General features: G+C 33.6%; 39 protein-coding genes, 3 long non-coding RNA genes, 1 other non-coding gene and 5 pseudogenes across 64 annotated transcripts; 18 read left to right on the top strand and 30 right to left on the bottom strand.

The window, feature by feature from the left end:
• Window positions 1–17,280: 17,280 nt before the first annotated feature.
• On the top strand, window positions 17,281–21,266 carry LOC106404673 (transcription factor BIM1). 2 transcript variants are annotated; one of them, XM_013845374.3, is made up of 10 exons: window positions 17,281–17,522; window positions 17,771–17,889; window positions 18,061–18,144; window positions 18,947–19,462; window positions 19,749–19,863; window positions 19,946–20,015; window positions 20,089–20,136; window positions 20,213–20,481; window positions 20,560–20,659; window positions 20,987–21,266. In XM_013845374.3, exons 2-10 carry the CDS (start codon window positions 17,853–17,855, stop codon window positions 21,122–21,124), a joined length of 1,377 nt encoding a protein of 458 aa, XP_013700828.1. In that variant the 5' UTR covers window positions 17,281–17,522; window positions 17,771–17,852; the 3' UTR covers window positions 21,125–21,266. The 2 variants fall into 2 exon arrangements, with proteins under 2 accessions (XP_013700828.1, XP_022561920.1); XM_022706199.2 differs by having other exon boundaries at window positions 17,389–17,522; window positions 18,991–19,462.
• Window positions 21,267–26,287: 5,021 nt separating this feature from the next.
• LOC106382716 (methylthioalkylmalate synthase 1, chloroplastic-like) lies at window positions 26,288–30,798 on the top strand. Its single transcript, XM_013822765.3, has 10 exons — window positions 26,288–26,848; window positions 28,197–28,456; window positions 28,994–29,207; window positions 29,307–29,387; window positions 29,554–29,646; window positions 29,730–29,816; window positions 29,911–30,011; window positions 30,133–30,166; window positions 30,284–30,358; window positions 30,532–30,798. Exons 1-10 carry the CDS (start codon window positions 26,303–26,305, stop codon window positions 30,670–30,672), a joined length of 1,632 nt encoding a protein of 543 aa, XP_013678219.2. The 5' UTR covers window positions 26,288–26,302; the 3' UTR covers window positions 30,673–30,798.
• A 2,967-nt stretch (window positions 30,799–33,765) lies between these two features.
• Window positions 33,766–34,448, top strand: LOC125581380 (annotated as a pseudogene).
• Window positions 34,449–39,740: 5,292 nt separating this feature from the next.
• Window positions 39,741–42,941, top strand: LOC106415312 (methylthioalkylmalate synthase 1, chloroplastic-like). The gene is made up of 10 exons (XM_048753678.1): window positions 39,741–39,794; window positions 40,299–40,558; window positions 41,032–41,245; window positions 41,623–41,703; window positions 41,888–41,980; window positions 42,081–42,167; window positions 42,272–42,372; window positions 42,444–42,477; window positions 42,605–42,679; window positions 42,807–42,941. Exons 1-10 carry the CDS (start codon window positions 39,741–39,743, stop codon window positions 42,939–42,941), a joined length of 1,134 nt encoding a protein of 377 aa, XP_048609635.1.
• An 846-nt stretch (window positions 42,942–43,787) lies between these two features.
• LOC106425740 (tetraspanin-12-like) lies at window positions 43,788–45,189 on the top strand. Its single transcript, XM_013866455.3, has 2 exons — window positions 43,788–44,465; window positions 44,723–45,189. Exons 1-2 carry the CDS (start codon window positions 43,977–43,979, stop codon window positions 45,023–45,025), a joined length of 792 nt encoding a protein of 263 aa, XP_013721909.1. The 5' UTR covers window positions 43,788–43,976; the 3' UTR covers window positions 45,026–45,189.
• A 475-nt stretch (window positions 45,190–45,664) lies between these two features.
• LOC106415302 lies at window positions 45,665–46,905 on the bottom strand (annotated as a pseudogene).
• A 3,441-nt stretch (window positions 46,906–50,346) lies between these two features.
• Window positions 50,347–51,032, bottom strand: LOC125581378. Its single transcript, XR_007319023.1, has 2 exons — window positions 50,669–51,032; window positions 50,347–50,568 (listed from the first exon to the last, which is right to left on the bottom strand). It is a non-coding gene; the product is annotated as an uncharacterized LOC125581378 (long non-coding RNA).
• A 13,139-nt stretch (window positions 51,033–64,171) lies between these two features.
• Window positions 64,172–70,457, top strand: LOC125581375 (ENHANCER OF AG-4 protein 2-like). Of its 4 annotated transcripts, XM_048746705.1 has the most exons (12): window positions 64,194–64,549; window positions 64,811–64,887; window positions 65,086–65,849; window positions 65,925–66,789; window positions 66,864–67,377; window positions 67,554–67,662; window positions 67,831–67,943; window positions 68,025–68,212; window positions 68,367–69,081; window positions 69,181–69,646; window positions 69,814–69,894; window positions 70,011–70,457. In XM_048746705.1, the coding sequence occupies exons 1-12, from the start codon at window positions 64,439–64,441 to the stop codon at window positions 70,079–70,081; spliced, it is 4,074 nt and encodes a 1,357-aa protein (XP_048602662.1). In that variant the 5' UTR covers window positions 64,194–64,438; the 3' UTR covers window positions 70,082–70,457. The 4 variants fall into 4 exon arrangements, with proteins under 4 accessions (XP_048602658.1, XP_048602664.1, XP_048602662.1 ...); XM_048746701.1 differs by having other exon boundaries at window positions 64,172–64,549; window positions 65,086–66,789; XM_048746707.1 differs by having other exon boundaries at window positions 64,193–64,549; window positions 65,086–66,789; window positions 69,181–69,650.
• Window positions 70,458–74,137: 3,680 nt separating this feature from the next.
• Window positions 74,138–75,761, bottom strand: LOC106425733 (uncharacterized protein At5g23160-like). The gene is made up of 2 exons (XM_013866443.3): window positions 74,892–75,761; window positions 74,138–74,701 (listed from the first exon to the last, which is right to left on the bottom strand). The coding sequence occupies exons 1-2, from the start codon at window positions 75,228–75,230 to the stop codon at window positions 74,288–74,290; spliced, it is 753 nt and encodes a 250-aa protein (XP_013721897.1). The 5' UTR covers window positions 75,231–75,761; the 3' UTR covers window positions 74,138–74,287.
• Window positions 75,762–76,245: 484 nt separating this feature from the next.
• Window positions 76,246–83,813, bottom strand: LOC106404620 (cytochrome P450 86B1-like). The gene is made up of 2 exons (XM_013845332.3): window positions 82,311–83,813; window positions 76,246–76,898 (listed from the first exon to the last, which is right to left on the bottom strand). Exons 1-2 carry the CDS (start codon window positions 83,553–83,555, stop codon window positions 76,476–76,478), a joined length of 1,668 nt encoding a protein of 555 aa, XP_013700786.2. The 5' UTR covers window positions 83,556–83,813; the 3' UTR covers window positions 76,246–76,475.
• A 405-nt stretch (window positions 83,814–84,218) lies between these two features.
• LOC111203257 lies at window positions 84,219–86,148 on the top strand (annotated as a pseudogene).
• A 1,051-nt stretch (window positions 86,149–87,199) lies between these two features.
• On the top strand, window positions 87,200–91,490 carry LOC106404631 (serine carboxypeptidase-like 34). Its single transcript, XM_048746690.1, has 9 exons — window positions 87,200–87,873; window positions 89,406–89,516; window positions 89,606–89,701; window positions 89,790–89,882; window positions 89,970–90,058; window positions 90,151–90,468; window positions 90,659–90,795; window positions 90,954–91,046; window positions 91,140–91,490. Exons 1-9 carry the CDS (start codon window positions 87,558–87,560, stop codon window positions 91,396–91,398), a joined length of 1,512 nt encoding a protein of 503 aa, XP_048602647.1. The 5' UTR covers window positions 87,200–87,557; the 3' UTR covers window positions 91,399–91,490.
• Window positions 91,491–91,844: 354 nt separating this feature from the next.
• Window positions 91,845–92,743, bottom strand: LOC106425720 (nicotinamidase 2-like). The gene has a single exon (XM_013866433.3). The coding sequence runs from the start codon at window positions 92,633–92,635 to the stop codon at window positions 92,039–92,041; it is 597 nt and encodes a 198-aa protein (XP_013721887.2). The 5' UTR covers window positions 92,636–92,743; the 3' UTR covers window positions 91,845–92,038.
• Window positions 92,744–95,583: 2,840 nt separating this feature from the next.
• On the top strand, window positions 95,584–98,343 carry LOC106425709 (protein TRANSPARENT TESTA 16-like). Of its 5 annotated transcripts, none has more exons than XM_048743752.1 (7): window positions 95,584–95,689; window positions 96,144–96,370; window positions 97,224–97,293; window positions 97,405–97,569; window positions 97,672–97,713; window positions 97,797–97,838; window positions 97,939–98,343. In XM_048743752.1, exons 1-7 carry the CDS (start codon window positions 95,687–95,689, stop codon window positions 98,158–98,160), a joined length of 771 nt encoding a protein of 256 aa, XP_048599709.1. In that variant the 5' UTR covers window positions 95,584–95,686; the 3' UTR covers window positions 98,161–98,343.
• Window positions 98,344–99,514: 1,171 nt separating this feature from the next.
• On the top strand, window positions 99,515–100,674 carry LOC106380102 (transcription factor TCP7). Its single transcript, XM_013819918.3, is given in 2 exon segments — window positions 99,515–99,766; window positions 99,768–100,674. Coding segments are annotated over 2 exon segments (699 nt in total). The 5' UTR covers window positions 99,515–99,628; the 3' UTR covers window positions 100,329–100,674.
• A 2,404-nt stretch (window positions 100,675–103,078) lies between these two features.
• Window positions 103,079–105,247, top strand: LOC106382708 (F-box/LRR-repeat protein 4). The gene is made up of 2 exons (XM_048746679.1): window positions 103,079–103,501; window positions 104,203–105,247. Exons 1-2 carry the CDS (start codon window positions 103,174–103,176, stop codon window positions 105,108–105,110), a joined length of 1,236 nt encoding a protein of 411 aa, XP_048602636.1. The 5' UTR covers window positions 103,079–103,173; the 3' UTR covers window positions 105,111–105,247.
• A 324-nt stretch (window positions 105,248–105,571) lies between these two features.
• LOC125581365 (putative GEM-like protein 8) lies at window positions 105,572–106,506 on the bottom strand. Its single transcript, XM_048746681.1, has one exon. The coding sequence runs from the start codon at window positions 106,385–106,387 to the stop codon at window positions 105,731–105,733; it is 657 nt and encodes a 218-aa protein (XP_048602638.1). The 5' UTR covers window positions 106,388–106,506; the 3' UTR covers window positions 105,572–105,730.
• Window positions 106,507–109,172: 2,666 nt separating this feature from the next.
• LOC106404601 (putative GEM-like protein 8) lies at window positions 109,173–110,407 on the bottom strand. The gene has a single exon (XM_013845311.3). It carries the CDS (start codon window positions 109,932–109,934, stop codon window positions 109,287–109,289), a length of 648 nt encoding a protein of 215 aa, XP_013700765.2. The 5' UTR covers window positions 109,935–110,407; the 3' UTR covers window positions 109,173–109,286.
• Window positions 110,408–112,601: 2,194 nt separating this feature from the next.
• LOC106404592 lies at window positions 112,602–113,655 on the bottom strand (annotated as a pseudogene).
• Window positions 113,656–114,791: 1,136 nt separating this feature from the next.
• Window positions 114,792–116,796, bottom strand: LOC106382705 (high mobility group B protein 7-like). The gene is made up of 8 exons (XM_048746671.1): window positions 116,544–116,796; window positions 116,341–116,423; window positions 115,847–115,898; window positions 115,642–115,767; window positions 115,501–115,555; window positions 115,362–115,406; window positions 115,201–115,287; window positions 114,792–115,122 (listed from the first exon to the last, which is right to left on the bottom strand). The coding sequence occupies exons 1-8, from the start codon at window positions 116,684–116,686 to the stop codon at window positions 114,982–114,984; spliced, it is 732 nt and encodes a 243-aa protein (XP_048602628.1). The 5' UTR covers window positions 116,687–116,796; the 3' UTR covers window positions 114,792–114,981.
• Window positions 116,797–120,924: 4,128 nt separating this feature from the next.
• LOC106404560 (ferredoxin-thioredoxin reductase, variable chain-like) lies at window positions 120,925–121,700 on the bottom strand. Its single transcript, XM_013845276.3, has one exon. The coding sequence runs from the start codon at window positions 121,537–121,539 to the stop codon at window positions 121,072–121,074; it is 468 nt and encodes a 155-aa protein (XP_013700730.1). The 5' UTR covers window positions 121,540–121,700; the 3' UTR covers window positions 120,925–121,071.
• Window positions 121,701–121,912: 212 nt separating this feature from the next.
• On the bottom strand, window positions 121,913–126,615 carry LOC106382725 (sphingoid long-chain bases kinase 1). Its single transcript, XM_013822774.3, has 9 exons — window positions 126,368–126,615; window positions 125,614–126,217; window positions 125,162–125,521; window positions 124,940–125,033; window positions 124,788–124,825; window positions 124,164–124,310; window positions 123,972–124,071; window positions 122,470–123,407; window positions 121,913–122,389 (listed from the first exon to the last, which is right to left on the bottom strand). The coding sequence occupies exons 2-9, from the start codon at window positions 126,046–126,048 to the stop codon at window positions 122,243–122,245; spliced, it is 2,259 nt and encodes a 752-aa protein (XP_013678228.2). The 5' UTR covers window positions 126,049–126,217; window positions 126,368–126,615; the 3' UTR covers window positions 121,913–122,242.
• A 1,863-nt stretch (window positions 126,616–128,478) lies between these two features.
• Window positions 128,479–131,313, top strand: LOC106404537 (uncharacterized protein At5g08430). Its single transcript, XM_013845258.3, has 8 exons — window positions 128,479–128,635; window positions 128,722–129,330; window positions 129,404–129,513; window positions 129,741–129,800; window positions 129,908–129,958; window positions 130,051–130,121; window positions 130,212–130,534; window positions 130,792–131,313. Exons 2-8 carry the CDS (start codon window positions 128,736–128,738, stop codon window positions 131,145–131,147), a joined length of 1,566 nt encoding a protein of 521 aa, XP_013700712.1. The 5' UTR covers window positions 128,479–128,635; window positions 128,722–128,735; the 3' UTR covers window positions 131,148–131,313.
• A 466-nt stretch (window positions 131,314–131,779) lies between these two features.
• On the top strand, window positions 131,780–134,324 carry LOC125581349 (26S proteasome non-ATPase regulatory subunit 14 homolog). The gene is made up of 6 exons (XM_048746643.1): window positions 131,780–132,036; window positions 132,526–132,703; window positions 132,809–132,890; window positions 133,481–133,657; window positions 133,746–133,913; window positions 133,995–134,324. Exons 1-6 carry the CDS (start codon window positions 131,907–131,909, stop codon window positions 134,184–134,186), a joined length of 927 nt encoding a protein of 308 aa, XP_048602600.1. The 5' UTR covers window positions 131,780–131,906; the 3' UTR covers window positions 134,187–134,324.
• Window positions 134,325–134,389: 65 nt separating this feature from the next.
• LOC106382721 (calcium-dependent protein kinase 12-like) lies at window positions 134,390–136,721 on the bottom strand. Its single transcript, XM_048746632.1, has 6 exons — window positions 136,081–136,721; window positions 135,638–135,781; window positions 135,370–135,522; window positions 134,998–135,281; window positions 134,699–134,923; window positions 134,390–134,615 (listed from the first exon to the last, which is right to left on the bottom strand). Exons 1-6 carry the CDS (start codon window positions 136,607–136,609, stop codon window positions 134,484–134,486), a joined length of 1,467 nt encoding a protein of 488 aa, XP_048602589.1. The 5' UTR covers window positions 136,610–136,721; the 3' UTR covers window positions 134,390–134,483.
• Window positions 136,722–138,679: 1,958 nt separating this feature from the next.
• On the bottom strand, window positions 138,680–140,139 carry LOC125581354. Its single transcript, XR_007319016.1, has 4 exons — window positions 139,961–140,139; window positions 139,369–139,884; window positions 139,072–139,279; window positions 138,680–139,001 (listed from the first exon to the last, which is right to left on the bottom strand). It is a non-coding gene; the product is annotated as an uncharacterized LOC125581354 (long non-coding RNA).
• A 674-nt stretch (window positions 140,140–140,813) lies between these two features.
• LOC106404515 lies at window positions 140,814–141,314 on the top strand. The gene is made up of 2 exons (XM_013845244.2): window positions 140,814–140,963; window positions 141,039–141,314. The coding sequence occupies exons 1-2, from the start codon at window positions 140,814–140,816 to the stop codon at window positions 141,312–141,314; spliced, it is 426 nt and encodes a 141-aa protein (XP_013700698.1).
• A 308-nt stretch (window positions 141,315–141,622) lies between these two features.
• LOC125581344 lies at window positions 141,623–145,011 on the bottom strand. Its single transcript, XM_048746610.1, has 3 exons — window positions 144,575–145,011; window positions 142,044–144,486; window positions 141,623–141,966 (listed from the first exon to the last, which is right to left on the bottom strand). The coding sequence occupies exons 1-3, from the start codon at window positions 144,577–144,579 to the stop codon at window positions 141,691–141,693; spliced, it is 2,724 nt and encodes a 907-aa protein (XP_048602567.1). The 5' UTR covers window positions 144,580–145,011; the 3' UTR covers window positions 141,623–141,690.
• Window positions 145,012–145,114: 103 nt separating this feature from the next.
• On the bottom strand, window positions 145,115–145,920 carry LOC125581350 (calcium-dependent protein kinase 12-like). Its single transcript, XM_048746649.1, has one exon. It carries the CDS (start codon window positions 145,689–145,691, stop codon window positions 145,230–145,232), a length of 462 nt encoding a protein of 153 aa, XP_048602606.1. The 5' UTR covers window positions 145,692–145,920; the 3' UTR covers window positions 145,115–145,229.
• Window positions 145,921–147,334: 1,414 nt separating this feature from the next.
• LOC106382700 (calcium-dependent protein kinase 12-like) lies at window positions 147,335–150,149 on the bottom strand. The gene is made up of 8 exons (XM_048746624.1): window positions 149,976–150,149; window positions 149,768–149,865; window positions 148,853–149,402; window positions 148,572–148,715; window positions 148,335–148,487; window positions 147,972–148,255; window positions 147,664–147,888; window positions 147,335–147,590 (listed from the first exon to the last, which is right to left on the bottom strand). Exons 3-8 carry the CDS (start codon window positions 149,397–149,399, stop codon window positions 147,474–147,476), a joined length of 1,470 nt encoding a protein of 489 aa, XP_048602581.1. The 5' UTR covers window positions 149,400–149,402; window positions 149,768–149,865; window positions 149,976–150,149; the 3' UTR covers window positions 147,335–147,473.
• LOC106404506 lies at window positions 149,842–150,881 on the bottom strand (annotated as a pseudogene).
• Window positions 150,882–151,830: 949 nt separating this feature from the next.
• Window positions 151,831–154,684, bottom strand: LOC106382719 (protein DYAD-like). Of its 2 annotated transcripts, XM_048746613.1 has the most exons (9): window positions 154,469–154,684; window positions 154,024–154,372; window positions 153,572–153,955; window positions 153,317–153,493; window positions 153,180–153,237; window positions 153,005–153,088; window positions 152,615–152,907; window positions 152,419–152,524; window positions 151,831–152,216 (listed from the first exon to the last, which is right to left on the bottom strand). In XM_048746613.1, exons 2-9 carry the CDS (start codon window positions 154,338–154,340, stop codon window positions 152,127–152,129), a joined length of 1,509 nt encoding a protein of 502 aa, XP_048602570.1. In that variant the 5' UTR covers window positions 154,341–154,372; window positions 154,469–154,684; the 3' UTR covers window positions 151,831–152,126. The 2 variants fall into 2 exon arrangements, with proteins under 2 accessions (XP_048602570.1, XP_048602576.1); XM_048746619.1 differs by lacking the exon at window positions 153,317–153,493.
• A 305-nt stretch (window positions 154,685–154,989) lies between these two features.
• Window positions 154,990–162,707, bottom strand: LOC106404468 (probable manganese-transporting ATPase PDR2). Its single transcript, XM_013845191.3, has 22 exons — window positions 162,513–162,707; window positions 162,054–162,344; window positions 161,868–161,960; window positions 161,403–161,605; window positions 161,091–161,163; window positions 160,823–160,995; window positions 160,569–160,743; window positions 160,169–160,273; window positions 159,972–160,082; window positions 159,796–159,882; window positions 159,536–159,718; window positions 159,369–159,419; window positions 159,164–159,289; window positions 158,740–158,819; window positions 158,187–158,295; window positions 157,980–158,108; window positions 157,583–157,648; window positions 157,396–157,467; window positions 157,021–157,172; window positions 156,736–156,847; window positions 156,534–156,650; window positions 154,990–156,411 (listed from the first exon to the last, which is right to left on the bottom strand). Exons 2-22 carry the CDS (start codon window positions 162,300–162,302, stop codon window positions 155,344–155,346), a joined length of 3,534 nt encoding a protein of 1,177 aa, XP_013700645.2. The 5' UTR covers window positions 162,303–162,344; window positions 162,513–162,707; the 3' UTR covers window positions 154,990–155,343.
• A 1,917-nt stretch (window positions 162,708–164,624) lies between these two features.
• Window positions 164,625–165,539, bottom strand: LOC125581341 (transcription factor SRM1-like). Its single transcript, XM_048746603.1, has one exon. It carries the CDS (start codon window positions 165,109–165,111, stop codon window positions 164,653–164,655), a length of 459 nt encoding a protein of 152 aa, XP_048602560.1. The 5' UTR covers window positions 165,112–165,539; the 3' UTR covers window positions 164,625–164,652.
• A 10,624-nt stretch (window positions 165,540–176,163) lies between these two features.
• TRNAQ-UUG lies at window positions 176,164–176,235 on the top strand. Its single transcript has one exon. It is a non-coding gene; the product is annotated as a tRNA-Gln (tRNA).
• A 2,254-nt stretch (window positions 176,236–178,489) lies between these two features.
• Window positions 178,490–179,533, bottom strand: LOC106404452 (40S ribosomal protein S11-3). Its single transcript, XM_013845176.3, has 5 exons — window positions 179,406–179,533; window positions 179,302–179,342; window positions 179,120–179,220; window positions 178,896–179,040; window positions 178,490–178,832 (listed from the first exon to the last, which is right to left on the bottom strand). Exons 1-5 carry the CDS (start codon window positions 179,415–179,417, stop codon window positions 178,652–178,654), a joined length of 480 nt encoding a protein of 159 aa, XP_013700630.1. The 5' UTR covers window positions 179,418–179,533; the 3' UTR covers window positions 178,490–178,651.
• A 2,474-nt stretch (window positions 179,534–182,007) lies between these two features.
• On the bottom strand, window positions 182,008–185,982 carry LOC106425690 (pectin acetylesterase 9-like). Its single transcript, XM_013866406.3, has 12 exons — window positions 185,586–185,982; window positions 185,194–185,276; window positions 184,395–184,524; window positions 183,933–184,012; window positions 183,702–183,788; window positions 183,388–183,512; window positions 183,232–183,292; window positions 183,078–183,137; window positions 182,919–182,996; window positions 182,693–182,798; window positions 182,462–182,610; window positions 182,008–182,377 (listed from the first exon to the last, which is right to left on the bottom strand). The coding sequence occupies exons 1-12, from the start codon at window positions 185,728–185,730 to the stop codon at window positions 182,231–182,233; spliced, it is 1,251 nt and encodes a 416-aa protein (XP_013721860.2). The 5' UTR covers window positions 185,731–185,982; the 3' UTR covers window positions 182,008–182,230.
• Window positions 185,983–188,913: 2,931 nt separating this feature from the next.
• Window positions 188,914–193,090, top strand: LOC106415262 (G-rich sequence factor 1). Its single transcript, XM_022696796.2, has 20 exons — window positions 188,914–189,102; window positions 189,407–189,622; window positions 189,712–189,800; window positions 189,891–190,008; window positions 190,089–190,186; window positions 190,287–190,310; window positions 190,385–190,565; window positions 190,651–190,709; window positions 190,788–190,899; window positions 190,990–191,079; window positions 191,208–191,278; window positions 191,376–191,493; window positions 191,639–191,718; window positions 191,808–191,831; window positions 191,918–192,005; window positions 192,113–192,189; window positions 192,270–192,387; window positions 192,490–192,566; window positions 192,662–192,694; window positions 192,784–193,090. Exons 2-20 carry the CDS (start codon window positions 189,458–189,460, stop codon window positions 192,908–192,910), a joined length of 1,749 nt encoding a protein of 582 aa, XP_022552517.2. The 5' UTR covers window positions 188,914–189,102; window positions 189,407–189,457; the 3' UTR covers window positions 192,911–193,090.
• A 206-nt stretch (window positions 193,091–193,296) lies between these two features.
• On the bottom strand, window positions 193,297–196,387 carry LOC106404431 (BAHD acyltransferase DCR). The gene is made up of 2 exons (XM_013845154.3): window positions 195,820–196,387; window positions 193,297–194,468 (listed from the first exon to the last, which is right to left on the bottom strand). Exons 1-2 carry the CDS (start codon window positions 196,273–196,275, stop codon window positions 193,488–193,490), a joined length of 1,437 nt encoding a protein of 478 aa, XP_013700608.2. The 5' UTR covers window positions 196,276–196,387; the 3' UTR covers window positions 193,297–193,487.
• A 2,484-nt stretch (window positions 196,388–198,871) lies between these two features.
• Window positions 198,872–202,813, bottom strand: LOC125581332 (ferric reduction oxidase 4-like). Of its 2 annotated transcripts, none has more exons than XM_048746580.1 (8): window positions 202,524–202,813; window positions 202,298–202,394; window positions 202,123–202,215; window positions 201,619–201,846; window positions 200,804–201,131; window positions 200,124–200,358; window positions 199,317–200,041; window positions 198,872–199,208 (listed from the first exon to the last, which is right to left on the bottom strand). In XM_048746580.1, exons 1-8 carry the CDS (start codon window positions 202,643–202,645, stop codon window positions 199,066–199,068), a joined length of 1,971 nt encoding a protein of 656 aa, XP_048602537.1. In that variant the 5' UTR covers window positions 202,646–202,813; the 3' UTR covers window positions 198,872–199,065. The 2 variants fall into 2 exon arrangements, with proteins under 2 accessions (XP_048602537.1, XP_048602535.1); XM_048746578.1 differs by having other exon boundaries at window positions 198,875–199,208; window positions 201,619–201,853; window positions 202,036–202,215; window positions 202,492–202,812.
• Window positions 202,814–203,200: 387 nt separating this feature from the next.
• On the bottom strand, window positions 203,201–210,326 carry LOC106415253 (S-type anion channel SLAH3-like). The gene is made up of 5 exons (XM_048746571.1): window positions 209,017–210,326; window positions 208,348–208,911; window positions 207,225–207,995; window positions 206,882–206,913; window positions 203,201–206,810 (listed from the first exon to the last, which is right to left on the bottom strand). The coding sequence occupies exons 1-5, from the start codon at window positions 209,188–209,190 to the stop codon at window positions 206,429–206,431; spliced, it is 1,923 nt and encodes a 640-aa protein (XP_048602528.1). The 5' UTR covers window positions 209,191–210,326; the 3' UTR covers window positions 203,201–206,428.
• Window positions 210,327–211,118: 792 nt separating this feature from the next.
• LOC106404424 (squalene epoxidase 4-like) lies at window positions 211,119–214,531 on the bottom strand. The gene is made up of 8 exons (XM_013845146.3): window positions 214,260–214,531; window positions 213,386–213,497; window positions 213,104–213,281; window positions 212,783–212,951; window positions 212,470–212,688; window positions 212,083–212,370; window positions 211,529–211,807; window positions 211,119–211,418 (listed from the first exon to the last, which is right to left on the bottom strand). The coding sequence occupies exons 1-8, from the start codon at window positions 214,455–214,457 to the stop codon at window positions 211,305–211,307; spliced, it is 1,557 nt and encodes a 518-aa protein (XP_013700600.1). The 5' UTR covers window positions 214,458–214,531; the 3' UTR covers window positions 211,119–211,304.
• Window positions 214,532–220,677: 6,146 nt separating this feature from the next.
• Window positions 220,678–228,197, bottom strand: LOC106404411 (squalene epoxidase 5). 3 transcript variants are annotated; one of them, XM_013845139.3, is made up of 8 exons: window positions 227,917–228,197; window positions 225,920–226,031; window positions 225,612–225,792; window positions 222,285–222,453; window positions 221,957–222,175; window positions 221,514–221,792; window positions 221,107–221,413; window positions 220,678–220,962 (listed from the first exon to the last, which is right to left on the bottom strand). In XM_013845139.3, the coding sequence occupies exons 1-7, from the start codon at window positions 228,118–228,120 to the stop codon at window positions 221,111–221,113; spliced, it is 1,467 nt and encodes a 488-aa protein (XP_013700593.1). In that variant the 5' UTR covers window positions 228,121–228,197; the 3' UTR covers window positions 220,678–220,962; window positions 221,107–221,110. The 3 variants fall into 3 exon arrangements, with proteins under 3 accessions (XP_013700593.1, XP_013700590.1, XP_013700587.1); XM_013845136.3 differs by having other exon boundaries at window positions 221,135–221,410; XM_013845133.3 differs by having other exon boundaries at window positions 221,135–221,413; window positions 227,917–228,196.
• A 7,440-nt stretch (window positions 228,198–235,637) lies between these two features.
• Window positions 235,638–239,494, bottom strand: LOC125581325 (squalene epoxidase 5-like). Its single transcript, XM_048746555.1, has 8 exons — window positions 239,232–239,494; window positions 238,953–239,064; window positions 238,680–238,860; window positions 237,771–237,939; window positions 237,414–237,632; window positions 236,970–237,248; window positions 236,586–236,864; window positions 235,638–235,954 (listed from the first exon to the last, which is right to left on the bottom strand). The coding sequence occupies exons 1-8, from the start codon at window positions 239,436–239,438 to the stop codon at window positions 235,841–235,843; spliced, it is 1,560 nt and encodes a 519-aa protein (XP_048602512.1). The 5' UTR covers window positions 239,439–239,494; the 3' UTR covers window positions 235,638–235,840.
• Window positions 239,495–245,735: 6,241 nt separating this feature from the next.
• On the bottom strand, window positions 245,736–247,839 carry LOC125581321. 2 transcript variants are annotated; one of them, XR_007318987.1, is made up of 5 exons: window positions 247,477–247,839; window positions 246,926–247,311; window positions 246,454–246,831; window positions 246,248–246,385; window positions 245,736–246,131 (listed from the first exon to the last, which is right to left on the bottom strand). It is a non-coding gene; the product is annotated as an uncharacterized LOC125581321 (long non-coding RNA). The 2 variants fall into 2 exon arrangements; XR_007318983.1 differs by lacking the exon at window positions 247,477–247,839 and having other exon boundaries at window positions 246,454–246,597; window positions 246,695–246,831; window positions 246,926–247,434.
• Window positions 247,840–253,538: 5,699 nt separating this feature from the next.
• Window positions 253,539–254,369, top strand: LOC106425664. The gene is made up of 3 exons (XM_013866379.3): window positions 253,539–253,760; window positions 253,888–254,045; window positions 254,171–254,369. The coding sequence occupies exons 1-3, from the start codon at window positions 253,691–253,693 to the stop codon at window positions 254,186–254,188; spliced, it is 246 nt and encodes an 81-aa protein (XP_013721833.1). The 5' UTR covers window positions 253,539–253,690; the 3' UTR covers window positions 254,189–254,369.
• Window positions 254,370–260,156: 5,787 nt separating this feature from the next.
• Window positions 260,157–262,638, top strand: LOC106404349 (GDSL esterase/lipase At4g10955-like). 2 transcript variants are annotated; one of them, XM_013845076.3, is made up of 4 exons: window positions 260,157–260,298; window positions 260,449–260,558; window positions 260,782–261,424; window positions 262,139–262,638. In XM_013845076.3, exons 2-4 carry the CDS (start codon window positions 260,461–260,463, stop codon window positions 262,502–262,504), a joined length of 1,107 nt encoding a protein of 368 aa, XP_013700530.1. In that variant the 5' UTR covers window positions 260,157–260,298; window positions 260,449–260,460; the 3' UTR covers window positions 262,505–262,638. The 2 variants fall into 2 exon arrangements, with proteins under 2 accessions (XP_013700530.1, XP_022561828.1); XM_022706107.2 differs by lacking the exon at window positions 260,157–260,298 and having other exon boundaries at window positions 260,437–260,558.
• Window positions 262,623–266,517, bottom strand: LOC125574917 (calcineurin B-like protein 4). 8 transcript variants are annotated; one of them, XM_013845079.3, is made up of 11 exons: window positions 266,353–266,514; window positions 266,186–266,261; window positions 265,932–265,974; window positions 264,925–265,030; window positions 264,732–264,814; window positions 264,573–264,632; window positions 264,375–264,483; window positions 264,212–264,264; window positions 263,373–263,453; window positions 263,157–263,269; window positions 262,623–262,919 (listed from the first exon to the last, which is right to left on the bottom strand). In XM_013845079.3, exons 2-11 carry the CDS (start codon window positions 266,224–266,226, stop codon window positions 262,841–262,843), a joined length of 768 nt encoding a protein of 255 aa, XP_013700533.1. In that variant the 5' UTR covers window positions 266,227–266,261; window positions 266,353–266,514; the 3' UTR covers window positions 262,623–262,840. The 8 variants fall into 8 exon arrangements, with proteins under 8 accessions (XP_013700533.1, XP_048602492.1, XP_048602491.1 ...); XM_048746535.1 differs by having other exon boundaries at window positions 264,925–265,033; window positions 266,353–266,508; XM_048746534.1 differs by having other exon boundaries at window positions 264,925–265,062; window positions 266,353–266,507.
• Window positions 266,518–269,500: the final 2,983 nt, after the last annotated feature.

Raw genomic sequence — 269,500 nt, 5'->3', positions numbered from 1 at the left:
AACCCGAAAGAAACTGATGACTTTACTAAAAACCTGGTTAGCCTAACCTTGTCTCATGTTAAAGTGGAGGTCGATCTCACACAGCCGCTTCCCTCAGTGGTGGAGTTTGAACGACAAAGCGGTGAAGTGGTGGAAGTTTCGGTTCATTACCCATGGGTTCCCCCTACCTGTTCTCATTGTCACGAACTTGGACATGTTATCCGTAACTGCCTTCTTTACTCGCCCCCTGATCAAACAAAGAAAACTGCTCAAAAGTCAGCAAAAGAATCATCACAAAATCAGAAAAAATACCAGCCTGTTGATAAATCTAAGCAGCCTCCTGCTTTGCAGAAAACTCCTCCCTCAGCTTCTGTTCCAGTGCCCTCTGCTGCTCCTTTTGATCCTGTAACCATCATCACCCCTTCAGCCACTGGCCCTTTAACTCGGAACTATCCCAAGGACTTCCCAATCGCCCCCCTAACCTCTTCCTCTAACCCTTTTGTTACCCCAAAATCTACCCGTAGACCGCCCCTAAAACGTTCCCGATCATCTCCTACCCTTTCCCCCCCTGACACTTCAAACCAAAACCCTGATTCTTCTAACCCAAACCCTTTTTCCATGTCTACTTTGCCTCTCTCAAACTCATTCATGCTCCTGGATCCTATTTTACCTTCCTTATCTTCTTCTTCTTTTGTTGCTCGAGACCCCTCCATTCTACCGGAGGACTCACACCTTACTTTTCAATGAGTGTTAAGCTCTTTTTTTGGAATGTCCGTGGTCTAAATGACCCGGATAAGCATAGAACCTTTACTACTTGGCTTCATCAAAATAAGCATCTTTTTGGTGCTATTCTTGAATCACATATTAAAGAACCTTTTTTAAGCCCTATCCTAGCTAACCTATGCCCAGGCTGGTGTTTCTCATCTAATCATCTCTCTGACCATGATGGCCGCATAATCCTCATTTGGCGTGACACTATCAAAGTCCAAGTGCTTCAGCAATCTAGCCAATGCATCACTTGCAAGCTACAGTTCCCCAACAAACCCCCTATCTTCTACACCACTATCTATGCATCTAATCTTAGTGATGATCGTGTGGACCTTTGGGCTGAATTAATCCAAATGCAAACTGACCTTGATCTGGATAGTCACTCTTGGATACTTGGTGGAGATCTAAATCAGATTGCTCATCCTTCTGAACACTCTAGCCCTCATGTTATTGTTCCTGATGGCCTCATGTACCAGCTTCAAGATTGTCTGATGCACTTAGGTGTGTTCGATCTCCGATATATTGGGCCCTGTCATACATGGACAAATAGTCAGCCTGAGACCCCGATAGCTAAAAAACTCGACAGACTGCTAGTAAACTCAAAAACCATCTTATCCTTTCCCAACGCCTTAGCCACTTTCCTACCACCTAGCTTCTCAGACCATGCCCCCTGCATCATTGACCTAGCTTTCAACCTCCCTCAAGCTGGTACCAAACCCTTCAAGTTCCAAAACTACCTAACCAAACACCCTATGTTCGCCCAGCTAATACAAGATGCGTGGACTCAAGCCGGAAATACGTGCCAAACTCTTGCTCAGTTGTGTTGGAAACTAAAGTCAATTAAGAGAGATCTAAAGACACTAAACAGAGAGAATTTCACACAAATACAAGAGAGAGTTAGTGAGGCTTACCGTTTGTTACAATCTGCGCAGGTACATGCCCTTCAAGACCCCAACCCTTCAACGTTTCAAATGGAAAAAGACCTGCACCAGAAATGGAGTTTCTTAAGGGAGATAGAAGAGTTGTTTTTTCGTCAGAAGTCCAGAATCACGTGGCTCAGAGAAGGGGACCTGAACACTGCTTACTTTCTTCGTATCTGCAAAACTAGAGTTAGCTATAATGCTATCAGAGCTTTCCTATCTGACTGCGGTACATGGATTACGGACCCCTTGCTGATGAGTTCTCATGCTATCAATCACTTCTAGTCTGTCCTTGCCCCTGTCGCCTACCAACCACCCGCTATTTTCACTCCGCCGGTATGGTTTGCTGAGTTAACTGGCTACTCCTTTCCAATGGAGTCCCTGCAACAGATGGTGTCAATCCCCACTTCAGAGGAAATAAAAATGTGTTTACTCAAGCTTAATCCAAGCAAGGCACCGGGCTCTGATGGACTTACCTCTGCATTCTTTAAAGCTTCATGGGACTTTGTAGGCGCTGAAGTGATATCCTCAGTAAAGAATTTCTTTGCATCTCATTTCCTTCCAGTTTCAGCCAACTCTACAATCTTGACCCTTGTTCCGAAGTTCCCTGGTGCAAGTAGAATAACAGAGTTCAGGCCGATCTCGTGTCTTAACACAATATATAAAGTGATTTCTAGGCTAATGGTCAAACTCCTGAAGCCTATTCTGCCTGCTCTAATCCTACCGTCCCAGACGGCTTTCATAAAAGGGCGCTTATTGGTCGAAAACACTACTCTGGCGGGAGAACTAATCAATGGATATCACAAGAAGAAAGGAGCTAGGAGAATTACCATCAAAGTCGACATTGCTAAAGCGTTTGACACACTCTCGTGGGAGTTTCTCTTCTCCTGTCTACATGGACTTCAACTCCCTCACCAGTTCCTCAGCCGTTTAAAAGCGTGTATCTGCACAACGAGTTTCATGGTGGGATATAATGGATCAGTCAACGGTTTTTTCAAAGGGAAGAGGGGCCTAAGACAGGGAGATCCACTCTCCCCTTATCTATTTGTGATGGCTATGAATGTGTTATCACACATGTTGAACAAAGCAGCTAGGCAAAATGGATTCAAATTTCATTCTCAATGCAAATCAACAAAACTGACTCACCTTTCATTTGCAGATGACTTGTTGATATTCATAGATGGATCTATTAGCTCTGTTCAACACGTTCTGCAGGTGCTTAAGGAGTTTGAACAAAGCTCGGGTCTTGCTATCAGTATGCAAAAGACCAGCTTCTTTGCTTCCGGTATGACTGAACCTGAGCTAGCTTCAATTCAGGCCTCCACGGGCATGACTCTTGGATCGCTACCGTTTCGATACCTGGGGGTTCCTCTCAATTCCAGAAAGCTAACTCTATCCAACTGTGAGCCGCTGTTTCAACAAGTGAAATCACGTTTCTCTTCATGGTCTGTCAAAACACTTTCCTTCTCAGGCAGACTACTTCTCATCAAAACTGTAATTGCGGGAATCACTACCTTCTGGTGCTCTGCATTTATTCTACCAAAGGCTTGCATCAACCGTATTAACTCTCTCTGCAGCATGTTCCTTTGGAAAGGTCACCTGGATGGGCATAATACAGCAAGAGTGTCATGGGAGAAGGTGGTACTAACAAAGCGTCAAGGAGGATTAGGAGTAAAAGACTTACTCAATTGGAACAAGTCCTGTTCTCTTCGCTTGATCTGGATGCTCTTCTTCAGGCCTGACTCTGTATGGGTGCAATGGTTCAAGGAGGTTATCCTCAAAGGATCCGTTCACAACTTCTGGACCACCAAACCGAAGCAATCATTCTCTTGGTTTGTCAACAAGCTCCTAAATCTTAAAGACACGATCTTCCCGCTGGTCAAGCTAAGAATACAGAATGGGGAATCGACATTGTTCTGGTTTGACAATTGGACGCCATTTGGTAGCCTATCTGATCATCTCTCCAACTCGCCTTCACGCCTTGGAATACTGCCTCATGCCACTGTCTCCTCATTGTTCAGGAATGGATCTTGGCACCTTCCACCTGCAAGGACAGAGACACAAGTTCAACTTCAAGCTTATCTTACGACAATCACACTTACTGAAAACCAAGACTACTACGAGTGGGAGATCAATGGTCAGGTCTCAGAGCGATTCAAAACGGGTGAATTATATGCATACCTCTGTGCGGAAAGAGCAGATGTCCTATGGTCCAAGGCGGTCTGGTTCTCAGGAGGAATCCCACGACACAACTTCCACACTTGGTTATTAGTCCTGGATAGAATCCCAACTCGAGATAGGTTGATAAGTTGGGGCATCAACGTCGACGCAAACTGCCTCCTCTGCAACTCAATGCCAGAATCTAGGAATCATATGTTCTTCTCTTGTTCCTTTAGTTTTCAGCTATGGAGCAAGGTCGCCTCAAGGCTAGAGATTCAACCTCAGAGAGGCTGGGAGGACACTCTCAACCAAATGACTGCGCTTCACCTACAGAAATCGCATCGTCTCCTGGTACTAACGGCTTGGCAAGCAACGGCTTATTGGCTCTGGAATGAGAGGAATGCTAGACTGCACTCTAACACTTTCCGATCTGTCGATAGTATCTTCAAACTCCTTGATCGCCAACTGATCAACAAGGTTCAGAGCTTCAGAGAATTGAACCCTAGGAGATCCTCGCAGATGATGCAAAGGTGGATTCACTTTGCATGATTCGTCACTCTCGTTGTCTTCACCTTAGCTACTTCCCCAAATATCACTTCGCAACACATCATCCCTATGATCTCGTCGCTCCCTCTCGCTATTGCAGGTCCTCGCTCTCATCGCTTCATCTCATGACTCCCCGACTCCCATACTACTTCTTTTGGGCTATTTCAAACTGGCCAAGGAAACTATTTGGGTTATAAAACTACTGGGCTTTATCAACTAGGTTCTTTATGTGATTCACTGGGCTATGCTCTGTAAAACATTTTCGGTCTTTTGCTTTAATATTAAGAATGCTTTTTTACAAAAAAAAAAAGTTATTTTAACAAAAAAAAAAGTTATTGTAACTTTGTGTGCAAACACTTTATTTAAATATTTACTATAAGTGCATATTTGGTGGTTGGGTTGAACAAAAGAATGGAATAAATTTTATTGTGGACATTGAATATTATTTCTATAATCATAGATAAAAGATTCATGAAAAAGAAACTAAAGGAGGATAGACGAGACTTGAGAGAAGCGTCTCACATGTATAAAAATGAAGCAGGAAAACTCAAGTCATGGCAGAACCAAAATAAATAAAGAGTTGAACGAATCAAAGATGAGTCTTCCTCTAACACCAACTAGAGAAGCAGAGGTGCAGTGGTTTTTACCAAACAGTCAAGTCGTCTCGGGGGACTAATAAGAGTGGGTGGACCATTATAAATCATAGTTTAGGTTTTAATTTTGGTTTCCACCTTTTTTTGCTAAACTGTAAATATCATATTAATGATTTAAGATCCTACAAGATAGTAATCTAATAATCTGATCCAACCCGGCAAAAAGAATAAAAACAAGTTGGAACAAGGAGCAAAGAAACAGAGTAACAAAGTCATCTTAACCACATGGGCATTAGGGACCTGAATCCCTTACGAGTTCTCCTCGCCGAAATAATGTTCCGCATCTCTCTGTCAATTGCTTGAAATACTCGAGGAGCAGGAAGCCACATTCTGTTATGCACGACATTGTTCCTCTGTTTCCATAAATGGAACACCACCGTTTGAGAAGCTAATTTGCGTAGTAACGTGACCTTTTTCGATGGAGATGAGCGGATCCAAGACAGCAACTCTGACCAACTTATGAATAACATAGCAGTAGAGCGACATCGCAGGACCACTTCTTTCCATATACGCAGGCTGTAATCACACGAAATAAAAAGGTGGTCTCTCGTTTCTATGCTAGAGACACAGAGAACACAGTTGGTAGAAACCGGAATATTCCACTCAGCAAGCCTTGCCATGGTTGGCAATCTATCACCATTTGCAACCCACATAGTGAAAGCGTGCTTAGGAACAGAACCTTTAAACCAGACTGCATCTACCCAATCTTTAGCTTCTTCCCTAGGCCTTATCACATCCCAAGTTCTAGAAGAGTTAAACTCACATGAAGGATAATCACCCGCCACCCATTGCAGGGTATCTTGGACCTCGTTCTGAAGAGGAAGAGAAATCGTGGTAAGGAATGTGTGGAGTTCTACCTGTTCCTGCGATCTCGGGTGGGGAAGGGACCATACCGAACTTGAAATAGCATCAGCGACCACTGCCGTTCTTCGAATCCTTAGCGCTCTAGGTCCACTTGGACCAATATGATTGATCATTTGTCCTAAGGGTGTCCAGACGTCAAACCAGAAGCTCGTGGAACGGCCGTCTCCTAGTACTGATCTGCAGAATTGGAGAGCTAGAGGACGTAAGTTGAGCAGTCTCTTCCACATCCAAGAATGACTTTGCAAAGGCTCCAGCGTCCAGAAACATTTATCTCTCAGGTTAGTGTCCCAATGCCAGTCTACCCAAAGAGATCGTGTTTTAGAGAGCAAGCGCCATATGAACCTGAGACACAATACTTGGTTCGAGACTAGAAGGCTTCGCAGGCCAAGACCACCTTCTTCCTTAGGTAAGCAAACCGTTGTCCAGGACATTTTCGCTATGCCTTTCTTGTCCAGGCTACCAGACCATAAGAAGCGAGAGCACATCGCCTCAATATTTTTTATACACCCTTTCGGCAGAATAAATGCAGAGATCCAGAAGTTTACCGTGCCAAATATAACTGTCTTCAGGAGCTGCAGCCTACCGGCAAACGAAAGATATTTTGCAGACCATGATTGAAACCTCAAAGTTAACTTAGCTATGAGCGGGCTATACTCCGAAATCTTTAGTTTCCGGCTCATAAGAGGAAGGCCAAGATATCTTATCGGAAATTGCCCAGCCGGGAACTCATAAGCAGCAATAGCGGTAGACTCCGTGTGATCTAAACCTGAAGTGAATAGCTCCGTTTTAGAGGTGTTCATGCATAAGCCGGACCAGGAAGCGAAGTCATCAAGACACTCAGATATTCCATGTAAGCTGTTGGCATTTCCATCGAAGAAGATCATGACATCATCAGCGAACATGAGATGAGAAATCTTGAGGCTGGCAGTGTTCGGGTGGAATCCAATGGAACCTGATTCATATCTAGATAAAAGTAACCTAGAGAGACATTCCATAGCTAGCACAAAGAGGTATGGCGATAGCGGGTCGCCTTGTCGAATACCTTTTGTGCTTTTAAAAAAACCACCAGAGATTCCATTTACATATATAGTGAAAGACGCCGTTGATAAACATTCTGAGATCAGCCTGATATAAGAATCCGAAATAGCTATAGCACGAAGCGCGGCCAGAATGAAATCCCAACGGACAGAGTCAAATGCTTTCCTTAAGTCCACTTTTAGCATACCTCTCGGGGATGAAGCCTGAGTGTTATAACCATTGACAAGATCTGTAGCGAGCAGGACATTTTCCGCTAACAGCCGACCCGGTAGAAAAGCTGATTGCGAATTAGATACCATGAGCGGTAAAATCTCTTGTAGTCTAGTAGCCAGCAACTTTGAGATAACTTTATAGACCGTGTTGAGACAGGATATGGGTCTGAAATCCGTGGTCAGCGTAGCATTTTGCTTTTTCGGTATTAGAACAAGAGTAGCCGAGTTCCACTGCTTTAAGAGCTTTCCCGATTTAAAAAATTCCAAGACCGCTTCTGATACCTCCGGCCCAATGACAGACCATGAAGCTTTGAAGAACTCAGCAGAATATCCATCTGGACCGCAGGTTTTGTTAGTGGGAAGCGTAAAGAAAGCTTTCCTAACATCCTCTGTTGTGACCTCTTTTTCAAACCCAGCCACTTGCTCAGCGGAGCATCTGAAGCCAAACAGCAGGTCTAAATCGCTTTGGATAAACATCGGAGGAGAGATGGGACTGCCCAGGAGGTCAGAAAAGTAGCTAACACAAAGCTCCTGAATTCCTGTCTGAGACTCCACTCTCTGTCCAGTTTCTGAGATGAGAAAATGAATGTGATTTTTAGCCTGAACAGACGCCGCGTACCTGTGAAAGAGCCTAGAGTTCCCGTCCCCAAAAGAAAGCCATTGTATACGCGATCTCTGAAAGAAGAAACCTGCCTCTGCAGTGGATAGCTCCTCCCATCTTTTTGTGGCCGATAGCTCCCTGTCAGCATTATTGGGCGATGGAGAGGTAAGCATAGAGGATTGCGCGGAAAGCAAGGCTTCCTGGGCTTCCGCTGTTTTCTTCTCTATATCCGAGTAGTTATGCCTACTGAAGTCCTTTATAATGATTTTAAGCAGCTTTAGCTTCCTGGAGACTCTATACATCGCTGAACCAGTTACATTGAAGGAGAACCAATTGTAGCAAATCATACTGAGAAAGTCTGGGTTCTTTATGAGGAAATTGTAGAATCTGAAGGGTTTTTTAGCTTTAACCCTCGCCGGATCCAACGAGACTGATAACACAGCATGATCAGAGAAGTGAGTGCTACCAAAGAGAGCTACTGATGACGGGAAGAGATAGTACCATTCATCGTTAACTAAACCTCTGTCAAGCTTTTTAGCAACTGGAGAACTTTTCTGCTTGTTCCACCAAGTAAAGGTAGGGCCTCTGAAATTCAAATCCTCCAGGTGGGCATCGCTAAGGCACTGGTTAAAGTCCCTAGACCTCTTGTCGAGGTTAAGGCTGAGCGGTATAGAGTGTTCCAAAGGGTCTCTTATCTGATTAAAATCGCCAAGGGGCAGCCAAGGTTTCGTGTCAAGTGAGTGAGCAGAAGCTAGATTATTGATTTCAGACCACAACTCTTCTCTCTCAGCCACATCATTCGAGGCATAGATGACCGAGATAACAAACTTGGAGCTACAGTTGGGCCAAGTTACCTCCGCCGTGATCATCTGTAGCGATTTCGAGATGATCTTTACAAGGACCGAGGGGTGCCAGACCATCCAGATCTTACCAAGCGTGGAGAAAGCGTAATTTTCCTCCGAAAACCAGCCCGGAAAGAGCTCAGAAACAAATTTATTCATCTTGGTTTCCACCTTATTCGGGTTGTGATACCAAACTGAATTTACAGTAGAATTAGAGAGCGACCATTCACCATATGTCACATTGTCACTCTAAACCGCAAACTCGGCTTTGGCAATAAACGGCGACTGGAAAAGAAAGAGCCAATGAGCCAGTGCACGGGGCCCAGCGCATGCTAGACGACAGTCATTGTGGCACATTAGTTAACGGCAAGGAATGGGCACACATGAGCGGCGCTTCTCTCCTCACGTGCCCTGACTTTTGTGTTTACCGGTTTCTATGTCCCCTAAGTTAAGTTTATAGACGTATGCAAGTCAATAATTTAGGTAATATATTAGAGATAAACTATTCCACCCGGGAAAATTCAAGGAATTAACCTAAGTATAAAAGGTTAAGATCAATTGATTAATTACCAATTAATTTTAAGTTCCGAATTTAATATAGTATTAGAGTTTAGATTCTAAATACCATACATCCTTAATTAATATAACTCTCGAGAGATTTACGAGGAAAAAACTATTTCACTAAAAAGTTATGTTCAAGGTTGGTCTTAAGCACAACCAGTGTTGTTAATTGGCATTCCAAATTCCAAAAGTATTAGTATCCGTCTATACATTATAAATTTTGCTTGTAACCCTAATATTTTATAGAAAATATATAAATAATAAAAATTTGTTGCGTAGAATTTTATAACTAACCCATGTGTTTTAATTCGTAGGTTATGTGGCTTAGAGCATCTCCAAAGGCACTCTATTTTTTCCTCTATAATTTACACTAAAATAGAGTAACTCTATTATAGAGTTAAATTTGCTCCAATGGTTCACTCTATAATAGAGTTACTCTATAATAGAGTGAAATATAGAGTAATCCTATTTTTTTACTCCAAATATAGAGTGAAAAAACAAGAATACTCTATATTTCACTCTATTATAGAGTAACTCTATTATAGAGTGAACCATTGGAGCAAATTCAACTCTATAATAGAGTTACTCTATTTTAGAGTGAAATATAGAGGAAATTATAGAGTGTGATTGGAGATGGTCTTACCATGTGGATCAGACCTAGATATTATACATACATTGTATGGCCTATAATTATCAAAAATATTTAAACAATTTAAAAATGTTATTGATCTCTTAAATCTTCTGTCTGGTAATTATTCATAGTAGATTTTCAAGTAAATTTGAAATAATATACGCTCATTAAAGAGACTATTATGATTTTTTGTCTTTTTTTTTTTTGAAACACTTTGATTTTTTATGTCTATAGTTTTTAGTTAATACATAAAACTGAAAAAAAAAACTGAAACGGGATATTGTAAAACATTAGGTGGGACCCGCAATAATAGAGCTGGTTGAGTTGGCCACGTGATAGAGCGAAGTGAGGTAGGCAAGTAAAACTTTTCGTATCACGTGATACGGTGCGACCTACGTCAATAAACTGCCACGTCTCATATACTTTAATCTCAGTTTAATTACGTAGTTATTAATTGGAGACGTATTATTCAATAATTATTTAATCTAGTTTCATTTCATCACAAGACACGCAAGAAAATATATTAGAAAATAGAGGATATATTTGTTAACTGATCCCTAAGATGATTCGTGAGGAAAGGAATATCCATGTTGTAAGGAAATTTGTTTACACCATGTCAGACCATTAGACTTAAACTACTTAAATTGTACGAGTAAGGAAGAAGATAAAACAGATAATGATTAGGACAACTAATTGCCTTCATAAAAAAAGTGAAAAAAAGAAAAGAGAAAGAAGACAGATAACACATATGCGATGCTCCCAGCTCAGTCCCATACACTATTTTGTATATAAATAACTTTTTTACAATAACCAGTTTATTTAATTAAACAATGGATGTAAAAAAAAATATAATCTGGAAAAGCATTATACTTTAAATAATTAGGTTTATGCTTATATTTAAAAAAATTAAAAACACCGAATGGACTTTTAAAAATGATAGACCTTATGTGAAATTGACTTTGGTTCTTGAAAATATAATCGACTTTCTCGCATCTCTAATTATTTTCAGTGTTAATCTTTTTTTATTATAGACCAAAATTGGAGGGGAAGAATTTTCTAAAGATCCTAGTAATATTTTCCCTTGTTTTAAATATATAAATATTCTGATAATTTATATCAAGTGTTTGTGTGTACAAGAACCTGCTGGATGTGATGGAATCTTCAATTAGTTTATCTAGAACTAAAATATAATAAAAAGTAAGCTAAGTACGTAGAATAATACAATTTAGGATTTTATAGGGTAGCGACTACGTTAAGGAAACTTAAAAAAGGGAAACTAACTCTGTTAATTGTGATAATAATTTACAAAGACCAATATTTATAAATAGATGGATTAAGATGAATCGCCGTCTTGTACCAATTCATATCAACATTATTGGTTAAGTAATTGGTATTAAAATAGTATTTGGGTCTAACTTTTTGTTTGCGATTGGTCAAACTAAAAGCTTGAATCTTATGTTCATGGCTCTTACAGAACCTAGAAGATTTTCGTCGCCTGTACATTCATAGTTTCTAACTCGAATTTGGGCAATATGATGTCTAGCTTTGTGTAATGAAAAGAGACTTCGTGTATCAGACGGATTGTGACCAAAGACATCCACGATTATTGGCCATTACTTTGGAACTAATATCCTTTCTCCTTTGATGAGATCTCGAGCTATTATTATGTTGCCTAACCTCTACCGTCACGGATTAGCTGCCTCAAGGGGGCAACAGTGAGTGATAAAAAAGGCTGCATTGGCCGTTAATTTTGACACTAATACACCCTCACAAAAGATAACTTGGAACTATTAGTTTGGGTCTTATCTTGAAATGGACCTACGAATGATGCATATATCCAAAGTGCCCCTGCGATTGTCCTCACTCCCGCCGACTCTTGATGTTGTAATAGTTTTTGGCACGTGAGTAGACCCACCGGCTCACGTGGCCCCATCTCTACCACGAAACCGACGTCGCACGTGTTTTGATGCGGTCATCTTTTTATTCTTGTTATGTGCCATGAAAGTGTGGTCTGCATAACTCTATTAATCATTCTTAGCCTAAAAACACAATGGACATAAAATTTTTCTCATTTACAATGGACATCAATTGATCTCCTGACACTAACCGTACGCAGGAAACAACAGCCATAGCCATTATAAACATGGTAAACGATATTCATAAACTTTGTGTTAATTAAGTCCATTCTAGAGAATCTGCACATTTTAGCTAGTGATGATTCAATACATTTTAGTCAGTATTATTTAATAAATTCATGGGCCTAATATAGGTTAGGGATGGAGAAAGCGTGTTTAGAGAGATAACCTAACAACTCACGAGACAAAGTAGTGGAGAGAGCATGTGAGAGTGTTCTTTTCCTATTTCCCTATTCTATATACTACTCTTCTTCTTGTGACCCAACACTAATTATTTATTGTATTATCTTGTATAGCCATACGCTTTCTTTAATTTATTAAGTCTATTTAGTTATGCATAAATATTCTTATAAATACAACTGTATAGGACATTAATTAGGTATATAACAACACATTTTCAAAAGAAAAAGAAAGAACCACATACATATATTGTTACATCTCACATATATGAGAGCTTATAATTGTCATGTGTTTTCACATTGTATACATATAGATTGCCCCATATAATATACTTTAAATTGATCAACTCGTGATTCATCTAGACTTCTAACAAAAAAAATATTTTCAATAGCTCTAATAAGTTCTCCCTTTTCAGTTTATTCAGTTTATTTTAGTAGTCTATTAACACTCCATCTGTTTCAGAAAGATGTATGTTTTAAGATTTTCATATTTATTACGAAACATATAAATTTTTAATCACCAATCTATTATTTTTCATTATCAACTATTTCTCACAATTTTTAACGAATAAAATATTTATAAACACTATTATGTTTTTTGAAGTTTACAATTTGCAATTAATTAATTTATTGAAAAAATAAAACATATATCTTTTTGAAACATTTTTTTTTATAAAATATGATTTTATTTTTGAAACGGAGGAAATATATTATTATGTGAAACATCATAAATATATTTAAACGTATAAAAAGAAGATATATATATATATATATATATATATATATATATGCCACTGCCGAGCCGTGTTTATTTCCATTTAAAAACTATAGGTAACCAGTTACAAAAAAAAAAAAAAAAAACTATAGTTAACGTAAGATCGTATGGCTATCTCGTTACGATCATTATTGTGGCAACCTTTGCCACCACGCGTATAAACAATAATATATAAAAGATGTGCATACGCATGACTATACAAAGTTATACGAATATTTTGCTTTTTTGGTCAAACGAATATATTGCTATATTTTTTAAATTATTGAAAATAAGTATTTGCATCATCTCGCTAACTAAACTCGTCACCAGTTTAAAACTAACTAGATTAGATTAAGATCTACGTCTTGTCTTATGCAGGATGAACGTTATATAGAAATTATTTTTACGTATTCTATATTTTTTACATATTATAAAATAATAAATATATTAAAAGTTAAAAATTCAGTAACTTTTATCAAAAAAAATTGTTCAAATAAAATTTCAAAATTAAAATATTTATGTGTTTTATATGGTATATTGTTGATTTAAATGATATTAATATATATATATATATATTTAATCTTAATATTTAATAAATGATTTTTTATACTTATATGATTTTGTAATCATTTGTATCTTGTCATAAAATAAATTTAAACTATGGTTCACAAAAATTTTAATGTGAGACTTTTAACAATTTTAATAATTTATAGTCATTTTTAAAAATTTAAAATATAACATATACGGAAAAATCTAAATTTTATTATATGGTTAGTGTGGTTTTTTAATTTATTTTAATAAGTTAAAATTAAAAAAAAAATGATAGAGAATACACTATTTTATCAAATCTTTATTATTAAACATCATTAATTGTCATATATATTTTAGCTACATTAGACAATTCCTTAATTTTTATTTATAGAAAGAATAAAGAAAATTAATAATTAATTTATAGTTAGTTTAATAAAAAGCTTGTTATATTTTTTTTTATTTAACCACAGTGTCCGGCGACCAAGATCAACCGACTGTTCTGTGGGCCCCAGAAGTGCAATGTTAAATTCTGGTGGCCAACGGGGATCGAACTGCGGGTTAAAAGCTTGTTATATGTTTAGATGGACCAACCTATTTCTCTAGAAATTCTAAAAATTATTGTGGTAATGATACACAAATACCTCAAATGTTGTAATGTTTCACTTTTAATATATACGTGATTGATTTCTTTTCTACACTAGTTAAATTCGTCACTAACTTAAAACTAAAAAGGTATTTACTGTTTCATTGGTCACGCGAGTAGTTAATAAAATAGCTTGATTTCTTTTCTTTTCTTTTCTTTTTTGCTTGTTTTGAGAATACCCAATTATTCTTTTGGAGAAACTTAATTGTATACCAATCCATTTATCTAGGGGAAAGTATCATATTATTACCTATCAATTAACCCATTCAAGTATATATGTGACCTCCTAATTATTATCAGAATAGTACTTTAGATTTTATCCACAATTCAAAAGAGTCTGAGGGTGCAGAGAGTACAGACTAAAAGATAATGTGAGCATGTACTTTTGCAGGCTTGGAAGGACACGGAGGTCATCCACTGGCCACTGTTGCCAATGAATCAAATACAGTATTTATCTTTTACTTGCGGAGCAATAAATATTAAAGGATCTAAATCGGGATCACCAAAAATAAATATAAATAATAAACATGTGAAATAAAATAATGCATGTGAGTTAAGAGGGTGGTAGTATATTAGGAATCTATCTTATTAAAACTCAAGTACAAAATTGGAGTGTTTGGAGACTTGAATAGGACTTTTAAAAATTTAGAGTGTTTGGAAACATGGATTGCAGTCTTTTAAAAAAAAATATTTTTGTTTGAAAACAAGAATAGTAGTATTAAGAAAAAAAGTAATGGGCTTATGTTTTTTTTTTTAAATTGAAAGTTATCTAGGCCACTTTTAAAATATACCAAAATGGGTCAATCTAATTCCCTAAATTTTTTTTTTTCTAAACTAACCATAAAACAAAATTTAAACTTTATATACATATTTCAAATCAAAATAATAATTCAAATTTGATTTATATCAAAAATTGATTCAAAAATATACATATATTCAAAAATGGATTTTTACTAAACTATTTTTCAATAACCATTATAAAAAAATATTGTCAATATATATAAGAAAAATATAATACAAAGCCCAATTTGAAATACCAACTCAAATTATGGTTTTCATATTAAGTTTTAAAAATATAATATATGTAATTATTTATATGATGGTATGTATAAAATACTATTAATTATATGATTACTTATATGATGGTACATATAAAATACGATTAATTATATGATGATAAAATACGATATATAATAATGACTAGGGATGGGCTTTTGGATACCCATACGGGTTTAGTTCTGATCGGTTTGTATTTTGGGTTTTCGGGGTCAAAGATTTCAGCCTTATTAGAATGTTTCTAAATTTTGGTTTGAGTTCGATTTGGATCTTTGCGGGTTTGGTTTGGGTTTGGATAACTAATTTAAATTATTTTTAAAGTCTTAAATCATTATATATTTTAAATTTCTCAAAATGTATAAACAAAATAATATATTACGTATAAATTTGAATAACATATGTCATAATACTTAAGCTTAACATATCAATTGGCTTGATTTAAAATTTTGGATACGAAATCAATAATTATTTTAAGTATTTTTGGTGATTTGAGTATACTTTAACTATTTCAGATATTTACTTTTGACTATCTATATATATTTTCAAGTATTTAAACCAATTTAAAAGTATCATTTTTGATGTTTTATATACGTTAAATCTAAAAATAATTAATATATATAAGTATATAAATCTATTTTTAGATAAATTCGGATACCCAAATACTTCGGTTCGGATCAGATTCGGTTCTCTAAATAACAAAATTTTGAATAATTAGAATATTTAATCAATTTATGTTTGGGTTTGGTACTATATCTTTGGATCGGTATCGGTTATGTTCCTCGGATTCATTTTTCCAAATCCTAATAATTACATGAAAAACAAATATCAACATATTTTTCAAAATATACACCCGCGCGCCTGCGCGGATCAAAATCTAGTATATATTAAAACACGAGTCACAACCTTGATTCATATGTGTTTTTTTGAAAAATGGATTTAATGTACCTATTTCTAGAAAATCATGTTATATTTAATCTCTAATCTTATCATTTAAATTTTGAGTCTACCAGAAATTTTTATTGGGCTATCAATAATTAGATTTAAATAATAGATGATCCATTAGATTTATAGATAGTATAAATTAAATAGATGTAATTTAATGTTGTAATATTATACATCCATATCTTATATATTAAAACACAAGTCACAACCTTGATTCATGTGTGTTTTTTTTTTAAAATGGACATAATGTACATATTTCTAAAAAATCATGTTATATTTAATCTCTAATCTTATCATTTAAATTGTGGGTCTACCAGAAATTTTTATTGGGCTATCAATAATTAGATTTAAACAATAAATGATCCATTAGATTTATAGATAGTATAAATTAAATAGATATAATTTAATGTTGTAATATTATATCTCCATATGTTAATTATTTAAATATTTATCGATGTTAACTTTTAAAATTATAAATATTTTTTTTTAAATAAAAAAATCATATTATCTAACAATGGTTAATCTTTACTACCTTAAACCAATGAAAACAAATATTAAACTATATAGTTTATTTTAAAAATTAAACAAAACTAAATGTTTAATTATTTACTCGATAATATAAATCTATGAAGCAGAACGTTTAATTTTTTAAAAACTTTCTAAATTTGAGAAATGTTACAATATCTTTGAATATAACAATAAAAAAATATTTTACTAATCTTTATATATATAGTTATGATTTTAATAATGAAAAAATAATCCGAAAATATATATATATAGAAGAAGATACAAATATATGTGAAAGTTTGAAACAATCTATTCAATGAAAAAAATATACCGTAAACTTATTATGTTTTAAAAATTGATAGACACATATATATTATAATATATACCAATTTAGAAATGAAAACAAAATATTTATATAAAAATAAATGAAAACAAAAACCTTAGTTTGTATATTTGTATTAGATTCAACAACTAGTGAATATTTTTTGACAAGTCTAAACTAGACTTTTTTTTTTATTCTTTCTTCTGAGTCTAAACTATATATCAAGTCTTTTTCATCTATACATTTCTAAATTTTTTAGAAAAATCACTGTAGAAACACCAAAAAAAACAGAAATCTTGGGTTTCTAATAAATCAAGACATTAAATTAAACTTCGTCTTAAAGTAAATAAAAATAGTGTGCGAGTATTTTTGCGTTACTTTTTTTTTTCTTTTAGCGCCGCTAAATGGATAAACCCCTATTATCTTTCGACGACGCAAGTAGACAAAACACTCCCATGACGCCGTTAAATTACGTAACATAACACCGTTAACTTAACGTCGTTTAGATGAACTGAGTTACTACTTAAACTGTAATAACGATTGTATAAAAAGAACTCCAGTTCCTCATCTCCTAAACAAAGAGACAGACAGAGAGAATCGGCCAAGAAAGTGAGAAAGCTCTCTCCCTCATCTGCGAGGTGACAATTGTGCATGGTAGATTCATCTATCATCTACAAGGTACTAACATTCTTACGTCTCTATTGAATCTCTTAATTACTTCATGGTTTCACTTAGATTTTTACTAACATTCTCTTGGTTTGAAATTCGATTATTATTATTTTTTGCTGAATTATGGTTTAATTATGATTGTTTTGTAATTTAGAGTCAGATCGATCGTTAGAATCTGAGAGTTCGATAGATTTTCTCTCATAATTCAGATAGTTTCAAGCTCCAATTCTCAACAAAGTCTTATCTTAAATCTGCAGCTATAAGTCGCAGATCTAAGGGAGTATCTCTCGAATTTCAACCACCACATAATCTAACGTTATAAGTTAAAAGCTGTGGTTGATGGAGTTTCCACATTCTCGTGTCTTTGAAGCACAAGGTAATAATTACAGAGCGCGACATGTTTCAGATTCTTCTTCTTCTTTTCTTTTAGGTTCTGGATTCTCGTCTTTCTTTCACAAGTTACTAAAGAAAAATATCGTAATAATAATAAAAGATAATTGTCTTTTTCATTTTAATTTTTGATTATTAAGAAGCCTTTTCTCTACAGGGAGAAAAAAACCAACGCATGATTTTTTATCAGCCTGCAGTAATTCCAACGTCCATCCTGCAGATCCAATGCCTTCATCTCAAGGTATATATATTATTACTAATTTTGTATTTCTTCGTAGAGGGAAATAAGAGAGATGTAATGAAAATACTACTAATTATCGAACATATTAAATTAAAACAAAAAGAAGAGTCCATTTTTATATAAGTCGTCATAAATATCTCTATGTTAATGATGACGATGACCCGTCAGATCTAATTTTGTTACATGAGATCTGAAAACCACTTTTGTTTGTTTTTTATTTATTTTTTGTTTAGTGTCAGAAGATCTGGTCTGAAAACACACATTATGTTCTGTTAAAAAGTACATATAACTACATAAGTACCATTTTCATGTAAAAGTCTAGCTCTGAAACAAACATCTAGATAATGCTGTGTCACGTGATATATAAATTAGAGGCCAGATCTGGAGTGCTTGTGTGTGATATGTTAGTTATAGAAGGTGGGGTATATGCCATGTGATTAGTTGGACCTGTTTACTAATTACGGATCCAATTTTAATCTTATTGATTAAAACTATTAACGAACTTTGTCAGCGTATGTTCTTAATAAGACTAATGTACGGACATGCAAGTACAATACGACATGAGCTTTGTATATGTAGATAAATCTCAGGCAGTACATGTATGTACAATTAGATTGTTTATGTCTTCATTTACTGTGTTGTCATAACTCGTATGTGTGTAAGAGCTTCCGTATGCATTTAGCGTTTACGTATATATTTTCATTTTTTATATGAAAAACTAATCATGTTTTCTGTTTTATGTAAAAGATACTTTTGAGAAAACGTTGGTCCTAACCTTCGATGATGTATATATAATAAACAGGTGGGTATCCGAAAACTCATGATTTTCTACAACCGTTCGAACATGTTGGAACAAGAGCTAGTGCCAAGGAGGAAGGGACCAGAGGTAGTGATGACACAACGGTGGCATCGTCGGAGCTGAAGTCACCGTACGTTCATAACCAGCACGTGCTTCCCGGTGGTATAGGGACTTACACGATCAGTCAAATGCCTTACTTGAATCATAACCATCTTCAGCGAGTTCCTAAACCAAAGGTCTCTCCGATGTTTACGGTGTCCCAAGCTAGCTGTAACGAGAGGAACGCAGTCGAGGATAATTCGGTTTCTAATTGCAGCTCTTACGCTGCAAAGAATGGGTTCACTCTGTGGAATGAATCTATAGAGAAGAAAGGGCATACAAGAAAGAGGCAGAGCCAGAGTTTCATAGACATGATAAAGTCTGCCAAAGGAAGTTCTCAGGAGGATGATATGGACGATGATGATGAAGAGTTTGTTACGAATAAAGGGAGCAACACATCCACTAGTCAGTCCCAGAGAGGTTTGTCATTCACTAGAAGGCTTAATTAGATCCAATGTTCTAAAATCGGTCTAGGCGATGCTTAGGTGTGTCCACTTACAGGGTAAATCGGTATAAACTAAATGATTTATTTTAAAGGGTTTTAAATAAATCTGTTGAAACGGCGCCTAGAAGTCCAATTAAACACTAATTCTTTTTAAAACGCCTAATTACCATACGTCTAACCATTTCTTGAACACTCATTAGATTACATTTCTTAAACGATATAATTGACAAAATGTTGTCACTTGTGATCTTTTCTTTACAGTGGATTTGAGAGTCAAAGTAGATAAGAAAGGTCATGGTAACGAACAAAAGCCGAACACTCCTAGGTCAAAACATTCTGCAACAGAGCAACGGAGGAGGAGCAAGATCAATGATAGGTGAGTTTACAAATAAGATATGGAATTTAGTTTGGTAGATTACAAAGAGAGTGAGAGTTGATCCAAGCTATATATGAAACAGATTTCAAACGTTGAGACAATTGATCCCTAACAGCGACCAAAAGCGGGACAAGGCGTCATTCTTACTAGAGGTATGAGTAATAGAAGTTTCTGTGAATCTGTTCTTTTCACACAAACTTACTTTAAACATATATAATGATACAGGTTATTCAATACATTCACTTCTTACAAGAGAAAGTAGACAAACACGAGGTAACTCTTAGCTTGAACCTTCTTCTAATTTGTCTATTATTTTGTTTAAACTAATCTAAAACAAAAACATCAACAGCCACCTGAAGGAACTGTTCCAGTCCTCGCAGAGGCTCAAGCCGTCGACATGGAGCATCAACAGTGTCTGAAAAGGGCAATGGATACGACTTCGTTTCCTGTGTTGGGTCAAAGGAACAGTTTCTTCTCTCCAGAATTGTCACAGCTTTGTCCAGTTTCATCATCAGATGTTGCTGCAATGGAATGTGAAAATCTGAGAGAAGAGGAGGAGGTAGAGGAGCTTTCTATTCATAAGGGCACGATCAATATATCAAGTGTTTACTCCCAAGGGTGAGTTTAATTTCAACCCTAGTCAAAGTTATAAGACTAAAGAGAAATTTTAATTAAAAAAAATTACTTGGAATATAGGTTATTGAAAACATTGTCAGAAACACTTCAAACATCAGGAGTGGACTTGTCCAGGTCAAGGATCTCTGTACAAATCAAGCTCTCTAAACAGCCTCAAGAGGTACGCTTCCATTGTTTCTAATTTTAATTTCTATATCTGTTTAGAAAAAAGTTTAAATATATAAAATCTAAGAAATATCAGAAGAAGAACAAAATAAATAGTATTTTTGGGTTAGTAACATTAATAGATTATTTAAAATTTGAAATATATTATATTATTGTTTATCAATTATTTATGGCCCCATTATTTATTTTATTACTATTTTACTTTTCTTATTTAAAATAAATGTTTTTGGAGAGAATTAAGATAAATGTTTTGAAAAGGAAAACCAAAAATATGATGATATAGATGAATTTTGATCTCTTATAACTTTTCTTTTAATCTCAGGAAGAAGAAGTTCATCGGAAGGTTCGACCTCATCTCCAAAGTGGAGATGAAAACCACAACGATGACGAAAACAATAACATCAAGCAGTCGCGTGCACAAAAGAAATTGAAAAAACACCACAGCATCAGAAACATATAATAGAGAAACAGAGTAACACTAAGGCCAATTCTTATTTTTATCCATTTGTAGCATCGGCTTGAAGATGGATCACACAAAAGGGTTATATTTGATTCTTATATATATAATTTTTTGACATCAAAATGCTATTCTATAATTCGTATTTGAGATGGTATAAAATTAAAAACGGAATAGAATGACCAACAAAAACTAAATATCTATAAAATGCTCGAGCAGTTTTGGCCAAAAAAATCCACTGCCAGTTCTCTATCTTTGGAAGGTGTGTGATTTTCTGAAACCTTATTTGATTTGTATGTTGCATATCTTCTTTTGTACATTTTGATTATACTATATCGTCTATCTCTGTTCGTAAACAAATATTTTATCAAATTATAATACATAACCGATAAACACTATGTTTGAATAACATAAGGTTTTGGTAGAGAATAGTATTTTATTTTATTAAAATAGAAATCATGATTTATTTTATGTGTGATATTTCATGTTGTACCATTCTTTAATTTTTTATTAAATGTATATTACTAAAACTAATAACACATAGAATTTTTGGACTACTTTAATCATAATATATTGTACTAAATAGAAGTCATGATTTTTTTCATGTGTAATATTTAATTTTGGATCATCCTTTAGAAATTTTATTAAATATATTTTATTAAAACTAATAAAACATAGAATCTTTGGACTACTTTAATCATAATATATTCTATTAAAATTGAAGTCATGATTTATTTCATGTGTAATATTTCATTTTGGATCATTCTTTATAAATTTTATTAAATAATTTTATTAAAACTAATAACACATAGAATCTTTAGACTACTTTAATCATAATATTTTTTGATATATTTTTAATTTAAATATATTTAAAAAAATCTAACAAATTTGTTTGAAAATATTTTAACAAGATATTAATTTTTTAAAATTATATGTAAATAATTTTACTAATTTTGTAATTAGTTTTGAAATATTATTATACATTAATACATTCACTTATCGTTTACAAGATGAAAAAATAAAAATTCTATCATATTATTTTATCTATTAAAAGAAAATTATTATATTAATAAATTTCTATATAATTTATTTTCATAATGATAAATATTTATGTTCAAAACTATAATACATTGATAAGACCAGTCAACATTAGCAAACTATAAATACATGTATAAAAATTAACATGTATTTTATTAAAGCTAATAATATAAAATGTTTGTAACTACTTTAATCATGATATATAAAGAATTCTAACATATATGTGATAAATATTTTAACAATATTTCAAATTTCAAAAAATATATGTAAATATTTTCACTTCACTAATTTTGTAATCAATGAACTACTATTATGCATTAATATATATATTCAACTATCGTTTATAGAATGAAAACAACTCTATCCTATTTTTATCTATTTATTTTTATAATCAATCATGTTAAAATAAAATTATTAAATTGAAGTAAAATGATAAAACTATATTAAATTGATAAATTTATAAATTGTATTTATATATATTAAAATAATGCTAACAAATATGTGATAAATATTTTAACAATATTTTAATTCAAAAAAAATATATGTAAATATTTTCACTAATTTTGTAATCAATGATATGAACTACTATTATGCATTAATATATATTCAATTATCGTTTATAAAATGAAAAAAATTCTATCCTATTTTTTCTATTTTTTGTCATAATAAATCATTTTAAAATAAAATTATTAGATTGAAGTAAAACGATGAAATTATATCAAAATTGATAAATCTATAAATTTTACTTTCCTAACTATAAAATATTTATGTTGAAAATATAATACGATGACAAAACGACTTAACTTTAGGAAACAATGTAAAATATGTATAAAATTAAGATTTTTTACATACAATAATATATCATCTGAAATGAATAAAAATAAAAAACATTTTGATAAAAGGAAATCCAGCTATGAAAGACTGGTCAGAATTTAGCATAAAAGAAAATATGAAATAATTTTCAAATATGTTGTTTCATGCATATATTAATTTGTTTAATAACTAAATGCAAATACAATAAGATAAACATATAATAAGAAGAAAAAAATACATATGACAATTTTAAACAATTAATTAACTACAACATATAAACTATTAAATTATTTTATTTGAAAGTTATATAAACATTTAAACATATGGTTAACTTTTAAAAGATATATACTACTGATGACCTAAAATAAATATCTAAGTATATAAAACTAAAAGCAAACATCTGCGCTGTTGCGCGGATCAAGATCTAGTACTCTCATAAAATTGATCAAACTTTAAAACTGAAATAAGTAATAAACCAAAATTATTAATATTTTAATAACATAAAATTATCTAATTAAAATATATTAAGCAGAACAATTACACATTAGCACATGTAAAGATAGTTTCTAAAGTGTCAATCAAAATATGCCTGCACATATACGTTTAACTTTCTCTTTCCTATTTTCTTCTTTTTTCTAAATTGTTGAGATACTCTTAAAATTCTACTAATGGAGCTGCTCTTATACTGATTTCCTTGTTAACAATTTTAACTTTTCTAATTAACTTTGTTGCCACATATATTTCCAATTATAAATTATCAATCGATTCATTCTTCTTATTTTGGGCCACGTTCTTATTTCTTTTCTGTTTTGGTAGTCCTATATTACCAAGTTCTATTTTTTTGTTCAAGGCGATATTTAATTATTTATTCAACAAAAATATTATGTGCAAGTTAATATTGTTTTCTTTTTGAGAAATGTAAGTTCATAGTGTTTCATTTTAACTATAACAACATTATAGAAGACAATGGATATGAAAAGAGAACAGAATTATGCACAAGTAAATATTAAGCACAACAAGTCACCTACCTGGAGGTGCAAAGATGTCAACTTTCACCTACCTGCCCAACTGGAGTTCCAAATTTCCACGTGCTCTTTTTTTTTCCCCTTTAATTTCTATTTCTTTTGTGTGTTTTTGTAGAAAGAATTTTAACATGAACAGTGGTAGTGAATCTACAGAAAGTGGCTTGTGGATATATCTTATTGACAATCTTATTAATCTTATTTCTTTTGTTCTTTGCTCTTAATGTCTTTGCATTTAGGTTTTTCAGGAGTTTTACGTATATTTTAGTCTTTTTGAGTCATTTTCAAGAATGCCTTCTGAAAGGCGAAATCTAGATGGCTTTTGTGCAACAAATAAATGAAATTGAGCTTCTAAACACTCACATTGGGTGTTTGGACTATAATTTAGACCTGACGAAAAGCTCCATACAATCACATTGGCCATGCACGTACGACGTTCATGAAAAACCAATGTAAACTCATTGGCATTCGTCCAAATCGAGGACCATGTCAACATTTATATTGGCCATGAAGCCAACTTGACAGATCTTCCCATACGACTACAGTATCGGTTATAGTGGTTCCGACTTCTCGTAGTATTTGAACCTTCTATTGTTGTAGAAACATGTTTTGTTTTCCTTTTTCTTTTCTTAAAACTTCTATTAGAACCAAAACCTTGTTTATGTCTACGATCACGGATATTTCAACGCAGTGTGTATATCTAATCTATCTATTTTATTTCTTTCAGTGAAAGCTTCTTTAGTATTTTGCTTTTATTTGTTCTTTAAGTATGAGCGAATTGTCGTCTATTGGATCATTTCAAGATTGAACTCGATTCACATCACATATTACTACTTCACGATCCACCCAAAGTATTCAAGCCAAAATATAAGTGTCTTGTATATTGGCAATGAAACGAGTAAACCATTATTATATATGTCACATTATTAAGTTACTAGCTTCGCTTCATATTTAATTTAACTATCAACATACCAAGACATGGAATGGATGACATTTAGAGAGAGAAAAGCGTAGTTGTGTCAAGACCGTGGTTCTTATAACTAGATATTGTAATTCATTGTATCGTTGTTATCTCGTTTCTTTCTTTGTTGTTTCATAGGTTGGGATTAAATCTTTCATGTTAATTTGATCCAACTATAAGACCTATCATTTTATCATGTAATAGTTAGTTTATGTTTAATTTGAAAGTCATTAGTGAAAGAAACATACTATTAAATTTAACCTTCTGGTAGTCTCCTAGTATGATTGTATTCTGTTCAAATATGCAAAAACAACAAAAAAATAATTTATTGGTGAAATAGTTCTGAAAGGATCTATAAATCTCCTTTAATTTCAAATGATGACTATATTAATATATATTGATAAAATATTAAAGATACGATAAAGATAAGGCACTGCACCTTTTTGTTCTACATATACTGACGTAAAACACATCAGCTACATGTCAACATATATTTGCGTTATTTCGGAAGAAATACTTGCTAGTTACTAGAAAACTTCTCTACCAGTCTAATGACAAAAATATCCCAAAGTCTGGTTTACTCTTCAAAAGCTTTTTCACAGAAATTAGCATATGTGGCTACCTACCTGGGAATGCATACCACGTGATCGTTACTAATAATTTAGATATAGCGTTATTTAACTCGCCCACCTTTTAAGCAGTATTATCTTTTAACTCCCACTTAAAAAATATTATGATTACATTGTTGTTCTTGTATTTACATATGAAATCATTAAACTTACGTCTTTTTTAGAATTTTTTTTTGATAAAAAAAAAAAAAAAAAAAAAAAAAAAAAAAAAAAAAAAAAAAATCAGTTCTTCGTCGGATATTATTAATATAATATGTATACAGCGGTATATGTATATGTATGTAAATATATGAAATAATATAAAGTAAAGATTAATTATTTGTGTATGATGTTAAACACAAAAGAGCTTCCATTTACGTTCATCGTTTTAAATTACTACAAAATGATGTAATTTTTAATTTTCAAACGCAGAAAATATATTTAAGCCCCACTATCATAATAATTAGTATTTTAATATAAAAACTTTGAATAGAAAATAAAAACAAACAATAAAAATAATTTATTTTAATATGAAAAATTAAGCCATCACTCCATTAAATTAAATGGGGCTTATTGAATTTAAGTATCTGGTTTTTTTAACCAAAATCTTCCCTTATTGGATCAGGTATTTATAAAAATTATTATAAATCAAGATTGTTGGACTTATCATCTGTATAAATCCCACTAACCATTTTTAGAAATCCATTAAAAAGGAATTTCTACCCATCTATAAATATCGATGAATTTTATTGTGCATGTTCTCCATCTCATTGCAAAACAATTTGCTCACTATCTTTTATCCTCCAAACCAATCAAAATATTTATTTCTCTCCTACGTACGTACTTCATAGTTATGGCATCGTCACTTCTGACATCTTCCGGAATTATCCCTACCACCGGTTCGAACATGGTTGTCCGGTCATTCTTACCCTTTGGATCTGTCCGCCTGACCCGTCCGTACAACAACTCGTCCTTGCTCATCTCATGTTGTTCCTCTGTGTCCAAAAACGCCGAGACTAGTGGTACTGACCTCAAAACTATCGTGGAACGGTGGCCGGAGTACATTCCGAACAAGCTCCCAGACAAGAACTATGTGCGTGTATTCGACACGACGCTCCGTGACGGCGAACAATCTCCCGGTGCAGCCCTTACTCCACCGCAGAAGATAGAGATTGCCCGGCAGCTCGCTAAACTCAGAGTAGACATCATGGAAGTTGGTTTTCCCGTGTCATCAGAGGAAGAGTTCGAAACCATCCAAACCATCGCCAAAACCGTGGGAAACGAGGTTGTTTCTTTATGTCCTTCTTCAAACTATATCGATTTTTTTCATAAAAAAACTGTATCAAGTTTATTTGATAAAGAGGGTTTATAATGAAATTCAAATTAAGGATAATTATTACGTTGAAAGCTAAGGGGGTGGTAGTGGGAATTAAATTTATAATGAATCTTAGAATTTTCAAGTCTAGTGTTATTGGTTTATAGATTTTCACATTCTCATTAAAATCTAGTGTTATTGGTTTGATGATTTTATAATTATATACAAAATCATTTATTATTATTAAAAAAAATTAGACTTTAAAGATTCTACAAATTTATTAAAGTATAAGTGTTATTCGGAGTTGAATTCTTAACATTTTAACTCACAAAACAAGATTTTGAGAATACTACATGCTTCCCTTGAATTCTTAAAATCATTATATTATTTTTTTCATAGATTTTCACAATATACAAAATTCTCTACAACCCATTCCAAATTTAACAAATCTCCTAACTTTTAAAATCAACAAACTCTATAGAATTCTAAAGTGTTGTTGGTTTATATATTTTGATTGATTTAGAAATTCATATAGTATTTATAAATCCAACTAAAATATACAGATTTTCAAATTTTCTCGGATTAGTATTTACAAATCTGGAGGTTTTCCCTCGGATTTGAGTCTTTGTATTTTTAACAAAAAAAATCTATACAAATCCATTATAAAATCAAATCTATTAATAAATTCATATGATTGAATAACACTTGATTTGAATTAGAGTTTGTAGATCATAAAATCAATAACACTTGATTTCAATATAGATTTTAAAATCATAGAACCAATAACACTAGATTTAGTTTAAATTTTCAAATCCATTAAAATACACCGATTAATAACTCCCACTAAGTCTCACTAACGCCCCCTAAGTCAATAAGTTATTTCAACCTCACACAATAGTTGTTTTGGTGCCAAACTTTCCCGTATAGCTGTGGTCAAGTGGTATGCAAGACCGAGAATGTGTTAAAATACTCTACTCTTTCGGTAATCTCGACCTCACTTGAAACAAATTCACAGCTATGTGAAAAGTATGGGGTTGGGCTTTAATACAATTAGTTTACATGGTACTCTGGTAAAAGGCGATTCAGCTTTTTAACATTAGTTTATAAATTCGGATCAGGCAGTGTCGTGACCATTCAGAAAAAAATTACTCATGAAAATTAAGTGTGTGTTTATCAGAGTTGACTGGATTAGTTGATAAGACATATAAAGTAAATAGACCGCATGTTAATTGGCATGGGATTCAAGAAAAGCATGCATGCGCAAATGAAGAAATGGTCAAAGAATTAGCACTAAAAGACTATCTTGTGTGATTGCTAGGTTGATGAGGAAACAGGTTATATCCCAGTGATATGCGTCATCGCACGAAGCAAAGAAAGAGATATAAAGGCGGCTTGGGAGTCAGTGAAGTACGCAAAGAGGCCGAGGATAGTCATATTCACTTCTACTAGTGACATTCACTTGAAATATAAGTTGAAAATGACTAGAGAAGAAGTCGTCGACATGGTCGCGAGTAGCATTAGGTTTGCTAAAAGTTTAGGCTTCGAAGACATCGAGTTTGGTTGCGAAGATGGCGGCAGGTTCACATCTTAAAACCTATACATTTCCATTATTATTATTTTTCACAGGTTCAAAAGAACATAAAATTGTGGTACTATGTTTCTATAAAGAAAATATTTGTTGCGGTATAATAAAATATTAGATCCTAATCAACCAATGGTAGCCTAGTGGTGAGAAAAAAAATTAAGTTGTCAGTTCTGTGTACAAGTCCTGTCAGAAATTATGTTGCTATTTGCTTGGTCATGCGAAATGAAATCATTTCTTAGTTCTCATTTAAAAAATCTATGATTCAGCTACTCGTCAGTTTCATTTTTTAGATGATTAATTGGACTGCGGTTCAGACAATCAAAGTTGCAAACAAAAACAATATCGGATCGGCCAATGTAATACATGAATATTTCAAATAATGATGGCATAATTACTTTAAAATGTTATAAACTGTTGCTAGATAACGTTATAGATTTTGCTGACTTGGTAAGGAACTTTATATATAAAATTTTCTTTTTACCATGTCATACATAATTATAAAATACTAATTTGTGATTAAAATTAAGCAGGTCTGACAAGGATTATATATGCACGGTTTTTGAAGAAGCGATCAAAGCGGGTGCAACCACCCTGGCCTGCCCGGACACGGTGGGGATCAACATGCCGCACGAATACGGGAAACTTGTGAGATACATCAAAGCAAACACTCCTGGAATTGATGATGTTATCTTCAGCGCTCATTGTCACAATGACCTTGGTGTTGCTACCGCCAACACAATCGCCGTACCTTTTCTAATCCTGAAATTTTGTTCATTTATGTACAAATATCAATTCAAAATACATAAATAACAATGAGTTTACACATTATGTATAAATAAACAGGGTATATGTGCGGGAGCACGACAAGTCGAAGTAACAATCAATGGAATAGGTGAAAGAAGTGGGAATGCACCGCTTGAAGAGGTAATAACTGCTAGAAATCCACATCCAAAGTGAGATAGAACATAAGATGGTACAACTGATATGAATCAATCTATTACTCATTTTGTTGCGAGTTGGTTTTGAAAACAGTCCAAGAAACTCAACAAGCTCGTAAATGAATATGAATATTTATTTGGTATATATATAGGTCGTGATGGCTTTGAAATGTCGAGGAGCATTTGTGATGGGTGGTGTTTACACAAGAATAGACACACGCCAAATTATGGCTACCAGCAAGATGGTAACTTTGACATATCGAGGAGCTAGTGTGTTCTATCCTTTGCGTTTATAATAATTGACTAATAGTTGCTAATTCTTGAGCAGGTTCAAGAATATACTGGCTTGTATGTTCAGCCACATAAACCTATAGTTGGAGCCAACTGTTTTGTTCATGAGAGCGGCATTCACCAGGTTCGGTGCATATATATACATACATAACTACTTATATTATACAGAAAGTCAGTTATGAGATTGATTTGGTTATCATTCTTTACACATTTTGAAGGATGGGATATTGAAAAATCGGAGTACATATGAGATCATATCACCAGAAGATGTTGGAGTTGTAAAATCTCAAAATTCAGGCATTGTTCTTGGAAAGCTTAGGTAATTATTCAATTTTAAGTTATATCATTCAATTTTGAAGTAAGATTTTCTTGGTTTTACTTACTGAAACTACGCGACATACCATTGTTTAACTCATTTGTATAACTATGGAACTATGTAGTGGACGTCATGCAGTTAAAGGTCGTCTGAAAGAGGTACATACCTTGTAATTTTGTCATTTCTTTACTCATTGGTTACAAAATGATCATATATAAATAAGAGATCTATATAATTATTAATTAATATAGTTGAATGTTTACTTCTGCTCTCAGTTGGGATATGAAATCAGTGATGAGAAATTGAACGAGGTTTTCTCACGGTTCAGAGATTTAACCAAGCAGAAAAAGGTGTTTTTTTTTTAATTTTTCTATGTTATATATATATATATATATATATATATATCTTCCTGTGCACATATGCTTATGATATAAATTAAATATACTTAAAAGTATATTATTTTAAATACGAATTGCTAATGAAATCTCACACTTTATTATTGGTTTCAATTTGTTGATTTCAGAGAGTCACAGATGATGATCTGAAGGCATTAGTAACGTGTGGTGATGAAATCTTCTCCTCAGATAAATTAAACGGCACTGACGACAACGAAATCAACAGTAACGGCTATGTACCGGCTCCTCAGATTTCGTCTGTGGTATGAATATGTGAACACGTTTTTTACGTTAGTGTACCACTGTAATATCAAGTTTCTTTTGATATACATGTATTGTTGAAACTTGTAATGAATAAAACAATATAAAATGAAGATGAAAAGCTTAAGCATTAATACTTGCCTAGGAGGTGCAAAAGGTTTCAATTGTCACCAGTGCCGGTCCGGAGTTTTCCGGCGTCTAAAGCGGTTTAAAAAAATATTGCCCCTCTTTCTCAAAAAAAAAATTCTCTTCAATTATAATTAAATTATATATATTTTAACTACATAATCAAAATAAAACCAAATATTATTAAAAGTTAAGTTGCTTCTAAAAAAAAAAGATACAAAAAATCAAAACATTATTTGCAGTTCATCTTGTCATTTTTTTCATTTTATTTGCAGTTCTACTAGGCCGATTTTTAATTTATTTTTAAAGCATTTTTACAAATTCAAAGAAACGCATGAACAAAATATATAATTTATAGCTAGATAGAGCACAACATATAATAAAATCACGCTAACATCAAATTCACCAATTTTACTGTGTTCATAGAGTTTTTTAAAAAATATTAGAACCCTATTATAGTTTAATTCTTTGGAATTTCAAAAGTTTCTAACAAATTTACAAAAAGTTACAAAAAAGCTATTCCAAAAAGATCAATCACAATAAAACAGTGGATAATGAGCAATTGATCATTCAAAATAAAAAGGATCCTTGAAAGAAATAAAAAGGAAGAAACTGAGGAGAAACAATTAGGAGTATCATTTAATATAATATGTTTATTAAAGAAACTAAAGAGTGATGAAAAAGAAAGAAAAGAAATTAAAGGATTGCTAGAAAAGATAACGAAATCCTCTATATATTATTTGAGAAGCATTACAACTTCTTTTTGTAGCCACATGTCATCACTAGGATGATTCTTAGAATCATTAGAGAAATATGTTGGTCCATCTAATTATACAATAAGTTTTTTATTAAACTAACAATAAATTCATTATTAATGTATTTCATTATTTCCTTAAATAAAATTACGGAATTGCCTAATGTGGTTAAAGTATATATATGACAATTAATGATTTTGAATAATAAAGATTTGATAAAAATTAGTGTATATTCTATCATATTTGTTTAATTTTAAACTATTAAATAAATTAAACAACCACTATAACCATATAATAAAAAATTTAGATTTTTCTACATATGTTATATTTTGAATTTTGAAAAACGATTATAAATTACTAAAACTGTTAAAAGTTTCACTTTGAAATGATTACAAAATTATATAAGTAAAAAGTATAATTTAATTAATTTTTAATATTGATATATATATATATATATATATATATATATATATATATATATATTGTTTTAAATTAAACTATAAACCATATAAAATACATAAATCTTTTAGTTTTAAAATTTACTTTGAACAATTTTTTGGTAAAAGTTTTGAACGAACATTGACAACTTATTTTTTTAAAATTATAAATTATTAAAACTATTAATCTCACAATGAAAATTTTGTTGTTAGTAATTTAAATCTTTTGCTATAAAAGATACAAATGATCAAAAACACTATATGAGTAGAAATCATCATTTAATAGACATTAATATTAAAAATATACTAAAATATACTATGTATGTTAGTATCATTTAAATTTAATTACATATCCTATCAAATATTAAAAAAAAATTGGATTAATAAAATTGATTTATATGTTCACACCAATTTAATTATATATTTAATAGTTACTGACTTTTAATTATTCAAAATATATTTATTATTTCAAAATATGTAAAAATATTTAATACATAAAATAATTTTTATATATAATGTTCATCCCGCGTAAGGCGCGGGTCTTAACCTAGTCTTATGTATATTTGAATGAGTAACTCTTTTGTTATTATTCTCAGAAAAGGGAAAAAAAGTTATATTAATGTCACAAACAAAAGCGAAAGTAAGCTCGAACCTAATACCTCTAGAATCAAAGGAACGGAATACAACCACTGGACTACAATGGACTTTGTCAACTCTGGCGCCCCTAAAATATTTATTCCTTTGGCGCCTAAAGCCCTGGCTTTATGGGCTTTAGCCCACGACCAGCCCTGATTGTCACCCATCTACCGAACAAGGAGATGACAACAGCAAATCAAATATGAGAATCTGGTTTTTATTTGAGACGCGTTACAATTTGTATGAATATATAAACACATATAATAAATACATAAAAAGTTTAATAAAACATAAAATAAGATCATCGAGTTTCAACATAATAGCGTAGTTAAGGACATGAAGTAATGGAGGCATAATCAAAGAACTTCATATGTTTAGTAAACGGAAAGTGGAAACCACGTCCCGACGTAGTACCGATCGTTTTATTAGTAACCAACCATTCACATGTTACAATTAACCGTTTTATCTCCATGTGTATATCAGGGCCGAAAATGAGCAAAACGCGGGCTTTATGAATATAAGTGAAGCTTCTCTATGGGTCTTTCATTAGCCACATCTACCTTTCGTCATATCTTAGTTTTTTTTTGTTTATCAGTTTATGTCGAAGATCTCTCGGTTGTAACTGGCTTAGCCTATTAAGTTTTTAGTTTTAATATAAGCATTGTGTGTTCAAAAAAAAAAATATTCATCTTCATTTTTAATATGTAGAAATATTTTTTTTAAGATTCATCTTAAAATGTTTATTACGTCAAATCTCAAGACCGGCTTTGAATATATCACAAGAGTTTCTTATTTTTTTTGTCAAAATGTTAATTGAGTCTCTGTTCAAGGGCCTCCCTAAATTATAATCACATCTTTAATCTATGGATACTTTTGAAATTTGAATCTTTACCCATCTTCATACCTATATAGTAAATTAACAATAACTAAATGATCATAAGTTGAAATATAATAAGTCGATAACCAAGAGAACTATGACAAGTTTAATGTTCACATTTCTAAAAAAATTGGTAAGCAAGTTCAATATTTCTCGTATACATATACGACACATGACATGTATTTTAGTATATAACACTTTGAGTTTGAGACATTTGTTTTCTCCACTAACCAACTTTTCTCTCGGCCAAAAACAACCGGCGTTTAAACAATGCCACCGCTAAGCAACGCCGCCGTGATAACAACGAACGCAATCCTCGCATTGATCGGCCTCGCAACCTTATGCCATCAGTATCGCAGTGTCAACGCTTCATCCAAACTCTCTTATCGTGATAGCGACTCTTCTTCATCTCTTCCTTAGGCCTCATCGCCGCTCTCTACGAAAACTACATCATCATAACTCTCTACCTCTTCTTCCTCTTCCTCTCCATTATTTTCACCCTAATCTTCTGCTTCTCCATCTTCATCTTCCTTGTAACTAATTCTTCCGCCGGCAAAGCGTTTTCAGACAAGGATATAGGGAGTGTCAAGACCGGTGATCTTCAAAACTGGATCGGAGACCATTTCCTTCGAAGTAATTAAGAACTGGGAAGGGATTAAAAGACGCATGGCTGATTTTACCATTTGTAAGTTTCTTCCACGTGACGTTGACTTTGACGCCAAACATCTCTCGCACGTAAAGGTATGTGATGATACATCACCATTCTTGCGTTTTAACCCAATACTGCATACGCATACATAATGAAAAATAGATCGGGAGGACTATTTAATACAAAAATGATTTTTAACTGTTAAAACCCCTTTGTTTTGGGTAAACCTCCAAACTAAGTATTTAGTAAAATAACTCTCAAACTAACTTTATTTAATGAATTAAACATTTTGTTTACAGTGCCGATCATAATTATCAATACTACCAATAAATCTTTAGTTTAAGAGTTTTTACACGAAATAAACATAGTTGAGAGATTTTACCATTAAGATCTAAAAAGTGCAAAAATATAAAAATATAATAACATTAACTAAAAATTAGTAACTTAAAAAAAAATTATAATTAGCATTTTTAAATAATTAATAAAAATACATGAGTTTGATTTGATTTAAAATCAACATTATCAATGTATAAATTGAAAATATAAAAGACAAGGAAATATAATAATAATGATCTAAAGATTTACCGGTAATAGTAGCTCTTTTGACCGGCACTAGAGATAAACTAATTATCTAAAAAATTAGTAACTAACATTTTCAAAACTAGCACTTTAAGTAAATTATGTGAATCTATGAAATATATTTATTTTAAAATCCATATTATATGTGTGAGCTAAAACTCGCAATTATAATTTTAGTATGAATAGAGTAAGGTTTAGTCAGACTAGGCTATATTCACATTAAAATTTTAGTTGTGGATTTTAGCTCCCACATATAATATGAATCTGAAAATAAATATATCTCATCGATGCAACACAAGTTATTTGAAGTGATAATTTTGAAAAATTGTGTTACAAATTTTTAAATAATTAGTTTATCTCTAGTGTCGGTAAGAAAAGAAAAAACTATCACCGGCAAATCTTTAGATTATTTTTATTATATTTTCTGTTTTTTTTTTAAATTTAAATTTATACATAAATGTTGATTTCAAAATAAATCAAACTCATCTATATGCATAAGCTTTCAAAATGCTAATTTTGAAAATTTAAATTACTAGTTGTTAGATAATGTTTTCATATTTTACATATTTTTGAATTTTTTAGATCTTTAATGGAAAAACTCATCAACTATGTTTATTTAATGTAAAAACACCTAAACTAAAGATTTACTGGTATAGTGGTAATTATGACCGCCACAATAGACAGATGGTTTAATTCATTAAATAAAAGACTTATTCTTGGGTTCACTCCCTAGGTGAACCTGTAGGTTCACCAACCAATAAGATTGTGTCATTTTAGATTCAATATCTTTTTAAAAAGGAAACAAAATATTATCGAATTATATTATATTCTTAAAATAAAAAATTGTATTAATCACAAAAAGAAGATTTTTTAATCGCAAAAAAAAAGAATTTTTTTTTAAAGTATTTTTAACGCTGCCAACAAATATTAAACCCTAAACCCTAAACCTTTAGGTAAACCCTAAACTCTTGAATAAATCATAAATCTTAAAGTTTAAGATTTGATCTAAGAGTTTTGGATTTATCCAAGGGTTTAGAGTTTACCCAAGGGTTTAGGGTTTACCCAAGGGTTTAGGGTTTACCCAAGGGTTTCGGGTTTAGGATTAGGTTTTAGGGTTTAGTGTTTTGTTAATTGTATTAAAAATATTTTTTTTTTAAATTCAAGAATTTAAAATTTATCAAAGGGTTTAGGGTTTACCAAAGGGTTTAGGGTTTAGATTTAGAGTTTAGTGTTTTGTTTATGGTATTAATTTTTTTTTTGAAAACTTTTTTTTGCAGCTACTATTATTTTTATTCATTTATACTTTTTTTTAATTTTTTTTTTAACGCTGATTTATTACGATCTTACAATTATGATATAGGAAAGATTACATAGACGATTCGACAACCGACAATACTACCTGCCTTATGAAGACCTACGCCTAACTGCATCACCTGAGCCGTGCTATGAAGATCCACGCCTGGCCAGATTTACTTGCACCATGTTGAAGATCCCTTATAAGTCTTTCCTCTGTAGTCTGCATAATTGTTTAATAAACCGCTCTCTCCGGGACTTGAAACCTGGATTTCCTGTAATCTGCAATAAATTGCATAGTCTGGGATTCGAACCCCAGACCTGGGTGTAGAAGCCTTTAAACCTTAACCAATAGGCAATAACAGATATAATTTTTTTAATTTTAAAAACGTAATATAATTTGACAATATTTTGTTTCCTTTTTTAAAAGATATCAGATTTAAAATAACTAAATTTTATTGGTTGGTGAACCTATAGGTTCACCCTAGGGAGTGAACCCAAGAATAACTCTAAATAAAATTAGTTTGGGGTTATTTCACTAAACACTTAGTTTGTAGATTTTACCCAAGACAAACTTAGTTTACAGGTTTTAAAGTTAAAAATCCATATAAAAATATTCCAAGAAGTCTGTGTTTAACTCTTAAGACTTAACAATGGAAATTAGCATAGGTGACAAATGTACCTGGGAATGCATACCACATGATTATTAAAAAAACAATTAGATAGCAATCTTTATAATATTACTAGATATGAATCCGTGCTTTTTGCACGGGTTTTATTTGATGTTTTAACTTTATGAAAAACCATAAAAAGAATGAAAATATTTTTCACATTAGTTCTTGATTTTTTCAGTATATATTGGTGTAGGACTTATTTTAAAATAATAATCAATTTTCCTACATAAAGTTTAATTAGTATTTCTACTTCAATAATGGTGTTTTAAAATAGTCTATTATTTTTTTTAGTTTTCTATAAATAGTTCACTTTAAATTATTTTTAATATTGTAGTTAATTGAAACATATGTAATTGGTGTGTGAAATATATATATTATTTATATTATGTAAGAAAATGCAAAAGGAAAATTCAAAATTAATATTAGACGACACCAATCAATATGTATTATTAATATTCAACTAAATATCAAATATATTGCTTGATGAACATCAAATTTGTTTCCAGATACCCTACCTTAGCATCAATTGTGTGACTATAACCTCTTTCTATATATCATATATTATTCAAAAAAATTTGATATACAACATTTTGTAGAACACTATTGTCAATATGTTTTGTGTCTACTTTAAGAATTTTGAAGTCATGCAGTTGTAGTGACTCTTTGATAGTGAAGCATACAAATCTTTCATCTGTTGGTGTGAGACTTATTTTAGGAATAAAAATCTATTGATTATTGATCTCGGTTAGGATTTATGTTTCAGTAATCATAAAAATACTGAAATAATTATTTTACAATTTTTTTTGTTAGGATTTAAAGAAAGGAAAATTAATATTAAACACTCTTTTACAATTTTCCTATGTTTTCAATTTTAGAAAATGACAATTACTATCAATTATTTTTTATAGTTATCATTTCTTTAGGATTTTAGATAAGGAAAATTAGTATTAAATAAATTATTTTACAAATACATTTTTGTTTAGAATTTTTAAAAAGAAACAAATTTAGTAAAAAATATTATCAAGTAATTTTAAACTTACTTTAAAAATAATCATTTTATTATCTTATCTTTTATATTTATTAACCATGATATTTTAATATACGTCACAATTTTAAAAGGAAAATTACTATCATATTTTACAATGCTGACAAAAAAATAATATTTTACAATTATCTTTTCTTTAGGATTCTAGAAAATTATTTAATAGTAAATAGTAATTTCAAAACTTATTTAATAGTAGCTGTTTCTAAGATCTAGAAACAAACATCACAAAAACTCTCAATCGATCAAAAATATAATACAAAAGGCTTATATATAATCTTTTTTTTTTCAAAACCCTGATTCATATTGAAACCGTATGGAATATTCCGAGCCAGTGTTGAGTTCGGTATGAGATCATCATTTGTGTCATTTAGATTTAAAAGGTATAATTGCATACAATACATAGTAAAGATCACATATTGTCAAACTAAAAATTTAATAACTTTGATTTCTTAATTAATTTTTCATTGACACCTCTTACTGTTTTCACTGGATATGTAATATAATTTTTGTATGGAGATACTGAATGAATTACTAGATGTAATGAGCCAAAGATGCATAAATAATAAATTGCAGGTTAAGAATTATGACAAGACATAAAAAAAACAATCTGTAAAGCTTCAAATATCTATATTCAACAACTAATTAAGATCAAGGCAAGTTTCTCAAACAATCTAATTTAACTTTATTGTGTATGGTTTGATATTTTTATGTATATCTCTTGATAAATCAAAGTTAAATTATTGATGTCATTTTTAGTTATATATAACTGAAATTTGGTTTTATGTAACCAAATATATTCCCATGCGTAGCACAAAGTCAATAATAGTATATTTAACAAAACACCATGTTCTAACTCTCACTTTTTTTAAAGAAGGGTTTCGTAACTCCCATTTTAAAGCAATATATTGTATTTTAACTCCCACTTTTTAAAAGTATTAAGATTATTGTGCATATTATTACCACGTGATCATTACAATCAAACAAGATAGCAACAATGTATTTGAATAAAAATACAATGTTCTAACTCCTACTCTTTTTTTAAAGAAGGGTTTGCTAACTACAACTTTTAAAGCATTATTATATCTTAACTCCAACTTTTAGAAAATAATAAAATTATTTTGGATACCACGTGTTCATTACACACGAATTAGATGGCGATAATTTATTTGAAACAAATACCATGTTTAAAAGAAATATTATGTTTTAACTCCCCACTCTTAAATGCGATATTATATTTTAATTCCCACTTAAAAAAAATATTAAGATTAGTAAAAATAAACATTTAAAATCCATAAACAAGATTTTCAGCCTATTTATAAATTATAAATTTAGATGAATTTCATTGTACATGTTCTCCATCTCATTGCAAAAAAAAAATCCTCAGTATCTAAACTCCAAATAAATCAAAATATTTATGTCTTTCTCTCCTCTACGTACGTCATCGTTATGTAATATACGAAATAAAATAAAATAAAGATTATTTATTTGTATGTGTTGTTAAACACAAAGAACTTCCATTTACGATAATCATTTTAAATTACTACAAATGATGTACTTTTTAATTATCAAACGCAGAAAGTATATTTAAGTCCAACTATCATAATAATTAGCCTTTTAATAAAAGAATTTGGTAAACCACAAAAATATAAATAAACGATAATAATAATGCCATGAAAACTTAAGTCATCACCCCCATTAAATTTAAATAAGGCTTTCTGAATTAGGTATTCGAAATTTCTTTAGATTTTTACCAGATCTTCCCGTATTGGATTAAGTGTTTATAAAAGATGTTATAAATCCAAGGTTGTTAGACTTATCATTTGTATAAATCTCACTAACTCCACTAACCAGTTATTTAGAAATCCATTACAAAAAATTATATCCATCTATAAATATATGAATTTTATTGTACATGTTCTCCATCTCACTGCAAAACAATTTCCTCACTATCTATCCTCCAAATAAATCAAAATATTTAGTTCTCTCCTCTACGTACTTCATAGTTATGGCTTCGTCACTTCTGACATCTTCCGGAATGATCCCTACCACCGGTTGTCCGGTCATTCTTCAAACTATTTAGTTTTACCAAAGTATTGGTGGCTTAGTTCTAGTGCAAAGGATTAGTTCCCCTATTCCCCGGATTCAAACCACCTTTAATATGAATGGTTATTTTTAAGATTGAAAATTTTAGAGGCTGACTTCGGACCTACGAAAAATTATATATATGATCTACTGTTCAGAACTTCTATTAAAAAAATCTATTTCGTTTTTTATATTACAAAATAATTTTTAATCTAATAAATGGGTTTTTGTTATATGACCTGCAAAACTAAAGAGAACTATTAATTAGTCTGGAAGTCAAAGTAAATAAGCAAATTTGAACCTCGCACAATAGCTTTATTGGTGCCAAACCATAGAGTTAACCTTGTTGTTCCAGAGAAATTTGATATTATTAGAAAGTCACAGTTTAATTAATTAGCATGGTTTTCATGAAAAGTATGCATGCACAAATGAAGAAATTGTCAAAAAAAATTAGCACTAAAAAGATTATATATCTTGCTAGGTGGATGAGGAAACAGGTTATATCCCAGTGATATGCGTCATCGCACGAAGCAAAGAAAGAGATATTAAGGCGGCTTGGGAATCAGTGAAGTACGCAAAGAGGCCGAGGATACTCGTATTCACTTCTACTAGTGACATTCACATGAAATATAAGCTGAAAATGACTAGAGAAGAAGTTGTCGAGATAACAAAAAGTAGCATTAGGTTTGCTAAAAGTTTAGGCTTCAAAGACATCGAATTTGGTTGTGAAGATAGTGGCAGGTTCATATCTTAAAACCTATACATCTCCATTATTTTTTTCACAGGTTCGAAAGAACATAAAATCTTATTACATTGTTTCTTCTATAAAGAGAAGACTGTTTGCGGTTAAATAAAATATTTGATTTGCCACTATAATATTAAATGATTTTTTTTGTAGTAAAACCTCTTTAACTATTTTTGAATCGAAATAAAATCTCTTAGTTAAATTTTCAATGTTTTAAATCCTCAACTTAAAACTCTTAATGTATAATGTATGTTCATTCCGTTCACAATGCTCTGTCTATTTTAAATACAAAACTTTAAAAATGAAACACATTGTTTTAGTTTTGTCAAAAAAAAAAAACACATTGTTTTAGTTGAACGGTTTATAATTAACTTAAAGCGTTAAAAACTTTATATATAAGATTTTTTTTTACTAATGTCATATATAAATTATAATTATAAAATATTAATTTGTGACTAAAATTAAGCAGGTCCGATAAGGATTATATATGCAAGGTTTTTGAAGAAGCGATCAAAGCGTGTGCAACCACGGTGGCCTTCGCGGACACGGTGGGGATCAACATGCCGCAAGAATACGGAGAACTTGTGAGATATGTCAAAGCAAACACTCCTGGAATTAATGATGCTATCTTCAGCGTTCATTGTCACAATGACCTTGGTGTTGCTACCGCCAACACAATAGCCGTACTTTTTTCTAATTCTCCCTTTGCTCATTTATTTACAAAATATCAATTCCAAATGCATATATAACAACGATTTTACATAGGGTGTGGAGAGATTTAAAACTAAATAGATTGATGCTCAAATGAGCTTATTAAACTAGAAATGAAATAGCTCAGTGAGCTTTATTTAACAAGACAAAGAGAGAGAGGATGAAGATAAAGTTGTCACCAAGATAAAAGAGTTTTCGATTGATTCATACAATGAGAAAGGATGCTGCTCAAACTGCAGCCAAAGTGCCCACTTCAGAACTGTTAACAACATATATATATGAGTCTATAACCCTAGTCTAAAAGCTTCTAATGGATCATAAGGTTGGGCTTTTTTTTGGGCTTCAATAGGGTGTATGTGCTGGAGCACGTCAAGTCGAAGTAACAATCAATGGAATAGGTGAAAGAAGTGGAAATGCATCACTTGAAGAGGTAAGAAATCACACATCCAAAGTAAGGTAGAGCATACAAAAATATAACCGAGAAGAATCAATCTCTTAATCTATTTATTGTCTATTGATTTTAAAAACAGTCAAGTCCAGGAAACTCAACACGATCGTAATTTTCTATCATCATCAATTCATCAACAACATAAATATTTATTTGGTATGTATAGGTCGTGATGGCTTTGAAATGTCGAGGAGCATACCTGATGGGTGGTGTTTATACAAGAATAGACAGACGCCAAATTATGGCTACTAGCAAGATGGTAAGGCGGTAAATTTGACTGTTTGACATGTCGAGGAGCTAGTGTTTTCATTCCTTAGCGTTTATAATAATTAACTAATAGGTTGTTAATTCTTGAGAAGGTTCAAGAATACACTGGCTTGTATGTTCAACCCCACAAGCCTATAGTTGGAGCCAACTGTTTTCTTCATGAGAGCGGCATTCACCAGGTTCGGTGCATATATATATACATGCATACATACTAATATATATATATATACAGAAAATCAATTATGAGATAGAATTGGTTATCATTCTTTACACATTATGAAAGGATGGGATATTGAAAAATCGGAGTACATATGAGATCTTATCACCAGAAGACGTAGGAGTTGTAAAATCTCAAAATTCAGGCATTGTTCTTGGAAAGCTTAGGTAATTATTCAATTTTAAGTAATATTTTTTTACTTATTTAACTTATTTGAAAAACCTATGGAAATACGTAGTGGACGTCATGCGGTGAAAGGTTGTCTGAAAGAGGTAAATACATTGTGATTAGATCATTTTTACTCGTTGGTTACACAATGATCATATACAAATACTTAAATAGGAGATCTATATATTTATTAATTAATTAATATACTTGGGTGTTTGTTTCTGCTCTCAGTTGGGATATGAAATCAATGATGAGAAATTGAACGAGGTATTCTCACGGTTCAGAGATTTAACCAAGCAGAAAAAGGTTTTTTTTTTTTTGTATTTTATATCTTCTTGTGCACATATACTTAAAACTAAATTTGATATTATAATTTCAAATACGAATTGATTATAGAATGTCTTACTTAATTATTGTTTGATAATAATCTCAGAGAATCACGGATGATGATCTCAAGGCATTAGTAACGCTGTGTGGTGATGAAATCTTCTCCTCAGAGAAGTTAAACGGCAATGAAATCAACAGTAAAGGCTATGCACCAGACCCTCAGATTTCCTCAGTGGTATAAATATGTGAACACGTTTTATATTTCTGTATCAATGTAAGACAAGTCTCATTTGATATGCATATGTTGTTGTAATGAATAAAACAATACTGAGATGAAAAACTTAAGCATTAATCACTTACCTGGGGGTGTAAAGGTTTCAATTGTCACCCACCTACCGAACTGGAGTTGACATAAGCAAATCAAATATGAGACTGATTTGGTTTTTATTTGATACGCGTAACAACAGTTGTATGAATATATAAACACATAATACATGCATACAAGGTTAATAAATATAAACTAAGATCATCCAGTTTTGACAAAAGCGCGTAGTTATGGACATGAAGTAATGGAGGCAAAGTCAAAGAGCTTAATTCTACACCGTCCAAAGCTTCAGATGTTTAGTTAGTGGACACCACGTCCCAACGTAGTGCCGATGTGGTAAGGGTTGAAACATTTGCCACGTATCCCGTTTTATTATAAACTAACCACTCGTACCACAATAACTGTTTACTAAAATCACAGGAGTTTCTTACATCTTCTTTTGGTCAAAATGTAAATAATTATAAGTGACTTAAAGAGTTTCTATTGGCCTATATTTATATAATATCACATCTTTGATCTATGGATAGTTTTTTTTTCTTACTGAAAACGATCTATGGATAGTTTTGATATATACATACTCATCTCATATAATATACTAATAATAGCTATATGTATGTGTGTTTATTTGTAATATTGAATATCAGATACAATGTTATCAAGTTGATAAAATTCTAAACATATGACGAAAAAATAATAATAACAACTAAATAGTCATAAGTTGAAAATTATATATATAAATAGTTAAGCCGTCAACCAAATCAACCTAACTATGACAAATTTAATATTCACATTTGTTTTAACTTTTTGGTAAACAAGCTCAATATTCCTAGTATACACATATATACCATAGCACACGGAGCCATGTATTTAATAAATAACACTTGACATTTGTTTTCTCAACAAACCGACTTGTCTCTTCTCTCCGCCCAAAAAATAACCGGCGTTTAAACAATGCCACGGCTAAGCAACGCCGCCGTGATAACAACGAACGCAATCCTCGCATTGATCGGCCTCGCCACCTTATGTTTCTCTGTCTATCTCTTCATTGAAGGCCCATCACAATGTCAACGCTTCATTCAAAACCCTCTCATCGTAACAGCGACTCTCCTCTTCTTCATATCTTCCTTAGGCCTCATCGCGGCTCTCTACGACAACTACATCATCATTACTGTCTACCTATTCTTTCTCTTCCTCTCCATTCTTCTCACCCTAATCTTCTCCATCTTCATCTTCCTTGTAACTAATTCTTCCGCCGGCAAAGCGTTTTCAGACAAAGGAATAGGGAATGTGAAGACCGGTGATCTTCAAAACTGGATAGGAGACCATTTCCTTCAAGGTAAGAACTGGGAAGGGATTAAACGATGCATGGCTGATTCTTCCATTTGTAGGTTTCGTCCACGTGACGTTGACTTTGACGCCAAACACCTCTCACACGTAAAGGTATGTGTTCATACATTTCAGTAGGCATTGGCATTTATCCGAACCAAATCCAAATCGTTTTTTTTTAAATACTCGAATGGCTGGATATATAAATTATAATCCAAACCAAAGCAAAATCAAATCTAGTATTCGAAAATATCTGAAAACTTAAATTATTAGTTTTTTTTTTTTTTGGTAAAAAATTTAAATTATTAGTTATTCGAAAGTGTTAATACTTTGTATATATTAGTATGTAAAATGTGTTTTTTTGTATTCAGTTCGGATGTTGTCGACCTCCAGTAGAATGTGGCTTCGAGGCAAAGAATGCTACATGGTGGACAGTTCCAGCAACGTCGACGGCAGAGATCAAAGGGGACTGCAAAACATGGAGTAACACGCAGAGCGAGTTGTGTTATGCATGCGAGTCCTGCAAGGTTGGAGTTTACAAAGGGATTAGAAAAAGATGGAGGATTCTTCTCGTCTTTAATCTTCTTCTTATCCTTCTCGTCGTTTTGCTTTACTCGTGTGGCTGCTGTGTGAAGAAAAACAATCGTGTTCCATGGAAGCGCCGGTTCCTCTGAAAACTCATACTTCATTTTGTTTTTGTTTCTCAAATTAATTAATATATCCTTTATTTTTTCTTGAAATTATTACTTGGTTTGGTTTTACTTCTTGGTGTTTGATACTTCTTGAACATGAATACTGGCTTGGTGTGAATGCATTGATGGAACTATGAGGGCATCCTATCTCAAACAGAAAATAATATTAATTTTTTAAATAACTTTGTTAAATATTTAAATTTACTTTTTGAGAAATAAACCACTGAACAAAAAACAAGTAGTTTTCATGAATCTCCAGAATATCTTTATTTGAAATTCCCTTCTCACTTTCTTTCGAATAATTTTATTATGAAGACCTCTTTTAGATACTTCCAATGGCATGTTCTATGCTCTTGGAAAGCATGTTCTATGCTCTTGGAAAGCATGTTCTATGCTCTGATGATCTAAAACTATGAACTTTTGTAAATAGACAAACTATGTGAAAATTTCCAAGAAATAAATGTTTATTGTTACTAATTTGATCCCATTTCTTAACGAAAGATTATATTTTACAAAAAAAATGTAACTGTAGAACTAATCGAACACTTAAATAAATTTCACTATTATTGCTGAAACTGGAATGTTCTATTGGGAAAATAACATGTCAGGATCAAAAGAAGCTTAGTTGAGGAAAGTACAAGAAACAAACAAAAATGCATAAGCAACTAGTGATGTTAGGAGCTCCAGTGTCCAGGTAGGGTTAATGAAAATCGTCCGGATCATGGGAATGATCAGCGAACCACAGAACTACCCAGCCGTTAGTGCACCAATACTGCAACCATAACAACCAAAACACAATCATGAGAAGAAGAACAATTAGTCTTTTTAAGTTTCAGCAGCACCAGGAACTTACCCTATTAAGCAAGCTCTCCCCAAGCTCTTCTTCGTCTTCTCATACAAGAAATATATACAAGCAGCCAACGATACCCCGCCACCTACAAACAGAACAAGAAGCTTGACTCGTTTCGATTGTCTTTATAAGATTATAAGGGGCCATTGTAGAAGCAAGCAAACCTGAAACGCAGGACCACCTTCTGCTGAGTTAATAATACTCTAACCACCCATAAACGCAAACAAGAAGAGTCTTCTCAACACAGAATCCATCTGAGGCATTTCGACGAAATCAAGAAGAGCTTTGAGCCACAAAGGAGACTCCTCAACTTTCTTCTTCAACCTTGTGTTGAGATTGATCTTACTCTTCTTCCTCAATATAAAACTAGACGTTAAAAAAAAAAGACGTTAGAAGCTTCTCAAAGGCTCCTTCTACAGACTCTCGGCTTCTCTCATGCTCAGCGTACTGCTCTAATAGAAAGTTACGTGAGGCCCATATCTCTTCCTCTGAAGCGCAAGGGGGCTAAGGCCATCTTTAACCCTAGCACCTCTAATGGGTTGCTTAATCAATTTTTTACTAATAAGCACTCTTCGACCACCACTTCTTCAACAGTATAATTAAGTACTCCTTAAATAGCACTTCTTATTTTATTAGGATATTTTCTTTTTTTTTTGTTAAATCCAAAAATTATTAAACACTCCACTTAAACACCTTGGTTAATGGTGCTCTAAGGCCTAAACGCTTGTACGGGTCCCACACTCTAGTCTTGGGGAACGTTGGAACGTTGGAACATTGCCTACACAAAGTCATCACTTCCCATTCAGATAAGAGCCAACAACGGAAAAAGATTGACCCTTTGGACCTTATCTTAATCGAAACTAACTACACAAAAGACATTAGATTCAGTTCAGTTAGTTTGATGAAGCGATGAACGAGTGTAGAGCCGGATAGAGGAAGGGACGACGAGGACATAGCTAATCCGACGCCGTTTTGGTTCAGTTTAGCTTTTAGTCTCCGATCAAGAATGAACTATATCGCTACGTTTCCGAAACTTAAAAGAAAAAAACGTAAATTTTTGAATGACCTCTCATCTTTTTGTATTTTAAATGAGTGTCCACGTATTTAGTAATTTCTTCGATATAACACCCCTGCTTTCTAATAAGGTGATAAAGACACCCCGAAGTTGTGTCAGCAACTATCTATGTTCCATTTGATTACACTCACGGAAGGTTATACTTTTCAGGCTAGACAACTTTTTATCATTTAGAAAATTATTTACTTGATACATTACATGTATGTGGATTATACAACAGAAGTCCAGAATTTGTGTGTGAATGGCAAAACAACAGTTGGTGTTGGAGAGTATTTGTCTCATTCTCATAGCTTCTGAGTTTAGAGTAAGTTAGTTGCGTAACAACTCTTTTCAAAACCCTATTTGTTGGTCGGCCAAGCAATAACATCGCCTCGATGACCATCCAAGTGACACCAAGCATCAGCAGCGCAGCAAATTTCGGAGGAGAAATGTTCGTCCATTGGAATAGCCTTTTGGCTCACCTACACAAGAAATGCAAAACATGGAATTTCAACACCCACTTACATGCCATGATGCAGCTACTTATCATTGCTCTCATCCTGGATACAAAAAGAACAAAATGAAATGAAACATCTTTTTTTTTTGTTATAATCTTTAACTAGATCCTGGCTCGGGCGGGGTTTATTCATTTTTATACTAAAATATTCTAATTTATACAACATTAGTATGTGACAATACTATTTTACATAATTTTTTGTATTTTGTAAAAAAATATTATTTTGTAAACATTATTATGTAACAATTTTATGTTTCATTTCTAAAATTTGGAATTTATATGAAAATTAAATTAAACCGAATTTATATAATAGAGATGAATTTTTTTTGGGATACTATTAAAAATAACAAAACTTATTTTTTGAAAAAAAACTATAATATTTTTTACTTGCAATTTTTTTTGTAGTAAACATCCTATTTGAGAAATTTCTTGAAATACACCCACTTTGATAGCATTTAAGAAAAACTCAATTAAAGATATCCTAACATTTGAGTTTAGGGTTTAACGATTATTGTTTAGGATTTATAATTTACGTGGTGAAGTTGAGTTTATAAACTTGTGCAAATAATTCTTATATATTTATAAAAGTTTTGGTAGGGTTAATTTTTGTGTTTTAATAATAAATTTAAGATATTTATGAAAATGATAATAATTTAAAGGAAAATTTGAAAAAAAAGTATCAAATATGAAATAAAATTTAAATTTGTTGGAATTATGTTATATACTGTAATATTAAACTAGTTTGATAAATGTATGTTCTCTTTATATAGAATAGTGTTGGAATATTAATTTGTTTTGACCTATATAGCTCATTCATGCTCTGATATTAGTATGCATATAAATAATAAATGTGTGTTCATGTTTAATGTATTTGTTCACGTATATATTCATTTCGTGTATATATATTTTCGTCGATTTATGGTTGGAGTAGGAGATGTACAACGTTATATATAGTGACTAATAAACAAATTTGGTATAGTTTTTAAATATTAGAATGAAATGGTTTTTAACTTAATGGAATATATAAACGCTAATAATAGCTGACTAAAACTTTATATATACAATATGTAAATTAAGAGATTAAATGTTTTATCTACGAAGAGGTGTAAATTAAAATTTAACCATTAATAATAATATTAGATTTGTGTTAAGAATTATTAACATAAATTTTAATATTACATGATAGAAGCATTTAGAATTGTGACCTATAAGAGATAGTATAAACTAAAAAACCACACATGTAATAACTCATGATTTATGTGTTTAATAAATAAGATATTTTAATTTTAAATTTTAAATAGAAATGCATTTTTCTTTCCAACAAAACATTTAAAAATATTTGAAAAATATGCACTATTATTATTATGGTAATACAGTTAATGATGTTATGTATTGTTAAGGTAATATAATTAATAAAAAATTTAAAATGAGTGAAATATGGAAAGAAAATTAATGTAATTAGTTTAATGAAATTACCAAAAAAACATTATATTTTTTTACACTGCTATCTATGTTTTCAAGCAATTCTCATTTATATTGCTATCAATGTTTTCAAACAAAACCAAAAGGTACTTTATTTTTAATAATATAGATACTAGTATTTATTTATTTAATATATAATTATTTAAATAAATAATTATTTAAATAAACATTTTTTCGTTAGTTAAAAGAATAAGAAAGATATTAAGTATAAAAAATTGTATTTGGAAATGTAAATGACATTTCTTTAAAACAAGAAAATATGATAGAGTGTCACTTTTAAAAAAGAGATGGAGTATGTTTTTTTTTTCATTATAGCCACTAAATTTGTTTCTACGTACTCTCTCTTTATAATAGAAACTATAATCACGAATGACTGAGAACAGTATTATTTATTATTTTCAAAATATAGTGTAGTATATTTACTGTCATATCTACTAGACTTTGATCCGAACATCCGTGCAGGTAACTTTTCATTTTATAAATATATAACTTTAAAATAATCTTAATTATAATTATAAATTTTATAAAACAATATTTAAAATTTTATTTAACACTAAATTATTAATTATAAAAGTTTATTTAACACTAAATTATTAATTACGAAATAATCATGCATTAATTTAAAAAAAATATTTAAAATTTCTAGTAAAATTTTGTTAGATTTTTTCTCAACAGATTTTGGTATAACTAAAAGTAAAATTGAATTTTACAGTTAAAATTGATTTATTATTAATATCTTTATAACTATTATGTTTTTTAAGAAGTGTTATATATTTATAATCTATGTAAATAATCGAATAGATATAATTGATGAAATTGAACTAATATGACTTTTAATAGAGAAGACTAGACTTTGATCTGCACATCCATGTGGGTAGCCTTTTATTTTATAATATATACTTTCATATTATATTTTGTCTATAATCATTTTTATATAATTTATTGTTGTGGTTTTCAAAATAAATAAATAGAAAATATAGTTCAAGATATAAATTTAACATATGTTACCAATTTTATTTTTTGTATAAAAATATTACATAATTTACAAATTTAATCCTTTTAAACGATGAATGTTATTTTGATTTTTTAGACAATGAATGATATTTATTTATTTATTTATTTAAATAAAGTAATTTCTTAAAATACGTTAATTTACCAATTTAATTAAATTTTCATTTTAATTCATTTATTACTTTTATTTTAATACAATATTGACTATAGTTATAATTTATAAAAATAGTTTATATTTTTTAATAAATATTTTAACTAAAATTAATTTTACTATTCTTATATTACTAATTACGAAATTAATCAATGCAATAACTAAAAAAATATTTAAATTTTTTTTGTAAGATTTTGTTAGATTTTTTTTCAATAGATTTCATAACTAAAAAAAAAAATTACAGTTAAAATTGATTTATTATTAATATCTTTCTAATTATTTTGATACTTTAGGAATGTTATATATTTAATAAATTAATATAAATAATCAAATAGATGTAATTGATTATATGAATCTAGTATGACTATTTTAGAGTAGATAAAACTGATACTTCTTTTTTAATAGAGAAGATTACTATTTTTTTCCCGTTGCATCTTCTTCTTCGGTTCAAAATGTAATTCTGAAAAACAAATTTATATTAAAAATTAGAAAAGTTAAATAATAAATAAAAAAATAAATGAAAAACAGGACTATGAAATATAGGTTGAAATTGTACATACCCTTGACAATTTATCGATGGTGTAAAAGGAATAGCTAGAGGAACATCACAAAGTGCAGGAAAATCGATAATTTTTATATATGGATATGACTTTATAGCATCTTTAAAACACTGGCAGAGATATCTTCGAGCTTGTGTTGTTGTTGCTTTGAGGTTTAGACTATATATAGCATTACAACAAAATTCTGTTGGCTTCTCCCCTGGTTGCCTGACACCTTGTAAACAAGGTTTCACTTTGTGTTTCATCATTGCACAAGTGATGCTACACACTGTTTTAGCATGAAAAGTTGGAGAAACAATGATCATTAAAACGATAGAAACTATGAAAGCAGAATTACACATATTTTTAATTGGCTTTATGTAGTATGGTTTTTGGTTGTGATTTTTTAGTTAGATGTGATAGGTGTATTTATACAATTTTGTGAAAATCTTGACCACCTAAAATTAGAAAAAATATCTCCTTATTATTATTTGAGAAGCACTTTTATTTATTAACCTTACCAAATGTGTGATTAACAAAATTGTCATTACTTAGGTGTCATCATGAGAGTCCTCGTCATACCATTTTTTAAAAAGACCTTCATTTGCTAGATAAATTACATATAATGTCATTGCACATTAAAACTAGATAGTGATTATACTATTTATTTTTCACATCATACATTTAATATCTAGGAATTTTTACTTTTTGTATATACACGTTTACAGTTTTTTCCTTTGTATGCATATTCATATAGGAAGAACATTATAACAATTTTAATATCCTAGACGTAACTACATTTCTCGGATATGCATGAAGATAATGTTACCAAAGCCTCTATTTATTCTCATCTTCTCATTTATTTATCTGGAAACATAAAATTAATCAAACATCTTTGTATTAATCTTTGTAGAAAGACATATTGTTTTTTTGTTAGTTGGGTTTTAGTTCAGGACAATATTGTATAAACATATATCATTTGTTTAAACATTTATCATTTGTCTAACATATATATATATATATACATACATAATAAACATATATAATCTTATTATATATGACAAAACTTATATGATTCAAGTAAATAAATGGGGAATCAATCCTAGAATTTAAATAAATGGGGGATTTGATTGAGTCTTTTAATATCAAATCCAATAATATTAGTTTCCTATATTTACTTGATTCTTTTTGCTAATTTTACGTTTGACCATAATTTATAGACAAAATATAGGAAACTGATATACACAATCAACATAACACAATCTGGTTTGGTTAATATGAGAGAATTACTACAAATTTACACAACTTTCATGACCAATTAAAAATTATACACGAAATTGTAGGAATTTTTTTGCCATTAATCTCACGATGGAATATATTTGATTGACTTAATTCTTATCGCCTATAATTTGTTTCTTTATAATTTGTTCCTTTCATATCATATTATTCTATAGTTTATGTTCTGTTTTATCCTATATTCATAATTTATATCATAAAAGCAATAATTTTATTGTCTATGTTTCGTTTTATCTTAAATTCATAACTAATGTTATCTTACACAAACTATATTTCAATTACACATAACCAATAACACAAGTTTTTTAAAAAAATCTAAGCTTACCTTATATAAACATGCACACTTTTATTTAATCTTTCATTATATAACATGTAAAATTTGTGACTATAACTTTAATTTTTTAATATCTATAAATTAGAAGTGATAATCTCTTTTAGTCCACTCACCACGCACATGACACGTATAACCACTTAATATATTAAATGTTACCGTTGAATAATATGTTGCCAAAACAATAAAATTTGTATTAAAAGAATAAATTATTAATTTACCACTGCGATTATTACTGAGATGTGAGCATCTTGGGTGGCATCTTTAATTACGGTAACAAATATTTCCGTAACAAAATGAAAATACATTATGAAATATCTTTTTTTTGTTATAAAGAAAAGAATATGTTAGTTTAAAAAAAAGAACATGTTCCCTAAATCTAGGTCAATCAATTGAAATATACATCATAAATATAGTGTCATTTTTATATTTTTCTGAGATCATTTCATTTGTTATCTTGTAATTTGTATTATTAATAGACTTTACCTTTTTAACTTAGGTATATTTTATATTATTTGTTTTTATTTATGTCAAAATCTAATCGATTAACCCAACTCATGCTCATATTAAGAGATGACTGGTAAGTGCTACGAATGTTTTACACAACTACAATTTTCTCACAACCAATTTAATTATTATAAATGTTTTAGTAAAATGTAAATTCATAGTTCAAAGTTAAAAAAAATATATAATATTGTTCTGGAAATTATTTTTCTACCGATTATATGTAGTATTCTAAAATCTTTGAAATGATTCTAAAGCAAGAAAATTCACAGCTACGAGCACAAAATATTCGGCTTAAATTTAAATTAAGAACTCAATTTTGATCAACGCAGTGCACAAGTTTTTATTTGATCTATAATTAATTTTAAAATTAAACTAGTGACGATAAAAACATTATATTTTTATTATTTTGTTCATTTGTTGAAATTTTAAGTCAATATTTTTTTCTAACATAAGATTATAAAATATTAAATCGTATTAGTCATTACTATAAATATTGTTAACTAATACTATTTTGTGTTTTTGTTTATTAGTAAATATGACAATAAATACAAGGCATTTTAAAATAAAAACATTATTTTTAAAAAAATATTTAAATCATTTTGTGTAATATTTGTATTTACGTAATGTATATGTGATTCAAAAACTGATTAATTACTTTTTTTTTAGAGCAAGCATTTACAGATTCATTTTGACTCTGTAAACCAAATTGGCAACTCCGCATCCATGTGAACGATGAAGGACGTTTGTTTCCTAGCACTGCGTGCTAAACTGATTAATTACTATAAACATTTAATATTTCAATTATATGATCTATAATCTATTAGATATGTTGTATAAGGTATTCACCCAAAAAAATTTGTCATAGTCAAATAAAAATTAGTTAATGTACATTGTTTGAAATTATTAGTATGTAATATTTGTTTTTTATTTCAGTAATTTATTAATATTATTAACAAACAGTTTTGTTTATAATTTTTATTGGCACTTTATTATTTAAAAACAATTTATATATGATGAAATTGATAATGCAATACACTGCACTTATTTTTTTCTGCCACATATATTCTATATCTAATTTTAAAATTAAAGTTTATAATATACCACATAACTAGTTCTTTTTGATGTTGTACACAGAATAATCTATGCTGATAATAGGTCAGCTTTTAAAATAATAGAATTTCTAAAATAGATAATAACATCCAAATATATAATATATATCATAAAGCCTTTTGTTATAATTTGTTAATATATAACTATAATTGTATATAATTTAATTCAATATCCAAAACCAAATAAATATATGTCACACAAATTTTCTAAAACATAAACAAATATTTAACAGTCAAAAATTAATATATTATATTAAATTAATTGATTAAAGGACGCTATTATCTAAGATAAGAAATATCTTGATAAGATTAATTTGCTACTTTTTAAATACATTATATATTAATGAATTAGTCTAATTATGATTCTTGTACAATAGAATTTTCAATGACTAGCACCCAGCCTGTAGAATCATAATGATTAAACTCTCCATTTGTTTCATTAGTGTTTCGGTCACTATAAGAAATGCGCTTTACGCAGGGTGAATTTTTTTATATTGTTTTTATATATTTGATCATTTTATTTATACATATACAATGCTTTTGTTGTTATTATATAATTTATTTTCGATGGACCAGATCAATTTTTATTAAAAATTATGGAACTAAGCTATAATTAATATATCATGGATTGATCGGATTGGACATTAAACAAATTATGACACAAGAACCTTATTTTTCCCACCGAACACATTATTGAAAAAAATGATCAGTATTGTTTCCACAGTTGAATTATTTTGATATTTATCTTCATATGGTTTTGAAAGGTTTCAAATCAACCATCGAATTGATAAATGTCATTTTAATACTTTCAGTCATATGCTTAAGGAAAACTTAAATTTTTGTAATTTAAAATCGTTCTAAAAAATTCAAAATAAAGAAAGAATCTAACATATAAGAAAAATATAACATATAAGGTTTACTCATTTTTGCAATTTAAAATCATTTTAAAAATTTAAAATATAATATATAAGATTTCCTCATTTTTTTGTAATTCAAAGTCATTTTAAAAAATTCAAAATATAACATATAAGAAAAAAAATCTAATTTTTTATTATTATATGATTAATGTGATTTTTTAATATTTTTTAATAATATAAAATTAAACAAAGATGAAGAATGATGCAAAAATTGTTATCAAATCTTTATTATTCATCGTCATTAATTGTCATATATATGCTAATCATATTAAATAATTTTGTAACTTTTATTTAAGGAAAGAATACATGATTCTTATATTTTGGGTTAATATAATGTTTCTACTAATTGGATTTGGACCAATATTTTTTCAATTGATTCTTAAGCTGCCATGTAAGCTAAATTGTCATCCTAATTAAGTGACACCTAAATATAGTCTCTTTTTAATCAGTACAAACTTAAGATTACAACTTTTTAAATGATCATCAATTGATATATAGGAGATTATGATTTAATGGATTCTTAATTGTATGGACCGTAATTAGCCGGCCTGTTCACAAGCCGCGGTCTCATCTCTTATAAATCCATTTGGTTTTGGTTGATTTATAATAATCTTCATACTTCATTTTTAAATCTATCTGAATTCTTATGAAATCTGTTTATTTGATTTTAAAAATCAGTGGATTTATCAAAAATTTCTAAATCTATTAGAATTTCCAAATCCATTATAATACTAGAACCAATAACCCCCACTAAGAGTGACGCATTATGGGTCCAAATCCAAGTGGCCATTTACATGCTTAGAAGAACAAAAAAATGATTATTATATTTTAAGGTAAAAGATTAGTGGAATTGCAATTTTTTAAAAAAAAAGATTACTGGAATTAAGCTTTATCTTCAATTTTTCAGTTTTCACCATAAAATGAAAAAAAAAATTACAGTTAAAAACTACAACTATAAAGAATTTTTTCTGCCATTCTGCAGATGAATTAGATAAATTTGTTTTCATGTTCCATTTTATTCAATTTATATTACACTAATCACAATCATGTTGACCATATTTATTTTTATGTTCCACTATTTCATCTAATCTACTAAAATCTCCAAATTAAACCTAATGAGCCGTTATATCCAATCAAATTTTTAATTTTGAGCATTATCATCAATTCACTTACTGCTTTTATTAGTGCCATATGTATTTTCTCTAGTTTTAAGGCTTTATTTTGTTTTTTGGCGATCATATACCAAACTCTGTCTTTTCCCTAGTTTTAAAAAAACATCTAATTATTTCAATATTTTTGCATAAGCAAAATATGACCAAATTTTGTGAAAAATATGAAAATAATATATCTAATGTTTTTTTTTAAATAATGGTTAGTTAAATGATATGTTAGTAGGAATTAAGATTTTAGCTAATATGTTTTACATATGTTAGTATTAGCTGGAACTAGCCACTCTCATTGGTTTCAGATGAGTGAAAAAAGTTGCAGCTTTTCTATTGACGAGCTAGATTTTGTTGTGATGGTCTGATTTGAAGCAACATGTACGGATTTTTTATGTGGCACATGTTTACATAAAGATTGATAATAGTGTGGGGGTATAATGGGGACGCTCTTATACAACAAGCCGAAGACGCACTTACCAGAGGTGTTGGCAAGGTGATTGTCGGAGATATAGTAGGCCTACACAATAAATACATGGACTATATCGGGGACTGTTTTCAGAACCACTCTCACTTCCACAATGTGTTAAAAAAAAGCTTTTGTAATCTTCTGTGACAAGACAGTGGGTGGAAGATCAATTGCAGAACTACTTGGAATGTTTTGTGACTATCTTCTCAAGAAGGCAGGAGATAACAAGATGAATGATCTCTCAAACCTATATAAGTTTTATCATACAGCTTCCCTACCGTTGGAACCTGTTGCAAAAGTCTTCAGCTCTTATGTATTACAAAAGTGAAGACAGGGACACACTTAATGGTGGTGGTCGCGTGAAGGGCAAGGTGCTTGTCAGAGAGATAGCTGGCTTACACGATAAATACATGGACTATGTCGGGACTGTTTTCAGAACCGCTCTGTCTTCCACAAGGTGTTCAAAGAAGCTTTTGTATTTTTCTGTAACAAGACAATGAGTAGAAGCTCAATTGTAGAATGACTTGCAACCTTTTGCGACAATCTTCTCAAGAAGGCAAGAGATAACAAGATGAATGTGTTGGAGAGAAGATCTCACATTGGAAATATGAATGAGACTTGAGTAATATATAAGGGGCTTGAGTAATATATAAGGGATTTGGGCAAATCCACTTACTGCCAATTGGTTTATAGTTGGAAACCAATGAAACTTGACATTGTATCAGAGCGGGCCAACACCCTGACCCATTAATCCAACCCGGAAAGTGGTCCGATCAACACATTAGCTGATGGCCCATAGAAGGCTCAATTCTTCCAATATTGCTAGGAAAAAATAAAGCATTGTTTCGGAGGGGGTATGATGGATTCTGCGAGATTAATGGTTATACGCACTGTTATCTCGAGGGAGGGTGTTGGAAAGAAGATATCACATCAGAAATATGAATGGGACTTGAGTAATATATAAGGGACTTGGGCCAATCCATTTACCGCCAATTGATTTTAAGTTGGAAGCCCAGGAAACTTGACAAAATGATCTCTCAAACGTGTACAAGATTTATCATACAGCTTCCCTATCGTTGGAACCTGTTTCAAAAGCCTTCACCTCTTATGATATTACAAAAGTGAATGCCTCTATACAAAAAGCTGAAGACGCAGCGGCTACTGGTAGCTTGGACGGACATGTGCTTGTCACAAATATAATTGACCTACACGATAAACACATGGACTATTTTCGGGGACTTTTTCCAGAAACACTCTCTCTTCCACAATGCGAAGAAAGACGCTTTCAAAATCTTCTGTAACGAAGAAGTTGCTGGAAGTCCAAGTGCAGTACTACTTGCAACCTATTGCAAAAAACTTCTCAAGAAGGCAGAAGGAGATGACACGAAGGATGATATCTCAACGATGTTCAGGTTTTATCATGCAATCTCCAAAGGGTTGGAACCTGTTGCAGAAGCCTTCAGGATTCAAGTTACCACAAAAGGGAACGGTCTTATCGAACAAGCCGAATATGCACTTACTAGTGGTGGTAGCGTGGAGGAGTAGATGGTCGTCAGGGACTGGTTTCATAAACTCTCCCTCTTCAACAAGTCATTCAAAGAATTTTGTAATCTTCTGTAACAAGACATTGGGTGGAAGCTCAATTGCAGAACTACTTGCAACCTTTTGCGACAATCTTCTCAAGAACGCATGGAATGAAAAATCGAATGATGACTCTACTATTAAATCTACCATTGACACTGTAGGCTTCCTTTTTTCATATGTTCACTGTCATTGACCCCTGCTTTGATGCTAAAACATTTTCTTAAATGAATACATGTTGTTAAGTTGCTTGACTAATTTATAAGTGACATAGATCTTTTCGCCGAGTTTTATAGGTACACTCATCTCTGCCTCCAATATCTTATTGCTTAAGTTAGTGGATTATTGAAGATAGTATTTAGAAGCTTGTTTTATTGCAGGAGGAAGCTAGACAACAGGCTCTTACTTCATCACAGTGTTTGTGATGAGCATGAAAGAAGTATACTTACAAAGCTCAGAGGACAATTCGGTGCGGGGTTTTACTTATCAGATGGATGGCATGGTTAATTAAATGATATGTTAAGTTAGAAATATAAGGTTAACTATGCTTGATCTTTTGTACAGTTAGCTAATATGTTTTATTACAGGTGACGGATATGTCATTGTCAAAAGAACTAAATAACGGCTTCAAGGAATATATTCGCAATGCTGGGATTGTGTTGTAAAATGCAGAAAATTTCAGATTTTCTTCATGTTCCTTTTTGTTTTGCTTTTGTTCTTGTTCAAAAGGAACACATTTTTGGACTTTTGAAAGCTTAGAGTGAAGTGGTGGAGAAACTGATTTTTCACTTGCTTACATTACACAACTTTGGCCACTACATATTTAGAGAAAATAGAACACACTTGATCTTCTCTATATTGCCTTATTTCTTACTTAGACTTAGGAATACTTTCCATATAGCCCATACTTTTTGACTTATACTACTGCAACAAGTAAAAGATTTTTACAAAGACTTTTACATACCTAAACAACAGCTTGACTTGTTACTCTTCTTTTCCCACGTTTTTTGTTTTGTGGTTTGAGAACAAATAGGCATCATTCAACACTCCCTCTTGCCTTTTGTTTCTCAAACCAGGTTAATCCCAAAACCTATGGACCAATCCCTTTGACAACATCAACATAACGCATTTCAACGTTTGGTTTTTCAGTCTCTGATAAGAATCGACCAAACCAACAAACAATTAATAACATATAAAGTTCTATTGGTCCCCTCCACTTGCAAGTTAGCTTTTGAGTGGGTTCTACCATTGGACTTTAGATGGGCTTGATTGTGAGGTAATTGTGCCAAATGATACACTTAAGTGTATCAAATGGTATCAGAGCAATTCGTTCCTTAGACCCAGCGATTACCTCTCACCAGTGTCGGGGACGTTGCTGTTTAAAAGGAGCGGTATTGATAAGAGTCTTACATCGACCAAACCAACAAACAATTAATAACATATAAAGTCCCATTGGTCCCATCACTTGCAAGCCAATTGTGCTAAATGATACACTAAAGTGTATCAAGTCTCCACTTTGTTCTGATTGTGCAATCCTGGAACGTTCACTTTCTTGTTTCCTTCCTTGATTTCATTCTGATCTTGTTTGATTTTAACTGAGCTTTGAATCTATTCTCCATGTACTGTCTTATTTGGTGAGTTTCCTTGAAACTGAAATCATGAAACTCCCTCTTGCTTTATTCTCATAAACATTTTTGTTCACTGATTTTTCTTGGGATTAATGTTTCAAATGATGTATATATTGTGATTGAAGAAATCACTGTTTTTCTTTTATTACAAAAATAGTAGCACAAGGATGCCAGCTGCAGAGATCTCTTAATACAATTGTAACGCAGGCCATGAACCATGAGTTCATTTAGTTTGGCTGGTTGTTTAATACTATCTAGCTCTTGTGGCTCTTGTTACAAACACGATAAGCAGAACAACAATGGTGAGAAGAACCGTCATTTGAAGTTTCTCCATCGCTGGTGCAGCACCTGTGGCTAACACAACCGTCTCATCTCCACTGAAGAGGTCAGTGACTTACTTAGTGACTCCTTCCATTACGTCCATGATTCTGATGGCACTTCTCTGAAGCAATCTCCTTATGGAGTTCACGGATAAACCAGAGTCTTCTTCTGACCTCTCAGCTGCGTTAATAAATCAATGAAAACTCCTTCACATAAAATCATATCATCGTTTAGAACCAGCACAGTCCACTTTTATATTTTTCTTACCATTGGTAATGACTAATGAGCTCCCGGAAAACCTCATTGTTTTATACTATAATATCAGTGAACTAAGTAGAGGTTTAGACTAGTCAGATTGTTGTTTAGTGTGAGGAGTCACAGCCTTTGAAGGTTTGCTTATTTGAAAAGTTTAATGATGTCGCCTGCTATTCCTTAAAGCCGTGATCTGTATTCTTGGCTTTTTCATTAACTTATGGTAGTTTGTGTTAGAACATCATTCAGATTCTTATGGTAGCCTCTGAGATAGTATGGCGAGATTCTTTAAGATCTCTGTGACAAGCCTCATACTGTCTTGTTGATTGATAGTTGTTTCTATCGTTATCTCATTTGTCTTCATAAAAAGCTGTTAAGAAATTCGAATATTTACTTTTATATATGGATTTGGTTCTCCTATAGAGAATAACAAAGAATGTGATTTCAACATTTTCACACAAATTAGAAAAATAATAAAATGTGTTGAATTTTTGATAATTACAATTATTTAACTAATAATAATTGAAATAAATAAAAAAATTCTAAATTTAATATATTTAACCACTAATATTAAATTTAATTATGTATAAATTGCATTAAAATTTTAAATAACATTTTTATATAATACGAAGAAATGTTAAAATGATAAATATTATGGAACAGTAGGTATACTAAAAATTTTAACAATTTTTAAAAGTACATATATGACCAATGGTTTGACTCTTGAGATACTAGAGTATTCAAAGCCAGCTTGTCCGCGGGCAACAGTCTGGCCTTCTTCTTTGCTCTTCAATCGATGCTTAACTCAAGCTTGTCCATAGAACTTGCTCCGCTAAGCGACTAGCTGCCTTTCTCTCCTAAGTCTGTAGCTCAAGTTTACTTTAGCTAGCGCTACCTTTAGCAAGCAAGTGAGTTACAAACTCTTTATCCTGATATTCCCTTCGGTCCGAAAAGTCTTTGTTTTCGTTTCTTATTATCTGACTCCCGTTTGTTTGTTTAACTCAACACCAGCACCTGGAGGAACCCCTTACTTGTCTGATATATTTGGTTTTTAGGGATATATTAATTAAACATTAAATTAAACAAAAAAGGAAATATAAGAGAGAATTATGTTGAATTGGATCTCTACTTACATGTAAAAGAAAATAAGGAAGGAAAATAAAAAGCTGACAAAGAGTTTTTCATTTGTATTCTCTCTCTCTCTCTCTCTCTCTCTCTCTCTCTCTCTCTCTCTCTCTCTCTCTCTCTCTCTCTCTCTCTCTCTCTCTCTCTCTCTCTCTCTGTACGTGAGCCGTATCTGTATCCGTTTGACGGCACAACCAGCGAAGCTCCGGTGGAAATAGTTTCCGGATTGGAATCGAGATTGAATTGCACAATTCCGTTGAAAATTAGGGTTTATAGAATCATAATGATTAAAGTTTCCATTTGTTTCATTAGTGTTCTAGTCACTAAATTATGATTTAAAGTGTAAAATCATCAATGATTTTCTCTGGTCCAAGAATAATAACAATCGACTTAATTGTAAAGAGTAAGAGTGTCCACTATTAACGACGTATTATGGGTCCAAATGGCCATTTACATGCTTAGAGCATGTTTATTGCATGCCTCTTATGTTGGGGTTATTATCGTAATATAAGATACGATCTCTTAGCTTTTAACTAAAAACACTAAGAAACGTCTCTTAAATAAGAGATATAAGAGATGTCTCTTAGCTTTTTTAGTTAAAAGCTAAGAACCGTATTTTATATTACGCTAAAAACCCTAACCTAAGAGACATGCAATAAACATGCTCTTAGAAAGTTAGAAGAACAAGAAAGTGATTATTTTGTTTTATTTTAAGATAAAGATTAGTGGAATTACACTTTACAAAAAGATATATTAGTGGAATTAAGCATTATCTTCAATTTTCAGTTTTCACCTTAAAATGAAAATAAAATTACAGTAAAAAACTGCAACTATAAATACTTTTTCCGCTATTCTGCAGATGAATCAGATAAAATTTGTTTTCATGTTCCATTTAATTCAATTTTACACTAATCACAATCATGTAGACCATATTTATTTTTATATTCCACTATTTCGGCTAATCTACTAAAATCTCCAAATTAAACCTAATGATCTGTCTTATTATGCATTTAGACTTTAGTACATCTAATCAATTTTTATTTATTTTGGGAGCATTATCATCAATTCACTTACTGCTTTTACTAGTGTCATATGTATTTTCCCTAGTTTTAAGGTTTTACTTTTTTTTTTTTTGGCGATCACATACCAAACTCTGTTTTTTCCCTAGTTTTAAAAGAACATCTAATTATTTCAATACTTTTGCATAAGAAAAATATGATCAAAATAATATATCTAATGTTTTTTATAAAAAATAATGGTTAGTTAAATGATATGTTAGTAGGAATTAAGATTTTAGCTAATATGTTTTACATAAGTGACGTGTATGACAAAGGGCTCCAGGAATATATAGAAAATGGTAATACTAAAATACCAAAAAGAGTTGATTTGACGGTCACTGTCCTGAGCACATGTTATTGGCCTAGTTATAGAATACCAAAAGGGGTTGAATTAGAATGTAAGCTTGAAAAGCCAAGCATTGCAATTAGTTTCTTTGGTCATTGATCAGCTGAAGAAGGAGCTTCCAAATGAAAAGACAAGACTAGTTCTGGAGAAGATTCTGGAAAGCATTTCAGCTGGGTTTGAAAACAAATCCTCTTGTGACCAAAAAGTTCTGTTTGACTTGAGATATTTCCTTCTTCGTGATGAAGACATTGGAAACGAGAGCATGGCAGCTGAGTTTGCTCTGGATCTGTTGCTTAAAAGGCTGAAAAGTAAATGGGAAGAGCTTAACCAAGAGGAGTGGCTAGCCCCATTTATATGACTGATTATTGGTTGCTCGAGAAACCAACGGCTTGTATATTCAGCTTAGTGTTTTGCTTTTGTTGATCATCTTCCATTGCATTCCCTCACCCCTGAAGGAAATAAATACGAATGAGATACATTGCTAACATAAATGTTAAGCATTGCAAAATCTAGAAGCAATATCCCCCTTGCTGTTTCGTTGTCATTCTTTCAATTTTATCAGAAGTAATAAGATGAAGATAGAGCACAGCTAACAGAAGTGATGAAGTTGCCTGAATTTGAGAATATAAAGAGCAACCAACACCGTAGAGCTCTTTTGCTCTTCAAAGCGATGGTAGAGGGGAGGTCTATGGATATCGAGATTCATGAAATTGCATCCAAGTTTCATCCTTGTTACTGTCGAAGACGTAACACTCATTTTTTCTTTCGACTGAAATTTCAGCATAAGTCATCTTTGTGTAAAAACTGTTCAAACAACACATTAGTAAAAAAATCATCGTCGTAAACAAAAATCAGATCTTTTACTTAACCATTCCCCTTAGAAACAAAGTGACAAACATTTGATTCATCAATCAATAAATTACATATCATATGAAACCATTATATATATATATTTCCTAGAAATTACTTCAGAAGTAATTTGACACATATACTTTTTACAATCAATTTTATAAGAAAATGTGACATGACTACTAAAATTAATGACATAACTTATACTAAATATGACATAACCAAATTATATTTAATATTAATTTATATTTTTGATAAATTTTTAAAAATATGATAATAACTCATCCATTACATAAAAAGTTGATCTATATTTTTGGTAAACTTTTTATAATATCGTAATAACTCATAAATTATCATTAAAATAAATATATGCAAATATGACATTACAAATTCAAAATGTTATTTAATTCTGTTTTTATAATTATACAACTTCTATGACTAGTGGCTTATTATTATTATTTTGAAACACGTAGAATTAATATATTTTGTTTTTAGGGAGTATATTAATTAACCATTAAATTAAACAAAAAAAGGAAAATAAGAGAGAATTATGTTGAATTGGATCTCTACTTATATGCAAAAACAAAAAGGAAGGAAAATAAAAAGAGCTGACAAAGAAGAGTAAACCAACATCATCGTGTAGAAGAAATTCAATTCAATTCAATTCACCTCTCAACCCTAAAGCCTCATCGTCTCTCTCTCTCTCTCTCTCTCTCTCCGTCGCTCCGTCGCTGTACTTGATCCGTATCTGCATCCGTCAACGCGTCAACCAGCGACGCTCCGGATTGAATTGCGCAATTCCGTTAAAAAAATTAGGGTTTAATAGAGGAACCAAATCGCCTATGGCTCCGGGGCGTAAAAGAGGAGCGAGCAAGGCCAAGGCCAACGGGAAGTTGATTCTCGGTGATCTCGTCCTCGCCAAAGTCAAAGGCTTCCCCGCTTGGCCTGCTAAGGTTCGGTTTATCTTTTAATTCGTTCCGGTTTAGTTCCGGTTTAATTTGATTCTTGGTTTGGATTAGCTCTAGTGTTGTTCTCTTTCTTTTATTTTAGTTTCAGTTAGTTACAGTCATAGACTCATATGTTACATTGTTGATAAATATTCTACAGTTGCATTTATGATGAACATGTGTTGATAAAGGTTTCGTCTTTGATGAATAGTGAGCGTGAAAGTCATTTTGAATTCGTTTAGTCTCTCTTTGTTTTTTGAGTTTCAGGTTAGCAGGCCTGAAGAGTGGGATCGTGCTCCAGATCCTAAGAAGTACTTTGTTCAGTTCTTTGGTACGCAGGAGATGTAAGCAACTCTCTTATTATACCTTCTCATCTAGATAGTTATATTAACTGTAGGTCTCGGTTATATCAGGTGTTCTATTGCCGTAACTAAAGTTTTCACCTTTACTCACCATGTTACTTGATGTTTAGGTTACTATGTGTTTGGAGTTGATTTTGTTATTTGCATTGTTTTTGACGAAGTTATGTTACTTTACTGCAGAGCTTTTGTTGCACCGCCTGATATTCAAGCCTTCACTAGTGAGTCAAAGAGCAAACTGTTGGCAAGATGTCAAGGTAAAACGGTCAAGTACTTTGCACAGGCTGTGACGGAGATATGCACAGAATTTGAAGAGTTGCGAAATCACAAGTCGAGTGTTTTGGGTAATGAGGATCCGATGGATGCTGCGGATCCTGGTTTGGTAAAGGATGAGACAGTTGATGGAACAGATCACACCGTCACTGATTCTGATGGAACTGATAACTTAGATTCTGAGGTGGGACCTTACTTCCCCAAAGTAGAAAAGAAAAGAGTTGAAACAGAGATCACAGCCACATCCTCGGGTAGCGAGTCACTAGAGCAGGTGGACCCTAAAATAAAGGAAGGAGATTTTGATAAAGGAACTGACGGTGATGGTTGCACTAAGGAATTTGGTAATGGTGAAAAGGGTCTGCCCAACGGTAAGAGAATAAAGAAGGAAGCAGGTGGCTCGGTCAGAGAAGGGAAAGATACAGTTCATAGAGACAAAAGCGATATCTCCCATGTCCCTGATGGTCGAGATACTAGTGGTAAACCCGATCCCAAAAAGTCAAAAGGTCTGTTGACAGAGAAATCTAGCTCCAAAGTGTCTGGTGTTAAGCAAGAAAAATCAATTGGCGTTAAGGATGGGGTTTCCGGCAAGAAAAGGAGGCTTGAAAGTGAATCAGGGAAGCCTGCATCAAGAGTAGATGAAAGCTCACGTGCGGCAAAAAAGCCGCGATGTGAAGGTAAAAATGACAAGGAAAAATGTGTAACTGATTCTACTGGTACTGTATCACATATTAAGCGTGAACTTGTTGTAGGACTAAGTGCTCGTGGAGGTGATTTACAATATGATAAAATAGTTGTAACTAAGCGCCGGAGACAAACAGTGGAGCATGATAACTCGCCTCCTCTTTCTGGGTCCCGTGTTAAATCCGGGAAAGGTCAGCTGGAACAGAGAGACCGTTCGTCTGTGACTGATAAATCCGGGAAAGGTCAGCTGGAACAGAAGGACCGTTCCTCTTCTGTTAGTAATGCCAAGGTTCCAGCTTCACAGTCGCTGAAAAAAAGGAGGGCTGTTTGTGTATATGACGAAGATGATGATGAAGATCCAAAAACCCCATCACATGGAAGTCAATCCGTTGTTCCCAAAGCAACGCCAGTATTGGCTGATGGTCCTAAAAATGCTAACGTATGTCGTGGTACTTCTACCAAAGCCAGAATATCTGCTGGATCTACAGAGAGTACGGGACTAAGGAAAGTACCCCTGCGTAAACATTGCGAGGATACTTCACGTGTATTATCAGATAATGTGGAGAATTCTACAAACAGTTTACCCGTGGTTAAAGTCATCAGTGAGTTACCGGCAAAGGATGTCAAGCAAATCTTGCGATCTCCTATGAAGTCTCCTCAGCTGGTGTCACCTAACAAGCAGGTTGCAGGACAGCATAAAACTGCCAAACCACCTGTAAAAGTTTCGGATGCAAAGAAGCCTCATAGTGAGTCTGGTAAGGAATCAGTTGTGGGATCTGATAAAGTAAGCCCTTCCCAATCTCAGCCAGCAAATCAGAGACAAAGACCAGCTTCAGTTGGAGATAAGCCAACGGTGGTTTCAAATGCTGCGTTACGTCTGAGTGATACTGTTGTTGTTTCAAAAGACACTTCTGGGGACTTGTCTGCTGTTATGTATGTCACGTTCTATCCGTTATCTTTTTGTGGTTTTGTTGTTCTGTCGCTTATAGTTATTTCTTATAATGCAGGCTTGATTACAATCGAGAAAATGGGAGTGCTCCATTCACCAGAGCGAGGACCCCAGATTCGGCTGCATCTATGAAGGATCTAATTGCAGCTGCACAGGCCAAAAGAAAACTAGCACATTCACAAAATTCAGTTTCTGGGAATTTGAATTCTAGTTTATTAAACATCAGTGAAACACAGATGAGGAGTCATAGCCCAGTTATGGTTCAGAATGCTTCAGCTTCTGCGGCCATCGTAATGCCTGTCGCTGTTCAAGGACATCAACAAGACTCTTTTCCGTCAAATCATGAGCATCAGTCCTCATCAAGAAATCAAAATGAGACTGATGATCATGAAGAGAGAAAACTTAGTTCAGGGCATGAGTCAGTTGGAGGTTCACTTAGTGGTGGCACTGAGGCTGCTGTTTCTCGGGATGCTTTTGAGGGTATGATAGAGACCTTATCAAGAACTAAAGAAAGTATCGGACGTGCAACGCGCCTAGCAATTGATTGTGCCAAGTATGGGATTGCTAGCGAGGTAAGATGGTCGGTTGGTTTTTATTTTTGTTCCGTCTTAAGGCTGTCAACAAAATTAGTGTTAGGCTGCGCAGTGAAAGTCACTTTTAAGTTGCGTTTTTTAAGCTTAACTTATTGGATGTTTAGCTTGCTACGTAAACTGCTTTAGCTGAGAAATTTGTTTGTGTTTATACCTAGGTGGTGGAACTTCTCATACGAAAGTTGGAAAATGAGCCTCACTTACATCGTAAAGTGGATCTGTTCTTTCTTGTTGACTCTATCACCCAGTGTTCGCACAACCAAAAAGGTATTGACTACCTGTTCTCAATTTTTCATTTCCCTGAATTGCTAATAGTATTTGGATTTTGTTGTTTATTGTTTTTGACTGCATTTCAAGGAGTACACTAGTATAGTTTGCTATCAGAATATATTTGTTCCTATAGATAATTAATGATGCTTGCGAATTCTTTTGTAGGTATTGCTGGTGCTTCATACGTTCCTACAGTGCAAGCTGCTTTGCCACGTCTTTTAGGTGCTGCCGCCCCTCCAGGGACCGATGCTCGTGATAACCGTCGTAAATGTCTCAAGGTACTTTTACTATTTGCTCGTTTTGAGGTTATCTTTGCATTTTCGTTGGCTGGAGTCATTGACGTCCTCGCCTTTTTGTAGGTTTTGAGGTTGTGGCTTGATAGGAAAATTTTCCCTGAATCTGTTCTGCGTCGCTATATTGATGATATTGGAAATTCTAGTGATGATGCAACTGGTGGGTTGTCCATGCGGCGTCCTTCCAGATCTGAGCGTGCTGTAAATGATCCTATAAGAGAAATGGAAGGGATGCTTGTTGATGAGTATGGCAGGTATGCTAAACGCTTGTCTTGCTTAGTAGTTTACTGTATGGGCTTTATATATGGTGATTACAAAAGAAAAGGCAAAGTCAATTTATTTATTTAATGAGTTTAGTATCAGTCTTTCGAGTGTTAATAAACTTATATGCCAATTTTTTGTCTGCAGCAATGCAACTATTCAGCTACCAGGGTTTTTCTCTTCTCGTACCTTTGAAGATGATGAAGAAGATGACGACGATCTTCCAAATCTTCCAATACCACAAGATGCGAAAAACACATCATCTGGTGAACCTTTCAATGCTTTAGAAGACTTGGAAGCACGTGATACTTTGAGTGATAGACCTCATCGATTTTTGGAGGATGTAGATCGTGAACTTAAAATGGAAGATGTATCTGGTCAGCCGAAAGATGTAGCACCTTCCGCTTCCTGTAAGAATGAGACAAAGGAGCAGTCACTGGATGCTAGGGAACCAGTTGCAGAAAAGTCAACTTGGGCGCCTCCTCTTCCAGAGGATTCTCCTCCCCTGCCTCAAGAATCACCTCCATCTCCCCCTCCTCTACCTCCTTCTCCACCACCTCCATCCCCACCTCCTCCCCCATTGCTGCCACCACCACCTCCTACAACACAATTCCCACCTCCTCCTCCATCTCCATCTCAGTCTCCACCACCACCGCCCCTTTCACCTCCACCTTCACCGCCACCTCCACCTCCACCTCCACTGCCTGCACAATCTATAGCTTTACCACCATCGTTAACAATTCAACAGTCCATTGCTAGCCATCAACAGTTACCACTTCAACTAGGCTTTCCTCCAGCATATCCATTATCGCATCAAACATACCTAGGATCTATGCAGCAAGACCAATGTACCATTTTCACTGTAAGTTCGTTGATTTATTCTGTTTGATGCTTCACAAATTCATAATGTACATTTTCCTCTTTTATCATTTATGTTAAAACTCCTGGGCACCATATGCAGGGTGATCAAATTGTCCAAGGGCCTGGAAGTTCTTTACGTGGAAGTCATGTTGAGGGGCCTGGAAAAACTGAATTTTTCGTGCAGCAGTCATCTAATTTTTCTCCAGCAGGAGTCTACAGCTCCAGAGAGCCTTCAGCATTTACTTCCTCCAGACAACTAGAATTTGGGAACAGCGATGCACAGAACCAACGGTTTCAACCGAACACTCTTCTGTCCCAAAGACCTATGCTTAGGCACCTGCCTTCAGCACCGTCCAGTCATTTTCCCTATCCAAGCCATGTTCAGTCACAATCCCAGCGTTCCTACACTCATCCTTATTCTTTCCCACCTCAACGCGATGATGGACGGCGTTTTAGAAATGAGGAGCCATGGCGGATGTCTTCAAATGGGCGTAGTGCAGAAAACCAGAGTGGTGCCTGGATACCTGGAAGAAATTCACATCCAGGCCTTCCTAGAGCCACAGACAGTATGTAGATACTTGATACCTTATATACTCTCTTTAATGTTGAATCCTATTAATTTGCATGATTGCTTGTGAGCATTGGGATACATCTGTTAATCATGATTTTTCAGCTTGTATGTTTGTGTCATGGCTATCCTTGTGATTGATCGTCTTATTTGCAATTTCACCAGATTTTTTTCGGCCACCTTCAGTGCCAATGAGCTATCAGCCTTCTTCTGCCAGTAACTTACAAGCCGTCCCTACAATTCAAGGTGAGACTATCTCAGCCCATTTAAGGTCATGCAAACGTTAGCATCTGATTGCAGATTCTCAAAGACACTGTCAAGAAATTTATGCTTACCTTATTATTTTACATTACCCATTTAAGGTCATGCTGCTTCCCAGATGCTACCATCTCGGCCAGACATGCCTACGGCGAATTGCTGGAGGCCAGCTTGAGGTTAGAGGTAGAATTTCGTTGGTCTGCTCCTGTCAATATCAATGGAAAAAGGAGCTTCTAGTGCCTCATTAACAAGATTAATCCTCTAGGTTTGAGTTTCTAAATTCTAAAATTAAGTTAGTGCTGTCATCAAACAGTTAACAGTTATACAACTTTCTCTTCTATGAAGGACTTTTTCACTTCTAAAGGCATCAAAACAACTTTTGTCAGGATTCTGTAAATTATAATTTTTCCTGACAATTGTATCGGGGGGATCAATTTTCTCACAGATTAGGTTTTTTTTTACAATTGGTTAGGACTTCTGTTTCTCAGTCCTGTAATTATGCCAGTCACAATGTGCACAAAGCTTTTAATGGTTAAATGAATTTAACTTCATAGTCAAATTATATTTATGATTCATTTTCTAATCTATGTAATGGGTCTTTCATGATTAATCTTTGCTGACTATTGAGTGTATTTGCAAGAATTTCCCTGAGTTTGCTTCTTTGTTAGTTCCCAGACTTGAGACCTATTGCTTAATCTGTATATTGTTGTTTGGATAAGTACAGTCCCTTTAGGTCCATGCATGTGGCAGCTTCAAAATTTTCTTCTTTCTAGTAATTTTTTGTTCTCATGTCTTTCTCTTCTGGGGCTAAGCTTGAGACATCCAGCTAATCTTATGTCAGTGTGTTCGAAATAACAGCCATCTTAACTTGTTTTCCTAAGCATGTTCTTGCAGCTACCTGACGACGGTGTCGTGTTTAAGAGTCGTTTACATAATTGCCTCTTTATGTGGTCGTGGTCATGGCCATGTGGGTACGACATGTGAATACGTGTGCTATTTTCTTAGGCTTTGCTCAAGATATAATCTTTGGTTTTGAGAAAAGATTTTCTCTTGCATATATATATATATCTTCAAAGTGGTGTAGCGTTTTTCAACTATGTGTTATTTGACAAATATGTCTCTTGGTTTGTGGCGTTTGATTATTCCAGAGATTTATAATTGGCGCATTGGCCTAATCACTAATTCTGGTCTAAGATAACCATTTTGCCACTTTTCCAGTAATCCAATGCTAATTCCCCTATAAAATCCTGTTTCCTTTAAAAAAAGTAGTCTTTTGCACGCCTTATATGTTTTGTGGCGGCACCCCCTTTGCATCTATGTGTATTGCTTTGATCCAAAAAGTGGGAACACTTATGTTTCTCCAGTGACGGTCTAATTTTTTGTGATTCAGTGCTATTTTGTTGCGGTCTCTCTCTGCCCTCCGTAGATTAATTTGTCAAACTACTTCTTGCTTGTTCTGTTAAGTACATTCTTGTTGGGAAACATACTTTAGTCGGCTATTTTGAGGGGTATTCAGTAGTAGCAAGTATATGGGAATTTTCTTTTCTAAGAGTATTATTCATCGGAGAGAATTACATATTTGGCATCAGCAGTTGGTCGAGTTTACTTAATCTTGTGTCTGGCCATGTGGATTTTGTCAGATCAAGCTGCCATGTACAGTTAGCTTTTTTTATTTTTGTGTATGATTGTGTTTGTGCTGACTTCAGTTGCGAGAACATCTCTTGAAGGTGTTGAGTGAATTTTGTCTTATAATTCACCTGTAGGCAATGGTGGTCTTGATCGGATAATACAAAAGTTTGATGTAAGAAACTTCTCTTGTTCTTGTACTCTTTGTTTTCTTCCTAGTGTACAGTGAAACTACAAAGAACATATAGGGACACGGATTAGAAAACGCTTGTTTATTGTGGTGGTGTTTTTTTCAGGTGTTGAGATTCTGAGATTGGTTCGGGAGCTGAGAGTTGCAGGTCTCCTCTTATCAATCGAGTTTCTCAGGCTGTGAGGTTAATTCTTTCGTCACTGATAGATCGATCATTACCTCAGAACGGCCTTCATTGTTTAGATTCTTGGACAGAAAGTAAATTAAAGCCAGATCACTGAAGTCTGAAACTAAACGTTGGTATATTATCCTAGAAAATGTTGTTTTACCAGACTAATCAATAGCTTTGTAATTAATAGTTATAATTCATCAACTGATCTTGTAACCAAAAGATCAGTCCTTTTGATCTACATAGGATGTTTGCACCGTTAGTAAAGTTAATTCAAAGGTTTAACTTCAAAAGGTGTTAACAAGACTCACTATGTTTCATGATATAAATAGTTTTAGTTAAAAGCACGACAATTGAGAAAATTGTCACTATTGGAAAAGTATCATTAAATATATAAATTAGATATAACTGAATCAATATTAAATAAAATTGATTGGTCACATTATACCTAATATACGAAAGTCGCATAAAATGTGGAAATAGTTTATATTTTGAAATCAACAAAACATTTTAAAACTATCTATATTATTAAAACTGAAGTACACTTTAGTAATGTTTGGAAACATGAATAGTACTATAACTGAAAATTGTTTGGAAACGAAGATAGCAGTACTACATTAATTGTATTTCCATATTTCACTCATATTAATTATATTGTCTTAACAATATTTCACATCATTAATTATATTACCATAATAATAATAGTGTAGATTTTATTTAGTAGTTAATCAATATTAGTTTTGTGTCAATTATAAAATCAAAAAAGTAAAATAACTGAGTTTTGCATAAGGTTAAATGTTTGTTTTAATTTGTTTTACTATAACATTTTTTTTTAATCAGTGGAAAATTACGTAGCCAAAAACATAATTCAAAAATATGTTTAGTGAATAAAATCATAACTTAAATCAAAATAATAAAAATGAATTACATTCATTGTCACTTAATTTTTCACTCAATATAATTGCTTACTAAATAAAAAAAAAAACTCTTTCAGTTTCACTTAATTTAGCAAAACACATAAAAAATACATTTATATTAGTTTATAAAATCAGTTAGGCATGAACACTAAATATCCACTTAGGTACGAGTCGTTCCTTTCGGGTATCGTTTTATTTTGTTTTAAAATTACTCACTCCTTGAATATTATAAATTTATGTGTAGGTTTTGAGTTGAATCCTTTTGAGTCTGGATGAGTTTGGTTCTGATGTATATGACCCTAAAATATCTAAATAACCAATGTATTTGAAACGGGTTTGGATATTTGTACCAAAAATAACCATATTATCTGATTCGATCCGGATCTTTTGAATACAATTAGTTATATTACGACATATCTAAAATATAAAACACTAATTATGAAAAACAAATATTAATGTATAAAAATATAAGTATAGTTTTATTTTAGTAATTTCATTAATTATTTTACTTTAACAATATATCACATCATTAATTATATTTACCGTAAAAGTAATAATGTAGATTTTTATTTATTAGTTAATCAATATTAACTTTGTGCAATTATAAAAAAATATAAATGTAAGATAACCGAGTTTTGCATATGGTTAATAGTTTGGTTTAATATGTTTTACTAAAACTTTCTTTTGTCTTAGTTCCAATTGGTGAAAAATTACATAGCAAAACACATAATTCAAAGGCATAGTTTATATGAACAAGATAATAATTTAAATCAAAATAATTAAAAAGTATTACATTTATTGTCACTTAATGTTTCACTTCATATAACTATTTTATTAAATAAAAAATTCTTTCTATTTTTCTTATTTTTGCCAAATATATAGAAAGAGTTTCCTTTTTAATCTATTTGCAAAATCAGTTAAGTATGGACATTCGGATACTCATTGAGGTACAAGTTGTTTCTTTCGGGATTAATTTTTTTGGATTTTTAAATTAGGCGCCACTTGGATATTATAAATTTATGTATGATGCTTGAGTTGGATCCTCTCGGGTCTGAATGATTTTGATTTTGATGTGTAGAAATATAAAAATATTTAATTAACCAATGTATCTGAAAAGAGTGTATATTTGTACCAAAAATAATCTTATTACCCGATTCAATCCAAATATTTTGAATACAATTAGTTATACGACGACACATCTTAAATATATAACACTAATGATAAAATAACGAATAATTTATAAAACCGTAAAAATTAACACCCGCACGGGCGTGCGGGTCAATCTCTAGTTTATAGTTATACTATGAAACAGAAAGAGAACAATATATAGACAAATGTATATATAAATGTGCGTGCATGCATGATGAATGAGTAATAACAGTGGTTATGGCATGTACAAAACAATGAATAAACGGAAATTACAACTAAGGGAAAGCAATTAATAAATAAACCAAAATTAGAAAAGATATCAAAACGTGGTCACATCAAAACGCGACGTTGCTGCCGTACCAAAAATCCGTCCAAAACGATTTTTTTCTTATAAGCCGCAGAGTTCAAATCCAAAACATCTTTGCCTTCAGCTTTACCGCCACCAACGCGTTTGCGTTTGAGACGAGGGAGAAAGTAACACCAAGTACATGTACAAAGAACCGCACACAAACGTCCCCACATCAACATGATCATTAGCGTTAGCATTATGATTGATATCCCAATCACCGGGTCAACCCACGATGCTTTTCTGACCCGAGAATTCTTCTCCCGCTTTGGCCCGGACCTGACAGGTTTAGTCGGTTCGAGTTTCCCGACACGAACTGATGCCTGTTCGCAACACATGTCGTATCCTGATAAAGTCAACGGTTCCGGGTTTATGTCTCTTTGCTGACTCGTGTTTTTCTGTGAAATGTGAAAAAAACTTGTCAACTTCTTTGGGACACAACATAATAACAATGTTTTTTAAAAAAGTGACAAAATGTTTTTAAAAAAATTGTGGTTTATTTTTTTTAAATCAGGAATATAATAATAAGAAAAAAAAATTATTTTGTTTTGGGAAAGAAAATAAAAAAGAAAGTAATGAATAAATTACCTCTTTCGTTTCATGTTGTCCAACGGCAGTTATGTTCTTCGGATCAGTAACTTGACGTATCACCCGAAACAGGTTTTGCTTATCATCTTCAATAGTCAAGTTATGTTTCTTCGTCTCACAAATCGTCGTCGTTGTGATCTCGCAGTTTTTCACACGGAATGCTGTCGCTCGAGAAAACCAACGACTCCTTGTTTTCTTCTTCTTCTCTTGACCGCCGGCGCCGTCGTCTAGCATTTGTTTGTGAGAGTGTATTTTCCGGGAAATACCGAAGCAGCGAAGAAGATAAGACGACGAAGAAGAGCATGTCTTCTCTCTGGCTTTCCTCTCCGGTTTGCCCATTGAAGTTGAGTCGAAGGATTGAGAAATGAAATATTTGTAATGTAAGGGTTGGTGATGATTCTGAACAGTTGGAATTATCTGATTTGTTTTATTATTTATTAGAACAGATTGTGTTTGTGTTCGCACGCTTTCGATAATGCGATGAATGTATATTCATTTAACATGCTTCCAAGTATTAAGATCGTGCAGCCTTAGGAGTTGAATAGACTATGTGTATCTTCTTATGACCATCGTGTTTTGTAGGCAGTAGTGTAACTTATTTTGTTTCACAAAAACATAGAAGTTTTATAATTGGAATGTAACGTTAATATTTTGTTACTAGTCTACCAATTTATGAATGATTGTTGTACTACTGATGTCCAATCATTTTTAATAATTAGAACTTATATATCCTGGTAAATTTCAGATGATATATTCCATAATTAAACTAATGACAACTGAAATTAAGAAATTGAAAATAAATCCTAAAGTTTGACGACGTTTTAGATTACGTTCGATCTGATAGCTTTACAGATTAGTTATGGTCGTGTCCACGCTTCTACATCGCCAGAGTTTCGCATGCTGTCTTCTTTTTTTTTTGCCTAATTTTTTTTAAATTCATTAATTCAAATGCTGTCTTCTTTTCTCTCTTTTATTATTACTCCATGTTTCATATTGACTTTTCTTTGATAAATTTCTAGACAGCTTAGTATTGATTCAACCAAATTTACAGTTTTCTATATTAAATGCTAAATTTATGTAAAACCTTTTATAAATAAATAAATAAAGTTTATGTAAACATATCTAAAAGCTATATCGATCAATATGTTAAAGCTATACTCATCCATCACTTTATTTTTCAGAATAAAGTTAGGATAGTTTTCACCAAAAACCGTTTAGTTTCTTAACGATTTTGTTTGCCGAAGAAGAACAGTTTGTTAATAAAAATATTGATTATAATATGTTAGTATACCTAATAAAATTTTCTTGTACTCATAAAAATAGATTAAAATTCTAAGTAATAAATTTATTACTATGATATTACAAGCCCTACCAACTGTTTTTCCTAGCAATAAAATGGTTACCAACCATAACAACCTCTTTCCTCATTTCCAAACGCTAAAACCCAAATAGACTATACACATCATCGAATTACCAAATTGAAAACAAAGAAAAATAGCTTAAAATTCAAATGATCCAAAAATAAGTAAACAATCTTCTTATGGTCACCATCTTAACTAATTAACAAATCTCAAACATTAAACACTAAATAATATTACCATCATCAATAGTCTTGGCATAGTATTGATCAATCTCGGAGACACTCCTGTTGATCAAATTCACCATCAAGCCATGTTTCATGTACATTGTAAGAGCTAACTTCGGTTCCACTTTATGACCCTCCACCACCTTCACCTTGTACCGGTAAACTATTGCAGCTGCAGTAGATTTCATCTGATAATAAGCAAAATCTTTGCCTAGACAAAGGCGTGGACCGCCATTAAAGGCCGTGAACTTATATGCCGACTCACTCATAAACCGCCCATCTCTTAGCCACCTCTCTGGCCTAAACTCACGACAATCTTTTCCCCAAATAGCTTCCATACGACCCATAGCGTAAATTGCGTATATAACTTTTTCTCCTTTCTTTAAAATTGTTCCATCAGGAAATACATCATCTTCTTGGACCTGAATAATAATAGTAACAAATAAATTAATTTCAGCTACTCTATAGTAACCTCGCGCACGGGTGATAGGTACTTTAGCATCATGTACATTTAATATGAACGAGTTGGTAGTTAGGTTTCATGGGGAAACAGCAAAACATAACATTCTTGTGTGTGACCAAGAAGTCAAACATGTAGTTTTTCATTTCTTCTATGAATAAATGATTTAAAGATACCTGCATATTTAATTAGTTGTCTTCCCAATAATTTCATAATAACTATAGGTTACTGATTAGGTAACCATAAGTAACCAAACATGATAGCATATTAAAGTTTTTGGGTCATCCAATGTGTTATTTGATAAAGCTCCGTGATCGGAGATGATTCATTAGATGAATATTTATAGGATACAATGAGTAGGGTTTCCTATGAGTTATGGTATTTACCATATATAGACATATACAATATTCTACCGAATATCTATTCTAACACCCCCCCTCAGTCCGAGCTGGAGACTTGCGGATGCTCAGACTGGATCGGAACTCTTCAAATAAAGAGGTTGGGAGACCTTTGGTGAAGATGTCTGCATACTGCCGAGAGGAGGGGACGTGAATGACTTTAACATGACCCATTGCCACCTTTTCTCTAACGAAATGAATATCTATCTCAACGTGTTTAGTGCGTTGGTGCTGGACGGGGTTTGTGGACAGGTAGACTGCACTTACATTGTCGCAGAAAACGATAGAGGCTTTGGTGAATGGCAAGCGCATTTCAAGGAACAGGTTGCGGAGCCAAGTGAGCTCGGCGACTGCATTTGCAACGCCTCTGTATTCGGCCTCAGCGCTTGATCTTGAGACGGTGGGTTGTCTTTTGGAAGACCAGGAGACGAGGTTGTTGCCAAGGAAGACGCAGAAGCCTGAAGTTGAGCGACGTGTTGTAGGGCATCCTGCCCAGTCAGCATCAGAGTATGCTATGAGGTCCAGCGGTGAATTCTTGTAGAGTTGGAGGCCGTGGCTTATTGATCCTTTCATGTAGCGCAAGATGCGCTTGATGGCTTGGAGATGAGGCTCGCGTGGATCATGCATAAAGAGACAGACCTGTTGCACCGCATAAGAGATGTCGGGGCGAGTAAAAGTCAGGTACTGAAGCGCGCCTGCGAGTGATCTGTAGAGAGTCGGGTCAGCAACAGGGGGACCATCATCCTCAGCTAATTTAGACTTGGTATCAACGGGCGTTAGACAAGGATTGCAGTTTGTCATGTTGGCTCGTTGTAAGATATCAGCTGCATAGTTTTGTTGGTGGAGAAACAAGCCTTGCGTGTTTCGTGTAACAGAGACTCCAAGGAAATGATGAAGAGGACCTAAGTCTGTCATCTCAAATTCTTTGTGCAGGGCCGTGATGATAGATGATAGAAGAGACTGCGTAGAGGCTGTGAGGGCAATGTCATCGACGTAGAGAAGCAAGTAGGCGATTGCTGGTCCTCGAGAGAATATGAAGAGTGATGAATCAGATGAGCTTTGAATGAAACCTATCCGTTTCGCAAACGTTGCAAACCGATTGTACCATGCCCGTGGAGACTGTTTGAGTCCATAGAGAGATCGGTGGAGAAGACAGACATGATCAGGTTTTGTTTTATCTTGAAATCCGGGTGGTTGATGCATGTAGACTGTTTCCTTGAGATCACCATGAAGGAATGCATTTTTGACATCAAGTTGGTGTAGTGGCCAATTCTTTGTTGTTGCGACTCCAAGTACGGCACGGATTGTTGCAGGCTTGACGACTGGGCTGAAAGTTTCGTCGCAGTCCACCCCTTGCTTTTGCGATTTTCCATTTGCCACCAATCGAGCTTTGTGCCTCACCCTCGTACCTGTTGCATTGAACTTGTGCCTGTACAACCACATACAACGAATCACATTAGCAGACTTAGGCCGTGGTACAAGAGACCACGTTCTAGTTTTAATAAGAGCTCCATGTTCATCTCCCATGGCCGGATTCCAATTTGGATCCTTTGCCGCTTGTATATGGGAAATGGGTAAGGGAGATACAGAGGTAGTGTGAAGGCATAGGCGGGTTTTTGGTTTGACTACACCTAGCCGACTCCGGGTTGTCATGCTATGGGTTCGTTGAGGTTGGGGAGGTACTGAAGGTTGTGTGGGATTTGGCTCAGGTTGTGATTCGGTTGGTGGTTCTGGTGGGGGTTGTGGTTCGGTTGGTGGTGCTGGTGGAGGGTTGGGGTTCGTAGTTGGTTTGATCAAAGGAGGAGGTAACAGAGGCAGAAGAGGTGAGTGGGTTTCAGGTTGCTGCTTCACTTTCTGCTGAGAGAACGGAAAGATATTCTCGTCAAAGATGACATGCCTTGATAGAATGATCTTCTTTGTGTGCATGTCAAGGCAACGGTAGCCTCGATGATCAGTAGGGTAGCCCAGAAACACACACTTTGTTGATCTTGGTGCAAGCTTGTGTGGTGATGTAGGTAGGAGATTTGGGTAGCAAAGTGATCCAAAAACGCGGAGGTGAGTGTACTGAGGCGGATGCTTGAACAGTCTTGTGTATGGAATCTCACCGTTGATCGCCGCAGATGGTAAGATGTTGAGAAGATAGGCTGCAGTGTGTAAAGCTTCGACCCAGTACGTCAGCGGCATGTGTGATTGTATCAGGAGTGTGCGCACAAAGTTGTTGAGAGTTCGCAGCATTCTTTCAGCTTTGCCATTTTGCTGTGAAGTGTATGGACATGAGAATCGAAAACGTGTTCCGGTGGTTGCGAAATGGTCCCGGAAGTGTCTGTTATCATATTCTCGTCCATTGTCACACTGCAGTGATCCAATAACACGATGAAACTGAGTGTGGATGTATGCAGAGAAGTGTAAATATCGGCTGAATACTTCACTCTTTTTCTTGAGCGGATACACCCAAACATAGTGACTGTAATCATCAAGAAAAATTAGATAATATGCAGCACCACCAATGCTTGAAACTGGACTTGTCCATAAATCAGAATGCACTAACTCAAAAGGGTTTGTAACAGAAGTTTTAGAGTTGAAAAATGGCATTCGAACATGTTTGCCTAATTGACACGCATGACACAGATTTGTCATGTCGGTCTTATTGAGAGAGATAAAGCCAGAAGATGCAAGAGATGTAAGAGTAGATATGCCCGGGTGACCTAGACGACGGTGCCATAGATTTCCGGGTGATGCAGAGATAGTGAGAGCTTGTGGAGAAGATGCGGGAGCTGTGATGGAATAGAGGGGTCCGGAGCTATCACATCGGAGCAGTCTGGTCTTGGTTTGAAGATCCTTAACACAGAAACCAAACGGGTCAAACTCAATAGAACATAAGTTATCAGTTACAAATCGTCGAACCGAAATTAGGTTCTTGATTATATCAGGACAGACAAGGACGTCATGAAGGTGGAGGGGTCGGGTTGGAGAGGGTATGGTTTTATGGCCGGTGTGGGTAACAAGGGCAGAGGATCCATTACCAACCTTGACAGATGAAAAAGAATTCTTATTAAAAAGAGAACGTAGCATACCTGGCTGAGCCGCAATGTGATTAGTCGCACCGGAGTCCATGTACCAATTGTTATCCATCGGGTCTTGGAGGCTCATTGTGCTGAACGCGTGAGGAAGTGTAGAAGGAACAAAGGAAGAGCTCCCGACCGATGGTGATGGTGACGATTGGTGAATGAAGTGTGCTTCGCTCTGTGGACGTTGAGGAAACGGTCCTAGGACTCCAGTAGATGATGCTGACCCCATGGAGAACTGATTTGGTGATTGTTGGTACGACAGAGGCGCCATGTTGTATTGTGGGTGCTGATACATCTGTGGAGGCCCGTAGCTTGATGGATACATCCACGGTTGTGGAGTATAGTTCCATGGTGGGTATGATGCTTGCTGGTTCATCCACTGGATGTTGTTGCGTCCTCTGCCACGGTTGTGACGGCCACCTCGTCCACGGTTTTTGTTGCCGTAGTTACGACCAGAGTTTTGGTTGTTGTTGTATTGTCCGGGTCGTTCTTGCTGTTGAGTTGAATTGGCGTAGAGAATGTTTGGAGAGGAGGAGTTGGTGCCTTCTTGAGGAGCCGGCTTGACGTGTTTGCTAAGGCGTTTCTCCTCCATTAACAGCATAGATCTGGCTTTGTTGAATGTGGGGAATGGCTGCTGATGTTGAATGACGTTTGTTATGTTGTCAAACTTTTCTGATAAGCCATTCAACATGTGCATCACTAACGCACGATCTGTGACGGGTGAGTCAACATTAGCTAGCAGATCAGACAGCATCTTGAGTTTGTGAGTGTAGGCGGTGACGTCCATATCGCCAATGGTGAGAGTGCGAAGCTCGTTGTCATATTGAATGGATTGAGCTTCTTTGTTATCACGGAACAGGTTCTCTAGTGTGAGCCAGAGGTCACGAGCAGTTACTTTCGCCTTGAGGATGGTGTCAAGGATCTGCTCAGAAACGGTGCCGTAGATCCACATCTTCACGAGACCGTTACGTTCTTTCCACTGTGTGTCTTCTTCCGAAGTGGGGACAGAGGATCCATCCAGGTGTCCAAGGACACCGAAGCTAGTGCAGTGAGTTTCGAATAACTCACGCCATACATTATAGTTCAGCTTCTTCATGTCAAGCTGAATCGGTATGTAAGCCCGGATCTGAGAGATTCCATAAGGCTTGTCTATGGTGGGAGCTACGGCGTTGAGAGACATCTTGCCGTGAGAGAGAAGGTAAAAGAAGATGAAGAGGAAGAGGAGAGAAGAACGTGAGAAAGAAGAAAATGCGGAGAGGATCGAGCGTTGTTTTGCTTAGGGTTTCAGCAGAAAAATTTTAGCTCTGATACCATGTTATTTGATAAAGCTCCGTGATCGGAGATGATTCATTAGATGAATATTTATAGGATACAATGAGTAGGGTTTCCTATGAGTTATGGTATTTACCATATATAGACATATACAATATTCTACCGAATATCTATTCTAACACAATGGCTTTATATACGACCTAATATCAGGAAGTACTAAAAAGAAACAGTAATTAATCAAGCAATTAGTTTTTTTCTTAATTCCGTACTCCCTCCGTATTTAAATATGATATTTTAAATTTTATTTTTGTATTTGAGAGTTGATATTTCAAAATTTTAATTAGTTCTTTTGCTTCTTTTTTTGTCACAAAAAAAGCAAATAAATATAAATGAAAGTCTAAAAACATGAATGATAAGCTTTATTTGAAACCAAATAAAACTTAAAATTTAAAACTACTCCTCATAGATAAAAATATGTATTTAATTTTTGTTAATATGTGTGAAAATCTTAAAATATTATTCTTTCAAATGCAGCGAAAGTATATGTTTCCAATTTTAAACAAAATGGCTTTCTGATAAGCAATCAAATAGTAATTAGGAAGTAAAAACATAGCAGATTTAGGTAAAAGTTAGTACCTCTTTGTGATCAACAGGAACTGAAGGGTATAACCTAAGAGCTTCAGACAAAGCAGCTTGTAGATAATCCATCTTCTTGATCTCTTCTGGTCTGAAAACAGGCTCATAATCTATCTTCCCTCCATTTCCACTATCATCTCTCTGCCTCAAAATCTTACACACCTCCACCATAATCTTCTCTTCCACCTCTGGATTCTTCTCTAGCAACCAGAAGAACCAGCTCAAAGCAACAGAAGAAGTATCTCTCCCAGCAAGTATGAAGTTCACACATATATCACGAAGAAACTTGTCTGAAAAGCTACCTCCCTTCTCATCTCTAAGACCCATAAACACCGTCAAGAGATCAGATCTCTTTGTGGATTCACCTTCAAGAGACAGTTCTTTCTTCCTCGTCCTGATAACTTCCTCAGCAAAATCATCCACACCTTTTATTGACTCCTTTAGCATCTTCTCAGTTCCTAAGTTAAGACACTTCATCAACTTCCACACGCAAGTAGGCATGACGAATCTACAAACCGCAGCTTCTGTCGCGTCCTCAAAGGCTTTAGCAAAGGGTATTACAGGTTTGTCTGGACCAAGACATCCTGGATCGACTCCAAAAGCAATCATGCACACGTTATCAAACGTTAGCCTCAACAACACGTCTTGTAGATCAATAGGAGAAGAGGTTTTGACCGAAGCTTCAAGAACTGGTAAGAGCCTCTTGTGAACAAGCTCATACAAGGAGTGAGTTGTTAGCTGTCTGAACTTAGCTGAATGAAACTCGATGCTTGCGGTTTTCCTCTGCCTCTGCCAAGTCTCGTCATCCGCGTTGAAGATACCGTCTCCTAGAAGGTCTCTAAGGTTGTCTCGGAAGTAAGAGCCTTTAGGGTAGGCAGAGAAACGGTTCTTGAGGAGATGCTCAACGTTTCTTGGGTCGCAAGTAATGGTGCTGTTGAGGCTGCTGAACCAAGGGCCTCTGAAATGGAAAGTTCCGTGTTGACGACGGAGAACATCGGTTAGCCACTCGTAGATGTTTCCTCTGAGGCCAAAAGCTAGAGAAGGAAGCATGCCTAGAAACGGCCACACGGGAAGACCGTAGTGTTTCTTCTGACGCAAGGAATGTATGGCGATAAAGGCGAATAGGGCAAGAAGAAGCTCAAGAACTTGGACGTTTCTGAGGAGAAATAGCTTACGTGAAACAAGAGGCTCGTGGGAGGAGAAAGGGTCACTGAAGGTGAGATAGTAAGAAGAATTGGTACTCATTTTGTGAGAAAGTGATGAAGAGTGGAGAGAGAGGGATGAAGAGAGATTAATAATAACAATGGAGGTGGTGAGTTTAGCTAGTGGGGTGAAGAATATTGCATGAGTTTCTTGTGGCTCTCTCAGGAGAAAATAGGGTTTGATTTGGTGAGCAGAAAGATGTTGTGTCTTTATATTCTTGCGGCTTCTTGATTCTCGTGTGTGTATTACTATTCTTACACTTTAAGAGGGTCTTTTGAGGTCATTGGCTATGTTCTTGGGAATTACAATAGGTCGGATCTTTTTGGGAGGTTTAAATAGAGGAATAAGGTTTTTTTTATGACTCTAAAAATTTTTTTTTTAACGCTGATTTATTGTGATCTTACAATTATGATATAGGAAAGATTACATAGACGATTGTGTTTTAGATTGTGTTTTTTGATTCTTTTGCCAAAAAAAAATAAAAATTGTGTGTTTTGACCAAAACTGTGAACTGGTTTTTGGAAATGATTCTGATGAGAAGTGGTTGATAACGGGTAACCTAAGTTAATCCTCTTATCATATTTAGATCATTGCTTCGTCCACGTTTGTTTCTTTTTGTATTATTTTTTCACGTCAAGTTACCACTTTTTATATTATTATTACGAGAAAGTTGATTAATTTTCTTTTTCAAATATGCCAAATAAAATGAGGGTATCGTCTATAGAAAATAACAATTCTTCATTTTCATTGGGCATTCTTATAGCGTCATTAGTTATGGTTTTCCTGTTCTCGCCATTGGGCTTAATATTTGTTCGATCTTATGAAGTTTCTCTTTTGGTCAGTTGCTGAGAGGCTTCATGGGATCATTGTTAGATCTTAGGGGGATTTGCAGGGTTTTGGTAAAGAGTTCAGACATTGCTGACTGAGATTTTTGGACTTTAGGCTGTTGGAGTTCTTGCCAAGAGTATTTACATTTGCCAAGAACCCAAGGCAGCTCCAATTTGAAGCAGACATTAACAAGCTGTTTATGTATACAAGGTTGGCTCTTTTGTCTCAATAGTTCTTGATTTTGTTTTATTTAACTCTAGCTTATGAAAAAAAATTGTGCGTTAGCTTTAATCGGTTGGGACGAGAAGCTATGGAGACAGATGCAGAGGAGATCATTGAGATGGCTGGTTAAAACCTCCTAGTCTCAGCAGCAGAGACAAATTCAAGAGAACATTCACCACCTAGTTGAAAACTTCTGCTCTTTGATGGGCGGGATCCTTCATCCAGAATTTAGCAAGAACGAGTAAGGACCACAAAACAGCAAGCCCTCTTCCTCCTCGTCAGAGCGGTCTTACTTTCGCCATTGGTGGGGGTAATACTTTTCCAGCTGAAGATAAGCTCCCTAAGTGTTTCAGTTTGTGAGCTTTATAATCTTAACCCATGTAGTCAGTGTCTAGACAACTCAAATAGGTTTATACCGTTTTAAATCGGTTAAAATCAGTTGAAATCGGTCTAACTTAGTTTAAATCAGTCTTAATATGTTGAATCAACCAATAATGTTAGTGCAAATCCATAAATTTATTCAGTTTTTTTTTTGTCGTATATAATTCATCAAAATAAATTTATAACTAAACCCAAAAACTAAAATATCTAATATAAATAAAAATATATAAAATAAATCAAATAATTCCTTAATGTTTAAGCTTCATATACTGCCCTCTAATCGCTAGTCTTCTATAAAATGCTTAGTTACTGTCTAGTGATTTTTTGAACATTGATCTTCACTACTTTCTTCCATATTATTCACACTGATTCTTCTTCTTCTTCTTCAGCACAGTTGTTCCTGAGACAAAGCCTTTGAAACTAGCTGAGGTCTTATAGACATTTACTTGATCAAATGGGCTACACCTCACAAAGACGCTGGTCAAGGCTGTTTCATCAAAAGCCAAGCAGATGCTGGAACGGTCTTAGCCTTTTACCCTGGAGTTATCTACTCTCCTGCCTTCTACAGGTACATTCCAGGGTACCCTAAGGTTGACTCACACAACTCTTATCTCATCACAAGGTACGATGGGACTGTGATAAACGCTCAGCCTTGGGTCTCGGTGGAGAATGTTGAGAACTATGGACTGGTACTTCCTACGCACCCGTGGTTAAAACACACACCAAAATAATAGAAAATGGTTCAGACAGGTTATGGAAAGCGTTGAGCAAGCCACTCCAAGGCTTTTGTAAGGCCAAAGATGTTCTTGAAGAGATTTGGAAGCTTTTGGTTTAAGACAGCAGGTAGCAATGGTTTGGATGCTTCGGTTCTTAAGACATTGGTTTTGGTGGCAACAAGGGAGTTATGTGATGAGGAGCTTCTGCTGAATTACAGGCTGACTAACTCTAAGAGACGACCGGATTAGTGCCGTTAACGAAGAGGAGGATAGGAGAAGATGGAGCTAAACTTCTCCGGTTCTGTTTCTGAGCTTCATCCTCTGTTTCGTACTAATACGACATCGTAGTGTTTGTGTGTTATTGTTCTTTTTAATATGTTTTTGTTGTTAATAATAAAAAGATTATGTCTGAAAACTAACAATATTGTAAGCAAAATTATCTTATCAAAATATTATTCGTCATCAGTAAGTTAAACTTTTTAATTAAATCTTACAAAAAAATTTTTTTTTATAAAAGCATTGTATTATACATAGTAAATTATAACATCCAAATGTCTCTTCACTTCTAAGAGCATCAGTATTGGCTTACATATCCTAAAGAAGTCTATTTATTAGTAGTTTGATTTTTCTTTATTATCATCTTTCACATATTTTTATATTTATTTAAATAATAAAGAAAAATCAAACTACTAATAAATAGACATCTTTCTCTTTTTTACCCTTTTCTATTTTTAATGTGTAGAGACTGGTTGATAAACTGCCACTAATCATGCTCTGATTGTTTAGACAAATATGATATTATGGGTACATACAAGTAGATGCACCTTTTCTTGTAACCACATGTGGATACACCTATATGACGTATATATCACAGAAACTGAATCTTCACCACGCAATCAATGCCGTAACATTCTGTTTTGTAGTATGACAGATATTTTACTTGCACATACATCACAATTCCACAGATTGTAATATAAATATTATGTAGATAGCTTGCTTGTTGCTAGTTTTAAGGGGGAAGAACATGAGAGAAGTAAATATAAGAGTGTTTGGTCAAATCTGTTAATAAGATAATCTTATGAACCGTCACTTTCTTCGCTCTCCTCTGCTTTTTGTTTGGATCCTTCTATTCCAATTCATTGACCAATCACTTCACTATCTCTAGTTTTCTCACATTTTTCTATATTATCTTTTTAGTTTATATCATTCTTAAATTTCCTTACATAAATTGCAGACATATTGCACAAGTTGCATCTGAATGTATAGTATAAACAAAAATATATTAATTGCCCATAAAGGGAAAAACGACTTATAACAAACTTCTATTTATACGATATAATTGCTACTGTCGTATCTTCCTTATTGCCCATTTGGTTCTTTTGTTTGGTAACATGTCTTTATCTTATAATAATGGTGTTAATACGCATGAATAATTATAAAATTTCAAGTGAAAACGGTTATAAAATAGAAGGCGCAAGTTGCATGTGCAGATATTTTACCTCTAGCTAGTGTAAACAAAAAGAGAAACGCCTATAAAAAAGGAAACTTAATTTGTAACAAACCTATTATCAAAAACAAATTGTAACAAACCTTTCTATTTATATATAAGAAGTGCTAATATTATTATTATTTATAGTATTATTATAAACTGGAAAGATAAAATTTCATTTTCCTTACTTTTTGAGATTTTGATTTTTCTTTTCGTATGTCTTATCTTATGGAAATGGTTACCATCCAGTGAGTCTACAGAGTGTTCTTATCTGTCTTTGAAATCATTCTCTTTCTCTCTCACTCTCACCACATTATATAAGCTTGCGCAGTCACTTCACAATTCACAGGAAACATTATATTCGACTTTATATGATTTGAGCACAAACATTAATAAAGTAAAAAAAAAATGAGAATTTCTCATCATGTTGTGCATTCTGTTCTTGTCCTATTTCTTGTGTCCTGTCTTCTTGGCTCGTCATTAGCAGCAAAGCTCTGTAGCGACGATGACAAGGACGGCGACAATGGTTGTTTCCGGTCTAGGGTTTTGGCAGCGCAACGAGCTGATCTAGTGAAGGAGCTTCCGGGACAGCCTCCGGTGAAATTTCGGCAATACGCCGGTTATGTAACGGTGAATGAGACACATGGACGAGCATTATTCTATTGGTTCTTTGAAGCCACTCATAATCCAAACAAAAAACCTCTTCTTCTTTGGCTCAATGGAGGTAAGACTAATTCACATCCACTCGTTTTTTTGGATTCTTTCTGTAGGAGTCTCGGTCTCACGGCTGTATTAGTAAATTGTCGGCGTAAAAAACTTGTGATGAAAGGATAGTTTTATTATTAAAACCCCAAAAAGGTAAAAAAAAAAATTCACTATATGTGTATCATGCTTCTTGTGCATTTCATCTACTTGCACCCTTTCGAGTTGAATTATGATTTTGAATTTAGAAACTTTCAGACCTTTTTCACGGTAATGAGTTTCCTGGACCAGACTAAAACCCCACCCACAAAAGTAAACACGCTGGGGCATCTAAACATCACTACATTGTGATTTCATTAATTGAAAGTTAATCTATGCATGATAGTGATCATCATATTTTGAAATTGAAAGGAAACTATATATTGGATTATTAGCTTGATCACATTGTTTTGTTTGAAGGGAGCACATATACATGTGTATCGTATTATTTGTATGTAGAATAATATGGCTTAGGTAAACTGAATGTGGACTAAAACATGATGGTAATTAATTAAATAAGATTTGTATGTACTGTCACTGTGGTCCTTTAAATTTGTATGCATGGAGACAAAAGGTAACTGAGAGGGAATATTAGGTGAAGCTTCTTAACAGTAATATTATTCACGATATCAAAATCAATGAAACATATGTGGTTAATTATTATCATGACGATCATGATGAGTATTGGTTGTGTTGGTTCAACTTTAATTTGGAAGCTTGCAATGATTCCACATGCTTGTTAGTTGTTACAAGATCCAATATGATATTCTCTTTATACACTTTTAGTCTCATTTGTATATCTTACTATTAATTAAAAACTGGTTGAAAATATATAGGTATTAATTTATAGATGGAATAAGAAAGCGTTTAATGCATTATAAAATAAGTGTTTTGTGTACCATAACATGTTTTATGGTGAAAGAACGTTAGATAATTAGCATTGATCTTTTGGATTTTGTTTTGGCTTCGAACTCTTATATATAGATATTGGATTCATATGCATGTGATGGATGTAATATTTATGTCGATCGACGTCATATATACAACTCCATATATTTTGGCTTTTGTAGGCTCCCGTGGGCTCATGCGCCCTTTACTTTAATATTAAGACACAGTAGTTTTTGACACAAAAAGTTATGTATCTACTATAAGATTACTACTACCTATAAAAAGTCAATTACATGAAACTTATACTGTTCATTTCGTTATGATTCGAAACATTACACATGGTCCATGCACGTATGCACGCCCTAAAAGTTCCTCAATATTTTTGTATTTGTGTGTTTATTATTACAAGAAACAAACCCCTTAAACTAGATGGACCCGACGCGATAATACTGAACAGAAAGTAATAAAGTGAAAGAGTAGGCCAAGATATATAGCTTAAGTTTTGAAAGTTCAAAACATCCAAAATAGTACATAGTAATCAAATAGTTAATAGTATATATATTTTTTTGTAACTGGCTTTCAGTTAATATTATATTGAGATGGATTCAATGGTAAAAATTTAAATAGGACCGGGATGTTCATCGGTCGGATTTGGAGCATCAGAAGAACTCGGACCATTCTTCCCTCAAAACTCAACTCAACCTAATCTCAGGCTAAACCCATATAGCTGGAACAAAGGTATAGATGTCTACAACTTTTTCAATATATATTCAACTCTATATTTCATCATTGCAATTAAAATAATACTTTTGAAATATAATATGTAGCGGCAAATTTATTGTTCTTGGAATCGCCGGTAGGAGTTGGATTCTCCTACTCTAACACAAGCCGTGATATAAGTCAACTCGGCGACACCGTCACAGGTTCTATTATACTTATATAACATGACTCTACTAATGAAAATTGTAAAAAAAATTGTAAGTACATTAAAATTATGTATAATTTAACCAGCTAGCGACTCGTACAACTTCCTCGTCAATTGGTTCAAGAGATTCCCTCAGTACAAGTCTCGCGACTTTTACATCGCCGGAGAAAGCTATGCCGGTAAATATTAATTAAAGTGATTAAAACAAATATAAATAAGTTCATATAATTTTTGTTTGTAACGTATATTTGCATGAAATTAATTAGGCCATTACGTTCCTCAACTTTCGGAGCTCATCTACAATCAAAACAAGATTGCACCAAAGAAAGATTTCATTAACCTCAAGGGTCTAATGGTCAGATATTTTCTTTAATCAATCATTAATCACTAGCTACAGTTTACTATTTGACTAAGGTCATGATAACATTGACTTTTATATATGTGCAGATAGGAAATGCATTGTTGGACGATGAAACTGATCAAAAAGGGATGATAGATTATGCCTACGATCACGCAGTGATATCAGATGGATTGTACCAGAGAGTGAATGAACACTGCGACTTCAGACTAGCGCATATGTCCAAGGAATGTGATGGAGCTTTAGATGAGTATTTTGATGTATACAAGATTCTTGACATGTACAGTCTCTATTCTCCGAGGTGTGTTCCTACCACCGAGAACTCCTCCATTTCACATTCTGTCGCCGGAAGCCGCCACCTTCCTGCTGCTCGAGGCATCTTTCGGCCCCGTCTCGTCTCCAACAATGTAAGTATATATTTTATTTTCACTCATAATTTGTAGCGGATTGCATGTTAAGTTAGATGAATTTCTAACCTAAAACTGTTATAAGTTGATTTACTGATCTTGTTTATATATTAGTTAATATCATTTCCAGTTTCCCATGTGGGATCTTTGTCCCTAACTTGAGTGGTACATACAATTGAATGATATACAGGAGGGATGGCGGAAGATGGCGGCCGGGTACGATCCATGTGCATCAGACTATACAGAAAAGTATATGAACAGGAGAGATGTTCAAGAGGCACTTCATGCTAATGTCACCAACCTCTCTTACCCTTGGACTCATTGCAGGTATTATCATGATGTTCAAACATGTTTCCGGTTAAGTTCCATATGTTTCATATTTTAATTATAATGAAAATAGAAATCTACCGTATATGGTTCTAGTTATATGATACTTATTGTTCGATCTTATAAACCAATATGCATGGTTATAACTATATGTGCAGCGATCATATCTCGTTTTGGGCTGACGCTCCCGCTTCCATGCTTCCTACCTTGAGAACACTTGTTTCAGCCGGATTACGAGTATGGGTTTTCAGGTACATAACACTTGCTCCTTGATAGTGGTCTTTTTATGTATGAATATTTACGGAAAATTGGCGATAACTAGTTTTAAATATTTGGTGAAAAAGTGGGGATACAGATGGAAGAATCCCAGTGACCGCAACCAGATACTCATTAAAGAAGCTTGGTCTTAAGACCGTCCAAGACTGGACACCTTGGTACACCAATAAACAACAGGTTGGCGGGTGGACGGTGGAGTACGATGGGCTAATGTTTGTGACTGTGAGAGGAGCGGGACACCAAGTTCCGACTTTCAAACCTAGAGAGGCTCTTCAGCTTGTTCACCATTTTCTTGCTAACAAGAAACTTCCTACGTTTCCCTTTTGATTATTTCTCTACTACTCCAGATTATTTTATAATTGTTCAGAAAATTAATAAACCGATTTAAGCAAATACAAATGCCATTAATTAGACTTGTATATAAGGCTTATCTCGCTTTACTTCTTTGTTACAATAACCGCAGGAACTCTTAAATGATTCTTTCACAAAAACCAAGAACTATTTCACAACTAGCTAGTTTATATACAAAATGCAAGAACATATCAAATCTATTTAAAGGATGGAGAACAAAACATATGCTATAAAATTAGTAATTAGTAAGAATTATGGCTACATATCGTGTTCGCATTCATGATTCATGCACATCTGGGAATGTTATACATCAAATTCAATAAAGTGTAACGCCTGATACTCTCCTCTGTTTCGAATTCCTCCATATATATATATATATATATATATATATATATATCAATTTTCTTTATGTGAGTGAAGTGTTGTTCAAAAAAAAACATTTATGTGATTGAAGAGTACTTTTGCTTTCACAAAAAAAACATAAGAGTACTTTGATACAAGTACAACATATCAAGAGGACAATAACTAACAAAGTAACTTTGATACAAGTACAACATATCTAGAAGACAATATATAAGAAAGTAACAAGAAAGAGTATAAAGTGTACTATTGTTGTTTAATTACGTAAAAGCCCACGCCGGAGCCTATCACAGTCGACGAGATAAGCGAAGCCATAAGTTAGATTCATGAGAGTTGCATCGTGAAGCTCCTCATTAACCGTAGCAGTCGCGTCCGTCGAGAAGAAAACCCTATAACCCCTGACAAAGGCCTCACGAGCCGTCGTCTCACAGCACAGATTCGTCATCACTCCGATCACGATCACCTCCTCCACACCAATCTCCACCAGCTTCTCCTGAAGACACGTGTTGTGAAACGCGCTGTACGTGTTCTTCTCCACGACCTCGTCTGGTCCGTTAACCTGACGTTTGATCTCCGGGATGAGTTCGGAGTCGGGGGTCCCGTCGATGATCAGGTCGCCGTTCCACCACTCGCCGAGCATGGTGGTGTCAGTAGCAAGGGATTTGTGGACGTGGCGCGTGAAGAATATGGGGATGGAGGCGCGTCGGCAGAGGTCGATGGTGGTGAGAGCGTTGTGGAGGATAGGCTTGGCCATGGAGGAGAAGTGGTTTTGTAAATCGATGACGAGAAGAGCGACGTTTTGAGGGTTTGGGTCTCGCTTTCGGGTCTCGTACTTTCTCCACGAGGAAGCCATAATTGGCGATAGAGAGGAAAGGAAACTCTTGATCGGTGGAGAGAGTTTGGAACCTAGAAACAGGAGTTGAACTAGTTACACTAGAAGACAAGAACTGGAAGTCTGGAAGTGTCTAGTTTCAACTATTATTTGGTCAATTTATATTGGGCCGTAACAAATATGAAATGGGCCTAGCCCACATATGACGTTCTGGACCTGTGGCAATTAACAGTTAGGTTGTTGACAACAAATACAGTTTTGTTTTCTGGTTTTCTAATGTGTATTTGTTAATGCTTCTCCAAGCATAATTCAATAAGCATTTGTTTGCGGTATACCAACGATAATTAAAATATGATAAAAATATACTAATAGTAAAGCTGTCTAATTGAGTAGTTGTGTTTCATATCATCTATTTGATACTTTTATACTATCCCAAAGGTTTGATATGTTATCACATTTATTCGACAATGTTTTGATTCCAAGGTAGAAAACTTGAGTTAATTAAATGATATGCTATGTCTTGTAAGTGTTACAAATTTAAGAATGTTGACAAAAGGAAAAAATACAAAACCTAATCATATGAATACAAATCAGTAGGACTAAATAATGAACGGATGACATATCAAGTTCACAAAACTATCCTGTTCTCTTTAATAAACAAACGAACAAAATATCCGCGTAGTGATTTATTCCAACAAAAAAAAACAATTATACTGTTATAAATGACACTTCAGACAAACATAAATTGTAATATGTGAATGATTAATGTACAAAAAATGACTCATATAGGAAGCTAACTGAAATATGAGTTGACTTTAAAGATGACAAACAAAAGATAAAACATATTGGGTCCTAGTTAATCAATGGTAATCCACGAGGTTCTCTTTAATATGGTAATCACTGAATGATCACATAATAAAGACGCTGATGTCAGATGAACCATCCCATTGTAACATGCAATTGTATGCCATACGTTTTAGTCTCTCTGTTTAGAGTTGACGTAAGCGGAAAGCCTCAAAAAGAATAATCAAAACATTTATCAATTAGTTAAGCTTAGGCATGTTACTAAGAGCACTTTCTATGTTACTTCTTATTTAAGAACTATAGAACTGAATTTCTAAAAATTTGAGATATCCAATAATATTTTATTAGTATTTTATATTTTATTACTCTTTGAGAAAGTTAATAAGAACTCCTGAATTGAAGTGCTCTATATAAAGAATAGTTTTTTCGCTAAATAACCAAAAAAAAAATTAGATTTGGGAGAGAGAGATAGGAAGAGAAAGCAGGAGAGAGAGAGAGGAGGATTTTGGTTAGATTTTTGAGGAGGATTTTGGTTAGATTTTTAATTTTTTTTTTCTTAGCTACTTGGCATAATTTCCCTATAAAGAACATACTCGATAATTATATCTATGTTTTTTTTTTTTTTTGAACACATTTTACATCTATGTTATATGTACGTATGTGTATATAAATAACGTAGACAAGCCATACAGTATAGGAATGGGATGCACAGGGATTGGATAGTTGGAATGACGAAAATAGCTTTGGGCTCAACTCTTCCTCTATAATCATTAGTTTCCTAATTTAGAAACCAGAACATGTTTACTGTGACTCGCTGGCAGAACAGAAGAGCTCTCTCTCTCTCTCTCTCTCTCTCTCTCTCTCTCTCTCTCTCTCTCTCTCTCTCTCTCTCTCTCTCTCTCTCTCTCTCTCTCTCTCTCTCTCTCTCTCTCTCTCTCTCTCTCTCTGCTTTCTTAAAAATCCTATTGACACAAAATTCAAAGGAAAAGACTTTAGAATTCAAACGGATTAATATTTTTTTATTTATTCAGAAAGGGCTGTCGAATTGATGTTATTGCATAGACGACAGCTACCAAGCCAATTTCCATTGCCAAGGATCTAACAATTGATATGTAAATAATGTACGAGTCTCGAGGATATAGATGCAAATATCTGAATGTACAGCTCAGACTAAATCTTGATTTCAGTATAAAAGCTATAGTTAATCATCCAAGAAACCCAAAAAAAAACTCATTCTAGAAAATGTACTCTTATTTTAAAATGTAAGATGCTTAAGAAAGTTTTTGATGTTTCTTTCAACTTTCTAGATAACCTTTAACTTACTAAAAATTGTATAAAAGTTATATTATAGTGTATTTTATAATTAGTTGAATCATTCTAAATTTAATTTTAATGGTATTTTTTAGATAAAGGTAATTTTTTAATATTTGTGTTTGAACTTTTAGAACACATGTTCGTCTCTTGTTTTGCTATATATCATTTTGTAACCAGTTTATTATAAAATTCAAATCATTTTGCCATCTCTGATTTGAATTCAACTTTCGTTAATGAATTGACTCAGGTTGACAGAAATATAAACTTCACAAATAATCTAGCTAAGTTGCACATAAACTGACTTAATTATCGAGATAAAAATCAAAGGGCGCTTAGGAGGTGGGTAAGAAGAAAACTAAGAAGTCACTTTCAAGTATTGTTACACTTTGTCCTCTCCCATTTGTCTACTCACTCTCTTTTGCCTTTTGCCCATTGTGGTAACTTTGTTTTCCTTATAACAATTTCATGAAGTTTCCATTTTGGGATCATTTACAAATTGCGCCATGCATTGCAGATCCAAAAATTAGTGGTTGAAGATTTGACTAAAAAGGGACTTCTCTGCTAAGGAAACTACCATTACATGTCTAATTAATTACAAATTAACAATTTAACATTAAACTGCTTATTTTTATTTCTGTTAGCTTAACTTCTTCTTCTTTTTCTTAATTAGTTAATTAACTGTACAGATAAAAATAAAAGGAATACATATTACGTTTATTTTTACAATATTAGCACACCCACATATGGGTTAAATGTACAAATTAAGGCATAGCACGACACTAGTTGTATAATGCTCACCATGATACGTTTATCGCATAACTCAGTAACCATTGTCGATGTTAAAATAGCTAATAAGCCTTATATATACATTAATTGCACTCTCCAATTTACAAAAGCAACTTATAGATGTGTATATGTAAGGAAGGAGAATAACAAGAGAGGTGAGATTAGAAAATGGTGAGCTGAAACCACACGCTACATACGTAATATAGAGAAAAGAGAAAGTTGATTAAGCATATTCTTCACCATTAATCTCAATCCTCTTTGTGACAAAAAAAAAAAATCTCTATCCTCTTTGTGTCATCCAACCTCATATACTAGTGTTTACTGATCTCAATTTCCAGATCCCCAAGAACACAACTCAACAAAAAGGCTCTCTCTTCTCTTTTCTTTTGTTAGTTCTCTCTCTATATATGTATATATATATTCACTAACTCACCCACACACATTCTCTCGCCTCTCTCTAAATTCACACATCAAGAATCAAGAATAATTGACTTTAGGGTTTCAGATTCTCTCTGAAATGAATCCTGTAATTGACTTTAATTAGGGTTTCAGATTCTTTTTTTTTGTAGTTAAATTAGAGATTTTTCAAGTTGGCCTAATTTTTAATGTGATACAAATGAATCAGGAGGAAGAGAAAAGGGAAAATAAGAAAAAGAGGAGAGAGATGGGAAGAGGGAAGATAGAGATAAAGAAGATAGAGAATCGGACAGCGAGGCAAGTGACCTTTTCCAAGAGAAGAAGTGGTGTTATCAAGAAAGCTCATGAGCTCTCTGTTCTCTGCGATGCTCACATCGGTCTCATCGTCTTCTCCGCCACTGGAAAGCTCTACCAGCACTGCACCGAACCCCTCACGTTAGCTTCTTCCAGTTCTCTATCTCTCTTTCTCTAAAATTAGGGTTTCATAGATCTGTACACACATGTCTACATGTATGTATTGATCTTTTCTTACTTTGTTTGGTCAACCATATTGGTCTAATTTAAATGAGGGTATGAGAGAGGTATACTCCTCGTGCTTGTGAACAGATAGTTTTCATCATTAGCTTCTGAAGTAGCAGGTATTAATGAATACTAGTATGTTCTAAGATTTAAATTTGGCCCAGAAGTTAAGATCCCTGATGCTATCAATTTATTCTAGCAGTTTTTATTTTTGTATTATGAGTACATGCATATATATATATATATATATATATATATATATATATATATGATCATTATTGGTATATTTGGGTCAAATTCTATATATTCTACATCTGCGGAACAAACAGATCTGCAGAGATTTTGACATTTCTTGTTCAACCTTTTTCATAAAGGATCTCAGTTTCTGTTGTAGTGTATTGTGTATTTACAAGAAATTATAAAGCTGTGCTAATTATAAGTTTCATATATAAGTCATAACCAGAAGACTGATTTATTCACATATAGCCCTAGTCAAAAAATGAGAAGAAAGGTATGCTATTATATTGATGTCTTATTTTACTAAATAAAGAGGTGATAACACCTTTTAATTTTGTTTTCTTGTAACCAATTTTTATGGCCAGAATACCGATCCTCTTGTTTTTGTTTGTCAAAGTATATCTATAGATCCTAATCTTGAGGACTAGGCTAGCTATGATACTTGTGTTCCTCCAGTGATTATTGGAATCTTGACGTTGTGAGGTTAAAGATACTAATTTGATCACATTTCATAATTACCAATGTTAAATAGGATGCCTCAGCTCATTGACCGATACTTGCAGACCAACGGATTGCGACTCCCTGATCCTAATGACAACCGGGTATATACAACATACATATTCATTTGGTTTTACCAATTCACAAAAACATAAATAGCATTTTCACAAAAATCAATTAATCATTTAATTTGGAGTTTTCGTGTGTATATATAGGAGGAATTCTGTCATGAGATAGAAGTACTAAGAAGAGAGACATGTAAGCTTGAGCTCCGTCAGCGTCTATACCGTGGACATGGCCTAGCCTCCATTCCTCCACACGAGCTCGATGGACTAGAGCAACAGCTCGAACATTCTGTGCTTAAAATTCGTCAGCGTAAGGTAACGTAATATATGCGATCATAGCAATATATTCTCTTAAACTATATTTGATTACAGCTTTGGTTTAATCTCTTTTCTATCTCTAATGTTAATATATTGAAGAATGAGTTGATGCAACAACAGTTGGAGAATCTAAGCAGAAAGGTCGCTCTCTAATCACTCATTTAATAAAAAAATTCTTAATGATCTTTTTAATGATCAATACCATGGTTTACGCATATAATCAGAGGCGGATGCTAGAAGATGATAACAACAATATGTACCGTTGGGTAAGTTTGGTTAATCACTAGCTAAAAATGCCCATTTGTTTGCAGCTTTTCGATTGAATGACATTTTCTTCTATCTATACCGTTGTTAACTATATTGCAGCTTCATGGGCATCGTGCCACGACTGAGTTTCAGCAAGGTGGGATAGAGACCAAACCAGGGGAATATCAACAGTTTCTAGAGCAAGTTCAGTTCTATAATGATCAGCAACAACAACCAAACAGTTTTCTTCAGCTTGCTACTCATCCGTCCGAGATTGATCTCAATTACCATCTCCACCTTGCTCAGCCTAATCTTCAAAACGATCCAATGGCCAATATCTGATAAGTCCTCGACCAGATTTACTCTTTCTTTATGGAGACAAATAAATGAACAATGAAGTATCGTTTTCTGTCTTTTATTACCTATTTTAATTAGCCAGTGCCTTTCTTCTTTGTGTATGTTTGTGTTGACATGGAACGTTTGTTTGAATTGAGAAGAATAATATGGTCTTGATTATATGATTAACTAGCCATCATAAGTATTACAAGATTGCCAAATAGAGATCAACGGTTTACGTAAACATAGATGAGTTCCATTCATTACATACCATGCATATGATGAAAATAATGAATGTTTACTAACATCAGAAATAGTCAACAGGGCAAAGAGATTTTTGTTTGGAAACTTAACAATAGAAGGATTTTTTTTGTGGAAAGAGCATAGATTCTGGGGCAAGTATACTCGTGATTTTGACGGTGATGATGATTATATTTTTAGTTTAAAAGCTTGTTTGAGAAAATTAAAGATTAATGGTGGTTTGTTAGGATGTAATTACTGTTTGAAATACGACAATAATTGAAGAAATATATTAGCAAAATGCTCTGGGTGTAGGTCATTAATAAAATTATTGTCATAAAGAAAAGAAAATCTCGATGATGAGACAATCAACATAACAAGATCTTGCGAATCTGCCATGTCTACTTACCAATCAATGACCTCACTGATGGTTTCCTTTGCAATCTCTTCAATAGTTACATGTAAACAACTTTAATCCAAAAGATTATCTTGATCCACAGAATTTGTGGTCACATTAGCTAAAAATCACTACCCGGATTAATCGTCCTAAAATCAAAAGTTTTTTTTGGCTTTGGTAAGAGTTGTAATAGATCAAGAATACCTCTTATCCAGAATCAACCATTGCTTATAAATGCACATAACATCCTGCACCAACCGCAAAAGGGCCGGGTTGACCCACCTAGCTTAAATTCTCCTGCCGGTGCCTGGCCCACCGCAAGATATCCACCGGCGTGAAGTCCACCGCGTTATGACAAATAAGAAGCAAAAAAAAAAAAAATTCTCCATAATAATATTTTCTTAAGTTTATCAAAAAATAGTATAAAAATTCTAAAATGTCACTCATTTAGCAAAAAAAAAACTAAAATATTATAATTCCTAAATCTTAATCACTCATATTCCCTAAATAATAAATTTTCAATCCTAATCACTACACTCAAACCTAAATATAAAATTTAAATTATTTTAAAATTTTAAGTTAATGATATTTTAGAATTTTTTCTTATGTGCTATTTTATAATAAAAAATGTTTTAGTAATATTTTTCAAGAAAAAAACAAAAACAAAAGGAGATGAGCTGTTAGAAGGACCCACACCACACATGTGCTCTCCTTCCAGTCTCCACCAGCTCCTGCCTCTCAATCATTAGCTTCCCTTCCTCTTCCTCCTCTTAATGTGTTTCAGTGAGTCATAGACTGCTTAGCTACCATTCCCTTTTCCTTCTTCTTCTAAGAACCATGTCTAATACCACCAACGGAGTTATGATCTCAAACGGAGACATACTCGAACGCCAGAGACAAAAACAACAACAGCAACCATCAGAGAGAGCTCCCGTTGTGAAGAAACCTCCAGCGAAAGATCGACATTCGACACACCAAAGTAGACGGAAGAGGGAGGAGGATACGTATGCCAATCATATGCGCAGCACGTGTGTTCCAGCTAACAAGGGAGCTCGGCCACAAGTCCGACGGTCAAACTATCGAATGGCTCCTCCGTCAAGCTGAGCCTTCCATCATAGCCGCAACGGGAACCGGCACGACCCCGGCGAGCTTCTCCACCACCTCAACATGCACTATCTCCTCGTCGTCTCTAGATCATAAACCTTTACTAGGTTCCTCACCGTTTATACTTGGAAAACGCGTGAGAGAGGGTTTCGGAGGTGCTATACCAGCTGGGTTTTGGTCTGTTCCGGCGAGGCCAGAGTTCGGACAAGTTTTGAGCTTTGCCGCCGGAGCTCCACATGAGATGTTCTTGCAACAACATCAACAACAAGAAGCAGCTGCCCTTTTTGTTCACCAGCAGCGACAGCAACAAGGTGCAATAGGTGAAGCTTCGGCAGCTAGAGTCGGTAATAATCTTCCGGGTCATCTTAGCTTGCTTGCTTCTTTATCTGGTGGAGTTCCCGCGTCGGGTCGGAGAGAGGATGACACACGTTGATGATGAAGTTGAGCTCCTTTTTACTTTGGTATATGTATATTAATTTCTTTTTCTCTATGTTTGTGTTTTAGTTTTTAGAGATTGATTGATTCCAAGTGTGATGTGAGACAGTGAGAGTATCGTTAGTGTTTAAGCTAAAACTAGCTAGGGTTATATAGGTTAAATAATCTTGTCTTAAAAGTTTTGTTTCATGAAGTTTTTGTTTTTGTGGGAGATCAAGATTTACTTAGTACGTCAATTAGGGCAATTAAGAAACCGTGGAGGTTTTGCCCTTGTGTCTGTTTTTTTTTCGGCGAAGCAGAGCCGTTGTCAAAGTAATATTATTATAAATATATGTATATTGTTTCTTGTTGTTGTTGCTGATAGTGTAATGTGTTACAACAATTGTGGTGCGTAAGCTGATCGATTACCACGTTTGTTTTTTAATAAAATGTTACAGGCTTCTACGTATATGTTTGGTTTATATAATAATGATGGACAACAGCTTTGTAATTGTACGTGAGTGTGATTGTTTTGCTGAACTTGAACTGGAGAACGCATTGTGTAATTCGAGTCTGGATTTGAATGAGAGGAGAGATGATTAAGAGGTACATGACGACAAACCAGCTGTGTCCTCTGTCTGAACTCTTCAACTTGTATATTGCCTTCTTGTTTCATAAGAATTTATTTCATGTGTTTTGACGTTAGGTTTGTCACGTTAGTCAGGTACAAGTTTAGTTTTACCGTTGAAGTTGAAACTATAAGGCGACATGAGATGATAGTTTTATAGATAATCTATTAAGGGAAAAAAACTTAATCAAAAAGTAAAAGAAGCTTATAAGTTCTTTACAAAAATTAGAGAAAAAGAGCTTAATAGCTTTTCAAATTGTAAGAGATGGATCCATAATTCATGTTTCTAATTGTAACGTTGTACAAGAGTTGTAAGCTAACCACGCTTGATAATGATCAATTGTTTCTACATTAAAATTTTGATTATTTTATGCTAGCTTGTTTTGATTTTGGCAACAAATTCAGTATTATAATATAATTCTTGGTGAACAGATACAAAAATCATAACTCTATCTGATGAAGATGTATACAAATTATCCCATTTTGTCACAAATCTTTTTGGCGAATACTAACAAAGTGATTAGATGGGTTTCTGTTGACAAAATTCACGAATTAGATAGGTTTTTACTTTTTAGACTAGTTAGGTCGCACTTTCTAATCACTGAATGAAACAGATTTTGCCATAAAATAAGAATTCATTAATGAAAAGATCTTAACTAAAAGTTGGTGTTTCTGTTTCTTAATCAAGTAGTAGAGTAATTAACACGCAGCTATATGATAGAATTCAAAAATAATTATAGGTGGGGGATCTTTAGTAATCACCTCGTATCAAATACATCCCGTACCTTTTATTGTCGAATCATTTAAATGATCCCAACCTCAATTACTGATACAGTCCCATTCGTTTCCACCAAAAAACAATTTCTATAGGTTGGCACATAATAATACATAATACTATCATTAATTTGTATATATATTGCATTCTGGACCGACACACATGTAAGTAAATAGCCTCCCATTCACCTCCATCTACTATGCCCGTATTAAATGTTACCAAAGATCAGACAGAATTAATTACTAAAAAAGTTATAGAAATATTCAGACTATGAAGACATTAATGCAAGCTAACACATTAAAAAGATGAACTTAGAGCTTCTTCATCATCAGTCAGTTAGTTAAGAACCGTTTCTCATGGTAAATAATTTGATATTTGTAATTAATTTTTTTAAACACAAAAAAAAAACTAGATTAATGATAGTGTGACAAGTAAGCAAACCAGTTAATCCTTTGAGGAGGAAAAAAGAGAGGATGAATGTTTTTGGTCGAATTATGTTTTTTACTTAAGTTCTCTACCAGTTCACCTCGCGGTTTAAACGGAAACTGTAACGAATTATTGCGCGCCAACAAAACTAACTTAAATGGGCCTTACTACGGAATCATTGGGCCAGGCTTCGTCTCTGACGCTGACTCCACCTAATGGGCCAGACTTCATCTCCGATTGCTTTCGGCGCAGAACTCGGAGAGAGTTAGACAGCTACAAGCTGCAACCACGTCGTGAGGATTCTTCTTCCTTCTCTAGTGGCTTTTAGTATTGACACTCATGTTGAGATTGCTCATTCTTTTAAGTCTTAGCGGGCTGTCTACTTTCAAGAAAACAAATGATAATGAGAGAAGCAAATGTCTGTGTGAAGAGAGGCAAAAAGGCATGATGCGAGAAAGAAGAATCAATGAAAATTTAAATACAACTTTTCCGTTTTTGTTGTTAGAAAAAAAGAGTCTATCTCCTCTCCCTAGTGTGTTCTTGGTTGAATCGACTTGCAGCCATCCCTTTATAAGCAATTCACCAGTTCTTCTTAGTGCACCAAAATGACATGAAGTATTAGTATCAATGAAGATGGTGTCCAAAGTCAACATGCAGAGAAAGTATTATATGTTTTGATGATGGTGGAATATCTTGTTTCTCTTGTAGTTAGTGACGAAGCATCCAGTTTCGTGTAAGGTTGTTGTGGAGACATGGAATCTCCATATAGAAACAGAGTTGACTTTGGTTGGTGGAGTGTCTCTTACTGACCAAACAAAACTAACCGCCATTGAAAGTGGTGAATGATAAAGACACATTATCCTTCCTTGTACCAAATGTTTAAAATTCCTGAATTGCCCATCCACCGAACATGGATAGATGAGCATCTTTGCGTCATCCTCACAAAACCTTTGTTGCTTTCCTGCTACCACACGATTCCTAACTCTCATCTAACAATGCCCTTTTAAGAAGAAGAAGAAGAAGAAGAAGCTGATCATGGCTTCGGTTTGCGTTAATGATGCTTTAACCGACGACGAGCTGAGATGTGTATTGTCCAAGCTAGACAGAGACAAGGACAAGGAAGTGTTTAGTCTTGTCTGCAAGAGGTGGCTACACCTGCAGAGCACAGACCGGAAGAAGCTGGCGGCGCGTGCTGGTCCACACTTGCTTGGCCGTCTCGCCTTCAGGTTCACTCAAATCGTCGAGTTGGACTTCTCTCAGTCAGTCTCCAGGTCGTTTTATCCAGGTGTCACTGATTCTGACCTCACTGTCATAGCTGAGGGGTTCAGGTGCCTCAGAGTACTCAATCTGCACAACTGTAAAGGTTCTCTTCTTTCTTGAATTGAATGGACTAAAAGTACATGCGTTTGATTTGGTAATGTTTAGATTTTTGGTTACTTCAGTATTGTTATGGATGTTACTTTACTACAAGATGTTCTGTCTGAATATCCTAGGATCTGTAATAGCCTATCTGTTTTGACAACTAAACCTTTCTATTAAGAAATTAGATAAACTTAAGTATGTAGTCATGATGGTGGAATACTAGGCATGCGGGTTCGGATTTTTGGGTTGGTTAGTTCGGAATTCCGTTAGTTCGGTTCAGTCTAAATCTCACCAAATTGAGCCGACTTTTTTTTGTTCGGTTCGGTTTTTGGTTAGTACGGTTTTAAAAATTTCTACCTAAGTATTTGTATTCATTCGGTTAAATTTTGGTTTAAATTGGTTAAAATTATTAAAAGTCGGTTAAGTTTGATTATTTCAGTTCGAATTTTGGTTAGTTCAGTATGGAATTTTGGTTAAGATTAGTATAGTTTATACAAAAAAATTATAAAATCAAACGAACTGAACGAAAACCGAATTTATTTAAATTCCGAATTGAACCGAACCTCTTAACCGAATTGAACCGAAAACCAAAGTTTTCTGTTTGGTTCGGTTAATAACAGCAGGCCTAGGTGAAACAATATTAAGCACATAGTTTCTTACCTTTGTATCTTTCTGTGTAATGATTTTGACTTCTGGGAACAGGTATTACCGATACTGGGCTAGCCTCAACTGGAAGGTGTCTTTCTTTACTGCAGTTTCTGGATGTATCATACTGCCGAAAGCTCTCAGACAAAGGACTATCAGCTGTTGCACAAGGCTGCCATGACCTAAGGACATTGCATCTAGCTGGTTGTCGTCTCATCACAAATGAGTCTCTAAAACAACTCTCTAAGTGCTGCCGCGGCTTGGAAGCTCTTGGCCTTCAAGGCTGCACCAACATCACTGATTCAGGCCTTGCTGATCTTGTGAAGGGATGCAGAAAGATAAAAACCTTGGATATCAATAAATGCAGCAATGTAGGAGATGCTGGAGTTTCCAGTGTAGCCAAAGCTTGTGCATATTCACTCAAGACGCTCAAGTTGCTTGACTGTTACAAAGTTGGGAACGAATCTATATCGTCTCTTGCTCAGTTTTGCAAGAATCTGGAGACTCTGATCATCGGTGGATGCAGAGACATCTCTGATGAATCTATCATGATACTTGCACATTCTTGTAGAGACAGCCTCAAGAACCTGAGGATGGATTGGTGCTTGAACATATCTGACTCTTCCCTTACTTGTATTCTGAAGCAGTGCAAGAACTTGGAGGCTCTTGATATTGGTTGCTGTGAAGAGGTTACAGACAATGCTTTTCTGGATTTGGGGAGGGGTGATGTTTTGGGATTGAAGGTTTTGAAGGTGAGTAACTGTCCCAGGATCACAGTGAAAGGGATAGGCAAGGTTTTGGAGAAATGTAAGTCCCTGGAGTACATAGATGTAAGGTCTCTTCCTCATGTGACAGAGGTAAGATGTACTGAGGCTGGCCTAGAGTTCCCTAAATGTTGTAAAGTTAACTTCTCTGGAAGTTTAACTGAACCAGATGTTCTGTTGGGATACTCTGGTCTGCCCTAAACCCTTTGTAATCTCTCTTTATATATCTCTCTGTGTATGAATGTGATCATGGCTTATGGTCCATCAATGAGTACATTTTTGTGCATTGTATATTTGGTTGTGTTGGCTTCTTTATTATTCTTCAGTTGCTTTGTAAAGTGTGTGTAGTTTTTCACTAGATCTGCTTCTCCACAAGAGTAAAAAGAGATTCAGAACTAGATATTTGAAGAATCTGACTCTCTATGTAATTACAGTGGAGCAAAATGTGTTTGTCCTAAAGCGTTTGTTGTGATCAATGAAGGCTTTATTTATTAGTCTTAAGGGGGAAGATTGATCCAGTGGATCTCAAAAGTTTCTAAAATGTATCTGAGATCAAGATTGTGTAATGGTCTTATATACTCATTTCATTATATTTGAAGCATCTCATTTCATTTCTTTGGTCATGTACTGGTGCAAAAGAGAACTATGAATCAAGGAAAACATATGGGATCAAGCTAAATATATTCAATATCTTGCTCTTGTAAACAATGGATAACAAAAGGGTTAAAGCTAAACAAAAAAAGAGTTTTACAATATTTTCTGACTTTTCTAAGCTCTCTCCTAATTAGAAATTAAATATTTCCTCTTCAGCCTTGGGCTTGTTATTGCTCCATGCTCAGACAAAGCGCTTGCTCGAGACAGTTGTAAGCTTTCTTGTTGCTCAAGAAACCCATAAACCAGAACTCAAAGCCATCCGCAGTGACTACTTCTAGGTATTTCTGAGAGGGCTTCTTCGTGTTCACACTCTGGTTCAATCCATTGATCTTGCACAGTGGTATTGACACTTTGTAGTGAACCCTGACGTTATCTCCCTGAGGAGAAGCCACTTTGATAGATCTCTCGCTGCAGAAAGCAATCTTCTTTGATGAGATGAAGAGTAAGCCTGCTATGGGACCTGCGGTTGTGGATAGGTAACACTGGTAAGCCTTGAAGAGTTTCTCTTCATCGTGGACTCTAAAGAGCCGTTTATAAATCTTCTCTAAGCTTCCCATTTGAATGATCTTAGCTCCCAATGATAGCTTTCTCTTGACTGTTTCTGTCAGATTGGGCCCTAACTTGTTTTGATCTCTATTATCGTTTGTGAAGCTCTCGGTTTTCTTCTTTCTCAGAATAGTTTTTTTCTTGATTTGTTCAGAGTTCTTGGAAGATGTTGGGATTTGGAGGTTGTTGATGGAAGCTAGGTCAGAAAAGTAACCTGATGGAGCAGTCTTGGCTTCTGGAAGTGCGAGAACTTGTTGGTTGAGTGTGCTCATTGTCATCTGGAGGATTGAGTGGTGATCTTGATCTTGATCTTGATCTTGATCTTGAGAGAGAGAGAGAGAGATTATGAGTGATAGGTGATGATGAAACTGTGTGGTGGGAAGGTTATTTAAAAGGAAAGACAAAGAGACAAGAGGCAGTTGAGACTTGAGGATCTTTGTGGTAATGGATGAGTCATGGATGGGTCATCAAGACACACATAAAGCCACTTTCTTGGGGGTAAAGGCAATGAGAAGATCATGCATATCCTCTATTTTTTCTTTAATTTTTCGAGAAAAAAAAATATAGTGAAAGGAGAAACAAAAAAATAAAGGTTTTTGCAGCTACTCAATCCATGCAAGGACACAATTGGTAAAAAAAATCTCAAGAACTGATGAAATGTTTTAAGTTTTCGTTTTTGTTTTTCCAAATAACAGAACAATTTAGAAATGCAATTTCAAGGATCCTCTTCAAATATCACGCAACCTTTGATTTCTAGTTAGTAGTATATTGAAACTTAGAAGATGCCATGCAAATTGATGATCCATGTATATTAATGTCGAAAAGGTGAAAAAGAAAAACATGTCAAAGAAGGAAAGATGATCCATGCAATGACGTTAATTATCCGATAAGCTTTTTTAACTACAAGTTGGCAAAATAGCAAACTTTTTTACTTTTCTTTTCTTATTTTTCTAGATTGATTTTATTTTCGCATATATATATGAGTGTTACGTAATATTTGGTTTTTAATGTTCCAATTACTTTTCTTTTCTCATTTTCTAGCATGATTTTATTTTTCGCATATATATATATATGTACAGAGGATATAAGATATGTATCCTAATTAATTGGAACAGTAAAATCAAATATTAAGTAACACTTTCTGAATATGTGAGTGAAAATTGAGCCATGCAGAAGAGGACGTTGTGGCTTTGGAGCTTTCTGCGCTGGCATCGCGACTTTCTGATGTCATTGTCTCTACGATAAGAAATATCGGTTATAATTCATTTATTTAATATTTTTTTTTATCAAAACATTTATTTAATATATAAAGAGCAAGAAATTAGTTATATAAACACACACACAAAGGAGATCCATTTGAATTGGATCCCGCCAATGCCAAATAGTATACATGTTATTCATCAATTCGTCAGCCATGTGATATTCACATGGTTGTGTATACACATATAAGCTAATGAATATATATATTTGATTTATTATGCATGATAAAATATAGTGGACATTGTATTAAGCTATTTTTGATCATATCGGTACATGTATATCGAAAAGAATCAAACGTGGATGATTCGTTAGTGACATGAATGATTTAGTAGCTGTTATTACGACTAAATTCAAAGAAAGGATATATGTCACAACGACATACTTGAAGTAGGTAGTTTCTACCAATTTAAAATGTTGTATATGTAAGTATGGTTATTTGGGTAAAGGATATGAAATGTAGTTATGATTGGTTACAATAATAATACTTATGGTAACATCCCACTCCAATGGTCTAACAAATAGTTGAAAACTACGCATTTTGTATAATTTATCAGTCGGAAATTTTCTGCATCATAGAGATCATAGAATTTTTTTACTATATATATATATATATAATCATATTATTTGTACCGTCACAAGTCACAACCCATTCAATTTGAAGCTTTATCTTCGGGGTCCATGTCCTTAGTCGGATAAGATATTTTGACTTGTGTATGATCGAATTGTAGCCCAAACTACCGTATACCATATATGGCGGCAACGAAATGATACGCTCCACAACCAGTTTTTCAACCCTGCAAGTGTTGTTTTCAGAATGATAGACCGTGAAATAAAACTCATAATTTTGGGAAGAAGGGGCAATAGGAACTTCAAATTCCTTCTGTCCAAATGGTTGAGCTGAGTATCATTTGTTTACCTTGATCGGTTGGTAGTAATGTTTCCATGTTTTATTTTTTTGCCTAGGAAACATTTCCCTTAGAACTTTCATTTTGTAAGCTTCTTTTTTCATTTTAATGATATTAACAGTTTAGCAAAAAAAAAAAAGAAGATATTTTGACTTATAATATACGAGCAATTCAATATGTATGTCGACGCGTACTTATGAGTAAAAAATATACTTCGGTGGGGATTAGGGAAATGGTCGATTGGTCAAAGAAAAGTTACAAATAAATAAAGGGGAGCGCAAAAAAAAAAGACGGGTCACATTCAAATATGTAATTAAATAGTTTATCCTGTAATCGTTGCTATTTTCTGACGTGTGTATGATCGAATTTAACATTAACAAAATGTATAAAAAGTTTTTAAAAGGTAAATGTGAGTGACGATTTGCCTTAACCTAAAAGAAATATTTGGTCATCGGAGGGTTCCCTGCTTTTCTTTGCATGTAGATTGGGTGGCTTTGCTATGCTGATGCACTCTCTCCTGTGCGTTGTCATTTCCACATATATTAATTTTGTTCAGGCACTAGGTACTTGAAGACTCTGATTCTCCATGTAATACAATGGAGCAAAGTGTGTGTTATCCTAAAGCTTTTGTTATGATTGATTTGATTTTTGTTAAAATGGAAGAATCCTCCTGGTTTCTTAAGCCTCGATCATTGTTGGCTTTATTTGTCTTAGGAGGAAGATTGATGATCCTGTAAATCTCAAAAGTTTCTAAATGCTTGGAGGTCAAGATTATGATATGGTCATACTCATGTCATTATATTTTCTTTGGTCACGTTATGGTGCAAAAGAAAACTATGACATAAGGAAAATATATGAGAGAAGCTAAATATATTCAGTCTCTTGATCTTGTCAACAATGGATAACCAAAGGGTTAAAGCTATAAAAAAATTTAGTTTGTACAATATTGTCTAACTTTTCTAGGCTATCTCCTCATTAAAAATGAAATGTTTCCTCTTCAGCCATAGCCTTGTTATAGCTCCATGCTCAGAGAAAGCGCTTGCTCGAGACAGATGAAAGCTTTCTTGTAGCTCAAGAAACCCATGAACCAGAACTCAAAGCCATCCGCAGTGACTACTTCTAGGTACTTCTGAGATGGCTTCTTCGTGTCCACACTCTGGTTCACTCCATTGATCTTGCACAATGGTATTGACACTTTGTAGTGAACCCTGGTTAGATCTCCCTGAGGAGAAGCCACTTTGATAGATCTCTCGCTGCAGAAAGCAATCTTCTTTGATGAGATGAAGAGTAAGCCTGCTATGGGACCTGCGGTTGTGGATAGGTAACATTGGTACGCCTTCAAGAGTTTCTCTTCTTCGTGGACTCTGAAGAGACGTTTATAAATCTTCTCTAAGCCTCCCATTTGAATGATCTTAGCTCCCAAGGATAGTTTTCTCTTGACTGTTTCAGTCAGCTTGGGACCTAACTTGCTCTGGTCTCTATTTCCATTTGTGAAGCTCTCGGTTTTCTTCTTTCTCAGAACAGATTTTCCCTTGATTTGTTTGGAAGATGTTGGGATATGGAGCTTGTTGATGGAAGCTAGGTCAGACAAGTAGCCTGATGGAGCAGTCTTGGCTGCTGGAAGTGCAAGAACTTGTTGGTGGACTGTGCTCATTGTCATCTTGGAGGATTGAGTGGTGATCTTGATCTTGAATCTTGAATCTTGATCTTGAGAAAGAGAGGGATTATGAGTGATGGTGATGATGAAACCGTGTAATGGGAAGGTTATTTAAAGGGAAAGACAAAGAGAGAAGAGACGGTTAAAACATAGCTCTGAATCGTTGAGACTTGACCTTTGTAGTAATGGATGAGTCATGGATGGGTCATCAAGACACACATAAAGCCACTTTCTTGGGGGTAAAGGCAATGAAAAGATCAAGCATATCCTCTATTTTTTCTTTATTGTTTTCTGAAATAAATTAATTATATAGTTAAAGGAGACATAGGTTTTGCAGCTTCTAAATCTATCTAAGGCCTACAAGTGGTAAAGTAATCTCAAGAACTTATGAAATGTTTTAGGTTTTTGTTTTTTTTTATTTTCCAAATAACAGAACTTAATTATAAATGCAATTTCATGGATTATCTTCAAATGTCTCGAGACATTTATAAGTTTTTTTTTTTTGAACATTGCATTCATAAATCAGGTATATGTTTCTAGTTAACATATTGAAACTTGCCATGTAAATTGATTATCCATATGATATTAGAATGTCGAAAAGGTGAAAAAAGAAAAAAAAAGTTAAAGAAGGAAAGATGATCCATGCAATGACGTTAGTCTCCGATAAGCTTTTTTACCACAAGTTGGCAAAATAGCAAACTTTTTTTACTTTTCTTTTCTCCTTTTTTCAGCCTGATTTTATTTTTTCCACATATATCTACATATGTAGAGGAGATAAAATATGTTTCCTAATTAACTGGAACATTAAAAATCAAATATTACGTAACACTTTTTGAATAGGTGAGAGCAAATTGAGCCATGCAGAAGCGGCCGTCGTGGCTTTGGACCTTTCTGCGTTGGCATTGCGACTTTCTGTTCTGATGCCTTTATATCTTTATTGTCATGCTACGATAAGAAAGATCGGTTTAGATAGATCTGTGAATAGAGAAGCAAAAGAATACTTAAATAAACACACAAAAAGAAGATCCATTTGAATTGGATACCACCATATAGTATACATGCTACTTCATCAATTCGTCACCCGCGTGATATTCACATGGTTGTGTATATACATATATAGTTAATGAATATAAATTTATTGTAATGACATAAAATTTAGTGTATTAAGCTAGTTGATCATAAATAGGTACATACGTATTTCGAAAAGCGTCAAAAATGAATGATTAGTTAGTTGTTAAGACATGAATGATTCGGCAGTTGTTATTAAGACTAAATTCGAAGAAAGAAAATATGTCACAATGACATTTAAGAAGCATAGATGTAATTTAATTTGAAGTAGGTTGTTTCTACCAAACCCTGAATTATACGAGTATTCATTTTTTTGTGCACCGAATTATATTCAATTTAAAATGTTGTATATGTTAATTATGATTTTTGAGTAAACGATATCCAATCAATGTAGCTATGATTGGTTTAAATAATATTCTCTCTGTTTAAAAAAAAATTGTTTCAAAAAAATATTTTTTTTTGTATTTACAATACATTTTTTGTCAATTAATAATAAAAATTGAGAATTTTAAAAATATTAATTATATATTTTTAAGTTTTATTGGTTTAGAAATATAAAAAAATATAAAATTATAAAAAACTGCATTAATAACTAATGGTTTATATATTTTATTAATAAAACATATATTATTTTGAAATGGATTGAGTATTACCTCGTGGTAACATCCTACTCTAATGTTCTAACAAATAGTTGAGAAATTCATATTTTATATGATTTCTCAATCAGATTTTTTTTTTTTTTTTTGCATCACCCATTTATCCTGTAGAGATCGTGGAATTTCTTTGACTATATATAAAACCATATTATATGTACCGTCACAGCCCATTCAATTTGAAGCTTTATAGTAGTGTTCATCATCTTCGGGGTCTATATCCTTGTTCGGATAAGATATTTTGACTTATAATATACGACCGATTCAACATGTATGTCGGCACGTAATTACAAGTAAAAGAAATTATTTAGTGGGGATCAGGAAATGGTCGATTGGTCAAAGAAAAGTTGAAAATAAATAAAAGGGAGCGAAAAAAAGAAGACTGGTCCGATGTCAAGAAAAAAAAAAAAAAAAAAAAGAAGACTGGTCACATTCAAATATGTAATAAAATAGTCTATCCTGAATCGTTAATATTTTCAGACGTGTGCGTGATCGAACTGAACATTAACAAAATGTCTATACAAAAATATAAGGTAAATGTGACGTGAGAAACGATTTGCCATAGCCTACAAGAAATATTTGGTCATCGGAGGATTCCCGGCTTTTCTCTGCATGTAAATGGGTTGGCCTTGCAATGCACTCTCTCTTGTGCATTATCATTTCCACATAGGTTTTGTTCAGCACTAGATATTTGAAGACTCTGATTCTCTAAGTAATACAAGCAAAGTGTGTGTTATCCTAAAGCTTTTGTTATGATCAATGCAACCCCTTTGATTTGCTTTTTGTTAAAATGGAAATAGCTTCCTCGTTTCTTATAGCCTCATTGTTGGTTTTATTTGTCTTAGGGGGAAGATTGATGATCCTGTGTATCTCAAAAGCTTCTAAAATGCTTGGAGGGTCAAGATTGTGATATGGTCTTATATACTCATTTCATTATAGAGCTGTGAAATAAGGAAAACAGATGAGATCAGCTAAATATATTCAATCTCTTGCTCTTGTCAAGTGTCAACAATGGATAACCAAAGGGTTAAAGCTAAAAAAAATAGTTTGTACAATATTTTCTGACTTTTCTAGGCTATATCCTTGTTATTGCTCCAATCTCATAGAAAGTGCTTGCTCAAGACACTTGAAAGCTTTCTTGTTACTCAAGAAACCCATGAACCAGAACTCAAAGCCATCCACAGTGACTACTTCAAGGTACTTCTGAGATGGCTTCTTCGTGTCTACACTCTGGTTCACTCCATTGATCTTGGACAATGGGATTGACACTTTGTAGTGAACCCTGGTTAGATCTCCCTGAGGAGAAGCCACTTTGATAGATCTCTCGCTGCAGAAAGCAATTTTTTTTTGATGAGATGAAGAGTAAGCCTGCCATGGGACCTGCGGTTGTGGATAGGTCACACTGGTAAGCTTTGAAGAGTTTCTCCTCATCATAGACTCTAAAGAGCCGTTTATAAATCTTCTCTAAGCCTCCCATTTGAAGGCTCTTAGCTCCCAAAGATATCTTTCTCTTGACTGTTTCGGTCAGCTTGGGGCCTAACTTGTTTTGATCTCTAGCTCCGTTTGTGAAGCTCTCGGTTTTCTTCTTTCTCATAAGAGATTTCTTCTTGATTTGTTCAGATTTTTTGGAAAATGTTGGGATTTGGAGCTTGTTGATGGAAGCTGGATCAGGAAAGTAACCTGATGGAGCAGTCTTGGCTGCTGGAAGTGCAAGAACTTGTTGGTGGACTGTGCTCATTGTCATCTTGGAGGATGAGTGGTGATCTTGATCTTGAATCTTGATCTTGATGTTGAGAGATTATGAGAGATAGTGATGATGAAACCGTGTGGTAGGCAGGATATTTAAAGGGAAATACAAAGAGGCAAGAGGCAGTTGAGACTTGAGAATCTTTGTGGTAATGGATGAGTCATGGATGGGTCATCAAGACACACATAAAGCAACTTTCTTGGAGGTAAAGGCAATGAGAAGATCAAGCATGTCCTCTATATGTTCCTTTATTGTTTTCGAGAAAAATTAAAGTTTTTGAATCTACTAAATCCATCTAAGGCCACATGTGTAAAGTAATCTCAAGAATTGATGAAATGTTTTAGGTTTTTTTTCTTGTCTTTTAAAAAAAAAAATCAAAATAACAGAACAACTTAGGAGTTAGGAGTGCAATTTTAACTTCTAGTTAAGATATTGAAGTTTAGAAGATGGCATACAAATTTGATTATCCATTTGATCATCTTCAAACATCCGATAAGCTTTAAGTTATGATATTAGAGATGCAGAGAATGCGAGAGAAAAAAAAAAGTGAAAAAGAAGATGATCCATGACTGACGTTAGTCTCCACAAGTTTTTTCACCAACAAGTTGGCAAAATAACACACTTTTTTACTTTTCTTTCTCCTTTTCCTAGCCTGATTTTATTTTTGTGAATATATAAGATATGTTTCCTAATTAATTAGAACATTAAAAATCAAATATTACGTAACACTTTCTAAATAGGTGAGAGCAAATTAAGCCATGCAGAAGAGGACGTCGTGGATTGGGAGCTTTCTGTGTTGGCATTGCGACTTTCTGATGCCATTATTGTCATGCTACGATAAGAAAGATCGGTTATAATTCATTTATTTTATATATAAAAAAGCAATAAAGAAGCAAGAAATTAGTTATATAAAACACACAACAAAAAGATCCATTTGAATTGTGTCCCACCATATAATATACATGCTACTTCATCAATCCGTCACCCATGTGATATTCACATGGTTTTTATACACATATATAGTTAATGAATATAAATAAAATACTTTTTAATGCTTGATAAAATTTAGTGGACATTGTATTAAGCTATATTTGATCATAAATAGGTACATGCATTTCGAAAAGCATCAAAAGTGAATAGTTGTTGCATGAATGATTCGGCAGTTGGTATTAAGACTAAAATCAAAGAAAGAATATACTATGTCACAATGCATTTAAGAAGCATACTTTTAATTATATTTGAAGTAGGTCGTTTCTACCAGACCCTGAATAATATTCAATTTAAAATGTTGTATATGTAAGTATCTTTTTTTGATTAAAGAGGACAACAACATATAATTGATTAAAGCGCTAAGACTAGAACAAACAATAGCTTTAAGTTCTACAACAGTGGTGAAACTAAAAACATTAATCTTCAATACTTGTCTAAACAAAAAAAGAGTGAACTACAAAAACCTCACATGCTGCTCACACAACCATCTTAAGATAACTAATGAAAGTTGAAAATTTACAATGCACCATCACAGGATAAAGAGTTGAATCCATTTCATTGGAGATTAAACCAAAGAAAGATTTAAACATATCTAGTAGTCATCCAAAATCTCATCTTCCTCTTCTTTACCTTCAGCCTCTTTCTTCTCAGCTTCATTCTCCTTAGCCTGCTCATCATCAGCTTGCTTCTCCTCAGCCTCATCAGACTGTTTCTCATCAGCATCATCAGCTTCCTGAAAGTGTGACCATATATCATCTTAATACTCAAGCAAAAAGGAAAGACAAAACTATTAATAAATGAAACAACATACTTCCTCATCAGCATCGTTGCTGCTCTCAAGTGACTTGTTATACTCAGCCTTTAGTTCAGCAGCTTTATCCAAATAAACTTTCTTCTCCTACACGGTCAAAGAACAAAACTAGAGTTAAGACCACAACAATGATGAAACTCAAAGGAAGAAAGCAAACTCACTTCCTCATCCAAAGACTTCCACTTTTCACCACCCTGCTTTGCAACCTACACAACCATATAGATACCATAGCTTATTAAACCCTGTAAACACTAGCGTACTACGCAAGTAAAGTAACAAAACTCGGTTATAGACTCTTACATCCTTAACGCCAGCGTCAGGATTCTCTTCTTTGAAAGTTTTGCGGAAATCAGCCCTGCAAAGTGAAAGGCAGCAGTATCAGCATCATCTCTAACAGTATAATATTAAGAAAAGATTTAAGTGAGGACTGATGATGATTACATGAAGATGAAGAAGGCAGTGAGAGGTCGCTTGGGCTTGTTAGAGGAAGAGGAGCTCTTCTTCTTACTATCATCCTTGGCCTTCCTGAGTCTCTTTGCCTTAGGTTCATCAGATGTTGACTTCTTCCTGAATAATCCAAAACAATAATCAAGAACTCAACCAATATAGAAAGCAATTTTGATAGAATCAGAAAAAGAAGGCTAACCTCTCAACAGGTTTCTTCTTAGCCTCGGTTTGTGTCTCAACAACTTGTGCTTCTGATAACATCAAAAAGAGAGAAGAAGCTAATCATTACTCAGATTACGATCACATTCCAAACCGGATTTAACCAAAAGTATTCGATTTATTTTACCAGAACCTTTAACCAATACCGGAAATCGAAAAGTTCATTTCAGTTCGGTTGAACTCCTAAAAACTGGAGTAACTGATTCGGATAATCATTACTCAAGATTACGATCAAATTCCAAACCGATTGAACCGGATTTAACCAAAAGTATTCAATTTTTTAACCAAATTAACCTATAACCGATACCGAAAATAAAAAACTTCATTTTGGTTCGGTAAAAACTGAACTAACTGATTGCTAAACCGGATTTTTTAAGATTTAATTCGGCTAGATTGTGTGTGAACCAAACTAACCGAACCGGACTAACCATAATAAACCGAAAGATCTGGAAAAGGAAAGAGAATAGATTTTACCGAGATTGACTCGAATTTTAGCGTCGAGGCTACAATCGTGCATACTGATAAGCGCCACAGCTACGTTCTTGTTGCATCCTTCACTGTATTTGCCGGTTTAGATTGATTACAATGTACATGTAAATTAAGCTGGTTTAGTTCGGTTTAGCATCAACTATATATATATATACTTCGGTTTAGTTCGGTTTAGGAAGAATGATTACCATTTAGCAAAGGCGCTGCCATCTTTGGCGCGAAGCAAGGTATTGATGTTGTTATTGTTAGTGGTTTCGGGTTTGGATTCAGCTTCCACTCTCTTCCTCGGTTTGGGCGCAGTTGATTTCGAGGAACCACGACCACCGGCCATCTCTTTCTTTTTTTCTAGATCGGAAGGAGAGATTATTATAATCTTTTTGTTGAGATTTAGAATTGATGAGAAAGTTTCTGAGGAGCGCAGTGAGTAGAAAAAGGGAGTAATTGAGAGGGAAACGAAACTCGTTTTCGTTAAGTTGTGGCGCGAATGTGAGTCCCGCGAAAAAAAAACTTTTGTTTTGAGTTTTGGCACGGATCTGTGAGCTGGCGAGCTATCGACCGTTGGTTTTGTGTAAGGATGCTAATGGACGGTCAAGATTCGCTATTGTTGATATTTAATGTTCGCGGTCGCTCTTTCCTTTTGTTTAATTTGGATTTCGTGGTTAAAATGGTTGGGCCATAAGGCCCATTTATCTATAAAATTCGAGAGTACCCAATGTATCTTCAAATGATCTAGCCCAATCTATATTGAATATAAGAGGGCCTTTATTAGTTATGTCAAAGAAATGAGAAGAAAGCAAGAACTGCTGCTTTCAAACTTTTCAGAAAATTTGTGCGACTTTAAAACATCTTTCTTATTATGGATAACTGGTTCATTTTTATTTGTTAAATCTATATCATAGTGCAAGTATAAATAGTGTTATATAGCTAAAAGACCAGTAAACTACTCTAAGACCAGTAAACAAAACTTATATGATAAGAAACATAACTTTCATGTTTTTTTCTTATCCATACATGACTAATTTTAGATTTAAACGTGGTTAAATAAAAATAGTAAATTTAGTACCGTGTGTATGCATAACGGTAAAGATCTGAAAAAGGCTGTGAAGTAAGATTGCCATGTGGGGTGTTTCAGAACTGAGAAGACATTTAGGGATTTAGGGTGATGGGAAGGTGAATTTACCACTTCTTGCTTCCTGTGCCCACCTCAGAGAATCTCAGACCCCTGACCTTTTCTCTTCTCTCTCTCTCTTTCTTTCGAGTCTAGTGTACCCTTTTTAATATTTTGTTTAAATATATATCTATAGGACTATATAGTATATATACATGTAAAGACTAATTGGCTATGAAGACCACTGTAGATATCTATAGGACTATAATCCAAGTTAGGATGGGGTTTTCCGGAATATCTAATGGTTCAATTGTCTTAATTCTCTCTTCATTTTTCTTACTGGTAAGTGAATCTTCGGTCAACATGACTAGATAGGTGACTATGTGTGGAAACTCTCTCTCTTCTGTGTTTCTTACAGTGTATGATATCATTGGGAGATTATAGACTAACTTTTTACCTCAATAATGAAAAATAAACATTTTATATAACGATTACAGTTTAATATCATTCAAACTATATAATTTTATATTTTCAGTTAAAGAAGTAAAACAGTAGATATTGATTAATTTAAGCAACATGTTAACAGAAACCTAGTACATTGGAACATTAGATTTAGGGAAGATGATGAACTTAAACAATATGTTAATAGAAACCTAATACACTGGAACATTAGATTTAGGGAAGATGATGAACTTAAACAATATGTTAATATAAACCTAATACATAGTCATAGAAGAAGAAAACAACATACCTAGAATTAGAAACATACATATAATATCGCACAAGCTGATATAGAGAAAAGAAGACGTATATTCGGTTTATGGAGAGTCGAAATTAAGAGAATAGCTAAGAGGATCATAGTTGAAGCTAGTCTTATTCTTGTCTCTTGGTGATCTCATCTTCTTAATCTCTGCTCTGATTCTCCACAAAATGCGCCTTATCAGCTTCTTCTTCTTCTTCCCTAGCTCCATGCATCCCATTTGTTCTTCTTCTTTTCTAGAGGGGTCGAATGTTAGAAACTTAGAATAGGGAGAGCTGCAAAGTGAAAAGAGTGTGAATAAAGTCAAACGTGGAGGAGGAAGACTACTTATAAAAAAAAGCAGTATATCTCTCTTTGTTGTACCAAGAGGGAGAATTGATGTTGACGTCTCGCTTATTTATTTATTTATACTTTATGATTATTACATCCATTCTGCAGAGAATCACATGCATACTATAAGACTATACAGTTTCACCAGGCATTGAATTGCAGGTGTGGAGTTAAACTTTGACATATAATACTGTTCACCAAACGTAATGTTTAATGCCACAAAACACATGCATCTCAAGTCCATGGGAAATATAAGTTACATCCTAGCCAAAATTTGAATCAATGATTGTATTTTTTGGGTTTCATATCGTGTTAAGTACATACAAATTGTTTAAACTAGGTAGAATATTCTGGTCAATAATGACATAATTGAAAAGAAAAAAGTAAGATCCAAGAAGAGAATCTAAATCTACAAAAGAGACAAACGAAAGTGAACAGCATGGTCTGGGAATAAAAGAGGAGGATACGTAGAAGGTGTACAAGGGTAAGTTGTATAGCAAAAGCCATTAGCCACGTATGGTCGTTGTCTCTTAACGTAACGCAGAGCAGAGGCATGGGTTTGCTACTTCACAGACAATTTCATTTAAAAAAAAAATTAAAATTATATCAGAAAATAATTGTTTTGTATTTTCTTATGTTTACACAAAGGGATAGTTTTGTTTTATTAGGTAGTTGATGAATACCGTTGCATGGTTTTGGCAATTTCATCTTCTCAAGTAATCTATAGTCGGTTGGGTTTATTGCAGTTTTTAGAGAATGTCCTCTTTTTCCAAGTTTTGTTTCTATTATGTCTTTAATTTCCATAAGTATTTTTCTTTATTCTTCCTCTTCTTTAAATGTCTTACATTTCCTTTGGCATCTATCAGCTACATCAACTTACATTAAGGTTAAGAAACTCTCTTCAAAGTGAAACTTGGAACAATTTTACTCATATATTTAAGATTTGAATTGAAATTTTTTATTTATTCTTTTTGCTTTAAAATGGTTGAATCTGTATTCGCCGAGTTCAAGATTAAGCTGATGGTAAATTATTTGAAAGATAATTAGTATAAGAATCACGATTAGTTATAAAGAAAATTGTATCCAAATCGGTTAGAATTCTTTGTTAAGAAGAGTGTTTAAGATGACAAATCTCTAAACTATAATTCTATGCCGATTTTATGTATTTATGAATGATTATTCTTTAAACTAGTTCATGTCTATTTATAGAAGAAAGCATCTAGATATTTTTTAGTATTTTTTTTTGTTGGGCTGAATTCACTAATTTAATGGATCTTATCGAAGGACATAGTACATGTCCAAACAACTGCTTGTTGGCTCATAGAATGAAGAATGTAAAACATAAGATTGAAAATCGAAGATGAAACCACAAAAATTTTATTTGGATGTGTTAATAGCAAAACATGTCTCTTTCTAAATATCATAAACTCTAGTACTCATAAAAGAACAGCTAGAAGACCAACCCATATGGCTTCTATCTTTGTGTCCCTCTGTCTCTCTCTAGACACACACGCACCAAAGTTAGAGCAAATAAGATATTTCTGCTTCGCCAACGCAAAGATAAAGATAAAAGTGACAAGCAGCTAACCCGGGATGATCTAGCCTTCCAAGCTCTTATGGTTAACTTAGTAAGAATCAGGTTTAGTATTTGTAAAGACTCCCCTTGGAACCAAATCCACATTAAAAAGCAGAGGGTTGGGCAATGGACATGTAATCAATAATATGTGATTATTACGCTTATATGATACTAGTATCTTATTATCATGGACCCTGTCAATAATTTTCCAGATTTTATGTAAAGAAAATATACAATGTTTCAACAATTATCATGGACCAACGTTGGACTGGTAGAAACTTTGGCTTTGATAATAACGGACGATCTAACTGCATGGAGGCCATGAGACAATGTTACAGTCTCAAGTCTCAATCTAGTAGAATCATTGTGATCCTCAAAACCCTGAGTCAGCCCCATACCATTATGATCAAGACCCAATATTTTTTTCTACATTTCAATAAAGCTTAGCTAGTTTCAGTTGCAAACTCCAAATCTAGTACCCCCAAGTTGGAACTTGATATTGACAAGGAAGAGTTATAATCAATCACAACCTAAAATTCTCCTTATGAACTATATCAATACCAATCTAAGATGATCAAGTCCATACATGTATCAATATCCAACCTTTTTCTACATTTCAGTGATGCTAGTAGCTAGTCTCAATTGCAAACTTCCCCCAAAGTTGGAATTTGATCTTGACAAGGAAGAGTCTGAAACAATCACAACCTAACAAAGATCCACCTTTTCGTTCCTTCCAATCCTAGATGATAACTATCTATCAAGATTAAGGCAATGGATGAATTAATAATAACAATGGAAAGTGAAGAGATGCTTATGTATATGATTGCTAAAGGTATACACACACATACATCAGTATTCTCAGTACATACAAATCATTCTCTCCATTCCCAGGCTTCACCAAACACAAGAAGAGAAAAAGAATCTGCGTTTGTTGTCACATCATCAAGCATCGATGAACTCGAACTCGTCGTCCTTGAGATGAGCAACAAACTTAACAGGACCACGACCTTCAACCTCTTTAAAGAACTCAACCTTGTAAGGAAGATTAGCTGATATTCGTTTCCCTTTCCACACGGCCACGTAGTCTTTCAGCTTACCTTCCATCCCTTCCAAATCAACCTCCGGTACTCGGTTCACATGGTAAACCTTCAACGGCGCAGTCACTCTGATCGAAGATCCCACCTTCGCCTTCGCTTCGATCTCTTCTGCCGAAAGCTCGGCCTCCTCTGCGTTCACCGAATCAGCTGACTTCACAGCTACGTCGCATCGAACCGTCATGGTTGAAGCTCTTCTCGAGCTCGCGGGTTTGGTTCGAGATTGGGAGGCGAGAGGTGAGACGATGCAAGATTTGAGCGCCGTGGGGCCGCACGGAGGGAGAACGGTGGCGGATGAAGCGATGAGGCTACTCATATCTGAGTGCCGAGAGGAGAATCTGTGTGTTGGAAGAAAGATTTGGGAAAGTGGGAATCGATCTGTCGTGACAAATAAACAACTGTTTCGTTTTTTCTCTTCTGTTCTGTAATAAAAGTGATGCACTAATAAAGGTTTAGGAAATTAAATGGATAAGAGTGAATACTAAGAAAATGAAGAACACACGTGTCCTTTGGAAAAAGACAAATGCGAAAATTTTACAGGATCAGGAACGTGCGGCTGATGGATGCTCTGCAGAATAAAAGTTGATATTTTTCATATGTTACAAATGGTCAGTGGCTTTGACATACACATGTCCACAATGAGATTACAGCCATTGTATGATCAAATGCGTCTACAGGTAGTATACATATAACTAAACCGGCCTTACCCATTATATAAACCTGTCAGTGTTGGCATATTCAAGCGAAACACACGAACAATTGTTGGATAACACATGTGATCTAGTACATATCTATATATATTCAAACACACACATTGAGAAAGGGCAAAAGAATATACAAAGGGAAGGATGGTGATCACAGTTTCATACTCTCAATCTTATTCCTCGTTATCACAAAGCTACTGACGCCGCCGACCAGAACAAAAACCACCACCAAAAAAGGAATCCTATAGACACCACCTGGACTCTCCCTCTTTCTTTCCTTCCATCCACATAATTTGATGAGATTTTAATTAACTACTAATGTCGTTCAGGAGCATTACCGATCAATCTGCATTGTTCCGGTAGCATACTCGATATCACTTCTCCATTCAATGCAAACAGCTCTCCGTCTATACCACAACTGTCATGCGTCTGTTTTCCCGCCTTTATCTTCACCGACTTCACCTGATTCAATTTGTAATGCATTTTGATCAAACCACACTCTCGTCTAGGCTTACTCTAGCACAAGGAATAAAAAAGATTACCTTTACACACTCCACATATGGAAGCGAAAGGTGTCGACCGGTTTGCAGAAGGATAAAAAACCTAATTAACCTCAGTCTCCCACACCCGTGAACCAAGAGCATGTCCATTGTACCATCGTCATGTTCTGAATTGGGAGCCACCACTTGAGAGCTTTGCACGGTCCGACAAGCGTGGTTACAGACCATGATGCCTAGGAAATGTCCCTTTCTAGCAACCCATTTATTTTCGAATCTCGGTGTCACGCTTTGCTTCCTCAGTCCCGTCTCTATATCCTCTGGAGGACCTGGCAGCTCGATCGAGTTCTCTACATCCCAAGCAGATGGTTCACTGTCCCATTTGGGTCCCGCATCCCATATCGGACCCGGGTCGGATACAGTAGATGAAATATCTTCTCTGTCGTGAGCACCGGTGTTTCCCCAGGAGCATCGATTTGGAGGAGGATCCTGCACGGATGTTAACCCCATCCATGCTTTATCTGTTCTTGACTTTGACCTTGTCCTTGGCCAATTAGGGGTCGTTGACTGTCCTTGAGAATGAATAACCTCTGGCTCAGCTGCCATATCTCTTCTGCCAGAGGACATGCGCTTCATTTTAGGATCTATTCCGCGAACATATTCAGATGGCTCGGCGCTGGCATGTGTGCTGCTACATCTGTCTAGTTCGCCTGCGCCTGGGGTCATTATAGAGTCGATGCTTGATAAACTGGAGGCTCTAGGTAATCCTTCTTTGCTTGATCTCCTCATTACATCCGTGTAGAGATCTTGCACATCAACAACTTCCTTTTCAAGACTAGTTTTGCCTTCTGCATCCTCTTTTTGCGCTGGAAGATATTCCACTTCGTAGCTATACTTTGGCAAACACATGAACTTGAGAAATCCAGCTACTAAATAACGCATAGGACCAAAGCGTTTTTGATATTTCTCAGAGAGCTCCAGAACTGCAAATAAACAATGAAAGAAAGTTTAAAACCCATGAATATTAGGTATAGAAAAGTTAAGTCGAAGAATATTATATGCATGAAAGTACTGGTATGTGCAAGAGAAATACTTCACAGAAAGAATCATTCTGTCAGACACGAAACAGCATCCATAACTCAAACTAATATATCAAACACAAGTCGGAACTGTAAGAGAACTAGAGAGAGATTTCCAGCATTTTGACGAATTCATTGTGTTTTATTTTAACCACAGTATGCTACAAGAACTAAGCAATTTTCAGCTTCTAAATTCATCATTGAAGAGAGTAGTGCATACTCTGACAATCTTGCAGAATGCTATGACAAGCAAGCAAAGTGTGAGTCAATAGAGTGTTCCCATTGTGGCAGTTGAGATATTTAAGGAAGAATGAATAGATTATCCTTTAAAATGCATGAAAGATACAAACAGTTGCAGACACAGGAATGAGCAAAGAAGGTGGGAATACATAATAACTGATCACACCAGATATACTGTTCATTAATGGAAGCTCTAACAAGACAATCCACACAGGTATTCTCACTTACCATCGCTAACAAAACCATAGTAGGAAACAGTCATTCCAAAGTGTACTACACCCGTATGAATCCATTCAACAGCAAAGACATCAGTAGCTGTTAGGCCACCCTAAACCAACAAAAAATTCCTTAGAGCTGAGAAATAATGTTGCTGGCAGGATAAACCAAGCCAGGGACCAACAGGATATAAGCTAAAAGTACCTTCACAATAGAGAGTGCTGCAGAAATAGGATCTCTAACACCAAGAACAGTCCAAACTAACGAGTTATCAGAGCCAGCAGGAACTATTCCAATTGGGATAGAAACCCCTTCTTTCTGATTACTTCGAGTAAGTAGACCATTAAGAACCTGCAACATTGGAAAGGGGCAGGCAATGAGATAAAAGTTCATTCGAAGTAAATAGAATGTAGGATAGGTTAACATCAAAGGCTGTATTTTCCATGCATCTTAATCAACCTAGAGAGTTCAACATTGGACAAAAAATCAACTATGCATGTGTTTCATTCGAGCAAGTAATTCCTTATAAGATACATCCCAAAGCCCTAGCTCCGGAGAATAAGAGTTACTAAACTCTTAAGTCTTAACATGATTCAGCATGCTTGCAAACTGGCACGAGCACGCTGAAAAAAACCAGTAAAATTATGTTCAATACATAAATTGGTTCAGAGGCAAGGCAATTCAGCAAGTAATAAAGCAGATAAGAAAAAGTAGTTTGGAATATTATGAAAAAAGTAGTTTGGAATATTATGAACAGCACTTCTCGAACTTAACTCCTAAAGAAAGTATAAACCAATGAGCAAAGTTTAGAAAAGTTAACTATCACACCTCATTGATGATTCCGTCACCTCCAACACAAATTATACCTGGAAGAATTACCAAGATCTCATAAGTAATAGTAGAAATGTAAGATGGATTACGCATATCAGAAGCTGATATGTGTAAACAATATCATTCAGTAAAGAACCAAGCATAGATACCGTCTGAGCATAAGCTAATATCGACAGTGGAAGCCAACTCTCTCGCATGACCCGCTTTATTTGTTTTGACAACCTCCATCTTAATCCCGGCCAGCTGTGAGAGTTTAAGAAATCACACACAAAATACAAAAAGCATTATTATTTTATGAAAGTTGCATAATATGTCATGATGCAGACTACAACTACAACATCCAAATAAAACAAAAAGATGGACAAGGTTACCTTAAATATTGGCTCCACTACCTCGTTGAAAACTTTGATAGATCGTCCATGCCCTGACCTAGGGTTCAATATGACAAGCATTTTGGGTGCACTCTTACACCTAAAGACCAACTCAGGAGGAGTATCGATAGGAACCGAAAACAACTCAGATGAACCCTGTTTCTTCGAGACTAAAGGATGTGGCAAACAGTTGATAAAACATTGTTGATCTGCAAAACTAGCCACCCACTGAACTGCTTCTTCTACCGTAGGTGCGATGAAACGAAAATCTTTGCGGCTTCTCTTTGGTTTCGTGAAGCAACCCTTGCCCACTGGATAACCATGAACGGTGAAATGCTTGAGACCCACATTGTATGTCAACTGTAAAAATTAAAAAAAAAAACATATATAAGTTTACTAACACAGAGTACATTGCAAGTCCATTTACTCCAAGAAGCAAGAGAAAACTATACCGAGACAACATCATCAAGCTGTAGCACGTTAGAGCCCCAAACCAAAGCCCTCCTAGTAAGCCTTGCATCAACTGCTTTCTTGTTAAACACGTCAGTTGCAGATGTTGCATCCTTCCCTCTCTTGACTAACAAAAGCTTCCCTGAGTAAACAAGACTACCTAACAAATCAGACTTCTCATCCCCTCCTCCACCAATATCAATCCTATGCTCATCAGCTTTCGGTTTCACCTCTGGATGATCAGTACTAATCTCGCCGCGTCTAGAAGACGCCTTCACCTTCTTGCTCCGCTTCTCGGGGAACACAACAGGGGAGGACTGCTGAGATCCTCCCGTGGCTATCTGAGAGCAGATTCCTAAACGCCTAAGCGACTGTTGTGACCCCTGAGGGATGGCTACTTTTAACGAAGGAGTACGATTCACACCACTGTTCTGCATATCGTCAAGCTAATCTCTCTGTGGTTCCCTGAGACTCGCTGATCGGGAGGCATACACAAACAAACGATTCAACACACAGATGGCAGCGAAACCATTCCTAATCCAAACCGTCGAAAAACTCTTAGCTACGTTATCAGATTCGATTACGCGATTTCGCAAGCTTTCCTTCCTGAAAGAAGATTCGTACCAATGATCGATTCATATATGAAGAAGCATTTGATCGTAATCCAATCAAAATTTCGATTAACGAATCTGGAAACTAATCGTAGCAAGAGAGATAGAGAGAGAGAGAGAGATGCTTAGCTATTTCGTTCCTTACCTTGGTCTCTAGGCGGAGAAGTGATGAAACGCTGCCGGATCGGAGGATCTGAGAAGCGTCTGGCGACGGAGAGAGAGAGATAAGAAGAAGACGGTGATGATGGCGGAGATGAGTCGAGTCTATTCGCTTCCGATTTGGATAACGACTCCACAGCAGAAAGGCTATGGCCCCATCCTTCCTCCTTTTCGGGTTTATTTCCACACTGCGTAGCCTTTTTTGGACTTTTATTTCCAATATTTTAATCTATTTTATTTTATTTCTTTATTTATTTATTTCTTTATTTTTAAAAGATTTTTATTTTATTTCTTTCATCGTTATTATTTTAGTTTTAAAATTTGACTTTGTTTCTATATTTTATCCTCTTTGATTTCGAGATAAAAATTAGTATTCCCGTTACTAATTTTAATTAGGTATATTAATCTGATTCAATTATGTACTGTACACATTAATGATAGGGAGGACCATTTATTGTGAAGGTTATCTAAGATAAGATAAGATTACGACAGTAACTTAGAACATAAAACATGACCGTTGTTTCTTAATTTTTTTACGTTAAACATACTATCTCCCCATACTTTTGAAAATCATTTGCTCATGTATTTATTTATATTATTATAAGAACACGAGACACAAACAACTACTATTCTAAAGAAAAAGCTATAAATTAATAAGAAAGTCAACCACCGATATACCAAATTTAGGAGAAAAGTCTGATAATTGATATTATTGGACTACTAGAGCTTCAGTTTACCAGGTCTTGCTAGCTGTTACTATTGGATCCCTCTGAATATGTATATAACAAGCAAACATAGTTCTTAACTATGGTTTTAGCTTAGGTGTCAATATATTTGCTTGCTTAATTAAAACAAATTAACTTTTAGAGAAACGACGATGTTATGTCAGTTGATGGCTTAGCTTAGTAATAACTTTATAATTAATCAAAAGGATGATTGGAGAAGGATTAGTGGAAGAAGTTTGTAGATGGGAAGATGGTCCCCTGTCCAAGGACCATTCCTATAAAGATATCACAAAATAATTAAAAGTGAGAAATTATATATACGTTCAATGTAGAATTCGACCAGCAGACAAGTGATGCATCGTGTAATAAGAATTGTTAAAAGAGCATCTTTTTCTACATTATAAAAGCTGGGACATCAGAAGCCATTATTGATTTCATCACTGTTTTTGTTTAAATAACTCTGGACTTATACACCTATTTCACAATAGTTTGTAACACGTATTGTGCAAATCCTCTAAGCAATCATGATTGACGAATCTTATTTGTTAGTCGCGAATGTAGCCAATACATTCCATAAATCAACAAAAACGTGTTTTTTTTTTGAACTTAACAAAAACGTGTTTAATGTCAGAAAACATGTGTGTACCACATTGTTTTGAAAAAAAAATCTACATATTTAAAGTTGAGATGGTTTTAGTATCATCAGGATTTGATCTTTAAAAAATATCATCAGGAATTGATCTGCACCACCAGTCTTTACAGAAACATAACACCACGATGGACTTCACATTTTCAAGAAAGAACTGGAACAATCAGGAAAAACTATACAAATATTTTACCAAAAAAACTATACAAACATGATTTATTTTAACATCAGAATCAAAACTATTAGTTTTTATATTTTACAGTAACTAAATGACTTGTGTTCTAGAAATGTGTTCCGCCAAATGATTATTATAGTTCATCCAAGTTTCAAATCACATGAATTACAATTTAATCATAATTTATGCAAAGTTAACGAAGAAAATTTTAAATAATATAAACAAAATCGTAAATTTCACAAACTGGTTCGGTGCGGTGAAAGTATAGCTCAATATGGTGCAAGTAGTACCGTCATATCTTAATCCTCCTAAAACCTATTCTTTTTGTTTGCAGTGTCGTCTTGTAAATGACTTCAGTGGATTAACAAACTTGAAACACACAAGGGAATGAGCAACGAATCACACTTGAAAGTTCCTCTTAACCAAATGCTAATTTTCTCTTGCTGCTTCATCCTTCTCAAGAAGAACAAGGCCCAATACTAATACCAAGCCCAATCTCAAGGCCCAACAGAACAAATCGGATTAAAAAAAAAACAATAAATCGAAAATAAAACAAATATGCCGCAAAAAAGCCGCTTCGTCTTCTTCTTCTTCACCACTCCAACCAGTCACAGTCCCAGTCATACGTCACTCGCCAGCTCTCTCTCCACCGCCTCTTGCTCCTCCTCCGGATCAAACATTCCACCTCTCCGTCAAACCCATCTCGAGGTACGAAACTAGGGTTTAAAAAGTCCCAACCTTTATCATCATCATCATCATCATCAACAAAGTCACAACCTTTTGAACCTTCACAGGGTCTAACTCTAACATGGATGATCACACTCACATCGAAAAGTCACAACCTTTGAGCAGAAAGAGATCGAGAAGACCCAAAAGGCTAGACTTTGTCGGGTGGGGCTCGAAGAATCTGATCCATTTTTTAAAATCACTCGGTAGAGACACCACCGACAAGATCTCTGAGTACGATGTTACATTCATCGTGAGAAAGTACATTCGTGAGGAGCTAACACATCCTTTGCATAAGAAGAAGATAAAGATAGTAACTTGCGATGTGAAGCTGCGTTTGCTTTTCGGGTGTCAGAAGATAAACGTGGCGAAGCTGCCTGACTTGGTGGCTAAGCATTACGTTGAGAATCAGGACGGGGAAGAGTTTGATTATCTTTACAGCTCTGAGGAGGAGGAGGAGGATGATAAGAAGGGGAGGTTGTGTTTATCGGATAAGGAGGTTGTGGAGAAGAAGCGTAAAGGGAGTGTTGCTGCTATAGTGAGGGATAACGTTAAGCTTTTGTATTTGAGGAAGAGTTTGGTCGAGGAGCTAGCGAAGACGTGTGAGACGTTTGAGGGTAAAGTTGTGGGGAGTTTCGTGAGGATCAAGAATCCTTGTCAGCTTGTTCACGTGACAGGTAACTTTTCATGTGAGATTGAGTCTGATTCGTTTGTGACTTTGTTTAACTCTCTCTTTTGTGTGTTATCTAGGTGTGAAGGAGTGGAATCCGATTGATGGTTACTTTCTTCAGGTTACAAACTATTGTTATTATCTAAAGGATGTTGCTTCCTCTGCACTATCAGATGATGATTTCACTCAGGTGGTGTACTCAGAGCTATACTTGCTCCACTTTCTTCAGGCTCTTTGAAGATTTATATTCGTTTCTTGATATATTTTATTTGTGCAAAAACCTTTGTTCCTCTCTGTGTCTTGAGAAGTTTGCAGTGGGCTTTTTTAATTAAATTGTTTTTACTAATAGATAGTGGCATCTTACATATAGTGCTTACTGTTTATTAATCACAGTTTTTTTTTTGTTAATTTTGGCAGGAGGAATGTGAAGAGTTGCATCAGAGAATGAAGAATGGCTCTGTGAAGAGACTTACAGTTGTAAGTTTCCTGATTTTGACGTGAAGAGCTTGCTCTAGTAAACTGTATAGCTCAACTTGCCCACGTTAGTTTCTTATTCTATAATGCTTCTGACTTATCATGGACAGGTGGATATGGAAGAAAAAGTTAGAACTTTGCATGAAGATGTGACAAAACATGTATGGTTGTTGCTAGCTTGCTCTCTTTATTAGATATGATAATCAAATAACATTACCTCATTCTATTAACTTTTTGGTGGGATGTCTTATAGTGGATAGCAAGAGAACTTGAGTTGCTGCGAAGGAAAATTAATCAGGCCAGTGAAAAGGGATGGAAAAGAGAATATCCTTTTTTTCTTTAAGCATTATTAATAATATTGTATATTGAGGTGAGACTCCTTTTCTATTGGTTTGATTCTTGACTTCTTAGCACACTATCTCAGTATCTGGATAGGAGGGAGCTTCTTAGCAATCCGGAGGAAAAGTCGAGGCTATTGCTTGAAGTTCCAGAAGTTATTGCAGAAGAACCTGAACCTGAACGTGTAGATGTTGATGTGGACATCGAGGATGACTTCATGGAACCAAACCATGCGGCATCCATTGAGCCTCATTATGACGAAAAACAGGAACTAAAAGATTCACCGGAAGCTGTTGCAGAAGAATGTGTAGATGTTGATGTGAAGGTGGAAGATCACTCCATTGAAACTCCCAAGCTCCGTGATGAAGAAGACCAACCACCATGGGCTGCTTCTGCAGGTGCGTCCCATCTTTTGTAACTTCAGTGGATTGATAAGACTTGAATGGTCTGAACCAATGAAAACATATTCGTTCTGTCTTTGCCAAATGTGTTTTGACTAAGCTATTGATCAAGATGAATGTGTCCTTATACCATTTGGTTTCATTCTTGTGTTGTTTGCTGGCTAGATTAAACCATTACCTTCTGACTTGTATGGTTCTTCATAATGAAACATTCTGGAATTGATCCGGACTCTTGGGTTGTGTTGCATTTGCAGGTGACAAAGATCTCATTGAAGAAGACGTCATCATCACAAAGAACAACAAGGACTCTATCTATGACCAACCTCAAACTCAACCAAACTCAATAGAGATTATTGAACTGAGCGATGAGGATGATGAAGAGGAAGCTAATGACAATGGAGTTTACAAGCAGTGTGATCCAAAGAAGAAGATGTGGTGCTATGAAATGCCTAAAGGAGAAACGCATGGACCATTCTCCCTAGCAGATCTCAAAGAGTGGAGTGACCAAGAATACTTTGTTGACATTCCAGATTTCAAAGTCTGGAAGACAGGAAACAGCATCGAATCTGCAGTGCTCCTCACCAAACTCCTATCTCATGTCAAAGCCTAATCCCAACAGAAACTTATGTTTATTGAAAACATGTTCTTGGAGTTGTTTGTTTATTTCTGTTAAGTTGGGAGTAACTGATATTTTTTGAAAACCTATGTGTTACATGTTCAAAATCTGAAGGTAGAATAAAGATTTATTGATAGAATAACTGGATTCTTGATTCAAAACATATGTAACAAGGACTAATATTGAGATTCTTGATCCAAACTTGTGTGTTACATGTTGTTCTGTTTACTATACGAAGTTTTATGTTATCCAAACTATACAAATCATGTAATTCATCCGTTCTCAAAAGTAAGATTTTTTTAGAGTTTTTACATTTATTAAAAATATAACAAATAGTTATTATTTAATTTAAAATTTATTTTTCAATATAGTTTTCAATAGCTATCCACTAATAAAATTTAATCATTTCAAATATTAATAATTAATATTTTTTAAATAATATATAAAAGTACCTTAAAAATATATAAAATCTATTTTTGTAGAACAAAAATAAATTCAAGAAAATTTTACTTTCGGAAGAGTAATATATAAACATAAACACAACAACACCAGTGGGCAATTAAGTTAAAAAGCATAATTATAGGGTCTATTATAACAAAAAGGAAATAATCTAGGACTAAATATGTAAATAGCTTCGCCTAAAGGATCCATGTCCGTCTTTGTCTTGTTCCTAAAGAAAACTCTCTCGACGAGGTTTAATAGGAAACATTCTCGTAGCTAAAAGCAACCTACGACGACTGATTTGATCTGATAATGGAGAGATTACAGCGAATCTTCGGCGCCGGCGGCGGATTAGGTCACGCATCGCCTGATTCTCCGACTCTCGATACCTCGGAGCAAGTTTACATCTCCTCTCTCGCTCTCCTCAAGATGCTCAAACACGGTACAATCACCAATCCCAAACCTCCAATTTCACTTTCCTCGTGCTTAGGATTTCGAATTCGTTTCGCAGATTATCGATTTGTTTTGCTATCTCTCGTAATGCCACGTGGATTGCATAGTGAGTTTTCGAAGAAAGTTATGGTTTTGAGTTTTTGAGTTTGTGATGGGTTTCGTAGATTATCGATCTGTTTTGTTATTTTTCATAATGCCACGTGGATTGCATAATGAGTTTTGAAGAAAGTTACGATTTTGAATTTTTGAGTTTGTGATGGGTTTCGTAGATTATCGATCTGTTTGTTATTTTCTATAATGCCACGTGGATTGCTTAGTGAGTTTTTGAAGAAAGTTATGGTTTTGAGTATTTGAGTTTGTGATGGGTTTCGTAGATTATCGATCTGTTTTGTTATAGCTATCAATGCCACGTGGATTGCTTGGTGGGTTTTTGAAGAAAGTTATGGTTTTTGAGTTTGTGATTGGTGGTGTATACCAGGAAGAGCTGGGGTTCCTATGGAAGTGATGGGGTTGATGCTTGGAGAGTTTGTGGATGAGTACACTGTGAGGGTTGTGGATGTGTTCGCTATGCCTCAGAGTGGGACTGGTGTTAGTGTTGAAGCTGTTGATCATGTTTTCCAGACTAATATGCTCGACATGCTTAAACAGACTGGGAGGTAGATTCTCATATCATTCTTCTCTGCACCCATCTAAAGGTTACACTTTTGCAGAATCTAAGTGCACCTTAGTGAGTCTTATGAGTTCATGTATTGTGTTTTCAGACCTGAAATGGTGGTGGGTTGGTACCATTCACATCCTGGGTTTGGTTGCTGGCTTTCTGGTGTTGATATTAATACTCAACAGGTGTGTAGTGTTCTTTCTCTGTTGGTACTTTGTATATGTAGTCTCCTTGTGTGAACATTTTGTTTTATATACTGTATTAATGGCTTAGTATTATTCCTTGTGTCTATTCAGACTTAAGAGTTTGTTGTTTTCTGTTTATTTCAGATTCTATTAATAGCTCATACGCTATAGAATGTTTACTCCTTGTGTCCTATGCCTTGGTTTAAGTGGTTTTGAATTGTAGAGTGTGTATTATTCGACTTATGTATTTATTTACTTAAGTTTGGATTGGATTTGATACAAACAATGGTTTTAGAGGTCTAAGCGGCTAAAGATGACTGACTACAAGTGGCAAAGTAACCATGGTTTAGTTACTTTATCTTGGATGCTTATCTATATATGATCGAGGGGTTTAGGGGAAGAAGATTATCAAGAAATTAGAGAGTTGTTACAGAGGAGAGTGTGTGTGATTCATGGTTTCCTGAGTGTGATTCAGCTCTGAGTAATAATGTTTGCTACGTTACCTTTGTGATTGTGTGTTTGTTCTTTGAGATTACTTAAAACGTAACAACTGTGTATGCTCATTGTTGAGAACCTGTGTGCTTTTGTAGAGTTTTGAAGCTTTGAACCAGCGAGCTGTAGCAGTGGTGGTTGATCCGATTCAGAGTGTGAAGGGTAAAGTGGTGATTGATGCGTTTCGTTCGATAAACCCGCAGACTATTATACTTGGGCAAGAACCTCGTCAGACAACGTCCAACCTTGGCCACCTGAACAAACCATCCATCCAGGTGATGGATCACTTAGTGAAATCTTTTATAAAGTTGGAACACAGTCAAAGGGTGTCTCTAACACTGACTTTGGTTTACTACTATACAGGCTTTGATTCATGGATTGAACAGACATTACTATTCAATAGCCATCAACTATAGGAAGAACGAGCTCGAGGAGAAGATGTTACTAAACCTCCACAAGAAGAAATGGACAGATGGTTTGACCCTAAGACCCTTTGACACCCACTCCAAGACAAACGAACAGACCGTGCAGGTAATAAAGGATTCAATTATTTTGCAATCTTTTTATTTATTCAAACATGTCACACTCATGGTCATTGGCATTGTCTCTCAGGAAATGTTGAACTTAGCTGCTAAGTATAACAAGGCGGTACAAGAGGAGGACGAGTTGTCACCAGAGAAACTGGCGATTGTGAATGTGGGAAGACAAGACGCAAAGAAGCATCTGGAAGAACATGTTTCCAACTTGATGTCTTCCAACATTGTTCAGACGCTAGGTACCATGCTTGACACTGTTGTCTTCTAGAGGTCGTCTGCACTTTTTTCTCTTCTGCATCATTCTGTTGAATCAACTCTTTATGTGTGTTCTCCTAGCACTTGATAAGGTTGGTATTGTACTCTGTGATTCCTATTTTCTTGCACCTATTTCAGTTTCTTTCTCTCATGGTAAGATCAAAGTTTGATAATGGGAATAATTTAAATCGGGTCCCAGTTTAAATCCAACTACACTAGTCATAATTGTTTTTTAATTGAAAACATAACTGGTGTTAAAACATAAACAGGAAGTTATATCAAGAAAAATTCAGTAAAATGAGAAGTTTAATCATTCCTTAGGCTCATGAGGAAGAGGATTCTCAAAGTTGAGAGTGCTCCTCATTGTTCTTCTGCTGATTCCAAAATTGTCATTGCCTTTCCTCATCATTTCCACAAACTCTCCATAGTTTATTTGTCCATCCTACAAGAAGCAAACACCATTCACATTCATGTTAGCTCCATCATAAGAAAACAGACAAAAAACTTTGTGAAACAACTACTAACATTGTCTTGATCAATGTCTTTGATCATTTCATCAAGATGTGAATCTTTTATACCAAACTGGTTCCAAGCCTGTTGGAGTTCATCCATAGTGATGCAACCACTTGAATCTTTGTCAAAGAAAGAGAATGCAGCCACTAGATTCTCCTCTCTCTCCAGCTTGTTCAAGTGGATTGTTGCAGCCAAGAACTCTCCATAGTCTATTGTTCCACTCTCATCAACATCAGCCTAATAACAAACACACACACATCATAAGATGATACTTAGCGAAAGTTTATAGTAAGAAAAGAGTAGTTAGTTACTGCTTCCAAGAGTTCTTTGATCTCTGACTCCACAAGCTCTGATCCAACACGTCTGACACTGTCTTTCAACTCTTCAAACGTGATGGTCCCACTGTTGTCTGTGTCTATCATCTTGAACAATTCTTTGAGCCCACCGATCTCTTCCTCAGATAGTCTTTCTGCAACTACGCGTAAAGCCGTCTTCTTGAGTTTGTTCATTGCAGAGAACCTTTTCAGGCGAGACACAACTGCAAAGTCCAGTGGTTTATCTGGAGCAACAGTATCATCCACAATCCAAGGGTGACCTGACAAAATAAAAACATATGAATCACACACTAGCAATAATATACACCATCCTTAACAGTGTAGACTCAAAAGGCAAGTGCTGCTTACACAAGACTTGATGAGCAGTTAGCCTTTTCTGTGGATTGCTCTCAAGCATCTTCCCTATAAGATCCTTGGCACTCTCTGAAATGCTAGGCCAAGGACTGGTCTCAAACTCCACCTTACCCTGTCTAATCTTTCTGAAGATCCCATATTTAGTTCCTGGATACAAAATAGGACACACATGACATGAGAGAGTCCCTCCCAACATGAATCAAACCTAGTAACGGTAACGCTGCAATTATACATATCTCTAGTGTGGAAGAAAGAATCTAACCAGCATTGAAAGGAGGGAAACCACATAATAGAATGTAGAGGATAACTCCAGCACTCCACACGTCACATTCACGACCGTAATGCCTATTTAAAACCTCAGGTGCCACATAGTATGCACTTCCAACAAGGTCTGTAAACGTTGCACCTGACAGAACACAAAGAAACATAGATTTGAGTGGACAAAACACACACAAGCAAGGGTTCAATGAAACAGTATCCGACAACACAATCGTAGACATAGCCGGTCCTGAACATAGGCTAGTGAACTATTGGTATATAGATCCCAAAATATTAAAAAAATGCATATATACGTAGGTTCCCAAATTTATATATATAGAAAATTATATAAACCCTTAATATTGTCTATAGGAGCCAAAATCTCATAGATGAAATGAGAAAAAAATATATGCAAAAGTCAAAGGAGGAAAGAATCAAAAACCAGACCTGGTTTGAAGAAAACAGAGAGGCCAAAGTCAGTAGATTTAAGAGAAGAGTCTTCATCAGTTGAAGAGAACAAGAAGTTCTCAGGCTTAAGATCTCTATGCACAACACCAAGAGAGTGACAAGCCTCAACGACGCTAACAATGGTCTTGATAACCTTAGCTGCATCTCTCTCACTGTAATGACCTTTCATCGCGATTCTATCAAACAACTCACCACCTTCACAAAGCTCCATCACAAGGTGGACGCTGGTATCATCCTCGTACGTTTCTTGTATCCTGACAACGTTGGGGTATTCAGACAAGTGATGCATTATCTGGATCTCCCTCAAAACGTCGTCGTAGTCTTCTTGGCAAAGGAGCTTCCTCTTGGGGATGGTTTTGCAGGCAAGCTTTTGACCAGTTTCCTTGTGGGTGCAGAGGGAAGTGGTTCCATACTGTCCTTGTCCGAGGAAACGACCAAGAACGTAGTCGTCTCTCAGGTTCTTGGTCTTGTAAGGGAGAACCCATCTGGTTCTTGATTCGCTGGCCATAGTTTTCAGAGTCTTGACTTGTTCTTTGGAAAAGATGAAGAAGAAAACAATGAGGAAAGAAACTGAAGAGAGGGAATTTAACACAACTTTTATTGAATTAGCTTCCCATTTGAGTTTTTTTCTTTTCTTTTCACATTAAATGAATAATGAATGGCAAGTTATTAATTACTTGACTTGGTTGTTTTAGTTGAATAAGTTGTCAGCTAGTAATTATTAGCTGTTACAGATATATATGAATTAATTGAACATTTCATTGACCAAAAACATTAAGTTAATATTTTTATATATAATGTGCAATGAGCATGGTGAGTTGTAAGACCATCTCCAATCACACTCTATAATTTCCTCTATATTTCACTCTAAAATAGAGTAACTCTATTATAGAGTTGAATTTGCTCCAATGGTTCACTCTATAATAGAGTTACTCTATAATAGAGTGAAATATAGAGTATTCTTGTTTTTTCACTCTATATTTGGAGTAAAAAAATATGATTACTCTATATTTCACTCTATTATAGAGTAACTCTATTATAGAGTGAACCATTGGAGCAAATTTAACTCTATAATAGAGTTACTCTATTTTAGTGTAAATTATAGAGGAAAAAATAGAGTGCCTTTGGAAATGCTCTAAGATATAGAACATACAACATGATAATGGCAAAAACATGGTCAGATGATCTCATTTCATGATATCAGATTTGCCTGTTTTATTTTAAACTTGAGTTTCATATGATAAAAATATAAATTATATAGTTTCAGCACGTTGTGTGTTTTCTTCAAAATAATTGATATGACTTTGGATGCAACACAGAAACTTGTTGAACATTCTCTAATTACAGAAAACAATTAACATATAAGAAGTTGATCAGAGAAAAAGAAGAAAACAACTGCTTTGATTGGTGACATGCATTAGCCATGATTTAGTTTGAGTTATAATATAACTCAAAATATTACCACCATTCATGAAGTAGAATCAATTTTTTTGAGTTATTATGTGTTATAATTGACATACAATTTTGAGTTACATCTTTTGTTAAGTTGATAACTCAAACACTTATTCAACATCAAAGAAAATTCCATGTATTCATTTTTTGAGTTAATAGTTTATAAGAATTTTTTTTTTAATTAAAATCCCACTTCCACGTTACTTTAAGATTATGTCCCATGTTTCTTTTTTTTTTAATTGGTAAAAATTCTTCAACAAAAAAAAACAACTATTTGTTTGTTAGAAAAATATTGCATAAACTTCTTCTTATTTGAATTTGTCTAATAAAATAGTCCCTGTAATTTTAAATGTTAATTACGTTTGGTAACAATAATAAGCTTACATAAAAATATTTACTATTTATTTAATTAGCTTTTGTTATTTAAATTTAAAATATTTTTATTTTATCAATTTTCTTATTAAATTTGTAATAATTGCTATTATTATTATTATTATTATTATTATTATTATTATTATTATTATTATTATTATTATTATTATTATTATTATTATTATTATTATTATTATTCTTATCATTTATAATTTTCATACAATTTATGCATTATAAAGTACAAATCAATAATTTATAAAATTGTAACATGACCATGATTTCACTTGTTTTTAATATCAATTAATAAAATTTCAAAATATTTTTATTTAAACTATTAAACGAAATTGTCCTATAACTTTAACTGTCTATTTGGTAACTGAAGTTTTTACACAAAAATTTGTAAATATATAGATACCATTTGTTATAGTATATACATATATTTATGTATATTTTCTTAAATTAAATTATTTTTAAAATTTAATTTATTTTAGTTTCTCTAGTTTATTTTAGCAAATTTATAATAAATAATATTATTACAGATATTCATATTTTTAAAACATACTTCAACTTATACATCAAAAACTTTAACTGTCAATTATTTTAAAAATATAATAAATTTTTACAACAAACAATACATAAATCTACGGTTTATAACTACATAATTTTTACTGTGAGTTAAATCGAATTAAAACTTTATTGTAATTCAACACTAATACAACATGTCACCACTTTGTAAAGTTAAACCGCATAAATCTCACATGTTAAACTGCTTTGGTAAAGTTATTAATGTCACACATGTCAAGACACACATTATATTAAGGCCACATACCATTTTGTACCAGAGAGCTAAACCTCTGAGAACAATGTTTGATAACTGTTTAAGAGCTTGATTCCAATTACACTACTCATAATTAGTTTTTATTGAAAACATAACTGCTTTTAAAACAGAAACAGAAAGTTCTATCAAGAAAATTCCAGAGTTGAATGTTCCTCATTGTGCCCCTGCTGATCCCATCACTGCCACCATTGCCTTTTCTCATCATTGCCACAAATTCTCCATAGTCTATTCTTCCATCCTACAAAACAAGCAAACACCATCAAACTTTGACTTAGCTCCTTCACTAGGAAACAGTGAATATCACTTACACTGTCTTGGTCGATGTCTTTGATCATTTTATCCAGATTCGAATCTTTTATCCCAAACTGCTTCCAAGCCTGTTGGAGTTCATCAACAGTGATGCAACCACTTGCATCTTTATCAAAGAAAGAGAATGCAGCTACTAGATTCTCCTCTCTTTCCAGCTTGTTCAAGTGGATTGTTGCAGCCAAGAACTCTCCATAGTCAATTGTTCCACTCTCATCAACATCAGCCTTTGACACACACACACAATCATAAGATAACACTTAGTGAAAGTTTATAGTAAGAAGAGAGTTGGTACTTACTGCTTGCAAGAGTTGTTGGATCTCTGATTCCACAAGCTCTGACCCAACACATCTGACACTGTCTTTCAACTCTTCAAACGTGATGGTCCCACTGTTGTCTGTATCTATCATCTTGAACAGTTCTTTGAGCCCACCGATTTCTTCCTCAGATAGTCTCTCTGCAACTACGCGTAAAGCCATCTTCTTAAGTTTGTTCATTGCAGAGAACCTTTTCAAGCGGGACATAACTGCAAAGCCCAATGGTTTATCTGGAGCAACCGTATCATCCACAATCCAAGGGTGACCTGACAAAACAAGACAACTTCAATCACACGTTAGCAAGAATATACAATAAGCTCATAAGATGAGAGTTAAGTAGCTTACACAACACTTGATGAGCAGTAAGCCTTCTCTTTGGATCGCTCTCAAGCATTTTCTTTATAAGATCTTTGGCACTCTCTGAAATGATAGGCCAAGGATCGGTCTCAAAGTCCAGCTTTCCCTGTAGAATCTTTCTAAAGATCCCACGTTCAGTTCCTGGATACAAATTAGGAAAAATGAGACGAGAGAGAGACTGAAACGCTGCAATATAAAGAGAAAGAAAGAATCTAACCAGCATTGAAAGGAGGAAAACCACATAATAGCATGTAAAGGATAACTCCAGCGCTCCATACGTCACATTCACGGCCGTAATGCCTACGCAAAACCTCAGGTGCCACATAGTATGCACTTCCAACGAGTTTAGAAAACGTTGCACCTGACAAAAACAAAGAAACAAATATTAGCATTTAAAACATGGGTCTTTAAGCAAAGGTTCAATGAAACAGTGTCACAAACACACAATCATGGAGAGAAAGAAAAAGAATATGTAAAGGTCATAGAGGGAAGAATCAGGCTGGCTAAATGGTGTCATAAGCCCGCCCTGGGGCAAAAAAAAAAAAATTTAATTTCTAAAATATTTTTTTTTTACAAAATCCGATAGATATTTGTTGTTTTTTAATATCAGAAGTATTTTTAAAAATAAAACTGAGTTAAAACAAAAAAGTACTTTCATATAAAAAAGGTTTTTCTTCTTATTTTTAAGGAAAATTGTTACGCAGCTACACAGACTATGCAGCATCACATGGCCAACCATCCAGAGTAAACAAATGTATCGAAACCTACACGAAGTATATGTCGCACATAACGACATGTGATGATTAGCAAAAAATTATGTGTTTAACATCACAAACCCACTTAACCTCGTCGGAACCCGGTTAATCTCTTCGGAACAATAAAACCGAACCCGATTTACCCGGTTTTTAAAAAAACCCGACCCACCCTTAATTAACCATAAACCCGACCCAGATTTAACCTAAATCTAAAATCTGGTCTCTCAGACCTTTATCTCCTTCTCTCAACAAGAAAAAAAGAAACAGAGGCTACTGAGTTACAAGAGGAAGACGAAGACCCGAGAGTGTGAGACGATGACTTACAACGCTGAATCTTCGAGTTTTAGGCGGAGCAGATCTATTGGAGGCAGAAGAATGTGTGACTGTGGGTTGCCCGCCAAGATTTTCACTGCGTGGACAAATAAGAATCCTGGGCGAAAATTTTTTGGTTGTGAACTGTATAAGGTACACAATTCTTCTGCTCACAATTGGTTACTATTTTTTTTGGAGTGAGTACATCTTGTATGTATTTGGGTATAGGAAATGGGCAATGAACACTGCAAATTCTTTGAATGGTTCGATGAAGGAGAAGTCACTGGGTGGCCAAAAAGAGCGTTGATTGAAGCTAGAGATGAAATTAGAGAGAAAAGAAGAGTGATCAATGAACTGAGAAATAGAAATTTGGAACTTTCTATGGAATTGGAGAAGAAAGAGGCTGCAAAATCAAATGGAAGTGAAGATGAGATGAAACGTTTGAACCCCAACCTTGGTTGGAAGAATAAGTTTCTGAAACTGTGTTGTATTGTTAGTGATTAAGAGTGTTGAGTCTTCTGTTTCTTTTCCTTTCTAAAGACTAGTTATGTGATGAATGAGTCTTATGTTTCTAAAAAAAACTGGTTATGTAATGAATGATGAATGTGTAATGTGATGATATTTTAGGCTAGTATTGAGATGTTTTACATTTATAAGAAGCTTAGAATGACAAACTATAATCATAAACTAGAAGTAGATAAACCAGTTCAAAATGGAATACATAGTTGAAGTTTAAACATTACATCATCGTTAACATGATAGAACATGAAAAAAGAAGCTTTCCGAGGACATGTTAAAACATGTAAAACAATCCTAATAAGGTACCCGAGAACATATTACCACATGTAAATTGTTTTTCAAAAAAAGGATAAACCTCCCTTCAACCGAAAAGCAAAGCTGCCAAGCGACTGCTTCTTCTGAGGTTTCGTTGTGGTGCTTGGTTTCCTTGGCTTGGTTGGCTTGGCTGAGGTGCAGTAGAAGAAATAAACTCAACTTCTACTTGATCTTCCATTTGAGCTGCCAAATCAGCTTCCATTTCAGCTGTTTCCTGAGCTTCATCGTTTGCTTCATCTTGACCATTCCTTGCAGCTGCTTCTTCAGCATCTTCTTCACATTGCTTACTTAGCCGTCTTCGTTTTTCCCTGGTCTCCGGAGACTGTCGAAAGACAAAGAAAAACTCAATAAGCGCAGACATAATCAGCATAAAACACACTTAAGAAAATAAGATCATACCTCAGTGGGGCATGTCCTTGAGTTATGACCTTTCTCACTGCAAATACCACAGTGTGGTACCCTTCCTTTGCGACCAACCCTCTTTTTTGAGGGTGACTCATGTACTCCTTTGATCCTAGCTTTTCCCTTAGGTCTTCCTGGAGGACGTTTGTAAGGTGGTCCAACAATGCGTCCTCCTCCACACTCAACCCAAAATTTTGGTCCATTGACCGGCTTCAAATCTCTTCGATAAGTCTCTCTCCATTTCTCGGTCGTGTAGTAATCAGATATGTAGTCTTCAACCAAGCCTGTGTTCTCCCTGATCGCACACACAGCATGACGACATGGAATCCCAGTTAGATCCCACTTTCTACACGCACATGTCCTCTTGTGCAATTTCACCGAGTATCCATTAGTTCCCTCAACAACCTCATACCTCCCACCAGTGCTAGAGACAGAACGACAGTGTTGAGCTTCATCACACGACTTCTCAACCTCCTTTCTTGCTTTCTTAGTATGCCTTGCAGGTTCCTTACGAGCTAGTTCAAAGCGGTTGGCAATCCTTTGCATTGCATCTCTCCTTATCAGCTCTAACATCTGGACAAAAGGTTTCTTCCGTGCCACCTTTAGAGTCCTATTAAAGGACTCTGTCAAGTTGTTGTGTGTGTCTGCACAACAGCAACCAATCCTAAAAAACGCCCTACACCAAGTCCGGTGGTCTCTCTTAAGGAGCTCATCACATGCCAAGGGGTCAAACTCTCTAAATGCAGCTAAATTTTGCTTGAAATCAGCTTCATTGTAGCTGCTTGCGACCCTCCAAAACATTGGCTTCAGTGTGTCTGACTTGTGCAGTTTCTTCAGATTGGCGTAGATATGTCTTGCACAAGCCCGATGCTCTGCCTTTGGCAACTCAGTAGCAACACCGTGGATCAAACTTCTGTGCATATCAGATATTATTGTGATCTCATCGCCTTCACCCAAGTCCAAGTCGACCTTGACTTTGTGGATAAACCACTCCCAATTATCATTATTTTCAGAAGAAACTACAGCCCACGCTATCGGGTATATCTGGTTATTAGGATCCCTTCCAATAGCAGTTAATATCATTCCCTGCATTGAGTGCTTCAAAAACGTACCGTCCAAACCAATAACTGGTCTGCAGTGTTGCTTCCATGAAGTCTTTAGAGCCGCAAAGCATAAGTACATTTGTGAAAATGCTTCACTTCCATCTTCTCTACGAGTTGTGTTGATCTCCACAGTAGTGTTTTTGTTGGTCCTCTTGATTTCATGCTCGTAGTCTCTAAGTCTTGCAAATTGTTCATCAGTTTCAGCTTGCAACTTATCGAAAATCAGTCTTCTAGCAACTTGTGACTGAGCAGGCGAGATGATAATGTTGTATCTCCTTTTCATTTCATCTTTGATCTCCGGTGCACTCATCTCTGGATCTCGCCTTATATCTTCAAGAAACAAATCAGCAACAACAGGGCTCTTGATAAGCTTGCACCGCCCCACAGGATGACATTGATGCTCATCTTCATATACCTTAACCATCCATTTGCCGATAGGTTCTTCAACAGAGCAATATATCCTCCATCCACAATTCTTTTCACCACACTTTGCACCAAGCTTAGTCTTTTCCCATCTATCAAATATCACATTACGCCCAGTCTTCAGGATGTATCTTATGACATTCTTCTTAAATTCTGACCCACTGCTGAAGAGCTGTCTCAAGCTGAACACTCCATCCGGTAAACCCCTTTGCACTAATCTCTCAGCTTGTTCTTCTTCATCACCAGATGAATCGTCTGTAGCAGGGTACACCTCATCTTCGTCTGGTATCTGTTCCTCATAGTTCACATTGTCGATGTCTACTATATCCTCTTCAACAACTTCCGCCTCATCATTCGATTCTGAAGATTCTGACAAGGCATCTTCTGAACACTTCTCATCATCCGAGTCGTCTGCAAGAGGATCATACAAAGTGTCTAACGCCTCATCTTCATCTTCATCAAACATCAAACCCGTCTCAGAATTCTTTTCAGCCAGCTTTTCACAGAGCTTCTCACACTGTTTTTCAGCTCTATCATGCAGACCCTCTTCTTCTGGTTCAACGTTCATAACCCTTTCTTGAACTCCAACATTCGTGCTACCTTCTTCAGCTAGAACAACCCTATCTCTCTCTACATAGATGTCGAGCTCCTTGTACCAACGCGCTGAAGATTCCATTCTCTTCTTATTGGCTTCGACATTTTCAAATAAAGGTTTCCTATCTTCCAACTCATGGAATGGTAGCTTGAACCACAACTTCCCAATCACTATCCTTTTCTCAAACATCTTCATTACCAAGTTCGTGAAAAGAGAATCCGCATCCAACTCGAACTCGTCGACGGTTCCATCTACATAACACAATCCACCTTCATCTTTAAACCGACCAGAGTGAAAGCATTTCACTTTCACCGAGACACTACATCAGAAAGAACAAAGATACTTTAGAATCTCAAATCCGACATATTGCAAACCCAGAAATCAACCATTTAAATTCAAAGAAATACCTCATCTCGACTTGATTCTTCACCGATTCACTCTTCTCTTGCGAATTTAGCCACAAAATCCACTTCTTTTGCACTTGTTCGTTCTCTCTCTCTCACGATTCGAAGAACGGGGAAAGTTGAGTTCTTGATTCGATTTCTTCTTTTCTCATTTTAATGGGCTTCTAAATTGCAGAATTGGGCTAGATTTAGGTTAAATCTGGGTCGGGTTTATGGTTAATTAAGGGTGGGTCGGGTTTTTTTAAAAACCGGGTAAATCGGGTTCGGTTTTACTGTTCCGAAGAGATTAACCAGGTTCCGACGAGGTTAAGTGGGTTTGTGATGTTAAACACATAATTTTTTGCTAATCATCACATGTCGTTATGTGCGACATATACTTCGTGTAGGTTTCAATACATTTGTTTACTCTGGATGGTTGGCCATGTGATGCTACATAGTCTGTGTAGCTGCGTAACAATTTTCCTATTTTTAATATACAATACATGTATTTAACAAAAATAAAACTGTTATCTATTAAGAAATAGGAGGACAACTGATTGGACCGAAGCGGCGCACCGCTTGTCCCCCTATCTAAGCGGGCATGGGAAGAATCAAAACCAGACCTGGTTTGCAGAAAACAGAGAGACCAAAGTCGATAGATTTAAGCGAAGCATCTTCATCACAAGAAGTTCTCAGGCTTAAGGTCTCTATGCATAACACCAAGAGAGTGACAAGCTTCGATGACCGCAACAATGGTCTTGGTGAGCTTAGCTGCTTCTCTCTCACTGTGGTGACCTTTCTTGGCGATTCTATCGAATAACTCACCACCTTCGCAAAGCTCCATCACAAGGTGCACGCTAGTAGCATCCTCGTACGTGCTTTGTATCCGGACAACGTTTGGGTTTTCAGACAAGTGATGCATTATTTGGATCTCCCTCAAAACACGGTCGAAATGTTCTTGACGAAGAAGCTTCTTTTTGGGTATGGATTTGCAGGCAAGCTTTTGACCTGTCTCGTTATGGGTACAGAGGAAAGTGGTTCCATACTGTCCTTGTCCGAGCACACGACCAAGAACGTAATCGTCTTTCAAGTTCTTGGTCTTGTAAGGTAGAACCCATCTGGTTCTTGACTCGCTGGCCATAGTTTTGCGAGTCTGACAGAGAGGAAAAAGAAAATAATAAGGAAAGAAACTGACTTGAAGGCATTGAAGAGAGACAAGTGAAGAACACTTTTATTGGGCAGACAAATGATAATATAATCAAATAGTAATCATTAGGTGTTACAGATATTTTCATTGACCAATAAAATCAAGTTAATATTTTTTATGTATAGTAGGTATCTACGTGTTCGCTTCCTAGGACACTAGATAATGGAAAAACGTGTTCACATGGTCTCATTTCATGCCATAACACTTCCTGTTTCACCCAAACTTGAATAAAATATATGCTAAAAGTATAAATTATATATTTTAAACACGTTGTGTATCTTCTTCAAAATAATTGATATGACTTTGGATGTACGCTTAAACCTTGTTCGGCGAGGCTGTGAGGGACGACCACTTTGGACTAAAAGAAGCTCAACTCTTGATCATGTGGATTACTTACCCCATTATCGTTTCTGGTTCATACCCGCCTATTCAAGATGAAAAAGAGTAATATATCAGAGTTTTGAAAAAAGTTTTTAAACAGTAAACTTTAAACTCTAAACACTAAAACCTGATTCATAAACATTAAATTTTAAACCCTAAACACTAAAGCATAAACAACTAAACACTAAAACTTAGATAGAAAATACCTTTTTTCAATCTTTCCATGACATCGTTTTCATAAGCTTGATAACCATCACCAACTATGTTCCTCTGTGGTTCTGCTTCTGCAGATTTCCTGGCGGTCACAAAATCGGTTTGTGCTCTCTGAAGAGGTACAACCAGCAATGGATTAGAGAGATCACCACACAATGTTCTCGTCACTGCTACCTACAAGAGAGAGAGAAAAAAAGAAATAATCCACCATTTGACTTTTGACATAACAAAAAAAAACGAGAGAAACACCAAGTTAATACTCTCACAGCTTCATCTTTTGTAGCCATTACAATAAGAGCAGAGCATTTCTTTTTGGTACTCCTGACGACAACATCTTCAACACCACCAAACATTTCTCTGAGCCTTCCCGCTGTATAACCTTCACCAAATCAAGAAACCTTCAACACTCTCTCCTTATCAAGCTGAACACTGTCCACTTGGGATCATCTGGATGTAAGTTCAAGGCTTTCAACTTGTATGCTTTTGACATCTCTTTCTCGCTAAGCTTCAGAGCTTCCTCTCCAGAGGATAATATATAATGATCCACAAAACCCTTCATCTCTCTCTCTCTCTATCCTCTTCTTCTATGCAATTAAACCTAGCCACCAATCAAATATTGTAAACTTGAATAATCTAAAAACCGTAGGATATGTTAAAGAGACCTTGCTAATCTTAGTGAAGCTTTTTCTCAATTTCAGAGCAGTTTATTCAAAAAAGACTAATTATTAACTAATCTTAAACATGGGAGTTGATAGAAGAAGCTTGACCACTGGTAATGAAGAAGACTAAACAAATCTTTTCTCCCTCTCTCTAAATCTAAACAGGTTTCAAGACTCTTTTAAGTTATTGTTTCTTAATTTCTTTTTGTTTTCACTTTTAAAAACTGTTTTGGTAAAGTTATTAAATTCAACATTTCAAGACATTATATTAAGTCCAAACATTTTGTAACAGAGAACCTCCGATAACTGGTAAAAAGAACTAGCAAGATGAAATGTTTGATGACTATTAAGAGCTTGATTCCAATTACACTGGTCAGAATTGGTTTTATTGAAAACACAACGGGTTCAAAACAGAAAGTTCTATCAAGAAACTTTCAGTAAAATGAAAAGTTTAGTCATTCACTCAGGAATGAAGATTCTCAAAGTTGAGAGTGTTCCTCATTGTTCTCCTGCTGATCCCAACATTGCCATTTCCTTGCCTCATCATTGCCACAAACTCTCCATAGTTTATTTGCCCATCCTACAAAAGAATCAAACACCATTAAACTTCCTCTCAGCTACTTCACAAGGAAACAGTAAAAGATCTCTCTTACATTGTCTTGGTCGATGTCTTTGATCATTTTATCAAGATTTGAATCTTTTATACCAAACTGCTTCCAAGCCTGTTGGAGTTCTTCCAGAGTGATGCAGCCACTTGAATCTTTGTCAAAGAAAGAGAATGCAGCCACTAGATTCTCCTCTCTCTCCAGCTTGTTCAAGTGGATTGTCGCAGCCAAGAACTCTCCATAGTCAATTGTTCCACTCCCATCAACATCAGCCTGACACACACACACACACACACACACAATCATAAGATGATGACTTGGTGAAAGTTAATAGTAAAAAGAGAGTAGCTAGTTACTGCTTGCAAGAGTTCTTGGATCTCTGATTCCACAAGCTCTGATCCAACACGTCTGATACAATCTTTCAACTCTTCAAAGGTGATGGTCCCACTGTTGTCTCTGTCTATCATCTTGAACAGTTCTTTCAACCCACCGATTTCTTCCTCAGAGAGTTTCTCTGCAACTACGCGTAAAGCCATCTTCTTAAGTTTGTTCATTGCAGAGAACCTTTTCAGGCGGGAAACTACTTCGAAGTCCAATGGTTTATCTGGAGCAACCGTATCATCCACAATCCAAGGGTGACCTGAGAATATAAGAACACATGAATCACCACTATTATACATCATCTTTAGCAGCTAAACCCAACAAGCAAGAGAGCTTACACAAGACTTGATGAGCAGTTAGTCTTTTCTTTGGATCGCTCTCCAGCATTTTCATTGTAAGATCCTTGGCACTTTCTGAAATGCTAGGCCAAGGATCGGTCTCAAAGTCCAGCTTTCCTTGTAAAATCTCTCTAAAGATCCCATTATCAGTTCCTGGATACAAAATTAGACACATGAGATGAGAGAGTGAACACGCTGCGATTATACATATCTTTAAAGAGAAAGAAAGAATCTAACCAGCATCGAAAGGAGCAAAACCACATAACAGAACGTAGAGGATAACTCCAGCGCTCCATACGTCACATTCACGGCCGTAATGCTTAAGTAAAACTTCAGGTGCCACATAGTATGCACTTCCAACAAGGTCTGTAAACGTTGTGCCTGACAAAAACAAAAAACTCACAGTCACAAGAAGTTCTTTAAGCAAGGGTTCAATGACACAGTGTCCAGCAACACAATCATGGACGAAACCAGAGAAGGAGAATGATGTGCAAAGGAGGAAAGAATCAAAACCAGACCTGGTTCGCAGAAAACAGAGACGCCAAAGTCAGTAGATTTAAGAGAAGCATCTTCATCATCAGAAGAGAACAAGAAGTTCTCAGGCTTAAGATCTCTATGCATAACACCAAGAGAGTGACAAGCCTCAACGACGCTAACAATGGTCTTGATAACCTTAGCTGCATCTCTCTCACTGTAATGACCTTTCTCCGCGATTCTATCAAACAACTCACCACCTTCGCAAAGCTCCATCACAAGGTGAACACTAGTATCATCCTCGTACGTGCTTTGTATCCTGACAACGTTGGGGTATTCAGACAAGTGATGCATTATCTGGATCTCCCTCAAAACCTGGTCGCAATCTTCTTGACAAAGGAGCGCCCTTTTAGGTATGGATTTGCAGGCAAGCTTTTGACCAGTCTCCTTATGGGAACAGAGGAAAGTGGTTCCAAACTGTCCTTGTCCCAGCACACGACCAAGAAAGTAATCGTCTTTCAGGTTCTTGGTCTGGTAAGGTAGAACCCATCTGGTTCTTGACTCGCTGGCCATAGTTTGAGAGTCTGACATTTCCTTTAAGCAGAGGAAGAAGAAGATAATGAGGAAAGAAAATGACTTCAAGGCATTGAAGAGAGGCAAGTCAAGACCACTTTTATTGAGCAAATGAAAATAGTAATCATTAGCTGTAACAGATATATGAATTAATTTAACATTCCATTGACCAATAAAATCAAGTTAATATTAGGAATCTACGTGCTCGCTTCCTAGGACACTGGATAATGGCAAAACGTGTTCAGATGATCTCATTTCATGCCATAACACTTCCTGTTTCAACCAAACTTGAATAGAATATATAGAAAAACATAAAAATTATATATTTTCAACACGTTGTGTATTTTATTCAAAATAAATGATATGACATTGGATGATGGTAAAACCTTGTTCCACGAGGCTGTGAGGGACGACGACTTTGGCCTTACTTAGTTCCAGATAATGTGGATTACTTACTCCATTATCGTTTCTGGTTCATACCCGCCTATTCAACATGAAAAAGTAATATATCAGAGTTTTTGCAGAACAAGTTTCAATAAAAACTCTAAAGTTTAAACAGTAAACACTAGACAACATGAATTTGAGTAGAAATACCTTTCTCAATCTTTCCATGACCTGGTCTTCATAAGCTTGATAACCAACACCAACTATGTTGCTCTGCGGTTCTCCAGATTTCTTGGCGATCACAAAATCGGTTTGGCCTCTCTAAAGAGGCACAACTAGCAATGGATTAGAGAGATCACCACACAATGTTCTAGTCGCTTCTACCTACAAGAGCAGAGAGAAAAAAATGAAATAATCCAACATTAGATCTTTGACACTTAACAAATAACGAGAGAAAAAGAGTTAACGATAATACTCACAGCTTCATCTTTTGTAGCCATTACAATAAGAGCAGAACGTTTCTTTTTAGTACTCCTGATGACAACATCTTCAACGCCACCAAACTTTTCAAACACTTCTCTCAGCCTCCCCACTGTATAACCTTCACCAAAGAAACCTTCAACGCTCTCTCTTTATCAAGCTGAACAAAAGCACCAGCTCCACTTCTATCTTCTTTTTTCTTCCCATCAACACCACCACTCTCCGGGGTTTCAAACCCACCTCTCTTCTTCGCATACATCGCACGTATCCTATCCACCTCCTCCTTAAGCTTCCTCGCGATCCTCTCCACTTCATCATAACCCCTAGCCGCACGAGTCGGAGCAAAACCAGAACGCTCCCTTTCCTCCTCTTGGAATCCACTTGAGATTTCTTCTCCTGTTTCTCACGCTGGATTCTAAGAAGCTCATCAAACAGCTTCCGTCCCTTCTCGTCTTTGAAACCTCGTAAGATGTATTGACCCTCTGAAACTTCTCGTGAGCGTCGGGATCATCATGGCGTTTTATCCGGATGCAAGACCAAAGCTTTCAACTTGTAAGCTTTCGTAACCTCTTTCTCGCTAAGCTTCAGAGCTTCCTCTCCTGAGGGTAAGCCAAGAACTATATAAGCCCTGTTCATTTGGTTGCCGCATGTTTCGGCGTCAGCGGCAGCGTCAATGATGACAGTTGTTGTTCGTTTCGCAGACGCTATCGCATATTATATCGCGACCGCAGGTTTTATCGGCGCGGCGTTCGAATGCGGCGTCAGACACAGTTTCCTGCGTCAACAAAACGAACAAGAGTTGACGCAGAATGTTGATGCTGCCGCTGGTGCCGGTACCTACGGCAACCAAACGAACAGCCCTATAGTGATCCAAAAAACCCTCCTTTCTTCTATTGCACAAAACCACAAAGGAGTTATCTTTATTGCTATTAAACATAGCCACGAATCAAAATATTAAACATAGCCACAAAGGAGCTCTAGAATTTGGAAGTTTACTTCGAGCAAGGACATTCCGAGAAATAGAGAAAGTATATCGTGCTTGAGATATCGATATACCTGAGGGATATGGAGTCGAAGAGGAGGAGGAGGAAGAATCAATCGATCGCGTGATTCGTCGTGGATTGAAGAAAATGGAACTGAACTTGCTGGGAGATTTTGAGTTTAAGCTCTTTATTAGCCTTACGACGTCGTTTATAGTCTAATGACGCCGCTTTAAAGGTTTTAAGTGGGCTTTAGGCCTAATTAGGCCCACTATTATTATTGTCAATTTAAACCACAAACCCCCCCGGTTCTGGTTAAACAATATCTTTCCAATCAACTTTTAGATTTTGGAAGACTAATGAATAAATAAAAAATAAGAATGGTTTCTTGAGTCATGTTTTGTGAAACTCTCTCTCTATGCTTTTAAGTTTTAACATTTTAATGGAAACTTCTATTTTGGAGGAGGTCATTAAGCTGCTTATTGTCTTAGACTAAGCTGCTTTTTATCTTCATATGATATGAGAGAACACGAAAGGGATTAGTACCTATTTTGATCAATTAGCAGATACTAATTCAAACTTAAGTTAATCAGATAGCAGAAAGATGATGAGAAAGAAAAAATGATTACTCAAAACCTTCCTTGTTGAATAAGAGTAGTCAGAGAGAATATACAGCAACAACTACTATTAAAGCCTTGTCTCTAACTTCAATTAACACATTTAGATAAAGAGGATCACTTCTTCTACCTGTTCCTCAAACTTTCCAGAAACCTACTAATCTCTAGCTCAGTGTTTCCTTTTTACTTTGTTCAAGTTATCGCAGAAACCCTGTACAAGAAGTCTCCAAAGGGATTCTATGTAGGTGAATCTATCATTCATGTGGCCTAGTGTGATTGACTCTCTATCCCTGAAGAGCACGGACAGCGTCTGACATTTCCATTAACTGCTGCTCCGCTTTGGCTTTCCAGCTCACCAACTCTTTCAATGTTTCCTGAAACAAAAAACACATGATCAGATTCTCAAATCATGACTCCTTCACATCATGTGAAGCATTGGGAAAATTGCATGTAAACTAAATCAATGTGTAGTAGTGAATGAAGCAAAGGCTGTAAGAAGATGGGAGGGTGGTTGACATCTAGGCTATCAGATTTTCCTAAAATAATTATCCAAATCAATGTTTCTAATTTGTTTACCTGAGACAGAATACTTGGGTCGTCAATATCAGATCTTGGACCCGCAGTCACTGAAGAACCTGGAGTCAACTCTGCTTTGTCTTGATTAGAGCTTCTGGAATCACCTCTGGTCATGCAGATAAACAAGGAAGCAAAAACATTAGACAACCATATAAAACCATAAAGCCTAACCTAGAAACCAAGCAACAGTTCTAACCTCTCTGTCCTTTGCATTTCGGAGTTGAGCACTGACTGTTCCTCAAACCACATATGGTCTTGGAAAGAGCTTTTGCGAGCATTTGGTGGAAGAACATCGTTAAGGTCAGCTTCAACATCCCATGGATCAAAACCATTCACTGTGAAGTCATCCAAGTTGGTACTATGCAATAGATGTTCCCAATTGTGAGGAGATTTGCTCCCATTTGCTTGCAGATTGTTCTGCGAGTGCGAAATTCCCACCAGCTGATGTTCTACTTTATCTTTCCATGAAGCTAGTTCCTTAACCATGCTCTGCAACAGAAGAAAGTAGACAAAAGCATCACTATGTTAAACCATCCCTAGGCAAGAAGATTCAAACAAATACTGTTTACTTGTTTTGGGTCTGAACCTGTGTTGAAGTCAGTGAAGTTGAGATCTCTGCAATTTTCTTATCAGTCTCTACCTTCCACCTCATACATTCCTTGAATCGTTTCTAGAAAAAAAAATGCAAACCGAACAGTTTTGCGTCTCTAACTTCACGCATTCCTTGAACAAAGAAGCAAAAATGAATCTCAAAAAGTCACCTCATTTGCATCAGCATGATCTGGTAACTTTGGCTTGGATACAAGGTTCTTGATATCACTGCATTACAAGCAAAGAAAATAAGATTACAAGTACACCTCCTTGACTTCAAACAAAGAAAATATTGAAAGAATAATACCTCTTCATTTTATCAATCTCATCCCTAAGCTTTGAAGAGACAGCAGAAGATTGAGATATAGGAGATTCATGCGCTGATCTCTTAATCTTCCATTGAGATAAAGGAATCAAATCAGTATCAGGAACTCCAGATTCACGCTTAATGTGAGCCACATCAGCCACAAGCTCCTTAATATCACTGCACACCCCACAAAGAAAACGTCATTACAAAACACATCTCAACTTCAAACACAACAAAAACTGCAACCATTAATACCTCTTCATTTGATCAATTGCTTCCTTAAGATTAAAGGACGGTTCACAATCCCCAGGCTCAAGTTTGATCACACCCTGAAGCTTCCACCAAGGAGGAGGAACCCAATTAGGATCAGGAACCCCAGACTCACATTTCACCTTAAGCAAATCAGCACTCTCCAGCCAATACTGCATGGCTCCTTCGGTATTGTAACACCTCCTAAACCTATCAGCGCCGCCAGGTGTCACATTCCCATCAATATGCCTCAGCAAATGATCCAACAGCCCAGTATCACCGATTCTCTTCCGAGCTATGGATCTTAACTCTCCTCGTGAGATAGGTTTCTCGAAAGAAGCACCTACCTCCTTTAAAACATCCTCCATGGCTTGCTCCGCAGAATCAACCCTACAAAAGGACTCGACTTTATATAAAGGGTGAGGATGAATGATGTTAAAGGCGACGTCTTTTGTTACCTATTAGTACTCCAACGAGTGGTTCTCTGTTTCTCGAAGGTGTAGTTTTCACTCTTGACTGCAACGAGAGAGCTGTTATCTAGTGATTGAGAGAGTTGTTTTCTTTTCAGGACGCTTCTAGTTACATGATGAAAGCCCTCTTCTTCTTCTTCCTTCTCTAGCTTGACTGTGACAATGGCTTTCCCGGAGGAGCCTGAGGACACGTGCTTGTCCTTCTCTAACTTGACTTTGACCAAGGCGTTCCTAGAGGAGCTGTTATCTTCTCCCATCATGGTATAACGATTCAGCTTGATGGGACGAAGCTTCTTCTCAGACATCTTACATAGGCTCTAGCGATTCACATTTCAAGCTACAAGTAAAAATCAACGCCGGGGATTAATCGCGATCTAAAATTGAAAACAGAGAAGGCTTAAATCGAGAGATTTTGAGATGAGAGAGGCGGCACCTTTAGGATCGAGGAGGTGGGCGAGACGAACGAACCAGACAAAGTAGAGGAAATTGAAAACAATAGCTGTCGATAGTGGTTGTTGAGGAGAGCCCTAAAACCGCTAAAATCCCTAAATAATACTTATCTGCTTCTCCCTTTTCAGTATTTGCCGCCGTTATTGGTAAAATATTTCTTTTTTTTATTTTTCAGAGTGGTTTTACCACTAGGAAGAGAGAATAGTGTCGTTGGCCTAACAGAACCAGACGGTTTAGCAGCCAAAGGTATAGTGAACCAGACAGTCTAGCAAACGTGCACCTTCACACACGGGCACCATTCAGAGACGTGCGGGACAACTGCGAAACAAGCAGTTGTAATAGTAACAAAAATATATAGTACTCACAGCGGAGCGGTTGCAGGGCGTTTCAGGCGTTTCATCACCATTCGAAGCCACAGTATTACTCACGCTTATATAATAAGGCGAAATCAGAACGTTAGACACTAATCGTTATGACTGGTTTCAATTTATTAGTCTAACAGAGTAGCAGGTCTCAAGTCTGATTTAATGTTTCGAAAACAGGCATACAAGTTTTCAGATCCTCTAAACAGAACTGAGAAACGAAATAAAATGGAAGCAAGGAACAAGAGGTAGAGACTAATGTAAACCCCTTACATTTTAATTCAAGTATTTGAGAAATGTGCGCTTCTTCTTCTTAGAGAGTAACCAAAAACAAAGTTAAGAAATGAGAACCAAATGTCTTAACCAGAGAGACCTATGCTCATGTCTTCAAAGCTTCAGCAAAAACAAGATCCCAAAACCCAACATCTCTCTCGGAGTTAAAATTGTATTTTTTGATTGTTTTACCTGAACCTATAACCCTGTCTGGCTCTTCTGATCATACCTTCTTCTTCTTCTCCAGATTCGCAGTGACACTTCTCTGCTTATGCTTCCACGAAGGAATCTTACCAGGGAAAGCCCACCTGAGCAACCTCTCCCACGAGTAGCAGATGACGAACATAAGCAAAGCCCAGAGGAGAAGCTTATCCCTCATACCTTCAGGCAGAGGCACCAGCTTCAGCGAATCGTTCAGGTCCCTGAACAGATCAGATGCAATCACCGTGAAGAACCCTGCTCCAGCGATGAGCGCGTAGAAGAAAGGTTTGTTTTCTCTGATACTCTGGTTAAAGGGGTGTCCCATGTAGTTCACAGCGAAAGTCGCCACCTGAAGCATCATGCTCACCATGTACGACACCGTGTTCACCAGGTTAGGATGGAACGTGGCGTCTGGTTCGATGCATTCCTCGGGCATGTGTTTCTCAGCTTCCTTCACGGAGTAGATCAAGAAGGTTATGTGGACAGCGAACTGTCCAAGGAGAGAGAGGAAGAGGTACACGGAGAAGACACTCGGGTGGGGTCGCTCTGCAGAGAGGGTTTGAAGCGGTCGAGCGTGGGATATGAAGAGGAAAAACGCAGCTGTTAATACGCCGCTGATTGTTGCCTGGACATCACCGAGCTTCACACCGTCCAAGTACATAACACTTAGTACATAAGCTGTGGCGAGACAGTTGAGACCGAGAATTTTGAACATCTGAAGAGTCGTCACTAGTGTACTGCGACCCTGTCGGATTATGTCCGTCACTGGAGCAACCGACGCGTGTTTTGCTGTGAAGGGAGATGCCATTGATGCATCCCCGAGTTTTACCACGGGTGCTGACCGGCCATCACCTTCGTCACTGTTTAGTTCATCCATCATCTTCTTTAACTTTTGTCTCTGCAATTCCGCAGCAGTTAAGTGGCGGTTTTGGGGTGGGGCCTTCGCCTTTGACGATCCTTCTCCATTCTGAATTGCGGTTTTGCTAGCTGGTTCTGATGGTTGTTTGGGCTTTTTTGACTTCGACTTAGGATCATCTTTAGACGATTCCGAGGGAGTGACAGTATTCAGTAAGGCAACTCCAACATGGGCCTGGAATTGTGAACAACAAAAATACAATCAAAAGAAAGAAAGAGAATAAAGCATATGTATCATTCGCCTGACATCTAAAAAGCTAAACCTCAATCTTCCAAATGAATTTCTATATGCGTTACCTGCTTCAATGCTCCAACATCATTTGTCCCGTCCCCACACATCAGAGTTCCCCTTCCTACCGCTTTAAAGGTGGTTAAGATTAGCTCCTTCTGCTGTGGAGCAACTCTCGCAAAAACCTGAAAGGAGAAATGGTTAAAGAGTCGGGCTCTATTATTTAGAAATAATAAATCAAGTGATAAAGAGATTACAAGATATGCTTACTTTAACAAATGGAATGACTCTCACAGTAGCCGATGTAGCCTGTAGCATTTCAATGCTGTCTCCTCCAATGCATAAATCATGCGTTTCAGCAAGGGTTTCGATCTCTTTGTCACTGTAAACAAAAACCATGTCATCCTATCTCAGTCAGAAGCAAGAAGAAAAAGAAAAGACCATGGAGACTTGTGTCACAACATATACTGTTGGTATCATGTGAATACCTAAGCTTGTACAAGATGAGGATACGAAGTTGCATTAGTTATACAGTAAATGTGATTAATACTACACCTGTAGGGTATGATCTCCTTCTCATCAGGTGACATCCACTTATATTCAGCTCCAGGCCTTGATTGGCTAAGAATTAAGACTGGGTTTGATACAATATGCACTTTGCTTGCAACATGACAAGCTGTCAATGCCTGATCACCTGTAATCATCACCTAAAATCATGGAAGTAGGATAAGACATCCCGTGTATCTAATTATTAAAGAAAGAACGAGCACCTTTGCAAGAAAAAAAACACGGCGACTGAAAAATGGAATTAAAAAAACAAGCTATACTCAAGTCTGAGATAGCTGCTTTGCAGGCAAATTGTACTGAGTGGAAAAAAAGAGGCCCCCTAATTCCCGAGTCTGTTTGCATTATAAGAACACAGTAAATTACCAAGTCATGGGATGAATTCTTCAACTCTAAAAGAACGGTAGCTGAATCTGATCTAATGGGGCAATTGAAGACCTGTGATGCATTATAAACCATTAGGAAACAATTTCGATACCAGACCATCGTTTACAATTTACAAAAACGAAGAAAGTAAAGCTTCATAAGAGCAAAATGCATTCTATGCCATTACCGCAAACCCAGCAAAAGTAAGGTCATTCTCAACAGCATCTCGGTCCATGTCTCTAACTTCACTGGCCTGGTCAACATTAAAATACTCGTTAAGTAAATCTTAAAGCTAATCAGCAGAAGCTTGCATAATCCATAACAAAAAAGTGATGGATGTTAATATTATTAAGTACATAAGAACAAACAGATAACTAACTATTTCACCATAAGACCAAAGAACGCAAGACTTCTGACATAAATTTAGAGATTCACAAACAACGTCAAATAGATGAGCAGTGAATTCTATTCTCTACGTCTGCAAGTGTAAAGCGTATCAGTGACACAACTATCTAGCTAAAATGACATGCGTCAAGTTTTTTCAAGAAGCCAACAGGTTCATGAGTCAGAGCATGCGTAACTACCGTCATATCAGGAAGTCGTTTAAATGCAAGGGCCAGAACTCGAGATCCTTGGCGTGTGTATCTCTTATATGTTTCGATATATGCTGCTGGCACATCCACAAGTCTATCTTGGATGGTCTCTGGGGCACCCTGATAAGTGAAATATAAGCATTTAGATCTGGATTTACTGATAAAATTTAGCCAACGAAAATAATGTATCAAGCAGACCTTCACAAACACAAAATATTCCTGCTGAATACAAACGATAACTGACATTCTCTTCAGATGCGAAGCAAAATGGTATCTCTGCATTATCTGCACCGAGTTGCCATTTCCTCTGCAGCGGATAAAATAGGACAATTAGAATCAATCTTCTTCGTATGTGTGCACACGGCGAAACCATTAAGGTGTATATATATGTATTAGCTTCAAAGAAAATGATAGGTACTCATGATGCCGAGACGCAGAATGTGAAAAACATTGAAGCAGAGCCTATCGCAGTATCTCAGGTAATGTAATACTATCAGTTAACATTTTCTATGTGAGCTTTAGTTCCCGTATTCCCTTAGTCAACTGCTTCACAGGTAGACATCATTTTTTCATTTTTTCATAAAACCATAAACAAAGAAGAAACCATTATATCTAATGCAGTAGCAGTACGTATCCTTATATTAGCCTTTCATCTCAAAATCTATGCACGGTAATCACAGGGCTAAATAGGCACCGTACACAAAGTATGAGAACAAAAGAATACGAGATTAATAAAAGTGACAATAGTTACCTTTTCGGCAAGGCCTTTTCATCAGATTTGTAACTCCAGTCAATTCCTTTAAGTGCAGCCTTCTCAAGAGGATCACCAACCTGTAAGTATTGAAAAAGTGTAAGTATTGAAAAACAGAGTAAAGCATGACAGAATTTCGTAATGATGACTAATGATGCAAAAGCAAAGCATAAGTAAAATTATCATGCATCACATGTGTACTATATACACTTTAATTTAAAACTTATTAAGTGTAACATGGAATCCATTGTCAGATTTAATAAAAACATATGTGCGTGTATCAACAGAGTCTATAGACGGAAAATCAAAGACTTGCACAAAAATGAAAATTTGCACAGCTCAAAACAGGAACAACATCAAAACTTATAACAGTAAATTGAGTTGCTCTAAACCAAAAACAGAAAAGAAATTGAGTTGCTCATACCAGCTTGTTGTCTACAAAGACTAAAGCATGACACGACGCCAAAATCTCTAATGTGCGTACGGGAACCTTGCTCATATCAGTCTCTGCTTCTTCACCATCAGCCAAGCCCCCAACTCCACGAAATTCCTATGTAGCAGCAAATAAAAATGAGTTTACCATAAACAAAATCAAGCAAGCATATACCAAGAGCTTCACTTAAACTTACCATGTCATCTGACGTGAGTGTACCAGTCTTATCAAAACAGCACAAATCGACCTGTCATTAAAGAAAAAGGGTAACACTAATAAGACAACTAATTCCTTGCAGGGTGTCGCTCGCTCAAGATAAAGAGTTCTTAATCGAATAGCAAAATAAGGTATAACAGATACTACCTTCCCGGCAAAAGGAATCCTAAAAGGCTCTGTGCAAAAGATCCCACGACGTGCAAGAGCAAGTAATGACGTGTTGACAGCAATGGATAATTCCATAGGCAATTCTGGCGGGATCACTGAGGTGATGATAATTGAACAGCCTAGCAAGAGCTTATATTTGCTCCTTGTAGGATCCTCGAGACCCTGCAAAGTAGATTCCTCATAACTAGTATACATAGACATATTATTTGAATAAGAACCTGAAACAAATATTACCGTACCTTTACAAGAACATAGCCCGCAGCTATCACGGCAAACACAACTAGAAATAATATGAACAGACCACTCTCCCAGCTGTTTGCAGTAACCTGAGTGTTTTTACCAAAAGGATCAGAACAAATAAAATTCTTAACATGGTGCAAATGAAACAACAAAAAACATCGGAAAGATCCCATACCCTCTCTGTAGAAAATAAAATTGTCCGCATTAGCTTTCCTTGGCTTGTCTCAAATCCAGTTCGGAGAACAACAGCTAGACAGCCACCATCAGGGGTTTTCAGAGGGAATGTCTGACCCCAAATATCAAATAGTATGAAACACAAGTTAGGAGCAAGCACTGAAGAATAAATTGTTGAAATTGTTGATACGGAATTACCTTGTCAGGTGAATGTTGTAAGATCTTGGTCCCGCCAAATAAAACATGATTTTTATCCCTCTTGATCGATAACTTCTTATCAGATCCCTCGCCAGCAATTGCAACCTATAATATCCATCATACAATCTCAGCAAAACATATGGACCATATTATACAAGGATACCTATTGTGAAGTAAGTATTGCTCGCTAGTTAATAATTACGATCAAAGTTTCAAACAAGGTGCTAGAAACTATCACACGTATTGTAAGAGAAGCTGCTTATGAGAAATAGCAAATAAGATGGACCAAATTTATCATTTGTGCACTGTTACAATTCTGAACTCTTCAAATCCAAAATCCAGAGAGCAATAATTTGGAAAGAAGCCAACAAACGAAAATGACGTTGAGGAACGAAAGTACCTTCCACTGGGGAGTTGACTCGCCTGTCAAAATGGCTTCATTTACGATAGCACTTCCTACAAGTAAAAGCATGTCGGCTGGTACTGTCTTATCCTCCCCTCCAGTGTGGGTAGACGGCCTCCCAATAGATACAACATCTCCTGGCAGTAGATCAGTGCCTAAGAGCTTCGCCCACCTAAAATTTGACATTTTCAGACACAGCAGTAATACCGAAGCGATCTTTAAGGAAAACTGCGTGTTATTAAATCACAAACCTCCCGCATCGATAAACCATCACAGTCTGACTGTCCACCCTAACACGTCTTAGGTCGGTTAATGTCTTCAAGCGACTTTTTGCCATTGTTGACTCGAACATGAGAAGCATGAATAGTGTGAACACACTGTAATACCAGAATTCATCCAAGCACCAAAGACCCACACAGAAAACCTGAATAAAGAGGAAGAAACGCAGTACTTGGAGCAACAGAGCCGTGGAAGAAGAAAAAGAACTGTAAGATACATGCATTATCAAGAAAACAACACCTGAAATACGAAAAATGGTTCCGTGCAGTTTTCTTTCAATAGCTTCTGGAATGTAGGTTGCGGATAATCAAATCTGCGAGAAGCAGAAAAAAGTATCAAACCAGATAAAAGAACAACCACGCTTTGGATATACATTCAGAACGAGAAATGATTAGAAAAGAAAAGTTAGTCAGACACATAAAAAGAAAAACTGATAGCAGAAATTACGAGACACGCAAAAAGGAATTGCTAATAAAAAGCTTCAATTATCGACCATAATATGATCTTGTGAATCTGATATATACATGTATAGAAAGTGATAAGTCGACTTACACGTTCCTTCCCCACTTCTCAGTGGCTGTTGCGACCTTAGCTTCCGTACCATGGCCAGTACATTTGAGATAATGACCAAATGTTTCCTTTGTGGGGTAAGGAAGCTTGGAAAAGGCTCCCAGCTCTTTCGAGTACATAAAACGCTGCTTTCTGAAGTCAAAGAATATTTCTTCCGTGTCTCCAGAGGATGACGAACCAGTCATCTGCAAACGTCAAAAGACTTAACTGTTAGAACATGATAAGTAAGAGTACTGGAAAAACTCAAAGCATTTCCAGGCTAAAGAGGATTCAAATAGTATGTGGTATAAATTCATTATTTTCCGCAGAGACATAGTGTGTTGACACTGAACTTTACATAAATTAAGTCATAAAAGCAGTCTAAAACCAGTTTAAAAGCCAAACCATTCACGGAGCCTATCTTAGTGGCAGCTTAACAACTGAATCTAAAACCTCAAATGAGCTTACTTGGCTACGAAAATGAAGAGGCACAACTTCTTTAGACCCAGAAAACTTGGCTGGTGTGACTTTACACGCATCCGCCTGGCTGATACTGTTAACCTGCGAATCAACACACAGGCACAACACAAGGCCATCATAAACCTTTCACTCAAGAAAAAATCTACAAGCATCCACAAGAGTGATGAGGTTTACCTTGCTAAACTGGACAAAACACTTGAAATCCACAGACCACATAGTGAACAGCAAGACCAAGATGTGAGAAGCAAGAAGGCCACCAAACACGATCAAAGCATCAGTGAAGTCTATGCTAGGCACGATCGTAGTCAACCACGTGGCATAGAGAATCGCAAACGGCCAAACATCCAAACGCCACGCCGAGCGTTTCTTCCTGCACAAGTCAACCTTATCCACTACCTTCCCTCCCACGCGAAAGCTCGACATCCCAAATCGAAAACTCTAGGTCGCCGTCAGTGATCTAAACTTCTGCACAAACGTTACAGAATCAGACTAGTAATCGAATTCAACACGAATCGCAATTGGAATCGAGAAATCTACAAGAATCTGCCTAGTGTCAACCGTTCAAAGCATCCGAAACCAATCGAGAAGGTTGATTCTGGAGTAGATCTAAGGAGAAGGGAGAGAGAGACGAACCTGTAAGCTAGGATTGAGCTTGAATCGGTGAGGATCTAAGCTAGGGTTTACAGTTACGGCGTAACGGAAAGGAATCGCAATCTCGTTCGTCTCCTTCACCTTCACGCCTCACGTCTGAGGTTCCTCCCCCAAAGAGATGTTCGATTCACACTGGATCGTTTTTTTTTCTTTCATTTACTTATGCAGACCCTCTTATTTCCAGTTAATTTCATTTTTACCCTTTTATTTCTGAAATTTTTGTTTTAGTTTGTGAGTTGTTTTTCTAATTAAATTTATTTTGAAGTTTTTCATGTAAAATTTTGATTAAAAATTTGGAGTAGTTTTCATACTAGACATATATAGTATTCCAGAAAAAAAAAAAGGGGCAATTGTCAATAATAGCACATTTTGAAGTTTATGTCTCAAAAATAGCACTAAAAGAAAAAAGTCACAAAAATGACATTCATTAAAGGGTAAAATATCCCTAATACCTTTGGTTTAAAATTAAATAAACAAACAAAAATAAATAAAATAAAAATAAAATGAAAAAAAGAAATTTTTTTTATAGTTTCAGATTATATGTTTTCAGATTCGAAATTATTAATAATCTTTTTTAAAAAAAAAAATTGAATTTTTATTTTTTTTTCAAATTTTCTTTTAATAATTTAAAAATACTTTTTGAAACTGTTTTTTAAATTTTTTATTTTTTATTTTAGTATTTATTTTTTATAAAATTTTAAATCATAATTCCAAAACCCCACCCCTTAACTCTAAACCCTAAGGTTTGGATTAATTAACTCAAGGGGTATAAGTGTATATTTACCTCTTTAATGAAACCTATTTTTGTGACTTTGAGCCTTGAGTGCTACTTTGGGAACAAAAACTTGGTTTGGTGCTATTCTAGTCTTTTTCTCAAAAAAAAACTTTAAAATATTTAAAACTGACATTGGCTTTTACAATCAGTAAATTTCGCAAAAAAAAAAAGTTTCATATAAATTTCAAAATAAACTAAAATACATATATGTATAACCATTTTTAAATTCTGAGAAAAACCTGTAAATGTGCAATATTAATTAACACATATGTTAGCTATATTTTAAAATTATTTATTTTTACAAAGAAATTTAATTTTCAAATTAAAAAAAAATACACAAAAATGTAACACTACATAAGAAAGGGTTTGTAAACAATTGAAATATAATATAACTAGATATTTTACCCAGATATATGGACAAAGTCATCTTATAAATATTTATTATTATATATTATCAATTCAAAGCCCATTACAATTCAACTATATTACTTCAATTATGACATATTAAATTTATTAAATTTTTAATAAAAGACATAACTTTACAACTAAAGATTTAACACAACTGAATATATCACTCATAATTTTATCTAAATTTTTAACATTGCTTACACATTGCTTGAGCTTTATCCATATAATGAGTCAAGATTCTTTAATCAAAGCAAATAATAGTATAGATGTGAACCAACACTTATAGAACACATCGAAAGAAAAATTATGATGTGTTCGGTTTGTTTAAGTTTGACAATTTTAAAAAGAATTATGTGACATTTTATTATACTGTTTTGGACAGTAGAACATTAAACATAGTGATGTTAATTTTAGTATTATATATGTACACAAATATATAATATATATTTTTCAATTTAACAAGATCGGATGAAAAATACATGTATATAATATTGTATATATTTCGTTTTTATATAATAATAATCATCCAAAAATATGAAAGATAATTTGTTTATGAATATTACTTGAATAAAAAGAAATTGAAATCTATATTAGCATTATCAAAATAATATTATTTATTATTTTATTATCCAAAATTAATAAAAATAAAAAGATAAATAATTGATAATATAATAAATGGAATTAATTATATATTAAGGGTATAAACAATATTAACCAGACTAACTTTTAACGTAAAAACCACTTCACAAATAATAGTATATATATATATATATAATCCCCAAATGACACATTTTCATAGTAAAAAAACAATTAAAAATTTAAAACATAAAACATAAAACATAAAACAAAGCAATTTGACGTTAGCGACAAGCCAAATTGAATGTTAAGTTTTTTTATACATATCACACGTTCTGAAACAAACATAAAATACAACCTCACCTAACGAGAAGTAGGTATATTTGTCATGTTGTCTGGAACTGTCCATGTGTTGAACGGTGCACTAGGAACTGGGGAGTAAGGTGTCGAATGGTGTTGAGCCCCGTAAGCCATGTAAGGTGGCGTAAAGAGATTCATGTCAGTTCCATAAGGTAAGACATATGGTCCAACCATTGATTGGCCGATAGTGGGTGCGCCATAAACAGGAACATTCACTGATGGATGCGAAGCGGCTTGCATGTTCCATATGGTAGGTGTCCCAAATACATGATGGTCTAGTGATGTTGGTGAAGTGGCTTCTGTGTTCCATATGGCTGGTGTCTCATATGCTTGATGGTCTACCGATGGTTGCGAAGCGGCTTTAGCGTCTTGGCATGTGATTGGTGCTTTCATTGCTGAGATGTTACTGCTTTCCGAAACGTTGACATCGTGAATGTTATGTCTCTGTCTGCTTCTGTTCATAGCTCTATGACGTGCGAAGTATTTTTGTGCGTGACTTGCAACTTGAGTTGGTGTTCTTGTCAATACTACGTGACGTGAAATGCTACGCCAATCACCTTTCCCATATTTTTTTAGACCAAGAAGAAATTGACTGTTCCAAAAAAACAAAAAACATAATATTCAATATTTTATAAAAATATCAACTATAAAATCATAACTATATAAAAACCTAAGCTATATCCAGCGCCGGTCCATATATTTTAAAATTTTCTTAAGGCCCTAAGCCAATATAGAAAATATAAAAATAATGAAAATTTGTAGTGTAAATTTTTAAACACATTCCATGGATCCTAAGCAGCTGCTAATGGTGTTTACCCCGCAGGCAGGGCCTAACTATATATTATGCAAAGTGTCGGTGTCTCAGTGTAAGAAAATTCATAATATTTTACACTCAAAAAAAAAAACAGCTCTTATTTTTCATATAATTTATGATAATTTTTTTTATACACCTAAAATTACTGTATAAAATCGTGATGTAGAAGTAGTCGTACTAGTAACTAACCTGTGTTCAAGCGGTGTCCAAGGAACCGCCTTACGTCGCTTTGGTTTTGGTTCATCTTCTTGCTTATACTCACATTTGCGATTGATACTACGTTCCTCAATGCTTCTTTCTCGAACATTTGTTTCTATTGGGACATCATTATAATCAGGAAGAGGTACAATTCCAGATTCAATCATCGTAATATCATGAAGTAAACTCTTGTAATGTTCTATAACTTGTGCTAGAGTTTTCTCTGGAACAGAGTCAGCAATCTTTTCCCAACGATTATCTGTCTCGTCAGTATAAACCACAAGAGCTCTCTCAAAAGCAATATTATCATCCCTACTCCATGATAACCCACCACCAGTTTTCTCTGATATGATCATTCTCTAAGTAAATCTATTACAACCTTCAAGAAAATGTTAGACCAACACTTGAGAATGACACTATAACCTCCAAAACTAGCATTGATAAAACCTCAAAACTGAGATATTTCAAGAGCTACTGAACCTACATGGAGAAGAATATTCATAACATATATATATCATTTGAAAGAAAGCAATGTTAATGATAAATACCTATACTTAGGTAGCTATAACTTTTATAGACAAACACATACTTTTTTTTTTGCTTTTTCCTAATTTTTTTTATTTTCTAGTCCTAACCATAATATTTTGTAGTCCTAATCATATATGGTACATAATGGTAATACATTGTATCATATCACAGCTGGTAAACAATACTGGAAACAAATCTATATTTTCATTTATAAAAAAGTAATGAAGAAAAAAGGCTTAGAGTCTTTAAATCTTATTGCAGTAAAAACTCTATAAATTAATAATATCGGGAATATGAAATTTATTCATTTATAGAGTTATTAATTTATAAAAAGTTTCATTTTTTTAGATTTCTGTATTTTAGAATATGACTTTTCTACAAAACAAGAAAATAGTTTATTTGTATATATATTCATTAAATTTTAGAAATTCAACTTTTATATATGCTTGTTATATTATTTGGTGTATACAAAATATGTTTCATAGAATTTAAATATAGTTTTACATATACATTCATTAAATATTATCAAAATATATTGAAGTGTTAAGAAAAAATACAGATATACTTCATTGTGAATATTTTTTGTGAATATATAAAACACATAATACAATATTTTATTTGTACTTATATAAATTATATTTATATAAATTGTAGTGGGACTATATATTTACATACAATTTTCTAAAAATTATTTTGAACCGGCCGAACTTGGAACCAAATAAATGTATTAATTTAGCTTGTTAATTAATTTATCGAATATTAATTTATAGAGTTTCTATAGTATGTTCACTGACAGCAACAATTGCATACAAGTCCGAATCTTTGACGTCATCACGAGGCAAAATCTAAATTATACTTAAATTTGTTGTCTTCATCCATAGGATTCCAAGTACCCAATGCATTTTACTACATATATAGTATGATATATTATGTTTCTTAATTAATAAAAATTTGATTTTGACCGCACTTCAAAAGCGCGAATTCTCTTGGATTATAAATAAAATTGATATAATTTAGAATTTTGAGATTGTACATTATTATGTTACAAAGTCTGTATTATTTCGAAGCAACAATTTTTTTTAACAATTATATAATTTATGAGTTAATTTATTTGAGATTTTGTATAACTAAAACCGACTTGAAAATATATATTTGGTTTGGGTCTCGGTCCAAGGCAAAGTACCTATTGGATATTTTTTTGACTAGCAGGTCTTGGTTTGGGTCCGTCCTACCCAAGACCTGATCGGATACTCAAAGTACCTGGAATATTTTGTGTATATTAGGTAAACTAGATAATAACCCGCGCTACGCCGCAGGAATCTTCATATATTTTGTTTCTAACTGTTATTTTAGTATCATATTTCGACTGATATGAATTAATAATTTAAACAAAAGAATAATATATTTAATTTAGTATTAAAATTTTGAACATAAATATTTAAAATGGATAAAACTAAAGCTTAAACAAAGAGTAAATATGTGCTTTCATAATATCAAAAACATGCTTTCATAATATCAAAAACATGTTTATTATTTTGTATTTGGTATCAACTCTCATATTTAGTCTAATTTGGATATAAACCTAAACATTTCAAAATAAAAGAATATCACTATTAACTTGTATGTATACTTCTTTTTGAAGTTTTGTAGTTCGAATATATCACTTTGATTTATAAATTTAATCCCATATATATTGTGTAACATTTTTATATTTACTATAAAAAAGCTCGTGTATCTCTCACAAAAATTATTTTGTTATCATTTGTCAATGCCACACTCCCTCTTGCTCCATTTCCGCAACCTCTTATCTTCCATATTTTGTCGTAGAAACTTTGATTATTTAGTTTGCACATTTCATTATATCTTCCATATTTCATTGTAACTTATAATATGGAAAATATGCAAACTGATAAAATGTAAATAATAAAAGTTTTTATCTAAGGAAATCAATATCTAAATATTTATTTTTGTAACTTGATATATATAAAACTATTTTAGATAGAATAGACAAAATTGAAATAATTTAGAATTGGTGTAAAGTTGTTCCTTAATTCATAGCTTCGGTGCATCCACCTTCTCAATGCTTCATCCGCATTCTCAACGGGGCCACCCATATACTCTACAACTATATCTGCAGTTTCTGAGTCAAATCACTTACACCTAACCACAAACAAAGTCTGGACATTCCAAAGACAAAATAAATGCTCTACTCTCCAATCTTTCAATTCAGGTTCAATTAACCGGTTCACCAAAAATTCAAAATCACCTTGTAATCTACATTTTCTGAAACGGAGATCGCTTGAAGATCCTATACACAGCAAAAACCATACACATTGTATCCTTCCTTGTGAAATAAAGTTAGATGTAATCACATACACATCGCAAAAACCATCTTTCACTTTCTGGTTCAAGTCTGTGTTGGTGACTGGAGCCTTAACCTTAAGGCTAATCCGCTTAACAGCATCAAGCTGAGCTGCATCTGCATTCTCTATCGGATCAGGATCAGACAAGCTGATTGCCATAGCTAAATGGACTTGATACTTTATCTTCAGTCAAATTGAAATAAACACCATCCACGACCGCCGCAGGATCACATTATAGACGTTACCGAAACCTAACGAAGAGACAGATAATGTAAGAAATGGGCTCGAGCTAGAGCTACTGAATAGGGGCGGGATCGATCATCGGTCTAGGAGACTCGTCTAACTTGTGATGGTCTCCAAATCCGCAGCCAACACCACTACTTCCTCCGATGTGGAGTTTCTAAAGGATGTTTCATCTTCGGCATCGTTCTTCAACGACGAACTGATCTCTCTCTCTCTCTCTCTCTCTCTCTCTCTCTCTCTCTCTCTCTCTCTCTCTCTCTCTCTCTCTCTCTCTCTCTCTCTCTAAGTCTCTAGTTTATTCTCCAATTCATCATGGGCTAATCAAGGAAGAAGAAAATGTAAAACACCACACGATGACAAGGAAAAACGAAATGTTCTTATTGGTGCTACAACTTTTTTTATTTATTAACATGTCACCTCCTTAGACTTCTAAAAAAGCTGAGATGTCAAATGCTTGAAAGAACCTTGTATTATTATTGTGTTGATTAGATATATTTGGGCATTGCATATATAGTTTGGCATTACAGATATTCTTTTAAGTTTTAGGTTCGAGTTTTCAGTTATAGTTTTGAGTTTCAAGTAAAAAAAATAATATATATTTCAAATATTTGTATAACATTTGGATATTTTTAGGTTTATTGGGTCAAATTTAGAGTAAAATCTAGAGTCTTTTCTGGTATTTAAATATTTTGGATATTTCTTTTGATTTTTGGGTATTTGTTTGGGTGAATATTTTCAGATTTTCTGATAGTTTGATTTTTTTTTCATTCCTAAATACCGAACTGGACATGGTATATATCCAAAATTTACAACTATTTTACAATATTTGAATTAAGAAAACTAATACCACGTGGTATAATTAGGGGTGTCAAAATGGGTCAAATGGGTCAACCCAACCCATAACCCAAATGGGTTTACTGTTAATGGGTCATGGGTCAACCCAACCCTTTTATTAAATGGGTTGGGTTGATCCATGATCCATTAAATTAAATAGGTTAGATGGGTTAATGGTTGACCGTATAATCATTTATACACATCAATGTGTTTTTAATCTTCGGATACTAAAGACATAAAGGATACATAAAATTAAAACCCGTTACTATGCGAATGTTGTAACTTAAATATTTAAAGATGAGAAATAATTAATTCAAAGTGTCATTTTCAGTTATATTATTGTTATAGATGCTTCAGTTTTAAGTTTGCTAAAAAAATTTAATTCTTTACTTTTGAATATCAAATATATTACGTTTTTATACAATAAGAGTAGACTTTAACATAACTAGAGATTTTTTCCGCGCTTCGCGCGGATTGTGTCTTATAAATTTATTTTATTTATAATATTATTTGTCGGTTTGTTTCTTTTACATTAATTTTTTGTTTTTCCAATGTTAGTTTTTCTTAATTTAAATTTATATGTTTATAGTTTTTCTTTTTTTCTGGTTGTAGATGGAGAATTATATTTTTTATTGATAGTTTTTGAATGTGACATAAACTTTTTGAAATTTTAAAATAATGTTATATATAGTACAATTAACACATTAAAGAAAAGAAACATATTTAAGCACATTTTATACAGGTTTTATATACATAATTTTAAACATTATATATGTATATATTATAAGTTTGAAACATGTAAATGCTTTCTAAAGTTAAATACTTGTTCTGAGTTTACATAACTTATCGAAAGTTTTATCTTTTTTAAATTTAAATCACAGAAAAAAATCAAAAAGTCAGTATAGATGAGTTTTCTTGGGCTTTTAAATCAACACTGAAAATTTACATGAATCATATAACAACAGTTTTATAAACAACTCGATAAAATTTGACCGAGCCAAAGATTTTCACACAATATGTTCTTTCTTCTTCAAATTGCGAAGAGCCTATAGGCACAAGAAAAAAATCATAATTTTTGTTTTCACTTATATAACATTTTTTTTCCTTTACACACGGAATTTATTACACTGCTATAAGCAATTGAGAACTCTATTCATATAAGATTCACATCTATGCATTTTGACAAAGAAGAATTTTAGCCATCTTTAGTTTCGGAATGAATCAACTTCAGTCATATACACTATATTTTCTCTATGATTCAAATCTTACAATTTTAATATATGTGCAGATTTCCATGTGAAAAAACACGCACGCCATCTATCGTTCAACCTATTACTTTTTTCAAAGTAAACACTATAATCCTCGTTTGGTTAGCTCCACAAACTAATCTCTTTGGATCAGTGTAACCTTTCAGAAAATGATAATCTTAACATCTTACAAAAAAAAAACAACAAATATTGACTTATTTATATGAATATATATTATTTTAAATCATTATAGTGGACGAAGAAAGCACCATAATTTGTACAACAAATTTTCTTAGATTCACTTCATCATATTCACCATTTTACCATTTTAATTACATAATTTTATATGAGCTTCTTCACCTTTCCCGGTTATTTTCTCTTTATTTATAACTACAATATAAAGTTATAAACTATATATATATTATAAATTAATAATTTATTTACTCTTAAAGTAACGATTAAAAATAGAACATAATTCAATATAGATATATGATTCTATTAATAAATTAGCAGTTACAAATTTAAAATTTTTAGAAATATCAAAAGTTTTATATTAGTTAATTATCTTCTAAATGACATTTATTTTTAATTCTTTTTGGATGAGAATATTTTGGCTGAGGTGGATAGCCTCAAAAGCCTTGAATTTAGTCCCTTTTATATAGTAGGACTGTAAATGATATATTGGAAAAAGAACTTTTTTACCAGAATATATAAAAAAGTTAAAAAATCAGAATATAAACTTATAAATAAATAATGCTCACACATCTATTACATCTAATCTATTAAAATTAATATAATTTTGTGCACTTGTAAATATTAAAGCCGCGGTTTAATAAAACATTTATACCTATAATCTTAGCAAATGTTTATGGTTAGTGAGAATATGTAATGTTTATTGGATAGTTTTTCAAATATGTAAGCTTTTTAATATTCAACTAGATTAAGACCCACACCTTATGCGGAATGAACATTATATGTATAAATTATTTTATGTATTAAATGTTTTTACATACTATAAAATAATAAATATATATTGAATAATTAAAATTTAGTAACTATTATATATATATATAACTAAATTAGTGCGAACATAAAAATCAATTTTATTAATCCAAACAGTAATTTTTTATTTGATAAGATATATATTAAATTTAAATGATATTAACATATATCATATATTTTTAATATTAAATGAAGATTTATACTCATATGGTCTTTTGATCATTTGTATCTTTTATAGAAAAAACTTTAAATTACTGATAACAAAATTTTTATTGTGAGATATAATTAATTTAAAACTATATATATTATATAAAGATATATATATATATATATATCTATTTTAATCTTAATAATTAATTAAATTAGAATTTTTACTTATATGATTTTGTAATCATTTGTATTTTGTCATAACAAAAAATTCAAACCATGGATTACAAAATTGGAATATGATACTTTAAACAGTTTTAGTAATTTATAGTCGTTTTTAAAAGTTCAAAATATAATACATATAGAACAATCTATTTTTTATTAAACTAATTTTTTATAGAAGATAACTAATTACAAAAAACTCTCTAACCCTAAGAAAGAGCCGCCGTCTTCTGATCTGCTGCTCCGGTGGTCGGTGTTTCTCACCGCCGCCGGGAGCGGTTCTGCTACGTCTCCCTGTTCGCCGTCTTAGTTTGAATTGCGGCATCTCAACATCGTTTAGACGTGGGTTCAGATCTGGTTTAGGGAGAGTTATCACGGATATACTCTGGCCTGCAATCGGATGGAGAACCAAGGGTTGGTGGCCTCATCGACTTCTCTGTAATGGCTATGAGCCCGTCTGTCGGAATCCGGCGTCAGTGAAGTCTGATGTTAAGCTTCCTTTCAAGGTTATCCTGTTTTCTGGTCGCACCTACGATGTTGTGCGTATGTTAGTGTACTAGTCTTTAGTTTTAGGTTGGTTTGCTATTTGAATCTGAGACCTTGTCGGATTTGGACTGCTTGGAGAGGTTGTCGGGTTTGCTCATCACTTTCTCGCCTTGCTTGGGATATTTCTTCAGCTTCGAATCTGTTTTCTGGTGCGCGGTATGCAGGTCTAGACCGGCTCTGATGTGGGTGGCTACTTCTTCCATCGGATTTGGTGAAATATTCTTCATAAGGGTCCGGTGTTGTAGTGTCTTTGAAGGTCTTCTCTTTGTCCCTTGACGCCCTTGTCTACGATTATCTTAACTTTGGCTTGTGCTCTAAAGTTGGATCGTGAACAAGATTTCTTTGAGTTTCTGGAGTGTGGTGGTCTTAAGCATTGATGGCTAGTGTCTTCATAGTGTTTTCGGTTAGGATCTCCTTGCCTTCGTCTATGGTATTGACATCTATCCTTTGTGGCGTCATGTTGCTTACCGGGATTCGTATGCGGTAAGGCCTTGCTCGACCTGTTGTTTATTGGAGTATTGTCTTTGTGAAGCAATGATGCTGTGAAGTTTTGCTGTTCCTTGGTTTTTAACCGACGGGTTCTCCGGATTTCTTGGTAAGGAATTGTGGAGCTTTAGCTCAATCGCGATTGGTCTTTGAGTAGTTTGATTGTAAACCGAGTTTTTCTTCGTCGGCTGCTCGGGTGAAGATCAGTTATCTTGTGGCTTCCCTCAGTTGAAGCTTGTTCTTGAGTGGCTGGTGCTCGTAGTTCCGTATCGGAACTGTTGTTGGAGCTTTGCTATCACCCCAATAATTTAGACCATCATCGCTTTCTCTCTCATTCCGGCTTCCATCATCGTGGCTTCTCATTCTTGATACTTGTTTTTTAACTCCAAAAGTTTCTTCTGATCTTGTTCCCTTCTTTATCAGTTGTTGTCTTGGTCCTTTTCTTGATTCCAGATAGTACTGTCTACTATGCTGGCTGTTGGCTCTGGAAGGGTTTTCATACCTTTGCCAGTTTTGTGTACTTCCAGTTTAAGTTTTAATATTAATCCACCAGATGACAAAAAAAAATAGAAGATAACTAATTTTTATCAATTTTTATCATTCAAAATCATTAATTGCTATATATAATTTAGTCACATTAGGCAATTCTGTAACTTTTATTTAAGGTAATAATAACGAACATTAATAATGAATTTATGGTTAGTTTAATAAAAAAAATTATTATATAATTAGATGTACCAACCTATTTCTCTATTGATTTTAAGAATCATCTTTGTAATGTTTCTCAATTAATATATAAGGGATTTTGGTGGTTTCAATTTGCAAGATTTTTTGAATAAAATCATAGATGATTTAATATATTAAATTTTAATCTTCTGGTTTCTTAAGTTTTGAAGACTCTAAACCACGATAGAGACATTGTGTGTTTGCACATTTATATTGAATTGTTGATAGTGACTATTCAAATGGTATAGTTTAAAGATTTTTAAAATCTCATATATATTAATCCTGAAACATTACAACATGTTTGTGTAACAACATGTTATCACTAGAATTATTTTTAGAATCCTTAGAAAAATAAGTTGGTCCATATAAATATAAATATATATTATTGTTTTTATTAAATCAACTGTCAAATTGATTAGTAGTGTATAAGAGAATATTTTTTATTCTTTCCTTAAATAAAAACTACAGAATTACCTAATATGATTAACATATATATGATAATTAATGATTATGAATAATACATATTTGATATAAAAATTTTTTTTATCCTCTCACTTTTTTGTTTAATTTTATATTATTAAAAGAAATTAAACAATCACATTAAACATATAAATATATATATAGAGATATTTTTTATATGTGATATTTTGAATATTTTAAAACGACTATAAATTACTAATAATGGTAAAAGTCTCATATTGAAAATTTTGTGATCAATGATTTTATTTTTTTGTTCAAGCAAGATACAAATGATCATAAATCCTATGAATTTGAAGTCTCATTAATAAATATTCATACTATATATATATATATATTAATGTCATTTAAATTAAATTATATACTTTATAAAATATATAAATACTTCAATTTCAAAATCTACACTAAAAAATTATTGAGATCTTAATATTTTAATTTTGAAATTTGATTTGAAAAATCTCACATTAAAAGTTTTGTGGTTAACATTTTAAAATTTTGTTACAGAAAAAATATACAAATGTAAATAAAATCATATGTGTAGGTATTGTAAATAATTAATATTAATATTAAAATATACTATATATATATACTATATATATACTATATATATATATCTGTGTAAATATCACTAAATGTTAATTATATACCATATAAAGTAAATAAAATGACTGTTTTGCTTTATTTACCAAAAAATAATTGTAAATAAATAAAAGGTATTGTTTTGATTTATGTGTGTACTCTAATGTATGTACTTTTATGTATACAAATTATTATATTTTAAATAGGTGGTTTCTAATATGTTATTTCATCATGACAATCACAGAAATACACTTCTTCAAATCGATGATTTTTAATATTATAAACACTATATATATATATATATATTATTTTATTCAAATTAAATAATTTAGTCTTAATTTTTATTCTTAAAAAGCTGTGAAACTTAATTTTCTTTTGTGCATATGAATTCTTAAAATAATTAAAGTAAGTTGTAATACGTTAACTCTTCAACAACAATGATACATTTAAGAGACCAATATTTGTATTCGTCATTTTACAATCGATAAAAATTATAGTGTTGTAAAAAGTTAAAACCATTTAATGAACAAATATTAGTATGAAAAACTCACTATGTGCATGTGCACGAGTTAACGTCTAGTAATTATTATTCTTAACTGGTAGAATATAAGATAAGTTTGAAGTGTTGACCATTCCACGACATTCAACAAGTAATAATATATACGTGATGTAAAAAAGGGTTAAAGAAAGTCTATCAAAAATTAATTAATCATATTAAAATTGTTGATATGTTCAGAGATTTGAAAATATTGTTAAAATATTTATGACTTGACAAATTTATAGTAAAACGGTTGAAGATAATAAATGTTGTTAGGCATAAAAATAAAAGTGGCAAAGCAAATCAAAGACAAAATCCTAAGTGAAATTTTGAATAGTATAGATTAATAACAATGTTGTATAGTTAGAAAAATATAAAGTAAGACCAAATAAATAGTTAAGTCTAATAAAATGGTGCAACAAATTTTTGTAAGTAGATTTTTCAGAATGTTTCTCTTTTAATATTATAGTAGATGTATATATAAGAAGATGCAATGAGTTTCACAATTAATAAAAGCTTATTATTTTGAAGATAGAAAGTAATCTTTTAAACAGCACAACATCTGGTTCTATGGTGTAGTGGTTAGCACTCTGGACTTTGAATCCAGCGACCTGGGTTCGACTCCCGGTAGGACCTCTTTTTTTACTTTTTGCCTAAAGATCTCAAGACCCATCACCTTTGTGCCTATAATTATTCTGGCCCACATATTATTTGTTCGGTCGATTAGTCGGTGCTTGGGTTCATCATGGTTGCGCTAGTGAACTAGTTCATACTTATTTGCCACCAAACTATTCTAAACCAAAAGCCATTACATTCGAACTTAGTTTTTTTTTTCTGACATTTGGAATATGTCTCACTTTTGGATATGACTCATATGATTGTGTTATGATGTTCAGTAAAACGATCATCTTTAAATCCACCAACTTGTTTTTCATTTGATCAACATGTATCACTTAGATACAAAACTCATAAGCAATTAGGATAAATCATTGAATATCTGTCCTTGTTTAAGATTAAGCTAAGCAATGGACTCTTATAGAGACTAGGGCCGGCGTCCGCGCTGCGCGCGGATTACATGTTTAATAAAAATCAGGTGAATTAAAATTGTGTGTTTTTTGGTTTCTGAAAGGATAAGTTAAGTTTTGTTTTTTTATACAGGGGAGAAGTTCGAAACGGTGATCATTTTTTTTTTAAAAACAACTGTAAGTATGAATAATAAATAGTTTTGAGGAATTCGATATTTGAATGAGAAAATAATCTTTGTGTGTGACAATTTAATTGATGTAGGAAGTGGTAACGTAAATGTTTTAAAAGTTGACTGGTGGTGTTTGCTATGAGGCTTAAGATAGCAGTTTATTCCTCTTTTGGAAGCGTTGAATGATATCAATTTCGTTGTTAAAGTAGAAACGCGTTCCAGGTGTTGCTGTGAGTGATAGTTTTTCTGAAAAAGGCAAATATTTGTTAGCATTTAGTTTTTTGTAAAGTTTATGTTTAGTTTATTACCTTCATGTATCCGTGGAATGATACTTGTGATGATTACGACTTGTTTTTTCCTTGTTGATATGCGATTTAACTCCCTGAAATTAGATGCCTCCTTGTCCCATAAAGTTAGACGTACCAATTTCGATCTACAAATAATTATTGTATTAGATTTTGTTTAGTTGTAAACCAATTATTACTTAATAAAAAGTTTGTACCTGTCTAAACGTAATCCAATTATGATTTTTGAATCTGTGTAGTGGTTATATAAATCACTTCCTTGGATGAGGCAAATGCGGCCAACAACATCTGTAGGAATAATTTGGTTGTTTGGAAAAAAATTAGGATTTATTTTTGTGTGAGAGAGTTTTTGTTTTTTTTTTACCTGGTAGGAAGTTGGTTTCACTTGCTAAGCTGATCAACTGGGTGTAGCGTTGTGGCCGGAATATGTATGAAGGAATCGGTGCAATGTTTTCTTGAATCAGTGTAATAGTTGTTGTTTCTTTGATATTGATTATGTATGGTTGATCGGTAAGCCTGTAACGTTGGTTATTGGGGAGGAGATTAAAATATCTAATGTGATAAATTTTCCCTTCTTCGAAGCGTTGGTACATTGTGTTAGACGTAGAAATAGGTACCTTCCCCTCTATTTTTTGTTCCTGTTTAGTGGTTAGAAGCAATCATTTGAAATATAGTTGGAATAATTAAAAATATGAATTTTAGACAAACCTGGATGTCAAGACATATGAAAATTGTCCCTAGGAAAGCATCTTTATTTTTGTGATTTGTGATGGGCCAGACCCTAAGGATCCTAACGATTATTGGATGAGGTTCGAGAGTGTTGTCCTAATTGCTTTGATCTTGTGGTGCATGTGTTACATAGATAAGAATGAGAATTAGTATTTTTTTGGCAATTTTGTTTAAATTTTTTTTTTTTGAAGTGAACATAGTTAGGGTGTGTTTTTTTTAAGTATTGTCATGGTTTTTTTTAAAGTTTAAGTAGGCCGGGCCATAATTATAGGTGGTAGTAGTAAATTTGTTGGGTGGGTTTGATAGTAGAATTTAGTTTTTTATAGAAATTTACAGGGACTGTGTGTGAAATGAGGGGGTTTTGTTATCTTGGGCGGGAACTTAGGCGGTTTGCACATTGTTATAGAAAACAGTTGAAATAAAAAATTGTCTGAAATAATAGAAAATGCAAAAGAAAATAGTTTGACAGTTGAAATAAGTAATGGGATGGACTGGAAAATTTTTTAATCTGGCCCAACAGCAAAGAGACGGAGACAGCAATTTCGTGAGCGAAACCGGTTAACGGGCTGGGCTGCAATTACGATTTGTTGGTCTGGGTTACCAGTGACGTGGCAGAATGAATGGCTGAGAATATTTTGCCTATGTGGCATCCTTTATAACATCCAAAATTAGTAGCTTTTATATAGTGGGATAAGTACCAAACCAAAGAAAACATTTAAGATGACAAGAGTAGGTAGATTTCTAGAGAATCAGTACACCAAACAACACATTCCAAAAATCAAAACCAAACAAAGAAGAACACTCCATAGCTTCAAAAAAACTCTTACATTCCAGTGAATGCCTTCTTTGCAAATGCAGATGCACCTGCTGGGATCACCTTCAGCACATTGAACCTCACCGTCTTTGACAACGGCCTGCATTGGCCAATGATGACATGATCACCTTCTTTGACACGGAAGCAAGGTGAGACATGGGCAGGGATGTTGGAATGTCTCTTCTCATATCTGATCAAAATAAGGTTATTAAAAATATAATCTTCATCAAGAAGAGAGGTTGTTAGTTAGTACCTTTGATACTTCTTGACGAAATGGAGATAGTTCCTACGAACGATGATGGTTCGCTGCATCTTGGCACTGTGGCAAGTACCAGCTAAGATACGTCCTCTTACTGAAACAGTTCCAGTGAATGGGCATTTCCTGTCAATGTAAGTTCCTGTTCCACAAGACAACACATGTCTGAGAAAGAATGCTAAAGTTTTCTCCTTTAAGGATAATTAGAACTTAGAAGCTACCATCAATGGCGTCACGAGGAGTCTTGAAACCCAAACCAATGTTCTTCCAGAAACGGTTTCCACCTTTACCAGGTCTCTTTCCTTTCCCAGATTTCTTCGAGCTGAAACAGTAACATAATCATCATATTAAGGACAAGCTCTTAAAGTACAACGATAAAGATTCATTATTTTTTTCTTTTTACCTTAGGAAGACCTTGGGTTGCTTGAGGAAAGCTTTCTCAGTCTGCAAATTAGAATATTCTTAAGAAATGTTTAAATAAAGAGATATAGAACGAAGAGATCGAACCTGTTCAGCCATGACTACTGGTTGCTGTTCTCCGGTGAAGAAAAGATGCAGAAAAGGATGCAAAGAGGTAAAGAGAGCGACTGATAAACTCGAGGCAATGAAGCTTCAGACAAAACCCTAGTTTCGAAGATCACTCTTTACCTGCTGGGCTTGGGCCTTTTATTTACGGGCCGTCATAGTCTTATAATTACAAAAAAATTCTGTCTAGTTCTTTATTAGATCCCATAAATGATTGGGAGATATATAAATTTGCTAACAATAATATTTTAATTATCTTATTTTATTTTTTGTAACACAAGAGACATATGTTAATGGAGTTTCTTGAGAATTTAATAATTTTTTTATAGTTGAGTTAACAGTCGGTTTTATATTGTTACAAAATGTATGTCAACTTCTTTATTAGAGCCCATAAATGATTATGAGAGATATAAATTTGCTAACAATAATATTTTAATTATTTTAGTTTAACTTTATAACACAAGGGATATGTGTTTAACTGAGTTTTTGAGAATTTAATAAAGTTTTTTTAATTGAGTAAAATGTATGGTTTTAGTTATTTTTGTATTATTATTTTTTGTGGTGAAGATCTTAGTTATATATATTTTTTAAACTAAGTATACCAAGGGAGATCGACTTACCACTCAAACAAGTCAATGTGTATTATTAGAGATGGCAATTGGGCTTACCCGCAACCCATTTGTCCCATCCCGCTGTGGTACTATTTTCAGTCGGGTCTTTGCGGGTCGTACCGCTGCGGGATGCGGACCATGAACCCTATGACCAATCCCGACCCGCACTATAGCAACGGGTATGCGGGTCGGCCCACGGGCCCATATCTTCAAAGCTTGACCAATCCTGTGAACTTGGAAGAAGAACGAGACAGCAATAAGTTATCAGGTTGATCAAATCCATTAAGTTGCAAATATTGTCTCGACTCTCGTTTGTAGCATAAGACATTGTATCTATTGGTGTTCTCCAGAAACAGTAACTTGTCCTACTACAATCCTGTTGATATATATATATACAAGTTAAAAAAAAAAAGATTAGTTTTGGCATCACTAAGTAAATTCAATAGGAACCACAAGCTTTTGTAACTAATAGTAAAAGCTTCTGCTAACATCAAGTCCCAAAGCAAGACAAAAGCTTTATATCACGTAGCTAATGTCAAAGAAACAAAGAAGAAAGACCCTCATAGCAAACTATAACTGCCTAAGGCTAGACTCAATCATACACTGTAAAAGACGCTCAACATTTCAAATCTTCCGAGATAACGATGTAGAAGCATTACATTCACAGTCTATTAGAACTTTATCAACTCTTCCAAAAGATTAAGAAGATACTTAAACTACACTTGAATAACTGCATTCCATATAAGATTCCATATATTCTATCACACTAGCGAGTTGGATGTCCATCTTAATATTAACTATACATCTCTCAAACATCCAAATCGCTACCACATTTCAAGTTTTCAACCCGTTGACATTTATAATGGTCCACCAAGCAAAGACAATAAATAAAAGGAAAGTTTAGACAATTCACATTCGAGAACGATGATTAAGTTTCTAGAAAAGCAACAATAAAAAACAAGTTTTGTGTAGAATTTCTTGTCTCTACTCACACTCACTTCAGAAAAAAAAACCCTTTTTTCCCTACGATGAGTAACAAAGAAAGTGAACGAGTTCTGGTCAACATTGCAAAGCTTGAAGAGAAAATATGATTCATTGATTGAAAGCGAACTGGAAGAGGCACAACTGAAGTAAATGAGTTTAGGTTACCGGTTGGAGGAAATGAGAATCGCCATCATCATCTCTGGTTTACTCTAAGCTCTTGTTGGTGTTACCAAAGAGACGAAATGAGAAAATTCAAGCGGGCCACCCAATTGTCACGCGTCCCGCTTCGGCCCAATACCATTGTGGGCATAACCCGCGAGGCCCGCTAACAAACGGGCCGTAAAATCTGTGTCCAATCCCGCCCCGCATTGGGTCTATGGGCCAGGCCCGCGGGCAAGCCATACAGTATTATAATGAAGAAAAGTCTTCGTTATTTTGAAAACCCTATATAATATGTCGATTTCTGTGTGATCTCGAATGTGTTTTCTTTGTGCAAAGTCTTCTAACTATTTATTTTTTTTATAAATTGAACTATTGCACAAGAGACCCTTGTTAATTTAGTTTCTAGAAAATTTAATAAAATGTTTCTATTGAGAAACTATCTCCTATTATGAGGTGCACCACCCTAACAGTTATTCTAAAATTAGTTTGAGTTTAAGACGTAGGAATATTCACTATAGTATTAACTCATAAATTCAATTGTGTCTCACTCTTTCTGTTGTTTTCTATTAAAACAGAATACACAAATGTTTTTTGTTCGTGATTAATAAATGTGAAAGACACGATATTTTCGAATTTTAGTTTTTTTAATGTTGGTATTTGGTATAACTGGATTGTGGAAATTTATCAATTAACACATAATTCTTTTTGAAACATTGTATATATGTAATGGTATTGTATTATTGTTATTGTAATGATTTATTTGTCTATTTGGACTATCATCGTAATCTTGATTAGTGTCAGCTTCTGCAATCTTGAGCATACAAACATGACAAAAAAGGAGAGTTAGACTTCTTTATCACATCTTGATTGCTACATAATCAAATCATTAAAATGAAGAACCTGAATATTCATGTTACACACAAAATAAAATGTAAAATTTGAGAGCACTAAGAGGCTTAGATAAGAAAAAAAAAACACATAATTACAAATTCAATTTAGTATTATTCGTATATTTACAGTAATGTATTGCTCTTGAAACTGTATTGACTGTTAAATGTCCAAATTTACCAAAGAATCTGCTGTAGTAGAAGTTGGAATCAGATTATGACATGTTTTATCACATGGATATGGACAACCTATTTCTTTTGCTCCATTTCGTCTCCCGAAATACCAATCTCCGACCGTCCTAGCAATTGTCTAAAACCAAAACCAGACACGGTTAAAAACTATTGTAAACCGGAACCAGAAAACCAAGAATGAAATTCGGTTTAGTGTATATACCTTATTATGGATCCTTGGTGAAGTGGGAGATAGCCAAGTTTCCTGTAAAGCACTCTGACAATGATCGAAGCATGAGTTTATAAACATCCCTCCTCTAGTAGAATTTCTGAAGAAATTCATTAATGCTCCCAACATGTCTGTCCTAAACCCTACAAAAGAAAAAACCGATATTTCGGTTTAGTTCTTATTTCTACCGGTTATCTATTTACATTGTACCAATTGGGTTAAAACCTTGGAGTGCATCGAGCTGGTGTGGATTACATGCCGTCACATTAAGCTTGCAGCGCTTCCAACGCCCAGTTAAGTCAGCAGAAGGTGGTACAAGCCCATGATGGAACTGTTTTAACAAGTGTAAAATATATAAACCGGTTGAGTTTAAGATGGCAAGTGTAATATTACTAAAGACTTACCAGCTCATGGTAGAGTTAACTAGTCTAGAGAGTATAAAGAAAGAAACCTGGAAGACATCGTAGGCTGAGTTTAAGATGAACATTGGTGTTCTAATGAATCTCAACGCATATTGCGGGAAAAAGCACTGCAAAATTGAAGATTTTAATGTAAATTAGAGGTTTAACTTCGTAACATGAGTTCGTATATTTGATATTTCGGATTGTACCAGAGATGGTTCGGGATAGAACGCTCGTGTGCAGTTTGGATCAAGGTTCTTTTGTATACCCTACAGAGTTTATTCCACATAATTCAAGAAAATCAGAAAAAAAAGGTTTGAAAACTTGATAGCAAGAGACAAGAGTTGGATCTCCAGTGTATACCTGTAAAGACACAAGCTTAGTGTAGAAAGATCTCATTGTCCGGTTTGCTGCTACATCGATTCTGTTAAACCAAGATAAACCATATATGTTGGTAAACCGATTCGGTTACCGTATAGACCAGAGATTTAAAAAATATATCTGGTCAAGAACACTTACGCGTCAAGAAAGAATCCAGCGTCCCTCATGCACTTAACGTTGGCGGTTCTTGGAAGATAGTTCTTGAAGTTGTCGCAATGCAAAAACGTCGACAAACCACCAGCTGAACAACCGGTCAGAAGAGCCTATGTACCGGTTATATTTGTAAAATTAACTAGTAAAACACATTAATAATGTAGTCTACCAAGCAATTCAAGCCAAAAGAATGAATATCTTAAAATTATCCTCGATTGATGGTTAGTTAGAAAGCATAAAGTTAGTTAGTGAAACTCAATCGAAATACCGAACCAAACCGGGACTGTAAATTTGTTTACCTTGCGGGCTTTTGCTAAGCCTTTGGGTAGAAGGTCAAGAAGGATGGCCTTCCATATACGCTGTCCTCTGAAATAAAGCATTGACGTCTGTCAATACATCCAGTTGGATAAAATATCAGTAATTAACCACTCACAAACCAGATCGTTTGGTACGTTTTCCTGTTATTGAAACCGGTTTAAGAAAGCAAAAAATTATTTCGAGCGAGAAACGAGTAGTTTAGATATATTTACCCCGTTGCGAAATTGTGCATCTCCCGCAAACGAAGCTCCATCGCAATACCTTAGCCTGACTTTGTTCCAGTTGTAAAAATCTGATATAAAAATTTGTATACATTATAATATAAAAATAGTATAATGTGCAGTCCAACCAATGTGCAGCTATACTTGTAATAAATAAAATCAATTAGTTATCATAATGTGTATACGATACGTGAAGCCTTTAAAATAAAGTCTATACGATACGTGTGTGTGCTCGTAAGGAAGGGGACAAAGATAAAAGCAAATAAGGAGAACAAAGCCAAAGTTATTATTTATATCTGTATATTTTATTAAAGGAAAGCTGAATTTTACAGAAACATTTGAACCATCACGTGAAAGTGACCATAACCACAAGCAAACATGTTCCTTAATAAAATATTTAATAGATTGGCTTTATATATTCGTAATATAATTGATTTGTTATACAAGAATGACCTGGATTTAAAGAGGCGTTATCGCTCAAGATTCCAGTGAAGACGGCGGTTTTGCTCATAAAACGTGTTGAGCCTCGACGGGTCTTTGATCTATCCACGCATGATGCTATATCATTGCACCATCCTCCTCCCTGTAACCACCTTTGCATTAATATATATGGAGAGAAATAGAGAATGTTATAGATGAGCGTCATAAAGTTGTAAGGCGCCGTGAGACACGATCCAACTAGCTCGAGACACTATGCAGCTCTAAAGTTACTAAAACGGCTCTGTACTAGGTTTTGTTCATGAACATGTCTCAACTCTTTTTATAAGTGTGGAAGAGATTAGTAGAAATTAATCACTAGCATCGACTTATGTAGTGGCCAGCCACTTGGTTTCATTCTAATAGAGTTATAACGTATAACCCAACAAATATCTGATATAAAATAATCATTGTTAAATCGTTAATAAATTTATTTTAAGAGCTAAATTAATATTTTTAAAATAGGCACTTATTAGAAACAACTACTCTGTAAATATGTGTGATTCTTCTATATGCTTAGCTAGCTGTATTCAATTAATTTTGCCTATCTATGGAGTTGGTTACAACAGCAATACTTTAAGTGAGCTAAATTAAGGAGTGCCCAATAAAAGAAAATTTCTTAACCAAATGCTGCCTGATTTCAATATTCACTGCTACTGACTTGGTAAAAATATTATTTAAATAAACTAAAGCATTTTAAGAATATTTAAAAACTGGTTTGTGTACATGTGAAACATTTAACAGACTAGAGTAATACGTAATGAAAACTAATTACCTCAAACTGCAAAAGCCAATTGTTTGATCCAGCACCGAAGCCTCTATCCAAGTGATAAGCCGGTAAGCTACCGTCCAAGCAAACTACAAAAGTTAAAAAAAAAGAGCAAAACATATAAATCCAAATGTAAGAAAATAAACAAATTGACGTGAGGAAAGTCAAATTAATGACCCAGACGATAGTGACTATAGAAACAAGTCGAGAGTGGTAAAATTTTAATGATGATGCGGTTTAAAAGTATAGTGAACTCATAACAAAAAATGATATATTTAAACTTTTTTTTCCATCAATTTACTAAGAACAATATATGTATTATGTACACGACAAATGATTATGTTCAAGAAAAAAAAGAAAAGACGACAAATGAAAAGGAGAAAAGACCGAGGACATACAAGCACCAAGCGCAGCGGCCCCTCGAACCAGTGTCATGCTGACTCGCCGCCCTGGGTCGCCTGAAACAAGCGGCGGCAGAGATGAGACAACAGAGACGAGAAGAATTATCGCCGCCGTTAGGTCGAGAAGCCGCGGCGTCTTCATTGTTTTAAGGTGTAAGGGGTTGTTGAATTAGATGCTTGTGTGTGTTTATCTTCTTGTTGTGTATCAAGAAATGAAAATTTGATAGCTAGATATTTGAGATTCTTGAGAGGGAAATGGAAACGTTTATATTTGTAGATATTTTACATAAATATAATGGAAAGTTATTTGGTGAAGAAAGGGAAAGGAGAGGCCAAGTGGGCAAGAGGTAATAACCGAAAGGGAGAGAGAGCTTAGGATTTTGATAGGCACAAAGAAACTTTCGTCATCTTATATATACATATGCAGATACAAATATACATTCATCACATGGAGACATAACCTATCTTTCATGTGTGTGTGTGTAAAGAGAGACATCTGACCAAAAATTAAATTATTTTACTTTTTATGTTCTTTGTTTTGTTTTTATTTACCTACATGAAAAACTCAAGTAAAACTCCACATTTGATTTCTTATTTTCAATGACTTTCACAAACACCCATACGAGAGTTAAATCTAGTTATGTGTAGAATAGACAAACATAGTGCGTAGAAATGAACAAACAAATTATAATGGGAAATAAATGTCTTTTTTTTCTTTTTTTTTGAAATAATTCGGAGTATGCAGATGGGTCATGAGTGGGTCACCAGCCGATGGATTAGCGTCGGGAATCAATTTTTGTAGATGTCTTCTGGATTAGGTTCACCAATCTTGTATAATTATCTTTTTTTTAAACAATATTCTATATTTTTATAATTCAGAATACATGTAAACAGATGTCAACGGGTACATATGACATACTATTTATAAACATTAACTTACATTGATTAACTAACCAAATGTTTGTTATGTATCATTATGTTTTCATTTAACAAAAACACTTGATTTCTTAGGTCAACCAAATTTTATGCAAATGCATATATTTTATTAAATTAATCTGACATCGTTTAATCATCAAGAAAGACAAAAATTAATTGTTAGTTATGGTTGGTAGCCATTATGAAGTAGTTTGGTCCTGACGGTCCCTCCTTATTCTCCAAATGCACATGATGTTTTCTTTGCCTTTGAAATGAAGCTACCAAAAATTTATAAAATCATTACATTTTGTCCATGGAATGAACTTCTTTTTTTAACACTGAAATAACCTTTATTCATGAGTTTGTGTGGAGATACATGATCTCACGATTGGTTCCAAATAAAACCAAAAACTATGGAAAGACATAAAAAAATAACAACAAGAGCAGATACCAGTAGCCAGTAGGTACCGCATAGATTTAAAAGGTTAGACCACCGAAGGGGAGATAGAACCAATGACCCCAGAGCTATCAACATAGCTTCCAACGGAGGCAAATGGAAAGATATGCACCGATCTATTAAGCATTGGCAGCTTCTATGTCAATGTGGTTCTGAAGCCAAGCTGCCCCATGCTGCGCAATGTAAGAGTGGTAACGATGTCCATGGATGACACTCATCGCAATTTCAGTAGCTATTATATTCTGCTCTTGCAATATGAAGCAGAGTGACCAAGACTCAAAGGACTGCAGACGGAGCATGATGCTTGAAGCTAATGATTGGAGCTCAGGGAAACGATGGGGATAAGAGAGAAAATCTTTCACTTCCAATACCGAACATTCGAAGATAATGCGCATGTTACTCAACTTTCAACTGCCCAATAAAGTGCTCTCAAAGTTAAAAATTAAAAAAACAGAATACACATGACTATAACTAAATATAAATGAAGTAAAATTATTAATTTATATAATCAAAAGAGGATTTGAGTGATTTTAAGATTTAATCTATTAATAATGAATATAGTATACAAAGAAATTTTCAAAAAAAAAATTATATTTAAGAATCTTGGAATGAAAACATAAATAGTAATTGGTTAAAAATGTAAATAATAAATTATCATTATAGTATTTTAATTGGTAAAAATGTATTAATAAGTAATTAAAAAATATTTAATGCCCGCATGCACGGACGAAACACCTAGTTCTACATAAATGAATTAAATAATTATAATGAGTTATACATACAATTTAAATATATGTTCCATAGAAAACTTAAACATATATAAATTCAAGCTCTCACGTTAAAAATTAAATGTTTAATATCGTTTATACCTTAATGAATAAAATATATACATTACCTACAAAAAATGAATTTAAATTATTTTGATTCGATAAGTGATTAAAATTAATAATTATAAGAATTGTCCAAAATTTGAAAAATATATTTAAAATAAAAAATATAATTCATATATATACTGTGTTGTTATCTGGAAATAGATGTTAATATAACTATATAAATTAATAATATTGCAATTATGACAATTTATTAATTTATAGAGTTATTAATTTGAAGAAAAAAATCCATTTTTGAACTTATATTCTTAAAAATATTTCTATTGAAAGAAGGAAAGAAAAATTTATTTCATAATCTTATATATTAGTTAAAAATTTATAGATTTTAATTTTATCTATTTTTATGAGATTATTTGATACATTTTATGTATTTTGAATACATATGGAAAAGTATACAAATGAGTTTTTATATGTTATTCGATACAGTAAGACCAAATTACTGAAATGAAAAATAAAAATTTTAGATACAATTCATTTTGAAGATTTAAAAAAAATAAAATGCTTTACTTATCTATTTATAAAATTTACATATATCGTAATTATTAATTTATGATTTCATTGAAACCATATATTTAGGTAGGAGGTTTCTAAATATTATTATCTTATTATTTTATCGAATTATGTCATATTTTATACTGGCCGAACTTGGGACCAAAAAAATATATTAATTTATCGTGTTTATAATTTATCGAGTATTAATTTATAGAATTTCTACAAAAATTTGGTTTAGTTTAGATAAGTCTGGGTTTGGCTGGATCGGTTTGATTAGCTTCGGTTCGATTTTTTGTCCACCTCTACTTTTTAACATATTTGATGTACAAAATACAAATGTTAAAAACACATAAATTAAATTGCATAAACTAATTTTTTTACTAAAATACAATATTGTTGAGTAAAATAACATTATGCAAACCGAACGTTATCGTACCGGTTCCATTGCGTAGGCTTTCTCCCTACAGTTCAACAGGCCAAGATAAGGGCCACTAAATAAAAATTTTGATTTTTATGCAGCTTACTTTCAGAGAGAACCGGTTTGAAAATAGACCAATGTTAGTTTATTGGCATTAAACAATTCGCTAATTCAACTAAGTGGAACCCAACCGGTTTAGTGAGTGGTATCGACGGAGAAGGAAACTCTCTGTGATTTTGACATCATCAGATCACCACTTTCTTTGATAAAGATCTAGACTTTCGATTCTTAAATCTCTATCTGATTCCACCGGTCTCGACGAAAATCGAGCATCTTCATCATGTAAGTTTTCTTCTAGGGTTTGTCTCGCTCCTTAGTTGTGTTGCTGTGTTTACAACCAAGAAACACGCAAGATAGGGTTTTGTTTCTGAGTAATCTCAAGGTTAAAAACGGGTCAAATATAAATTAGATGGTGTATTAATATTATAAAACGACTGTGTATAGGCATTTGATGGTAAATATTAAATTATTAATCAGGATTAAGTACTAATTATAATAGATTAGATAAGTAACCCTAGGGTTAACTTATTGCTGCTGTAATTTTCTTCGGAGGTGGTTTTATTTTATTTTTTAACTGTTTTCACAGCTCTTGCCCGCGAATAAACCAACCCAACCCTCGCTGTCTGCATCTTCTCCAATGGCCAGTGATAGCCCGAAAGCTAATTTATTGTGTAAGCGAAAGCCGGAAGATGGTTTGGGGACCGAACCGGTTCTGAAGAAACACAAAGAAAAATCTGAGGAGGAGAGGGAGATCGAAGAAGCAAGGTTTGAGTTGTTGTCTGATGACAAGGCTACTACTTTGGTATAATAATTATATATTCTAATGTTTGTTAGATATTTTACAAGTTTATGTTCAATTAATCTCAATATCCTGTTCCAAATCGCTAACAGAAGACAGTGGAGACCGAACCTATTCAGGAGCCAAAGAAGAAGACGCTCTTTGTTTCTCATCTCCCTGCCTACACTAAAATATCAGATATGTAAGAAGAATCACCTTCTTCACTTTCCATTTACTTGGAAGCTAAGTTATAGTTTTCTCATGATGAAGGATATGTTTTTAATTCTCTCAGCGTCTGTTTCTTCCAAAACGTTGGACAAGTTGTTCGTGTTCGACTTGTCGTCGACAACCGGGGTGTTTTCATGGGCGATGCCTTTGTTGAGTTTGCTTCTACCGACCAAGCAAACAAGGTGATGAGACTAACTGATTATGATCATTTGAGAACTAGTTGTTTTACTCGTGTGATAACTGATTTTTTTTAATGCTCTAGGCACTGAAAGAAAAGAAGTGTGATAAGTTTAAGAACTGGCGCAAAATTGTTCTTGGTGTGGCTGATAAGGGAGAGGGAGCTCCATTCTTTCCACCCAAGTAAATACTCATTTAATTTTTTTTTTTTGTTAACACTATCATTGCTAAGTGCTTTTATGCTGATTAACACTATTACTTTTTTTTTCTTTTTGTTCATTAGGTATTGCATAGATCACAAAGTTTGGTAAGTGATTTTTCTATTTGCCTCTTGAGAAGTACTATTTGGAGAGATCACCAGGGAATTTTCATGTATTCCAGGTACCTCGAAGATGGCGAAGACTACCTTCAACAAGAAGTAGAGGAAGATGAGGACTACCTTCAACAAGTAGAAGAAGAAGATGAAGATTACCTTCAACAAGTAGAAGAAGAAGATGAAGACTACCTTCAACAAGAAAGCCTTCCCATTGAAGAAGAAGATGAGACACCTCCCAATGCTGAGGTACCATGAGCCTACTTTTTGTTGTTAAGACCTTTTTTCTCCTTAAAAGTCCTGCTAATTAACACACTTGGCTGTTAAAATTCAGGAAGATTCCGTACTCTTCATTGCCAATCTGTCTCCACAAACAACTAAAACATCACATATGTACGTATCACTATACATTTCCACTTTTTGTTCTCTGTGTTATTTTTTTCTATGACTGATGATTACTTTTTTTTGCAGCATCAAGTTCTTCAAATATGGTGTTGTTAGTGTGCGATTTATTGTAAACCGCCAGCATAAGCATTTGGGTTATGCCTTTGTTGAGTTTGTTTCTCCTGAACGAGCTAATTTGGTGAGTACTTTTTCTCTTTCTTATGTATTAATTATGAAATAAGTATTAAATCAAATTTTTTTAAGTATTCAAGTATCTTTTGTACTTTAGGCGCTGAAAAAGAAGAATGGTGAATACTTGCACGATCATGAGATTTTGTTGATGAAAAGACTTGAGGTGGACACTCCCCATTCTGCTGAGGTATCTCTTATTATTCATCAAAATATGTCACGCTTACCTTTTTGATATCACAACTGTTGCCTCAATGTCGAAAGATGAGTTGTCACGTTAAGGCCTTTCGTGCTAACACACTTGGCTTTTAAATCCAGACAGTTGTCACTGTAAGAGATAAGACGCTCTTTGTTGACCATCTCTCTAAGCAAACTAAAATATCAGATATGTAAGTAGCACCTAAAATTTCTTCTTCTTTTTCGTCCTTGGATCAAGTTCTTCATGACTGATATGTATTATTAATCATCCTCCATTTTTACTTACAGCATCAATTTCTTTAAAGATGTTGGAGAAGTTGTTCATGTTCGTCTTATGGTAGGCAAAGGTACCGGTCTGATGGGGTCTGGCTACGTTGAGTTTGCTTCTGCTGCCGAAGCTGAGAAGGTGAGAGAGTGTTTTATAGTAATAATAATGAAAATTATTTTACTTGTCATTTGAAAAAGTAGTGTATAGTTATTATTATATCCTATTATTAGTTATTTTGAAGTACGATTACTGATCAAATCGTTTTTTCTTTCGAATGCTGGAGGCGATGGAGAAGAAGAACGGCAAATATTTAAACAGACGCAAGCTTTATTTATCTTTCGTTAAGGAGCCTTCACGATTCAAGTAAATTGTTATGAAGATTTGTTTATCTAACTTATTGCTAGAGTTTTGATGCCATTACAGAAACTAATGCTAATATATTTGTTAATTAGGTATTGCATAGATTACAAGGTTTGGTAAGTTATTTAACTATTTACATCTTGAGTTGAGTTTTTTGTAAATTTGGAGAGATCACATGGTTTTTTTTTTTTTGATATTCCAGGTTCGAAGACTATGTTCAGCGAGAAAACCTTCTGCTACAAGAAAATGCATCAATGGAAGGACTTGATGAAACTCCAGACTTTGTTGAGGTAACTCTTGTTATTATCTTCAAGAATTTGTCTTTTTTTTTATTATAAATTGAAGTTCATTTTTCCTTACAGTATTACTACTAACACACTTACTGTTAAAAATTCAGGAAGTTTCATCGAGTAAGAAGACTCTCTTTGCCGATATCTCCCATAAAAAAATCGTGCGTTTTAACATACCAAATATGTAAGTAGTTCCTTTGATTCAGCTCTTTTTCTTCTTGAGAGCAATTTTTTTTTTTTCATTTTATCTCTCCATATTTACAGCATCAGTTACTTCGAAGATTTTGGAGAAGTTGCTAGTGTTAGACTTATTGTAGACCGCCGGGGCATATCTTCGGGCTGTTGCTGTGTTGAGTTTGCTACTTGTACCGAATCAAATAAGGTGAGAATCATTTATAGTAACAATGAAAAGAATTTGAAGTATATATTATGCAAGTAGTTTTTCTGAAAGTTAGGACTGCTGATTAAATCTCTTGTACTGTAGGCTATGCGAATTAACCAGCATGTTAAGGGGATTTTTGTCAAGATGCTTGAGATAGCTCCATACCCTTTCCGACCCAAGTAAGTTGATTTTCCATGTTGTGGAGTTTTGTTTCTCTAAACTTAATGCTGTATTTTTGATGAATGCTATTGTTTTTTGTTTGTTTGTTAATTAGGTACAACCTTACCGACCTTGCAGAGAAGCTTTGGTAAGTGATTTATAACTATTTACCTTCTGAGTTTTGTTATCAAGAGCTGGTATATATGAGTATGACAAGGGGGTTTTGATATATTCCAGGTACGAAGACGAGCTTAGACGAGAAGGCTTTGGTTTGCCGACCAGACCAAAGCCGGAGAAAGAGCCCTGCGTCGTTCGAAAGACTACCTTCTGCGGTCAGAGGATTACCTTCTCTGACGAAGACTAATAGAAGAAGATGGTGATGCTCTTTGGTGTCTATAACTTATGATACAATGCAACTTGAGTTGATTAATCATCTTTTTTTAGGTTCTTTGTTTCTCAATGGAAAAGGAATTTTTATTGATATGTTTGAGACATCAAAAAGAACATGTCAATCTTGTAGTTCATATCTCTTCTGCTTCTTGTCTCATCAAACACTCACTTAAAATATTACAAGCCTTGCTTACGAAGTTAGTCCGGTGGGAGCTTATGGTTGCATCAAATACCCATCGGCCATTAAGCTTTGGATCAGAGTCATGACAGAGCAAACTATCACGTCCTCTTGATTTGAAAAAAATTACAGGTTCAAAATGACAAAAGAAAACTACTTAAGCTAAAGTCGTAACCAAGGCATTCTCCCACTCACAAGTGAATCTTAATTTTAAACAGCAAAAAGCAACTTCAGCACATGTCCGAAACACTCCAAGGTTCAAACACAACACACGAAAAACATAATCAAATACATAAATTCCACGTCAGCATTTTGCTGATTTATTATCAACAAAAAAGCAATTATTATTACGATAAACACTAACGAAACTGGCTCAAGCAAACCCGTTACCATTAGCATGACCATGACCATGACCATGACCATGACCATGACCATTGCCATTGGTGATCTTGTTTCCATCTTCTTCCACATCGATGAGTAAAAACTCTTTGCTCTTCTCTAGCTTCTCCATGACACGTGCTTCGAGAGTAATCTCCACATCGATGCTCACACCTCCAGCTTTCCCGGGGTACAAATACATCATCCCATTAAACCGGTTATTCGAACCGCTCCTAACCGTTTCCGGTTTACCCCACCCGAAGTCCACTTCGTAGACCTTAAACCTCGGAGAGCTCCCAACCGCCACGCAGTTCACTCCCGCGTCCTTAAACTGAAATATCTTCGGCGCCTTCTCCCACTCCTCGTTCCGCGCGTCTATCACACGCGCGTCGTGAGCAACTATCGCTTTCTGCACCACCGCAGCTCCGAACTCCGGCCCGTGCGCCGCCAGCAGCCCCGCCGCCGTCCCCGTGAAGATGGCCTGGATCATGTTCCCGAAGTACTCCTCCGGCATCGGCGGGTCAACGCGGCGGCGGCAGTCGGCGAAGACGGTGAAGACGGTTATGTCTTCCGGTTTGAGCCCACGCGCGAGGGTGACGTGGCGCCATATGTGGGATGTCAGGGACTGGAAAGTGGAGAAGGGCTTTGAGCCGTCGGATGGGACGACGGAGTTGGCTCTTGACTTGATCGTGTGGATGGCGGAGTCTGAGAACTTGAAGACTTTCTCTACAAGCTGCGGCGGTTCCGCCGCGGCGTCGCCGTTGGAGGACGCGTTGGGGTCCTTCGGGGAAGCGAGGTCGAGCTTCACGCGCGTGTCACGTGCCTTTGCTCGGTCGAGGAAAGGTTGGGTCGAGATGGTTTGGGCTCCACGGCAGATCTCGGCCCATGAGCTCATGAAGTGCCATGTGGCAGTTCCGTCGAGGACCGCGTGGTTGAAAGCTAGGCCCATTGCAAGCCCATCTTTAAGCTTGGTCACCTGTTTGCGAAACAGAATAAAATTAAAGAATCGAAAAGCATGCATGTATTAATGACTACTCTAACGACCACACCTGTTTTCAAAACCCTTAATTTATTTTATTGGACGATAGTCTCGAGACCAGAAAATAAGCAACAGAAACAATGACTACTCCAACGACCACATCTGTTTTGTTTTCAAAGGGCTTTACATTAAGTGCACATTAAATGCCGTATTGAATTTAAAAGAGCATCGGATGATAGTGAAAGTGTTGTATACATGCAAATACGTATACGTATGAATACGATGTATTAACATTAAGGTTCATTCATACTAATTTGCAACAATCGCACCTATATATATATATATGACTTCTTGTTTTGTCGTACATGACTACATGCATGCCTACATATATACCAATTTGTGGTAGTTACTGGTTACCATCCATAAAATTGTTACTGGTCAGTCATTTAATGTTATATTTAATTGCTGTGCCACTTAAAATTTTCATATACATGTTGAAATGCATTTTCAAACCGAATTTTTCATTTCATTAACTGCAATTTCTGACTTATTATTGTATAAACTTCATGTAGATAAACATACACTAATTATACAAGCAAATTACAAATATTGAGATTTAGTTGTGTCCGATTCAACGTCGTCCAACCAGAGACATCGCCACAGATGTGTATTATAAGCCTAACATTTGCATGTTAGCTTTTGATATACATATAAATATATATTAGATATTAAAAATTACAAAGTTATATCAAAACCAATATTCTTTTTCTCCGCTGAATGCCATTTACTTTCCCTATACTTTAAAAATAATTAATGTCAACATTTTCTGATGGGCTAGCTGGAAACATGCACAGCCACTTTTATGTACTAATTCGTTAGTAATTAGTTTTGTTTTTTCTTTGGAGCTTACAGACGAATCAAATGTATATGGATCTATCAGTTTTGTAGGTCACGTGATGTTTGTCTTTTTTTTTTTTTGGGGCAAACACGTGATGTTTGTTTTTAAATGGTAATTTTATTTAAGTATTCTCCATTATTATTTTTAATGGTCGCTTGTGAAAACTATACACCAACCGAAGTTATTTTAGCTAAAATCAATGTACCACATAACACACATCAAAGTTCAACGAACAACCACATAGAGATGGCTATATTATCAGATATTTATGAAATAATCCTGATTTGTATAATCTAATTCGATCTATCTTATTTCACGTTATATTGTTTTTCTCTGCCACCAAGATTTGTATATCTAATTCTATTTTATTTCACGTGTACGAATAAACAAGATAAATGACAAAAAGCTAGCATGTGGCAATAGAATAATGTATATAAATTAAATAATTACCTGGACAGCAAGAAGAGGCCTGCGAAGTCCTTCCAAGTTCAAGATTCCGTTGTACGGAACCAACTCCTTGAACTGAGCTGTCCCGTCCTCAGCCGTGAGATCATCGACGCTGACGTCAACAGCATCAGCAATCGAGAACTCCACGCCGTTGATCTCTTCTTCGTCAGCGTCGTACTCAACTCGGAAGACCCCGTCCTCGTCCTTGGCCAGCTTACCGGCAAGCTGATAGAAGTCTTCAAGAACCGAACCCAAACTATCCTTGAGTTTCTCCACGACATTGTTTTGGAAAGTGGGTTCCTCGAGATCTAGAAGGTTCTCGAACTTGTAGAGCAGAAACTTCTGGTTGTAGTAGAAAGCTAGATAAGGAAGATCAAATGTGGTGAGCTGGAATTGTTTCTTCCCTAGTATTGGCTTGTTTGGTTGCACATGTGTTTTGCTACTTATCTTTATCTTCATGGTGAAAAAGAGATTTGTTAATCAATGTACTACTTGTGATGATCACAATAATATATTAGCAATCTTTTTTTTTTGGGTGTGAGATTATAGTGTGGTGCATGAAGTAAGAACTAAAGACTGTTTTATAGAGACGTACAGTGTGTAGTTGGGTTAGGCATTTAAGGTTTCGTGAAAGTAGTTGCGATTCATTTAATGACTCAATTAAACTCTATCTCTCTCTTTAAATTTATTTGCACGAATTGAAGTTAGTTAGGGACCTTAGGGTTTTTGGGTACAGAAAAGAAACAAAATAATCAATGTAATGATGCTATATGTGTTATTAAAACTGTAGGACACACTACGAACGCCGATAAAGATGGTAAAATATGCTTAAAATTAGTCGACCAAAACAAACGTATTCTTTATAGATCCTACCTGGATTTACAAATTAAGATCCGAAGCTAATGATTTTTTTATCTTTTCAAAGGCATAAGTTTTAATGGTTTGGATTACTCATATGAAAATACCTCATCTAAACTGTGCTTTGGGACATATTAACGTCTCTGAACTTTACACATGCCCAAATACTTTACTAGGCCTATAGGACTATACTTCCCATATTTAATTAGTACGTAAGTGGAGCTGTGGAAGTTGGACAGCCACTTCTCCGGCTAATTAAATCTTATGGTTTGTAATTATTGTAGATAATTACCTGAATCAACGATGTCTAGTTTTAAAACAAGACAATAACATTCGACAACAAACTACTCCGTAAAACAAGAAGACAATCATAACAAGTACAAGGGTTAAAAAAATAAGTGTGATGTGTTATGTTGTATTTCTTTTGGGTAACATGTCATATACAAGTTTAAATTTGGATGGTGACAAGTGACAACATTAGCACAATACACAAACCATTAGACTATGTTCTGGTCTTGATTGTAGATGGTTGTGTTTGCCAACGAGCATTAAATAATATAGGTAAATATGAAGGAGTTTAGTCATTATGAATTGTTAGAGCATATCCATCCTATATTTATGTAAAAGAAATATGGTGGATCAAAAACTTCATTTCTATCTATTTTTCTATGATAGAAATCTTTAAAATAAGTGAACTCTTAGTTAATATATATATAAATGAACTTGTAAATGATCTTAGAAACAAACCAGCCCTCATACAAAAGAATATATGCCCAACTTTATTGAGATAGTATCTTAAAATGGGGTTCTAACTGTTACTATATAGTATTTTTAATGTAACTTAACTTTATAATTAAATTTAATGTTAAATGAAAATTGAATTAACTAGAAGATAAAAAAAAATGTTTTAATAGTATCTCATAAGTCCTCTTCAATTTCTTTCATACTTTTACATTTTTTTTTTTTTAATTGTAAGATACTTAGTGAAAATTTCTTATTGGAAGTGCTCTAACCAGTGTTTTGAAACCCGACCCGGACCCGCGGTTGAACCGCTAAACCCGGTGACCCAGTAAAAATACAGTTTGGGTTTTGTGAAAAACCCAATATTTAGAAACCCGCAAAAACCCGCAAAAATCCACTAAAACGCGGAATCCGATACCGGTTGAACCACCGGTTGAACCAATAAATAATTTTTTTTTAGTTTTTAAATTATGTTTTATATTCTAAGTTTCTAATTAAGAAGTTAGGTGCTGTAAAAAAAAGAGTTAGGTTTTTCTTTTTCGGTTTTATATTGTGATTTTTAGATTTTGATGAAGATTTCACTATGCTACTTAAAGAAAATGAAGTGAACGATGGTAGAGAGAACCAAAATTAGTTTATGTGATTTGGTGTTAGTTTATTTCCGTTATTGACAATTTATTACAATGATGTTTAGCTTTTAGTTTATTTTGAATTTGAAGTTTAGTTTATTATTCACATTAGACATTTAAATTTTTATAATTTATATATCTTGATTTTTTCAGATGTCATAATTCTTACTTTGTTACATAAAATTTTAAATAGTCTAAATAATTTTTTGATATTTTGTATGTCAAATGAAAATAAAAATATAAAAACTAAAGTTAAGTGTTTTCTAAATATTTTTTAAACAAAAAATATATACATATCCAAACTATTATTTTATGTTTAAAAAAATATTTAGAAAATATTAAACTTTAGTTTTTATGTATTTATTTTCATAGATAATATATTATTATATAAAAAAATTAATTCATTTTTTAACCCGCGATTCACCCGCGGTCTATCCAGTGATCCAGTAACCCGGTAAGTCGTCCGGTTCAGTGTCCGGGTCGGGTTTAAAAACATTGGCTCTAACATAACAATTGGATAACAACGATTCGTACCATTAGATTTTTTAACAATATGAGATTTGACACTTTTTCAAAATCTATTAGACATTTTTACTCTTCCTCCTCAAAAATACCTTCATCTAAAATTCGAACAAAGAACTAATCACCCGTAGCTCTTATCCAAGGAATATATAAAACTTTTACCATAAAATTTTGATGAAACGGTAATGTGATTTTTAAAATTATGCATGCGCTTAGCATGGATCAATCATCTAGATTTTTTTAAGCATTACTTTGCTCTTCAACATATATTAGAACCGATGAGATCGAGTATGATGATGATGATCCCATATATGGTGATGATGATAATTTTTTTTTTTTTTGTCACTGGGTGATGATGATAATTAATGATGCGGATGGATGATAGCACATATCGACATTCATTTTTGCATTGCGTTAAAAAAATAAACAGCAAACCATTTCAACATATCAAAGGTAATCACAATGAATATAAACAACATAGTCAGAACAATGGAATCGATCACCAGTTGAAACTAATTGCTTCAAAGTGAAGGTTTTTAGCCAAACCAGATGAACATATCCTTGCCACCTCATGCCTCATCTTTCTTGGCCCGCACACCATCACTCCAACGTCTTCTGAACCTTCGGCCTCAAACAGAATCTCTGCAAAACAATAAAGTTCAAGCATCAGATTCGTGTATGTACACTCACTTACACCATTTTTCCATGCATGTAATGAACACGTGGACTCTACTGAGTTAGATGACTTACTTTTCAGATTAGGTTTGGAGCCAAAATGGACTGAAGTGGCTTGTACTATGGATTGATAGGGAACGCTCTCGAGCTCTCTCTCGTGGCTGCAAAACCATGAACCTGGAGAAGACGTAGGCGTCTGAAAATCTACGCTCTGTACCTGCTTCTTGGACTCCTTATCTCCTTCCTTGTTAACTTTCTTGCGCCACAAGAAAACTGCGCTTGAAGAAATAAAAATGCACACACATCCTAGGAACATGTCCCAGAGAACTCTGTACGAGAAGTTGTAGATCTTTCCTGTGTTACGATCAACAGGGTATATGTAGTAACGTGTAACAATCGCTATGAGCAAGAGAAACATGACGAATGATGATAAGATCACAACTCCGAGCCAGAGTATGTTGTTGGGTCCAAGAACTGGTGAGATTGGAGAGTCTAGTGGCTGTGGTTTGAACCATTTTGTCTGCAACAATCTGGTATCATCAGCTGCCTCAGGCTTCTTGTTTTCTTGTGTTATATAGGCCTCGATCCGGAGATTCAGCCTAGAGATGTCCGAGACTGAAATATCTGGTGGGAAGATTAGGTCTAAAAACGCAAGATCGTGGTAGTATTTAAAGGCACAAACAAGAAGAACATCTGGTATTTTTGTGCTTTGGTTTTGGGCTTGGAATATGAGTTCTCTGATCACTGAAATGAAGGGAGTGACTCCACTTCCCCCGCTCACTAGTATTAGAGAGTCATGCCTATAGTAAATGAAAATGATAACGATAATTTAGATAAAGTAGTTAAGTAAGAAAATGAACTAAGACTGTTAAGTTCTTGTACCTCAAATCTAAGGAGTTAGGACCATAAGGACCTTCAGTGGAAACCTCTAGAGAATCGATGGAAGAAGAGAGATGGGTGTAAAGCTTTTGAGTCCAAGTTCCCTGTCTTCTGATGACAACACTTAGTTTATCTTTCTCCAAGTTGCTGTTTGAAGTTATTGTGAATGGATGCCATTGAAGCTTGGAAATGCTCGGCACATGTAGAAACAATATGCTCGTTGGTGTATATTGTAGGCCTACAGTTTAGATGAAATGAAACTAATGGTTACAAATCCTTAGAAAAATTTGGCTAAAAACGTGAAGCATCTCTCTTTTAAACATGGCACTATAGCCCCAAGAAAAACATGGCACTCTAGCCCAAATTATTATTCTTGTATTTTGATCAAACATGATTATAAATACTTGTGGTTACTTTAGTGATAGCTGTGGTTAGTGTTAACATCTTAATATTATACGTTACATTAAACAAACTCAACACTAAAAAATATATTAAAAATAGCTGCAAAAATTATATTAAAAATAGCTGCAAACTGTAAACCTAAAATCAAATAGCATAAGATTTTTTTTCATTTTCATTTTGGATTTGTATTTTATAATTTGAAAACAGATCTTTAGTAAAAATATCCTAAATTATTCTGTTTCATTTCAATGTAAACTTAAATGGAGGAACAAGTTATGAACCTGGGGTTTTGGAGAAAGTGAGCTCGAGGTTATCTGAAGGTAAGATCCGAGCAGAGACAAGTCTAGATCTCTTGGTGGATTGTAAAAATCTCAAGTAGCGGTCGATAAAAAAGAGGAACATGTTGGGCAAGATCATGCAGAACCACGAGTCTCCAACATGGATCATGTAGAAGATTATGTAGAGACCATACAGATGGTGAGTGTAGAAGAAAATCTCAAACTTCTTTCGTCTATAGTATGGAAAACTTGTCACCCACATCACTATTCCAATCACCATTGCTATTGTACCGGCTAGATTAGGCACATATGTCGGATTCCATGCAAACGTCTTCACATATATAAGAAAAAATCAGGTCTGAAATATAACTGAAGGATAGATAAATCTTTGTCTCAGAAAAGTTTCCATATTTTTAGGGTTCTTTATAGTTAGAACATGTTTATTACAAGTCTCTTAAATTGGGTCTCTTAGCGTAATATAAGATACGGTCTCTTAACTTTTAACTAAAAAAACTAAAAAACATCTTTTATATCTTTTATTTATGAGACGTCTCTTAGTTTTTTCAGTTAAAAATTAAGAAACCGTATCTCATATTACGTTAAGAGATCCAACCTAAAAGATACAATAAACATGCTTTTAGCAACCGGACATCCAATTTCACAAGATAATTTGGGTTGACTAGGCCTTGGTAACGATTGTTTCCCTTGGCCCTTGGGACAATCTAGGCGACTGAGCTTAAATATTTTTTTTTTTTGTGCGACACTGAGCTTAAATATTTAATTTGGTGATAAATAAAGATAAAGATTATATAACGGACCTCCATCAACTGATTGGTCATGGCCCAGTAGATAAGGAAAATGACAGTGTGAGCGAGGAAGAGAAAGTTTGAGATATGTCCGAGCCAAATGTGATATTTGATGCTTGACTCGGAAGTCAACCCAACTAGTGGCAGAATCGTAGAGGCTCTTGTCACAGGGAAGAACAAAAAGGCCCAACAGTAGTGGCCGACGTATCCTATTCTCAGTCCAAAAGCCCTAAACTTTGCCTGCCATCTGCACCATTTCACTCGATGTTTTAAAATTTTAATCTACTCTATTAAAATTGTAATGGGAGAACTCGAACTAAAACATCCTAAGCCGGTTTTGATATGGATATTTGAAGGCATTCAATTAAAAAGTAAAATATAAGAAAAAAAATTAGAGAGCTAATTAAAAGTAGGAACAACAAAACTTACATTTTTGCATTGTCATGGTTATGAAGACTGACGTGATAGCTAAGGTAGAGATAATTGCCGAGAGCCCAAGTCAAAAGAGCCACAAACAATAGAGAAAAAGTAAACTCTGTTACTGTCACTATCCCCAATGGGTTCATAACCATCATCACCCTCCCCATTCTCCCTTTTATCTTCGATTTGCTGCATTTATATGAATAAGAATCTGATAATTTGTATGTTTATATAGTCAAGAGAAAAACAATGACATTATAACAAGCCACACCTTTGAGTTTGGGTGGGTTTCTTTTGGATATGCAAATAAAGACAACTCAGAACCGCAATAAACATCATGGGAACGGTAAGAAGCACTAGATTTATGCCTATACACATTCATGATAAACAATAAATGGTCAGAAACAAAGGAATCTATATATCAAAATGAATGCGAGAAATATATATAAGTTGAGAAATAAATACCTTGAGGACCAAAATAAGTAGTATTGAAATACTTGGTCATTTTGGGAGTCCACTTGTTTTTGAAAAGGTTTGTTGAAATCATAACCCAAATGAACATCCATCCAACAAATACAGCCACCATTGACATCTTCAGCAAGTTTCTCATATCCCCCATATTCACTTTATTGTATACACAATATTTGATGTAAGCTTGTGTGTTGATGTGTGGATTTTTTTTTTTGAGGGTTTAAGCTTTTGGATTTGTTATTTATAGAGGAGTATAAGGGTGTTATCGTAATTGTGTCATTTTTATTATTGCCTAGATGTTATATGTTTAAGAAGTAAGATGCGAGAATACTTCCCCTGCTTTTTAATTATCTTATCTCCTTAATTGCTGGCAGAGGTTATACATAACATATAATTTAATATATATATATGCCTATGCACATCATAAATATATGGCCTGCATCAGAATTTATATAGATACATTTGTCAAGAAACCTTGCTGATACATTTGAGATTGGTTTATGACATTATATGCGTTTCTTTGATCATTTTCTGTATTCAGGTTTGATGTATTGTTTCTTTTGAACTCAAGCAACATACTTTGGACTATTCAACTTTGATATAAGATATAAATTCATATGTATACAAGTATATAAGAATGTTTTTATATATCAACAATATGCACAATATAACCTTGGATGGTGATCAACAGTTTCACAAATGACTAAATGGCATGTCCTTGTCACATATAAACATATGCCCTGGTCACATATAAACACATTTTAGTACTTGGAGTAAGTAACATATGATAGTTTCATAGATTACCCCAATAGTTTAAACGTGTAACACATAGTTACGAATACAAAATTTGCGGCTCCATAGCAAAAACTCAGTTATTCTTTGATGCAACATATTTCTAATCATTATATGAGGCAAATAAATACAAGAATTCTCACTTACTTTCATGAAGGGGTGAAATCTCGTTGAAAATAAAGCTAATATGATTGTGTAACTATTATATTAGAGAAACGAGAGATACTTTTTGTTGTAGTCAAAGGGAGGTACAAGATGGTTCCCAATCAATATTACTAGTTATTAAACGTCATTTATTTACTAAAGAATGAGCTAGGGTTTAGAGATATGAGATTTGAGAACATTCTACAAGGCAAGGGGCCAAAAAGGCATGATTCATGCTTGGACAAATTGGTACTGCTTGGTGTACTACACATTTACTTGTTCTTAGCTAATAATTTATCTCTGCATTAGAAAAAGATTATGTAGTACTAATAATTTTGTTTCTTAGCAATCACAGTGTAATATTAATACTTTTTGAAATAATACATTCGGTATTTAAATCCAACTAGATGTTTTGCCCGCATGTCGTTTTACTAATAGTTATTAATATATTTCTTATGATTTAAACATGACAATAACTTATTCTTTATATTTTTAATCATTTTATTTTTCTTTGATTTTTATCTCGGTCTACGTCTTCTTAGTACAAAGGAAAGGTATAAAACTATAAAACCATGAAAGCATAATCACATAACAAATATTACACACAATAAAGTAAAATAAGAATGTGAACTTCTATTTTAGACAACGAAGAATGTGAACTTTTGGTCTCTCTTAATCTACTTTGTATTTTTGAACCAGAAAAATGTATTAAATTACCAACAAACATTGAAACACGCAAATCCAAATAAAAATAAAATAAATAAAAAGTAAATAAAAAATAAAGTTCGATGATAATTTAGAAAAAAAACTTAAAAAAACAATTGAGATAATGATAATATTTCATTGGTTTACTTGATAAATATATACATTGAGTTATCAAAATATTTCATTAGTTTACATTTAATAAACAAAAAAATAGAAAAAAATAGTTTTATTATTATTATAGTTAATTATATAATAATAAATCTAATTATTCATCAAAAATATATCTACTTTAGCCGTTTTAGAGATTAAACCATTGAACACATATTCATAATTAACATGATTACATAAGCAACTCTTTAAAATTAATATCAAAGCATAAGTTTTCTTATAAATTAAACAGTAATAAAACATATAAGTGAAATAACTGCCATTAAATAATTTAGAATAACTAATTCATAATTCTAAACTGCATATAGCAAAACCGATTTGCTTCCTAGTCTTTTAAAGTCAATGAAAGAAAGAAAAACATAAAATTCCAACTAAACAGAAAACAAATATCGAAAGTACATAAATATAGATGTCAAGAACCCAAAAAAGGATCTACAGCTAAAGAGAGAATGAAGCTTTGATGTTGTTCATATAGTCCTTAATGCAAATAACTCAAAGAATAATATTGTTTGACAAAAAAATATTGTTTGATCTGCACAAAATGATTGAACCACTGAAAAGAGAGCATTCATCAGAATGAAAGTGATATCATGAAGATAACCCAAGCAATTGAAACAACCAGAAAACACTGTACCTAAATGATGAAATAAAACTATAACCGGTAATTTGGAATGAATGAAAAAAATGGAACTATAAAATTTAAAACATCTTACATCACATGAAAACAAGAATTAGTCTTCACTTGTGAAAGTTAAAACAATTATAATTTTAGTTCCAATTAGAAATTTCGAGATAGTTATATTATTTAAATGAATAAATTAACGATTTAAGCTAAAAACTAATAAGAAACTTGTGAAAGTTAAAATAATTATAATTCCAATTAGAAAGTTCGAAACAATATACTATTTAAATTAATAAATTAATTAAAAAATTCGAAATATTTATATTATTTAAATTAATAAATTAAATATTTAAATTAAAAACTAATAATAATATGACAAATAAGCAAAATTAGCTAAAATCATGGAGAATGTGACAAATCAGCAAAATCACTTCATAAATAATAGTATAGATAGATTCACGAGGTGGTTAATTACTTTTTTTTTTGCTAAAGATGTTGCATCTTCTTTTGGACACATACACATTTGTAGAATTCATTGAGGATAAGAATAAACCAGACCAAAGGATAAATCCGATTGGTTAGAAATATTTGAAATAAAGAGAATCTTATTGATCATGCAGAGTTGACATTCCAGATTAGACATTGGAAGTACATTCTGATTTTATGAATAACGAACTGAAGTACAGTTGACTTATATTGAAAGAGACGTACAGTAGTACAATCTACAATACCACTAGATTTATTAGTCATATTAATCTATTGATTTTTTGTATAACCTATTGATAATATATGGTTGACAATTTCAAATTTTTATAACACGTCAAGGTCAGCCAATGGAATGTTATTGTTTTTCTTTTTTTTTGACAAAACAATGGAATGTTATTGTTGTGTATGAAATAAATGCATAAAAACAACTGAAACGTGTGTACTGTATCGTATGAGAAAACTTGATTTATGAATAAAATGAAGAAAAAAAAACTAATAAGAGACGGCACAAGGAGTGGTTTGAGCCTCCCGTGTTAGCTTTTGATGCAAGAAGCAGTAGCTTCGTGTTGACAGAGAATAACTTTTCTTGCAGAATTACATTTTAAATGATGATTCTGTTGATTTGTAAGTTGTCACGGATCCAGATCCTTTTTGTTGAACGACATCAATGGCTTTGGTTGGTCTCCATAGCATTTGTAGATTTGCCGATCAAATGATTATAGCCTCTCGAAAGTCAAAAACTTTTTTATTTATTGGAACTAAACAAGTTTTTACATACTGTATTGGGTTAACCGCTAACAAATCCAGCTTAGGAGAAATTGGTTCTGATTTAGATCAGTTCACCCTTGTAGACATCCCTACTTTTTGTTACTACAAGTTTACACATGCTCATTAGAACCATAGCAACCAACAGTTTACGTTACTAGGTTCCTCACTTGTGTCAGCCACAGTGACACCAAGTCAAAACCAAAAATCGTATACTACGACTCTGACTATACACATGATATGATTTTTTTATTGTGCCGAATTATTCTCTTGAATTTTGTCAATGGCAGCTTCTAGATCATTACTGTCGGAGTCTGCGAATTTCAAGTAATTTTCGATGGTCTCTGAGCTTACGTTTCTAAACTGTTCGAGCCAACGGTGGTGGTTAGTCTGTTTGGATCTTGGGCGGTTGCTGATGGCTATAGCGTTGTCATTGGGGAAAAGATTTCCGAGGACAAAGACATGGATGATCGTGGTCACGAGGAGTGCGAAAACAACTAGTGTCGCAATGGCACAGAGGATCACACACAGTACTTTAGTCATAGTGTTCCTCACTACTGCTGCGTAGCTGATGGTTGCAATTGCAGCCCCAGTCATTGGAAATGTATACGCCCACCAAGACAACGAAAACCTTAAACAAAAAAACAAATTAATACTAGTCGTATTGAGCATATAAAAAAAGGGAAAGTTTCTAAAACTTACTTGATTCCACGAAAGAAATTAATCCGAACCGCCTATTGAATTTGTAAAAAAACAAAGGAAGTGAAGATTTGTGTTAGTGAATACTTTTTGTGAAGAAAAAAACATGTATGCAGAGCAGAGCCGGTTTTAGGAATAGTTAAGTAAAACATTGGTTTTAGACCCCCTAAATTTTTTCAGTATATGAACACAGGTCATCAAATTGTTTAAAAATATTTCTTTTACTAAAACTCTTACTAAATTGTTTAATTTTTAAAAAATCTTTTTCTTTTGTCAATTTTTTTTGTTGACAAGACTGCCCTGCCTGGCGATGCATGTATGAGTCAAGAATAGATGTGAAACGTACCAAGGAGAAATAGAGGAACATGGCGATGAAGTAACAGACTTTGGAGCCATAGTTGAAGGAGCCAGTGATCGTAGCCCAAGCCATGGAAGCAACACTTGGAGCGGCAACAAAAAGGAAGAACACAGGGTGAAGATCTTTAGGCAAAGTCTCATTGGTCGGTAGTCTTTGGTACAATGTCACAAACAGAACCAAGTAATGAGCCATCCCAACGGTGAAGAAAAATATTGGTCCTTCCCTAAGGCCCATTCTTGCACCAAGCAACGCCCCTACAAAGTTCCCAACGATTGCGAGATGGTTGGTCGGGTTGGCGACTCGGGAGAGCCTGCGTTGACCACCCGACATCCACTGTCCGTAAATCTTGAGCTCGAGACAGATGAAAGGAAACATGAGGACGTACCAAAGGAACTGTGGCAAGTCTGTAACTATAAAAGGTGGGACCGCTAAGGCTAAGAAGAGTAATGAAATGAAAGGCGCGAAGAAGAAGTTGATTCTGATGGGATGGTAGTATTCGCGGCGTACGGCTTCGAAGTAGAGGATGATTTTGAGGAGGTAAATAGTGGCGATGATGAGAACTAATGCGACCGAGATGAACCAGAGACTCCGGTGTATCCAGAGGGATACGTGTAGGAACTTTGTTGGCTTCGCAGTGGCTAGGGTTTTCCACATTATGGCTTGGCTGCCCACTCCAAGGCACACACCGAAGGTGGATATCGGGAAGCGGAGAAGGAATGGCCATGTTTGTTCACTTGGTAGAACGATCTCTTCTTGAGACTATAACTTCCGGAAAATAATAAAGATAGTTAGATAGTTTTTTTATTGTGAACAAACACGAATAAATAAAACAAAGAAAATAAGAACATTTTAGAGAAATCGGCATTTAAGCATACTAAAAATTCGATATACATTTTTTTCTTTTATAAAAACTTTCTTATCTATTAAAAGTGAAATTCCTAATCCTAAAAGATATACTGTATACGGATGTACAAGCTTTAAGTCACTTAATCTACATTTCTTAGTTCATTCGTTGTTCAGGCTCAATAATTCCGCATATAAGCAAAATATGCTAATTGAAATGAACTTCATATAAGTGTAAATGTGATAAAAACAAGCGTAGGTAAAGTACCCGGAGAGTCTCCAATTCAGGACCTTCTAAGGCAGCGAAGTATCGATCCACAGGCATGGCTTCATGATTAGTATTTAAATGCTCCTTAGCCCGGTTTGGTGTCTCCGGTATAGAAGCTGGTTTTCTTGTGAATTGTCTCTCAAGTCTCCCTGACCAAGTCTTGAATGAGTTGTACCTGTGATCCTTAAGCTTATGCGATGCAGGCTTTTGATTTTGAAGTTGACCGCTCTGGTGATGTTGCTGATGATGATGTTGATGTTGATGATTATCAGGGCGAAGACTATCATTATCATTATCTTTGCAGGTTTCAATGTAGAGGGATGGGACTTTGGTCACCGGCTGAGAGAGAAACTTAACGGATTTTCCAGTTGACCCACCGTTTTTGTTGTTGTCGGATGATGAAGATGTAGGATCAGCGATCATATGATCAATTGGTGAAGTTGGCATTGGAAGTGATGTCTTCCTTTGATGATTGATCGTCATCCCGGGTTTTGTCTCTTTGAGATCCTCATTGTGAGCTTCCATTGTTTTGCTCGCTGATAAACTTGATGCTTCTAGACCATTCTATCCATTTATATGTAACATGATCTGGTCGGACTTAGTTATATAATAATTTTTAACCTAAAGTTTGCGAGTGTGGAAGGCAATACATCAAATAATATAATTTACCAAATCAGAGGTAGAGGCATGAGAAGGATGAAAACGACTGATGAAGCGAGGAGGACGAGGAAGACTATTCTCTTTGTGATTGTCAAAGTTAACCACTTCTGTTGTAGCTTCTGTCAGTATAGCTGGGAGCTCCCCTTCTACTTCTATTTGCAAACATTTTGATCTCTCTTCCATTTAAAACAAAAATTCCCCTGTAACAAAAATGTTAACTGATTTTTTATATATATACAAAATGATTAGTCTTTTGACTTGACATGTATCACTGATTATTCATATAACCCTTGAAGTTAATTCAATTGCATCTATACACCTTTCGTGGTTTTGACGCATATGCAGAAGAAAACAAAATCTATATTAGAGAGAGTATTATCAATAAAATGTTAGGCATGCAGAAGGACTTCTGGTGAGTTCTTATTGATCCAATAGATTTCCACCTTTTTCTTCGTTATTCCTTTATTATTCTCTATAATATATCTTTCTAACATCATCTAGAAAAATCAATTTGGTTTTACAACAGACTGATAAAAACAAAATCAATTATTCTATATAAACAAACCACCATTTAGCCTATAATTCCAGCTTACATGAATTCTCCACCTATAAACATGTACCCTAAATACCATTCAAAGGTTAGTGTCTAGACACTACGTCGTTTTCTCAGCTGAATGGAATTCGACTACACTTACACTCTGTTGGACATAGTGGGCTAGAAAGAAACACCACGCGTTTTTGTTGATCGTAATCAAACAATTGCACTTAGGAAAAAATGTGTTGGGAGCCCTTGAGAATCCTCCTCATATCAAGCAACAATCATTCAAGAAAACAGAGAAGAAATATCTATTAATCCATCCTCGACGTTTATGCAACAGAGTACCAAGTATAAAAAAAAAGTTTATGAAAAAGAAAATAAGAAACACCCAATAATAATGCTTTAACAGTAATCAGAACCCTAAGTTTTTCTCGTTCGTAATTCGGAACCCTATATTGAGATAAAAACAAATAAATGATCGCATATTGCCGATGCATTTGCGTTAGAAAGTATGTGAAAAAAAAAAAAACCTAAAAAATTAATTTTGTTTTGGTGATGGAATGACTGTCAACAATGAGCAAAAAAGACGAAAAAGCAAAAAAAAAGAAAAGAAAATTGAAATGAACACCTAACCTGGCGATTCTAAAATGTGCAGAGTAAATGCTGCTTGGGATTTGAAAATTTTAATTAGATCTAGACTTTTCTTGGGATGGGAAAAGTTAAAGCGAAGACGAAGGAGAAAAAGATAGCTGGGAGAAAACAAAACACGTCGCAGTACTACTTACTATATATAGAGAGATGTGTGTTGACGTCAAAGTTTTCAACGTTGCCGTCTTCTTCAAAAAAATTAAAGTTGACGTTAAAATGTCAGAACATATTATTTTTTTGTAAAAATAAAAGTTAAATCCAGATCTATTAAAGACAGAGACCTAAGTCCCGGATGGGAGGTGCTGCAATATGTCAGAACATATTACACATGAAACAACTTTTTTTTTTAAAAGATCTACTAATCATTCTTTTAAAATAATAGTATATGAACCAAAATAGAAGACTACTTCTCAAGAAAGAATGTTGATCCACTTAATACCCAATATTCATTAGCGATAGAAGAGGTAATGAGAATTATGACAGCTTATAATTAAGTTGATAATTGACCCAGCATGCATTGTCAACTTATACTTTGTCATCCTTTTTTGAGCAAAGAACTCATGGAGCTGAGCATTGTTGTACTCGGAACCATTATCACATTCCAGGGAGAGCGTATGTCTTTATTGAAATGAGTTTTGACATACGTGTGGAAGTGCAGGAACTTTGAGAATACATCTGCTTTTGCTTCGTAAGGGATAAACCCCCGATCCGTGGTTATGGATAAATAATACAGACGTGGATGGTCTTCTCAGCAATAGTGGGCCCAATAGTGGATTTACAAACATATAAAGGCACTAAATTTGTTTAAATTAAAATTCAATTCAGTTCAATAATATAATAAATTTTGTGACAGAACTCCAAGTGTAGTTTATTTTCCTTCCCCATAGTCGTGAGTGGAATTAGCGAAGAAATTGAAATAGACATAAGCAGAAAATCAAGGATCAGCAGATAGAACATAATAAATCAGCATGTAACATATCCAAGTTTGGTTACAAGACAAAACAACAAGGCCTAATCAAAGGCTCAACTAGACCCAATTCTTTATTTAATTTACTAAAAATAAAACTGTTTGAGTTATAAATAGTCTTGGTTTTGAACGATCAATCAACCATCAGTCGCTGGCCGTGGCCATATAGTTTCTACGATACGCAGCTGCGTTTGTCGGAATCAACATCTCTTTGAATCCTTCATCCACCAAATGTGCACCCAACATTTTCAAAGCCAACTGATAAATAACATAATAAGTCATCAAGACAACAAATATGTAACCGTTGTTGAACATGTGAAACGTGTGTGTAAAAATAGCAAGAAAGTATTAAGTATATATATCTTTACCGCAAAAGTTCTGAGGCTATGCCAAAAGCGACGGGGCGAAGGAAAGGGAGAGAGCAGGCAGCCCATGGAGGTGAGGGTGATGCCTACAAGATGAAGGACTAGAGTAAGGGGACGAGGGTTCATGCCTCCAAGAATAGCCATCATTCCGGTTGTTCGGAAACCACCACTGCACAGGTAACTAAAGCAACCTTGTCGCATTCCCTCTCTTGCTTCGTCTGTTGTAGCGATTAGCACTTGTGAAAAGACAGCAGCTAGCGTGTTCACAGTAGCCGCCATTGGCTTTTGCCGTCCAAAATCAACACAAATAGAAAACGAATGTCATATTATAATACATCTTAATTAACTTTATGTGAGCATTTTAGGCAATGGATAATACTAATGTACAATGTGAATGTGTCCAAATGTTCCCTAAGTAATCGTTAACTAAAAGAGTCATATATACGCCTAACATGACCTAATCTAGAGTATAAAATGATATGAGTCGCTTCACTTATTGCTATGTTTTTCGAAATATAGATCCCATGAACTTTTACACATTTATACAAACAACCAACCTTGCGGATGATGTAAAAGGACTTGATAAGTTCCGAGACCTTCTTGGTGTTACCAATGTTAGGCAATGACCTTAGAAGATTACGTATAATGAGAACGTCCGAGAGTGCAACCATCATCCCTGAAGCTATTATAGGATGACGCATATTGAATGCATCTCCCAACACAATAACTCCTTTTTTATCACACGGCTTCGCTGACATACTCATAGTCGCATGTATTTTTACCTCTTGTAGTCCCTCGTCAACCCCTTTCAAAAGAGTCTCCCGGAGCTTTCCAGTTTCAGGTATCTACGGCACGTAAGGGATTAATGATACAAACTAAGTTATATAAACAAAATTGTACCATTCGAAATCAAAGAAACTCCTTATGATTCCTTGAATACGTACCTGAGGAGCCACAGTTTTCTTAAGAAAGTTAACCATATCGCCATTCGCCATAGAAGGAATACTGTCGGCAGGAAGCTCGGCAGCAACGCGAACCTCATCGCTGGTTATTTGATATATAACACATGGGAAAGGTTTACAAAAAGTCAGATGCATACTATGAGGATCTTCAAGTCGGCTATTCTTCACGACGAAACCCACAAAATGCGAGAGCACTTCCTCCTGTTTACATATAGACGTATATATATGATCATGAAACTTAGTGAGCATATAAAAAGGTCTACATTAATGCTTAAGAGAGTGAGTGTCCACTCACTTTATTATCAATGGCTGACCGACGAAGGTTTGAATAGCAACCGTCACATACCACAGTGAGTGGTGCGAAAGCAGTTATTTCTTCTCCTGCGCTATTCTTGTATGTCACTCCTTTAACCATTCCTTTTTCTTCTATCAAAGACTTCACTGTTCCTTCTTCTAGTTGCACACTGCCAATGTTTATTGCATTGTATATACTAAATAAGAGATGATATTATATAAGAGTGGGTGGTAGATCATTTTACTCATTAGTATTGGCTATTGATTACGGTTCCATGTTACAAAAAAACACACTGCTATATGTACATATATATGCACGTACTTGGCAAGAGAAGCTGCCTTTTTGCGTAGACGTTGTACCAGACGGCCATTACGTAAGAATCTACCCTGTGGTTCATAAGGAAACTTAGTGCTACTCGGGTAATACAAGGTCCCATGTTTTCCGTCCTTGTAAATTGCCAGGGAATGTGATTCTTGAGCGTCTATCTCCTTCAAACAATCTAGTAGATACCACAATGAGTTTAGATACATCCATGCGCGTAGGCAACAAGAGATCAATCATCATCGTGTAGTGATGAATGTGAAGAGAAAGAGATAGACAAACCTTCAAGGCCAAGCTGAGCTAACTTGAGGCGTCCTCCTGCTTGCATCAGCTCTCCCATAAATCTTTGAGGTTCTTTCAAGTCCCTCTCTATCACATGTACTCGCCGCCCATCCTAGATCCGCATGTAGATCATATACACATACTGAATAGCTACTAACGACATAACTTAAAATAACATTTCTGTAGAAACTCATCGAAATTAGTACGTAATATTCAAATTGTCAGATCAAGATTTTTTGTTTTCCTGCATAGTGCATCCGCATTCCTTTTTTTTGGTTGTATTTAAAACTCATGGACACTCATGCACCTACATTTCTCTTTATTGTAGTCTCTCTTTTAAGGAAATACGGCGACCACATTTTTCCTTAAATGTTGGACTAAAAGCTAAAAAATGGTTCTGAAAAATATTACACCAAACACACACACTTATAAGTTATAAATATAATACATTTTTACCATTTCCATTGATTTAGTTTGTTTTCATATATTCCAAAATATAAATGAAGGGATATATATATGAGTGTATATATCCATATCTAAACCCTCTGAAATCATACAATCGGTTAAATCTTACACCCTCTATATAGTATCAGCCCCCTGATCAACAGAAAAAGGTTTATCTGACTTTTAAGATATATCTGATTAAAGAGGCTGAACACAACGTATGAAAAGCTACCAAAAACCTAGTTCAATCAGTTATATAGGTTTCAAAACATCAACATAAATTTGAACTAAAATCATATCTACTAGATCACTACAATTAACATGGCAGATCTAAATTTCTTAGATATATAACCAACCTATGCAGTTGATCGTACCGTGATTAATTTATGAATGTATAAACGGAAGAAAACTGTTACATGCGCAAATATACCTTAGCAAGAGCATAAGCTAGAGCCGATCCTGCCACACCCGCCCCAACGATTATAACATCAGCGACACCGTCTCTTCTCTCCTCTGTATCGGCCTCTGCTTCCTCGGCTGCCGTCTTCTTTCTCTTGATGAGGTGAAAAACTATCCATGTCAGAATGAAGGCGAGAAGCGTCCATAACCACGCGTATGTCGGTACCATTTCCGCTTAGTAGTAAGATTTTTGTCTTTCTTTGAAATGATATTGTTAAATAGGAACTTAGATATCTAAGTTCCAGAAAAATGCTCTTTAAATAGGATAAACTCACAATGTCAAGCCTCGACAAGAAAAATAATATTAAATATATGTAATGAATAAGTTAGCAAACTAATATATTACTGTTCTTTAAGGGCAGACATGAGAACAAATCAGATTCATTGATAATTGTAGTTGCACGACAATTCTAGGTAATAATTCCATTTGATTAGCTAATAGCTAGTTTATATGGTTTCTTTTTATTCTTATTTTTAATATGGTTTCTAATTAATATGAGTTCTCAAAAATGTTTCAAATTTATTCTCGTAGTTGAAAAATAATTTACTGGAATTAATTTTCTCAAGAACATACACATTGTGGCTTTTTCAAATCTATGTCTAATTTTTTATTTTTCGATTAGTACTTATCCACCTTAGACCTGAAACCTGAAGGTAGTTGTTAAAAAAAGCATAAAAGTAATGTTCGTATGAATTTTATTTTGGATTTTTCCAAAAGGACTCATTAATTAGAGTTAAATATCTTTTATATTTGTCTAAACTTTTAATCTGAAATTTTGTTTGCATTGACAACAAACTTTTTCTCAGATCAAGTGTCGTACAAACCTTTGGTTTCCTACCTCCAGCAAAACCTAATGCACATCTTGTAGTACAGTAATCACCAACAACTCTTTCATCTAACCCTTGTTACACTATAAGGGTTTCTTTGCCTAACCCTTGTTGTACTATTAGGACACTCACCACCTAATTTTTGCAGCACTATTAGAGATATTCATTTAAACTTTATATTGTTGTAAGGAATGGACTTTTGGCACAAGTCTCATGGATTCTTGATCGCGAAGTCATTTTGAAGATACTCCTCCTACAATTGAAGCTTTTAAAATTTTCTGACTAGTCTCTATCATACATGCTTCCTCTTTTTTTTTTATCGTTGGTCGTCCGTCATCTTTGAATTTAAAGGGTATTTTGTTTTTTTTGTAGATGTTCATAATTTCGGTTTTGATATTAATTGTTGGATTTTTGAAATTTGTGTCTAAATTTTTATTGTCTGTTTAATATAATATTGTCTGTTTTGCACATGAAAACAAAGCCCAAATAAATTTAATTTGGATATTTTTAAAAAAAATTCGTTTTAATTAAAATTAAATATTTTTTATATACTAAAAATTATTTTTAATTTGGAATTTTGTTTACATTCACACAATATAGTTGACTTTTTAATAGAAAACGTTGGGATTTGTGTTAACTTTCTGTTTGGTTGTAACTTATACTCTTCCAATACGAAGAAAAAAAGGTGGCCGACCCAAAAAAAGGAGATAAAATATTCAACCCTGATTGCAACATCATGGCCGCTACTACATCCACATGTCTACCTATTTAGTTTTAAATAACATGCCCGACGCTGATTCACGAATGGATCATATACGTGTCAATGTACTATTCAATTAGCAGTGTCGTAAACCATATGCTATTTAGGAAAATCTGAAATTAAAACTTCAACTTCTACACGAAGGTGAACTACTGATTTTGAAAGCAAAAACTAAGATCAGTAACTCAAACTTTTTTACAAAGAATGATATACGTTTTAAAATTATACTATTAATGACTGGTTTCAGACACCTATATAGATTATAAACCAAAAACTTTTAAGGAAATCGTTGTTGAAATAAAATAATTCATAAACATGGGCGTGGACCGCATGGTATAATAAAATAAAAGAGTAAGGAAAAAATCAGAGCTAGGAAAAAGGGAAACTTAAAATAGTATAGTTTCTATTTATGGAGTAAGGATCGGCGGATCGGATGGGATCAAATCAAATCAAATCATATTTGTCAACCCCGCCAAAGTCGCTGTATCATTTTTTTATCATAATGATGTTTCAGAAAGTTGTCATCTGCATGTTACCTGGCATATAATGCCGTAGCATGATTTTCTTCTTCTAAAAGCATGTTCTCGAGAAAACTCGTGCTCCCTAATATCCGAATAATGTATGTTTTAGATTTTTCAAAAATATTAAAACAATTAATATTTAACATTTAATTTTTAAAATTATAACAATTTTCTACAAAGTTAAATCAATAACAATTTAATAAATCCAAAATTGTCAATAAACATTTTTTGAAGTTTACAATTGATTATTTAAAATACATAGAAATTCTAAAACATTAATCTCTTAGAAACAAGTAAAAGTGGTAAAACAAGTATTATTTAGAAATAGGAGTATTTAAAAAAAGAAGAAAAAAAAGAATCCAAGATTAACTAAGAAAACAATTATAAACCAAGATTGATGTTAGAAACTTACAGCCTTAAACATATACAAAAACTAACATTTCACGGGAAATGGATATTTGATTCGTTAACTATTCAAAATCAACACATTTGATATCTAAATATTGATTGAGTAAAATTATTCATGAACTAGTTGTTGACTACACAAAATTAAACATGAAATAGTCAATTGTTAAATTATAAACGGAAAACTGATGATTTCTGTCCAATTTTTACCGGTTGATTATACATGCCTAATTTTGTGTAGTCAACATTTAGTTTGGGAATAATGTTACGCAAGTTAATGTGCCGATTTTAAATAGTTAGGAAATAAAAATTATATTTTATTGTTATCTATATGAGTTTTCGAATCAAAATATCAATCAAATTTTTGAAATTTGAGTTAAGAAAATTTATCAAATTTGAGATAAAAACAACTAGAGATATTCATATGGGGTTTTACAGAGAACATATCAATACTATTAAAAAGAAAGAAGTCTTAAAAAATCTACTTATAAAAGTTATTTAGATCCTTTTATTAAACTTAATTTTTTTTTGGTCTTCCCTTATAGAATTTAAGTACAGGCTAAAAACACTTAAACCTATATATATGTACCCGGTTGTTATTCAAACCATAACATCGGTTACATTATTTATTTTTCTACAATTGGAATCGATTACTAAACCATTATACCATGAATATATCAATCATGTGAGCCACCAGTGACTTCTAAACATGTCTCATTAATATCGAGATTATAACCTGACTGATCTATATCCCAATATACGATAATTAAATTCCATTCTGCGATTGTTCAGACTTCTGTTTGTTAAATTGAAAAACCTTCCTGAAGCAAAAAAATGTCAACACTCTTACTCAAATGACACTTATTCAAAAATAGATCATGACTGTATTAAAGACTTAAACCACATTATTCATCACATATTATGTTATACAATATTTATACTATTAAATTCAAATACATCAAAAGCGTACATCATATATACATAGTATTCAACGATGCCAATATTATTTAAACGATAAGATTGGTTGCAATCACAATTTAAAATTTTGAACTTTTAAATAAATCGTAACAAACTATGTAAACGAAAACGAACATATTAAGAATATGCTAAGTATATATATTCTTAGGTTTGTTTTGTTAATAATATATACGATGATCAAACCAAAAAACAGAAAATAATTAAATTATTTTTTTTCTTTAGTCATTAACCATTTAACTTCTTTCGTCAATTAGAGCCCAATAAACTAACAACACAATTTTTCAAAAAAGTCCACAATAACCATTTTATATGTAAAATGTATATAAATCATTAATTAAAAACTCTAATTTTTAATAATAAAACATATCTGTCAAAATGAAATTTTAGTTTATGTTAATAGTATAGATAATTTTTCAGAATTAAAAAAAAAACAAAAATTTTATGTACTTAATATACATACAAATATATATTTGGTTATTTTGATAATTAATATACATACAAAGAAATGTATGTATAAAAATCATTTCTAATAACACTATATATACATTCATGCTATTATTTCTATATATACTATGAAACCCACGATTTCATCTTCAAATATACTTTTAATCTAATTAGCAAACATATTTTGTTTTATTAAATCTAAACCGGACTATTTACGGGTCACTCGATCTATCGGTTCGACCACAAGTCTCAGTCGAGTATGAAAACACAATGAAAACATTGTCTGAATATCTATACTATTAAAATTTGATTCTTAAAAAATGTACTTAAAAATTTTTGTTGGACCTTTTCGTTAGCTAATAAATTATTATTTGGTCTTACTTTTTATTTCTCTAACTATAAAAATATTCTAGATAATTCAAATGAACTCATTTATTATTCCAATATAACAATAACCCCATGAATATATGACATATGACTCAAACGTGTTTAACATGATGTGATCCTTACCACATATATAGTTCTATTAATACTATAAAAAATTTAATAGTTTAGTTATGTTTAATATAAGTTCTAATGGAGAATCCTCTGATGTATAACAATTTTTACATATTTACGTGAACTGAAAGCTAAAAGCCTTAATGTTAACTATTCCACTATTAAACATTGATTTAATTAATTACATGCAATCAATTATTAAGATCTAATATTACATTCTTATATATAAACTATAAATGATTAATCTTATCATAAAAATATAAAATTGGTCTAAACGGGTTGGACATTTAAATGAAATTAGTCAAAAAGACTGGTTTAAATAGGACATGTTTATTTGTTTTACAAATTCTAATAATGTATATTATACGTTTTTATTGAAATTTCACAAAATTTAAAATATGTTGCCCTTTAAATACCGGATAATTTGGGTTATTTGAAACAAATATAAAATAATTCGAATAATTTTTAATATTTTGAATAAAAATATTCAGATAATTAATTTATTGCGTAATTTGGTTTATAAATAATATTTTAGGATATTTTGTTATTTAGAAATTAAATATAATTAATATTTGTAGGTACTCATTTGATTCTCGGTTTGGTTTATGTTTTTCGGTTTTAAAAAATATAGAATATGCTCAGTTAGTTATGAAATTCAGCATAGTTTTATTTTTTTCAGTTTGATACGGTTCAGTTCACCATGGTAAATGTGTCCAAACATATACATTATCTTATATAGAAATTCATATAGAAAAAATTAATTTAATTTCAAAAATTCATATACATTATCTAAGTGCGGGTCAAAATCCAGTAAATCTTTAAAAGACAAGTATATATTGCTAATGCACAACATAATTTGTCTAAAGCGGAGGTCCATAACAATCCAGACCACCTCAAGTTTGAGTAATAGAATAGCCTTTTGACGTCAAAAAAAAAAATCTATATATGTGATCTTACTTTATTTTTTTGTCAATTTTGAGGATAAATAATTATTTAAATATGTGAAAGCTTATGCACATTTATGTTATAAATACTGTAAAACATCTATTATTAGTAGCGTTAGATATAACATTCGTGAATTTTATGTTTCTAAGATAACCGGTATATGATTTTGGATCTTTGTTTTAGATAAATGTACGTTGTACATAAGCTAAACGATATATATATATCTGGTTATAGTTTATATGTCAATTCAAAGCTAAAAAACATTTTGTTAGGTTTTTAAATATAGATTTCTCAACTAATTAAACATTACAGAGACGTATCCAGAAATGAATCTTAGAAGGGTTTATTGTTTTCACCCAATTTGATAAAAAAATATTAACTCAAACTTTGAAAAATTGACATATATTTTGATTTGGAAACTTATATAATATAAATATAGTTTTTTTATTTATAGCTATTTGAAATCGACACATTTAATATTCAATTATTACTTGCGCAAAAGTATTCTCGAAATCATTAGTTTTCCGTTTATACTCTAAGAGTTGACTTTTTCATGCCCAACTTTGCGCAGTCAATAATTTTTTCGGAAATAATTTTGTGTAAAAAAAATACTTGAATATTAAATGTGTTGATTTCAGATAGTTTTTTTTTTGTAGAAAAAAAGAGTTAAATCCGGGTCTATTAAAGACACAGACCTAACCTCCGGGTGGGAGGTGCAGCCCACGACAGGCCTTCTTCCGGATTTTCATACGGACGTATCCGCAGCCTTGGTGAACAGGACAATATGACTTAGTTTTCGCAGCAGGAAGATCGAACCCGGAATGTGTTTGTCTACTACCACTGGACTATAAAGCCCGTTCAATTTTCAGATAGTTGGAGAATAAAATACTCATTTTCCTAACATTTCACCCAAAGAAATCACGTTTCAAGCAAAAAGAAGAAGCAAATGAAAGGTAATTTCGTCCAAAACGTTCTTATTATCATCACTGTTACTTTTAATTTGTTTATCATCAATATAAATATCAAACCACATACTTATTATTCTTTTTTTTTTGTCTTAAGCATTCCGAAAATTATCTTCTATAACATAATGCGTCCAATACAATTTTGACATTATCATAATTTTTTGTGATCCATACATACGTCTGATACATATCGCGGTTTTCAGAGCATCACAATGTTTACACTGCGGTTGCGGTCATATAGTTTTTGCAATACGCAGCTGCATTTATTGGAGACATCATATGGATAACCCCTTCAGCCTTGAGATGCGGAATCAACAATTTCAAAGACACCTAAGGATTCACATTTTAAGAAAAACAAATCAACACAAAAAGAAAAGAAAAACCAATATCAAATTGCGGAAAATTTTGCAATATAAGGAAAAATTTATGACGTTTACCAGAAAAAAAAAGAAAATGAAAGATTTAATGACTTGCCAGTTCAAAGAAAGATATAATGTCTTACACCACAAAGTCTGAGGCTATGCCAAATGCGAAGAGGAGATGGAAATGGAGAGAGCAGTTGGCCAATGGAGGATAAAGTAATAGCGAACAAATGATAGATAAGAGAAAGCGGACGAGGGTTCATGCCGCCAAACAGAGCCATCATGCCTGACGTGCGAAACCCACCACTAGAGAGGTAATCATAGCAGCCCTGTCGCATCGCCTCTTTTGCTTGGTCCGTTGATGCAACTAGCACTTGTGAAAATGCATTCCCTAGTGTGTTCACTGTTGCTGACATCGGCTTCACAAGTACAATTTATATACAAAAATGTTTTGATTAGAGGTTATAAATAGGTTTTGAATGTTCATTTTTTTCAAAAGAGTAGCATGTGGTCACTTACCTTGCGTATTACATAAAAGCATTTAATAACTTCTGATACTTTGTTGGCATCACCGAGGTTTCTCAATGGTTTGAGAAGACGGCGTAAAATGAGAATGTCAGACAATAAAACCATCATTCCAGATGCGATTGCTGGATGACGCATGTTAAATGCATCTCCCAAGACGATCACTCCTTTTTTTCTGCTCAAGGTAGCTGACATTCTCTTTGCTGGCGTCACTTTTATTTTTGCTCCCTCTTCAATCCCTTTCAAAAATATTTTGCGGAGTTTTGGAGGTACCTGCCAATTAAACGTAAAGAGATGTTAAATGCATAGTCTGTATGAACCGCTCAAAGATGGTTAAATGTGTATATACATGTATGCCTTTTCTACGAACTAGTAACACCAAATTAGTTATCTATTTATAAATATATCTAGTCAAATTGATCAAACCTAATGCGTACCTGAGGAGCAAGATCGTTCTTCACGAAGGAAGCCATCTCCCCATTGGCAATAGAAGGAAAATAATTAGAGAAAAGCTCAAAACCACAACGAACGTCGGTGCTGCTGATTTGATACAACATGGTGAACGACGGTTTTGCCATTATTAAGTGTAACTTCTCGGGTTCTTCAAGGCGACAATTCTTTGAGACGTAACCAACTGTGTACGAAATAACCTCCGCCTATATCGAATCACAGAATACAAATGCTTAATTCTACGTCATTGACGTTTCAGTATAAGATTTTAGTGTTATACATATATATATATATATATATGATCGGAATACTCACATTGTTGTCGTTTAGAGAGCGACGAAGGTTCGAGTAGCAACCGTCGCATACCACAGTGAGAGGTGCAAAGGCGGTCGATTCTTCGCCTAAACTGTTCTTGTATGTCACTCCTTTGATTACTCCTTTTTCTTCTATCAAAGATCTCACCGTCCCTTCTTCTAGTCGCACACTGCCAATTAATGATTGGTGTATTAATCAGTGTTACAAGGAAATCATTGTGTAGATTTGAATATCGTAATGATTTTTTTATTAGAAAGCTCATACAAAAGTATATATAACTCTTAAGAAGTGACAATATTTCATTTCACGTATTTATATATGAAAAAACTCAAGGTTACGATCCAATCCTAAACACAAGCGGAACTGAATCCCTATCCTGAAGGAAAAATAGTATTTGAGATTTTTCTTATCTAAGTTTTGTATATCTTTAGGACTTCTTGTTTATCTTTCAATACTTCAGGCTTATCTTCCAGTAAGCCCCTCTCATTGCTTGATGAAATTTATAAATATCCATATAAAAGAAATTTTTTGCCATGTAACTAGAGTTGGGCTGAACTTACGGGCGTATAGCCATTTAGGATATGATTGGTTTAAACGCAGCAGTTGCGGATGTGGGAGTTTGCAGAATCGGGTAGTTGCAGTTTCAAACGTTATTAAGTGTTTTGCATAATTGGTTCAGCGTTTAAAAATTGTTACGTTTACGGGTCATTTTTGAATGGTTTACTCACATATGCAAATGTTAATCAATAAAAAAATTAATTAATAGATAAAAAAGTGAATTATAAAATTGATAATTTTAAAACCCAATAATAAAATAATTAATAATTAATATTAAAATTATACATGTATACCATATTCTTATAATAAATATAAAAATTATATTTATAAAATCATAGTATTAAACTTATATATATATATCAGTATTTATATTATCTCAATTTTTTAAAATTATTTAAAATTATATATATATATATAAACCAAATTATTATAATATATAAATTACATTTATAAAATAATTGTATTAAAAAATTATATATACATATATTACTAATTATATTATCTTTGAAAAAAAATTATTTTTTATTTATATAATTTTTACAAAAAAAAATTACCTTCCCGCTACCGCATACAACCGCAAACGCTAGCTGGAACCAATTTTTGATTTTGAGAGGTTTAAAGTGGTGTTAAACGGTTTGTAGCCTTTTTTTTATGATTGTTATAAAACGCCAACAACCGTTACCAATCACAAAAGCTGTATTTGCAAGTGGTAGCAGAGACCAGACAAACTCTTAACTGGTAACGTTTTTTTTTTTTTTTGAACACACTCTTAACTGGTAACCATTAAAAGAATATGAGGAATAAGAAGTAAATGAATGAAAATGAATAAAACAAAAGAAAAATTCATTCATCTCCTAATTTGATAATGAAGTAGTCTATTATTCTTTAAATGTTAAGAAATATTAAAGAATCATATGAAACAAATATTTTTTTGTAAATGGTGTAAAATATATGGAATGATATATAATTTACTATTCCATCTCATTCTCTTGGTCACCATTAAAGTTTATTGTCATTACCAATCGTTTAGGGTGAAGTCATATCGTAACTTTACAAACCTAACTTTGGTGGTGAAACCAAAATTATGAACCTTTTTTTTTTGGTCAACACCAAAATTATGAACCTAACTTTGATGAAATCAAATTACGAACCTAACTATGATCAAAACAAAATAATGAACCAGTATAATCCCTCATTTTATATTAAGCATTGTTTTATAGTTATTTTAAAACAATCAAAAATCGTTTTAGATTTTCAAAGCAAAAAATTATATAAAGTTTCAGTGTTAACTATTATTTTAATAAAAAGCAAGAGAGAAATTATATAATATGCTAACAAAGGTTATAACAAAAATTGTAATGTACCTTCTTAATTTTTTGGTATTATTTTTAGAAACATTTAAGATGAATTAGGGACATTTAGGATGAAATTATATAGTACTAGGGTCGGTCCGCCCTACGGACGCGATATTAGTTAATTTGATATTCACTAAATGTCCGAGTTGAAATTTGTTTTAAGATTCAAGAATTTGGTTATCTGTTATGTGTTACTTATTAGTATGCGGTGGTATAGTTGTTTTTCGATTATTCTTGCTTTGGTATTGTATCAAATTAACTAATTGTCCAACTCATAATTATAGATGTACAAATGTGGATTTCTGATAAAGTTTGATGACAATACTGTTTTTTTTTAATTCTTATTCATAGTGGAGTGTGCATGTGTCAGAAAGAGGCCTATATCAACTTTTATGTTTTTGCGTATGAATTTTAAATATATATTATTTTGTATAATGCATAGTTGCTCTACAACATTTGCTTGTAGACTAAAAAAATTGTTTTCTATATTTTTAAAAGAGAAAATATTTAGTCTAGAATATAACATGGACATATGTATCGACTATATATAGAAGTTGGGTGTTATTTTAAAATAACATATGTCTAGAGGTTTTTCAACCATTACTTCACTGGCACAAAACATTTATAACTGCAAATACATTCTTTTAAAAGCAAAACTAATAAAAGCGTGTACAACAAATGTATTTTGATATATATTATATGCATCTAGTTATAAAGGTTGGAAACATTGCAAAACTGTTTGAAGCAAAGTTTTTAACTTCACGATCTTCATCTTGACGTCAGTTCAGTGCCGGCCCTGGCCACAAGCAGAAGAAGCATGGGCTTCCAGCCGACACGATAATAAGTATTTTCGCGGCCACATATTTATAAAAAGTGACTTTAGCTTAGTGGTTCTAAGAGAAATTACCAGTGCTGGAGGTGCTGGGTTCAATTACCCCTGACAGCCTTTTGTTTTATTTTGGCCCCAAATATAAAATGAGACACGTGTCACCCCATAACGCACGACTTGATGACGTGGCATCACAGGAGGGAGGCGAACATATTTTTATATATATAGATGTTAACAAAGGTTATAATAAAAATTGTAATATATCTTCTTAATTTTTTTGGTATTTTTCATAGAAACATTTAAGATGAATTAAAGAAATATATATATATATATATATATATGAATTAATTTTTTCCAAGATTTTTTGTCTCATAATCTATTTGCCAAAGATTAAATTCATATCTTTTATACACTCAATTAAATCATATGCACAACAAAGCTTATGTTGGGTCAACCTAGCTCTCATAAACCAACAAAAAGTTAGTTATGAATAGAATGAATGATTCCTTTTTCTTATATGCTCGACTGAATCTCTTTATACTTTCTAGTTAAAACTCGTAAGTCGTAACATACTAATTAACATACTTGGGAAGAGAAGAGGCCTTTTGGCGCAGTCTCTGGACAAAACGGCCATTGTAAAACATTCGAGCTGATGGTTCATAAGGGAAGTTGTTGTCCTCCACCGGAAAAGGTGAGGCGGCTTCTTTTCCGTCCTTATAAAGTGTCAAGCCGGTGGCTTTCTGTGCGTCTATTCCCTCCAAACAATCTTTTTACATATAAACACACAAATTTAATTTTTAAATATTTATGGCTTACAAAATCCAGATCCGGTCCTGGACACAATATATATCGGTCTTAATGTAAATGTAAATGAAAGAGAAGAGGATACATACCTTGAAGATCAAGCTTAGAAAGAAAGAGTCGTCCTCCTGGCTGCATAAACTCCCCCATCATTCTCTCTGGCTCTCTCATGTCCCTCTCTATCACATGTACTCGACGTCCATCCTTCAACCCAATTTTTATATATAAGCTCCAACCCCAAAAATTAATGTATATCAAAAAAAATTAAGTATAAGCTTTTTATTTATATCATATTACATTTTTAGAAGAAAAAGACTGTTCATTCCTTCCCGAACTCTTACAATATATACAAGGGATTTTAGTAATTAAACTCATCAACTAAAGATAAATCGTTAAAAAAAACCTCAACTAAAAATCATGTAAAATAAACCTTCAACTTTAATTCTGTTAAGATATGTTATCCTCTGTTTAAAAAATCGTGACGGAGGGTGACATACGTTAACGGTTTACAAGTTGAGGGTTTATAATGTTGAAAACTTAGGGTCTGACTGGTTCAACCGCAGCGGTTGCGGTTACGGTTGCGGGAGTTTGCGGATGCGGGTGGTTGCGGTTTCTAGCGGTTTTAAGAGATTTGTACGACTGGTTCTGCGGTTAGAAATTGGTGCGTTTGCGGAATACTTATGACTGGTTAACTACCAAATGCAGCAGCGGTTAAATAATAAATTAACAATATTTACATTTTATACAATTATAAAAATGTCAAAAATAATAATATTATAATAAATATAAAAGTTATATTTAGAAAGTTATACTTTAAATTTTTTAAAAATTATAGAAAATATTTTTATTTTAAAGTTTTATAATATTAATTAAAATATAATAGATATATTTTAGCATTTTTATAATTCTAATTTATTTATTTTATTGAATATTTTTATTTTTGTATTTATATGGTTTTGGAAAAAAAAGAAATTTTTTTTTATCCTCCCGCAACCGTCCGCAACCGCAAACGCTAGCTGGAACCAGCTTTTGAATTTATGAGGTTCAGAGCGATTTGGAGCGGTTTGAAGCGGTTTGAGCGATTGTTGCAAAACGCCAACAACCGCTACCAACCGCAAAAGCTGCGTTTGCGGGTGGTAGCGGGAAAACCAGTCATACCCTTAGTTGATGAGTTTTTTTACGATTCAAAAATAGTTGAGGGGTTTTATCATTGAAAGTCATGTTTTAAAATCTTTATAATTATTTATACATTATTTTAGATTGATTTATAAGCCTTTAAAACTTATTTATAAATTTTAATACATTACTTTATAACCGATTTATAAAGCTTCATAAATATTTTAATACTTTTACATATGATTAATAGGGTTTCGCAATGATTTTATAATTTTTTACAATTTCTCCTATTTGTTAGGATAAAATAACCTAACATTATTAACTTCATGGATGAATTATCCTCGACAATAGTTAAGATTTAATATAATTTAGAAACTTTAAATAATTTAATATTTTAAAATAATGATATAAACACACAAATTTTCTTATATCATTATTGCCAAATATCAAATAATTTATTTTTTTGAAGTTATATTAAGTTGAAGTAGTGTTGAAAATTATTAATTTAGGTTCTATAAATTAATTTTATAATAAATTAATGTACTAAAATTTATAAATTAGTTTAAAGGCTAATAAATCAATCTAAAATAATGTATAAATGATAATAAATATTTTAAAACATTAATGACTTTTAGTGATAAAACCCCTCAACTATTTTTGAATCGTAAAAAAACCCTCAACTAAATTTTTAACATTATAAACTCTTAACTTGTAAACCGTTATCGTATGTCACCCTCCGTTACAGTTTTTTAGACGGAGGATAACATACGTTAACGGAATTAAAGTTGATGGTTTATTTCACAAGATTTTTAGTTGAGTGTTTTTTCTACGATTCATCTTTAGTTGAGGAGTTTAATTACTAAAATCCCTATATACAATGATACTAAAAAGGATTTATACAGAGAGTTGTTATTCTATCATTAGTGGAATACTCGGAAGCAAAACTGTCAAGTGTCAACGCCATTGTATGTACCTTAGCAAGAGCATAGGCGAGAGCTGAGCCGCCAACACCAGCTCCGACGATGATGACGTCAGGACCACCGTATCGTATCTCCTCCACGGCCACATCCGCCAACTTCGTTGCCTTCTTCCTCCTGTTGGTGACGTGGTATGTCGTCCAAGTCAGTACGAAGGCAAGTAGCGTCCATAAAAAAACGTCCATAAAAGCCTTGTCCATATCTATTAATATTATTACTCAATATAAAAATATTATTTGTCAGTATAAGAGAGCTGAGAAAGGTGGAGTAAATTAACATATATATATAGTCAGGACGGACGTAGCATCGCCACATACTAACTTACCATAAGAACAGAAGAAAACAGCAAACCAATAATTGTCGTAGATATTATCTTATACAGAAATAGACGATATTACATTATTACCCAACCCCAATAATGATGTCGCTTAAATTTATGGCTCTGATTTGATTTGATTTGATTGGTATCGATTAACAAGGATGATAAAGTTAGTACACACCACTCATAGGCTAACCATATATAGAAAGTTTACAAAAGTATAGATTACAAATTATGTATATTATAGAATAAGGGTATTACATTTGTTTCTATGAAAAATGAGTAGTACATATATTTTTATTAAGTTACTTTTAAATAATACAATTTGCCCCTCATTTTTTTAACACTAGATAATTATATTATTACAAACTATAAAAAATACTACAGACGATACTACACTTTTGAATCGTCATATTGAATTTGCGAACTTCTTAACGTAAAAACATTAGTGAACCTTTAGTCAAACATTTGAACTAAGTGGACTTACACTGGTACTCGTTTACATTTTCAATTAATTATGCTTAGTATTTTTTAATACAATATTTTCCAAAATAATGTGATCATATTTTTGAAAACATCGTATCACATGATTTTCTTGTAGATATTAATGTGTAAATGTAAGCTACATTCTAATAAAATATATATATATATATATATATATATATATATATATATATCTATACTATTATATGCGAAGTGATTTTTTACATCTAAGCTCCCACTTAAAAATTAAAGAGGTAAATACCGTTTATACCTTCAATAAATAAAATATATAATTACCAAAAAATAAAAAAAATTATTTGATTAGATAAGTGATTAAAATAATAATAATAATTATTATCCAATTTTTTTTAAAAAAATAATATTGTTTATACCCTTAATAAACAAATATATAATTAGCCCAAAAAAACGAATTCAAAATTTATTTGATTAGATAAGTGATTAAATTAATAATAATAAAATTAAAAAATATTAAAAATAAAAATTTCATGTAGTAATAACTAATTATAAAATGACTATGTCTGCATGTGCATACAAAATACCTAGTTAAACTTTTTTAGTAAGATTATGTGACAAATTCAAATTGGGTGCTATTTTCATACACTACAAGAAAACAGCGTAATTCTGACGGACATTCTGACGGAAAATGAGATCCTCAGAATATTCCGACGAATTTCCGAGGACATTCCGAGGAAACCCAAAATTTGGGTTTCCTCGGAATTTCCTCGGAATATACTGATGAAATACCGAGGAAATCATATTTTTCGGAAAACACCGACGAATATCCGAGGAAATTCTGAGGGATAATAGGATTTAGGTATTTCCTCGAAATTTCCTCGGCATAGTCCGAGACTTTTCCGATGATTCAGGGCTTTGCTTTTAGGGTTTCTGTTTCCTCGGAAAAGCCTCGGAATATTCCGAGGAATTTCCGAGGAACACTTGTTTTTCCTCGGAATTTCCTCGGAATATTCCGAGGCTTTTCCGAGGAAGTAGGGTTTTTAAACCGAAAACAACGTTTTGCGGTTTGAATAACACTTATAAAACCCCTATTAAGTGTCTTACACTGATTATGAAGTCAAAAATTTGTTTAAGTGAAACACTTATATAACACTTTTCCGATTGTATGAACGAAATCCCCACAACATAAGAAAAACACTTATACACTTTAATTAACGGTAAAGGGAATACTTACAATTCGTTTTGAAATTTTGTTATTTCATGGTTTATGATCATCTATACAAAGATTCCTCAATGGTATGCATTGCATTTGTATAAGACATGATATAGGGCAAAAAAATTTGATGTTTTGAAATCCCAAACATGTGTTCCTCGGAATTTCCGAGGAACACTTGTTTTTCCTCGGAATTTCCTCGGAATATTCCGAGGCTTTTCCGAGGAAGTAGGGTTTTTAAACCGAAAACAACGTTTTGTGGTTTGAATAACACTTATATAACCCCTATTAAGTGTCTTAGACTGATTATGAAGTCAAAAATTTGTTTAAGTGAAACACTTATATAACACTTTTCCGATTGTATGAACGAAATCCCCACAACATAAGAGAAACACTTATACACTTTAATGAACGGTAAAGGGAATACTTACAATTCGTTTTGAAATTTTGTTATTTCATGGTTTATGATCATCTATACAAAGATTCCTCAATGGTATGCATTGCATTTGTATAAGAAATGATATAGGGCAAAAAAAATTGATGTTTTGAAACCCCAAACATGTGTTCCTCGGAATTTTCTCGGAATATTCCGAGGAAATTCCGAGGAACAATATAAATTAATAGAAATACATGCACAGGATATTCTTTTTCCTCGAATTAATGAAAATATTCCGAGGAAATTCCGACGGATATTTAAGTGGCCGTCAGAATTTCCTCGGAATATTTTCATTTAACCGGGCAAACAAGCCGCCAAATATTTCGCGAAAATTGAAATTGAAAATATTGAGGAAATTCCGACGGAAAATATCCGTCGGACCCTAGGTTTTATAAACTCGAAACGCATCTTCTTCCCCATTTCTCTCTTCTTCCTCTCCGGCGATCTCTCTCTCCTTCCGGCGTTCTCCACCTTCTCTCGCGACGATCTCTCCGGCGAATCCTCTCCATTCCCTTACAAATCATGTAAGGACCCTATCCCACTCTCTTAGGTCCTATTTGTTAGGTTTTTAAGTAGATTTGATGATTTTAGAAGTTTTTTGATAGATTTTTGTTAGGGTGATTGGGTAGGATTGTGATTTGTTGTGTAATAGGTTTAGAATTGTGATATAGTTGTGTTGAATTGATTTAGAACTTTTTTATAAATTGTTTATTATTTTTGTATTTACAAAACGTTTTTTCTATATAAATTCGATTTTACAAAACGTTTTTTGTATATAAATTCGATTTTTGGATTTATAAAAGATGATTTCATATTTATAAAAATATTTATATTTATTAAAACTAATTTTGTATTTATAAAACATTTTTTGATTGATAAACACTATTTTTTTTTATTTTTGTATTTATCAAAACTATTTTTAAATATACAAAACGTTTTTTGTATATAAATTCGATTTTTGGATTTATAAAAGATGATTTCATATTTTAAAACTAATTTTGTATTTATAAAACATTTTTTGATTTATAAACACTATTTTATTATTTTTTGTATTTATAAAAACTATTTTGTATTTATAAAAAGATGATTTCATATCTATAAAAAAAATGTATATTTATAAAACTAATTTTGTATTTATAAAACATTTTTTTGATTTATAAACACTATTTTATTATTTTTTGTATTTATAAAAACTATTTTGTATTTATAAAAAGATGATTTCATATCTATAAAAATATTTATATATTTTAAAACTAATTTTGTATTTATAAAACATTTTTTGATTTATAAACACTATTTTATTATTTTTTGTATTTATAAAAACTATTTTGTATTTATAAAAAGATGATTCATATCTATAAAAATATTTATATTTATTAAAACTAATTTTGAATTTATAAAACATTTTTTTGATTTATAAACACTATTTTATTATTTTTTTTGTATTTATAAAAACTATTTTATATTTATAAAAAGATGATTTGATATTTATAAAAATATTTATATTTATTAAAACTAATTTTGTATTTATAAAACATTTTTTTATTTATAAAAACTATTTTATTATTTTTTGTATTTTAAATATGTTTTATATTTCAATTTTAATTTTATATTTTCGAATTTCAATTTAAAAAAATAAATTTATATTTTTTTTTTTAATTTTGGAAATATTCCGAGGAAGTGTATCCCTCGGGATATTCCGACGACATCTTCCTCGGAATATTCCGAGGAATTTTCGACGAACTGGTGGTCCTCGGAGTTTCCTCGGAAATTGATTTCCTCGGAATTCCGTCGGAAATTTCCGAAGTATTTCCGAGGAAAAATGAATTTCCGAGGAGTTATTTCCGAGGACTTTTTTTGTCGGTATGTCGTCGGAATCGCGTTATTCCGACGACATACCGACGATTTTTTCCCTCTGAATGCCGCTGTTTTCTTGTAGTGATACATTCTCCCATATAAGTTCTACTATAGTCTATAAAGACAAAAATAGTATTTAAAAAAAAAGATATGATATATATATATATGATAAATAAAATAGACATTATTTTAAGAACAATAAATTGGAATGACAAATTAGAAGAAATTAAAAAAAGATGAATTATTAGTGGAATAATGAATTCTATTTGTTCCAAACATTTTAAACACATAATAAGAGGAAAAGTTCTAAAATAATTTTTATTCGCTGTTGGAAAATATCTCTTATATATTAAAAGAGAAACATTGTAATAAATGCGTTCACACCATAATAGACACGTGACAGTTTCATAGCGATTTGAGAATGATCACGTTGATGTGTCACGTGTAAAAAGCTTCTCAGTCAAATTTTACATAAATGTGTTCACATAATGTACTTTACGTTTTGAAAAATATACAACTCACATGTAAGGTTCTAATAAAACTCACACTTTCCAGATTTTTTTGATTCGAATCAAAACGGATAATGAATCGAAAGTCCAATTATACATATATTATTTTTATTATTGACGAAAAGGATGGGTAAAATATTCGTAAATTTTTTATTTGATTAGTTATCTTTTTTGATTCGAACCAAAAAAATCTGGATATCCGTAACCCTACGAAGCAAATCAAATACTAAAATATAGTATCTGTAAAAAAAACAAATCACAAATACTAATATTTTTAGGAGCGGATATCCCATTCGATCCATTATATACATATATATATATGTTATATATATAGTTTATATAATTTTTACCATATTTTCATTATTTAATTTATTATATATTAGAATTTAAAAAGTTAAATAATAATTTATTTTTGTAATGAAATATTATTATTTTATATTATTTTTAGATTTTTCATTTATTTTTTAAAAAATATTTTATTTACGGACCAAATCCGATATCCTTAAAAATTCTAAAAATTTCCGGATATCCGAGATACCGAATATCCGGGTAGCTACTGATCGAATCAACACTAATACTTCCAAATACCCAAATATTCGATCCGTACTCACTTCTATTTATGGATATAATTTAATTTTCTTTATATTAAAGAAAATTCACTAATGTTTAGGCTTATTTCATATTTAATTAATTTATTTTAAGCATTTTATATTTCATGTGTTATTTTGAATAAAAATGTCATTTAATATTGATTAACAATATTTTTATATATTTACCAACCACTTTTATATACTTTTATATACACATACATTTGGACATTGACGTGAGCACCTATATAACTAAATATTCACCACAACTAAAGTATCTAATTCTCTTTCAAGTTAAAATATTCTTTTAATGCTTCTTTCGCTATCCACGAAATTATAGTGAAAACATTTGTCTTAATAATTTTATTTTCCATTTCTTTAACTATTATATGTTTAGAAATTATAATATGAAACCATTGGTTTAACATCAAGAATATCTAAAATTCATATAACCTTAAACCAAACAAATAATAATAATTTTTGGTTATAGCAAAAAAAAACATCAACAATTTGAACCGAACAAACCAAAATAATTATTGATTTAGAATTATAGATATATTTTAGAAGATTAAAAACCAAAAAACAACCTAAAACCGAACTGGTATCCAAATTAAACAGATTTGATGTCTCTTTATTAAAAAAATAACAAAACTAATAATCACATCATGTGCAAGGCGCATGTTATACCTAGTAATATATGTATTTAAAAAAAGATTTGTTCAAAGTAACTTATTAAGTGGGTGATTGGTTACACTGTAGGACCTGAGTTTAACTTTAATTTCTATCTACATGCTTTAAATCACCAGTCATGCTTTATACTGGCTTTTAAAGCTACATCCAAAAAATTGAACAATAGCTGTAAAAGTTTTACTTTCTAAAACTCCATCTTTTTTGATGTAGCAAATCTATTGCCGTAACAATAAATTTTAAAAGTATATCCCTTACAGTTAAATAAAAAAAATCCTACAGACTAAATTTTATAGTTACAACCCGACCAATCATCTCCTAATTTACCTTGAAATCTATAGAATAGCGCATTTGAAAATATTTTATTCCATACACAAACGTTCAACAAATGAACAGTCTGTTAATTATAACAATCCTTTTATTTGCTTAGAATATACCGAATGGTATTAATTTCTAGTTACATATAACTAGGTGATTTTCTCGTGCTCATAAATGGATATAAATTTTTTTAAAATAAATATATTATAAAATAAATTATATTTTAAATTTATTTCTAATTTTTTTTGTAATTTATGTATGATTTGTTTTAAATAATATTATATGATTTTAATTAGACATATAATTTAGATATATAATATCAAGTCGATTTGGTTATTACTTGGATATATTAAATTTTATTACTTCTCCAAGTTTAACCAGGGTATATTTTGTGCTTCAATAGATATTGTTTTTTTTTTTTTTTGCATTTATACGTTTGATTTTAGGCATAGTAATTTACATTATTTACGAGGCTCATTTTGTGGATTACATTGAGTTACACATATTTCTTCAAATCGAATCAAAATTACTTTTGATTCTAGTTAAACAAAATTTGATTAGTTTTATTTATTGCACTAGTTCAGTTTTTCATCTTAAATATGTACATATAATTTCATAAATTCTTATGTATAGTTTTATAATTGTTGATTTGTAAAAATAGTAGAAAAATCTGAATTGATGATAAGTATTAAATTTTATAAACGAAGATTATCGATAGAAATTTTAAAACTCATGAACGGATATCGATATCTACAAAAAAGTTTTTTTGTAAATTCTAAGTAAATTTATACTTTATATGTATAAAATAAAAAATATTCTAAATAATCTTAACCATAAAAATTCATATTGGTTTATGTACTCTTATTATAGTTATATTATGTTGTATAAATAAAAAAAAAAAATATATATATAAATAAATATTAAGCCGCAAAGAATTTTTAGTGGTATATTTGCTTTGATCAAAAAATTTAGATTTTTTATTTAAGTCTTTTGATAAAAAAATATATAGAAAATGTCAATCAAAATTAAAAATTTAACAAAATTAATTATGAAAAAATGAATAAAAATCTCAATAGTGGCAATTATAAAAAATTTCTAGTTCATCAGTAATATTTTAGCATATGTTATCAAAATACTTTTTGTAAGAATCTGAGAAAATGGACTGATATAAATAAAATATTTTTTTTATTAATTTTGAAATATATATTATGTTGTTTCATATTATGTTTTAAAGAGATGGGGTTTTTTTGTTAACATCAAAACTGTTTTTTGTGAACTTTTCTTTTTATGAAATCACATTACATTAACAGTAAGAACGTTGCAAAACAATTATAACAAATGCAAATTCTCTTTATTAATTATTATTGTTACAATCCTTTTATTTCCTTAGAATATACCGACGGATATTTTCGAGTTATTTATTAATACATAATTGTAAGCACACTGCAATACAGTTTTAACAAATGAACAATTGCATAGATTCTCGCTCTTGATCTATGTGGTATTATATTATTCGCGTTTTAGAGCATCGATGCTTAGAGAGCGGTTGCGGACATATAGCTTTTGCGATACGCGGCTGCAGATGCTGGAGAGAACATCTGGCCAACCCCTTCCGCTTTGAGATGAGGAACCAGCATCTTCAAAGACAACTAAATTAAGAGAGAATGCCAAATTTTAATGAGCAAAACAATTACATAAAAATGTACTATAAGAGCATCTCCAATGTACACCTCTATAATTTCCTCTAAAATAGAGATCTCTATTATAGAGGTGAAAATGCTCCAATGTATGCCTCTATAATAGAGTTCCTCTATTTTAGAGGAAAATATAGAGGAAAGTTACTTTTTGCCTCTATATTTAGAGGTGAAAATAACATATCTCTATATTTTCCCCTATAAATAGAGAAACTCTATTATAGAGGCATACATTGGAGCATTTTCATCTCTATAATAGAGTTTCTCTATTTTAGGGGAAAATATAGAGATAGAAATAAGGATGGGTTGGAGATGGTCTAAGGAGAGAAACAATGACTTGCACCAAAAGTCAAATTGCAACGGTAAACTAAAATGACCGACATATAATTTCGAAAAACAATTCTATATAGAATATGCAAAGGCTGACTTTGGGCCTTCACCCGGGTTCAAATCACTTTTGGGACGGAAGATTATTATCTAAGTCCGAATATTTATGAGCTGAATATGTGAAAGATTATGAGTGGTAAGACTTGGAACTTTCATAGTAAACAAAAAAAGCAATATAAAGAAAGATATAATGACTTACGCCAAAAAGTCTGAGGCTATGCCAAATGCGAAGAGGGGAGGGAAATGGATAGAGCAGTTGACCAGTGGCCGATAGAGTAACAACGAATAGATGATAGATGAGAGAAAGTGGACGAGGGTTCATGCCGCCGAGTAGAGCCATCAAGCCGGACGAGCCATAGCCACCACTGGAGAGGTAATCATAGCAGCTTTGTCGCATTGCCTCTTTTGCTTCGTCCGTCGATGCAATCAGCACTTGAGAAAATGCATTCCCTAGTGTGTTCACCGTCGCTGACATTGGCTGCATCATACAAAATCATGTAACATTTCCAAAATTTTGTTGAGGTTGTTATAAATAGTTTTTTTAGATTTTCATGTTTTAGCTTAGTACGTGACGTATGCTAACCTTTCGGATAACATAAAAGGACTTGATAACTTCTGAGACTTTGTTTACATCACCGAGGTATTCCAATGGCTGGAGAAGGCGACGTAATATGAGAATGTCAGATAGTAAAACCATCATTCCAGACGCGATTGCTGGATGACGCATGTTAAATGCATCTCCCAGCACAATCACACCTTTCTTATTGCTCAAAGTAGCTGACATGCGCTTTAATGGCATCACTTTTATTTGTGCCCCCTCATTGATCCCTTTCAAAAATATTTTGCGGAGATTTTGAGGTACCTGATAAGTAAGTGTTAAAGAGATGTTAAACTGGACCCATGGACTGGTTTTAAATGTTAGATTGTGAGTATATATGACATATCTACGTAACAGTAACATCAAGTTAGTTAATATATATAGTTACTTCAAAATGATCAGATATAAGATCATCAGCCTAATGAGTACCTGAGGAGCCATAGTGTTTCTCAAAAAGTTGGTCATTTCACCATTCGCAATAGAAGGAATTTTTCCGGGTAAAATCTCCACACTACAACGAACGTCAGTGCTGCTTATCTGATACACCATGGTGAAGGATGGTTTAGCCATTACCAAGTGTAAGTATCCGGGTTCTTCGAGCTGACAGTTCTTTGATATGAAACCAACTTGGTACGACATAACCTCCGCCTATATAATAAAAAGTTAAAACAGTAGAGATGCTTACGAACTAGCTGAATATAAATCAAAGTCAATAACATGATCAGTTTTATCAGATTAACTTTTAAGTATAAGATTGAAGTCTAGTCTGTTTAAAGCTAAACTCACATCATTATCGTTAACAGACCGACGGAGGTTGGAGAAGCAACCGTCGCATACCACAGTGAGTGGTGCAAATAGCATCGTTTCTTCGCCTGAACTGTTCTTGTATGTCACTCCTTTGATCATTCCATTTTCTTCAATCAAAGATTTTACCGTCCCTTCTTCCAGCTTCACACTGCCAATCAATTTTTGGTACATAAATCAATGTTATAATTAAGGAACATCAATGCTATTGTCAAGTATCGTAGTATATATATAAATTTTAGGAACTGGCTACTAATATGTTATTTTCAAGGCAAAAGCAAAAGGAATGTCGAAAAAAAAATCGAATGCCTAAATAGGTTTTGGATCCGAAGGTCAGTACATCCTTGTAGTTTAAATTATTGTCGTTAGGACCAGACCTCTCCTTACAACCACTGTCAAATTCTGTTGGCTAAACTCAGCCCTCCAAAAACCGACTGTAATATAATACATGCAATTATTCTAAATACAATATTCAATAGGTATTGCATATTGTTGTAGCATAGCGAGATAACCAACTTAACTGATTGAACCAAGATGAAGTATCCTTTTTTCTAACAAAGGACTTATGAAGTATCCAAATTTTCACAAACATTTTAGTTTGTGTCTCGCGAATTTTTATTTTATAGAAAAAGACATTTGTAAACGTTTATTGGTAAATTTCCCAGTATCAGATAGTAAGGGAAAAGGATTGTGATTCAGTTTTTATATATATATATTTGATTTAATCACTTATAAATAAAACTTATTTTGGGTTTAGTTCGCGTTATAAAAATTAACTAATAGCGTGTCGAATGTGTCATGTTTCCTATACGTTCGATTGAAATCAGTTACACATTTGTGTGTAATTCTTAACATAATATATAGTAAAATAGTGAATAAAGGGATACATACTTAGGGAGAGAAGAGGCTTTTTGGCGCAGCCGCTGGACAAAACGGCCATTATGAAAAGATCGACCAGTAGGTTCATAAGGAAAATTGTTGTCCTCCACCGGAAAAGGTATGACGGCTTTTTCCCCGTCCTTATAAAGTGCTAAGCCTGTGGCTTTCTGTGCATCGATTTCTTCCAAACAATCTATATATACAGACGGATAATTTTGATTAGCAAACAAAGAGACAATATGTATATTATATATGCACGTAGATGTAAGTGAAGCGGAGACAGACCTTGTAGGCCAAGCTTAGCTAGCATGAGTCGTCCTCCAGGTTGCATAAACTCACCCATCATTCTCACTGGTTCGCTCATGTCCCTCTCTATCACATGTACTCGACGTCCGTCCTTTAACACAAAATCAATATTTCCGAGTGTTAGTTCCAGTCGCAAGTATATGGTGTAAAAAGTTATTATTCGACTGTTCACGTACAAATAGAATAAGAAAATAGTTTACGAAAGCGTGATGCCGATTTAATACTTGAACGTTTAACTGTCACGCCAATGTTAATTACCTTAGCAAGAGCATAGGCGAGAGCTGAGCCGCCGACACCAGCTCCGACGATGATGACGTCTGGACCACCGTACGTTCTCTCCTGGGCTGCCGTATCAACCAGCTTGGTTGACTTCTTCCTCCGGTTGCTGACATGGAATATTGCCCAAGTCAGCACGACGGCGAGAAGCGTCGTCCATAAACAAACTTGCGTAAAATACATATCCATATTTATTAACTATTACTCAATATGGTTTATGAGATGATGAGAGAACTGAGAACGCCCGAGTAACATATTTATAGTCGCCACGGACGTGGCATCACCACATGCAAATTTAAAATGATTAAATAAAAAAACAATAGATTGTTATTTTTTGTTGTCCATATGAGACGTCGTTATAATCTCTGACTTATCGATGTTGATTTTGTCCAAGCTAATAAATATTCTTGTGCTCTATTCGGAACTAGCAAACAGAAAAGGCACCATACTTTTGACATTTCTGAAACTCTTGACTGATGTATTAAATAAGTACATATATTAGTTTAACGTCAATCAACGTTTTTGATAGTCAGAGTACTTACCGTACTAAACTGGTTGTTGAGTAAATTTCACATTTACAAGTGAAACATATTCTTCTAATTAGGGTTAAAGAATGTCTGTTATTAAATCTGAATTTCCAAAGTCACGAATAGTTTTCAAATAAATATTGTTCAGTCAACCATTTTGTTTGGTTTTACGAATATATAATTAAAATAATTTAATGTTCAACATGCTTTAAATTCACAAGAATAAATGTAAAAAAATACTAAATCTGTGACAAAATTTAAACCAAGACATAATTAAAAGGGTGGAAAATGAATTTTCTTTTGAATGAGATTTGACAAGGTCGACTCTATATGAAGACAGCTCATTTTAGCATTATATATAATTGTCATGAGCATGTAGGCTAACCCGCTGGTGCAAAGCTTGCATGCGAGACTCGTTTTTAAGCGCATTGGAAAACTAAAGCCTAAACCTATCCCAGGCACGACGGGTTGGATGAGACAAACCGGCTTCAGCAAGATAAGGGGGGTGATTGATTGGCTGTAGAAAGTGACTTTAGTTTTAATTTTCATCTACAACCTTAAATACTATCAATCATACTTTATCTTGGTTTTTAAAAGTACAACAAAAAAAGCTAAAGGTACAGCAAAAACACACAAAAAATGGTTGTAAAAATTTTATTTTCTAAAGCCCCATCTTTTTAGCTGTATGAAATTTTAAAGCTACATCCCTTAAAGTTAAATCAAAAATCCCTAAGGGGGGTGTTGTTAATGTAAGTTATTTGTACTTGAACTCGACTTATTCAAATGTAGTAAATGTAGATGCGGTGGTCGCCTATAGACCGTCTCCAATGTATTTTGCTATTTTAACCTTTAAAATAGAATTTCTTTATTTTAGAGGTGGGATATGCTACAATGTATTTTTCTAAAATAGTAATCTCTAAATATAGAGCAAAAAACAGAAGGATGATATTTATTCCTCTATAAATAGAAGAGAAAATAGAGATCTCTATTATAGAAAAAGAAATAGAGATGAGTTGGAGCAATTTCACCTCTAAATACTATTATAGAGATGAAAATAGTAATGAGTTGAAAATGCTCTTACAAGCAGTAATCAATGGCTAATATGGCCATTTGGTTGAAAATAATTGCATTTAACTGGTTGGGTAATATAGTTAAAGATTGAATTAGATAAATGATTATAATATTTAATTTATAAAAAAAATGTTATTAGAATTTAAAATCATAACAATATTTTTGAAAATATATTTAGAACACTTTCTATTTATACATTAAATAAAACTTCTTGTGGTTAATAATATCATATGACTAAATATATAAGGTTTTGACACAATAGTATTCGATTCAAGATATATTTTTTCATTATTATTAAATGGAAATTAACCTAGTTAAGAACGAATTTATATATAGAAGGATAGTGTTTGTCCGCTACACAATTTTTTTTGTCACACCGCTACGCAAATATATTAGGGATGGATCGGAGTTGTTTTTACTTAGAACAATTTAGAGTATTAAGAATTAATAAAAAGTGAGTTTATGATTATTATTAAACATATGTGACTGCAAACGTCCGAAAATATTATGTTTGTGAATTGTTGTATATGGAGACTTGATTTTTTTTGTCAAAAAGGTTAAATTAAATTATAAACGTAACAAATTTTTATTCTTAAGATATATAATGTATTCATATAATCTTAAGTCTGATTACAAATTCAACAACCAAACGAACATACCTAATATCATTATATATTTAAGAATGATATAGTATCTTATAGCCATCCTCTTCTCTTAGCTAGGAAACATTTATTGCTTGCATCAACGTTTAGAAAGTATCAGCACCCATGAGGTTTTTGCGATACGCAGCTGCATGCGCTAGCTGGAGATAACATCTGCCTCACTCCCTCAGCCTTGAGATGGGGACCCAACATTCTCAAAGACAACTAGTAATTTACATCTACACATATAAACAACATGGTTAGTGTAAAATAAGAACAGTTAATTAATAAAACAATAATTTGTATATATAAAGAAAAAACTAGAAGTATATATATAATGGATTACGTACCCACAAAAGTTTGAGACTGTGCCAAATACGAAGAGAAAAAGGAAACGGATAGAGTAAAGAGCCAACAGAGAATAGGCTCATGGAAAAAAATTGGCAGATGAGGGAGAGTGGTCGCGGGTTCATGCCACCGAGCAAACCCATCGTCTCTGACTTGGCAAAGCCTCCACCACAAAGGTAACCAAAGTAACCCTTCGCATTGCCTCTTTTGCTTCGTCAGTAGATGCAACCAACAGCTGAGAAAATGCGCTTAGTGGCGGAGGTAGAAAGGTAGAAATTACTTTTATAGGGGTCACTAGAAACAAATTTGATAGATAGAACCAAATAAAAAAAAATACGAGGTACATTTGAAATATTAAACATATATTTACCGGTGTCAAACACTAATTTTAACTAAATATTTCACCAAATTAACTCAAAATAAAACTAAAAATTAAAAAAATATATAGATTTGATATGGGTCAAATTAATGACCACCTCTAACCCTTCACTACCTCCGCCACTGAATGCACTCCCCAATGTTTTCACAGTTGAAGCCATTGGCTTCACTATACAACATTTATACAATACGTTTTCTTTTAGGATTGTTAAAAGTCATAGATTCTAAACGTTCATGGTGTATAACAATGATTTAACAAGCCATATTCATAGTATAAGTTGCACATATATAATTACGTTATGGATATTGTAAACGGATTTGAGGATTTCTGAGACTTTGTTAGAATCACTAAGGTTACTGAATGGCTTGAGAAGACGATGTAGAATGAGAACATCAGACATTAAAACCATCATCCAGACGCATTAATTACTGGATGACGCATGTTAAATGCATCTCCTAGAACAATCACTCCTTTCTTGTTGCTCAATATCGCTGACATGTTCTTTGTTGCTACAACTTTCACTTATTTTTTTTTTTAATTATACATGGGTATCCTAGCTCCATAGAAGTGGTACAGACTAGTCACGTGTTGCCACATGTCGATCATTATGTCTCTTGCGATGCCGAAATGTTAATTCTCCTGAAAAGTTTTTAAAAAACTTTCACTTTTGCTCCCTCGTCGATCCCTTTCATTAATATTTCATGTAGTTTTGGAGGTATCTGCATTTAGAATGAAATATAATCTCTTGAATCTAGAGTTTCTATACTGTAATATTTTCAGATCACACATATGTCTCTACAATTCAAAAAAGAAATCATGTCAAATGCCAAAATTCTACTTGGATGAAAATCTAATGTGAGTATGCATAACTTACGTTACAGGAACAATTTTAAAAAAAATTATCGAAGAATGAAGATTTAAACACACTTTGCTATTCATTTTTTAAAAGACATATCTGAGGAGCTATAGTTTTCTTGAAGAAAGTAGCCATTTCACCATTTGAGATAGAAGGAACATTATCAGGAAAAAACTCAGTAATACAACGAACTTCAGTGCTGGTATTTTGATATAATACTAGAGCTTGACACGCACGTCCGTGCGGATAAAATTACATTTATAAATGAATAGTTTTAATATAATCGTAAATATTTTAAATATATGATTTACATTTTAATATTTTATATAATTTAAATTTATAATCTTATTTTTATGTTTTGTATTTGACATTATCAATATATAAAAATTTGTTTTATTCATTTTACTTTGTTATTACTTATTATTACATAGTAATATAATATTAAGTTTGGTATAATAAATTCATTATCATAAATAATCAAATATAATCCCTTCAAAATATTTTTTTTTTTTATTTCTACAATTTGCATACAAAATATTTTTTAAATTTATATAGTTATACTATAGAACCTATATTTGTTCAAGATCATTTATATTTCCTTGTTGTGTTTAAAAAAAAATATCCTTTAGCATCAATAATTTTAGTATATAGCATGATTTATAAGTAAATAATTTTTTATGTTTAAATAATTTAGACTTGTTATTTTAGTATATTTTATACATACTTTACGAAATTTTACCCGCTTTAATGGTGAATGATATTATTTTAAATGAATTTAAAATAATACGTTCATTTATAAATTTAATAGAGTTTTATATTTAATTCATATAGTCATTCTATTTTTATATAATATAGGCTGTAATTAAAAGTTTATGAAAATAACATACAATTGTTTTTTTATTTTATAAGAAAATATTAATTAACATTAATTTGTAATAATATTATACTACTAATTACGAAATTAATTAATGCATTATTTTATAAAAATATTTTAAAAAATTTATTAAGATTTTGTTAGATTTTTTTTGTCAACAGAATTTTTATAGTTAATAATAAAATCATGATATTTTTACAGGTGAAGTTGTTATATGTGTTGATTATATAAGACTAGTGCTATTCCGGCGCTACGCGCCGGGTTTATATATTTTATTCTCTAACGAATTCAAATTTATTTTTTCTGATCCATTTGATAGTGGTTAGTAACAATAGTGTATCACCTTGTTTTGTAGTTGCTTAAGTCAAAGCGGAATAGCATAAATTGTTTTCATAGATTAATACAATAAAAATAGAATAAATAATTGATAGTTGCACCAAAGTAAATATAGTTGAACTTAAAACATAAAGTAGAGTCGATGTTCGAAAAAGAAACATGTAAATGTATGTGTTTTTTTGTTTTATATTTATGCAACGAATATTTTTATTTTTATTTGCAGATTATAGGATTTCAAAATGTAAGCTATTTGATGTATTTGATATTGGTGGTAGGTGCCATTAGTGTTAAACTGTGTTTCCTTTATTAGTTTTAATAGTTGAAATTAGGGATGGACGTTCGGCTACCCATTCGGGTTTGCTACATGTCTATTCGGATTTCGGGTCTTCGAATTTAAAGATTTCAGAACCATTTGGTATAAATTTTGGTTCGGATACGGTTTGAGTTCCGATAACCCGTTTAAATTATTTTTAAAATTTTTAAATTCATATATATTTTATTTTTTTCAAAATCTAAAAACAAAAATAATATCTATAACAATGTTCTGAAATATTGCAATCATATATATATATATATATGTATATTGTTTTGCATAATGTTGGTTTTTTTTTTTTTGTAACTTATCATATTTGATTTTAGTTTGTTTACCTTGCTGTGTATATTGTAAGTTTAGATTTTGACTTCTGATTTCTAATTGTATTTTCACTTTTGAAAATATATCCTTTGATAAAATTTATAATTTTAAATGGTTTGTTTTTATTTGGTCAAATTTATTCTCAAATTTTCTTTTTATACTTTGAATTTATTAGATCAATAAATACACAATTGTCCATTTTCTACATTTATGTTCTGATACAATTTTCCATTTTCTACATTTATGTGCATATTCCATTTTTTTATCTTCTATTTTTATTATTTCTGAATTGCTACATCTAAAGAACACTGGTGAAAAAGAAAAAAAAAAGAACACTTGGTGTTATATTGTCTAAAACTTGGTTTTTGATGTGTTTGATATATATATATTTTCTATCGTGCCATTATATTATTTTGATTCTTACTATCCATTCTTTTATTAAATTAAAAATAACGTAACTTGCAATATTGTTTCTATGTCAGAGTAGAAATATTCTTCATTGTTGTTTTAGATACTTAAATCAATTATTAAACCGTTTAAAATGGAGTTGGAAAAATGAGAAGTAAAATGGATTTTTTTTTAAAATTTGTAGGAGGTTCTAGCTAAAATTGGTGATGCTCTAATCCAAAGTTGATCATTACACAAACTAAGTCGGTAAACATTAGAAATAAAAGATGAAAAATGGTAATGTACGTAAACTATTGATAGACTTAAGGTAACCTTTAATAAATTCTCTTTGTACCGCGATTTTGCTGAGTGTAATCAAAACTTATGAAAATATTTTAACCTTTTGGTTTAATAGTATATAAGAATATTTTTCAGTGGTACACACCACCGATCACAAAGTTTCATTAATTTATCCGTAAGATAATATCTTCAGAACTCATAACTGAAACAATGTTTTATACTGAACCAGGTACAAAACAAAACTAAAATTATATCTACCTAAAACGAACGAACACAGAAAGAAATGAAAAAAAAAACAAAAAAAGTGTGGAGGATCATAAAGAAGCAGAGCTTGTTGATACGAAGGTTCATGTGTTTAAGCTGAGTTCCTTTGTCAACCGGGCTTTTACGCTTCGCTTAAAACTATATTGGACTTTGTAGAAAACTACTTCGGGATTGAGACTAAACAAAGATTAATAGAGCAAAATAGAGGCGCATCTTGGTGTTTTGATATTTACAGCCTGTTTGAGGAGATAAAAGAAGCAACCAACTGTGAATAATAAGAAGCAAACTCAGTCAAGGGGGGGGCTAAGACGGGAATAAGCATATTAGTTATCAGACATTAAGTTTTATTTAATTGTTTCTACTCACTCCATTAGGAGTTACCTGTGGTAAATGAGTTCGTTGGGTATGAGGTGGTGGTGTGATCCTGAAGATCGCATGCGTTCACAATCTCCGCCCCACCTTGACATGGCTTTTTCTGCAGCTCAGCTAGGCCATCTTATCCATGCAACAGTTGCCCAACTACACACGAAATTACTTTAAAACAAATACACAAAGATCGGGTCAAGGTTTTGGTTTAGATAGCATACCCGGTTCATGTCAGGTCGCATTGTGGCAATATGATGTATGTACATTGAAGCTGTAGTCATCACTTGTTTAATCTCTGTTTGATCAAACTCCTTTCCTTGCCAAGGATTCACAATGTCCTTTGCGCTTTTCTTATCCAGAAAAGGCTTTTGAATGTGTATTACCAAATAAATAAAGATAAACAATGATATCACCCAGTACTTTTGATGATTCTAAATAGAGTCTCAGATACACTATTATTACCAATGCAACGAAGCTCTGTCTGCTTGCTGCATCAACAGCTCTACAACTGGTTATGATCTAGAAGCAATACACCAAGGGCAAACACATCGCACTATGAAATATCTTCGTGATCCACTTGGCATGGTCTTCTACTCTTCCTGCCATTAATCAAATATTTTCAAACAAATAAACCTTTAACTTAAATTATCATCAAACGAAAGTAGATGTAAACATGAAAAGATGGGGTTTTACCTTTAACCTTCGATGTTTTGCTTTTTTTTGGTTCCACCATGTGTCCTAGCTGGTCAATGTGCGGGTGATTCTTTGTTATTTCATCGTCATTTTTCTTTTGCGTTCTCTAGACCTTTCTCTACAATCTCTCTTACTGATGGAGCCCTTCCTCCAATAGTTTTGCGTTTATAGTATAGCATCCAACATGTATCAAGGATCAAAAATCTTCTTATCCATCCACCTCTCAAGTTTGACGAACGTCCTTCTCTTATAGCGTGAACCTGTTGGACAATAGCATCAACCAATAAATAAAATACAAAACATTCAGAAATATTAAGTATGAGCAAGCCTCAGTACAAAAGGTATTCCTTTACTTTTCCTGTTGCAGCAGATTAATTCCACCAAAACTGTAGACAACACAATAACAGACAATCCATGAATCAAAATCGCAGGCTTTAACAATCCATAAATAACAGACAATAAACTTAAAGATTTTAGAATATAAGGTTTAGCGTAGAGATCAAGACGCTGAGGTGGTTTGTAGACTGGAATAGGGAAAAAATCATATATACCTGAAACCACAGCGCCTATGAGCTCTTGTTGCTTCTCAAGCTGAAACCACAAAGGCAAGTATGACCACGATCACTTCGCCGGAGAAAAAATCGAGTTGAACGCCTGATGGATATGATGCTTGACAGAGAGAGACTTTTGGGATTTGGTTTGCGTATCTGTTCATCCCTAACGACGAACACATTTATAGTGTAGGCTTCAGACAATTACTTTGGAAGATACAATGGCCGATTTAATTGGAGAGTGAGAAGAGAGGTGCAGTAGGTGTTAATTTTTGGATTAGTGTCATTCGATAACTACACCCGTTACAGAGACCAACACTGGAGATACAGAGATGTGAAGAGACGGAAAACGACACAATCGATAATCAGATGAACCCTAAAAACATGTGGGTCTCATAAGGAAAACAATAAAAGCCCATCAAATTATTAAGACGTAAGCTCACATGAAAAGTCAACACGTAAAGTTGTTTCTAAGCTGACACGTGTCAGCGATTGCCCCTCTCTCTCCAGAGTGACGTGGCAGCAGGAGGTGAGAGAAAACCCAATTTTATTATTATAGATTTAATATCTTAATGATGCCTAAATATCAGTAGAAATAAATGAAATGATTTTTTAGACAAGGTCTATTTTAAAAGAAATCTCACATGAAGAGAAATTGTGACATCTATTTTAATAGAATAGATGTATATTGTGCGTTATGGTGAAACCAACAAAATATGAAATATTACGATTTTATAGTTGTTGGAATATTTTTTATTGTTTAGTGGTTATGATTTGGAAATCAAATTGTTTGTTCCCCAATTGAAGGGGAAATCGAGTTTACAAAGTTATTAAGTTTTATATTTATTGCCAGTATCTATAGCTGATTTAGCCCGAGGAAAATCGAGTTTATAAAAAATTAGTAGATTTTATATTTACTGCCAGAATTTTTTTTTTTTGAAACATTGCTTTCATTCATTCGTTCATAGGTTAGTTACTAGCCATAAAGGCCAGAGAATAATTTCTTAAATTGAGCATATAATAATTTGCCAATATTTATGAGAAACAGTTATGAGTAAGATAATATTGTAAGAATGTACGTATTATCTGTGAATACAAAATGGTTGAACTGTTACGAAGAAGGGTTTATGTAACGTTGTCGTTGGTGCATGGTAAGTCGAGTAATGCTGTTTATCATAATATAATCTCTCTTTGTAGTTAAAGTTATGATTCATGATGTATAATATGTATCATAATGTATAATGATGATAGATGAATGTGAGGAGAAATGTAGAGGGTGAGAGTTATTGTTTACGTACAATATATTTTAGGGGATTTCTTAATGCTCAAAAAGACAAGCATTAGTTAACAATTTTGTTAAGGAAATTATTCAATGCTCGTAAAGACACACATAAGTTAATGAATTGTTTAATTAATTATACAGTGGCATTTGGTTGTAAATAATTTGCAAGTTTAAGGGTGAAGTTTATTTTGTACTTCAGTTTTAATAGATTAGATTGTGAAGGATGGCTTAGCTATCCAATTGATCCTAGGTGCTACAAAGTTATTATCCTAAGAGCGTAACACATTGCATGAACCGAGAGTTTGAATACTTTCCGACAATTGTTAAAGGGTGGACCGATCATTTGTTAGACTCATCATGATAACCATTTGGGTCGAAATCCAAGCCTAAACGATCTAAATAGCGATACTTAGGACCAACATGGATTCACGCCGAACCTCGAAAGAGTACCACCAGATTACCACCCACTTTGTTAAGTAACATTATTTCAGAAAATTGAGTATCTTGGTCTTGACTTGATAACATATAGGCTCCGAATGGTAACAGCGGATTGAGCGGTGCGGGACAAGCGGTTTGACTGCGGTGCGGTTCTGACAGTTATAAAAACGTATAGATATATGGTATATGCAAAGATTTTTGTTACTGTTAAGTGCGGTGCGGTGCGGGACGGATGTTACCATTCGGAGCCATAGTATTTTGAAATGGATTATATGATAAGTTACTGAAAATGAATATGATAAGTTTTATTTTTTATTTTCAATCATATTAATTTTAATTATAAATTATGTAAAATGATATTAGTTTTAATTATGAATTATATAAATTTAAGTATTGAGATTTTAAAAGAGTATAATGGCTAATCATATACACACACTTTTGTATCTGTTTTCTACTTTTAAAAAAAAAATCGACGCTTCTATTTCACGCACTACTTCTTGTTTTCTGCAGTTTGTGTTTGAACTTGGATGGTGAAAAAGATACTAACAAAAACGTTATATCCTAGTCAATCCAATGGACATTTCTAAAGAAATTTCATACCAACGTGATAGTATTATATTATATATAAGATTCTTAAGTCCTAAGTCTTAGTCTTAGTCTTAGTCTTAGTCTCGATCTACGGTATGTGAATATTACTGGTCTGACGGCCAATTCATAATACTGGATCATTTTAGAGTTGTTGGTTGGTATGTATTACATTTAAGCATGCAGGTCATTTAGAAATCACAAATTCTCCTTCAGTAGACTATTCATTTCAAAATTATTTTATTTATTGTATTGATGTATTTTTACCGACAAAATGAAATAAAAAGAGTAAGAACAAGATGAAATTTCTCATTTGAGAATTTTCAAAAACTCTATGAAAACTCCAATAGTTTTTCTCTTTTATTCATTGGCTTGTCTTTTATTTTAAATTAAAATAACTCAAAAATTAAAATATTATGATTTTTTTGTATGTGAGATATTGTAATAGTAGTTTAGAGCTCTATTATCTTGTTAAAAAGAGTGGTATATTAGAATTTTAATGTAAATTATACTTACTTTCTGTTTGATATTAATTACAAATTGCATTAATTTTATAAATAATTTTATTTATTTAAAATACTACAGGAGAAATCAGTGTAAATAATAAGGACACAAATGTATTATTATTATTACTATTATTTATAAATGTGTCAAATTAAAGTGACATTTTGTGAAACCGATCTATAGTTTTATATATATATATATATGTGTGTGTGTGTGTGATTTTGCTGATTTGTTGGATTCTCCCTAAATTTAAGATTATAGTTAATTTTAATAAACATTCCTAATATTATTCTTAATGATATTCATATGTTTTGATTAAAGTGAGCCTCAGTTAGACAACTCAACTGAACCAAAACCATTAACAAGAGTTATAAAGTTACACAGCGCCATTGACTAGCTCTGCCATGAGCATACTGATGTAAATTTGTATGTTTCAACATCCGATTGGCAGCTACAATCATAGCAGAAATGTTCTCAAGTCATAAATTTTCATGAAACTTCAAAAAAGAACTTTGCTTTAAAACACCTAGCTTTAAAACACATAGCAGAAATGTTCTCAAGTCACGAAATTTCCATGTGTGCATGTCAAAGAAGAGGCCGCCACAAGCCTGGTCAACCCTGTTACACCTAGCTTGGATCCTGATTATCATATTGTAAATATCATTCCTCTCACAGTAATTCTTCTAATTCTTTATCGAATTGAAAACATCTACACAAAAATTAGTGCATCCTCTCTTACTAGGCTCCTACAAATTTTGAAATCCACACTCAAATAAATTCAATTTCAAAACTTCAAGGATCAGCTCATTAGTTTTAATAAACAATGATTTTGCTGATGATCTGGTCATTATATTCAGAATAACTAATAATGTATTTTTTTTTGAACACTATAACTAATAATGTATATTAATAATTTTTAATGCTAATATCATAATACATTTTATTTTATATTTAGGTTAGTAGTATTAAAACAATTTTATCTCAATATATATATTTGTCATTATACTATCTACAAGTAATACATGTTTTGTAATTTATTATTTTTCTTTGTTACAGTTTCTATATAAATAATGTTTATTGTCTATTGTTATTTTGTTGACTTTTGACTGTTTAAAATGTATTCAATATCACTGAATTTTTCATATCCACAACTGACATAAATGCTTGATTTCAAATTTAAATTGCCTAATGATGGTTTTGTTATTAGTAGAAAAGATTTTTGATCCAAAATATACAACCCCTAAATAAAAAATTAAACAAAAAACAGATTGCATCAATTATCAATATAGATATTGAAGTTAGATAATTATAATATTAACTTAAAATCTATATTTAATTTTATAACTAGATTTAAATAAAAATTAATATTAATATCAAAACACTTGAATATATGTATTAGTCCGCACTTTTTTTACCGATCAATGAGTTATTTATCATACTTTTAAGAACACGAATCTGACATCATCCACGAAGCCGTAACGTTAAAGGTGGAATTTGTTTTAGTTGCGTAAACTATGAGTTAAAGGCCAATGCAGTCTGTCACTCGTCGTTCCGTGGTCCATAAAAATTATTTTGCCATGAATTTATGAGGAGGTTAAACTCAGTTTCTTGGCTGATTCCCCCTGAACACGTCAATATAAATCTCACCACAAAAGTTTCAATTATTGAGACGATTAAGCCTATCAATTCATGAATTTATCCTCTTCGAAATTCTTTCTCCAAGAAAATTAAAGTGGATCAAAAGCGGACGCTGAATTTTTCAACAATTATTCTAGTTCGTAAAAACTATTTTCAAAATGGTGTTCAAGATTTGAACATGCAACTTTGAAATTTACGAGAGCATTAAACAAACTCAATTACGACATTATATGCCACAAAACCAGTTTAAAAATTAAGAACTAAGTATAAACTTAGAGGCCGCAAGTATATGTAATATCCCGAGTTGTGATATATAGAAAAGGCTTAAGAGAATTGATTTGGCTACTTATGTCACCAAAGTTGACTTACCTTTTCTGGAGCACATCCTGAAAGAACTCCAGAGTTAAGCATGCTTGAGCTGGAGTAGTGGAAGGATGGGTGACCTATCGGGAAGTGATTCGCGATAGCGTGTGAGTGAGGCCAAAGCACGGGAAAAGGTCGGGTGGTGATTGCAGGGTCAGTAAACAATGATTTCGAGCCTTTGAAAAATTAACGGACCGACCGTCAGACGGGATGGGCCCCACGGGCCGAGAGAGCGGGCGTGGGTGGCCCATTAGCCGTGGACGGGTCGGGGCGTTACAAGTGGTATCAGAACTGGTTAGCCGTCTCAGTTCTGACCTGAGAGGCGTCTTGAGACCTGTCGTAGAGCGCAACGAGGAAGTTGCGTTCTTTGAGAGGGGGTGAATTGTAACATCCCGAGTTGTGATATATGGAAAAGGCTTAAGAGAATTGATTTGGCTACCTATGTCACCAAAGTTGACTTATCTTTTCCGGAGCACATCCTGAAAGAACTCCAGAGTTAAGCGTGCTTGAGCTGGAGTAGTGGAAGGATGGGTGACCTATCGGGAAGTGATTCGCGATAGCGTGTGAGTGAGGCCAAAGCACGGGAAAAGGTCGGGTGGTGATTGCAGGGTCAGTAAACAATGATTTCGAGCCTTTGGAAACTTAACTAACCGATTGTCAGACGGAATGGACCCCACAGGCCGAGAGAGCGGGCGTGGGTGGCCCATTAGCCGTGGGCGGGTCGGGGCGTTACAGTATAATTTTCATATGCTTACCCCAAAGGTCGGTTTGTCGACATCCTATCTATGTTATATTCTGTGACATACTGCCACAAATTCTTTGAAAGCCGTACGCTTTCTGAAGGAACTACTCTCGGAGAATATGTACAGTGTAGAGTTACTTTATATCCAGCCAAAATGTAAGTGTCCTTTTAAAAATGATAGAAGATTCTGAGTTGAAGCTCTTACATCCTTCATTATAATTCATTTTCATTGGTCTTTTGATGTCTAATTAAGCTTATGTCTTGATATTTTTGCAACTCTACTAGTGGCCCTTGGTAGTTTCTAGTTGTAGATATGTTGTCTAAATCTTTAATCCGTAGGATCAATTCTTATAAGGGATTGTATTTAATCTTCAATTGCCGACGTGATGTGGACATAATCATTTTTTCTATATGGGATTGTATCTAATCTGATAATGAATATTGGCAAGGATCTAAATACACGATGTAACTTGTGGCTTGTGAGTTAGAATGAAACTTTTTTAAGTTTTACTAGTCCAAATAATCAAGTTGTTGGAAAGCCCATCATCGGAAAACCTTTCTTGACCCATTAAGTTCAGGATAAATACAAAGAGCTTTTATTCGTCAGAAAGAAAACAGAGCGAATCAATTAACTCACTCAAGAATCGTATAGGAAGCAGAAGATGAAAAGAATTCCTCGTATCAAGTTTCCTCAGAGACACTCTCCTTCTTCCTCATCTGCTATATCCTCAGGTTTACATTTTTATCCTTAGTAGATTCTCTCACTACTTTTTCTTTTTGGTTCTTGCTTTAATTGATGCTTATTGCTCTTTTATCATTCGTTATTATCGACTTTTTCTTTGCATGTTAAATTTATTAGGTTCTGGACCAACGTCGGGATCTGTCTCCGGCAGCAAGAAAAATATCACGGCGAGTTCAGATGTCCCGGCAGCTCCGAAGAACATTGCTGTTGGAGGAAAAGCATCTTTGCAGCCGAAACGCACACCTGTCTCCGACAAGGAAATCGAGTCCATAATGGTGATTGTTAACATAATTCACTTTTTTTTTGTCACAACATAATTCACTTAGAAAATGAAAGTTTTTACTAAGAAATTTAGTATCATTAACTCTGATTTTTTTTTTGTCTACTTTGAATCTTGCAGTTGGGAGGATGCATCTGACATTTGACGATTGGATCTTGGAGCTCCTGTCTTTTTCTGCTGGTGAAGTTCATTATGCTTTGTTCTTTCTTTTTAATGTAAAGAAAGAACTAATAATAATATAGAGAGATGGTTTTGTCTGAATGATGCTCTTTCTCGTTGTCAGAACAGAGAGTTCTAAAATTATTGTTTTCATGGCTCATTTTTTCTTAGGAAAGTTGCACTACAGTTACAAATTTACAATAATAAAAGTAGCCACAAATAATAGTGACCACAATAACAACAGTAATAACAATGTATTGTATCATCATGAATCATGATCAACAATATAGTAACAGAAACCACAACTTTAAAACTATAAACTTTGAGTTGTGTAGTTTAGTGTCGGTAATTCACTTCACATTTAAACTTCTATATTGGTAACTTAAATCATTAATCATAAATTCAAAATACAACTTTAAAAAAGTCGCTTCAAATGAAAAAAAAAAATGTCGCTTCAAATGGATTAATGATCAACAATAGTAGTGGTAACCATAACATCGTTAAATTATAAATCTTTGAATTAGTGTAATTTTTGTCTAGGTAGGTAGTCTAGTTCACAGTTAAAATCTACTCCATTTCATGGAGGTAACTTCTTTTTTAAAGGAAGTAACTTATTTCATGGAGGTAACTTATATCGTTAATTACAGCACAACTTTCTAAATGTCCCTTCAAGTGGGTTAATGATCAAAATTATTCAAAATTTCATGTAATGAATAACTAATTTGCAGTTTCGTTAAAAACTTTTTATTGTCTGTTACCTTATGTTTTTTTTTGAACCTTAGTTAACAGTCGCATTTATATCAAACATATATTTTATATAGTATTATATTTTATGAAAAAATCGAGGACGTAAATTGTATATATATATTTATAAATGTATAAATATATATATATATATATATATTTAAGTTTGAAAAATATATTTGGAACCTGAATTTTGTTTGATTCTTTAATTTCTAAATATGAAAACACAAAAATCATATATGGTCAATAAATGATTTTCAGTTAAGAATAAGATATTAGAAAATAATTTTTATTTTAAGTTAAAATATTAAATAAAAAACATACTATACTTATTGAGTAAAATACGAAAATAAAAAATAAAATATGTATGTTAAACTAATTTTATTATGGTATCGGCATACTGTACTTGGCCTGTTAATATGAGATTGCATAAACTCTGAAATTTATATGCATGAAGGAAAAATGTAGTTTAATTTTATTTAGAAGAACAATAACATAAATGATTAAATATATTAAAATATAAAATAATTAATAACATAAGTTCTCATAAGCAAAAAAGTATATTAAATAATAAAAAATGTACAAGCTTAATCTAACAATAATAAAAGGGGAATATCCTGAGTAGTTAGAGTGTCCACATCACCTAAAAAAATCTGCCAATGAGAAAGTGTTGTTTTGCCACGTCAATCATGTTAATCAAAATTTGCACTAAAACATTTCGATTGAACCCATCAAAAAATTGCATTAAAACATTTCGGTTGAACCCATAGTAACTAGACTAATCTCTATTGGTCCTCAAAACCCAATCAAAAATAAATTAGTATGGCCCTTAAAATAAATCTATACAGGCCCATATGAACTCCATTGCCCTTTAACCCAATTTCGTCGCAAGCCTCCTCCGTCTCTTTCGCTTCTTTTTCATCGTTACAACTTTCTGAATTTTCTTCAGTTTCTCCACTTTTGATCACTCATTCCTCTTCTTTAATCCTATCTGTGTGAGCAATGATATCCTTTCAACTTCCTCTCTTTCTCCAACTACATAAACCCATCTGTCTGTTGAAGTTTTTTACCAAACCAAATTCTACAACCTCCGTTCACCAAAAACAATTGATGGGCATGAAATTGTTTCAAACCTCCGGCAAGTCTCCGGTTGCTTTATATGTAAACGGCGTTGGATAATGGGAGTCATAGTAATCTCAATGGGTCCATCGGTGTTGGAATTATACTTATGTTTGATCCATCTCTGGGAAGCCAGAACCGGTTCGAAAGGTGGAGCTCTTATTGGCTTAGAGCTGCTCATCATCGATGAACAGGTCTGAGTGTTTTCCTCCACAATTTCATTTTCAATTGATAAAGTTACAGTAAAAATTATCATAGTTATGCAGATTACTTGACAAAATCGTATACCTTCTCAAGTATAATTTCAGGTTGGTTTAGTAAACGTATAAATGATTTTTATACCAAAACTATAAAGCCTAGATTTTTACTATGCTGATATAAGTGAAAAAAAAAATCAATAAAAAAACCCAATGATTCGAAAATGCCGAATGAAAAAATTGGTTGTAATAGATGCTCAATATAAAAGAAAAAACTTATATTATTAACGGGTCTGACGTTTTTGTTTTCGGACAGGTCACTCTGATCCAAGCGTTCATCCATCACATCGTACTCCACGGTACGAGCTTTATATTTTTTTCTACTCAACGAAAAGCAAAGAGCTATGCAGCAACAGTGTTCTACAAATTCACGGCCAGTGTCGACAACTCCCGTCATCCTTTTAGTGGCGACTGTGAATCCAAATCGTATCGGTGGTAAATATTTAACCAGCTCAATGCTTCACTAAACATTCAGTGTTTCATAATTTATTTGAAATTATTTTTCCATCTGATTCCACGTTTTGATGTCTGACCCATAAACAACATGGACCCTTGCCTTCAGCTCAATGTCATCATCAGTGTTTTCATCGACAAAGACTTCAACCCACAATCGACTACTCCAATTGTCAGTATTTAATGAGGCAACATGTTAATATCCTATTCGTTTGTATTTGGTATGACCACAAGTGCATGTTCAGCTAACGTTAGAACCCTTTTTGGTTTGCATATTGTGTCAGGTTGAATTCTAACCCAGAGATTGCTAAGAAAGTGAATGCATAGAAGGAGCTGACTAAAGCTGGGTCAGTGACAATTGGAAAAAATATTTGCTTATATCAAGCAAGGATCAGCCAAGGTAAAATAAAATATGTATATAGCCACAAAAACCAAATCACTTAACAATGTAAATCCCTGTGTTTTTGACAAATGCAGGAGGCTTTCTTGAGTGCATAGTGACAATTGATGATGTTTAACCATGATTCTCCTTGGTATTATTTTTTTTGCAGTGATTGCAAAACAGAGGCCAACAGAAGGCCCTTCTTCGTTTGCGCTCTAAATGAAGCAATGAAAACGTAACCAGGTCAAAAAGTAATGAACTTAATGCTCAGTATTCAATAAATCGTTGGCTTGGATTGCTATTTCTTTTCTTTTATGCACTGGTATCTTGATAAGATCCCTGTCTACGACAATAACGACCAGGCTGTGTTCGTTTTACTTGGTGATGCAGGCCGTGAGCTAACTGGAAAGCATGCCTCCGGATTGGTTGATAAATACTTTGAGGTAGCTTGCCATTACATTAGTCATCCTTCCCAACTCATTAAACTTAACTAAACTTTTAAATGTTAGGCTAATGGTGATCTTGGTCCTGACCATGAGATGCCTGCCTGTCCCACAAACTTTGATCGACACCATTGGTCAAACACATAGGTTCAAGGTTGAAGTTTTTGATTACAAAGGAAGGACTCAGGCTATAGCAGTTATGAAGGTTGTCTCTCCAGCAGTCCTGCAACCTTTAACAGCCCCAGTTGGAATCCCACTTGCCACCACTTTTAAAGTGCCTCTATTTTCTGCAAGTTGATTAGGGTCCGTCCTTCAAAGACTGGAGACCTAGCTGATGAAGAAAACGCCAGTACAAGTACAGTGACGAAGCACAGAGAGGAAAATGTGCTAAACTTGAGTAATAGAGCATTAACTGCTATCTTTTCATTTTTTATATATCTAAGTATGGATTTACATATTAAATATTTGCAAGCAGATGACTTATTTGGTATTTCTTAATGTTACAACTTCGTACTATCTGATGAATGTATGCTATCAAAAGACTATTATTTCTCTGTGTATTTAAATTATTTCACAAAGTTCTCCTCTATGGTTACTTAAAAGTCTCCCTTACTACAAGCTAGCAATAGTTGCGCCATTCAATATAAAAGGACCATTATTTATCTGTATATTTTATATGATCTATTAATTTATTAAAAATGTATATTTATATAATTATAAACAGGTTCGACATACATTTTAAATTGGTTTATAAAATTTTAAAAATTCTAATAAATGATTTTATAAACCTTTGTAAAATATATGAAGACTCTTATAACTAATAGACTTTTAGAAAATAATCTTATAAACACTTCTAGCTATGGATGAGCGTTTGGATACCCGTTCGGGTTCAGATCAGATATTTTGGATTTTTGGATATAGAACCCGTTCGAGTATTTTTATATTTCGGGTCGGGTTTGGATAATTTTAGTTTGGATTCGGTTATTTCAGGTCGGGTTCGAATATTTAGATTTTGAAGAAAAACTAAATTCTTTATTGCTTAAGTTTCTTAAATTTAAAAATATATTTTTAACTTAACTGATTTTTATTTTAATAGATAGAATGATTTAGATTTGGAGATAAAACTATATGTATATTAAAATACACTAATTTAGTTATCGTTTTGAAATTTTAGATGCAATGTTTGTTAATGGATGAAACAAGAAGCTTGACATGCATTTAAAGTGAGTAGCAAATTATTTTGTCTGTAATTTTATGTATGTTATATATCTTAAACTATGTGTAGCATTAAAATAAATATTTTTACACAAAATGTATATATTAGAAATATAGTGTCAAGTATACATATGTTTGGTAATTTCGGATATCCACTTAGGTTTGGATATCAAATTTCTCCTAATTCAATACCAGTTTCGGTATTTTGTTACTTCGGTTCGGATTTCTATTTGGGGTTTTTGGGTCAGGTTCGGATATGGGTTTGGATATCGGGTAAAATACTCAACCCAACTTTGAGCTTTGCTATTTCTCTGTATTATTGTCAATCTGTTTTCAAATAGTTGATAACTAATCTCAAAAGATGATATATTACTGCCAAAACAGTGATTAGTGGAAGAGTATATATCTAAAGTATCCAAAAAAATGAGAAATTGCTTAAACAATCAGACTCTAAATATCATTTTTCATGTTTGATTTAACTATATTTACTTTTATTTTTAAAGAGGTAAATAAGCACTTATATTCTTAGGGTTGACTAATATAGACTGAGAGATTATATTTGAGGGGTAGGATTTTGGAGTGCATAATTTCGGATTTTTAAAAATAAATAAAATTTTAAAAATAGTTTCAAAAAGACTTTTTGAATTGCAACATAAAATTTTGGAAAAAATCAAAAGTTTTATAAAGATTTCGAATTTAAAAACGTATAATTCGAAAGCTATATAATTTTTTAATTATTTCTTTAAATAATTATTTATATGTATATAACTATAAAGTAAGGATATAATAATATTTTGGATTTTAATTGAAACTTTATACTTTACGTATTTGCGAAAAATATCTATTTAATAAAAGTAAAAATAAATAATAGTTTTCTAAAAAAAACATAAATAATAGTACCATAATGAGATAAAACAGAATTCTCCAAAAAACATAGGACCGATTCTTTATTTTTTATTTCATTCTTTAATTGAGGATATTATTCATTGCCTAACAAAAATTAAGTAAATTATCTGCGCGTAGCGCGGAGAAACACTCTAGTAATGATCATGGTTGGAAATAAATACGGAAAGTAATGATAAAAAAATCAATCATAGAATGTATCTTCAAGACTGTCATATATACACATGTTCTTTTTCTTTTGATAAATATTATATATACATATGTTCATCAGTGCAATGTTTTAAATAAACAATTTTCAAGTAATTCCGTAAATTAAAAGTAAATTTAGTGTTACATGACTTTAATTAAAAGATTTTCTTACGCAAATATATTTTCTTAGTGACAACTTGTCAATAAAGTAATTGTTGATAGACTTTTGCACGTTTCAATATGAAAGAGATGGTCCCATTTAGTGTCTTCAGATCCATATTCATATTTACCCATCTGTACAGAAGTGTTATAACTAGTTTCCTTGAACGGATTCATTTTCAGATTCGATTTGGATTTTGATAGATCTCTTGAGAATACAAAAAGGTATGTTATTTTCACTCTCCTTAATTCTTTTCTAACTTTTCTTTTATTCCTCTGGTAGCATTCCTACATCAAGTGCTATGTCTTTTCATCATTTTTGATGAATGAATATAATTGATGTGATAGAATCAAGAACCATTGATGTTTGATCAGGTAGAGAAACACATGGAAGAAGAAGATGATATGGTGAAAGAGGGGTTAATGGCCTCTCCAAGAGAAATCTTCAGCATTTCTGGTCCCATTCATCTAACAACCATTGACTGGTATTTTATTTTCTGTTTCATCTCTTTCATTTTCAACCACATATCATCTTCCAAAATCCATCTCACAAAAAACTTATAATCACCAATCATATATTGTTTGCTAATTCAACAGTTCAGCCATAGTCAACTATCAAATAATTAGATCTTCTTAATTAAATCCTTCACAACAAGCTGTATATATATTAAAATATTACTTCATAATTAAAGTCAACTTCTTTGGTAGGAATAATTCGTACCACAGAACCTCGGTGGCATCATGTTTGGTGCAAGCAGTGTACACACTGGAACGAGACAGACAGCAAAACAGGATTGGTCTCAAGTCACAAGCACATCATTGGTGGGAGTTTTTCAACTTCACTTTAGCCGAAACCCTAATCGACCAATCAGATGGATCCATATACGGCGCCGTTTTCCAGTACAAACTCTTTTCTTACAACTACCATAATACCCCTTATTCGAAAACACCTCCTCTTCACGTGATCGCGTTCCGCGGCACGATCATGAAGCCGCACTCTCGGTCACGTGACCTTAGGCTCGACCTACGCTGCGTCCGAGATAGCCTCCACGACAGCACAAGATTCGTGCATGCAATAGAGGTGATCAAAACCGCGGTGGCTAAAACCGGCAATGCAGCCGTGTGGCTCGCCGGACATTCTCTTGGAGCTGCCGTGGCTTTGCTAGCCGGGAAGATTATGACTAGGTCTGGTTTTCCTCTCGAGTGTTACCTTTTCAATCCTCCTTTCTCATCTATTCCGATAGAGAAGCTAGTGAAGAGCGAGAAGCTTAAACATGGAGTTAGATTCGCCGGAAGTCTAGTCAAAGCCGGAGTAGCCATTGCTGTCAAGGGTCGCCACCATCACAATAAGGTATCCTCTCCATTTTATATTAAATGTAATTTTAATATTTTGACGTGAATCGTGAGTTAAGAAAAATCTCAATCCGACACCATTTATATGTGACTCGTGTTATAGGAGGCTACCCAACCTATGTATAATTCATTAAATTTTGGGGGAGTAAAGGAATATTTCATCCGGCCGTGCATAGAATCGACCCTGTACATAAAAAACAACAAGATAGAGGATATTAATTAACGTTACTGAATCATAATATGCATTGACATCGCGAAGCCACCCTATACACAATGGGTGCACGTGCACCCTTAATAAAAGTTATATTTCACTTTTTGTAATGCAAATTCGTAGATGTTTCATAGATCAGATGGTAAAACTTAGATCTGTGCACCCACAATAACTTTGGTTCGATGCTTTATTGTGCATTGATTTCTATTATTATTAGAGAATTTGTACTCCCTACACACAACATATACCCTATTTGCACTCCATACTCTATTTCCCCCCAATTTTTTTCCCCCCATCATCACCATTTTCCCTCAACTCTATGGTATCTCACTTCTTTTTGTATATTGAGCTAATTTACTCTTATTATTAATTGTGCACCCATAAGAAAAAAATTCTAGATTCGCCCCTCACATTAGTATATAATTAAGTTTCGATGGGAATATAGCATTGTTGCTAGACATCTAGGTTGCTGGTATCTTACTAGATCTTAATTATTTACAGGGTCAAGAAGACGATTCGTTTATGAAACTAGCATCATGGATACCTTATTTGTATGTGAATCCTTTAGACCCAATCTGCTCAGAATACATTGGTTACTTCAACCACAGAAACAAAATGTTTGAGATAGGAGCTGGAAAAATCGAGAGGATCGCTACGAGGAACTCACTTAGGAGTCTGTTGACGGGAGGCGGAGGAGGAGGAAGCTCGTGTTCGGATTCTACATCGGAACCTCTTCATCTTTTACCATCTGCGTATATGACGATAAACACTAGCAAATCCCCTGATTTTAAGAGGGCTCATGGGATCCATCAATGGTGGGATCCCATGTTCAATGGTGAATATGTTTTGCATCAGTTTAATCAATGACTTCCATTGTTGCTTCAGGTACTTGAAATCTTTTGATCTGTACTTTGTTTTTCAAATTTTTATTGTTATAATATGTAAAAGATCAAGTTTTTGCATGAGTATTTGATGGAAACTAAAAGTTGAATTTCGAATAATATAACATTTAAAAGTAGTTCCAGGGCAACTCCTGAGAAAATCAAGTTATCCAGAAGAATATGAGGTATTTAAGACCTTTGTAGCTAACATATTCAAATTGTAAGGAAATGGTTCCTTCCATGTTTCTATGCCTTTCGTGGTTCTTTGATACTTGCGTCACGTTAGGAGATACTAGAACAATATTTTGGCAACCTGCATGGATTAGAAATATAGGTTTTGCAACTCTAGTTCTTCGTCTTCACTAGATAAAACAAAACTTGGAAACGTCGCGTTTATGTCCCTACATACATTTACGAAGAATCTTATCATCAATCCATGGTTCAGTCCATCAACCAAAGCAGTCGGTTTGGCCCAAGTTGGTTGCGGCCGGGAACATATTAGATTAGACACTAGCAATTGTATAGTATTTCCTTCGAATTTTCGACTTATGATTAATGGATAATGAGTTTTGGTTGATTAACTAATGAACTAGACCGAAAAGTATAATTAATTATTGAAGAACAAATTATAAACTCACTTTAGATAGGGCAAAGTCATGTTTTTGATGAGCGACGGATTCATGGACACAAGATCTTTCCACTCATCTACATCAATTTTCCCGTCATTGTTGCGATCTGTTTCAGTAAACGCCTACAAATATACCACACATCTCCTTATTACTTATCATTTAAGATTATGATCTACCACAATGTTAGATAGAAATATAAACAAATAGGTAGAAAGAAAGGACTACCTTATCCACCATTACTTCGATCATATCTTCAGAAAGAACAAGGTCAGATTCGTGAAGAAGCGCTATTACCATTTCTTTCAACTGTATGACAGAACAACACACAAAATTCACGAGAATGATAAAAATGCAAGTTCAAATTATTGTTTTAATCACTCGATATTAGAGACCAATGTATATAAGAAACCTTTCTTATTAACTTAGGAAAATCACTCAAAACCTTTTTTTTTTTTTTTTTTTGTCACTAAATATCAATTGAAAATAAGCCTAAAAGGCAATGTCGGCCCACTAGGGAGATGAAATTACACAGAAACATTTCTAAGGGCCTGTTTAGCCAATAGATCTGCCTCTTCGTTGTTCTTACGGGGAATATGAAAAAAGGAGATAGAAACAAAATCAGAAGAGATTTCTTGAATATCTCTGACGATACCCACAATCTCTTTCATCTGATGTTTGTTGTTGATTGCTGCTATGAGCGTTGAATTGTCGGAGCAAACTTTGAGCTTTGGGAGCTCCAGTGTTGCCGCCATGCAAAGACCCGATCTCACCGCTAAAGCTTCCGCGATCAGTGGTGAGTTGACGAAGTCTTGTGTGGTAGATCCTCGATCTGGAATCACTCAAAACCTAAGCTCTCACAAATCAATCTCTAATCTCACAAGTTCATGGCACATCTCACCATCTTCTTATATAGAGACTTTATATTCCTAAACCACTTTGGACTTATCTTATTTAGATAACTCCTAAACAAGATGTCTTTCCTATTCTAACTAGATTTAGTTTAGCTTGCGGATTAAGCTACTTTCAAGATTATCTTCAACACAAATATCTGTAAATAGACTCACTTCTTCTCGCTCGATGAATCCAGTTTGCCTTAGATCGTACAATTTGAAAGCAACTGCAGAATCATGAAAATCTACATCATCAGTTAAATTACGAAGAAAAAGAATAATACGTTCATGAAATAATATGGATGTAAAGCAAGTTATTAGGGTTAGAAGAAGTGACATTTGATCTTTTCATGGACAGGTGCATTTGGATGGAAGACACCTAAAGACCGAACAAATTCACCAAACTCGATCACTCCATTACGTTTCACATCAAATACATCAAATATCTGCGAATAACATAGTATACAACAAAACTTTATATAAATACATTTGTTTTCAATAAATGTAACTTGTTGTAGGTAGTTAATATAAGTACCCGATCAGCGAAAAGATTGTTCCGGTTCCTGTTTCCGAGTAAAGCCAGCTGAAACTCTTCCTACAACATCACAATTTAGACTGTATAGCCATATTTTAAATTGTAAAGTAAGTGGACTCTGTTTCAATAATGGATGAAAATAATTAATGAAAAAGAAACCTTATGAATAAGACCGTCCTCGATGATTGAGCTGCTTAGTTTTTTGAACAATTCGTACAAAACTTCAACTTCTGCTGCCGTAACTATTGTCCCTCCCAATATCAAAAGTCGAATAAAATTAGTTTGGTTGAAAGTCTAGTTTCGTTAGCATTTACGAGTATGATAGCAAAAAGATTGGAAATTAAAAACCTACACGGCGTAACGGATGCAAGAAGGTCCGGATCCTCATATCCCGGCGGTGGTATTGCAATTTTCTTCTTCTTCGACAGAGAGCAGCCCATACCAACAAACCTTTTTCTCTACTGTTATTACTTATTAGTCTTTGTTTTCACTTTATAACCAAAAAACATACAAATCTTGGTTTAGATATATTCTGCATCCAGATATTCTTAAAAATTCAAAATTAAACAATATTGCATCCAAATGCATCATCTTAAAAGCAAAAGCTAGTTTAAAAACCGAGCAATATCACGATGATGTATAAAAGTTGCATAAATCTAAATGTAACATCTGGATACATGACCTAAGTTTTCTTTTTAATATTTTTTTGCACCCATGCATCTTAACCGAAAATCAACTTAAATTATTGAAATCCATAAAACTCGGATGTTTGATTTGTGGGTGAGGGATTGTGAAAATATAGAGTTCAAATGTAATAATACAAAAGTAATGCTTTATCACGAGTTGGAGACAACATTTAGTTGTTTATTCAATAATTGTAGGAAAGGAAATTATGTATCATTATTAAGACCGAAAAGTGAATTAGTTAGAGTGCTGTCTAGGAGAGTATCCACTTCTGACTTAAGAAGTTAAGATACAAAATTAGGTACGTTTTACGTCTCTAACACATATATAGTCATACACTCAATATATAAATGTGATATGTAAACCAAGTTACACATATTACATTATCTAGATGCAGTGTTTCATCTTGTTTACTTTTTTTCAATCTCTATGCGTTAATGACAAAACAGTGGAATAGTTTGTTGCGTATGTGAAGCTAAAAGTGGGATGTGGCCAGAAAAGCCATTGGAAAGAGAAGAGACTTTTCTCAGCAGCTTCTTTTTTTACAAAATTCTGTTGAGTTTTATTTACTCAGGAAAAAAAAAAAAAAAAAAAACACAGGCAAGAAGACTGATGCATTCAGCCAAGTATCAACTTAAAATAGTATATATAAAAAGGAGAAGAATAAAAACTAACCGAGAATGTGTGTATTCTTTCTCTGTTCTTCTCTTCTTGGAACCTGAAAGTTTGTGTTTGTGGGAGAGGAAAAGTGCAAAATGAAATTAATTAAATAGTGTGATGGCCTTCGCTACACCAGTTAGGTTTGTATCTACTATCTAGGCATGCGTGGTGGATGGATGACGATATGATGTCGGTTTTCAAATCTTATTTTGATCATTTTTATAGATTAATTAGTATATGGTAAAAGGGTATATAAAATACTGTTATACCTTTTTAGATCAAAATAAAACATTGTTTTATCAATCCACATCTCATTACTTTCTTGATCGATCTCTTGTTACTCATCTGAGATGTTAAGACATGATGATTCAGAAGAAAACCTACAATAAGAAGCCTAAAAGTTCCAGGATGAAGAAGAAGAGAAACTATAAGTTACCTTTTGAGGGGAAATCCAGAGAAAGAAACTGTAAAAGACAAGGAGAAGAAAGAAGAGAAGTGAATTTAATATTGGAAACAGGATGAAGAGGAGGAGTTAGGGAGTAGGTAAAGAGTCTCCAAGTTTATACGACAGGCTTCCACTCACCAAAATTTTTAGAAATAAATTATTTTTCAAATAGATTGTGATTTATAGGGGTTTTCATTGGGCTCGATGTCCTAAAGAGAAGCAAACTATGAAGCTGTGGTTATAGATAAAAGTAGTATTGATGTTGATACCTTCCACTCTTTATTGTCCACTCGAGTTTACTGGTAGGCTAGTAACCTTATCTTAGAGCATGATTAACGCTAAAATCCCATTTGGGGTTTTTTTTATCTGATTACAAAAAAAAAAAATGATCGCTAACCGCCACGTATCAGTAGGATCCGCGAACAATGCAAGGACATCTCCAAAAGCGGTCCTTATTTTGCAACTTTAGTAACCGGTTCTTCTTCTTTTTTGTAGAGCCCACTGACACGAACAGTGCAAAAATCCCTTTAAGAGTCGGCGATATTTATGCTCTTATAGACATCAGTTGGCCTCTAAGAGGCACTCTAATTAAATAATTTAACAGAGTATCTAAGAAAATAAAAAAATGTAAAAATGTAAAATATACGAAAGAAAAGAGAAACATGATCTAGTTTAAGATATTTTAAAAACCTCATGATGCTACTTGTCAATTTTCAGTTTTAGTGTTGTTTATAATAGAAAAGAAAAGAAAATAAAATAATAAAAAAACTAATTATCAAATGAAAATGTATTGAAATAAAAATATAGTTGGGTTGAAGTATCCAATTTGATTATGAGACCAATCAATGAGATTGACTAACATTTCTATCTACACAAATACTCCAAAGAAAATACCCTCAACTTCGTACATTTACAGTTTTTGCCTTTGTAATATTAAATTAGATACTCTTAGGACATCTCCAATTCATAACACCATTTTAGTATGAAAACTACACCATTTTGTTTCATATAATTATATTAAACAAAAATATATCACTTATAATTGTTATTTAAAAAAATATTTACAATTTTAACATATAAAAATATTAAACTAATAAATTAAAATAAATTATTTCAATATATGTAATATATTGAATTTATTATATTATATGTATTTATTTTGTCACTAATAAATATTAAACTAATATTTTATTAATAAAAGTAAGAAATAGTTTTTAATATTGTGAAAAGTAGACCATGAACAGTGATTGTCGTTGTGAACAATAACGCACAAAATAGGGTCTTGTACTTTACCTTTACAATTTATATTAAAATAGTGTGATTTTTACAGTTGGTTGGAGAGATTTTAGTGTAAAAATTACACTAAAATGGTGTTTTGCAGTTGGGTTAGAGATGACTTAGGTGTTTTGCCCGCATATGCATGCATAATTCTTTTATTAATACTTATTAATAAAAGATCAAAACTAATAAATGTACTGTTAGTTTAAAGATCAAAACATTTAAATCAAACAATAAATTTATATTGTTTTGTTAGTCTTTCAGTTTCTTAATTTTCAACTTTATTGATTTAAAAACATTATTTTTTAGATAACAACACAAAAATTTTATATTTTAAAATATGTTGTTATCCTTAACCAGTTTTTACTATATTAATTTGTAAACAATTATCTAATTAAATAAACAAATATATAATTGTTAATATAACGTGATGTTATTACACCAAATTCTTAGAATTACCGAAATCTACAAAATCTCAAAATAAATTAAAAGCACAAAAACATTATTTTGAATCCAACTTTACATATTATATTAATCAAAATAAATAAAACTATGGATATATGTATAATTATATTGTGAAATATCTCATATAATAACTAAATATACACTTAACAAACCAACTATTTTGACAAAAAACATTAATATGTAATGTAGAAGATAAGAACATTTCCTATTTATTGTTATATTCATTTTTAAATGCTATAATAAAGAAAATTATGTTATAATCAATCTAAATTTTTCCTATAAAATATAAACTGCTACTTTCGTATAAAATAGTATTTATTTATTATAAAAGCATAATTTCTTATCTTCACATTGTCTTTTATCTTTGAAATTTAAATAATTATGACTAAAACAAATCATTTCGGAAAATACAGTTTTTACAAAAAAAAAATAGAATCTCATTTTTCTTTGCAGAATATTTTTTACAGAAATTTTAATTTTAAAAAAGTTATAATTCTTTGAAATTCTTGAAAAATATAAAAAGTAAATAGAGTTAATTTTAAAATTTTATAAGGTACATGATGTAAATAAAAATTAATCTTACGAAAAAATTTCTTTCGGAGGCAGATATTTTTAAAAAGATAATTCCATTCCCAATTAAAATATTTAGAAAAAAACAAATAAACATTGCTGACAAAAAAATATTAGTTTTGAACTTATGTAACAAATAAATGTTATTCTTGCAACTGAATAATAACAAATAAATTTTCATTATACTAAAATATTTTTATAAGCCTATTTTAAATAGTATAATGATAAATCTAATTATTATATATGTATATATACTACTAATTGCAAAAATTAATAAGAAATAAGAAAAAAAATATGTACATAAAAACATAATAAATATATGAAATTATCTTTTTCGTTTCCAAACATGTTTTCCATTATTTTTTTAGATAATTTATATAATATTAATTTTTAATCAGTTAAATAATTAATGATATAATTATACATTAAAATATCAACTAACAACGAGGTAGCATTCATAAACAACCAGATATTTTTAAAATATTTTTAAAAGATAATTCCATTCCCAATAAAAAATTTTAAAAAAATAAAAACAATAAACATTGCTTACAAAAAATATATTAAAATTTAACTTAAATAAAAAATAAATGTTATTCTTGTAACTGAATAATAACAAATAAATTTTCATTATACTAAAATATTTTTAATAAGCCTATTTTAAATATTTAGTATAGTGATAAATCTAACTATTATATGTGTATATATTACTAAATATGTATATAAAAACATAATAAATATATGAAATTATCTTCTTTTTCCAAACATGTTTTCCATTATTTTTGAGATAAATTTTATAATATTAATTTGTAATGAGTTAAACAATTAA

The sequence above is a fragment of the Brassica napus genome, chromosome A2 (genome assembly GCF_020379485.1).
Source record: "Brassica napus cultivar Da-Ae chromosome A2, Da-Ae, whole genome shotgun sequence".
Lineage (NCBI taxonomy): Eukaryota > Viridiplantae > Streptophyta > Magnoliopsida > Brassicales > Brassicaceae > Brassica > Brassica napus.
The sequence above is the reverse complement of the archived record's forward strand: the minus strand, read 5'-3'. Positions and strand labels throughout refer to the sequence as shown.

What these genes read in the sequence shown, in the direction of transcription:
- LOC106404673 (XM_013845374.3), top strand. Translation starts at nt 17,853, where the DNA reads ATGGAGTTTCCACATTCTCGTGTCTTTGAAGCACAAG. An exon ending in CACTAGTCAGTCCCAGAGAG is followed by an intron (nt 19,463 to 19,748) that starts GTTTGTCATTCA and finishes TTTTCTTTACAG; the next exon opens with TGGATTTGAGAGTCAAAGTA. An exon ending in AGGAGCAAGATCAATGATAG is followed by an intron (nt 19,864 to 19,945) that starts GTGAGTTTACAA and finishes TATATGAAACAG; the next exon opens with ATTTCAAACGTTGAGACAAT.
- LOC106382716 (XM_013822765.3), top strand. Translation starts at nt 26,303, where the DNA reads ATGAATTTTATTGTGCATGTTCTCCATCTCATTGCAAAACAATTTGCT. An exon ending in CTACCGCCAACACAATCGCC is followed by an intron (nt 29,208 to 29,306) that starts GTACCTTTTCTA and finishes ATAAATAAACAG; the next exon opens with GGTATATGTGCGGGAGCACG. An exon ending in ATGAGAGCGGCATTCACCAG is followed by an intron (nt 29,817 to 29,910) that starts GTTCGGTGCATA and finishes CACATTTTGAAG; the next exon opens with GATGGGATATTGAAAAATCG.
- LOC106415312 (XM_048753678.1), top strand. Translation starts at nt 39,741, where the DNA reads ATGGCTTCGTCACTTCTGACATCTTCCGGAATGATCCCTACCACCGGT. An exon ending in TTATGGCTACTAGCAAGATG is followed by an intron (nt 41,981 to 42,080) that starts GTAAGGCGGTAA and finishes ATTCTTGAGAAG; the next exon opens with GTTCAAGAATACACTGGCTT. An exon ending in ATGAGAGCGGCATTCACCAG is followed by an intron (nt 42,168 to 42,271) that starts GTTCGGTGCATA and finishes ACATTATGAAAG; the next exon opens with GATGGGATATTGAAAAATCG.
- LOC106425740 (XM_013866455.3), top strand. Translation starts at nt 43,977, where the DNA reads ATGCCACGGCTAAGCAACGCCGCCGTGATAACAACGAACGCAATCCTC. An exon ending in AACACCTCTCACACGTAAAG is followed by an intron (nt 44,466 to 44,722) that starts GTATGTGTTCAT and finishes TTTTGTATTCAG; the next exon opens with TTCGGATGTTGTCGACCTCC.
- LOC125581375 (XM_048746701.1), top strand. Translation starts at nt 64,439, where the DNA reads ATGGCTCCGGGGCGTAAAAGAGGAGCGAGCAAGGCCAAGGCCAACGGG. An exon ending in TTCTTTGGTACGCAGGAGAT is followed by an intron (nt 64,888 to 65,085) that starts GTAAGCAACTCT and finishes ACTTTACTGCAG; the next exon opens with AGCTTTTGTTGCACCGCCTG. An exon ending in GGGGACTTGTCTGCTGTTAT is followed by an intron (nt 66,790 to 66,863) that starts GTATGTCACGTT and finishes CTTATAATGCAG; the next exon opens with GCTTGATTACAATCGAGAAA.
- LOC106425733 (XM_013866443.3), bottom strand. Translation starts at nt 75,230, where the DNA reads ATGGGCAAACCGGAGAGGAAAGCCAGAGAGAAGACATGCTCTTCTTCG. An exon ending in GACAACATGAAACGAAAGAG is followed by an intron (nt 74,702 to 74,891) that starts GTAATTTATTCA and finishes CACATTTCACAG; the next exon opens with AAAAACACGAGTCAGCAAAG.
- LOC106404620 (XM_013845332.3), bottom strand. Translation starts at nt 83,555, where the DNA reads ATGAGTACCAATTCTTCTTACTATCTCACCTTCAGTGACCCTTTCTCC. An exon ending in TTCCTGTTGATCACAAAGAG is followed by an intron (nt 76,899 to 82,310) that starts GTACTAACTTTT and finishes ATTATTATTCAG; the next exon opens with GTCCAAGAAGATGATGTATT.
- LOC106404631 (XM_048746690.1), top strand. Translation starts at nt 87,558, where the DNA reads ATGAGAATTTCTCATCATGTTGTGCATTCTGTTCTTGTCCTATTTCTT. An exon ending in ACTCGGCGACACCGTCACAG is followed by an intron (nt 89,702 to 89,789) that starts GTTCTATTATAC and finishes TAATTTAACCAG; the next exon opens with CTAGCGACTCGTACAACTTC. An exon ending in TTAACCTCAAGGGTCTAATG is followed by an intron (nt 90,059 to 90,150) that starts GTCAGATATTTT and finishes ATATATGTGCAG; the next exon opens with ATAGGAAATGCATTGTTGGA.
- LOC106425720 (XM_013866433.3), bottom strand. Translation starts at nt 92,635, where the DNA reads ATGGCTTCCTCGTGGAGAAAGTACGAGACCCGAAAGCGAGACCCAAAC.
- LOC106425709 (XM_048743748.1), top strand. An exon ending in TTAAAATTCGTCAGCGTAAG is followed by an intron (nt 97,570 to 97,671) that starts GTAACGTAATAT and finishes AATATATTGAAG; the next exon opens with AATGAGTTGATGCAACAACA. An exon ending in TGGAGAATCTAAGCAGAAAG is followed by an intron (nt 97,714 to 97,796) that starts GTCGCTCTCTAA and finishes GCATATAATCAG; the next exon opens with AGGCGGATGCTAGAAGATGA.
- LOC106382708 (XM_048746679.1), top strand. Translation starts at nt 103,174, where the DNA reads ATGGCTTCGGTTTGCGTTAATGATGCTTTAACCGACGACGAGCTGAGA. An exon ending in CAATCTGCACAACTGTAAAG is followed by an intron (nt 103,502 to 104,202) that starts GTTCTCTTCTTT and finishes TTCTGGGAACAG; the next exon opens with GTATTACCGATACTGGGCTA.
- LOC125581365 (XM_048746681.1), bottom strand. Translation starts at nt 106,387, where the DNA reads ATGACAATGAGCACACTCAACCAACAAGTTCTCGCACTTCCAGAAGCC.
- LOC106404601 (XM_013845311.3), bottom strand. Translation starts at nt 109,934, where the DNA reads ATGACAATGAGCACAGTCCACCAACAAGTTCTTGCACTTCCAGCAGCC.
- LOC106382705 (XM_048746671.1), bottom strand. Translation starts at nt 116,686, where the DNA reads ATGGCCGGTGGTCGTGGTTCCTCGAAATCAACTGCGCCCAAACCGAGG. An exon ending in GGCAGCGCCTTTGCTAAATG is followed by an intron (nt 116,424 to 116,543) that starts GTAATCATTCTT and finishes CGGCAAATACAG; the next exon opens with TGAAGGATGCAACAAGAACG. An exon ending in GGAAGTCTTTGGATGAGGAA is followed by an intron (nt 115,288 to 115,361) that starts GTGAGTTTGCTT and finishes TTGACCGTGTAG; the next exon opens with GAGAAGAAAGTTTATTTGGA.
- LOC106404560 (XM_013845276.3), bottom strand. Translation starts at nt 121,539, where the DNA reads ATGAGTAGCCTCATCGCTTCATCCGCCACCGTTCTCCCTCCGTGCGGC.
- LOC106382725 (XM_013822774.3), bottom strand. Translation starts at nt 126,048, where the DNA reads ATGCAGAACAGTGGTGTGAATCGTACTCCTTCGTTAAAAGTAGCCATC. An exon ending in AGCTTGATGATGTTGTCTCG is followed by an intron (nt 125,522 to 125,613) that starts GTATAGTTTTCT and finishes TAATTTTTACAG; the next exon opens with TTGACATACAATGTGGGTCT. An exon ending in TATTAGCTTATGCTCAGACG is followed by an intron (nt 124,826 to 124,939) that starts GTATCTATGCTT and finishes TAATTCTTCCAG; the next exon opens with GTATAATTTGTGTTGGAGGT.
- LOC106404537 (XM_013845258.3), top strand. Translation starts at nt 128,736, where the DNA reads ATGGATGATCACACTCACATCGAAAAGTCACAACCTTTGAGCAGAAAG. An exon ending in ATGAAGATGTGACAAAACAT is followed by an intron (nt 129,959 to 130,050) that starts GTATGGTTGTTG and finishes GATGTCTTATAG; the next exon opens with TGGATAGCAAGAGAACTTGA. An exon ending in ACCATGGGCTGCTTCTGCAG is followed by an intron (nt 130,535 to 130,791) that starts GTGCGTCCCATC and finishes TTGCATTTGCAG; the next exon opens with GTGACAAAGATCTCATTGAA.
- LOC125581349 (XM_048746643.1), top strand. Translation starts at nt 131,907, where the DNA reads ATGGAGAGATTACAGCGAATCTTCGGCGCCGGCGGCGGATTAGGTCAC. An exon ending in TGAACAAACCATCCATCCAG is followed by an intron (nt 133,658 to 133,745) that starts GTGATGGATCAC and finishes ACTACTATACAG; the next exon opens with GCTTTGATTCATGGATTGAA. An exon ending in CAAACGAACAGACCGTGCAG is followed by an intron (nt 133,914 to 133,994) that starts GTAATAAAGGAT and finishes ATTGTCTCTCAG; the next exon opens with GAAATGTTGAACTTAGCTGC.
- LOC106382721 (XM_048746632.1), bottom strand. Translation starts at nt 136,609, where the DNA reads ATGGCCAGCGAATCAAGAACCAGATGGGTTCTCCCTTACAAGACCAAG. An exon ending in TTTCCCTCCTTTCAATGCTG is followed by an intron (nt 135,523 to 135,637) that starts GTTAGATTCTTT and finishes TTTTGTATCCAG; the next exon opens with GAACTAAATATGGGATCTTC. An exon ending in AACTGCTCATCAAGTCTTGT is followed by an intron (nt 135,282 to 135,369) that starts GTAAGCAGCACT and finishes TTATTTTGTCAG; the next exon opens with GTCACCCTTGGATTGTGGAT.
- LOC106404515 (XM_013845244.2), top strand. Translation starts at nt 140,814, where the DNA reads ATGACTTACAACGCTGAATCTTCGAGTTTTAGGCGGAGCAGATCTATT. An exon ending in TTGGTTGTGAACTGTATAAG is followed by an intron (nt 140,964 to 141,038) that starts GTACACAATTCT and finishes ATTTGGGTATAG; the next exon opens with GAAATGGGCAATGAACACTG.
- LOC125581344 (XM_048746610.1), bottom strand. An exon ending in CAAGGACATGCCCCACTGAG is followed by an intron (nt 141,967 to 142,043) that starts GTATGATCTTAT and finishes GTCTTTCGACAG; the next exon opens with TCTCCGGAGACCAGGGAAAA.
- LOC125581350 (XM_048746649.1), bottom strand. Translation starts at nt 145,691, where the DNA reads ATGGCCAGCGAGTCAAGAACCAGATGGGTTCTACCTTACAAGACCAAG.
- LOC106382700 (XM_048746624.1), bottom strand. Translation starts at nt 149,399, where the DNA reads ATGTCAGACTCTCAAACTATGGCCAGCGAGTCAAGAACCAGATGGGTT. An exon ending in AACTGCTCATCAAGTCTTGT is followed by an intron (nt 148,256 to 148,334) that starts GTAAGCTCTCTT and finishes TTATATTCTCAG; the next exon opens with GTCACCCTTGGATTGTGGAT. An exon ending in AAGACATCGACCAAGACAAT is followed by an intron (nt 147,591 to 147,663) that starts GTAAGAGAGATC and finishes ATTCTTTTGTAG; the next exon opens with GATGGGCAAATAAACTATGG.
- LOC106382719 (XM_048746613.1), bottom strand. Translation starts at nt 154,340, where the DNA reads ATGTCTGAGAAGAAGCTTCGTCCCATCAAGCTGAATCGTTATACCATG. An exon ending in GCAATTGATCAAATGAAGAG is followed by an intron (nt 153,494 to 153,571) that starts GTATTAATGGTT and finishes TGGGGTGTGCAG; the next exon opens with TGATATTAAGGAGCTTGTGG. An exon ending in GAGATTGATAAAATGAAGAG is followed by an intron (nt 153,238 to 153,316) that starts GTATTATTCTTT and finishes CTTGTAATGCAG; the next exon opens with TGATATCAAGAACCTTGTAT.
- LOC106404468 (XM_013845191.3), bottom strand. Translation starts at nt 162,302, where the DNA reads ATGTCGAGCTTTCGCGTGGGAGGGAAGGTAGTGGATAAGGTTGACTTG. An exon ending in TACAACATTCACCTGACAAG is followed by an intron (nt 160,083 to 160,168) that starts GTAATTCCGTAT and finishes ATTTGGGGTCAG; the next exon opens with ACATTCCCTCTGAAAACCCC. An exon ending in TTACTTTTGCTGGGTTTGCG is followed by an intron (nt 157,468 to 157,582) that starts GTAATGGCATAG and finishes AATGCATCACAG; the next exon opens with GTCTTCAATTGCCCCATTAG.
- LOC125581341 (XM_048746603.1), bottom strand. Translation starts at nt 165,111, where the DNA reads ATGAACAGAAGCAGACAGAGACATAACATTCACGATGTCAACGTTTCG.
- LOC106404452 (XM_013845176.3), bottom strand. An exon ending in TCCTCGTGACGCCATTGATG is followed by an intron (nt 179,041 to 179,119) that starts GTAGCTTCTAAG and finishes CTTGTGGAACAG; the next exon opens with GAACTTACATTGACAGGAAA. An exon ending in TTCGTCAAGAAGTATCAAAG is followed by an intron (nt 178,833 to 178,895) that starts GTACTAACTAAC and finishes TATTTTGATCAG; the next exon opens with ATATGAGAAGAGACATTCCA.
- LOC106425690 (XM_013866406.3), bottom strand. Translation starts at nt 185,730, where the DNA reads ATGAAGACGCCGCGGCTTCTCGACCTAACGGCGGCGATAATTCTTCTC. An exon ending in GCTTAGCAAAAGCCCGCAAG is followed by an intron (nt 183,513 to 183,701) that starts GTAAACAAATTT and finishes ACCGGTACATAG; the next exon opens with GCTCTTCTGACCGGTTGTTC. An exon ending in TCTATCCCGAACCATCTCTG is followed by an intron (nt 182,997 to 183,077) that starts GTACAATCCGAA and finishes TCAATTTTGCAG; the next exon opens with TGCTTTTTCCCGCAATATGC.
- LOC106415262 (XM_022696796.2), top strand. Translation starts at nt 189,458, where the DNA reads ATGGCCAGTGATAGCCCGAAAGCTAATTTATTGTGTAAGCGAAAGCCG. An exon ending in TGCATAGATTACAAGGTTTG is followed by an intron (nt 191,832 to 191,917) that starts GTAAGTTATTTA and finishes TTGATATTCCAG; the next exon opens with GTTCGAAGACTATGTTCAGC. An exon ending in GACCTTGCAGAGAAGCTTTG is followed by an intron (nt 192,695 to 192,783) that starts GTAAGTGATTTA and finishes GATATATTCCAG; the next exon opens with GTACGAAGACGAGCTTAGAC.
- LOC106404431 (XM_013845154.3), bottom strand. Translation starts at nt 196,275, where the DNA reads ATGAAGATAAAGATAAGTAGCAAAACACATGTGCAACCAAACAAGCCA. An exon ending in GGCCTCTTCTTGCTGTCCAG is followed by an intron (nt 194,469 to 195,819) that starts GTAATTATTTAA and finishes TTTCGCAAACAG; the next exon opens with GTGACCAAGCTTAAAGATGG.
- LOC125581332 (XM_048746578.1), bottom strand. Translation starts at nt 202,645, where the DNA reads ATGGGGGATATGAGAAACTTGCTGAAGATGTCAATGGTGGCTGTATTT. An exon ending in AACCATGACAATGCAAAAAT is followed by an intron (nt 201,854 to 202,035) that starts GTAAGTTTTGTT and finishes GAAATGGTGCAG; the next exon opens with ATGGCAGGCAAAGTTTAGGG. An exon ending in CACTTTCTCCAAAACCCCAG is followed by an intron (nt 200,359 to 200,803) that starts GTTCATAACTTG and finishes TCTAAACTGTAG; the next exon opens with GCCTACAATATACACCAACG.
- LOC106415253 (XM_048746571.1), bottom strand. Translation starts at nt 209,190, where the DNA reads ATGGAAGAGAGATCAAAATGTTTGCAAATAGAAGTAGAAGGGGAGCTC. An exon ending in CTGAATTGGAGACTCTCCGG is followed by an intron (nt 207,996 to 208,347) that starts GTACTTTACCTA and finishes CGGAAGTTATAG; the next exon opens with TCTCAAGAAGAGATCGTTCT. An exon ending in AATTTCTTTCGTGGAATCAA is followed by an intron (nt 206,811 to 206,881) that starts GTAAGTTTTAGA and finishes TTTTTGTTTAAG; the next exon opens with GTTTTCGTTGTCTTGGTGGG.
- LOC106404424 (XM_013845146.3), bottom strand. Translation starts at nt 214,457, where the DNA reads ATGGTACCGACATACGCGTGGTTATGGACGCTTCTCGCCTTCATTCTG. An exon ending in AGCTCAGCTTGGCCTTGAAG is followed by an intron (nt 213,282 to 213,385) that starts GTTTGTCTATCT and finishes GGTATCTACTAG; the next exon opens with ATTGTTTGAAGGAGATAGAC. An exon ending in AGAAAACTGTGGCTCCTCAG is followed by an intron (nt 212,371 to 212,469) that starts GTACGTATTCAA and finishes TACGTGCCGTAG; the next exon opens with ATACCTGAAACTGGAAAGCT.
- LOC106404411 (XM_013845133.3), bottom strand. Translation starts at nt 228,120, where the DNA reads ATGGACAAGGCTTTTATGGACGTTTTTTTATGGACGCTACTTGCCTTC. An exon ending in TCGCCTATGCTCTTGCTAAG is followed by an intron (nt 226,032 to 227,916) that starts GTACATACAATG and finishes ATTGGGTTGAAG; the next exon opens with GATGGACGTCGAGTACATGT. An exon ending in ATAGCCTCAGACTTTGTGGT is followed by an intron (nt 220,963 to 221,134) that starts GTAAGACATTAT and finishes GTGAATCCTTAG; the next exon opens with GTGTCTTTGAAATTGTTGAT.
- LOC125581325 (XM_048746555.1), bottom strand. Translation starts at nt 239,438, where the DNA reads ATGGATATGTATTTTACGCAAGTTTGTTTATGGACGACGCTTCTCGCC. An exon ending in TCGCCTATGCTCTTGCTAAG is followed by an intron (nt 239,065 to 239,231) that starts GTAATTAACATT and finishes TTTGTGTTAAAG; the next exon opens with GACGGACGTCGAGTACATGT. An exon ending in CCTTTTATGTTATCCGAAAG is followed by an intron (nt 236,865 to 236,969) that starts GTTAGCATACGT and finishes TGTATGATGCAG; the next exon opens with CCAATGTCAGCGACGGTGAA.
- LOC106425664 (XM_013866379.3), top strand. Translation starts at nt 253,691, where the DNA reads ATGAAAAGAATTCCTCGTATCAAGTTTCCTCAGAGACACTCTCCTTCT. An exon ending in CTCATCTGCTATATCCTCAG is followed by an intron (nt 253,761 to 253,887) that starts GTTTACATTTTT and finishes TAAATTTATTAG; the next exon opens with GTTCTGGACCAACGTCGGGA.
- LOC106404349 (XM_022706107.2), top strand. Translation starts at nt 260,437, where the DNA reads ATGTTTGATCAGGTAGAGAAACACATGGAAGAAGAAGATGATATGGTG. An exon ending in CATCTAACAACCATTGACTG is followed by an intron (nt 260,559 to 260,781) that starts GTATTTTATTTT and finishes CTTCTTTGGTAG; the next exon opens with GAATAATTCGTACCACAGAA. An exon ending in GTCGCCACCATCACAATAAG is followed by an intron (nt 261,425 to 262,138) that starts GTATCCTCTCCA and finishes AATTATTTACAG; the next exon opens with GGTCAAGAAGACGATTCGTT.
- LOC125574917 (XM_013845079.3), bottom strand. Translation starts at nt 266,226, where the DNA reads ATGTGGATTGATAAAACAATGTTTTATTTTGATCTAAAAAG. An exon ending in TGTCCATGAAAAGATCAAAT is followed by an intron (nt 264,265 to 264,374) that starts GTCACTTCTTCT and finishes ATGATTCTGCAG; the next exon opens with TTGCTTTCAAATTGTACGAT. An exon ending in ATGACTTTGCCCTATCTAAA is followed by an intron (nt 262,920 to 263,156) that starts GTGAGTTTATAA and finishes AAATGTATGTAG; the next exon opens with GGACATAAACGCGACGTTTC.